Genomic DNA, 281599 nt, shown 5'->3' with positions numbered 1-281599 from the left:
GTGATGTGTGTGTGTGTGTGTGTGTGTGTATAGTGATGTGTGTGTGTGTGTGTGTGTGTGTGTGTGTGTGTATAGTGATGTGTGTGTGTGTGTGTGTGTGTGTGTGTGTGTGTGTGTGTAGTGATGTGTGTATGTGTATAGTGATGTGTGTGTGTGTGTATAGTGATGTGTGTGTGTGTATAGTGATGTGTGTGTGTGTGTGTGTGTGTGTGTATAGTGATGTGTGTGTGTGTGTGTGTGTGTGTGTATAGTGATGTGTGTGTATAGTGATGTGTGTGTATAATGATGTGTGTGTGTGTGTGTGTGTGCCCTTCACTCCGCCTCAGGCCAATGAGAGGTGTGCGGGGGCGAGCGGCCCAAGGGAGCAATCTCATTGGCCTGGCCCAAGGTCCAATGAGATTGCCGCTAGGGACACGGGGAGGGGCACAGGGAGACACATACAGACCCGGACACATAGGACACTTTCAGAAATATATAGTAGATACTGCCCTATATTATACATACTGCCCTATATTATACACACTGTCCTATGTTATACACTGCCCTATAAGCTCCTATATTATATATACTGCCCTATTTTATACACACTGCCCTATAAGCTCCTATATTATACACACTGCCCTATAAGCTCCTATATTATACACACTGCCCTATATTATACACACTGCCCTATATCATACACTGCCCTATAAGCTCCTATATTATACACACTGCCCTTTAAGCTCCTATATCATACACACTGCCCTATATTATACACATTGCCCTATAAGCTCCTATATTATACACATTGCCCTATAAGCCCATATATTATACATACTGTTCTGGCGGCTGCAGCACCACAAACACGCTCAGCTTCTTCACCCAGTCGCGCTGCAGGTCCCTCTGGGACTCCCTGAGGGGCGACTCCCCCTCCCACACCAGCAGGATCATGTGGCACTCAGGCTCCCAGAAGGGCTCCTCAAATTCCAAGATGATCTTGTTGTTGGTTCCGAAGCCCATGTTCTGAATGGCCCGAACCTTGTGGGGCGGGAGAGGGGGCTGGAGGAAACCCAGAGCACGTTCCTTTAGGAATCCTAGAACCAGGGGACAGGTCAGAGGTCAAGGCACAGATCACCCACACCCTCTCACACCTGCAACCTTCTCTGACCCCCGTCACCGGTCAGTGCCCCGGTCTCCCGCTTGTCCACCTAACGTGCTGCAGAGCTGGATCCCTCATTCAAATCAACGGAGCAAAAGTCTTCCCCAGCAACAGGAAGACAGACAAAGGGAATACTGACCAGGGATGCCGGCTATTAAATCCCAACTCAAATCCACTTTTATAGCAGCATGAAAAGGGCTGTCACAGATTTTTGGGGGGTGACCCCTTTAGAGACCTCACGTACCCTGTGTTTGGAATCACTGCCGTAGGCCTTGGATATAGTAGACCCGCGCTGTCACACGCAGTATGGACGCGGCCGTAACACTGAGGGCAGAGTATCACCCAGTGATTCTTTCAGCCCAATGTGTTAGGACCTGCATACTGGTCACGCCGTAACGTGGCTGCATACTGGTCACGCCGTAACGTGGCTGCATACTGGTCACGCCGTGACGTGGCTGCATACTGGTCACGCCGTGACGTGGCTGCATACTGGTCACGCCGTGACGTGGCTGCATACTGGTCACGCCGTAACGTGGCTGCATACTAGTCACGCCGTAACGTGGCTGCATACTGGTCACGCCGTGACGTGGCTGCATACTGGTCACGCCGTGACGTGGCTGCATACTGGTCACGCCGTGACGTGGCTGCATACTGGTCATGCCGTGACGTGGCTGCATACTGGTCACGCCGTGACGTGGCTGCATACTGGTCACGCCGTGACGTGGCTGCATACTGGTCACGCCGTGACGTGGCTGCATACTGGTCACGCCGTGACGTGGCTGCATACTGGTCACGCAGTGACGTGGCGAAGCCGGCCAATTCAGTTGAACAGCAATTCTACTTGTTACCAAGTAGAACAAAGATAAACCAGTCAAACAAAAATTAAATGAACCCAACAAGTGTGGAAGGGGTGTTTCAGCGGGCACCACGAGGCAGAAAAAACGTAGCAACTGCTGGACTGTGCTGTGAAGTGTCCTTTATTGAAGCATGGTTAAAAAGAGGGGGGAAAAAGGATGCCCCTGCACCTCTAACGCGTTTCACCCAAGCATGGGCTTTTTCAAAAATTAAATGAACCCAACAAGTGCACTGATGAAGTGCACTTAAAACAGAAGGGTTAAATCTGAAGAACCCTGATTGGTGGATACCGAGCAAAGCACCCCGCCTAACGCCCACTGGGAGGCAAACTCTGAAACCGTCCCAGTAGACTCGGCGTACGAGTACTCTGCCCGAATACGGGAGTGCACCAGCGCCCGGAACATGACCACGATGTTTGTCAGGACCCCCCCCTCCAAACGCTGCTTCCTGGTTTTACAAATGGCTACCTTAGCCAATGCCAGGAGCAGGTTGACCAGGAGATCCCTAGGCTTATTGTCCCGGGACACTGGGCACCCAAAAATAAAAAGATGAGGTGAGAAGTGCAACCAGAACAGCAGGAGTAAGCTCCTCAAGAAGGAAAAGAGGGGCTGCAGTCTGGCACAACTCGAATAAATGTGATATACGGACTCCCGCTCGCCACAAAAGGGACAGGTGGCGGGGGAGTCCGTAAAGTGTGCCAAATACTCTCCTGTGCTCAGTGCTCCGTGGAGGACCCTCCAACTCAAATCCCCGGCCGGACGGGGAACCAAAGATGAATAGAGTTCCATCCACCGGGGTCTCTCGTCCTCGTTCGCTGGGAATACCCGCCTCCAGATGGTGTCTGGGCGGGTGACAAGGGCGAGGTAATGCACTATATGGAGCACCAGAGAATACAGGACTTTTCTCGGCATGCCGCGGAAACATGCCGGGGACATTTCCCCCAACTTGCTGAGGTTGGGGGAGAGAAGAGCCCGAGGGGGTTGCCGTGACCTTGGTTCCACGCAAAGATCCGGAGAGACGAAATTGATAGGATGACAAGGCTCTCCGGTCTGCAATACCCCCTCAATGAAGGTGCGGGAGTCGGGGTGTATGGCATCTTTAATCTCCTGGATCAAACGACGAGGGACGCGGGCACTACGCAGATCCATACGGGGCGCGAGCACCTCTGCCCCTACCCAATCCCGCCGCTCATAGTCCAGGAGATCCCCGACTCTGGTCACCTGCGCCAGGATTAGCCGGCGGCAAATAGAGGGTGAATCCAACATCCGAGCCCCCACTGCTGGATTATACAGCAGGGGCTCGGCGAGGAAATCAACCCCCACCGCCTGTTCCTTCCTGGTCGCGGAGACCAGTTTCCAGGCCTTCAGTAAGTCCCGATAGTATGCCGGCAGCTCCGAGAGGTTTCTACCTAAACCCTCGGGCCTGATGAAAAAGAGTTGCCGGTCATACCTCATATTGCGCAGCTGGCGAAAGAAAAAGGTTGCCAGCTGGCACCACTGCGGAGACGGATCTGCGAATAGGTATCTCTGCAGGTATTGGAGGCGGAAAGTGTGTAACTGGGAGCGGACACACACCACTCCCTGTCCACCCTCCTCCAAAGGGAGACACGCAACTCCCACAGAGACCCAATGCTTCCCCATCCAGAGAACATCCATCAACTTCCTCTGGATCTTGTTGATAAATTCGGGGGTTGGACCCATGGCTATCAGCCGGTGCCAAAGCTGACTGGCCACTAGCTGATTAATCACCAGGGTTCTTCCCCTAAGGGAAAGCATTCTCGACAGATACACCCATGACCCCAGACGAGCAATGACCCGTTCTTCAAGATCACTGAAGTTTTCTGGGGCAGGGTCCTCCGCAGCAGACAGGTAGACTCCCAGATAGTTGAGAGTATCGCTCCCCCACGAGATATTACGAAAAGTGGGGGGCAAAGAGTCCACCTTTAAGGGACCCACCAAGATGCCGGAGCACTTGGACCAGTTGATCCGAGCAGAAGAGGCTGCGGTGTAGACCTCTTGACACTCCTGTGCCCGCTCTAGATCATCTAGGTCCTGGGCCACGAGGAGCACATCATCGGCATAAGCCGACAGGACTAGCCGCATGTCGGGCTCCCGCAGCACCAGCCCGGTAAGCCTCTTCCTCAGTAGGCAGAGGAAGGGCTCAATGGCCAGCGCGTACAGTTGCCCAGACAGGGGGCACCCTTGACGCACTCCCCGACCAAACACAAAAGGTGCCGTCATTGACCAGTTAATCTTCACCAGACACTCTGCAGAAGCGTACAGCATCTGGAGAAAGCTCACAAATTGTGGGCCGAAGCCAAACGCCCGCAGGGTCTGCATAAGGTAACGGTGATCCACTCTGTCAAACGCCTTCTCCTGATCTAGGGACAGGAAGGCGAGTGATAGACCAGTCCTCTGCGCGTAGTGCATCAGGTCCCGGACCAGAAAAATGTTGTCATGAATGCTCCGGCCCGGGACAGTATAGGACTGGTCGGGGTGAATCACCTCTGCCAGCACGGACTTGAGCCTCAGCGAAAGCGCTTTGGCTACGATCTTATAGTCCGTGCTGAGCAGTGAGACCGGTCGCCAATTAGAGATCTGACGGAGATCCCCCTTCTTCGGCAGCAAAGACAGTATTGCCCGCCGACACGAAAGTGGCATCTCACCGATCTCCAGGGCTTCGGCTAGGACCTCGGTGAAATCAGGTCCCAGCATCTCCCAGAAAAACCGGAAGAACTCCACAGTCAGCCCGTCCAGCCCCGGCGCTTTTCCGCGGGACATGAGACTGAGGGCTTCAGAGAGCTCGGCCAGAGTCAAAGGTAACTCAAGCCGCTCCCTTCCATCCTCACCGACCGTAGGAAGCCCCTCCCATAAGACCCTGCATTTATCTGGCTGGATGGACTCCGGAGAGAAAAGATCTACATAGAATCTCCGGGTTCTGTCCCGGATGCTCTCCGGGTCAGTCAGAGGGGTACCGTCCTCTGCCAACAGGCATGTGATATGTCTACGGTTTCCCCTCTTTTTCTCCAGCGTGTAGAAGAGGCGCGACCCGCGATCCATCTCTCGAAGGAAGTTGATGCGGGATCGCACATACGCCCCCCGAGCTCTCCGATCTTCCAAGTCCCGGAGAGCGCACTTCCTCTCCACGTACATACTCTGCAGGTATTGGTCTCCCGCCACAGACAGCCGCTTCTCGAGATCGAGCACCTCCTCCCTGAGGGCCTCGATCTCAGCATCGCGCCGCCCGCTGGCACCTCTGGTGTACTCCTGACATACGAGGCGCAGATGAACCTTGCCCACGTCCCACCACTGCTCTAACGTAGCAAAGTCTGACCTGCAACCTCTCCAGGCCATCCAAAAGTCTCGGACAGACGTCGCAAACCCCTTGTCCTCCAACAACGTATTGTTGAAATGCCAATAAGCGGCCGAAGGTGCTGCAGGTAGCAGCGTCACCGTCACGGACGCACAATTGTGGTCCGAAAACGGCGCCAGCCTAATGGCACTGGACTGGGCTCGCGACAGGCTGTGGCTGGAAATATACAGCCTGTCGATCCGGGACCAGGACATCCGTTCACCCCTAAACACCCTAACATGGGTGAACTCAGTGGATGCCTCAGGATGTTCTCGCCAGACGTCTACCAAGGAGTAGCGGGTGATGACCTCCCGCAAGGCCGACGCAGAACACGGGTGTGGCTCCTGACCATTCCGGTCCTTCCGAGCCTCGAGGGTACAGTTAAAATCACCCCCGAGCACCACGTATTCGTCCGCGTCGACTGTCTCCAGGTATTCAGACATTCTGACGAAGAACTGCCTTCTCAGGGGTCCGGTGGCAGGAGCATACACGTTCAGGAAATGAAACGTGTAGTCCTCGTGTCGGACCCTGATATGCAACAGGCGACCTGGAACAACAGCTTTGGCAAGCAGCAGCTCAGGTTGAAAAGACTCAGAGAACAGGGTCACCACCCCACTAGATGTTGAAGTGAGATGGCTGAAGAAGACACTGCCTCGCCACTCCAAATGCCAGCTGGCTTCAGCCTCTGGAGTGGTATGGGTTTCCTGCAGGAAACTTACAGAATACTTCCCCTTCTGCAAAAAGGAGAGTACCTTGAACCTGCGAAACCCATCCTTACAGCCGTTAACATTTAGCGTACCGATGCTTAACGCCATTGGTAATCAGGAGTTTTTTGGTTCCCCACAGGTGCTCAGGGTACTATACCCCGAGAAGCCTATACGTGGTCTCGCATTACTTTTTCAAACTTCAGGACACGAATATGGATAGCCCCAGAGATTTTGGCCTTGTGGTTGGCCCTGATGTAAGCTCCGAGAGAATGGAGAATGACCGAGGCATCTTTCCACTTCTCAAGGGCCAACTTCACCTTCAAGTTTTTATGCTTGTGGAGGGTATCCTCTAGGAAAGCATCTAGCTCCTGGGCAGGGATAACAGGGGTCAAAGAGTCCACCGACTCCACGGTGCCAGAAGACTCCTCACTGAGCCCCAACTCCCTAAGCTCCTCTTGACTGAAAGGCTCAAGAACCTCACCCTCCCCTGCGGGGGTCTCTCTCAGTCCTAGAGTGGGTTCCCCCTTCGGTGTTTCCACGAGGGGGTCCACTAAATCCTCCACTTCCAACCCCGGGGTAGGATGTTCAGGGGTATCTGGTGGCGGCATGGCAGAGGCAGCGGTTTCTGGAGTGACCTTTTGAACAAAAAAGGTACCCATTACCCTCCTGGTCTCCTCTATCGCCGTGTAAGTAAACGGAATGTTAGGGGCATCCGCCGCAATCACGGGAGGGCACTCTTCTGTAGGCACCCCAAGGAGAGAGTCTAGCCTGGCAGTCATCTTTGACAAATACCAAAACTCCCCACTAAGAGGGCTCACGTCAGATAGCCTCCAGTTGAAATCCGAAGTGCTCACTAAAGCATCCCTACCTACACCTGCCTCTCCCTCTCCATCCTCAACCATGGGGGTCAGCCCTAGCCCATCCCCTACTTCTGGTGACGCAAAACCTGACTCCGCCTCAGGTGCGACACTCGAAGGCGGTACAGCCGGAGGGGGATCTTGGCTGGCTCCAAAGATAGGTGCATTCGGCAAGGCAAATTCACCGAAGCACAATTCTCCTGGGGATGCTCTCCAACCGAGAGGGGCGTTGAGAGGCACCCCAACGTCTATATCTATGGGCAAGGCCTCATGCTGCTGAGCATTTTGGCCTTCCACCCCAGAGACGCCGGGTACCTTCAGTTGTATTCCCTCCAGAAATTCGAGGGGGGGGGGGGCTGTACGTGTGTAGGATCCGGTTTACACTGGCTAATCGTAACCAGTGGGCCGGACAGGACCACCTTTTGCGGAACTGATGTTACGTTCCGCTTCAGAGACTTCAGAGAGTAAACGTAATACGGTTCACCCTCCTCTGCCTCCTCAATCACCCTCTTATTCGTTTTAAAATTGCTCTTTCTGGGGATTGATTCCCCAGGAGAGAGTGCCGCTACCTCCATAACAGGAGCTTCCTCCTGCTCCCCCACACTCTGTACGGTGCTTAAATTGGGGGTAAGGTGTTCTTGGGGGGGGGACAGCGACAACAGAGGGTGACTGTTGTGGGGTGACTTTTCCTTTCTCCCTCTTTGTAGGGGGGAGAGGTTCAGATGTCACTGTTTGAGTTGAGGCAGTGACATCTTCTGTGATCCCAGGGGGGACCTGGGCCCTTGAGGTCTTTTCCTTCTCCCTCTGTTCTTTGGGGAGAGGTTCAGATGTCACTGTTTGAGATGGGCCAGTGACATCTTCTGTGGTCCCAGGGGGGGCCTGGGCCCTCAAGGGCTTTCCTTTCTCCCTCTTTCTTTGGGGGAGAGGTGCAGATGTCACCGCCCGAGATGGGGCAGCGACATCTGCTGTGGTCCCAGGGGGGGGCTGGGCCCCCAAGGGCTCCGCCGCGGTGGGCGCAGCGGCACAGGGTATTTCCCCCTGGGGGGAGACAGTGATAACAGAGGGTGGTCGCTCCAGGCCGACCCCCTCTCCTTCTCTCCGCTCTCCAGGGAGAGGTGCAGAAGTCACTGTTCTAGATGGGACAGCGACATCTCTTGTGGTCCCAGGAGGGACCTGGGCCCCTGAGGGCCCCGCTGTGGTGGGCACAGTGGTACGGGGTGTCTTGGCAGAGGGAGGGGTGGGTGTAGGAGTTGGGATAGGTCCTCTGTTCCCTTTGGGGCAACTCCTACGAGTGTGCCCCAGCTCCTTGCACAGATAACATCTAATTCCCTCCGTGCCATAGAACACTGTGTACATTATGCCCTCGTAGGGCACCCTAAAAGAACCCTCCACAGATTCTGTGCTCCCCGGCAGCAGCACTTGTACCTGCCGCCTAAATGAGAGCACGTGCCTCAGCGCTCTATCCCTGCAGCCCAGCGGAATTTTTGTTATGGGAGACTTAATGTCTCCCAGGACTTGCAGGTGCAGCCGCATGAGGCTATCTGGGATGAAGGGGGGCACATTGGAGAGAATAATTCTAGTGCCTAACCCCTCCATGGGTTCTACAGGGATGTAGGTTCCCCCTACACTGATGCCTTTCTGCACCAGGGTGTGCTTGGCAGCCAGCGTACGGAGGAAGAAAACGCCTCTCCCATACATCTTGCTGGCCGCCACCACAGCAGAGGGACCCACAACGTCTGCCACAGCCCTAACATAAATCTCCATGCTAAGGCCAGGTGACATTGGGCACCTCACCCCAAGCTTCCTGCTCAGACAGGGCGTGGCCCCAGCATTGTTATTACTGGGGTCAATGCCTGCAGCTGCCACCTGCGCCCAAATTGGAACTGGGACTGCAGGGGTTAAACTGACAACAGGAGCTGGGGGAGGTGTAGCCAGGGCACTGGAAGTACCAGGCCTAGGGCTGTGGTTATTGCTCCTAGGGGCCCCAGTTTTTGGAGTCCGATGTCCAGGTGTGGCCCCTGTTGCTGCACTAGTCCTATTCCCCCCAGGCATGATGAAATAAGCCTCTAAGTAAGGGGATGAAATAGTGCTTAGGGAGAGAGATGCAGAGAGGTAACTGTCTTTTTAAGAACCAATTAACTATCTCTCTGCACAGGGAGGGAAAAGAAAACAGCTTTTAAAACCTGCTGTAATCTTCTCTTTCTCCCCTTAATTATTTAACTCTCTCTCTCTTACAAGAAACCACACACAAAAAAGAAGGTTTTAAAGTAAGACACAGAGCTCTGAAATGCAAATGAAAAAGAAAGAAATCAGGCTTTAAATTAAAGTGAAAACTGGAAGTAAAAAACAACCAGAGGTGGGGGAGGGGAGAGGGGTTGAGACTGCAATTCCTGCCAGCCAAAGTGCAGCTTTGCTGGGTTGAAATACAGCAGCCTCTGGGTAAAACAAAAACGGTTTTTAACCCTGAAAAAAACACCCAAACCCTCTACAAAAACCACTGTATACTCACAGTATACTCCCCCACAGATCCACACCAAAGTATACCAAAAAAGAAAGAAGAAAAAAAGAAAGAATACAACCTGATTCTTCAGCAATTGCCTGGGAGCTCTGAGTGGAAAAGAAGCAGGCTCCAGCACAGCTACACACAGGAAAACAGGGACTATGCAGAACCCTTCCTTTTACCTCTGTGAGAGGGGAATAACCATAATGGGTCGTGTTCCTGCAGCAAGTGAAATGACCTCCCAGTTAAAAAGGTGAAGGAGTCCTTTAACAAAACATGGGATCCGTGGCTAACCCATATGGCACCCCCACGCCACTAAACCATATATGAAAAGCAAAAAAGAAAAACAGTTTAGAGGATCTAACGAAAATTGACTGAGGACACGGGAAGCAACGGGCATACCTCCCCCCCCCCCCCCAACCCTCCTCTCCCGTCCCCCACTCTTGCTCTCTGTTTCCACACTCACGCTCCCCACACAGCCCCTGGAGGGTCAGGGGAGCGATGAGCTTTCCTCTTTCTTTCTGGTTTCTTTAACCAATAAAAGGAGAAAATCTGTATTAGGCTGTATTAACGTTTATCACCTGTATAATGTGAAATATGTGAATTCCTAATAAAAAAAAATTTTGGAAAAAAAAAAAGGTGAAGGAGGAGTGAGCTCTGGGGGGAGGTGCCACAGCCTCCAATTGACTGGGAGGTCATTTCACTTGCTGCAGGAACAAGACCCGTAATGGTCCTTCCCCTCTTACAGAGGTAAAGGAAGGGTTCACAGTGTAGTGTAGGACCTGCATTATTTTGGTTATACCTTGACGTTGGTATGCAGGCTTATGACGCCTTTGGCCAAAGGGTTAACCAAATAACCAAGTATTTAGTATTATTATTATTATTGAAGTATTTTACTTTATACTTTTCATTATATGTTTTGTTAATCGGATGTAGCATTGGGCACCCCCTGTCTCTTGTTGTAAACCCTTTAGCTGCCTGCGGGTGCCACGGGCACCTCCGTTATCAGGGGCTGATCCTGTTACCTAATGGGACGGTGACAATGACATGATCTGCCACGAAGGTGCCCCCGTCCTCGCACTCCACCTGCACAGGGTGTGCGCGGGAGCCGCCGCCGCCGCCGCGGAAGGAGCCGTCCCAGTGCACGGTCTTCACCGCCTTGTTCAGTAGGACAGTGTCGCTGGGCAGGGAGGATTTAATGCGGGTAACCAGGCTTTCATATCCCCTGCAAGGACACGGACAAGGACACAGAGGCCATGAGGCAAACACACGCCAGGAGACTGCAATTACGCTGCTCCGTCAGTGTGCGCTGCTCCATCAGTGTGCGCTGCTCAGTCTGTGTGCGCTGCTCAGTCAGTGTGCGCTACTCCATCAGTGTGCGCTATTCAGTCAGTGTGCGCTGCTCAGTCAGTGTGCGCTGCTCAGTCAGTGTGCGCTGCTCAGTCAGTGTGCGCTGCTCCGTCAGTGTGCGCTGCTCCGTCAGTGTGCGCTGCTCCGTCAGTGTGCGCTGCTCCGTCAGTGTGCGCTGCTCCGTCAGTGTGCGCTGCTCCGTCAGTGTTCGCTGCTCCGTCAGTGTGCGCTGCTCCGTCAGTGTGCGCTGCTCCGTCAGTGTGCGCTGCTCAGTCAGTGTGCGCTACTCCGTCAGTGTGCACTATTCAGTCAGTGTGCGCTGCTCAGTCAGTGTGCGCTGCTCAGTCAGTGTGCGCTGCTCCGTCAGTGTGCGCTGCTCCGTCAGTGTGCGCTGCTCCGTCAGTGTGCGCTGCTCCGTCAGTGTGCGCTGCTCCGTCAGTGTGCGCTGCTCCGTCAGTGTGCGCTGCTCCGTCAGTGTGCGCTGCTCCGTCAGTGTGCGCTGCTCCGTCAGTGTGCGCTGCTCCGTCAGTGTGCGCTGCTCCGTCAGTGTGCGCTGCTCCGTCAGTGTGCGCTGCTCAGTCAGTGTGCGCTGCTCCGTCAGTGTGCGCTGCTCCGTCAGTGTGCGCTGCTCCGTCAGTGTGCGCTGCTCCGTCAGTGTGCGCTGCTCCGTCAGTGTGCGCTGCTCCGTCAGTGTGCGCTGCTCCGTCAGTGTGCGCTGCTCCGTCAGTGTGCGCTGCTCCGTCAGTGTGCGCTGCTCCGTCAGTGTGCGCTGCTCAGTCTGTGTGCGCTGCTCAGTCTGTGTGCGCTGCTCAGTCAGTGTGCGCTGCTCAGTCAGTGTGCGCTGCTCAGTCAGTGTGCGCTGCTCAGTCAGTGTGCGCTGCTCAGTCAGTGTGCGCTGCTCCGTCAGTGTGCGCTACTCAGTCAGTGTGCGCTGCTCAGTCAGTGTGCGCTGCTCAGTCTGTGTGCGCTGCTCAGTCTGTGTGCGCTACTCAGTGTGCGCTACTCAGTCAGTGTGCGCTACTCAGTCAGTGTGCGCTGCTCAGTCAGTGTGCGCTGCTCCGTCAGTGTGCGCTGCTCCGTCAGTGTGCGCTGCTCCGTCTGTGTGCGCTACTCCGTCAGTGTGCGCTACTCAGTCAGTGTGCGCTACTCAGTGTGCGCTACTCAGTGTGCGCTACTCAGTCAGTGTGCGCTACTCAGTCAGTGTGCGCTACTCAGTCAGTGTGCGCTACTCAGTCAGTGTGCTACTCAGTGTGCGCTACTCAGTCAGTGTGCGCTACTCAGTCAGTGTGCGCTGCTCAGTCAGTGTGCGCTGCTCAGTCAGTGTGCGCTGCTCAGTCAGTGTGCGCTGCTCCGTCAGTGTGCGCTGCTCCGTCAGTGTGCGCTGCTCCGTCAGTGTGCGCTACTCAGTCAGTGTGCGCTACTCAGTCAGTGTGCGCTACTCAGTCAGTGTGCGCTACTCAGTCAGTGTGCGCTACTCAGTCAGTGTGCGCTACTCAGTCAGTGTGCGCTGCTCAGTCAGTGTGCGCTACTCAGTCAGTGTGCGCTGCTCAGTCAGTGTGCGCTGCTCAGTCAGTGTGCGCTACTCAGTCAGTGTGCGCTACTCAGTCAGTGTGCGCTGCTCAGTCAGTGTGCGCTGCTCAGTCAGTGTGCGCTGCTCAGTCAGTGTGCGCTACTCAGTCAGTGTGCGCTACTCAGTCAGTGTGCGCTGCTCCGTCAGTGTGCGCTGCTCAGTCTGTGTGCGCTACTCAGTGTGCGCTACTCAGTCAGTGTGCGCTGCTCCGTCAGTGTGCGCTACTCAGTGTGCGCTACTCAGTGTGCGCTACTCAGTGTGCGCTACTCAGTGTGCGCTACTCAGTGTGCGCTACTCAGTGTGCGCTACTCAGTGTGCGCTACTCAGTGTGCGCTACTCAGTCAGTGTGCGCTACTCAGTCAGTGTGCGCTACTCAGTCAGTGTGCGCTACTCAGTCAGTGTGCGCTACTCAGTCAGTGTGCGCTACTCAGTCAGTGTGCGCTACTCAGTCAGTGTGCGCTACTCAGTCAGTGTGCGCTATTCAGTCAGTGTGCGCTACTCAGTGTGCGCTACTCAGTGTGCGCTACTCAGTCAGTGTGCGCTACTCAGTCAGTGTGCGCTACTCAGTCAGTGTGCGCTACTCAGTCAGTGTGCGCTACTCAGTCAGTGTGCGCTACTCAGCCAGTGTGCGCTACTCAGCCAGTGTGCGCTACTCAGTCAGTGTGCGCTATTCAGTCAGTGTGCGCTATTCAGTCAGTGTGCGCTATTCAGTCAGTGTGCGCTACTCAGTGTGCGGTACTCAGTGTGCGCTACTCAGTCAGTGTGCGCTACTCAGTCAGTGTGCGCTACTCAGTCAGTGTGCGCTACTCAGTCAGTGTGCGCTACTCAGTCAGTGTGCGCTGCTCAGTCAGTGTGCGCTACTCAGTCAGTGTGCGCTACTCAGTCAGTGTGCGCTGCTCAGTCAGTGTGCGCTGCTCAGTCAGTGTGCGCTGCTCAGTCAGTGTGCGCTACTCAGTCAGTGTGCGCTACTCAGTCAGTGTGCGCTACTCAGTCAGTGTGCGCTACTCAGTCAGTGTGCGCTACTCAGTCAGTGTGCGCTGCTCAGTCAGTGTGCGCTGCTCAGTCAGTGTGCGCTGCTCAATCAGTGTGCGCTGCTCAGTCAGTGTGCGCTGCTCCGTCAGTGTGCGCTACTCAGTGTGCGCTACTCAGTGTGCGCTACTCAGTGTGCGCTACTCAGTGTGCGCTACTCAGTGTGCGCTACTCAGTGTGCGCTACTCAGTGTGCGCTACTCAGTCAGTGTGCGCTACTCAGTCAGTGTGCGCTACTCAGTCAGTGTGCGCTACTCAGTCAGTGTGCGCTACTCAGTCAGTGTGCGCTACTCAGTCAGTGTGCGCTACTCAGTCAGTGTGCGCTACTCAGTCAGTGTGCGCTACTCAGTCAGTGTGCGCTACTCAGTCAGTGTGCGCTACTCAGTCAGTGTGCGCTATTCAGTCAGTGTGCGCTACTCAGTGTGCGCTACTCAGTGTGCGCTACTCAGTCAGTGTGCGCTACTCAGTCAGTGTGCGCTACTCAGTCAGTGTGCGCTACTCAGTCAGTGTGCGCTACTCAGTCAGTGTGCGCTACTCAGTCAGTGTGCGCTATTCAGTCAGTGTGCGCTACTCAGTGTGCGGTACTCAGTGTGCGGTACTCAGTCAGTGTGCGGTACTCAGTCAGTGTGCGCTACTCAGTCAGTGTGCGCTACTCAGTCAGTGTGCGCTACTCAGTCAGTGTGCGCTACTCAGTCAGTGTGCGCTACTCAGTCAGTGTGCGCTGCTCAGTCAGTGTGCGCTGCTCAGTCAGTGTGCGCTACTCAGTCAGTGTGCGCTACTCAGTCAGTGTGCGCTACTCAGTCAGTGTGCGCTACTCAGTCAGTGTGCGCTACTCAGTCAGTGTGCGCTATTCAGTCAGTGTGCGCTACTCAGTGTGCGCTACTCAGTGTGCGCTACTCAGTCAGTGTGCGCTACTCAGTCAGTGTGCGCTACTCAGTCAGTGTGCGCTACTCAGTCAGTGTGCGCTACTCAGTCAGTGTGCGCTATTCAGTCAGTGTGCGCTACTCAGTGTGCGCTACTCAGTGTGCGCTACTCAGTCAGTGTGCGCTACTCAGTCAGTGTGCGCTACTCAGCCAGTGTGCGCTACTCAGCCAGTGTGCGCTACTCAGTCAGTGTGCGCTATTCAGTCAGTGTGCGCTATTCAGTCAGTGTGCGCTATTCAGTCAGTGTGCGCTACTCAGTGTGCGGTACTCAGTGTGCGGTACTCAGTCAGTGTGCGCTACTCAGTCAGTGTGCGCTACTCAGTCAGTGTGCGCTACTCAGTCAGTGTGCGCTACTCAGTCAGTGTGCGCTGCTCAGTCAGTGTGCGCTACTCAGTCAGTGTGCGCTGCTCAGTCAGTGTGCGCTGCTCAGTCAGTGTGCGCTGCTCAGTCAGTGTGCGCTGCTCAGTCAGTGTGCGCTACTCAGTCAGTGTGCGCTACTCAGTCAGTGTGCGCTACTCAGTCAGTGTGCGCTACTCAGTCAGTGTGCGCTACTCAGTCAGTGTGCGCTGCTCAGTCAGTGTGCGCTGCTCAGTCAGTGTGCGCTGCTCAATCAGTGTGCGCTGCTCAGTCAGTGTGCGCTGCTCCGTCAGTGTGCGCTACTCAGTGTGCGCTACTCAGTGTGCGCTACTCAGTGTGCGCTACTCAGTGTGCGCTACTCAGTGTGCGCTACTCAGTGTGCGCTACTCAGTGTGCGCTACTCAGTGTGCGCTACTCAGTCAGTGTGCGCTACTCAGTCAGTGTGCGCTACTCAGTCAGTGTGCGCTACTCAGTCAGTGTGCGCTACTCAGTCAGTGTGCGCTACTCAGTCAGTGTGCGCTACTCAGTCAGTGTGCGCTACTCAGTCAGTGTGCGCTACTCAGTCAGTGTGCGCTACTCAGTCAGTGTGCGCTATTCAGTCAGTGTGCGCTACTCAGTGTGCGCTACTCAGTGTGCGCTACTCAGTCAGTGTGCGCTACTCAGTCAGTGTGCGCTACTCAGTCAGTGTGCGCTACTCAGTCAGTGTGCGCTACTCAGTCAGTGTGCGCTACTCAGTCAGTGTGCGCTATTCAGTCAGTGTGCGCTACTCAGTGTGCGGTACTCAGTGTGCGGTACTCAGTCAGTGTGCGGTACTCAGTCAGTGTGCGCTACTCAGTCAGTGTGCGCTACTCAGTCAGTGTGCGCTACTCAGTCAGTGTGCGCTACTCAGTCAGTGTGCGCTACTCAGTCAGTGTGCGCTGCTCAGTCAGTGTGCGCTGCTCAGTCAGTGTGCGCTGCTCAGTCAGTGTGCGCTGCTCAGTCAGTGTGCGCTGCTCCGTCAGTGTGCGCTACTCCGTCAGTGTGCGCTACTCCGTCAGTGTGCGCTACTCCGTCAGTGTGCGCTACTCCGTCAGTGTGCGCTACTCCGTCAGTGTGCGCTGCTCCGTCAGTGTGCGCTGCTCCGTCAGTGTGCGCTGCTCCGTCAGTGTGCGCTGCTCCGTCAGTGTGCGCTGCTCCGTCAGTGTGCGCAGCTCCGTCAGTGTGCGCTGCTCCGTCAGTGTGCGCAGCTCCGTCAGTGTGCGCTGCTCCGTCAGTGTGCGCAGCTCCGTCAGTGTGCGCTACTCCGTCAGTGTGCGCTACTCCGTCAGTGTGCGCTACTCCGTCAGTGTGCGCTACTCCGTCAGTGTGCGCTACTCCGTCAGTGTGCGCTACTCCGTCAGTGTGAGCAGCTCCGTCAGTGTGCGCTGCTCAGTCAGTGTGTGCAGCTCCGTCAGTGTGCGCTGCTCAGTCAGTGTGCGCTGCTCAGTCAGTGTGCGCTACTCAGTCAGTGTGCGCTGCTCAGTCAGTGTGCGCTGCTCAGTCAGTGTGCGCTGCTCAGTCAGTGTGCGCTACTCCGTCAGTGTGCGCTACTCCGTCAGTGTGCGCTACTCAGTCAGTGTGTGCAGCTCCGTCAGTGTGCGCTACTCAGTCAGTGTGCGCTGCTCAGTCAGTGTGCGCTGCTCAGTCAGTGTGCGCTACTCAGTCAGTGTGCGCTACTCAGTCAGTGTGCGCTACTCAGTCAGTGTGCGCTACTCAGTCAGTGTGCGCTATTCAGTCAGTGTGCGCTACTCAGTGTGCGCTACTCAGTGTGCGGTACTCAGTGTGCGGTACTCAGTGTGCGGTACTCAGTGTGCGGTACTCAGTGTGCGCTACTCAGTCAGTGTGCGCTGCTCAGTCAGTGTGCGCTGCTCAGTCAGTGTGCGCTGCTCAGTCAGTGTGCGCTGCTCAGTCAGTGTGCGCTGCTCAGTCAGTGTGCGCTGCTCAGTCAGTGTGCGCTGCTCAGTCAGTGTGCGCTACTCAGTCAGTGTGCGCTGCTCAGTCAGTGTGCGCTGCTCAGTCAGTGTGCGCTGCTCAGTCAGTGTGCGCTGCTCAGTCAGTGTGCGCTGCTCAGTCAGTGTGCGCTGCTCAGTCAGTGTGCGCTGCTCAGTCAGTGTGCGCTGCTCAGTCTGTGTGCGCTGCTCAGTCAGTGTGCGCTGCTCAGTCAGTGTGCGCTGCTCAGTCAGTGTGCGCTGCTCAGTCAGTGTGCGCTGCTCAGTCAGTGTGCGCTGCTCAGTCAGTGTGCGCTGCTCAGTCAGTGTGCGCTGCTCAGTCAGTGTGCGCTGCTCAGTCAGTGTGCGCTGCTCAGTCAGTGTGCGCTGCTCAGTCAGTGTGCGCTACTCCGTCAGTGTGCGCTGCTCCGTCAGTGTGCGCTGCTCCGTCAGTGTGCGCTGCTCCGTCAGTGTGCGCTACTCCGTCAGTGTGCGCTACTCCGTCAGTGTGCGCTGCTCAGTCAGTGTGCGCTGCTCAGTCAGTGTGCGCTGCTCAGTCAGTGTGCGCTGCTCAGTCAGTGTGCGCTACTCAGTCAGTGTGCGCTGCTCCGTCAGTGTGCGCTACTCAGTCAGTGTGCGCTGCTCAGTCAGTGTGCGCTGCTCAGTCTGTGTGCGCTACTCAGTGTGCGCTACTCAGTCAGTGTGCGCTGCTCAGTCAGTGTGCGCTGCTCCGTCAGTGTGCGCTGCTCCGTCAGTGTGCGCTGCTCCGTCTGTGTGCGCTACTCCGTCAGTGTGCGCTACTCAGTCAGTGTGCGCTACTCAGTGTGCGCTACTCAGTGTGCGCTACTCAGTCAGTGTGCGCTACTCAGTCAGTGTGCGCTACTCAGTCAGTGTGCGCTACTCAGTCAGTGTGCTACTCAGTGTGCGCTACTCAGTGTGCGCTACTCAGTCAGTGTGCGCTACTCAGTCAGTGTGCGCTACTCAGTCAGTGTGCGCTACTCAGTCAGTGTGCTACTCAGTGTGCGCTACTCAGTCAGTGTGCGCTACTCAGTCAGTGTGCGCTACTCAGTCAGTGTGCGCTACTCAGTCAGTGTGCGCTACTCAGTCAGTGTGCGCTACTCAGTCAGTGTGCGCTGCTCAGTCAGTGTGTGCAGCTCCGTCAGTGTGCGCTACTCAGTCAGTGTGCGCTACTCAGTCAGTGTGCGCTGCTCAGTCAGTGTGCGCTACTCAGTCAGTGTGCGCTACTCAGTCAGTGTGCGCTACTCAGTCAGTGTGCGCTACTCAGTCAGTGTGCGCTATTCAGTCAGTGTGCGCTACTCAGTGTGCGCTACTCAGTGTGCGCTACTCAGTGTGCACTACTCAGTGTGCGCTACTCAGTGTGCGGTACTCAGTGTGCGCTACTCAGTCAGTGTGCGCTACTCAGTCAGTGTGCGCTACTCAGTCAGTGTGCGCTACTCAGTCAGTGTGCGCTACTCAGTCAGTGTGCGCTACTCAGTCAGTGTGCGCTACTCAGTCAGTGTGCGCTGCTCAGTCAGTGTGCGCTACTCAGTCAGTGTGTGCAGCTCCGTCAGTGTGCGCTACTCAGTCAGTGTGCGCTACTCAGTCAGTGTGCGCTACTCAGTCAGTGTGCGCAGCTCCGTCAGTGTGCGCTGCTCCGTCAGTGTGCGCTACTCCGTCAGTGTGCGCTACTCCGTCAGTGTGCGCTACTCCGTCAGTGTGCGCTACTCCGTCAGTGTGCGCTACTCCGTCAGTGTGCGCTGCTCCGTCAGTGTGCGCTGCTCCGTCAGTGTGCGCTGCTCCGTCAGTGTGCGCTGCTCCGTCAGTGTGCGCAGCTCCGTCAGTGTGCGCTGCTCCGTCAGTGTGCGCAGCTCCGTCAGTGTGCGCTGCTCAGTCAGTGTGCGCTACTCCGTCAGTGTGCGCTACTCCGTCAGTGTGCGCTACTCCGTCAGTGTGCGCTACTCCGTCAGTGTGCGCTACTCCGTCAGTGTGCGCTACTCCGTCAGTGTGCGCTACTCCGTCAGTGTGCGCTACTCCGTCAGTGTGAGCAGCTCCGTCAGTGTGCGCTGCTCAGTCAGTGTGTGCAGCTCCGTCAGTGTGCGCTGCTCAGTCAGTGTGCGCTACTCAGTCAGTGTGTGCAGCTCCGTCAGTGTGCGCTACTCAGTCAGTGTGCGCTACTCAGTCAGTGTGCGCTGCTCAGTCAGTGTGCGCTACTCCGTCAGTGTGCGCTACTCCGTCAGTGTGCGCAGCTCCGTCAGTGTGCGCTGCTCAGTCAGTGTGCGCTACTCCGTCAGTGTGCGCTACTCCGTCAGTGTGCGCTACTCCGTCAGTGTGCGCTACTCCGTCAGTGTGCGCTACTCCGTCAGTGTGCGCTACTCCGTCAGTGTGCGCTACTCCGTCAGTGTGAGCAGCTCCGTCAGTGTGCGCTGCTCAGTCAGTGTGTGCAGCTCCGTCAGTGTGCGCTGCTCAGTCAGTGTGCGCTACTCAGTCAGTGTGTGCAGCTCCGTCAGTGTGCGCTACTCAGTCAGTGTGCGCTACTCAGTCAGTGTGCGCTGCTCAGTCAGTGTGCGCTACTCCGTCAGTGTGCGCTACTCCGTCAGTGTGCGCTACTCCGTCAGTGTGTGCAGCTCCGTCAGTGTGCGCTACTCAGTCAGTGTGCGCTACTCAGTCAGTGTGCTACTCAGTCAGTGTGCGCTACTCAGTCAGTGTGCGCTACTCAGTCAGTGTGCGCTACTCAGTCAGTGTGCGCTGCTCAGTCAGTGTGCGCTACTCAGTCAGTGTGCGCTGCTCAGTCAGTGTGCGCTGCTCAGTCAGTGTGCGCTGCTCAGTCAGTGTGCGCTACTCCGTCAGTGTGCGCTACTCCGTCAGTGTGCGCTACTCAGTCAGTGTGTGCAGCTCCGTCAGTGTGCGCTACTCAGTCAGTGTGCGCTACTCAGTCAGTGTGCGCTGCTCAGTCAGTGTGCGCTACTCAGTCAGTGTGCGCTACTCAGTCAGTGTGCGCTACTCAGTCAGTGTGCGCTACTCAGTCAGTGTGCGCTATTCAGTCAGTGTGCGCTACTCAGTGTGCGCTACTCAGTGTGCGCTACTCAGTGTGCGGTACTCAGTGTGCGGTACCCAGTGTGCGGTACTCAGTGTGCGCTACTCAGTCAGTGTGCGCTACTCAGTGTGCGGTACTCAGTGTGCGGTACTCAGTCAGTGTGCGGTACTCAGTCAGTGTGCGCTACTCAGTCAGTGTGCGCTACTCAGTCAGTGTGCGCTGCTCAGTCAGTGTGCGCTGCTCAGTCAGTGTGCGCTGCTCAGTCAGTGTGCGCTGCTCAGTCAGTGTGCGCTGCTCAGTCAGTGTGTGCAGCTCAGTCAGTGTGCGCTACTCAGTCAGTGTGCGCTACTCAGTCAGTGTGCGCTGCTCAGTCAGTGTGCGCTACTCAGTCAGTGTGCGCTACTCAGTCAGTGTGCGCTACTCAGTCAGTGTGCGCTACTCAGTCAGTGTGCGCTACTCAGTCAGTGTGCGCTATTCAGTCAGTGTGCGCTACTCAGTGTGCGCTACTCAGTGTGCGCTACTCAGTGTGCGCTACTCAGTGTGCGCTACTCAGTGTGCGCTACTCAGTCAGTGTGCGCTACTCAGTCAGTGTGCGCTACTCAGTCAGTGTGCGCTACTCAGTCAGTGTGCGCTACTCAGTCAGTGTGCGCTACTCAGTCAGTGTGCGCTACTCAGTCAGTGTGCGCTGCTCAGTCAGTGTGCGCTACTCAGTCAGTGTGCGCTACTCAGTCAGTGTGCGCTGCTCAGTCAGTGTGCGCTGCTCAGTCAGTGTGCGCTGCTCAGTCAGTGTGCGCTGCTCAGTCAGTGTGCGCTACTCCGTCAGTGTGCGCTACTCAGTCAGTGTGCGCTACTCCGTCAGTGTGCGCTACTCAGTCAGTGTGCGCTGCTCAGTCAGTGTGCGCTACTCAGTCAGTGTGCGCTACTCAGTCAGTGTGCGCTACTCAGTCAGTGTGCGCTACTCAGTCAGTGTGCGCTATTCAGTCAGTGTGCGCTACTCAGTGTGCGCTACTCAGTGTGCGCTACTCAGTGTGCGGTACTCAGTGTGCGGTACTCAGTGTGCGGTACTCAGTGTGCGCTACTCAGTCAGTGTGCGCTACTCAGTGTGCGGTACTCAGTGTGCGGTACTCAGTCAGTGTGCGGTACTCAGTCAGTGTGCGGTACTCAGTCAGTGTGCGCTACTCAGTCAGTGTGCGCTGCTCAGTCAGTGTGCGCTGCTCAGTCAGTGTGCGCTGCTCAGTCAGTGTGCGCTGCTCAGTCAGTGTGCGCTGCTCAGTCAGTGTGCGCTGCTCAGTCAGTGTGCGCTACTCAGTCAGTGTGCGCTGCTCAGTCAGTGTGCGCTGCTCAGTCAGTGTGCGCTGCTCAGTCAGTGTGCGCTGCTCAGTCAGTGTGCGCTGCTCAGTCAGTGTGCGCTGCTCCGTCAGTGTGCGCTGCTCCGTCAGTGTGCGCTACTCCGTCAGTGTGCGCTACTCCGTCAGTGTGCGCTACTCAGTCAGTGTGCGCAGCTCCGTCAGTGTGCGCTACTCCGTCAGTGTGCGCTACTCCGTCAGTGTGCGCTACTCCGTCAGTGTGCGCTACTCCGTCAGTGTGCGCTACTCCGTCAGTGTGCGCTACTCCGTCAGTGTGCGCTGCTCCGTCAGTGTGCGCTGCTCCGTCAGTGTGCGCTGCTCCGTCAGTGTGCGCTGCTCCGTCAGTGTGCGCTGCTCCGTCAGTGTGCGCTACTCAGTGTGCGCTACTCAGTGTGCGCTACTCAGTGTGCGCTACTCAGTGTGCGCTACTCAGTGTGCGCTACTCAGTGTGCGCTACTCAGTGTGCGCTACTCAGTGTGCGCTACTCAGTGTGCGCTACTCAGTCAGTGTGCGCTACTCAGTCAGTGTGCGCTACTCAGTCAGTGTGCGCTACTCAGTCAGTGTGCGCTACTCAGTCAGTGTGCGCTATTCAGTCAGTGTGCGCTATTCAGTCAGTGTGCGCTACTCAGTGTGCGCTACTCAGTGTGCGCTACTCAGTCAGTGTGCGCTACTCAGTCAGTGTGCGCTACTCAGTCAGTGTGCGCTACTCAGTCAGTGTGCGCTACTCAGTCAGTGTGCGCTACTCAGTCAGTGTGCGCTATTCAGTCAGTGTGCGCTATTCAGTCAGTGTGCGCTACTCAGTGTGCGGTACTCAGTGTGCGGTACTCAGTCAGTGTGCGCTACTCAGTCAGTGTGCGCTACTCAGTCAGTGTGCGCTACTCAGTCAGTGTGCGCTGCTCAGTCAGTGTGCGCTGCTCAGTCAGTGTGCGCTGCTCAGTCAGTGTGCGCTGCTCAGTCAGTGTGCGCTGCTCAGTCAGTGTGCGCTGCTCAGTCAGTGTGCGCTGCTCAGTCAGTGTGCGCTGCTCCGTCAGTGTGCGCTGCTCAGTCAGTGTGCGCTGCTCCGTCAGTGTGCGCTACTCCGTCAGTGTGCGCTACTCCGTCAGTGTGCGCTGCTCCGTCAGTGTGCGCTGCTCCGTCAGTGTGCGCTGCTCCGTCAGTGTGCGCTGCTCCGTCAGTGTGCGCTACTCCGTCAGTGTGCGCTCCTCCGTCAGTGTGCGCTGCTCCGTCAGTGTGCGCAGCTCCGTCAGTGTGCGCTGCTCCGTCAGTGTGCGCTGCTCAGTCAGTGTGCGCTGCTCAGTCAGTGTGCGCTGCTCAGTCAGTGTGCGCTGCTCAGTCAGTGTGCGCAGCTCCGTCAGTGTGCGCAGCTCCGTCAGTGTGCGCTGCTCCGTCAGTGTGCGCAGCTCCGTCAGTGTGCGCTGCTCCGTCAGTGTGCGCTGCTCCGTCAGTGTGCGCTACTCCGTCAGTGTGCGCTACTCCGTCAGTGTGCGCTACTCCGTCAGTGTGCGCTACTCCGTCAGTGTGCGCTACTCCGTCAGTGTGCGCTACTCCGTCAGTGTGCGCTACTCCGTCAGTGTGCGCTACTCCGTCAGTGTGTGCAGCTCCGTCAGTGTGCGCTGCTCAGTCAGTGTGTGCAGCTCCGTCAGTGTGCGCTGCTCAGTCAGTGTGCGCTACTCAGTCAGTGTGTGCAGCTCCGTCAGTGTGCGCTACTCAGTCAGTGTGCGCTACTCAGTCAGTGTGCGCTGCTCAGTCAGTGTGCGCTACTCCGTCAGTGTGCGCTACTCCGTCAGTGTGCGCTACTCAGTCAGTGTGTGCAGCTCCGTCAGTGTGCGCTACTCAGTCAGTGTGCGCTACTCAGTCAGTGTGCGCTGCTCAGTCAGTGTGCGCTACTCAGTCAGTGTGCGCTACTCAGTCAGTGTGCGCTACTCAGTCAGTGTGCGCTACTCAGTCAGTGTGCGCTACTCAGTCAGTGTGCGCTATTCAGTCAGTGTGCGCTACTCAGTGTGCGCTACTCAGTGTGCGCTACTCAGTGTGCGCTACTCAGTGTGCGGTACTCAGTCAGTGTGCGCTACTCAGTCAGTGTGCGCTACTCAGTCAGTGTGCGCTGCTCAGTCAGTGTGCGCTGCTCAGTCAGTGTGCGCTGCTCAGTCAGTGTGCGCTGCTCAGTCAGTGTGCGCTGCTCAGTCAGTGTGCGCTGCTCCGTCAGTGTGCGCTACTCCGTCAGTGTGCGCTACTCAGTCAGTGTGTGCAGCTCCGTCAGTGTGCGCTACTCAGTCAGTGTGCGCTACTCAGTCAGTGTGTGCTGCTCAGTCAGTGTGCGCTACTCAGTCAGTGTGCGCTACTCAGTCAGTGTGCGCTACTCAGTCAGTGTGCGCTACTCAGTCAGTGTGCGCTACTCAGTCAGTGTGCGCTACTCAGTCAGTGTGCGCTATTCAGTCAGTGTGCGCTACTCAGTGTGCGCTACTCAGTGTGCGCTACTCAGTGTGCGCTACTCAGTGTGCGGTACTCAGTGTGCGCTGCTCAGTCAGTGTGCGCTGCTCAGTCAGTGTGCGCTGCTCAGTCAGTGTGCGCTGCTCAGTCAGTGTGCGCTGCTCAGTCAGTGTGCGCTGCTCAGTCAGTGTGCGCTGCTCAGTCAGTGTGCGCTGCTCAGTCAGTGTGCGCTGCTCAGTCAGTGTGCGCTGCTCAGTCAGTGTGCGCTGCTCAGTCAGTGTGCGCTGCTCAGTCAGTGTGCGCTACTCAGTCAGTGTGCGCTACTCAGTCAGTGTGCGCTACTCAGTCAGTGTGCGCTACTCAGTCAGTGTGCGCTATTCAGTCAGTGTGCGCTACTCAGTGTGCGCTACTCAGTGTGCGCTACTCAGTGTGCGGTACTCAGTGTGCGCTACTCAGTCAGTGTGCGCTACTCAGTCAGTGTGCGCTGCTCAGTCAGTGTGCGCTGCTCAGTCAGTGTGCGCTGCTCAGTCAGTGTGCGCTGCTCAGTCAGTGTGCGCTGCTCAGTCAGTGTGCGCTGCTCAGTCAGTGTGCGCTACTCAGTCAGTGTGCGCTACTCAGTCAGTGTGCGCTACTCAGTCAGTGTGCGCTGCTCAGTCAGTGTGCGCTGCTCAGTCAGTGTGCGCTGCTCAGTCAGTGTGCGCTGCTCAGTCAGTGTGCGCTGCTCAGTCAGTGTGCGCTACTCCGTCAGTGTGCGCTACTCCGTCAGTGTGCGCTACTCAGTCAGTGTGTGCAGCTCCGTCAGTGTGCGCTACTCAGTCAGTGTGCGCTACTCAGTCAGTGTGTGCTGCTCAGTCAGTGTGCGCTACTCAGTCAGTGTGCGCTACTCAGTCAGTGTGCGCTACTCAGTCAGTGTGCGCTACTCAGTCAGTGTGCGCTATTCAGTCAGTGTGCGCTACTCAGTGTGCGCTACTCAGTGTGCGCTACTCAGTGTGCGCTACTCAGTGTGCGGTACTCAGTGTGCGCTACTCAGTCAGTGTGCGCTGCTCAGTCAGTGTGCGCTGCTCAGTCAGTGTGCGCTGCTCAGTCAGTGTGCGCTGCTCAGTCAGTGTGCGCTGCTCAGTCAGTGTGCGCTGCTCAGTCAGTGTGCGCTACTCAGTCAGTGTGCGCTACTCAGTCAGTGTGCGCTGCTCAGTCAGTGTGCGCTGCTCAGTCAGTGTGCGCTGCTCAGTCAGTGTGCGCTACTCAGTCAGTGTGCGCTACTCAGTCAGTGTGCGCTACTCAGTCAGTGTGCGCTACTCAGTCAGTGTGCGCTACTCAGTCAGTGTGCGCTACTCAGTCAGTGTGCGCTATTCAGTCAGTGTGCGCTACTCAGTGTGCGCTACTCAGTGTGCGCTACTCAGTGTGCGCTACTCAGTGTGCGGTACTCAGTGTGCGCTACTCAGTCAGTGTGCGCTGCTCAGTCAGTGTGCGCTGCTCAGTCAGTGTGCGCTGCTCAGTCAGTGTGCGCTGCTCAGTCAGTGTGCGCTGCTCAGTCAGTGTGCGCTGCTCAGTCAGTGTGCGCTGCTCAGTCAGTGTGCGCTACTCAGTCAGTGTGCGCTACTCAGTCAGTGTGCGCTGCTCAGTCAGTGTGCGCTGCTCAGTCAGTGTGCGCTGCTCAGTCAGTGTGCGCTGCTCAGTCAGTGTGCGCTGCTCAGTCAGTGTGCGCTGCTCAGTCAGTGTGCGCTGCTCAGTCAGTGTGCGCTGCTCCGTCAGTGTGCGCTGCTCCGTCAGTGTGCGCTGCTCCGTCAGTGTGCGCTGCTCCGTCAGTGTGCGCTGCTCAGTCAGTGTGCGCTGCTCCGTCAGTGTGCGCTGCTCCGTCAGTGTGCGCTGCTCCGTCAGTGTGCGCTACTCCGTCAGTGTGCGCTACTCCGTCAGTGTGCGCTACTCCGTCAGTGTGCGCTACTCCGTCAGTGTGCGCTACTCCGTCAGTGTGCGCTACTCCGTCAGTGTGCGCTACTCCGTCAGTGTGCGCTACTCCGTCAGTGTGCGCTACTCCGTCAGTGTGCGCTACTCCGTCAGTGTGCGCTACTCCGTCAGTGTGCGCTACTCCGTCAGTGTGTGCAGCTCCGTCAGTGTGCGCTACTCAGTCAGTGTGCGCAGCTCCGTCAGTGTGCGCTGCTCAGTCAGTGTGCGCTACTCCGTCAGTGTGCGCTGCTCAGTCAGTGTGTGCAGCTCCGTCAGTGTGCGCTACTCAGTCAGTGTGCGCTACTCCGTCAGTGTGCGCTACTCAGTCAGTGTGTGCAGCTCCGTCAGTGTGCGCTACTGCCGTTCAGGGCTGGCACCTTATTGCAACCCACATTATACTCTGCTATAAAGAAGGGGGTGCACAATTGCCCCAAGTCATGGTACAGGTATAGTACAGGCCCCCCCCCAAACAGGCGCCAGCTCACCCAGGGAAGGTGCAGTCCAGTCCTGGGAGCATTTTATATTCCCCAAAGGGGCAGAGAGCCACCCGGTCCATACTGTGCGTCCCGCTGACACAGCACTCCACACTGAGCAGCGCGCTCAGCACCGCCATCCTCAGCTCCGCACAGCCACTGTCCCACCCCGGAGCGCTGCGGGCGATCTCCTGGCGTAGGAACTCTCCGACGCTGGAGGCTGGGTCACACCCCTCGCGTGGGACCTCTCGGCTCCGCTCCAGCCACGAGGAGAACAGCTCCAAAACGCTGCCCACGAGCTCCGGGCTGGCCTGACTGCCAGAGCTGAGGTAGGTGACAGGAAAGAAGCTAGGATGACCCGCTACCTCCAACCGCTGGTTCTCCTCGTTCAGGGCATCCTGACCCAGCAGGCCGTGCTGGGAAGAGAGCTGGAAGACGGGGTTATCGGGACACGGCCCGTGGATCCACTGAGCGCCGATCTCAACCAACCCTCTCCCTGTGAGATAGAGACATACACATAACACGGGGCACTGCCAGCCTGCTGCCCGACGCCCCAGGCACAGGGGCGGTCTGAGGGGCCAGTGTCCCCTGGACAGGTCAGTTACAAGTTTGGAGCGGTACCAGAGAGGAGGAGAGGTGCCGGGTCGGTGTGACGCACACGGCAGATTCTGACCGTTCTGCGGCCCTGCAGGTCACACATCCGCTCCTCTCTACTGTGTCTGGGTAACTGCATCGGGATAATGTGATTTATCACAAATAAATCTCTCAGACCGGATCAAGGACATTCTCTTTATTTAATAAAAGTAACAATATACCCCACGTGGGAGGCATTCAGTTAAAGCGGCAGTCCCACTTGCGGTTTCCCCCTTTAATATGCGCATCATTACACTCCACACATTGATAAGTAATTAGCCGAGTTTCCGATCGATCCGTTCTCCTGTGATCGATCGGTGAAGATTCGGCTCGGGGGTTCTCTAAATGGCTGTCAGTGCAGCAGAAGAGGACCAAAGATCTGTGTGGAAGATCATGTGACCAATGTCATGATCGGGGTATGAGGGGTTAATGGGATCTGTGTATATGTGGATCTGCATCCCCCTGCTTCAGCAGAATTGCCGCAGGTCTGAGATGTATTTCCCCAGCAGTCTGTGTTATATTACTATGTGTGTATAAATCATGCCAGGAGGGTAAGGGTTAACCACATTGTGTATATGTGGATCTGCACCCCCCTGCTTCAGCAGAATTAATTGCTATGTTATGTATTAACATGGAGAGAGGGAGAAATGGTATTGTATTGTATCCCTGACAATGCATAAAGTGAAACAGTTATATAATTATATCGTTGTATATATATCGTAGTATATCGATATATCGTTATATCATTGTATACATGCTATAACGGTGATATTTGGACACAAGTTAAATCCCACCTATAGCAGGCGGCCCAGGGATTGTTAACCCCTTCTTACCAATAGAAAGTATGATTTCCCCATGTAATAGTTTATGCCATATTTTTATTCAGAAAGGCAGTGTGAGTTATATGAGTCCTCTGATGTGTTAATGAGGCCATATGCTGATCAAAGGAGGCTACTTGAAAGGCTTTGTTGTGGAGAAGTTCCTCAGAGGTGAGAAAAAAGCCTATACATCCGGGGAAGTGACTCGCATCATTGCCTATGCAGCCAGCTCTCACAGATGGATACTAACCATTGTGACCCGTCAAACATAACACCCTACATGAAAGACCCCTACCCAGTAAGCATTTTTGCTAGACAGGATGGCAACGAAGGCATCAGGTCATAGTTTTTTATAAATGGGCTGGCCAAGTAGCTACAGGGGAGGGTTGTATTACTGAGGGGCTGGGTAAACCCAGCTTCTCACGTTACCTGGCAACCTGTGATTGGGCCAAGATAATTGTTCACCAATAACTGAACTGCCATGTTAGGAATCGGGGGCCTGCATCTATATAGTTGCTTGCACCTCTTATTCCTGTGCTTGTCGTGACCTATAACAACTAAGGAGCTGCTATTCGGCTGAATATCTCCTTGTCCAACCCCAGTAAGTGTGAATATTTCTGTAATGTTATTTGCTTGATGTATTGTCTGTTCTGCTCATAGGAAATAAACTCATTCAGTTTACTATATCCTAGTCTTGTTCAATCTGGCCCGGTTATTAGATATATTGTCGGTTCTCTCGTGACAACCAGGCAGTCACTAAATACAATTGGTGCACTGCTAGAGAGAGGGTGGGGCTGAAAAAAGGGGTTGTGCCAGAGCCTGTTTCAGAAGAACGGCGTGTGACCTTTTAAATGGTTGCTATAGAAACAACAAATGCTTGTTACATTATAATACATTAAAAATGTCATTTAGAGTTGTTGTTTTTTGTTTCTTTTAAATGCTACAAATATGTTCTCATAATACAGAACTGATGTATTTAAAAAAAAAGAAACCCACACATGTAGGATATTGCTGGGTCTGCAGCTTTAACGGTGTTTTTAAATAAATGACATTTTAAAATATATAAAGCGCCCCTGCTTCTGCCTGTCACTTCCCATCAGTATGACATGTTTCCCCGACCGTTGTATCACGATAATAGAGAATGTCAATATCGACTTATCACTATTTTTATTATTGTGATATTACGATCCTATCAGTGTACTGCCAAACTGTAACGTGTGTGTATGATGCATGCATTGTGTGTGTGTGTTGCATGCATTGTGTGTGTGTATTGCATGTATATGTGTGATGCATGCATTGTGTGTGTGTGCGTGTATTGCATGTTGTGTGTGTGCATTGCATTGTATGTGTATGTGTGTTGCATGCATTGTATGTGTGTTGCATGCATTGTATGTTTGGTGCCGTATGATGTGTGTGCAGAGAACACATAGTGTATTTAAATGGTGTATGCATCTGGTATGTGTTTGTGCATGTAAAGTATGTGTAGCTAATGCGTGTACATGTGTATATTGTGTGTTTGTATGTGGTGTGTGCGAGTAGCCCGGTTCCTGGGCTAGTTGGATGGGCTTCTCCCAAGGATAATGTTTTCCAGCCCGCCCCTGCTCAGACCCCATTTGCTCCCCAGGTATTAGCCTCCAGCACCTCTGCTGGGGACCTGCACCATGGATCCACTACCCCCTCTAGTCCTCTAAATTGTGACCTGTTCCTCTAGCATTTTGCCAGGTTATTACCGTATCTCTGGCTCTGTGGTGTTGATCAGGGCTATTGATTATAGGTTAGTGTTATTGATCACTGCCAGGTTATTACCGTATCTCTGGCTCTGTGGTGTTGATCAGGGCTATTGATTATAGGTTAGTGTTATTGATCACTGCCAGGTTATTACCGTATCTCTGGCTCTGTGGTGTTGATCACTGATAAGATGGTTATTGATCAGGGCTATTGATAATAGGTTAGTGTTATTGATCACTACCAGGTTATTACCGTATCTGTCTCTGTGGTATTGATCACTGATAAGATGGTTATTGATCAGGGCTATTGATTATAGGTTAGTGTTATTGATCACTGCCAGGTTATTACAGTATCTGTCTCTGTGGTATTGATCACTGATAAGATGGTTATTGATCAGGGCTATTGATTATAGGTTAGTGTTATTGATTACTGCCAGGTTATTACCATATTTCTGGCTCCGGATCCGGCCCCCGGTTCTCCCGGTCGCCTCCAGGACCCTCAGGTTTCGGAACCCGTGTCTGTGCAACTTCTGGGCGGCACCGAGGCCGGAAATACCGGAGCCAACGATCAGCACAACCGGACCGCTGGGATCCATGGTCAGGAGTAAAGGGCAGGTCCGGGGTGAAGGAGCGGGGGAGGTCCGGGGGCGGTCCGGGGGGAGGTCCGGGGGGAGGCCGGGGTGAAGGAGCGGGGGAGGTCCGGGGGCGGGGAGGTCCGGGGGCGGTCCGGGGGGAGGTCCGGGGGCAGGCCGGGGGGCGGGAGAGAGAGGAGGCGGGAGAGGGCAGGCCGGGGGGCGGGGAGGTCCGGGGTGAAGGAGCGGGGGAGGTCCGGGGGCAGGCCGGGGGCAGGCCGGGGGGCGGGAGAGAGAGGAGACGGGAGAGGGCAGGCCGGGGGGCGGGGGAGTAATGGGGGAGGCAGGGCCCTGTGTTTGATGCCGGAGCTGAGGCGGGAGGATTTTCCCTGACACCCGCCGCACCCCATATCCTGACTACCCCAAACCCTGTCACCCCATATCCTGAGACTACCCCAAACCCTGTCACCCCATATCCTGAGACTACCCCAAACCCTGTCACCCCATATCCTGAGACTACCCCCAAACCCTGTCACCCCATATCCTGAGACTGCCCCAAACCCTGTCACCCAATATCCTGAGACTACCCCCAAACCCTGTCACCCAATATCCTGAGACTGCCCCAAACCCTGTCACCCCATATCCTGAGACTACCCCAAACCCTGTCACCCCATATCCTGAGACTACCCCATTTCCTGTCACCCCATATCCTGAGACTACCCCCAAACCCTGTCACCCCATATCCTGAGACTGCCCCAAACCCTGTCACCCAATATCCTGAGACTACCCCAAACCCTGTCACCCCATATCCTGAGACTGCCCCAAACCCTGTCACCCAATATCCTGAGACTACCCCAAACCCTATCACCCCATATCCTGAGACTACCCCAAACCCTGTCACCCCATATCCTGAGACTACCCCAAACCCTGTCACCCCATATCCTGAGACTACCCCAAACCCTGTCACCCCATATCCTGAGACTACCACAAACCCTGTCACCCCATATCCTGAGACTACCCCAAACCCTGTCACCCCATATCCTGAGACTACCCCAAACCCTGTCACCCCATATCCTGAGACTACCCCATTCCCTGTCACCCCATATCCTGAGACTACCCCAAACACTGTCACCCAATATCCTGAGACTACCCCAAACCCTGTCACCCCATATCCTGAAACTACCCCAAACCCTGTCACCCCATATCCTGAGACTACCCCATTCCCTGTAACCCCAAATCCTGAGACTACCACAAACCCTGTCACCCCATATCCTGAGACTACCCCAAACCCTGTCACCCCAAATCCTGAGTACCACAAACCCTGTCACCCCATATCCTGAGACTACCTCAAACCCTGTCACCCCATATCATGAGAATACCCCAAACACTGTCACCCCATATCCTGAGACTACCCCAAACCCTGTCACCCCATATCCTGAGACTACCCCAAACCCTGTCACCCCATATCCTGAGACTACCCCAAACCCCGTCACCCCATATCCTGAAACTACCCCATAACCTGAGACTACACCAAACACCGTCACCCCATATCCTGAAACTACCCCAGACCCTGTCACCCCATATCCTGAGACTACTGCAAACCCTGTCACCCCATTTCCTGAGACTACCCCAAACCCTGTCACCCCATATCCTGAGACTACCCTATTCCCTGTCTCCCCATATCCTGAGACTACCCCATTCCCTGTCACCCCATATCCTGAGACTACCCCAAACCCTGTCACCCCATATCCTGAGACTACCCCAAACCCCGTCACCCCATATCCTGAAACTACCCCATAACCTGAGACTACACCAAACACCGTCACCCCATATCCTGAAACTACCCCAGACCCTGTCACCCCATATCCTGAGACTACTGCAAACCCTGTCACCCCATTTCCTGAGACTACCCCAAACCCTGTCACCCCATATCCTGAGACTACCCTATTCCCTGTCTCCCCATATCCTGAGACTACCCCATTCCCTGTCACCTCATATCCTGAGACTACCCCAAACCCTGTCACCCCATATCCTGAGAATACCCCAAACACTGTCACCCCATATCCTGAGACTACCACAAAACACTATCACCCCATATCCTGAGACTACCCCAAACCCTGTCACCCCATATCCTGAGACTACCCTATTCTCTGTCACCCCATATCCTGAGACTACCCTATTCCCTGTCACCCCATATCCTGAGACTACCCCATTCCCTGTCACCTCATATCCTGAGACTACCCCAAACCCTGTCACCCCATATCCTGGGACTACCCAAAATCCTGAGACTACCCCAAACCCTGTCACCCCATATCCTGAGAATACCCCAAACACTGTCACCCCATATCCTGAGACTACCCCAAACACTGTCACCCCATATCCTGAGACTACCCCAAACACTGCACCCCATATCCTGAGACTACCCCAAACATTGTCACCCCATATCCTGAGACTACCCCAAACACTGTCACCCCATATCCTGAGACTACCCCAAACACTGCACCCCATATCCTGAGACTACCCCAAACATTGTCACCCCATATCCTGAGACTACCCCAAACACTGTCACCCTATGTCCTGAGACTACACCAAACCCTGTCACCCCATATCCTGAGACTACCCCAAACCCCGTCACCCCATATCCTGAGACTACCCCAAACCCTGTCACCCTATGTCCTGAGACTACTCCAAACCCCGTCACCCCATATCCTGAGACTACCCCCAAACCCTGTCACCCCATATCCTGAAACTACCCCAAACCTGGACACCCTCTCCCTAAAACCTGAATTTACCCCAAACCCTGTCACCGCAGATGAAGTGCAGTATACACAGTTTCTCCTCTTGTTGCTTTTGGACATTTCTTTTTTTTCTTTTAGCATTTACTCATTTTCAGAGATTTGTATTGTATTGTATGTCTTTATTTATATAGCGTCATTAATGTACATAGCGCGTCACAGCAGTAATACACGTGGTAATCATATAAATAACAAATAATATAAATAATAGATCATGGGAATAAGTGCTTCAGACATAAAAGTAACATTAAGGAAGGAGACCCTGCTCCGAAGAGCTTACAATCTAATTGGTAGGTAGGGAAAACGTACAGATACAGTGGGAGGGTGTTCAGGTAAGTGCATCTGCAGGGTGCCAAACTTTATGTATCATGTGTTCAGTATTATCCACAGTGCTATTCATATGCTTCTTTAAGCAGGTGTGTCTTAAAGGTGGATAGAGAGGGTGCTAGTCGGGTATTGCGGGGAAGGGCATACCAGAGGTGCGGGCAGTCAGTGAGAAAGGTTTAAGGTGGGAGAGGGCTTTAGATACAAAGGGGGTAGAGAGAAGACATCCTTGAGAAGAACGCAAGAGTCAGGATGGTGCATAGCGAGAAATTAGGGCTGAGATGTAAGGAGGGGCAGATGAGTGTAAAGCTTTAAAAGTAAGGAGGAGAATTGAGTGTTAAATGCGGGATTTGATCGGAAGCCATGAGAGGGATTTCAGGAGGGGAGATGCGGAGACAGATTTAGAAAAGAGTAGAGCGATATCTGGCAGCAGCGTTAAGGATAGATTGTAGGGGAGACAGGTGAGAGGCAGGAAGGCCGGACAGCAGGAGGTTACAGTAATCGAGACGGGAGAGAATGAGGGCCTGAGTCAGAGTTTTAGCAGTCGAGCAACAGAGGAAAGGGCGTATCTTTGTTATATTGCGGAGGAAAAAACGACTTGGTTTTAGAAACGTCTTGAATGTGAGAGGAGAAGGTGAGAGAGGAGTTGAGTGTGACCCCTAGGCAGCGTGCTTGGGCTACTGGGTGAATGATCATACTTCCAACACTAATGTGGAAGGAGGTAGTAGGGCCAGGTTTGGGAGGAAGTATGAGGAGCTGTGTTTTTGCCATGTTAAGTTTAAGGCGGTGGAGGGCCATCCAGGATGGTATCGCAGAGAGAGTCATTCAGAAACTTTGGTTTGTACAGCAGGTTTAAGGTCAGGGGTTGAAAAGTAAATTTGTGTCGTCAGCATAGAGGTGATATTTAAACCCAAGAGATGTTATTAGGTCACCTACAGAGAGTGTGTACAGAGAAAAGAGAAGAGGTCCCAAGACAGAGTCCTGGATGTAGAGGGAGAAATGGGATGGCCCAGTATTAAAGGGGTTGCACCCCATATGGCCATCCCCTGACCTCACCAGAGAGACAAGGGGTTAACTGGACTGCGGTCCAGGGATGTGGTTTGCACTTTGTTATACCTTGAAAATGTATGTTCCCCTGTTCCCATGTTTCCTTATAAGCATGTATTTTAATGTTTTAAAGTGCATTTCTGTATCTCCAATTCTGGAGGTCGCAGAGAGTTCATATTTGGCCAATATGTGGAGTCACTGTAGGCATTAAAAACTGGCAAAGGTCGACCCACTGAGCCCACCAGAATGGAACTTATTAATATGTGTAGATATTAAAGTGTATATGTTTTTTATTTTGGATCTGTTCTGAAAATGCAGACGCCATTTGCTAGGCTAATAAGTCATGAAGGGCAGACGGCTGAGTAGCATAAGCACGGTGATCAAAAAGTAACTGCCTTGATTGTTACCCAATGTCTAGGGATTAAGTATTAGTCAATCAACAAATTCTGCCAGTCTAATTGTTACCTGAGGGCATGGGTTAGTCTGTTAGTCTGTGTCTCCACATTAGAGAGTGGATACAGATAATTGTTCACCAATAGGCTGTGTTCAGTGTTAAGAATAGGGTTGCACAGGTATATAAACTGTGTCAACCCTACAGTTTTTAGTTGTGCTGGAGTTGTGCTTCTGATACCATCTTGAATGTCACTGGATTGCTGGAGTTGTGCTTCTGATTCCATCTTGAATGTCACTGGACTGCTGGAGAATTGCTAGTGGATACTTCTCCATCCCCCAACCCTAAGTAAGTGTTATCTTCTTGCCTGTTAATTGTACTATATTGCTGTGTTCACCTTATTTAAGGAATAAATTATATTTTATTATATCTAAGCCTCGTTCAGTTCAACCCAGATATTTGGTGTTCATTATATCTTGTCATAAGCTACCGTGACACTGGGGTACCCCCACAGAGAGGTCAATAGTAGAGGAGGAGGTGTTGGCAGAAGAGACACTGAAAGGACGATGGGAGAGGTAAGAGGAGATCCAGGATAGAGCTTTTATCCGAATGCCAAGAGTATGGAGAATGTGAAGGAGAAGAGGGTGGTCCACGGTGTCAAATGCTGCAGAGAGATCGAGTAATATGACTAGAGTGTAATGACCTCTGTCTTTGGCAACATGGAGGTCGTTAATTATTTTTGTGAGGGCTGTTTCAGTGGAGTGAGCAGTGCGGAAGCCAGATTGTAGAGGGTCTAGGAGAGAATATGTACAGAGAAAAGAGAGGAGGTCCTAGGACAGAGCCCTGGGGTACCCCCACAGAGAGATCGATAGAGGAGTAGGAGGTGTTAGCAAAAGAGACACAGAAAGTACGAAGGGAGAGGTAAGAGGAGATCAAGGATAGAGCTTTGTTACGAATACCAAGAGTATGGAGAATGTGAAGGAGAAGAGGGTGGTCCACAGTATCAAATGCTGCAGAGAAGTCAAGTAATATGCAGAGCAGAGTGTAGTGACCTTTGTCTTTGGCAGCATGGTGTCATTAGTTATTTTAGTGAGGGCTGATTCAGTTGAGTGAGCAGTGTGGAAGCCAGATTGTAGAGGGTCTAGGAGAGAATAGGTGTTGAGAAAATGGAGCAATCAAGAGAATACAAGACGTTCAAGGAGTTTGGAGGCAAAAGGCAGGATCGAGAAAGGTCGACAGTTAGAATGACAGGGTCAAGCTTGCTGTTTTTGAGTAATGGTATAACTTTTGCATGTTTGAAGGAGGATGGAAAGGTACCAGAGTAGAGGGAGGAGTTAAAAATGTGTGTGAGCGTAGGGATTATAGTAGGACCAAGAGGTTTTAGGATATGGGAGGGAATGGGGTCAAGAGGGTAAGTGGTAGAGGGAGAAGAGGAGATCAACAGTGACACATCCTCCTCTGTGACAGCGGATAAAGAGTCAAGGAAGGCAGGAGGAGAGTTAGGAAGCTGTGTGAGATGGGAGGAGGAAACAGAAGGGATGTTCTGACGTATCGATTCCACCTTTTCCTTAAAATAATCAGCAAAGTCCTGAGGTGAGATGGAGGAAGAAGAAGAGGCAGCCGAGGGTCGTCTGAGTAGGGAGTCAAAGACAGAAGTGTTGGCGTGGGTTAGACTTGTGCGTGTTTATTAATAAAGAAAAGAAAGTTTGTTTAGCTTGAGAGAGGGCAGAGTTGAAACAGGATAGCATAGCTTTGTAGTGAAGAATCTAGTATTGCTAGCTGATCTCATTGGGATTCTGTTAGTGTGATTGGGACACAGGGTATAGGGAAGTACCTTTGGTCTGTTGGACCGTTAGGAACGGGTCATTACCTGAAACGTAGCCCGGGGACGCTGGGGAAAATGGGGAACGATGGGAAAATCATGGGGGAGGCTGGGGAAAATGGGGAACGATGGGAAGATCATGGGGGATGCTGGGGAAATGGGGAACGATGGGAAGATCATGGGGGACGCTGGGGAAAATGGGGAACGATGGGAAGATCATGGGGGACGCTGGGGAAAATGGGGAATGATGGGAAGAGCATGGGGGACACTGGGGAAAATGGGGAATGCTGGGAAGATCATGGGGGATGCTTTGGAAAATAGGGAACAATGGGAAGATCATGGGGGACGCTGGGGAAAATGGGAAGATCGTGGGGGATGCTGGGAATGATGGGAAGATCATGGGGACGCTGGGGAAAATGGGGAACGATAGGAAGATCATGAGGAATGCTTTGGAAAATGAGGAACAATGAGAAGATCATGGGGGAAAATGGGGAATGATGGGAAGATCATGGGGGAAGCTGGGGAAAATGGGGAACGATGGGAAGATCATGGGGGATGCTCTGGAAAATGGGGAACGATGGGAAGATCATGGGGGATTCTCTGGAAAATGGGGAATGATGGGAAGATCATGGGGGACGCTGGGGAAAATGGGGAATGCTGGGAAGATCATGGGGGACGCTGGGGAAAATGGGGAATGCTGGGAAGATCATGGGGGATGCTTTGGAAAATAGGGAACAATGGGAAGATCATGGGGGACGCTGGGGAAAATGGGGAGCGATGGGAAGATCATGGGGGACGCTGGGGAAAATGGGGAACTATGGGAAGATCATGGGGAGCGATGGGAAGATCATGGGGGATGCTTTTGGAAAATGGAGAACGATGAGAAGATCATGGGGGAAAATGGGGAATGATGGGAAGATCATGGGGGACGCTGGGAAAAATGGGGAACGATGGGAAGATCATGGGGGATGCTGGGGAAAATGGGGAATGCTGGGAAGATCATAGGGGATGCTGGGGAAAATGGGGAACCGATGGGAAGATCATGGGGGAAAATGGGGAATGATGGGAAGATCATGGGGGACGCTGGGGAAAATGGGGAGCGATGGGAAGATCATGGGGACGCTGGGGAAAATGGGGAACTATGGGAAGATCATGGGGAGCGATGGGAAGATCATGGGGGATGCTTTTGGAAAATGGAGAACGATGAGAAGATCATGGGGGAAAATGGGGAATGATGGGAAGATCATGGGGGACGCTGGGAAAATGGGGAATGATGGGAAGATCATGGGGGACACTGGGGAAAATGGGGAGCGATGGGAAGATCATGGGGGATGCTGGGGAAAATGGGGAACCGATGGGAAGATCATGGGGACGCTGGGGAAAATGGGGAACAATGTGCCACTATTTTCCCTTTCTCCCTCCCCCTCGTGATGTTTCCTTGTATTTTCCCTTCCCGTGTTTTTCCTTTGCACCTTGAGAGTTTGGATCACTGTCAGAGTTATTTTGCTGCTCACGTGTATGACAGTGTCCCAGCATTATGTCCTTGTGCTTTCATGATGAAATAGAAATATTTAATCATATTCCCAGTTGTTGATATCTGTGTATGGTCAGTGAGGGCTGGGAAACCCCCCCCCCCTCCCCTTTTTACATTAAAGGTTTACGCTTCAGGCCCAAAAGCCTGACATGGGATTAATAAAACTAGATCTGGCGATTCCCCAGAACCGGCCCACTCTGAACCCGAAACCTTGAGGGCATGAGGGATTAAGGAGAATTTGGAGAAAAATGGGCACAAATGGTCATATTTAAGGTCTTTGCTGTGAGTTTAGTGCCGTGTATGTCAGCTTGTGATATGCGCAGTTACAGGACGCGCATTATATGAAACTGTGCGTTACAAAAAGTCATTTTTTTTTGTGCTTGGTTTTGCATCAAAAATATCTGTTGTGAAGTGCTGTAAACTTTTCTGACCCACAATTTGCGTCACGCGTAGGAATCTCTTACATGTCGTAACATAACACGGAGCAATGTGTCAAAACTCATTCTGGTCGCACGTCCTTAATGTTGATACATCGGCCGCTAAAGATTCGATCCTTTGAGAGGGCCTCATAAAAGTCCTGTATCCTTCCTCATCCCAAACTCCGGCACCCTAATGCTCCGACATTCTCCGTGTCTCTAGCGTGCGTCACGGATACATTGACTCATATGCCTTTTGATCATTAAATTAATTTTATTATACATAGTCCATGAAATAAAAATCAACATTGGTTACATTATATGAATAACTCCGTTCCGCAGCAGAGGTGCCGGGGACCCGCTGCCCGTCGGGCGGCCATGGCGCAGGAAGGGTTAAAAGCATTCATTGTTCAGATTTGCAGGAAAAGCTTATTTATCCGAATCCGCGAGGTCCAGCCTTTTCAGTTATTGGTCAGTGAGGTCCGGCCTTTTCAGTTATTGGTCAGTGAGGTCCGGCCTTTTCAGTTATTGGTCAGCGAGGTCCGTCCCTTACACGGTTATTGGTCAGCGAGGTCCGACCCTTTCACGGTTATTGGTCAGCGAGGTCCGGCCCTTAGTTATTGGTCAGCGAGGTCTGGCCATTACACGGTTATTGGTTAGTGAGGTCGGGCCCTTACACGGTTATTGGTCAGTGAGGTCCGGCCATTACACGGTTATTGGTCAGTGAGGTCCGGCCCTTACAGTTATTGGTCAGCGAGGTCCGGCCATTACACGGTTATTGGTCAGCGAGGTCTGACCCTTTCACGGTTATTGGTCAGCGAGGTCCAGCCATTACACAGTTATTGGTCAGCGAGGTCCGGCCATTACACGGTTATTGGTCAGCAAGGTCCGTCCCTTACAGTTATTGGTCAGTGAGATCTGGCCCTTACAGTTATTAGTCAGCAAGGTCCAGCCCTTACACAGTTATTGGTCAGCGAGGTCCGGCCATTACACGGTTATTGGTCAGCAAGGTCCGTCCCTTACAGTTATTGGTCAGTGAGGTCTGGCCCTTACACAGTTATTGGTCAGCGAGGTCTGGCCCTTACACGGATATTGGTCAGTGAGGTCCGGCCCTTTCACGGTTATTGGTCAGCGAGGTCCGACCCTTACAGTTATTGGTCAGCGAGGTCCGGCCCTTTCACAGTTATTGGCAGTGAGGTCTGACCCTTACACGGTTATTGGTCAGCGAGATCCGGCCCTTACACAGTTATTGGTCAGCGAGGTCCGGCCCTTACACGGTTATTGGTCAGCGAGGTCCGGCCCTTACACGGTTATTGGTCAGTGAGGTCTGGCCCTTACACAGTTATTGGTCAGTGAGGTCCGGCCCTTACACAGTTATTGGTCAGCGAGATCCGGCCCTTACACGGTTATTGGTCAGTGAGGTCTGGCCCTTACACGATTATTGGTCAGCGAGGTCCGGCCCTTACACGGTTATTGGTCAGCGAGGTCCGGCCCTTACACGGTTATTGGTCAGCGAGGTCCGGCCCTTACACAGTTATTGGTCAGCGAGATCCGGCCCTTACACGGTTATTGGTCAGTGAGGTCTGGCCCTTACACGGTTATTGGTCAGTGAGGTCCGGCCATTACACGGTTATTGGTCAGCGAGGTCTGGCCCTTACACAGTTATTGGTCAGCGAGATCCGGCCCTTACACGGTTATTGGTCAGCGAGGTCCGGCCCTTACACGGTTATTGGTCAGCGAGGTCTGGCCCTTACACGGTTATTGGTCAGCGAAGTCCGGCCATTACACGGTTATTGGTCAGCGAGGTCTGGTCCTTACAGTTATTGGTCAGTGAGGTCCGGCCCTTACACGGTTATTGGTCAGCGAGGTCTGGCCCTTACACGGTTATTGGTCAGCGAGGTCTGGCCCTTACAGTTATTGGTCAGTGAGGTCTGGCCCTTACACGGTTATTGGTCAGCGAGGTCTGGCCCTTACAGTTATTGGTCAGTGAGGTCTGGCCCTTACAGTTATTATTCAGTGAGGTCTGGCCCTTACAGTTATTGGTCAGTGAGGTTGCTCTTCCCTCTTTTTGCACAGCACTTGCGCTGGGGTCACTGGGGTCGGTGTCGGAGCAGGGTGTGTGCCCGGTACTCCGCGTGTTCTCAGTCTCCAGTTTCTGTACGGTTATTGGCAAGGCTCAACAAAGGCACTCGCCCACTGCCGCGTGCTTACCGGCGGCGGATGCAGCGGCGGCGTGCAGCGTCTCCCAGCATTCTTCTGCAAGTCCTGTGTCTCCCCCGCCAACTCCCATCAAAATGGCTGCGCGGTGTGAAATTACGCTGCGTTGCCATGATAACAGGACGCAACGCAGCGTTTCATTGCCATGGCAACTTGACGCCACGTGATGTCATGTAGCGTCCTGCTGTCATGGTAACGCAGTGTGACGGGAGTTGGAGGGGGAGACACAGGACTTGCAGAGGAATGCCGGAAGAACGCTGCACCACGCATCTGCATCTGCCGCCGGTAAGACTGGACAGCGGGAAGGGTGTGAGAGAGAGAGAGGGGGGGAGGGGGGGGGGGTTAGCATTTTATTTTCAGCCGGGCGACAATGTTTAGAATTTGTCGAGCCCTGGTTATTGGATCTGTTGAAGCTGCAGTTCAAGAAATATCCTACATGTGTGTTTTTTTTTTAATAAATCAGTTCTGTAATATGAGAAAACACTTGTAGCATTAAAAAAAATAAACAATTTTAAAGTATTCTAATGTGCCAAGCATTTTTGTTCCTATAGCAACCATTTACAAAGTCACACCCCCTTCCCCTTCTGAAACAGCATCACCTTTGAGCCCTGCCCTCTCTCTAGCAGTGAACCAATTGAATCTAGTGCCTGCCTGGTCACGTGATCTTCCTTGCAGAACTTTGGCTGTCAGTGCAGCAGAAGGGGACCCAGGATGCATTTAGTGACCCCCGAGCTGAATCTTCAGCGATCGATTACAGGAGAACGGATCGATCAGCAGTTAGCGAATCACGTGCCAGTGAGCAGATTGTATTGGTGCACATATTGTATGGGGGAAAAAAAAACCACAGCTTGTTCAAAGTGGGGTGAGAAGGGGGTCCTCTGCGAGAAGTCCAGCGTTCCCCGAGATAATAGGAGGAGATGGCGGATTTCCCACGTTACCTGGGAACACCAACAAGAGAGAAAAAAACAGTGTTCACATTTTCTTACAACTGAGCACTCAATTGTCCCTTAAAGAAACGGTCTCTTATCCAAGGAGGGGTAGGGGGGTATTTGGCTCATTACCCTCCTTTACCCTCTGTGGTGCTGGCTGCTCGATCAGACGTAACTCTCGTAATTTGTCAGTTCTTCCAATCGCTGCAGCATCACCGAGCGAAGGGCGTTGAACCTAAAGAGAGAACCGGCAGCAACTGAGCCCTCCAATCTGTAAGGTCCTTGGGACAGGATCTTACCCCATTATATTAGTGTGTGTTAATGTGGCTATATTTAAATAAGTCATATTATAACCTCATCCCGTATTATGGTGCTGAATAATAAGTTGGCACAATTCAGATTTTCTAAATATTATCACAAGAATGAATTGTAGAAAGACACAGCAATGATATTTGTGCAAGATATTTTAGGGTCAGTGCCCAGTAGGATTAACATGCTTAAATAGCAGTGACATGTTTAGAGGGTCACATTTGAGTCACTGGCATCTTTTTGTCAGACAAAATCTGACACCTACCAAGTAAACCCCCCTCTCAACCCCTCCCGATATTAATTAGCTCTCTGATAAGCTAGGGTAGGATCACTCTAATCAAACACTTCATTGACAAAAAAGGAGAAAAAAGGATTTTATTCTGTATACCGGCACCTAACTCTGAGGTAAGTATCTCCAGAAGCAGGGGATCCCCGGGGCTGAAATTAACGGGGTTCAGCTCTGGGGACCCCCAGCTTCAAGGCTATATACTGTGAAGATTGAGATAATGTGTGTGGCTATCATCACCTCCATTTTGGCCTAACCGTATGCTTGTATGTATGCCAATTTGTTTCATTCGTGAATGAACTGTGAATGTTTGATTCTGCAGAGTATTGCTTCTGGATCTAACCCACCCTTGTGTAATTCCTACGAGTCATGTAATAAATTGAAATAGCATTCGTAAGCGATTTCTCCTGCATTAGATATTCCTGCTGACCGTAGTGTAGCTGTTATCTGACAGCTACAGTACACATACAGGGCTGGACAGAGTAACTCTCATGTCACAAGGTTAAGAGGCCCACATTATGGTAAATTATCGATAAGAATATAGCGTATGCAGCATATTTACTGTATGTATCAACCAATATGTATTTTTGCATGTCATCATATTATTATTTATCTCTAAGCCAGCCCCCTTAAGGGGTGTATTACTCATTTTGAAATGTATAAAAATGTGATCCAAGCAATATGTTTTCAGAGGCCTGAGTTCCTTGTTGGAATTCTTTTCTCTCAATGGTGCCTTGGTACAGATAAACTCATGTTGTTACTTTTGAACCCTTGACTCATTGATCTTATTTCCACGCTTTGACAATACATAATGTGCGGCTTGGATTGCGCCTCTAATGATGGTTTGACATGTTCGTGCTGAACATGTATTTGTCACGTCAGCGAGAAACGTCAAACCGTACTTTGCACCCCGGTCCTGCCCCTCCTCCCGCGCGCCCGCCGCGTCACTTACTTATGCGTTAGTTTCGTGATCTCTCGCTCTTCTTCCTCCTTCAGTTTCTCGACAAAACTGTCCAGCACGGGCATCTCAAACTTAATGTACTGCGCCACCTAGGGAGGAAATTCCCCGTGTGTAAGAGTGTGCATATGTGTGTAAGAGTGTGCATATGTGCGCATGTGTGTAAGAGTGTGCATACGAGTGTAAGAGTGTGCATACGAGTGTAAGAGTGTGCATATGTGCGCATGTGTGTAAGAGTGCATACGTGTGTAAAAGTGTGCATATGTGCGCATGTGTGTGTAAGAGTGTGCATACGTGTGTAAGAGTGTACACACACACACACACACACACACACACACCCAGAATGGCAGCCCTCGCTCAAAATGGAGGGACCTGCGGGTTCAAGGTACAAAAAAAACTAGTATATACAGGTTTAACATTCCGAAATGAATACCCGCACAAGAAAGAAGATTATTATTGTTTCTATAAAGATATTTCTTTATTAATACATATATATCACACCCAGAGTCGGGTCTGGGTGTGATATATATGTATGTATTAATAAAGTAATATCTTGATTATTTTTTCTGTAATCTCCTTGTGCGGGTATTCATTTAAATTATTTTAATAATAAAGTATCCTTTCTTTTTACCGCTGCTGTTTTCAGCCATCCCACACCTTCAAAATGGAATAGTATGAATTCTGCAGATATCAGGTGATGAAACGGTGCGTTCCTGGGAGGTTAAAATGGCCGCTGCCATACACACCACAGATTGCCATGGTAACAATGGCAATAATAAACAAGCAAAAAAATTGAGATTTAGAAGAACAAAAATGTTACGTTAAAATTGGATCGGCACAACTCCCATCAAAATGGCTGCGCGGTGTGAAATTACGCTGCGTTGCCATGATAACAGGACGCAACGCAGCGTTTCATTGCCATGGCAACTTGACGCCACGTGATGTCATGTAGCGTCCTGCTGTCATGGTAACGCAGTGTGACGGGAGTTGGAGGGGGAGACACAGGACTTGCAGAGGAATGCCGGAAGAACGCTGCACCACGCATCTGCATCTGCCGCCGGTAAGACTGGACAGCGGGAAGGGTGTGAGAGAGAGAGAGGGGGGGAGGGGGGGGGTTAGCATTTTATTTTCAGCCGGGCGACAATGTTTAGAATTTGTCGAGCCCTGGTTATTGGATCTGTTGAAGCTGCAGTTCAAGAAATATCCTACATGTGTGTTTTTTTTTTAATAAATCAGTTCTGTAATATGAGAAAACACTTGTAGCATTAAAAAAAATAAACAATTTTAAAGTATTCTAATGTGCCAAGCATTTTTGTTCCTATAGCAACCATTTACAAAGTCACACCCCCTTCCCCTTCTGAAACAGCATCACCTTTGAGCCCTGCCCTCTCTCTAGCAGTGAACCAATTGAATCTAGTGCCTGCCTGGTCACGTGATCTTCCTTGCAGAACTTTGGCTGTCAGTGCAGCAGAAGGGGACCCAGGATGCATTTAGTGACCCCCGAGCTGAATCTTCAGCGATCGATTACAGGAGAACGGATCGATCAGCAGTTAGCGAATCACGTGCCAGTGAGCAGATTGTATTGGTGCACATATTGTATGGGGGAAAAAAAAACCACAGCTTGTTCAAAGTGGGGTGAGAAGGGGGTCCTCTGCGAGAAGTCCAGCGTTCCCCGAGATAATAGGAGGAGATGGCGGATTTCCCACGTTACCTGGGAACACCAACAAGAGAGAAAAAAACAGTGTTCACATTTTCTTACAACTGAGCACTCAATTGTCCCTTAAAGAAACGGTCTCTTATCCAAGGAGGGGTAGGGGGGTATTTGGCTCATTACCCTCCTTTACCCTCTGTGGTGCTGGCTGCTCGATCAGACGTAACTCTCGTAATTTGTCAGTTCTTCCAATCGCTGCAGCATCACCGAGCGAAGGGCGTTGAACCTAAAGAGAGAACCGGCAGCAACTGAGCCCTCCAATCTGTAAGGTCCTTGGGACAGGATCTTACCCCATTATATTAGTGTGTGTTAATGTGGCTATATTTAAATAAGTCATATTATAACCTCATCCCGTATTATGGTGCTGAATAATAAGTTGGCACAATTCAGATTTTCTAAATATTATCACAAGAATGAATTGTAGAAAGACACAGCAATGATATTTGTGCAAGATATTTTAGGGTCAGTGCCCAGTAGGATTAACATGCTTAAATAGCAGTGACATGTTTAGAGGGTCACATTTGAGTCACTGGCATCTTTTTGTCAGACAAAATCTGACACCTACCAAGTAAACCCCCCTCTCAACCCCTCCCGATATTAATTAGCTCTCTGATAAGCTAGGGTAGGATCACTCTAATCAAACACTTCATTGACAAAAAAGGAGAAAAAAGGATTTTATTCTGTATACCGGCACCTAACTCTGAGGTAAGTATCTCCAGAAGCAGGGGATCCCCGGGGCTGAAATTAACGGGGTTCAGCTCTGGGGACCCCCAGCTTCAAGGCTATATACTGTGAAGATTGAGATAATGTGTGTGGCTATCATCACCTCCATTTTGGCCTAACCGTATGCTTGTATGTATGCCAATTTGTTTCATTCGTGAATGAACTGTGAATGTTTGATTCTGCAGAGTATTGCTTCTGGATCTAACCCACCCTTGTGTAATTCCTACGAGTCATGTAATAAATTGAAATAGCATTCGTAAGCGATTTCTCCTGCATTAGATATTCCTGCTGACCGTAGTGTAGCTGTTATCTGACAGCTACAGTACACATACAGGGCTGGACAGAGTAACTCTCATGTCACAAGGTTAAGAGGCCCACATTATGGTAAATTATCGATAAGAATATAGCGTATGCAGCATATTTACTGTATGTATCAACCAATATGTATTTTTGCATGTCATCATATTATTATTTATCTCTAAGCCAGCCCCCTTAAGGGGTGTATTACTCATTTTGAAATGTATAAAAATGTGATCCAAGCAATATGTTTTCAGAGGCCTGAGTTCCTTGTTGGAATTCTTTTCTCTCAATGGTGCCTTGGTACAGATAAACTCATGTTGTTACTTTTGAACCCTTGACTCATTGATCTTATTTCCACGCTTTGACAATACATAATGTGCGGCTTGGATTGCGCCTCTAATGATGGTTTGACATGTTCGTGCTGAACATGTATTTGTCACGTCAGCGAGAAACGTCAAACCGTACTTTGCACCCCGGTCCTGCCCCTCCTCCCGCGCGCCCGCCGCGTCACTTACTTATGCGTTAGTTTCGTGATCTCTCGCTCTTCTTCCTCCTTCAGTTTCTCGACAAAACTGTCCAGCACGGGCATCTCAAACTTAATGTACTGCGCCACCTAGGGAGGAAATTCCCCGTGTGTAAGAGTGTGCATATGTGTGTAAGAGTGTGCATATGTGCGCATGTGTGTAAGAGTGTGCATACGAGTGTAAGAGTGTGCATACGAGTGTAAGAGTGTGCATATGTGCGCATGTGTGTAAGAGTGCATACGTGTGTAAAAGTGTGCATATGTGCGCATGTGTGTGTAAGAGTGTGCATACGTGTGTAAGAGTGTACACACACACACACACACACACACACACACCCAGAATGGCAGCCCTCGCTCAAAATGGAGGGACCTGCGGGTTCAAGGTACAAAAAAAACTAGTATATACAGGTTTAACATTCCGAAATGAATACCCGCACAAGAAAGAAGATTATTATTGTTTCTATAAAGATATTTCTTTATTAATACATATATATCACACCCAGAGTCGGGTCTGGGTGTGATATATATGTATGTATTAATAAAGTAATATCTTGATTATTTTTTCTGTAATCTCCTTGTGCGGGTATTCATTTAAATTATTTTAATAATAAAGTATCCTTTCTTTTTACCGCTGCTGTTTTCAGCCATCCCACACCTTCAAAATGGAATAGTATGAATTCTGCAGATATCAGGTGATGAAACGGTGCGTTCCTGGGAGGTTAAAATGGCCGCTGCCATACACACCACAGATTGCCATGGTAACAATGGCAATAATAAACAAGCAAAAAAATTGAGATTTAGAAGAACAAAAATGTTACGTTAAAATTGGATCGGCACAACATGAGGTATCAGGTTCTGTTATAGCTTCATTTGGGACGGGGATTCCTGCTTTAAATGTATGGATCGGTGTCTGCGCGTTACTGCAGGTAAGTGGCGCTGCTCCCTGTACTGCACCAATCCCTAATCTATTTCTGAGAGAGCGCGAGGCCCGCAGACAGGCGCTGCCCCTCCCCCCCCCCCTCTTACATGGTACGGGACCTCCTCTCCCAGGTCAGTCTCCATGAGGAAGATCTTGGCGATACTCTGGCAGGGCCCGTGCAGGATCCGGCAGATCAGCGGGAACTCCGCGTCTTTTAATTTGGCTCTTTCTGGAGAGAGAAGAGGGGGGGGGCAGAGATAAGAGGGGGGGGAGAGAGAGAAGAGGGGGGGGAGAGAGAGAAGAGGGGGGGAGAGAGAGAGAAGAGGGGGGGAGAGAGAGAAGAGGGGGAGAGAGAGAGAAGAGGGGGGAGAGAGAGAGAAGAGGGGGGGGAGAGAGAGAAGAGGGGGGGAGAGAGAGAAGAGGGGGGAGAGAGAGAAGAGGGGGGGAGAGAGAGAGAAGAGGGGAGGAGAGAGAGAAGAGGGGGGAGAGAGAGAGAGAAGAGGGGGGGAGAGAGAGAGAAGAGGGGGGAGAGAGAGAGAGAAGAGGGGGGGAGAGAGAGAGAAGAGGGGGGAGAGAGAGAGAAGAGGGGGGGGAGAGAGAGAAGATCATCGGGAACTGCTGTGTAGTTAAGAGAACCAATAGGGTACAGCAGAAATGCATTGTACCCCGGCAGAGAGTAAGTGCTACCCGGCCACATTCCCCATGATCTGTGAAACTGGAGAATTTTCTACCCGGCCACTTTCCCGGTATTCTTTACAAAAAAACTGAATACTGCGCTCAGTATTACTGCCTCTGCCGGGGAGCTACCTTATGCATCCACTACTGCTTTAGAAGAAAGCATGTAACCTGTATGTTACATTTACTTTTGAGATGTCTGAACTCCCCAATCACACCCCATATCTATTTCTCCCAGGGGTCCCCAATCACACCCCATATCTATTTCTCCCAGGAGGGCCCGATCACACCCCATATCTATTTCTCCCAGGAGGGCCCGATCACACCCCATATCTATTTCTCCCAGGGGTCCCCGATCACACCCCATATCTATTTCTCCCAGGGGTCCCCAATCACACCCCATATCTATTTCTCCCAGGGGTCCCCAATCACACCCCATATCTATTTCTCCCAGGGGTCCCCAATCACACCCCATATCTATTTCTCCCAGGGGTCCCCAATCACACCCCATATCTATTTCTCCCAGGGGTCCCCAGTCACACCCCATATCTATTTCTCCCAGGTGTCCCCAATCACACCCCATATCTATTTCTCCCAGGTGTCCCCAATCACACCCCATATCTATTTCTCCCAGGGGGCCCAAATCACACCCCATATCTATTTCTCCCAGGGGGCCCCAATCACACCCCATATCGATTTCTCCCAGGGGTCCCCGATCACACCCCATATCTATTTCTCCCAGGGGTCCCCAGTCACACCCCATATCTATTTCTCCCAGGGGTCCCCGATCACACCCCATATCTATTTCTCCCAGGGGGCTCCGATCACACCCCATATCTATTTCTCCCAGGGGTCCCCAGTCACACCCCATATCTATTTCTCCCAGGGGTCCCCAGTCACACCCCATATCTATTTCTCCCAGGGGTCCCCAGTCACACCCCATATCTATTTCTCCCAGGGGTCCCCAGTCACACCCCATATCTATTTCTCCCAGGGGTCCCAATCACACCCCATATCTATTTCTCCCAGGGGGTCCCAATCACACCCCATATCTATTTCTCCCAGGTGTCCCCAATCACACCCCATATCTATTTCTCCTAGGGGGCCCCAATCACACCCCATATCTATTTCTCCCAGGGGTCCCCAGTCACACCCCATATCTATTTCTCCCAGGTGTCCCCAGTCACACCCCATATCTATTTCTCCCAGGGGTCCCCAGTCACACCCCATATCTATTTCTCCCAGGGGTCCCCAGTCACACCCCATATCTATTTCTCCCAGGGGTCCCAATCACACCCCATATCTATTTCTCCCAGGGGTCCCCAGTCACACCCCATATCTATTTCTCCCAGGGGTCCCCAGTCACACCCCATATCTATTTCTCCCAGGGGTCCCCAGTCACACCCCATATCTATTTCTCCCAGGGGTCCCAATCACACCCCATATCTATTTCTCCCAGGGGGTCCCAATCACACCCCATATCTATTTCTCCCAGGTGTCCCCAATCACACCCCATATCTATTTCTCCTAGGGGGCCCCAATCACACCCCATATCTATTTCTCCCAGGGGTCCCCAGTCACACCCCATATCTATTTCTCCCAGGTGTCCCCAGTCACACCCCATATCTATTTCTCCCAGGGGTCCCCAGTCACACCCCATATCTATTTCTCCCAGGGCGTCCCCAGTCACACCCCATATCTATTTCTCCCAGGGGTCCCAATCACACCCCATATCTATTTCTCCCAGGGGTCCCCAATCACACCCCATATCTATTTCTCCCAGGGGTCCCCGATCACACCCCATATCTATTTCTCCAAGGGGGCTCCGATCACACCCCATATCTATTTCTCCCAGGGGTCCCCAGTCACACCCCATATCTATTTCTCCCAGGGGGTCCCCAATCACACCCCATATCTATTTCTCCCAGGGGTCCCCAATCCCACCCCATATCTATTTCTCCCAGGCGTTCCCAAACCTGGTCTGGTTTTGATGCCAACCATCTTTCATTTCAGCTTGTCTTCTTCTGACCAACTTGACCGTCTCATCTTGTGAACCCGTTATCCTATCACCTCTAGCAAACTCTCAGCCATCCCTTACCCCCTAACGCCCCATACCTGCTGACCAAACTTTCAGCCACCCCTTACCCCTCACTTACCCCATAACCAAACTTCCAGCAATCCCTTACCCCTCACTTACCCCATAACCAAACTTCCAGCCACCCCTTACCCCTCACTGACCCCATAACCAAACTTCCAGCCACCCCTTACCCCTCACTGACCCCATAACCAAACTTCCAGCCACCCCTTACCCCTCACTGACCCCATAACCAAACTTCCAGCCATCCCTTACCCCTCACTTACCCCCTAACACCCTATACCTGCTGACCAAACTCTCAGCCAGCCCTTACCCCCTAACGCCCCATACCTGCTGACCAAACTTCCAGCCATCCCTTACCCCTCCCTTACCCCATAACCAAACTTCCAGCCATCCCTTACCCCTCACTTACCCCCTAACGCCCTATACCAGCTGGCTGCAGCTCTCTGAAGCCCCAATCTTCCCGAGTGATAACTTACCTCCTGTCTCGTGAAGCAGGTAAAGGGCAAACTCGGAAGGGCTGTTCTCCACCTGGATTCAGAAAACAAATAAAACAAAGCCTGTTTGATGCTCAGTGCAAGCGAACGCTCGCCCAAAGGAAGCCACGGGTCTGCACTCAGTCCCAAAAAGCTTGGCTGCACAGGGCACGACCGTGCATTGGAGTTACCTAGACGGAGGACGGGTTGGAGGTGTAAGGCTGAGATTATAGTGGGAGTGTGCGAGCGCGCCTCTCGCCTGAGAGACGGGTGAACTCCGTGATTGGCGAAGCGTGGCGGACGCGTTACCAGGCTGGTTCGCTCTCATTGGCTGAACTGGTCACAGGCCGCGGCCGCCGCGCCAAAAGACAAAATAACTTGTGTTTTAAAAAACTGCCGTGTGGTCGCTCTGCATCGCTAGCGCGGTCACTCTGCATCGCTAGCGCGGTCACTCTGCATCGCTAGCGCGGTCACTCTGCATCGCTAGCGCGGTCGCTCTGCATCGCTAGCGCGGTCACTCTGTATCGCTAGCGCGGTCGCTCTGCATCGCTAGCGCGGTCTCTCTGCATCGCTAGCGCGGTCACTCTGCATCGCTAGCGCGGTCCCTCTGCATCGCTAGCGCGGTCCCTCTGCATCGCTAGCGCGGTCGCGCACACTATGGGTGGCCTCATCGGGAAGAAGTATGTTGTTCTCGCCGCCAGTACTATAATCTCAGCCTGAGAGCGCGGACATGTGATTAGCTGCCCGGCTCTGCAAACACTGCAGGAGGACAGCGAGGCCACAGGCTTGTAATGAATGGGATCCTGGTTGGGTGAGAGGCCACAGGCTTGTAATGAATGGGATCCTGGTTGGGTGAGAGGCCACAGGCTTGTAATGAATGGGATCCTGGTTGGGTGAGAGGCCACAGGCTTGTAATGAATGGGATCCTGGTTGGGTGAGAGGCCACAGGCTTGTAATGAATGGGATCCTGGTTGGGTGAGAGGCCACAGGCTTGTAATGAATGGGATCCTGGTTGGGTGAGAGGCCACAGGCTTGTAATGAATGGGATCCTGGTTGGGTGAGAGGCCACAGGCTTGCAATGAATGGGATCCTGATTGGGTGAGAGGCCACAGGCTTGCAATGAATGGGATCCTGGTTGGGTGAGAGGCCACAGACTTGTAATGAATGGGATCCTGGTTGGGTGAGAGGCCACAGGCTTGTAATGAATGGGATCCGGGTTGGCTGAGAGGCCACAGGCTTGTAAATGAATGGGATCCTGGTTGGGTGAGAGGCCACAGGCTTGTAATGAATGGGATCCTGGTTGGGTGAGAGGCCACAGGCTTGTAATGAATGGGATCCTGGTTGGGTGAGAGGCCACAGACGAGCTCACCCTGAATTTCCTTAGCAGCAGGCTCAGGACGTGTGACGTGTTCATGGTGCTGGCGACGCGGACATTAGTCACAGAACCATATGCTGGAGTGAAGACAGAGGTCTGAAAGGCAGGAGAAGCCGGTGCTAGAGTCTCAGAGGCATCTGGGAAATCTGTGCGACCCGCCCTTCCCTCATCCTTATAGAGAGGCATCCATACCTCTCACCCACTCCTAATACACAGGCATCAGAGAGACGTACCTCTCACCCCCTCCTAATACACAGGCATCAGGGACATGTACCTCCCAACCCCTCCTAATACACAGGCATCTGGGACATGTACCTCTCAACCCCTCCTAATACACAGGCATCAGGGACATGTACCTCTCACCCCCTCCTAATACACAGGCATCAGGACACATACCTCTCACCCCCTCCTAATACACAGACATCAGAGACACATACCTCTCACCCCCTCCTAATACACAGACATCATGGACACATATCTCTCACCCCCTCCTAATACACAGGCATCAGGGACACATACCTCTCACCCCCTCCTAATACACAGACATCAGAGACACATATCTCTCACCCCCCGCCTAATACACAGACATCATGGACACATATCTCTCACCCCCTACTAATACACAGACATCAGGGACACATATCTCTCACCCCCTCCTAATACACAGGCATCAGGGACACTTACCTCTCACCCCCTCCTAATACACAGGCATCAGGGACACATACCTCTCACCCCCTCCTAATACACAGACATCAGAGACACATATCTCTCACCCCCCGCCTAATACACAGACATCATGGACACATATCTCTCACCCCCTACTAATACACAGACATCAGGGACACATATCTCTCACCCCCTCCTAATACACAGGCATCAGGGACACTTACCTCTCACCCCCTCCTAATACACAGGCATCAGGGACACATACCTATTTTCCCTGGCCCGCGTGCTGCTTTGTACCTTGTGATTATAGAAGTGGCCGTTGATAGAGACCCGGTGACTCCTCAATCTCTGCATCTCTCCGGGGCTTCGATGCTTCGTCCGCATCTGGACAAAACTGGCATCGCTTCTGGTCCTCTTCAGCTGTGGGGTCTCCTCCTCGCAGGGGTCTGCTGGGGGGTCCGTGTAAGATAAGATAAAGGTATCAGCAGAGAGAACGCAAGCAATCCCTCACCTAACCCGAGGGTAGGATCTGCTGGCAGAGAGAGGGACAAGAAACTCAACTCAGGATCCCACAATACGCAGAGATACCCGGGGCGGTTACCCGGTGCTATACAGGAGCGCTTACACAGTATGGGAGGGACATATACATCCGCTATATACGTTCCCAGGGTGTACTGGGATACATTCCCAGGACGTCTGAGCATCTGGTGATTGTGGTAAATCAGCTTATTCCATAAGGGACCTAGGCAAACGGATCCAATAAGAGGGCCACAGGAGAGGTAGCGTGGCAGGGCGCCACATGCAGGGCGCCACGTGCAGGGCGTCTAATCTCACATTGTGGGCGCGTAATAAATACAATGCGTGGGATCTTTATATTGGGAGGTAAGGGGTCCCCACCTCACAGGCACCGTGTGTGGCACTTAGAACAAACAAAATCTCAAACATTCAGTAATCAAGCAAACAATCCAACCGCGGTGAGTTGCGCGGTGCGTTGCGCGGTGCGTTGCGCGGTGCGTTGCGCGGTGCGTTGCGCGGTGCGTTGCGCGGTGCGTTGCACGTAGGTGACTGCTGACTATCGTCACTGGGCTATGCTGAGCGGCTGAGTTCTCCCGTGCGGCTGTAACAGGGAAATGCACTGTGGGGGTTTAGTGAAAGTCACTAATATGCAGCCCCTCGATCAGGGCTGTCACCATGCGGCCCACGCCCGCTCAGCAGAGACGGACCCTGTCACGCAGACGCTGCGCTGGAACCCCGAGTGTGAGCAGGGGAGTCCGATGCGTTGTTGGGCTGGGCGCAGCACACTTACATGCGTTGTTGGGCTAGGCGCAGCGCACTTACATGCGTTGTTGGGCTGGGCGCAGCACACTTACATGCGTTGTTGGGCTGGGCGCAGCGCACTTACATGCGTTGTTGGGCTGGGCGCAGCACACTTACATGCGTTGTTGGGCTGGGCGCAGCACACTTACATGCGTTGTCGGGCTGGGCGCAGCGCACTTACATGCGTTGTTGGGCTGGGCGCAGCACACTTACATGCGTTGTTGGGCTGGGCGCAGAGCACTTACATGCGTTGTTGGGCTGGGCGCAGCACACTTACATGCGTTGTCGGGCTGGACGCAGCGCACTTACATGCGTTGTTGGGCTGGGAGCAGAGCACTTACATGCGTTGTTGGGCTGGGCGCAGCACACTTACATGCGTTGTTGGGCTGGGCGCAGCACACTTACATGCGTTGTCGGGCTGGGCGCAGCGCACTTACATGCGTTGTTGGGCTGGGCGCAGCACACTTACATGCGTTGTTGGGCTGGGCGCAGAGCACTTACATGCGTTGTTGGGCTGGGCGCAGCGCACTTACATGCGTTGTCGGGCTGGACGCAGCGCACTTACATGCGTTGTTGGGCTGGGCGCAGCACACTTACATGCGTTGTTGGGCTGGGCGCAGAGCACTTACATGCGTTGTTGGGCTGGGCGCAGCACACTTACATGCGTTGTCGGGCTGGACGCAGCGCACTTACATGCGTTGTTGGGCTGGGCGCAGCACACTTACATGCGTTGTTGGGCTGGGCGCAGAGCACTTACATGCGTTGTTGGGCTGGGCGCAGCGCACTTACATGCGTTGTCGGGCTGGACGCAGCGCACTTACATGCGTTGTTGGGCTGGGCGCAGCGCACTTACATGCGTTGTCGGGCTGGACGCAGCGCACTTACATGCGTTGTTGGGCTGGACGCAGCGCACTTACATGCGTTGTTGGGCTGGGCGCAACACACTTACATGCGTTGTCGGGCTGGACGCAGCGCACTTACATGCGTTGTTGGGCTGGGCGCAGCGCACTTACATGCGTTGTCGGGCTGGACGCAGCGCACTTACATGCGTTGTTGGGCTGGGTGCAGCGCACTTACATGCGTTGTTGGGCTGGGCGCAGCACACTTACATGCGTTGTTGGGCTGGGTGCGGAGCACTTACATGCGATGTTGGGATGGGCGCAGCGCACTTACATGCGTTGTTGGGCTGGGCGCAGAGCACTTACATGCGTTGTTGGGCTGGGCGCGGAGCACTTACATGCGATGTTGGGCTGGGCGCAGCGCACTTACATGCGTTGTTGGGCTGGGTGCAGCACTCTTACATGCGATGTTGGGATGGGCGCAGCGCACTTACATGCGTTGTTGGGCTGGGCGCAGCACACTTACATGCGATGTTGGGCTGGGCGCAGCACACTTACATGCGTTGTTGGGCTGGGCGCAGCACACTTACATGCGATGTTGGGATGGGCGCAGCACACTTACATGCGTTGTTGGGCTGGGTGCAGAGCACTTACATGCGTTGTTGGGCTGGGTGCAGCACACTTACATGCGTTGTTGGGCTGGGCGCAGAGCACTTACATGCGTTGTTGGGCTGGGCGCAGCACACTTACATGCGTTGTTGGGCTGGGCGCAGCGCACTTACATACGTTGTTGGGCTGGGTGCAGCACACTTACATGCGTTGTTGGGCTGGGTGCAGCACACTTACATGCGTTGTTGGGCTGGGTGCAGCACACTTACATGCGTTGTTGGGCTGGGCGCAGCGCACTTACATACGTTGTTGGGCTGGGCGCAGAGCACTTACATGCGTTGTTGGGCTGGGCGCAGCGCACTTACATGCGTTGTTGGGCTGGGCGCAGCGCACTTACATGCGATGTTGGGCTGGGCGCAGCGCACTTACATGCGTTGTTGGGCTGGGCGCAGCGCACTTACATGCGTTGTTGGGCTGGGCGCAGCACACTTACATGCGATGTTGGGCTGGGCGCAGCACACTTACATGCGTTGTTGGGCTGGGCGCAGCACACTTACATGCGTTGTTGGGATGGGCGCAGCGCACTTACATGCGTTGTTGGGATGGGCGCAGCGCACTTACATGCGTTGTTGGGCTGGGCGCAGCGCACTTACATGCGATGTTGGGATGGGCGCAGCACACTTACATGCGATGTTGGGCTGGGCGCAGCGCACTTACATGCGTTGTTGGGCTGGGCGCAGCACACTTACATGCGATGTTGGGATGGGCGCAGCACACTTACATGCGTTGTTGGGCTGGGCGCAGCACACTTACATGCGATGTTGGGATGGGCGCAGCGCACTTACATGCGTTGTTGGGATGGGCGCAGCACACTTACATGCGATGTTGGGCTGGGCGCAGCGCACTTACATGCGTTGTTGGGCTGGGCGCAGCGCACTTACATGCGTTGTTGGGCTGGGCGCAGTGCACTTACATGCGTTGTTGGGCTGGGCGCAGCGCACTTACATGCGTTGTTGGGCTGGGCGCAGTGCACTTACATGCGTTGTTGGGCTGGGCGCAGCGCACTTACATGCGTTGTTGGGCTGGGCGCAGCACACTTACATGCGATGTTGGGCTGGGCGCAGCACACTTACATGCGTTGTTGGGCTGGGCGCAGCACACTTACATGCGTTGTTGGGCTGGGCGCAGCGCACTTACATGCGTTGTTGGGCTGGGCGCAGCACACTTGCATGCGTTGTTGGGCTGGGCGCAGCGCACTTACATGCGATGTTGGGATGGGCGCAGCACACTTACATGCGATGTTGGGCTGGGCGCAGCGCACTTACATGCGATGTTGGGATGGGCGCAGCGCACTTACATGCGTTGTTGGGCTGGGCGCAGCACACTTACATGCGATGTTGGGATGGGCGCAGCACACTTACATGCGTTGTTGGGCTGGGCGCAGCGCACTTACATGCGTTGTTGGGCGCAGCACACTTACATGCGTTGTTGGGCGCAGCACACTTACATGCGTTGTTGGGCTGGGCGCAGCGCACTTACATGCGTTGTTGGGCTGGGCGCAGCACACTTACATGCGATGTTGGGCTGGGCGCAGCGCACTTACATGCGTTGTTGGGCTGGGCGCAGCACACTTACATGCGATGTTGGGCTGGGCGCAGCGCACTTACATGCGTTGTTGGGCTGGGCGCAGCGCACTTACATGCGATGTTGGGCTGGGCGCAGCGCACTTACATGCGTTGTTGGGCTGGGCGCAGCGCACTTACATGCGTTGTTGGGCTGGGCGCAGCACACTTACATGCGATGTTGGGCTGGGCGCAGCACACTTACATGCGTTGTTGGGCTGGGCGCAGCACACTTACATGCGTTGTTGGGATGGGCGCAGCGCACTTACATGCGTTGTTGGGATGGGCGCAGCGCACTTACATGCGTTGTTGGGCTGGGCGCAGCGCACTTACATGCGATGTTGGGATGGGCGCAGCACACTTGCATGCGTTGTTGGGATGGGCGCAGAACACTTGCATGCGTTGTTGGGCTGGGCGCAGCACACTTGCATGCGTTGTTGGGATGGGCGCAGAGCACTTACATGCGATGTTGGGATGGGCGCAGCACACTTACATGCGTTGTTGGGCTGGGCGCAGCGCACTTACATGCGTTGTTGGGCTGGGCGCAGCACACTTACATGCGTTGTTGGGCTGGGCGCAGCACACTTACATGCGTTGTTGGGCTGGGCGCAGCGCACTTACATGCGTTGTTGGGCTGGGCGCAGCACACTTGCATGCGTTGTTGGGCTGGGCGCAGCGCACTTACATGCGATGTTGGGATGGGCGCAGCACACTTACATGCGATGTTGGGCTGGGCGCAGCGCACTTACATGCGATGTTGGGATGGGCGCAGCGCACTTACATGCGTTGTTGGGCTGGGCGCAGCACACTTACATGCGATGTTGGGATGGGCGCAGCACACTTACATGCGTTGTTGGGCTGGGCGCAGCGCACTTACATGCGTTGTTGGGCGCAGCACACTTACATGCGTTGTTGGGCGCAGCACACTTACATGCGTTGTTGGGCTGGGCGCAGCGCACTTACATGCGTTGTTGGGCTGGGCGCAGCACACTTACATGCGATGTTGGGCTGGGCGCAGCGCACTTACATGCGTTGTTGGGCTGGGCGCAGCACACTTACATGCGATGTTGGGCTGGGCGCAGCGCACTTACATGCGTTGTTGGGCTGGGCGCAGCACACTTACATGCGTTGTTGGGCTGGGCGCAGCACACTTACATGCGTTGTTGGGCTGGGCGCAGCGCACTTACATGCGTTGTTGGGCTGGGCGCAGCGCACTTACATGCGTTGTTGGGCTGGGCGCAGCGCACTTACATGCGTTGTTGGGCTGGGCGCAGCGCACTTACATGCGTTGTTGGGCTGGACGCAGCGCACTTACATGCGTTGTTGGGCTGGACGCAGCGCACTTACATGCGTTGTTGGGCTGGGCGCAGCGCACTTACATGCGTTGTTGGGCTGGGCGCAGCGCACTTACATGCGTTGTTGGGCTGGGCGCAGCGCACTTACATGCGTTGTTGGGCTGGACGCAGCGCACTTACATGCGTTGTTGGGCTGGGCGCAGCGCACTTACATGCGTTGTTGGGCTGGGCGCAGCACACTTACATGCGTTGTTGGGCTGGACGCAGAGCACTTACATGCGTTGTTGGGCTGGGCGCAGCACACTTACATGCGATGTTGGGCTGGGCGCAGCGCACTTACATGCGTTGTTGGGCTGGGCGCAGCACACTTACATGCGTTGTTGGGCTGGACGCAGAGCACTTACATGCGTTGTTGGGCTGGGCGCAGCACACTTACATGCGTTGTTGGGCTGGGCGCAGCACACTTACATGCGTTGTTGGGCTGGGCGCAGCGCACTTACATGCGTTGTTGGGCTGGGCGCAGCGCACTTACATGCGTTGTTGGGCTGGGCGCAGCGCACTTACATGCGTTGTTGGGCTGGGCGCAGCGCACTTACATGCGTTGTTGGGCTGGACGCAGCGCACTTACATGCGTTGTTGGGCTGGACGCAGCGCACTTACATGCGTTGTTGGGCTGGGCGCAGCGCACTTACATGCGTTGTTGGGCTGGGCGCAGCGCACTTACATGCGTTGTTGGGCTGGGCGCAGCGCACTTACATGCGTTGTTGGGCTGGGCGCAGCGCACTTACATGCGTTGTTGGGCTGGACGCAGCGCACTTACATGCGTTGTTGGGCTGGGCGCAGCACACTTACATGCGTTGTTGGGCTGGACGCAGAGCACTTACATGCGTTGTTGGGCTGGACGCAGAGCACTTACATGCGTTGTTGGGCTGGGCGCAGCACACTTACATGCGTTGTTGGGCTGGGCGCAGCACACTTACATGCGATGTTGGGATGGGCGCAGCACACTTACATGCGTTGTTGGGCTGGACGCAGCACACTTACATGCGTTGTTGGGATGGGCGCAGCACACTTACATGCGTTGTTGGGCTGGACGCAGCGCACTTACATGCGTTGTTGGGCTGGGCGCAGCGCACTTACATGCGTTGTTGGGCTGGGCACAGCACACTTACATGCGTTGTTGGGCTGGGCGCAGCGCACTTACATGCGTTGTTGGGCTGGACGCAGCGCACTTACATGCGTTGTTGGGCTGGGCGCAGCGCACTTACATGCGTTGTTGGGCTTGGCGCAGCGCACTTACATGCGATGTTGGGATGGGCGCAGCACACTTACATGCGATGTTGGGCTGGGCACAGCACACTTACATGCGTTGTTGGGCTGGACGCAGCACACTTACATGCGTTGTTGGGCTGGACGCAGCGCACTTACATGCGTTGTTGGGCTGGGCGCAGCACACTTACATGCGTTGTTGGGCTGGGCGCAGCGCACTTACATGCGTTGTTGGGCAGGACGCAGCACACTTACATGCGATGTTGGGATGGGCGCAGCGCACTTACATGCGATGTTGGGATGGGCGCAGCGCACTTACATGCGTTGTTGGGCTGGGCGCAGCACACTTACATGCGATGTTGGGATGGGCGCAGCACACTTACATGCGTTGTTGGGCTGGGCGCAGCGCACTTACATGCGTTGTTGGGCTGGACGCAGCACACTTACATGCGTTGTCGGGCTGGACGCAGCGCACTTACATGCGATGTTGGGATGGGCGCAGCGCACTTACATGCGTTGTTGGGCTGGGCGCAGCACACTTACATGCGTTGTTGGGCTGGGCGCAGCGCACTTACATGCGTTGTTGGGCAGGACGCAGCGCACTTACATGCGTTGTTGGGCTGGACGCAGCACACTTACATGCGTTGTTGGGCTGGGAGCAGCGCACTTACATGCGTTGTTGGGCTGGACGCAGCGCACTTACATGCGTTGTTGGGCTGGACGCAGCACACTTACATGCGTTGTTGGGCTGGACGCAGCACACTTACATGCGTTGTTGGGCTGGACGCAGCGCACTTACATGCGTTGTTGGGCTGGACGCAGCACACTTACATGTGTTGTTGGGCTGGGCGCAGCACACTTACATGCGTTGTTGGGCTGGACGCAGCGCACTTACATGCGTTGTTGGGCTGGACGCAGCACACTTACATGCGTTGTTGGGCTGGGCGCAGCACACTTACATGCGTTGTTGGGCTGGACGCAGCGCACTTACATGCGTTGTTGGGCTGGACGCAGCGCACTTACATGCGTTGTTGGGCTGGAAGCAGCACACTTACATGCGTTGTTGGGCTGGACGCAGCACACTTACATGCGTTGTTGGGCTGGACGCAGCGCACTTACATGCGTTGTTGGGCTGGGCGCAGCGCACTTACATGCGTTGTTGGGCTGGACGCAGCGCACTTACATGCGTTGTTGGGCTGGGCGCAGCGCACTTACATGCGTTGTTGGGCTGGGCGCAGCGCACTTACATGCGTTGTTGGGCTGGGCGCAGCGCACTTACATGCGTTGTTGGGCTGGACGCAGCGCACTTACATGCGTTGTTGGGCTGGACGCAGCGCACTTACATGCGTTGTTGGGCTGGACGCAGAGCACTTACATGCGTTGCTGGGCGCAGCGCACTTACATGCGATGTTGGGCTGGGCGCAGCGCACTTACATGCGATGTTGGGCTGGGCGCAGCGCACTTACATGCGATGTTGGGCTGGGCGCAGAGCACTTACATGCGATGTTGGGCTGGGCGCAGCGCACTTACATGCGTTGTTGGGCTGGGCGCAGCGCACTTACATGCGTTGTTGGGCTGGACGCAGCACACTTACATGCGTTGTTGGGCTGGGTGCAGCACACTTACATGCGTTGTTGGGCTGGGCGCGGAGCACTTACATGCGTTGTTGGGCTGGACGCAGCGCACTTACATGCGTTGTTGGGCTGGACGCAGCGCACTTACATGCGTTGTTGGGCTGGGCGCAGAGCACTTACATGCGTTGTTGGGCTGGGCGCAGCGCACTTACATGCGTTGTTGGGCTGGGCGCAGCACACTTACATGCGTTGTTGGGCTGGACGCAGCGCACTTACATGCGTTGTTGGGCGCAGCACACTTACATGCGTTGTTGGGCGCAGCACACTTACATGCGTTGTTGGGCTGGGCGCAGCGCACTTACATGCGTTGTTGGGCTGGGCGCAGCACACTTACATGCGATGTTGGGCTGGGTGCAGCGCACTTACATGCGTTGTTGGGCTGGGCGCAGCACACTTACATGCGATGTTGGGCTGGGCGCAGCGCACTTACATGCGTTGTTGGGCTGGACGCAGCGCACTTACATGCGTTGTTGGGCTGGGCGCAGCGCACTTACATGCGTTGTTGGGCTGGGCGCAGCGCACTTACATGCGTTGTTGGGCTGGGCGCAGCGCACTTACATGCGTTGTTGGGCTGGGCGCAGCGCACTTACATGCGTTGTTGGGCTGGACGCAGCGCACTTACATGCGTTGTTGGGCTGGGCGCAGCGCACTTACATGCGTTGTTGGGCTGGGCGCAGCGCACTTACATGCGTTGTTGGGCTGGGCGCAGCGCACTTACATGCGTTGTTGGGCTGGACGCAGCGCACTTACATGCGTTGTTGGGCTGGGCGCAGCGCACTTACATGCGTTGTTGGGCTGGACGCAGCGCACTTACATGCGTTGTTGGGCTGGGCGCAGCACACTTACATGCGATGTTGGGCTGGGCGCAGCACACTTACATGCGTTGTTGGGCTGGACGCAGAGCACTTACATGCGTTGTTGGGCTGGGCGCAGCACACTTACATGCGTTGTTGGGCTGGACGCAGCGCACTTACATGCGTTGTTGGGCTGGGCGCAGCACACTTACATGCGATGTTGGGATGGGCGCAGCACACTTACATGCGTTGTTGGGCTGGACGCAGCACACTTACATGCGTTGTTGGGATGGGCGCAGCACACTTACATGCGTTGTTGGGCTGGACGCAGCGCACTTACATGCGTTGTTGGGCTGGGCGCAGCGCACTTACATGCGTTGTTGGGCTGGGCACAGCACACTTACATGCGTTGTTGGGCTGGGCGCAGCGCACTTACATGCGTTGTTGGGCTGGACGCAGCGCACTTACATGCATTGTTGGGCTGGGCGCAGCGCACTTACATGCGTTGTTGGGCTTGGCGCAGCGCACTTACATGCGTTGTCGGGCTGGACGCAGCGCACTTACATGCGTTGTTGGGCTGGGCGCAGCGCACTTACATGCGTTGTTGGGCTGGACGCAGCGCACTTACATGCGTTGTTGGGCTGGGTGCAGCGCACTTACATGCGTTGTCGGGCAGGACGCAGAGCACTTACATGCGTTGTTGGGCTGGGCGCAGCGCACTTACATGCGTTGTTGGGCTGGGTGCAGCGCACTTACATGCGTTGTTGGGCTGGGTGCAGCGCACTTACATGCGTTGTCGGGCAGGACGCAGAGCACTTACATGCGTTGTTGGGCTGGGCGCAGCACACTTACATGCGTTGTTGGGCTGGGCGCAGCACACTAACATGCGTTGTTGGGCTGGGTGCAGCGCACTTACATGCGTTGTCGGGCAGGACGCAGAGCACTTACATGCGTTGTTGGGCTGGGTGCAGCGCACTTACATGCGTTGTTGGGCTGGGTGCAGCGCACTTACATGCGTTGTTGGGCTGGGTGCAGCGCACTTACATGCGTTGTTGGGCAGGACGCAGAGCACTTACATGCGTTGTTGGGCTGGGCGCAGCACACTTACATGCGTTGTTGGGCTGGGCGCAGCACACTAACATGCGTTGTTGGGCTGGGCGCAGCGCACTTACATGCGATGTTGGGATGGGCGCAGCGCACTTACATGCGTTGTTGGGCTGGGCGCAGCGCACTTATATGCATTGTTGGGCTGGGCGCAGCACACTTACATGCGTTGTTGGGCTGGACGCAGAGCACTTACATGCGATGTTGGGCTGGGCGCAGCACACTTATATGCATTGTTGGGCTGGACGCAGAGCACTTACATGCGATGTTGGGATGGGCGCAGCACACTTACATGCATTGTTGGGCTGGACGCAGAGCACTTACATGCGATGTTGGGCTGGGCGCAGCGCACTTACATGCATTGTTGGGCTGGGCGCAGAGCACTTACATGCGTTGTTGGGCTGGGCGCAGAGCACTTACATGCGTTGTTGGGCTGGACGCAGCGCACTTACATGCGTTGCTGGGCGCAGCACACTTACATGCGTTGTTGGGCTGGGCGCAGAGCACTTACATGCGTTGTTGGGCTGGGTGCAGCACACTTACATGCATTGTTGGGCTGGACGCAGAGCACTTACATGCGATGTTGGGCTGGGCGCAGCACACTTACATGCGTTGTTGGGCTGGGCGCAGCGCACTTACATGCGATGTTGGGATGGGCGCAGCACACTTACATGCATTGTTGGGCTGGACGCAGAGCACTTACATGCGATGTTGGGCTGGGCGCAGCGCACTTACATGCGTTGTTGGGCTGGGCGCAGAGCACTTACATGCGTTGTTGGGCTGGGCGCAGAGCACTTACATGCGTTGTTGGGCTGGACGCAGCGCACTTACATGCGTTGCTGGGCGCAGCACACTTACATGCGTTGTTGGGCTGGGCGCAGAGCACTTACATGCGTTGTTGGGCTGGGTGCAGCACACTTACATGCATTGTTGGGCTGGACGCAGAGCACTTACATGCGATGTTGGGCTGGGCGCAGCACACTTACATGCGTTGTTGGGCTGGGCGCAGAGCACTTACATGCGTTGTTGGGCTGGGCGCAGAGCACTTACATGCGTTGTTGGGCTGGGCGCAGAGCACTTACATGCGTTGTTGGGCTGGGCGCAGAGCACTTACATGCGTTGTTGGGCTGGGCGCAGCACACTTACATGCGTTGTTGGGCTGGGCGCAGCGCACTTACATGCGTTGTTGGGCTGGGCGCAGCACACTTACATGCGATGTTGGGCTGGGTGCGGAGCACTTACATGCGTTGTTGGGATGGGCGCGGAGCACTTACATGCGATGTTGGGCTGGGCGCGGAGCACTTACATGCGTTGTTGGGCTGGGCGCGGAGCACTTACATGCGTTGTTGGGCTGGGCGCAGCGCACTTACATGCGTTGTTGGGCTAGGCGCAGCGCACTTACATGCGTTGTTGGGATGGGCGCAGCGCACTTACATGCGTTGTTGGGCTGGGTGCAGTGCACTTACATGCGTTGTTGGGCAGGACGCAGAGCACTTACATGCGTTGTTGGGCTGGGCGCAGCACACTTACATGCGTTGTTGGGCTGGGCGCAGCACACTTACATGCGTTGTTGGGCTGGGCGCAGCGCACTTACATGCGATGTTGGGATGGGCGCAGCGCACTTACATGCGTTGTTGGGCTGGGCGCAGAGCACTTACATGCGTTGTTGGGCTGGGCGCAGCGCACTTACATGCGTTGTTGGGCTGGGCGCAGAGCACTTACATGTGTTGTTGGGATGGGCGCAGCGCACTTACATGCGATGTTGGGCTGGGCGCAGCGCACTTACATGCGATGTTGGGATGGGCGCAGCGCACTTACATGCGTTGTTGGGATGGGCGCAGCGCACTTACATGCGTTGTTGGGCTGGGCGCAGAGCACTTACATGTGTTGTTGGGCTGGGCGCAGCGCACTTACATGCGTTGTTGGGATGGGCGCAGCGCACTTACATGCGTTGTTGGGATGGGCGCAGCGCACTTACATGCGATGTTGGGCTGGGCGCAGCGCACTTACATGCGTTGTTGGGATGGGCGCAGCGCACTTACATGCGTTGTTGGGATGGGCGCAGCGCACTTACATGCGATGTTGGGCTGGGCGCAGAGCACTTAAATGCGTTGTTGGGATGGGCGCAGCGCACTTACATGCGTTGTTGGGATGGGCGCAGCGCACTTACATGCGTTGTTGGGCTGGGCGCAGAGCACTTACATGTGTTGTTGGGCTGGGCGCAGAGCACTTACATGCGATGTTGGGCTGGGCGCAGAGCACTTACATGCGTTGTTGGGCTGGGTGCAGCGCACTTACATGCGTTGTTGGGCTGGGCGCAGCACACTTACATGCGTTGTTGGGCTGGGTGCAGCGCACTTACATGCGTTGTTGGGCTGGGTGCAGCGCACTTACATGCGTTGTTGGGCTGGGCGCGGAGCACTTACATGTGTTGTTGGGATGGGCGCAGCGCACTTACATGTGTTGTTGGGCTGGGCGCAGCACACTTACATGCGTTGTTGGGCTGGGTGCAGCGCACTTACATGCGTTGTTGGGCTGGGCGCAGCGCACTTACATGCGTTGTTGGGCTGGGTGCAGCGCACTTACATGCGATGTTGGGCTGGGCGCAGCGCACTTACATGTGTTGTTGGGCTGGGCGCAGCGCACTTACATGCGTTGTTGGGCTGGGCGCAGCGCACTTACATGCGTTGTTGGGCTGGGTGCAGCGCACTTACATGTGTTGTTGGGCTGGGCGCAGCGCACTTACATGCGTTGTTGGGCTGGGCGCAGCGCACTTACATGCGATGTTGGGATGGACGCAGCACACTTACATGCGTTGTTGGGATGGGCGCAGCACACTTACATGCGTTGTTGGGCTGGACGCAGCGCACTTACATGCGTTGTTGGGCTGGGCGCAGCGCACTTACATGCGTTGTTGGGCTGGGCACAGCACACTTACATGCGTTGTTGGGCTGGGCGCAGCGCACTTACATGCGTTGTTGGGCTGGACGCAGCGCACTTACATGCGTTGTTGGGCTGGGCGCAGCGCACTTACATGCGTTGTTGGGCTTGGCGCAGCGCACTTACATGCGTTGTCGGGCTGGACGCAGCGCACTTACATGCGTTGTTGGGCTGGGCGCAGCGCACTTACATGCGTTGTTGGGCTGGACGTAGCGCACTTACATGCGTTGTTGGGCTGGGTGCAGCGCACTTACATGCGTTGTCGGGCAGGACGCAGAGCACTTACATGCGTTGTTGGGCTGGGCGCAGCGCACTTACATGCGTTGTTGGGCTGGGTGCAGCGCACTTACATGCGTTGTTGGGCTGGGTGCAGCGCACTTACATGCGTTGTCGGGCAGGACGCAGCGCACTTACATGCGTTGTTGGGCTGGGTGCAGCGCACTTACATGCGTTGTTGGGCTGGGTGCAGCGCACTTACATGCGTTGTTGGGCAGGACGCAGAGCACTTACATGCGTTGTTGGGCTGGGCGCAGCACACTTACATGCGTTGTTGGGCTGGGCGCAGCACACTAACATGCGTTGTTGGGCTGGGCGCAGCGCACTTACATGCGATGTTGGGATGGGCGCAGCGCACTTACATGCGTTGTTGGGCTGGGCGCAGCGCACTTATATGCATTGTTGGGCTGGGCGCAGCACACTTACATGCGTTGTTGGGCTGGACGCAGAGCACTTACATGCGATGTTGGGCTGGGCGCAGCACACTTATATGCATTGTTGGGCTGGACGCAGAGCACTTACATGCGATGTTGGGATGGGCGCAGCACACTTACATGCATTGTTGGGCTGGACGCAGAGCACTTACATGCGATGTTGGGCTGGGCGCAGCGCACTTACATGCGTTGTTGGGCTGGGCGCAGAGCACTTACATGCGTTGTTGGGCTGGGCGCAGAGCACTTACATGCGTTGTTGGGCTGGACGCAGCGCACTTACATGCGTTGCTGGGCGCAGCACACTTACATGCGTTGTTGGGCTGGGCGCAGAGCACTTACATGCGTTGTTGGGCTGGGTGCAGCACACTTACATGCATTGTTGGGCTGGACGCAGAGCACTTACATGCGATGTTGGGCTGGGCGCAGCACACTTACATGCGTTGTTGGGCTGGGCGCAGCGCACTTACATGCGATGTTGGGATGGGCGCAGCACACTTACATGCATTGTTGGGCTGGACGCAGAGCACTTACATGCGATGTTGGGCTGGGCGCAGCGCACTTACATGCGTTGTTGGGCTGGGCGCAGAGCACTTACATGCGTTGTTGGGCTGGGCGCAGAGCACTTACATGCGTTGTTGGGCTGGACGCAGCGCACTTACATGCGTTGCTGGGCGCAGCACACTTACATGCGTTGTTGGGCTGGGCGCAGAGCACTTACATGCGTTGTTGGGCTGGGTGCAGCACACTTACATGCATTGTTGGGCTGGACGCAGAGCACTTACATGCGATGTTGGGCTGGGCGCAGCACACTTACATGCGTTGTTGGGCAGGACGCAGAGCACTTACATGCGTTGTTGGGCTGGGCGCAGCACACTTACATGCGTTGTTGGGCTGGGCGCAGCACACTTACATGCGTTGTTGGGCTGGGCGCAGCACACTTACATGCGATGTTGGGATGGGCGCAGCGCACTTACATGCGTTGTTGGGCTGGGCGCAGAGCACTTACATGCGTTGTTGGGCTGGGCGCAGCGCACTTACATGCGTTGTTGGGCTGGGCGCAGAGCACTTACATGTGTTGTTGGGATGGGCGCAGCGCACTTACATGCGATGTTGGGCTGGGCGCAGCGCACTTACATGCGATGTTGGGATGGGCGCAGCGCACTTACATGCGTTGTTGGGATGGGCGCAGCGCACTTACATGCGTTGTTGGGCTGGGCGCAGCGCACTTACATGCGTTGTTGGGATGGGCGCAGCGCACTTACATGCGTTGTTGGGATGGGCGCAGCGCACTTACATGCGATGTTGGGCTGGGCGCAGCGCACTTACATGCGTTGTTGGGATGGGCGCAGCGCACTTACATGCGTTGTTGGGATGGGCGCAGCGCACTTACATGCGATGTTGGGCTGGGCGCAGAGCACTTACATGCGTTGTTGGGATGGGCGCAGCGCACTTACATGCGTTGTTGGGATGGGCGCAGCGCACTTACATGCGTTGTTGGGCTGGGCGCAGAGCACTTACATGTGTTGTTGGGCTGGGCGCAGAGCACTTACATGCGTTGTTGGGATGGGCGCAGCGCACTTACATGCGTTGTTGGGATGGGCGCAGCGCACTTACATGCGATGTTGGGCTGGGCGCAGCGCACTTACATGTGTTGTTGGGCAGGACGCAGCACACTTACATGTGTTGTTGGGCTGGGTGCAGCGCACTTACATGCGTTGTTGGGCTGGGCGCAGAGCACTTACATGCGTTGTTGGGATGGGCGCAGCACACTTACATGCGTTGTTGGGATGGGCGCAGCACACTTACATGCGTTGTTGGGCTGGGTGCAGCGCACTTACATGCGTTGTTGGGCTGGGTGCAGCGCACTTACATGCGTTGTTGGGCTGGGCGCGGAGCACTTACATGTGTTGTTGGGATGGGCGCAGCGCACTTACATGTGTTGTTGGGCTGGGCGCAGCACACTTACATGCGTTGTTGGGCTGGGTGCAGCGCACTTACATGCGTTGTTGGGCTGGGCGCAGCACACTTACATGCGTTGTTGGGCTGGGTGCAGCGCACTTACATGCGATGTTGGGCTGGGCGCAGCGCACTTACATGTGTTGTTGGGCTGGGCGCAGCGCACTTACATGCGTTGTTGGGCTGGGCGCAGCGCACTTACATGCGTTGTTGGGCTGGGTGCAGCGCACTTACATGTGTTGTTGGGCTGGGCGCAGCGCACTTACATGCGTTGTTGGGCTGGGCGCAGCGCACTTACATGCGATGTTGGGATGGGCGCAGCGCACTTACATGCGTTGTTGGGCTGGGCGCAGCGCACTTACATGCGTTGTTGGGCTGGGCGCAGCACACTTACATGCGTTGTTGGGCTGGGCGCAGCGCACTTGCATGTGTTGTTGGGCTGGGCGCAGCACACTTACATGCGTTGTTGGGCTGGGCGCAGCACACTTACATGCGTTGTTGGGCTGGGCGCAGCGCACTTACATGCGTTGTTGGGTTGGACGCAGCGCACTTACATGCGTTGTTGGGATGGGCGCAGCACACTTACATGTGTTGTTGGGATGGGCGCAGCGCACTTACATGCGATGTTGGGATGGGCGCAGCGCACTTACATGTGTTGTTGGGCTGGGCGCAGAGCACTTACATGTGTTGTTGGGATGGGCGCAGCGCACTTACATGCGTTGTTGGGATGGGCGCAGCGCACTTACATGCGTTGCTGGGCGCAGCGCACTTACATGTGTTGTTGGGATGGGCGCAGCGCACTTACATGCGTTCTTGGGATGGGCGCAGCGCACTTACATGCGATGTTGGGCTGGGCGCAGCGCACTTACATGTGTTGTTGGGCAGGACGCAGCACACTTACATGTGTTGTTGGGATGGGCGCAGCGCACTTACATGCGATGTTGGGATGGGCGCAGCGCACTTACATGCGTTGTTGGGCAGGACGCAGCACACTTACATGTGTTGTTGGGATGGGCGCAGCGCACTTACATGCGTTGTTGGGATGGGCGCAGCGCACTTACATGCGATGTTGGGCTGGGCGCAGCGCACTTACATGTGTTGTTGGGCAGGACGCAGAGCACTTACATGTGTTGTTGGGATGGGCGCAGCGCACTTACATGTGTTGTTGGGATGGGCGCAGCGCACTTACATGCGATGTTGGGATGGGCGCAGCGCACTTACATGCGATGTTGGGCTGGGCGCAGCGCACTTACATGTGTTGTTGGGATGGGCGCAGAGCACTTACATGCGTTGTTGGGATGGGCGCAGCGCACTTACATGCGATGTTGGGCTGGGCGCAGCGCACTTACATGTGTTGTTGGGCAGGACGCAGAGCACTTGCATGCGTTGTTGGGATGGGCGCAGCACACTTACATGCGTTGTTGGGCTGGGTGCAGCGCACTTACATGCGTTGTTGGGATGGGCGCAGCGCACTTACATGCGTTGTTGGGATGGGCGCAGCGCACTTGCACGCGTTGTTGGGCGCAGCGCACTTACATGCGATGTTGGGCTGGGCGCAGCGCACTTACATGCGTTGTTGGGCTGGGCGCAGAGCACTTACATGTGTTGTTGGGATGGGCGCAGCACACTTACATGCGTTGTTGGGCTGGGTGCAGCGCACTTACATGCGTTGTTGGGATGGGCGCAGCGCACTTACATGCGATGTTGGGCTGGGCGCAGCGCACTTACATGTGTTGTTGGGCTGGGCGCAGCGCACTTACATGCGTTGTTGGGCTGGGCGCAGCGCACTTACATGCGTTGTTGGGCTGGGTGCAGCGCACTTACATGCGTTGTTGGGATGGGCGCAGCGCACTTACATGCGTTGTTGGGATGGGCGCAGCGCACTTACATGTGTTGTTGGGCTGGGCGCAGCGCACTTACATGCGTTGTTGGGCTGGGCGCAGCGCACTTACATACGTTGTTGGGCTGGGCGCAGAGCACTTACATGCGATGTTGGGATGGGCGCAGCGCACTTACATGCGTTGTTGGGATGGGCGCAGCGCACTTACATGCGTTGTTGGGCTGGGCGCAGCACACTTACATGCGTTGTTGGGATGGGTGCAGAGCACTTACATGCGATGTTGGGATGGGCGCAGCGCACTTACATGCGTTGTTGGGCTGGGCGCAGCGCACTTACATGCGTTGTTGGGCTGGGCGCAGCACACTTACATGCGTTGTTGGGCTGGGCGCAGCGCACTTGCATGTGTTGTTGGGCTGGGCGCAGCACACTTACATGCGTTGTTGGGCTGGGCGCAGCACACTTACATGCGTTGTTGGGCTGGGCGCAGCGCACTTACATGCGTTGTTGGGTTGGACGCAGCGCACTTACATGCGTTGTTGGGATGGGCGCAGCACACTTACATGTGTTGTTGGGATGGGCGCAGCGCACTTACATGCGATGTTGGGATGGGCGCAGCGCACTTACATGCGTTGTTGGGATGGGCGCAGAGCACTTACATGTGTTGTTGGGCTGGGCGCAGCATACTTACATGTGTTGTTGGGATGGGCGCAGCGCACTTACATGCGTTGCTGGGCGCAGCGCACTTACATGTGTTGTTGGGATGGGCGCAGCGCACTTACATGTGTTGTTGGGCTGGGCGCAGAGCACTTACATGTGTTGTTGGGCTGGGCGCAGCACACTTACATGTGTTGTTGGGATGGGCGCAGCGCACTTACATGCGTTGTTGGGCTGGGCGCAGAGCACTTACATGCGTTGTTGGGCTGGGCGCAGCACACTTACATGTGTTGTTGGGATGGGCGCAGCACACTTACATGCGATGTTGGGCTGGGCGCAGCACACTTACATGCGATGTTGGGATGGGCGCAGAGCACTTACATGTGTTGTTGGGATGGGCGCAGCGCACTTACATGTGTTGTTGGGCTGGGCGCAGCGCACTTACATGCGTTGTTGGGATGGGCGCAGCGCACTTACATGTGTTGTTGGGCTGGGCGCAGCGCACTTACATGCGATGTTGGGATGGGCGCAGCACACTTACATGCGATGTTGGGATGGGCGCAGAGCACTTAAATGCGTTGTTGGGATGGGCGCAGCGCACTTACATGCGTTGTTGGGATGGGCGCAGCGCACTTACATGCGTTGTTGGGATGGGCGCAGCGCACTTACATGTGTTGTTGGGCTGGGCGCAGCACACTTACATGTGTTGTTGGGATGGGCGCAGCGCACTTACATGCGTTGTTGGGCTGGGCGCAGCACACTTACATGTGTTGTTGGGATGGGCGCAGCACACTTACATGCGTTGTTGGGCTGGGCGCAGCACACTTACATGCGATGTTGGGCTGGGCGCAGCACACTTACATGCGATGTTGGGATGGGCGCAGAGCACTTACATGTGTTGTTGGGCTGGGCGCAGCGCACTTACATGTGTTGTTGGGATGGGCGCAGAGCACTTACATGCGTTGTTGGGCTGGGCGCAGCACACTTACATGTGTTGTTGGGCTGGGCGCAGAGCACTTACATGTGTTGTTGGGCTGGGCGCAGCACACTTACATGCGTTGTTGGGCTGGGCGCAGCGCACTTACATGCGTTGTTGGGATGGGCGCAGAGCACTTACATGCGTTGTTGGGCTGGGCGCAGCACACTTACATGTGTTGTTGGGATGGGCGCAGAGCACTTACATGTGTTGTTGGGATGGGCGCAGAGCACTTACATGTGTTGTTGGGCTGGGCGCAGCGCACTTACATGTGTTGTTGGGATGGGCGCAGCACACTTACATGTGTTGTTGGGATGGGCGCAGAGCACTTACATGTGTTGTTGGGCTGGGCGCAGAGCACTTACATGTGTTGTTGGGATGGGCGCAGCACACTTACATGCGTTGTTGGGCTGGGCGCAGCACACTTACATGTGTTGTTGGGATGGGCGCAGAGCACTTACATGTGTTGTTGGGATGGGCGCAGAGCACTTACATGCGTTGTTGGGCTGGGCGCAGAGCACTTACATGCGATGTTGGGATGGGCGCAGCGCACTTACATGTGTTGTTGGGCTGGGCGCAGCACACTTACATGTGTTGTTGGGCTGGGCGCAGCACACTTACATGTGTTGTTGGGCTGGGCGCAGCACACTTACATGTGTTGTTGGGCTGGGCGCAGCACACTTACATGCGTTGTTGGGATGGGCGCAGAGCACTTACATGCGTTGTTGGGCTGGGCGCAGCACACTTACATGTGTTGTTGGGATGGGCGCAGCACACTTACATGCGTTGTTGGGCTGGGCGCAGCGCACTTACATGTGTTGTTGGGATGGGCGCAGAGCACTTACATGTGTTGTTGGGATGGGCGCAGAGCACTTACATGTGTTGTTGGGATGGGCGCAGAGCACTTACATGCGATGTTGGGATGGGCGCAGCGCACTTACATGTGTTGTTGGGCTGGGCGCAGCGCACTTACATGTGTTGTTGGGATGGGCGCAGAGCACTTACATGTGTTGTTGGGCTGGGCGCAGCACACTTACATGTGTTGTTGGGATGGGCGCAGAGCACTTACATGTGTTGTTGGGCTGGGCGCAGCACACTTACATGTGTTGTTGGGCTGGGCGCAGCACACTTACATGTGTTGTTGGGATGGGCGCAGAGCACTTACATGTGTTGTTGGGCTGGGCGCAGCGCACTTACATGTGTTGTTGGGATGGGCGCAGAGCACTTACATGTGTTGTTGGGCTGGGCGCAGCGCACTTACATGTGTTGTTGGGCTGGGCGCAGAGCACTTACATGTGTTGTTGGGATGGGCGCAGAGCACTTACATGTGTTGTTGGGCTGGGCGCAGCACACTTACATGTGTTGTTGGGATGGGCGCAGAGCACTTACATGTGTTGTTGGGCTGGGCGCAGAGCACTTACATGTGTTGTTGGGATGGGCGCAGCACACTTACATGCGTTGTTGGGATGGGCGCAGCGCACTTACATGTGTTGTTGGGATGGGCGCAGAGCACTTACATGTGTTGTTGGGCTGGGCGCAGCACACTTACATGTGTTGTTGGGATGGGCGCAGAGCACTTACATGCGTTGTTGGGCTGGGCGCAGCGCACTTACATGTGTTGTTGGGATGGGCGCAGCACACTTACATGTGTTGTTGGGATGGGCGCAGAGCACTTACATGTGTTGTTGGGCTGGGCGCAGCACACTTACATGTGTTGTTGGGATGGGCGCAGAGCACTTACATGCGTTGTTGGGCTGGGCGCAGCGCACTTACATGTGTTGTTGGGATGGGCGCAGCACACTTACATGTGTTGTTGGGATGGGCGCAGAACACTTACATGTGTTGTTGGGATGGGCGCAGCACACTTACATGTGTTGTTGGGCTGGGCGCAGCGCACTTACATGTGTTGTTGGGATGGGCGCAGCACACTTACATGTGTTGTTGGGATGGGCGCAGAGCACTTACATGTGTTGTTGGGATGGGCGCAGAGCACTTACATGCGTTGTTGGGATGGGCGCAGCACACTTACATGTGTTGTTGGGATGGGCGCAGAGCACTTACATGTGTTGTTGGGCTGGGCGCAGCACACTTACATGCGTTGTTGGGATGGGCGCAGCACACTTACATGTGTTGTTGGGATGGGCGCAGAGCACTTACATGCGTTGTTGGGATGGGCGCAGCACACTTACATGTGTTGTTGGGATGGGCGCAGAGCACTTACATGCGTTGTTGGGCTGGGCGCAGCACACTTACATGCGTTGTTGGGATGGGCGCAGCGCACTTACATGCGTTGTTGGGCTGGGCGCAGCGCACTTACATGCGTTGTTGGGCTGGGCGCAGCGCACTTACATGTGTTGTTGGGATGGGCGCAGAGCACTTACATGTGTTGTTGGGATGGGCGCAGAGCACTTACATGTGTTGTTGGGCTGGGCGCAGCGCACTTACATGCGTTGTTGGGATGGGCGCAGCACACTTACATGCGTTGTTGGGCTGGGCGCAGCGCACTTACATGTGTTGTTGGGATGGGCGCAGAGCACTTACATGTGTTGTTGGGATGGGCGCAGCGCACTTACATGTGTTGTTGGGATGGGCGCAGAGCACTTACATGCGTTGTTGGGATGGACGCAGCGCACTTACATGTGTTGTTGGGCTGGGCGCAGAGCACTTACATGTGTTGTTGGGATGGGCGCAGAGCACTTACATGTGTTGTTGGGATGGACGCAGCACACTTACATGTGTTGTTGGGATGGGCGCAGAGCACTTACATGTGTTGTTGGGCTGGGCGCAGAGCACTTACATGTGTTGTTGGGATGGGCGCAGAGCACTTACATGTGTTGTTGGGCTGGGCGCAGAGCACTTACATGTGTTGTTGGGCTGGGCGCAGAGCACTTACATGTGTTGTTGGGCTGGGCACAGCGCACTTACATGCGATGTTGGGCTGGGCGCAGCACACTTACATGTGTTGTTGGGATGGGCGCAGCGCACTTACATGTGTTGTTGGGATGGGCGCAGCGCACTTACATGTGTTGTTGGGATGGGCGCAGCGCACTTACATGCGATGTTGGGCTGGGCGCAGCACACTTACATGCGTTGTTGGGCTGGGCGCAGAGCACTTACATGTGTTGTTGGGCTGGGCACAGAGCACTTACATGTGTTGTTGGGCTGGGCGCAGCACACTTACATGTGTTGTTGGGCTGGGCGCAGCACACTTACATGCGATGTTGGGATGGGCGCAGAGCACTTACATGTGTTGTTGGGATGGGCGCAGAGCACTTACATGTGTTGTTGGGCTGGGCGCAGCGCACTTACATGCGATGTTGGGATGGGCGCAGAGCACTTACATGCGTTGTTGGGCTGGGCGCAGCACACTTACATGTGTTGTTGGGATGGGCGCAGAGCACTTACATGCGTTGTTGGGATGGGCGCAGTGCACTTACATGTGTTGTTGGGATGGGCGCAGAGCACTTACATGTGTTGTTGGGCTGGGCGCAGCACACTTACATGCGTTGTTGGGATGGGCGCAGAGCACTTACATGCGTTGTTGGGCTGGGCGCAGCGCACTTACATGTGTTGTTGGGATGGGCGCAGAGCACTTACATGCGTTGTTGGGCTGGGCGCAGCACACTTACATGTGTTGTTGGGATGGGAGCAGAGCACTTACATGTGTTGTTGGGATGGGCGCAGAGCACTTACATGTGTTGTTGGGATGGGCGCAGAGCACTTACATGCGTTATTGGGCTGGGCGCAGAGCACTTACATGCGTTGTTGGGCTGGGCGCAGAGCACTTACATGTGTTGTTGGGCTGGGCGCAGCGCACTTACATGTGTTGTTGGGATGGGCGCAGAGCACTTACATGTGTTGTTGGGCTGGGCGCAGCACACTTACATGTGTTGTTGGGCTGGGCGCAGCGCACTTACATGTGTTGTTGGGATGGGCGCAGAGCACTTACATGCGTTGTTGGGCTGGGCGCAGCGCACTTACATGCGTTATTGGGCTGGGCGCAGAGCACTTACATGCGTTGTTGGGCTGGGCGCAGAGCACTTACATGTGTTGTTGGGCTGGGCGCAGCGCACTTACATGTGTTGTTGGGATGGGCGCAGAGCACTTACATGTGTTGTTGGGCTGGGCGCAGCACACTTACATGTGTTGTTGGGCTGGGCGCAGCGCACTTACATGTGTTGTTGGGATGGGCGCAGAGCACTTACATGCGTTGTTGGGCTGGGCGCAGCGCACTTACATGTGTTGTTGGGATGGGCGCAGAGCACTTACATGTGTTGTTGGGATGGGCGCAGCACACTTACATGCGTTGTTGGGCTGGGCGCAGCGCACTTACATGTGTTGTTGGGATGGGCGCAGCACACTTACATGTGTTGTTGGGATGGGCGCAGAGCACTTACATGTGTTGTTGGGCTGGGCGCAGCACACTTACATGCGTTGTTGGGCTGGGCGCAGAGCACTTACATGTGTTGTTGGGCTGGGCGCAGAGCACTTACATGTGTTGTTGGGATGGGCGCAGCACACTTACATGTGTTGTTGGGATGGGCGCAGAGCACTTACATGTGTTGTTGGGATGGGCGCAGCACACTTACATGCGTTGTTGGGCTGGGCGCAGAGCACTTACATGTGTTGTTGGGCTGGGCGCAGCACACTTACATGTGTTGTTGGGATGGGCGCAGAGCACTTACATGTGTTGTTGGGATGGGCGCAGAGCACTTACATGTGTTGTTGGGCTGGGCGCAGCGCACTTACATGTGTTGTTGGGATGGGCGCAGCACACTTACATGTGTTGTTGGGATGGGCGCAGAGCACTTACATGTGTTGTTGGGATGGGCGCAGCACACTTACATGTGTTGTTGGGATGGGCGCAGCACACTTACATGTGTTGTTGGGATGGGCGCAGAGCACTTACATGCGTTGTTGGGATGGGCGCAGCACACTTACATGTGTTGTTGGGATGGGCGCAGCACACTTACATGTGTTGTTGGGATGGGCGCAGAGCACTTACATGCGTTGTTGGGATGGGCGCAGAGCACTTACATGTGTTGTTGGGATGGGCGCAGAGCACTTACATGTGTTGTTGGGCTGGGCGCAGCGCACTTACATGTGTTGTTGGGATGGGCGCAGCACACTTACATGTGTTGTTGGGATGGGCGCAGAGCACTTACATGTGTTGTTGGGCTGGGCGCAGCACACTTACATGTGTTGTTGGGATGGGCGCAGAGCACTTACATGTGTTGTTGGGCTGGGCGCAGCGCACTTACATGTGTTGTTGGGATGGGCGCAGCACACTTACATGTGTTGTTGGGATGGGCGCAGAGCACTTACATGTGTTGTTGGGCTGGGCGCAGCGCACTTACATGCGTTGTTGGGATGGGCGCAGCACACTTACATGCGTTGTTGGGATGGGCGCAGCACACTTACATGCGATGTTGGGATGGGCGCAGAGCACTTACATGTGTTGTTGGGATGGGCGCAGCACACTTACATGCGTTGTTGGGCTGGGCGCAGCGCACTTACATGCGTTGTTGGGATGGGCGCAGAGCACTTACATGTGTTGTTGGGCTGGGCGCAGCGCACTTACATGCGTTGTTGGGCTGGGCGCAGCACACTTACATGTGTTGTTGGGATGGGCGCAGAGCACTTACATGCGTTGTTGGGATGGGCGCAGCACACTTACATGCGTTGTTGGGATGGGCGCAGCACACTTACATGCGATGTTGGGATGGGCGCAGAGCACTTACATGTGTTGTTGGGATGGGCGCAGCACACTTACATGCGATGTTGGGCTGGGCGCAGCGCACTTACATGTGTTGTTGGGATGGGCGCAGCGCACTTACATGCGTTGTTGGGCTGGGCGCAGCGCACTTACATGCGTTGTTGGGATGGGCGCAGCGCACTTACATGCGTTGTTGGGCTGGGCGCAGCGCACTTACATGTGTTGTTGGGATGGGCGCAGCACACTTACATGTGTTGTTGGGATGGGCGCAGCACACTTACATGCGTTGTTGGGATGGGCGCAGCGCACTTACATGCGTTGTTGGGCTGGGCGCAGCGCACTTACATGTGTTGTTGGGATGGGCGCAGCACACTTACATGTGTTGTTGGGATGGGCGCAGCACACTTACATGCGTTGTTGGGATGGGCGCAGCGCACTTACATGCGTTGTTGGGATGGGCGCAGCGCACTTACATGCGTTGTTGGGATGGGCGCAGCGCACTTACATGCGTTGTTGGGATGGGCGCAGAGCACTTACATGTGTTGTTGGGCTGGGCGCAGCACACTTACATGCGATGTTGGGATGGGCGCAGCGCACTTACATGCGTTGTTGGGATGGCCGCAGCGCACTTACATGCGTTGTTGGGATGGGCGCAGAGCACTTACATGTGTTGTTGGGCTGGGCGCAGCGCACTTACATGCGATGTTGGGATGGGCGCAGCGCACTTACATGCGTTGTTGGGCTGGGCGCAGCACACTTACATGCGTTGTTGGGATGGGCGCAGCGCACTTACATGCGTTGTTGGGATGGGCGCAGCGCACTTACATGCGTTGTTGGGATGGGCGCAGAGCACTTACATGCGTTGTTGGGCTGGGCGCAGCGCACTTACATGTGTTGTTGGGATGGGCGCAGCACACTTACATGCGTTGTTGGGCTGGGCGCAGAGCACTTACATGTGTTGTTGGGATGGGCGCAGCACACTTACATGCGTTGTTGGGCTGGGCGCAGAGCACTTACATGTGTTGTTGGGATGGGCGCAGCGCACTTACATGTGTTGTTGGGATGGGCGCAGCGCACTTACATGTGTTGTTGGGCTGGGCGCAGCACACTTACATGCGATGTTGGGCTGGGCGCAGCACACTTACATGCGATGTTGGGCTGGGCGCAGAGCACTTACATGTGTTGTTGGGATGGGCGCAGCGCACTTACATGTGTTGTTGGGCTGGGCGCAGCACACTTACATGCGATGTTGGGCTGGGCGCAGCACACTTACATGTGTTGTTGGGCTGGGCGCAGAGCACTTACATGTGTTGTTGGGCTGGGCGCAGAGCACTTACATGTGTTGTTGGGATGGGCGCAGCGCACTTACATGCGTTGTTGGGATGGGCGCAGAGCACTTACATGCGATGTTGGGCTGGGCGCAGCACACTTACATGCGTTGTTGGGCTGGGCGCAGCGCACTTACATGTGTTGTTGGGATGGGCGCAGCACACTTACATGCGTTGTTGGGATGGGCGCAGCACACTTACATGCGTTGTTGGGATGGGCGCAGCACACTTACATGCGTTGTTGGGATGGGCGCAGCGCACTTACATGCGTTGTTGGGCTGGGCGCAGCGCACTTACATGCGATGTTGGGATGGGCGCAGCGCACTTACATGCGTTGTTGGGCTGGGCGCAGCGCACTTACATGTGTTGTTGGGCTGGGCGCAGCACACTTACATGCGTTGTTGGGCTGGGCGCAGCACACTTACATGTGTTGTTGGGATGGGCGCAGCACACTTACATGCGTTGTTGGGATGGGCGCAGCGCACTTACATGCGTTGTTGGGATGGGCGCAGCGCACTTACATGCGATGTTGGGATGGGCGCAGCGCACTTACATGCGTTGTTGGGCTGGGCGCAGCGCACTTACATGTGTTGTTGGGCTGGGCGCAGCACACTTACATGCGTTGTTGGGCTGGGCGCAGCGCACTTACATGCGTTGTTGGGATGGGCGCAGCGCACTTACATGCGTTGTTGGGATGGGCGCAGCGCACTTACATGTGTTGTTGGGCTGGGCGCAGCACACTTACATGCGTTGTTGGGATGGGCGCAGCGCACTTACATGCGTTGTTGGGATGGGCGCAGCGCACTTACATGCGTTGTTGGGATGGGCGCAGCGCACTTACATGCGTTGTTGGGATGGGCGCAGCGCACTTACATGCGATGTTGGGATGGGCGCAGCGCACTTACATGCGTTGTTGGGATGGGCGCAGCGCACTTACATGCGTTGTTGGGATGGGCGCAGCGCACTTACATGCGTTGTTGGGATGGGCGCAGAGCACTTACATGTGTTGTTGGGCTGGGCGCAGCGCACTTACATGCGTTGTTGGGATGGGCGCAGCGCACTTACATGTGTTGTTGGGATGGGCGCAGCACACTTACATGTGTTGTTGGGATGGGCGCAGAGCACTTACATGTGTTGTTGGGCTGGGCGCAGCACACTTACATGTGTTGTTGGGCTGGGCGCAGCACACTTACATGTGTTGTTGGGATGGGCGCAGAGCACTTACATGTGTTGTTGGGCTGGGCGCAGAGCACTTACATGTGTTGTTGGGATGGGCGCAGCACACTTACATGCGTTGTTGGGATGGGCGCAGCGCACTTACATGCGTTGTTGGGATGGGCGCAGCGCACTTACATGTGTTGTTGGGCTGGGCGCAGCGCACTTACATGTGTTGTTGGGATGGGCGCAGCGCACTTACATGTGTTGTTGGGATGGGCGCAGCACACTTACATGCGTTGTTGGGCTGGGCGCAGAGCACTTACATGTGTTGTTGGGATGGGCGCAGCGCACTTACATGCGTTGTTGGGCTGGGCGCAGCGCACTTACATGTGTTGTTGGGATGGGCGCAGCGCACTTACATGTGTTGTTGGGATGGGCGCAGCACACTTACATGTGTTGTTGGGATGGGCGCAGCACACTTACATGTGTTGTTGGGATGGGCGCAGAGCACTTACATGTGTTGTTGGGCTGGGCGCAGCACACTTACATGTGTTGTTGGGATGGGCGCAGAGCACTTACATGCGTTGTTGGGATGGGCGCAGCACACTTACATGCGTTGTTGGGATGGGCGCAGCACACTTACATGCGATGTTGGGATGGGCGCAGAGCACTTACATGTGTTGTTGGGATGGGCGCAGCACACTTACATGCGTTGTTGGGATGGGCGCAGAGCACTTACATGTGTTGTTGGGCTGGGCGCAGCACACTTACATGTGTTGTTGGGATGGGCGCAGAGCACTTACATGCGTTGTTGGGATGGGCGCAGCACACTTACATGCGTTGTTGGGATGGGCGCAGCACACTTACATGCGATGTTGGGATGGGCGCAGAGCACTTACATGCGATGTTGGGCTGGGCGCAGCACACTTACATGTGTTGTTGGGCTGGGCGCAGAGCACTTACATGCGTTGTTGGGATGGGCGCAGAGCACTTACATGTGTTGTTGGGCTGGGCGCAGCACACTTACATGCGTTGTTGGGCTGGGCGCAGCGCACTTACATGTGTTGTTGGGATGGGCGCAGCACACTTACATGCGTTGTTGGGATGGGCGCAGCGCACTTACATGCGTTGTTGGGCTGGGCGCAGAGCACTTACATGCGTTGTTGGGATGGGCGCAGCGCACTTACATGCGATGTTGGGATGGGCGCAGCGCACTTACATGCGTTGTTGGGCTGGGCGCAGCGCACTTACATGCGTTGTTGGGCTGGGCGCAGCACACTTACATGCGTTGTTGGGCTGGGCGCAGCGCACTTACATGCGTTGTTGGGCTGGGCGCAGCACACTTACATGTGTTGTTGGGCTGGGCGCAGAGCACTTACATGCGTTGTTGGGATGGGCGCAGAGCACTTACATGTGTTGTTGGGCTGGGCGCAGCACACTTACATGCGTTGTTGGGCTGGGCGCAGCGCACTTACATGTGTTGTTGGGATGGGCGCAGCACACTTACATGCGTTGTTGGGATGGGCGCAGCACACTTACATGCGTTGTTGGGATGGGCGCAGCGCACTTACATGCGTTGTTGGGCTGGGCGCAGAGCACTTACATGCGTTGTTGGGATGGGCGCAGCGCACTTACATGCGATGTTGGGATGGGCGCAGCGCACTTACATGCGTTGTTGGGCTGGGCGCAGCGCACTTACATGCGTTGTTGGGCTGGGCGCAGCACACTTACATGCGTTGTTGGGCTGGGCGCAGCGCACTTACATGCGTTGTTGGGCTGGGCGCAGCGCACTTACATGCGTTGTTGGGCTGGGCGCAGCACACTTACATGCGTTGTTGGGCTGGGCGCAGCACACTTACATGTGTTGTTGGGATGGGCGCAGCACACTTACATGGGTTGTTGGGATGGGCGCAGCGCACTTACATGCGTTGTTGGGATGGGCGCAGCGCACTTACATGCGATGTTGGGATGGGCGCAGCGCACTTACATGCGATGTTGGGATGGGCGCAGCGCACTTACATGCGTTGTTGGGCTGGGCGCAGCACACTTACATGCGTTGTTGGGCTGGGCGCAGCGCACTTACATGCGTTGTTGGGATGGGCGCAGCACACTTACATGCGTTGTTGGGATGGGCGCAGCGCACTTACATGCGTTGTTGGGATGGGCGCAGCGCACTTACATGCGATGTTGGGATGGGCGCAGCGCACTTACATGCGTTGTTGGGCTGGGCGCAGCGCACTTACATGCGTTGTTGGGATGGGCGCAGCGCACTTACATGTGTTGTTGGGCTGGGCGCAGCACACTTACATGCGATGTTGGGCTGGGCGCAGCGCACTTACATGTGTTGTTGGGATGGGCGCAGCGCACTTACATGCGTTGTTGGGATGGGCGCAGCGCACTTACATGCGTTGTTGGGATGGGCGCAGAGCACTTACATGTGTTGTTGGGCTGGGCGCAGCGCACTTACATGTGTTGTTGGGATGGGCGCAGCGCACTTACATGCGTTGTTGGGATGGGCGCAGCGCACTTACATGTGTTGTTGGGATGGGCGCAGAGCACTTACATGTGTTGTTGGGATGGGCGCAGAGCACTTACATGTGTTGTTGGGCTGGGCGCAGCGCACTTACATGTGTTGTTGGGATGGGCGCAGAGCACTTACATGCGATGTTGGGCTGGGCGCAGCGCACTTACATGCGTTGTTGGGCTGGGCGCAGCACACTTACATGTGTTGTTGGGATGGGCGCAGAGCACTTACATGCGTTGTTGGGCTGGGCGCAGCACACTTACATGCGTTGTTGGGCTGGGCACAGCGCACTTACATGCGATGTTGGGCTGGGCGCAGAGCACTTACATGTGTTGTTGGGCTGGGCGCAGCACACTTACATGTGTTGTTGGGATGGGCGCAGAGCACTTACATGCGTTGTTGGGCTGGGCGCAGCACACTTACATGCGTTGTTGGGCTGGGCACAGCGCACTTACATGCGATGTTGGGCTGGGCGCAGAGCACTTACATGCGTTGTTGGGCTGGGCACAGCGCACTTACATGTGTTGTTGGGCTGGGCGCAGCACACTTACATGCGTTGTTGGGATGGGCGCAGAGCACTTACATGCGTTGTTGGGCTGGGCGCAGCGCACTTACATGTGTTGTTGGGATGGGCGCAGTGCACTTACATGCGTTGTTGGGATGGGCGCAGCGCACTTACATGTGTTGTTGGGATGGGCGCAGAGCACTTACATGCGTTGTTGGGATGGGCGCAGAGCACTTACATGTGTTGTTGGGATGGGCGCAGAGCACTTACATGTGTTGTTGGGCTGGGCGCAGCACACTTACATGTGTTGTTGGGCTGGGCGCAGAGCACTTACATGTGTTGTTGGGCTGGGCGCAGCACACTTACATGTGTTGTTGGGCTGGGCGCAGAGCACTTACATGCGTTGTTGGGCTGGGCGCAGCGCACTTACATGTGTTGTTGGGATGGGCGCAGCGCACTTACATGTGTTGTTGGGATGGGCGCAGCGCACTTACATGCGATGTTGGGCTGGGCGCAGCGCACTTACATGCGTTGTTGGGATGGGCGCAGAGCACTTACATGTGTTGTTGGGATGGGCGCAGAGCACTTACATGTGTTGTTGGGCTGGGCGCAGAGCACTTACATGTGTTGTTGGGCTGGGCGCAGCGCACTTACATGTGTTGTTGGGCTGGGCGCAGCGCACTTACATGTGTTGTTGGGCTGGGCGCAGCGCACTTACATGTGTTGTTGGGATGGGCGCAGCACACTTACATGTGTTGTTGGGCTGGGCGCAGCACACTTACATGTGTTGTTGGGATGGGCGCAGAGCACTTACATGTGTTGTTGGGCTGGGCGCAGCACACTTACATGTGTTGTTGGGCTGGGCGCAGAGCACTTACATGCGTTGTTGGGCTGGGCGCAGCACACTTACATGCGTTGTTGGGATGGGCGCAGAGCACTTACATGCGATGTTGGGATGGGCGCAGCGCACTTACATGTGTTGTTGGGCTGGGCGCAGCACACTTACATGTGTTGTTGGGATGGGCGCAGCGCACTTACATGCGTTGTTGGGCTGGGCGCAGCGCACTTACATGTGTTGTTGGGATGGGCGCAGCACACTTACATGTGTTGTTGGGATGGGCGCAGAGCACTTACATGCGTTGTTGGGATGGGCGCAGCGCACTTACATGCGTTGTTGGGATGGGCGCAGCGCACTTACATGCGTTGTTGGGATGGGCGCAGAGCACTTACATGTGTTGTTGGGATGGGCGCAGCGCACTTACATGCGTTGTTGGGATGGGCGCAGCGCACTTACATGCGTTGTTGGGATGGGCGCAGAGCACTTACATGTGTTGTTGGGATGGGCGCAGCACACTTACATGCGTTGTTGGGATGGGCGCAGCGCACTTACATGCGTTGTTGGGATGGGCGCAGCGCACTTACATGCGTTGTTGGGATGGGCGCAGCGCACTTACATGCGTTGTTGGGATGGGCGCAGAGCACTTACATGTGTTGTTGGGCTGGGCGCAGCACACTTACATGCGATGTTGGGATGGGCGCAGCGCACTTACATGCGTTGTTGGGATGGCCGCAGCGCACTTACATGCGTTGTTGGGATGGGCGCAGAGCACTTACATGTGTTGTTGGGCTGGGCGCAGCGCACTTACATGCGATGTTGGGATGGGCGCAGCGCACTTACATGCGTTGTTGGGCTGGGCGCAGCACACTTACATGCGTTGTTGGGATGGGCGCAGCGCACTTACATGCGTTGTTGGGATGGGCGCAGCGCACTTACATGCGTTGTTGGGATGGGCGCAGAGCACTTACATGTGTTGTTGGGCTGGGCGCAGCACACTTACATGCGATGTTGGGATGGGCGCAGCACACTTACATGTGTTGTTGGGCTGGGCGCAGCGCACTTACATGTGTTGTTGGGCTGGGCGCAGAGCACTTACATGCGTTGTTGGGCTGGGCGCAGAGCACTTACATGCGATGTTGGGATGGGCGCAGCGCACTTACATGTGTTGTTGGGATGGGCGCAGCGCACTTACATGTGTTGTTGGGCTGGGCGCAGCACACTTACATGCGATGTTGGGCTGGGCGCAGCACACTTACATGCGATGTTGGGCTGGGCACAGCACACTTACATGTGTTGTTGGGCTGGGCGCAGAGCACTTACATGCGTTGTTGGGATGGGCGCAGAGCACTTACATGTGTTGTTGGGCTGGGCGCAGCACACTTACATGCGTTGTTGGGCTGGGCGCAGTGCACTTACATGTGTTGTTGGGATGGGCGCAGCACACTTACATGCGTTGTTGGGATGGGCGCAGCACACTTACATGCGTTGTTGGGATGGGCGCAGCGCACTTACATGCGTTGTTGGGCTGGGCGCAGCGCACTTACATGCGATGTTGGGATGGGCGCAGCGCACTTACATGCGTTGTTGGGCTGGGCGCAGCGCACTTACATGCGTTGTTGGGCTGGGCGCAGCACACTTACATGCGTTGTTGGGCTGGGCGCAGCACACTTACATGTGTTGTTGGGATGGGCGCAGCACACTTACATGCGTTGTTGGGATGGGCGCAGCGCACTTACATGCGTTGTTGGGATGGGCGCAGCGCACTTACATGCGATGTTGGGATGGGCGCAGCGCACTTACATGCGTTGTTGGGCTGGGCGCAGCGCACTTACATGTGTTGTTGGGCTGGGCGCAGCACACTTACATGCGTTGTTGGGCTGGGCGCAGCGCACTTACATGCGTTGTTGGGATGGGCGCAGCACACTTACATGCGTTGTTGGGATGGGCGCAGCGCACTTACATGCGTTGTTGGGATGGGCGCAGCGCACTTACATGCGATGTTGGGATGGGCGCAGCGCACTTACATGCGTTGTTGGGCTGGGCGCAGCGCACTTACATGCGTTGTTGGGATGGGCGCAGCGCACTTACATGCGTTGTTGGGCTGGGCGCAGCGCACTTACATGCGTTGTTGGGCTGGGCGCAGCGCACTTACATGTGTTGTTGGGATGGGCGCAGCGCACTTACATGCGTTGTTGGGATGGGCGCAGAGCACTTACATGTGTTGTTGGGCTGGGCGCAGAGCACTTACATGCGTTGTTGGGCTGGGCGCAGCGCACTTACATGTGTTGTTGGGATGGGCGCAGCGCACTTACATGTGTTGTTGGGATGGGCGCAGAGCACTTACATGTGTTGTTGGGCTGGGCGCAGAGCACTTACATGCGTTGTTGGGCTGGGCGCAGCGCACTTACATGTGTTGTTGGGATGGGCGCAGCGCACTTACATGTGTTGTTGGGATGGGCGCAGAGCACTTACATGTGTTGTTGGGATGGGCGCAGAGCACTTACATGCGATGTTGGGCTGGGCGCAGAGCACTTACATGTGTTGTTGGGCTGGGCGCAGCACACTTACATGTGTTGTTGGGATGGGCGCAGAGCACTTACATGCGTTGTTGGGATGGGCGCAGCACACTTACATGCGTTGTTGGGATGGGCGCAGCACACTTACATGCGATGTTGGGATGGGCGCAGAGCACTTACATGTGTTGTTGGGATGGGCGCAGCACACTTACATGCGTTGTTGGGATGGGCGCAGAGCACTTACATGTGTTGTTGGGCTGGGCGCAGCACACTTACATGTGTTGTTGGGATGGGCGCAGAGCACTTACATGCGTTGTTGGGATGGGCGCAGCACACTTACATGCGTTGTTGGGATGGGCGCAGCACACTTACATGCGATGTTGGGATGGGCGCAGAGCACTTACATGCGATGTTGGGCTGGGCGCAGCACACTTACATGTGTTGTTGGGCTGGGCGCAGAGCACTTACATGCGTTGTTGGGATGGGCGCAGAGCACTTACATGTGTTGTTGGGCTGGGCGCAGCACACTTACATGCGTTGTTGGGCTGGGCGCAGCGCACTTACATGTGTTGTTGGGATGGGCGCAGCACACTTACATGCGTTGTTGGGATGGGCGCAGCGCACTTACATGCGTTGTTGGGCTGGGCGCAGAGCACTTACATGCGTTGTTGGGATGGGCGCAGCGCACTTACATGCGATGTTGGGATGGGCGCAGCGCACTTACATGCGTTGTTGGGCTGGGCGCAGCGCACTTACATGCGTTGTTGGGCTGGGCGCAGCACACTTACATGCGTTGTTGGGCTGGGCGCAGCGCACTTACATGCGTTGTTGGGCTGGGCGCAGCACACTTACATGTGTTGTTGGGCTGGGCGCAGAGCACTTACATGCGTTGTTGGGATGGGCGCAGAGCACTTACATGTGTTGTTGGGCTGGGCGCAGCACACTTACATGCGTTGTTGGGCTGGGCGCAGCGCACTTACATGTGTTGTTGGGATGGGCGCAGCACACTTACATGCGTTGTTGGGATGGGCGCAGCACACTTACATGCGTTGTTGGGATGGGCGCAGCGCACTTACATGCGTTGTTGGGCTGGGCGCAGAGCACTTACATGCGTTGTTGGGATGGGCGCAGCGCACTTACATGCGATGTTGGGATGGGCGCAGCGCACTTACATGCGTTGTTGGGCTGGGCGCAGCGCACTTACATGCGTTGTTGGGCTGGGCGCAGCACACTTACATGCGTTGTTGGGCTGGGCGCAGCGCACTTACATGCGTTGTTGGGCTGGGCGCAGCGCACTTACATGCGTTGTTGGGCTGGGCGCAGCACACTTACATGTGTTGTTGGGATGGGCGCAGCACACTTACATGGGTTGTTGGGATGGGCGCAGCGCACTTACATGCGTTGTTGGGATGGGCGCAGCGCACTTACATGCGATGTTGGGATGGGCGCAGAGCACTTACATGCGTTGTTGGGATGGGCGCAGCGCACTTACATGCGATGTTGGGATGGGCGCAGCGCACTTACATGCGTTGTTGGGCTGGGCGCAGCACACTTACATGCGTTGTTGGGCTGGGCGCAGCGCACTTACATGCGTTGTTGGGATGGGCGCAGCACACTTACATGCGTTGTTGGGATGGGCGCAGCGCACTTACATGCGTTGTTGGGATGGGCGCAGCGCACTTACATGCGATGTTGGGATGGGCGCAGCGCACTTACATGCGTTGTTGGGCTGGGCGCAGCGCACTTACATGCGTTGTTGGGATGGGCGCAGCGCACTTACATGTGTTGTTGGGCTGGGCGCAGCGCACTTACATGCGTTGTTGGGCTGGGCGCAGCGCACTTACATGTGTTGTTGGGATGGGCGCAGCGCACTTACATGCGTTGTTGGGCTGGGCGCAGCGCACTTACATGCATTGTTGGGCTGGGCGCAGCGCACTTACATGCGTTGTTGGGATGGGCGCAGCGCACTTACATGCGTTGTTGGGATGGGCGCAGCGCACTTACATGCGTTGTTGGGATGGGCGCAGCGCACTTACATGCGTTGTTGGGCTGGGCGCAGCGCACTTACATGTGTTGTTGGGATGGGCGCAGCGCACTTACATGCGTTGTTGGGCTGGGCGCAGCGCACTTACATGCATTGTTGGGCTGGGCGCAGCGCACTTACATGCGTTGTTGGGATGGGCGCAGCGCACTTACATGCGTTGTTGGGATGGGCGCAGCGCACTTACATGCGTTGCTGGGCGCAGCGCACTTACATGTGTTGTTGGGATGGGCGCAGCGCACTTACATGTGTTGTTGGGCTGGGCGCAGCGCACTTACATGTGTTGTTGGGATGGGCGCAGCGCACTTACATGCGTTGTTGGGATGGGCGCAGCGCACTTACATGCGATGTTGGGATGGGCGCAGAGCACTTACATGTGTTGTTGGGATGGGCGCAGAGCACTTACATGTGTTGTTGGGCTGGGCGCAGCGCACTTACATGTGTTGTTGGGATGGGCGCAGCGCACTTACATGCGTTGTTGGGATGGGCGCAGCGCACTTACATGCGATGTTGGGATGGGCGCAGAGCACTTACATGCGTTGTTGGGATGGGCGCAGCGCACTTACATGCGATGTTGGGATGGGCGCAGAGCACTTACATGTGTTGTTGGGATGGGCGCAGAGCACTTACATGTGTTGTTGGGCTGGGCGCAGCGCACTTACATGTGTTGTTGGGATGGGCGCAGCGCACTTACATGCGTTGTTGGGATGGGCGCAGCGCACTTACATGCGATGTTGGGATGGGCGCAGCGCACTTACATGCGATGTTGGGATGGGCGCAGCGCACTTACATGCGTTGTTGGGATGGGCGCAGCGCACTTACATGCGTTGTTGGGATGGGCGCAGCGCACTTACATGCGATGTTGGGCTGGGCGCAGCGCACTTACATGTGTTGTTGGGCTGGGCGCAGCACACTTACATGTGTTGTTGGGCTGGGCGCAGAGCACTTACATGCGTTGTTGGGCTGGGCGCAGCGCACTTACATGTGTTGTTGGGATGGGCGCAGCGCACTTACATGCGTTGTTGGGATGGGCGCAGCGCACTTACATGTGTTGTTGGGCTGGGCGCAGCGCACTTACATGCGATGTTGGGATGGGCGCAGAGCACTTACATGTGTTGTTGGGCTGGGCACAGCACACTTACATGCGTTGTTGGGATGGGCGCAGCGCACTTACATGTGTTGTTGGGATGGGCGCAGCGCACTTACATGCGATGTTGGGATGGGCGCAGAGCACTTACATGTGTTGTTGGGCTGGGCACAGCACACTTACATGCGTTGTTGGGATGGGCGCAGCGCACTTACATGTGTTGTTGGGATGGGCGCAGAGCACTTACATGTGTTGTTGGGATGGGCGCAGCACACTTACATGTGTTGTTGGGCTGGGCGCAGAGCACTTACATGCGTTGTTGGGCTGGGCGCAGCGCACTTACATGTGTTGTTGGGATGGGCGCAGCGCACTTACATGCGTTGTTGGGATGGGCGCAGCGCACTTACATGTGTTGTTGGGCTGGGCGCAGCGCACTTACATGCGTTGTTGGGCTGGGCGCAGCGCACTTACATGTGTTGTTGGGCTGGGCGCAGCGCACTTACATGTGTTGTTGGGATGGGCGCAGAGCACTTACATGTGTTGTTGGGCTGGGCGCAGCACACTTACATGCGTTGTTGGGCTGGGCGCAGCGCACTTACATGCGTTGTTGGGCTGGGCGCAGCGCACTTACATGTGTTGTTGGGATGGGCGCAGAGCACTTACATGTGTTGTTGGGCTGGGCGCAGCACACTTACATGCGTTGTTGGGCTGGGCGCAGCGCACTTACATGCGTTGTTGGGCTGGGCGCAGCGCACTTACATGTGTTGTTGGGATGGGCGCAGAGCACTTACATGCGTTGTTGGGATGGGCGCAGCACACTTACATGCGTTGTTGGGATGGGCGCAGCACACTTACATGCGATGTTGGGATGGGCGCAGAGCACTTACATGTGTTGTTGGGATGGGCGCAGCACACTTACATGCGTTGTTGGGATGGGCGCAGCACACTTACATGTGTTGTTGGGCTGGGCGCAGCACACTTACATGTGTTGTTGGGATGGGCGCAGAGCACTTACATGCGTTGTTGGGATGGGCGCAGCACACTTACATGCGTTGTTGGGATGGGCGCAGCACACTTACATGCGATGTTGGGATGGGCGCAGAGCACTTACATGCGTTGTTGGGATGGGCGCAGCACACTTACATGCGATGTTGGGCTGGGCGCAGCGCACTTACATGTGTTGTTGGGATGGGCGCAGCGCACTTACATGCGTTGTTGGGCTGGGCGCAGAGCACTTACATGCGTTGTTGGGCTGGGCGCAGAGCACTTACATGCGTTGTTGGGCTGGGCGCAGCGCACTTACATGTGTTGTTGGGATGGGCGCAGCGCACTTACATGTGTTGTTGGGATGGGCGCAGCGCACTTACATGCGTTGTTGGGATGGGCGCAGCGCACTTACATGCGTTGTTGGGATGGGCGCAGCGCACTTACATGCGTTGTTGGGATGGGCGCAGCGCACTTACATGTGTTGTTGGGCTGGGCGCAGAGCACTTACATGCGTTGTTGGGATGGGCGCAGAGCACTTACATGCGTTGTTGGGATGGGCGCAGCGCACTTGCACGCGTTGTTGGGCGCAGCGCACTTACATGCGATGTTGGGATGGGCGCAGCGCACTTACATGCGTTGTTGGGCTGGGCGCAGCACACTTACATGTGTTGTTGGGATGGGCGCAGCGCACTTACATGCGTTGTTGGGATGGGCGCAGAGCACTTACATGTGTTGTTGGGCTGGGCGCAGCACACTTACATGCGATGTTGGGCTGGGCACAGAGCACTTACATGCGTTGTTGGGCTGGGCGCAGCGCACTTACATGCGTTGTTGGGATGGGCGCAGCGCACTTACATGCGTTGTTGGGATGGGCGCAGCGCACTTACATGCGATGTTGGGATGGGCGCAGCGCACTTACATGCGTTGTTGGGCTGGGCGCAGCACACTTACATGTGTTGTTGGGATGGGCGCAGCGCACTTACATGCGTTGTTGGGATGGGCGCAGCGCACTTACATGCGTTGTTGGGATGGGCGCAGCACACTTACATGCGTTGTTGGGATGGGCGCAACACACTTACATGCGATGTTGGGATGGGCGCAGCGCACTTACATGTGTTGTTGGGCTGGGCGCAGCGCACTTACATGTGTTGTTGGGCTGGGCGCAGCACACTTACATGCGTTGTTGGGCTGGGCGCAGAGCACTTACATGCATTGTTGGGCTGGGCGCAGCACACTTACATGCGTTGTTGGGCTGGGCGCAGCACACTTACATGCGATGTTGGGATGGGCGCAGCGCACTTACATGCGATGTTGGGATGGGCGCAGCGCACTTACATGTGTTGTTGGGCTGGGCGCAGCGCACTTACATGCGTTGTTGGGCTGGGCGCAGCGCACTTACATGCGTTGTTGGGCTGGGCGCAGAGCACTTACATGCATTGTTGGGCTGGGCGCAGCACACTTACATGCGTTGTTGGGCTGGGCGCAGCACACTTACATGTGTTGTTGGGATGGGCGCAGCGCACTTACATGCGTTGTTGGGATGGGCGCAGCGCACTTACATGCGTTGTTGGGATGGGCGCAGAGCACTTACATGTGTTGTTGGGCTGGGCGCAGCACACTTACATGCGATGTTGGGATGGGCGCAGCGCACTTACATGCGTTGTTGGGATGGGCGCAGCGCACTTACATGCGTTGTTGGGATGGGCGCAGCGCACTTACATGCGATGTTGGGATGGGCGCAGCGCACTTACATGCGTTGTTGGGCTGGGCGCAGCACACTTACATGTGTTGTTGGGATGGGCGCAGCGCACTTACATGCGTTGTTGGGATGGGCGCAGCGCACTTACATGCGTTGTTGGGATGGGCGCAGCACACTTACATGCGTTGTTGGGATGGGCGCAACACACTTACATGCGATGTTGGGATGGGCGCAGCGCACTTACATGCGTTGTTGGGCTGGGCGCAGAGCACTTACATGTGTTGTTGGGATGGGCGCAGCGCACTTACATGTGTTGTTGGGCTGGGCGCAGCGCACTTACATGTGTTGTTGGGATGGGCGCAGCGCACTTACATGCGATGTTGGGCTGGGCGCAGCGCACTTACATGTGTTGTTGGGATGGGCGCAGCGCACTTACATGCATTGTTGGGCTGGGCGCAGCACACTTACATGCGTTGTTGGGCTGGGCGCAGCGCACTTACATGCGTTGTTGGGATGGGCGCAGCGCACTTACATGCGTTGTTGGGATGGGCGCAGCACACTTACATGCGTTGTTGGGATGGGCGCAACACACTTACATGCGATGTTGGGCTGGGCGCAGAGCACTTACATGTGTTGTTGGGCTGGGCGCAGCGCACTTACATGTGTTGTTGGGCTGGGCGCAGCACACTTACATGTGTTGTTGGGATGGGCGCAGAGCACTTACATGTGTTGTTGGGCTGGGCGCAGCGCACTTACATGTGTTGTTGGGCTGGGCGCAGCACACTTACATGCGTTGTTGGGCTGGGCGCAGAGCACTTACATGTGTTGTTGGGATGGGCGCAGCGCACTTACATGTGTTGTTGGGATGGGCGCAGCGCACTTACATGCGATGTTGGGCTGGGCGCAGCGCACTTACATGCGTTGTTGGGATGGGCGCAGCGCACTTACATGTGTTGTTGGGATGGGCGCAGCACACTTACATGCGATGTTGGGCTGGGCGCAGCACACTTACATGCGATGTTGGGCTGGGCGCAGCACACTTACATGTGTTGTTGGGCTGGGCGCAGAGCACTTACATGCGTTGTTGGGATGGGCGCAGAGCACTTACATGTGTTGTTGGGCTGGGCGCAGCGCACTTACATGCGTTGTTGGGATGGGCGCAGCGCACTTACATGCGTTGTTGGGATGGGCGCAGCGCACTTACATGCGTTGTTGGGATGGGCGCAGCACACTTACATGCGTTGTTGGGATGGGCGCAGCGCACTTACATGCGTTGTTGGGCTGGGCGCAGAGCACTTACATGCGTTGTTGGGGTGGGCGCAGCGCACTTACATGCGATGTTGGGATGGGCGCAGCGCACTTACATGCGTTGTTGGGCTGGGCGCAGCGCACTTACATGCGTTGTTGGGCTGGGCGCAGCACACTTACATGCGTTGTTGGGCTGGGCGCAGCGCACTTACATGCGTTGTTGGGCTGGGTGCAGCGCACTTACATGCGTTGTTGGGCTGGGCGCAGCACACTTACATGTGTTGTTGGGATGGGCGCAGCACACTTACATGCGTTGTTGGGATGGGCGCAGCGCACTTACATGCGTTGTTGGGATGGGCGCAGCGCACTTACATGTGTTGTTGGGCTGGGCGCAGCGCACTTACATGCGTTGTTGGGATGGGCGCAGAGCACTTACATGCGTTGTTGGGCTGGGCGCAGCGCACTTACATGTGTTGTTGGGCTGGGCGCAGAGCACTTACATGTGTTGTTGGGCTGGGCGCAGCGCACTTACATGCGTTGTTGGGCTGGGCGCAGCGCACTTACATGTGTTGTTGGGATGGGCGCAGCACACTTACATGTGTTGTTGGGCTGGGCGCAGCACACTTACATGCGTTGTTGGGCTGGGCGCAGCACACTTACATGCGTTGTTGGGATGGGCGCAGCACACTTACATGCGTTGTTGGGCTGGGCGCAGCGCACTTACATGTGTTGTTGGGCTGGGCGCAGCGCACTTACATGTGTTGTTGGGATGGGCGCAGCGCACTTACATGCGTTGTTGGGATGGGCGCAGCGCACTTACATGCGTTGTTGGGATGGGCGCAGCGCACTTACATGCGATGTTGGGATGGGCGCGGAGCACTTACATGCGTTGTTGGGATGGGCGCAGCGCACTTACATGCGTTGTTGGGCTGGGCGCAGCGCACTTACATGCGATGTTGGGATGGGCGCAGCACACTTACATGCGTTGTTGGGATGGGCGCAGCGCACTTACATGCGATGTTGGGATGGGCGCAGCGCACTTACATGTGTTGTTGGGCTGGGCGCAGCGCACTTACATGCGTTGTTGGGCTGGGCGCAGCGCACTTACATGTGTTGTTGGGATGGGCGCAGCGCACTTACATGCGTTGTTGGGATGGGCGCAGCACACTTACATGTGTTGTTGGGCTGGGCGCAGCGCACTTACATGTGTTGTTGGGATGGGCGCAGCGCACTTACATGCGTTGTTGGGATGGGCGCAGCGCACTTACATGCGTTGTTGGGATGGGCGCAGCGCACTTACATGCGAAGTTGGGATGGGCGCGGAGCACTTACATGCGTTGTTGGGATGGGCGCAGCGCACTTACATGCGTTGTTGGGCTGGGCGCAGCGCACTTACATGCGATGTTGGGATGGGCGCAGCACACTTACATGCGTTGTTGGGATGGGCGCAGCGCACTTACATGCGATGTTGGGATGGGCGCGGAGCACTTACATGCGTTGTTGGGATGGGCGCAGCGCACTTACATGCGTTGTTGGGCTGGGCGCAGCGCACTTACATGCGATGTTGGGATGGGCGCGGAGCACTTACATGCATTGTTGGGCTGGGCGCAGCGCACTTACATGCGTTGTTGGGCTGGGCGCAGAGCACTTACATGCGTTGTTGGGCTGGGCGCAGAGCACTTACATGCGTTGTTGGGATGGGCGCAGCGCACTTATATGCATTGTTGGGCTGGGCGCAGCGCACTTACATGCGTTGTTGGGCTGGGCGCAGAGCACTTACATGCGTTGTTGGGCTGGGCGCAGAGCACTTACATGCGTTGTTGGGCTGGGCGCAGAGCACTTACATGCGTTGTTGGGCTGGGCGCAGCGCACTTACATGCGTTGTTGGGCTGGGCGCAGAGCACTTACATGCGTTGTTGGGCTGGGCGCAGAGCACTTACATGCGTTGTTGGGCTGGGCGCAGAGCACTTACATGCGTTGTTGGGCTGGGCGCAGAGCACTTACATGCGTTGTTGGGCTGGGCGCAGCACACTTACATGCGTTGTTGGGCTGGGCGCAGCGCACTTACATGCGTTGTTGGGCTGGGCGCAACGCACTTACATGCGTTGTTGGGATGGGCGCGGAGCACTTACATGCGATGTTGGGATGGGCGCAGCGCACTTACATGCGTTGTTGGGCTGGGCGCAGCGCACTTACATGCGTTGTTGGGCTGGGCGCAGCACACTTACATGCGATGTTGGGCTGGGCGCAGCGCACTTACATGCGTTGTTGGGCTGGGCGAAGCACACTTACATGCGTTGTTGGGCTGGGCGCAGCGCACTTACATGCGATGTTGGGATGGGCGCAGCGCACTTACATGCGATGTTGGGCTGGGCGCAGAGCACTTACATGCGTTGTTGGGCTGGGCGCAGAGCACTTACATGCGTTGTTGGGCTGGGCGCAGAGCACTTACATGCGTTGTTGGGCTGGGCGCAGCACACTTACATGCGTTGTTGGGCTGGGCGCAGCGCACTTACATGCGTTGTTGGGCTGGGCGCAGCGCACTTACATGCGTTGTTGGGATGGGCGCGGAGCACTTACATGCGATGTTGGGATGGGCGCAGCGCACTTACATGCGTTGTTGGGCTGGGCGCAGCACACTTACATGCGATGTTGGGCTGGGCGCGGAGCACTTACATGCGTTGTTGGGATGGGCGCAGCGCACTTACATGCGTTGTTGGGCTGGGCGCGGAGCACTTACATGCGATGTTGGGATGGGCGCGGAGCACTTACATGCGTTGTTGGGCTGGGCGCGGAGCACTTACATGCGTTGTTGGGCTGGGCGCAGCGCACTTACATGCGTTGTTGGGCTGGGCGCAGCGCACTTACATGCGTTGTTGGGCTGGGCGCAGCGCACTTACATGCGTTGTTGGGATGGGCGCAGCACACTTACATGCGTTGTTGGGCAGGACGCAGAGCACTTACATGCGTTGTTGGGCTGGGCGCAGCACACTTACATGCGTTGTTGGGCTGGGCGCAGCACACTTACATGCGTTGTTGGGCTGGGCGCAGCGCACTAACATGCGATGTTGGGATGGGCGCAGCGCACTTACATGCGTTGTTGGGATGGGCGCAGCGCACTTACATGCGTTGTTGGGCTGGGCGCAGCGCACTTATATGCATTGTTGGGCTGGGCGCAGCACACTTACATGCGTTGTTGGGCTGGGCGCAGCACACTTACATGCATTGTTGGGCTGGACGCAGAGCACTTACATGCGATGTTGGGATGGGCGCGGAGCACTTACATGCGATGTTGGGATGGGCGCAGCGCACTTACATGCGTTGTTGGGCTGGGCGCAGCGCACTTACATGCGATGTTGGGCTGGGCGCGGAGCACTTACATGCGTTGTTGGGATGGGCGCAGCGCACTTACATGCGTTGTTGGGCTGGGCGCGGAGCACTTACATGCGATGTTGGGATGGGCGCGGAGCACTTACATGCGTTGTTGGGCTGGGCGCGGAGCACTTACATGCGTTGTTGGGCTGGGCGCAGCGCACTTACATGCGTTGTTGGGCTGGGCGCAGCGCACTTACATGCGTTGTTGGGCTGGGCGCAGCGCACTTACATGCGTTGTTGGGATGGGCGCAGCACACTTACATGCGTTGTTGGGCAGGACGCAGAGCACTTACATGCGTTGTTGGGCTGGGCGCAGCACACTTACATGCGTTGTTGGGCTGGGCGCAGCACACTTACATGCGTTGTTGGGCTGGGCGCAGCGCACTAACATGCGATGTTGGGATGGGCGCAGCGCACTTACATGCGTTGTTGGGATGGGCGCAGCGCACTTACATGCGTTGTTGGGCTGGGCGCAGCGCACTTATATGCATTGTTGGGCTGGGCGCAGCACACTTACATGCGTTGTTGGGCTGGGCGCAGCACACTTACATGCATTGTTGGGCTGGACGCAGAGCACTTACATGCGATGTTGGGCTGGGCGCAGCGCACTTACATGCATTGTTGGGCTGGACGCAGAGCACTTACATGCGTTGTTGGGCTGGGCGCAGAGCACTTACATGCGTTGTTGGGCTGGGCGCAGCACACTTACATGCGATGTTGGGCTGGGCGCAGCGCACTTACATGCGTTGTTGGGCTGGGCGCAGCACACTTACATGCGATGTTGGGCTGGGCGCGGAGCACTTACATGCGTTGTTGGGATGGGCGCAGCGCACTTACATGCGTTGTTGGGCTGGGCGCGGAGCACTTACATGCGATGTTGGGCTGGGCGCGGAGCACTTACATGCGATGTTGGGCTGGGCGCGGAGCACTTACATGCGATGTTGGGCTGGGCGCGGAGCACTTACATGCGTTGTTGGGATGGGCGCAGCGCATTTACATGCGTTGTTGGGCTGGGTGCAGCGCACTTACATGCGATGTTGGGCTGGGCGCGGAGCACTTACATGCGTTGTTGGGCTGGGCGCGGAGCACTTACATGCGATGTTGGGCTGGGCGCGGAGCACTTACATGCGTTGTTGGGCTGGGCGCGGAGCACTTACATGCGTTGTTGGGATGGGCGCAGCACACTTACATGCGTTGCTGGGCGCAGCACACTTACATGCGTTGTTGGGCTGGGCGCAGCGCACTTACATGCGTTGTTGGGCTGGGCGCGGAGCACTTACATGCGTTGTTGGGCTGGGCGCGGAGCACTTACATGCGTTGTTGGGCTGGGCGCAGCGCACTTACATGCGTTGTTGGGCTGGGCGCAGCGCACTTACATGCGTTGCTGGGCGCAGCGCACTTACATGTGATGTTGGGCTGGGCGCGGAGCACTTACATGCGTTGTTGGGCTGGGCGCGGAGCACTTACATGCGTTGTTGGGCTGGGCGCAGCGCACTTACATGTGTTGTTGGGCTGGGCGCGGAGCACTTACATGCGTTGTTGGGCTGGGCGCAGCACACTTACATGCGTTGTTGGGCTTGGCGCGGAGCACTTACATGCGTTGTTGGGCTGGGCGCAGCGCACTTACATGCGTTGCTGGGCGCAGCACACTTACATGCGTTGTTGGGCTGGGCGCAGCGCACTTACATGCGTTGCTGGGCGCAGCACACTTACATGCGTTGTTGGGCTGGGCGCAGCACACTTACATGCGTTGTTGGGCTGGGCGCAGCGCACTTACATGCGTTGCTGGGCGCAGCACACTTACATGCGTTGTTGGGCTGGGCGCAGCACACTTACATGCGTTGTTGGGCTGGGCGCAGCGCACTTACATGCGTTGTTGGGCTGGGCGCGGAGCACTTACATGCGTTGTTGGGCTGGGCGCAGCGCACTTACATGTGTTGCTGGGCGCAGCACACTTACATGCGTTGTTGGGCTGGGCGCAGCACACTTACATGCGTTGTTGGGCTGGGCGCGGAGCACTTACATGCGTTGTTGGGCTGGGCGCAGCACACTTACATGCGTTGTTGGGCTGGGCGCGGAGCACTTACATGCGTTGTTGGGCTGGGCGCGGAGCACTTACATGCGTTGTTGGGCTGGGCGCAGCACACTTACATGCGTTGTTGGGCTGGGCGCAGCACACTTACATGCGTTGTTGGGCTGGGCGCAGCGCACTTGCATGCGTTGTTGGGCTGGGTGCAGCGCACTTACATGCGTTGTTGGGCTGGGTGCAGAGCACTTACATGCGATGTTGGGCTGGGCGCAGCACACTTACATGCGTTGTTGGGCTGGGCACAGCGCACTTACATGCATTGTTGGGCTGGGCGCGGAGCACTTACATGCGTTGTTGGGCTGGGCGCGGAGCACTTACATGCGTTGTTGGGCTGGGCGCGGAGCACTTACATGCGTTGTTGGGCTGGGCGCGGAGCACTTACATGCGTTGTTGGGCTGGGCGCGGAGCACTTACATGCGTTGCTGGGCTGGGCGCGGAGCACTTACATGCGTTGTTGGGCTGGGCGCGGAGCACTTACATGCGTTGTTGGGCTGGGCGCAGCACACTTACATGCGTTGTTGGGCTGGGCGCGGAGCACTTACATGCGTTGTTGGGCTGGGCGCGGAGCACTTACATGCGTTGTTGGGCTGGGCGCGGAGCACTTACATGCGTTGTTGGGCTGGGCGCAGCACACTTACATGCGTTGTTGGGCTGGGCGCAGAGCAGTTACATGCGTTGTTGGGCTGGGCGCAGAGCACTTACATGCGATGTTGGGCTGGGCGCAGCGCACTTACATGCGTTGTTGGGCTGGGTGCAGAGCAGTTACATGCGATGTTGGGCTGGGCGCAGAGCACTTACATGCGATGTTGGGCTGGGCGCAGCGCACTTACATGCGTTGTTGGGCTGGGCGCAGAGCAGTTACATGCGATGTTGGGCTGGGCGCAGCGCACTTACATGCGATGTTGGGCTGGGCGCGGAGCACTTACATGCGTTGTTGGGCTGGGCGCAGCGCACTTACATGCGTTGTTGGGCTGGGCGCGGAGCACTTACATGCGATGTTGGGCTGGGCGCAGCGCACTTACATGCGATGTTGGGCTGGGCGCAGCGCACTTACATGCGATGTTGGGCTGGGCGCAGCGCACTTACATGCGTTGTTGGGCTGGGCGCAGCGCACTTACATGCGATGTTGGGCTGGGCGCAGAGCACTTACATGCGTTGTTGGGCTGGGCGCGGAGCACTTACATGCGATGTTGGGCTGGGCGCAGCGCACTTACATGCGATGTTGGGCTGGGCGCAGCGCACTTACATGCGTTGTTGGGCTGGGCGCGGAGCACTTACATGCGATGTTGGGCTGGGCGCAGCGCACTTACATGCGATGTTGGGCTGGGCGCAGCGCACTTACATGTGTTGTTGGGCTGGGCGCAGAGCAGTTACATGCGTTGTTGGGCTGGGCGCGGAGCACTTACATGCGTTGTTGGGCTGGGCGCAGCGCACTTACATGCGTTGTTGGGCTGGGCGCAGCACACTTACATGCGTTGTTGGGCTGGGCGCAGCGCACTTACATGCGTTGTTGGGCTGGGCGCAGCACACTTACATGCGTTGTTGGGCTGGGCGCAGCACACTTACATGCGTTGTTGGGATGGGCGCGGAGCACTTACATGCGATGTTGGGCTGGGCGCAGCGCACTTACATGCGTTGTTGGGCTGGGCGCAGCGCACTTACATGCGTTGTTGGGCTGGACGCAGCACACTTACATGCGTTGTTGGGCTGGGCGCGGAGCACTTACATGCGTTTTTGGGCTGGGCGCGGAGCACTTACATGCGTTGTTGGGCTGGGCGCGGAGCACTTACATGCGTTGTTGGGCTGGGCGCAGCGCACTTACATGCGTTGTTGGGCTGGGCGCAGCACACTTACATGCGTTGTTGGGCTGGGCGCAGAGCAGTTACATGCGTTGTTGGGCTGGGCGCAGAGCAGTTACATGCGTTGTTGGGCTGGACGCAGAGCACTTACATGCGATGTTGGGATGGGCGCAGCGCACTTACATGCGATGTTGGGATGGGCGCAGAGCACTTACATGCGTTGTTGGGCTGGGCGCAGCGCACTTACATGCGTTGTTGGGCTGGGCGCAGAGCAGTTACATGCGTTGTTGGGCTGGGCGCAGCGCACTTACATGCGTTGTTGGGCTGGGCGCAGAGCAGTTACATGCGTTGTTGGGCTGGACGCAGAGCACTTACATGCGATGTTGGGATGGGCGCAGCGCACTTACATGCGTTGTTGGGCTGGACGCAGCACACTTACATGCATTGTCGGGGTGGACGCAGCGCACTTACATGCGATGTTGGGCTGGACGCAGCGCACTTACATGCGATGTTGGGCTGGACGCAGCGCACTTACATGCGATGTTGGGCTGGACGCAGCACACTTACATGCGATGTTGGGCTGGGCGCAGCACACTTACATGTGATGTTGGGATGGGCGCAGAGCACTTACATGCGATGTTGGGATGGGCGCAGCACACTTACATGCGATGTTGGGATGGGCGCAGCACACTTACATGCGATGTTGGGCTGGACGCAGCACACTTACATGCGTTGTTGGGCTGGGCGCAGCACACTTACATGCGTTGTTGGGCTGGGCGCAGCACACTTTCATGCATTGTCGGGCTGGACGCAGCGCACTTACATGCGATGTTGGGATGGGCGCAGCGCACTTACATGCGATATTGGGCTGGGCGCAGCACACTTACATGCGTTGTTGGGCTGGGCGCAGAGCACTTACATGCGATGTTGGGCTGGGCACAGCACACTTACATGCGTTGTTGGGCTGGGCGCAGCGCACTTACATGCGTTGTTGGGCTGGGCACAGCGCACTTACATGCGTTGTTGGGCTGGGCGCAGCGCACTTACATGCGTTGTTGGGCTGGGTGCAGAGCACTTACATGCGTTGTTGGGCTGGGCGCAGAGCAGTTACATGCGTTGTTGGGCTGGGCACAGCACACTTACATGCGTTGTTGGGCTGGGCGCAGAGCACTTACATGCGTTGTTGGGCTGGGCACAGCACACTTACATGCGTTGTTGGGCTGGGCGCAGCGCACTTACATGCGTTGTTGGGCTGGGCGCAGCGCACTTACATGCGTTGTTGGGCTGGGCGCAGCGCACTTACATGCGTTGTTGGGCTGGGTGCAGAGCACTTACATGCGTTGTTGGGCTGGGCGCAGAGCAGTTACATGCGTTGTTGGGCTGGGCACAGCACACTTACATGCGTTGTTGGGCTGGGTGCAGCGCACTTACATGCATTGTTGGGCTGGGCGCAGCGCACTTACATGCGTTGTTGGGCTGGGCGCAGAGCAGTTACATGCGTTGTTGGGCTGGGCGCAGAGCAGTTACATGCGTTGTTGGGCTAGGCGCAGCGCACTTACATGCGTTGCTGGGCGCAGCACACTTACATGCGTTGTTGGGCTGGGCGCAGCGTGCAAAGTTAGCGGAGTTATTGTTGAGCTCCTCCTCATTATTTCTCTGCTCTGCAGGTGACTTGGGACTGAAAGAAAAAGAAAGCATTAAAAAGGTGCAATCCCTGGCAGCTGAACTAAAACACTGTGCAAATAATGTACACATTAAATTATCTTCCTACAACGAATGTAACCATGCTAACAGCAAAGATGTGTCTGCTTTTGTTTGTTGAGGCTTCTGAATGGGGAGGTGTTTGTTCTCTGTACCTATCCCATCCTACCCTTACCCTTAGAGAGGGCAAGAGGGGAGGGTTTGCTTTGCAAACTCTTGCTGATCAGTGACATCACACACAGTGACATCACACACAGTGACATCACACACTTGTCAATCAAGTCACACCGCTCACCATATTTACAAACCAACGTAAGAAAGTGATTTGATTTCGCCTCTAGGTGCCGTATTTTGCACACGTCGGTGCATCAGTGCACTAAGCAGGGACCCTCCTTTACAAAGCATTCTTTATTAGGCCGGGAGATGCTCAGAGGACATTAATAATATTGATGGTTTCGTTAATAAGACCCCCATGTGTTTGCCCTGCACAACACAAGGCAATGTCTTATAACAACGCAGCAGGGGATATGGCAGCGCTGTATAACACAAGGTATTACTGTATATAAACAGCCGGATGTACACTGTCACACGCGGCTGTGAGGATGATGGATGTCACGGACACCAGGCGTCCAGCTCTGAGTCCCTGATCACGCAGCCGGCGTGCGCTTGCAACGCTGTTATTTACATACTGCACGTGAGCAGCAGGTGTCACCTCTGTCTGTTACACACACAGGTGCTGCAGGAGCCTGACCTGCGCCCTGGCACAGGTAATAGCAGCGCTTCCGTGCCGGGTGGAGGCGTGTGTGCTTACCTCGTGTTCTCACTGGTTGGTAATTAGAGCGCTGGTTACACCAATTTCTCCATGGTGGGCGGCTTCAAAGACATAACATGTGGACAAAGCATGCTTGTAGCGTGTAAGGATTGTAGGTAGGGTTGCCAGGTGTCCGGTATTGAACTGGACTGTCCAGTATTTGGACACTCTGTCCAGTAAAAAATGAGAAGTGCTGTAATACTGGACATGTATGTGTCCGGTGTTTTCCTCCCTGGACATAGTGACCTGACGCACCTTTCACCACTGAGTCCAGTATTTTGGGAGAAGCCGGCTGGCACCCCTAATTGTAGGGAGTCTGTGTGTGTCAAGATCGGCACACCTCTGAGCACGTGACATGTGTACGTGACAAGGGTTAATACACACAGCTATCTTCAACTGAGCCACTGTTTGAGCCACCTGTGCTGAAACAGGGACATCCTAAAAAAAATCCTGACCTGTTGGTGGCCCTTTCAGGACTGGAGTTGGCCAGTCCTGATCCAGAGCACTTTGACATTCTCTTGAAGTTACGTTACCATGTTCTTGTGGCTTATTGGCACATATGTGTGTGAAACTTCACCGTAAACATGTTTTTGTGTTGGCAACACGCCCCCATACCTCCTGTGTCAGCGGCCGTGCGAGCCCTCCCCTTTCATAACTGTATTTCTCTCTCCCCTCTCTCACTCTTCCCCCTCCTCTACTGTCCCCACTCCCTCAATCCCCCTCCTTACACTCATTTCCCCCTACTCCCCTGGCCACACACATGTCCCCCAATACCCATACAACCCCTCACCCCCTTGCAATACAAAACACTAGCCCCCCAAATACAGACAGCATTACACCCCTTTCCCCCCCCAATACAATTACCACCGCCGGATTTAAAAAAGATTTCCCATCAGGCCCGATAGGCCTGCGAGTGCGGCAAAAGTATATAGGGGAGGCCAGGGTCTAATGGAAAATCCGCCACTAACCATCGCACACCCAAAAACAATTATCCCCGCCCCCCCCCCCCCCCCACAATACAATGACCACTTACCTCTGATTGCTGTCGCCAGACCCCGGCTCTCCTGCCGGAAGCTGCCGCCTCTTCCCATGCTGGACCTGTCTCTCCTGCCGGAAGCTGGGTCTGATTTCTGGGTGCACCCAGCTAGCGACGCGCACCGGCAGGAGAGAAAGGCCCGGCGTGGGGAGAGGCAGAAGATGCGGAGAGCCGGGAGCTGGAGCCCGGCAGTGGCCAGGCCCCCCACAGCCTCTGGGCCTGGGATTCTTGTCCCGGCTCTCCCCCTCTGTCAACGGCCCTGGATTCTAAGCTTGGGATACTTGTCCTGGCTCTCGTGCGCGGCGTGCTCACGTGACGACATGCATCGCTCCCCAGTTGCGCGTCAACTTTCTCTTATCTCGTGTCTCCTGCGGCCTCCCCACCTCACTACCAGGTTCCCCTTCTTGCGAGTGGGAGTGCAAGCGTTACACCCCTTATGTCGGCAGACCTGGCCTGTGGACCCGGGACACGTCCTGGATCTCCCCCTCTGTCGGCAGCCCTGGTCTCTGGGCCCGGGACACATCTTGGATCTCCCCCTCTGTCGGCGTCCCTAGCCTCTGGGCCCGGGACAGTTGGCCTGGCTCTCCCCCTCTGTTGGCAGCCCGGCCTCTGGGCCCAGGACACGTCCTGGCTCTCCCCCTCTGTTGGCGGCCCAGGTCTCTGGGCCCAGGACACGTCCTGGCTCTCCCCCTCTGTTGGCGGCCCAGGTCTCTGGGCCCGGGACAGTTGGCCTGGCTCTCCCCCTCTGTCGGCGGCCCGGAACACGTCTTGGGTATCCCCCTATGTCGGCGGCCCGGAACACGTCTTGGCTATCCCCCTATGTCGGCAGCCCGGCCTCTGCGCACGTCCTGTCTCTCCCCCTCTGTTGGCGGCCCAGGTCTCTGGGCCCGGGACAGTTGGCCTGTCTCTCCCCCTCTGTTGGCAGCCCTGAATAATGTGACTCTGATAACCTTTGTGAGGTAGAGGATACACAGACACTTCTGATGAAGTTCTGTATACTGGATTTGTAGCAAAGCTACCCAGGAAAAAGGCTTTATCGTTCCAGTGTGCTTGTTCTAACACCAGGAACTGACTGCGCTTCATAAACACAGCACGGGGCGCACACATCTCTCACAGTTTGTGTCTGTGGGATACGTTGTTTCTCTCCTTAAACAGCATGTTCTCCGATTACAAACCTGGTGTCTGAGTTTGTTTCTTTAATAATGTCACCTGCTGTTATATTGCCTGAGAGGCCCCGGGCGAGCCATGTGTGGCTTTATGTGGGGTAGCCAGGCTCTTCAATAAAAGGTCAAGCCCGGGTTTGGTTACCCCTGATCTGTGTATAAGGGTCCAAGAGAGTTAGCTCTTGGGCCCAGTAACATTGGGTATTGTATGTATTTAAAGTATTGTTTGTGTTTTCCCCTTTCCGGGCAGCAATCACACGGGGATTTCTGGTGCCGCAGTTTTAAGGGGGATTTTGCGGGGAAAGTGGTGTCAGAATGTGCGTGTCAGGTCAGGGACCAGAGTTACCGGTTCCCTGATAAATATATCCGACAATCATGCCTGATTTTCGGATACATGTATACATATTCCCCCGGCAATATCTTCCCTTAAAAACGTAACCGCGACTCACCACTAGGGTACCCTGCTTCAGCATAGCTCAGAAAGGTGAATGAGGCACAGGGATGAACAGGTATCCCTGTAGCTGAGGGAATTCCTGGGTTAAGTGGGGTACCCCAGTTAGTGCCAAGGTATCCCAGAGCCTGTATTGGGTTTGTGGGTGCCCCAACCGAATATGAGTTACCTCAAAGTATATTCTGTAATAAAGTGTACTTTATATCGTGTTTTGCGGTTACTATAAGGCTCTATGCAGCCAGCCTGGGCATATGTTCAAGGTGCCAGCTAGTCTGCATAGAATCCATAGATGAAGCAGGAGACGGGATGTTGAGAGGTGCCGGGGTGCTAAGTGGATGGGTCAGGGCGGACTACTGGATCTGGAGAACAGAGACCCCCTGTAACGTACGTGCTTGCCACGAACTGGTACCGGACCGCGGGGCCGATGTATAAACACCGACCTTAAGCCACGGAGTCAGGTCCGGAGTGCGGATTCCATAATCAGACATAGTCAGGTCAGGATTGGAGAAAGTAGGGTTAACGTTATCCAGGCAGGGGTCCAGGCAGGCGGCACAGGAGCGGTGGTCGAGGAAACAAGCCGAGGTCATCAACAGGAAATCTTGGGCGAAGGTACTTCAGCACAGGAGGCTAGAACCTTGAGAGAAGCCACTGCAGCGGAGATGCTTCAGCGAAGGTGCTGCAGTGCGTTAGGAAAAGGCCAGGAGTACACTCCACTTGGAGGAAGCAGGAACCAGAGGTGCAGACACGCCACAGGAAACGCTGGGGGAACCAGCGTAGCCGCTACGCGCGGAAAAGGCAAAGTCTGCCAGGAACAAGGAAAGCAGCGTCGGGGCTGCTATGCAAGAAGGCCTTGGGATGCCAGGGACTGGAAGCAGGATACAAGGCACCAGGAGCCCAGCAGGCCAAACACGGAGTCTGTGACAAGCACAGTTACTTGGATTGTAAAGTCTATGTCCAGCAACTTCCTGAGAGCGGGGCAGGCACTAAATAGCACAGGAGGCCAATCAGGCCAGAGCTGCACAGGAAGCAGCAGGAGGCAGGTGATTGCAGAAGCAGGGAATAGTTTGTCTGGAACCTGCAAAGCTCCGGATGGAAGGGCTCCAGCCAAACCCAGGAGCGGATTCCTGACATTACCCCCTTTGGGGGGGACCTTCTGGTCTGCTGGACGCAGTGGCGCCTGCCCAGCGGGAGGCAATGGGCTGACTAAGGAAAAGATGGCGATCGTAGGTGCTTTTCCTATTGGCCAGAACATATGTCCCGCCCATGGGGAGTCCCCCTATGTCGGCAGCCCGGCCTCTGGGCCCTGGACATGTCCTGTCTCTCCCCCTCTGTGGGATACGTTGTTTCTCTCGTTAAACAGCATGTTCTCCGATTACAAACCTGGTGTTTGAGTTTGTTTCTTTAATAATGTCACCTGCTGTTATATTGCCCGAGAGGCCCCGGGGGAACCGGGCGGCTAATCCCGGGCTTACTTAGCAGCATTAACTCCGCGTTTCCAGAACCGGGAGACGAGTTGCTGGGCTGGAGTTAGAAGTACCATGTGTGGCTGAAATAACATCCGCAAATTGAAGGAATTATTTACCCTCCTATCAAATTCCGGGTGATTTTTTCATTTAAAGGGGGTGTTTTAACTCATGTAGTGCTATAGCCCAGCGGTGCGTAACTCCAGTCCGCAAGCCTCCCCAACAGGTCAGGTTTACAGGATATCCCTGCTCCAGCACAGGTGGCTCAATCAGAGGATCCCTCTTCGACTGAGCCTCTGATTGAGCCACCTGTGCTGAAGCTGGAATAACCTGAAAACCGGACCTGTTCGGGGGGCTTGAGGACTGGGGTTGAGCATCCCTGCTATAAATGATATCCTGAAATGCGTTGCAGATCCTTCACACTTAAGGGGTTAATTAACCCCTGCTGCATCCATTTCCACACATTTAGCCACACGAAAGACGATGACACTATTGTCCCCAAAGCAATAAGGCACTCAGTAGTTAAAAATCATGCATCGTGCAAGAGTAGACTTGTGGTTAAGGCACCTTTTTGAAGTGGGAGACCACAGTCAGGATGATGAGAAAGTAACCGTCTCCCTGTGCCCCTCAGATACCACCCCTTCCCCCCACACACCTTCTCGGGTGCCCTGCTGCTCTCACCTGTCTGTGCCTGGCGGGCGCTTCTTCCAGGTCTCAGGGGGGGAGACGTGTGTCCGCTCGTTGTCATCGTGCATCTGAAGTCTAATGGGACGCCGCAGACCCCAGGATATGCTCAGAAGCCCCTCCACCACCAGCTCTCCCCCCTCCTGAGAGAAGAGAACCACATGCGGTAAAAGGGGAGACAGACAGCACGCAATCACAAGAAAGGGGCCCCCTGCTCCCGCCATTAATATTCCCAAACACCGAGCAATTACCCAGCTCCTGCATGCAACCTCTCCCCTTAACGCCCCCCTCCCCCCAAATACAGGGGGAGCCCAGATCATGTTATGATCAATATGTTGCACAGTATGGCTGCCGCGGTCAGACTCGCGCAACACACAATAGGAAGCTGCACCATCATCGGCAGATGGCAATAGTAATCCTGCGGCCAACTGGGCAAAAATGCTAAATATTTCCGGTGCCGAGGTGCTACCCCAACGGATAACTTCTTAGTGACCCCCCTCTGTTCAGGTAAATCTTACAGAATAAAATATTGTTGGGCTAGCTGCTTTATTTGCCATTTATTTGGGGTTGCTGTCCTGGGAGTTGAGCTCACACCCGGAGAGAAAAAGCCACCCAGCAAGGGCAGGACAGAGAACGGTGGCAATCACGGGCGCAGGAGACCAGGGCAGAGACACACAGTGCAGGTCTCCTCTGGGACAGAGATACACAGTGCAGGTCTCCTCTGGGACAGAGATACACAGTGCAGGTCTCCTCTGGGACAGAGATACACAGTGCAGGTCTCCTCTGGGACAGAGATACACAGTGCAGGTCTCCTCTGGGACAGAGATACACAGTGCAGGTCTCCTCTGGGACAGAGATACACAGGGCAGGTCTCCTCTGGGACAGAGATACACAGGGCAGGTCTCCTCTGGTACAGAGATACACAGTGCAGGTCTCCTCTGGGACAGAGATACACAGTGCAGGTCTCCTCTAATACAGAGATACACAGTGCAGGTCTCCTCTGGGACAGAGATACACAGGGCAGGTCTCCTCTGGGACAGAGGTACACAGTGCAGGTCTCCTCTGGGACAGAGATACACAGTGCAGGTCTCCTTTGGGACAGAGACACACAGTGCAGGTCTCCTCTGGGACAGAGATACACAGGGCAGGTCTCCTCTGGGACAGAGACACACAGTGCAGGTCTCCTCTGGGACAGAGATACACAGGGCAGGTCTCCTCTGGGACAGAGGTACACAGTGCAGGTCTCCTCTGGGACAGAGAAACACAGTGCAGGTCTCCTCTGGGACAGAGATACACAGTGCAGGTCTCCTCTAATACAGAGATACACAGTGCAGGTCTCCTCTGGGACAGAGATACACAGCGCAGGTCTCCTCTGGGACAGAGATACACAGTGCAGGTCTCCTCTGGGACAGAGATACACAGCGCAGGTCTCCTCTAATACAGAGATACAGAGTGCAGGTCTCCTCTGGGACAGAGATACACAGTGCAGGTCTCCTCTGGGACAGAGATACACAGTGCAGGTCTCCTCTAGGACAGAGATATACAGTGCAGGTCTCCTCTGGCACAGAGATACGCAGTGCAGGTCTCCTCTGGGACAGAGATACAAAGTGCAGGTCTCCTCTGGGACAGAGATACAAAGTGCAGGTCTCCTCTGGGACAGAGATACGCAGTGCAGGTCTCCTCTGGGACAGAGATACACAGTGCAGGTCTCCTCTGGGACAGAGATACACAGTGCAGGTCTCCTCTGGGACAGAGATACACAGCGCAGGTCTCCTCTAATACAGAGATACAGAGTGCAGGTCTCCTCTGGGACAGAGATACACAGTGCAGGTCTCCTCTGGGACAGAGATACACAGTGCAGGTCTCCTCTAGGACAGAGATATACAGTGCAGGTCTCCTCTGGCACAGAGATACAAAGTGCAGGTCTCCTCTGGGACAGAGATACAAAGTGCAGGTCTCCTCTGGGACAGAGATACGCAGTGCAGGTCTCCTCTGGGACAGAGATACGCAGTGCAGGTCTCCTCTGGGACAGAGATACACAGTGCAGGTCTCCTCTGGGACAGAGATACACAGTGCAGGTCTCCTCTGGGACAGAGATACACAGTGCAGGTTGTCAAGAGAGAGGGGATTTGGCCCGGGATTAAAGGGGTTACACCCCATTGGGCCACCCTCTTCTCTCACCTGGGAAGCAAGGGGTTAACAGGACTGGGGTCCAGTAATGTGTTTTTGCCTTACTTCAGCCATCCAACTGTTTATTCCCCTGTATAAATGTATTGTTTCTGGGCCAGTGTCTGCACCACACACACACTGGGGCTTAAGGGGTTAATGAGCTGCAGTTTAGGAAAATACATTAGGATGCGTGGTGTCTTTTCAGAAATATCTGGGCTTCAAAAGGCTTGATTGAAGTTGGGTGTGAAAAGTACATAGGGGGTTTGGTCTATGTTAACACATCTGGCTGGTAGACAGCTAGGACCCAGGCTGGGGCATTGGGTGTGAAATATAGCACCGGTGACAAATGTTCACTACACAGGAGTCCCTGCTTCAAAGGATTTCTTGATGGGGGCCAGGGGTGTGGTTACCCAAGGAGATATCAGAATGAGTGACCTTATTAAATATAAGAATATTATGAGATGTCCTCGGCTGAACATGCTAAGAGTTACATATGTGTAACCGGGGGACCGAGCCGCAAATAATGATTACAGACACATGATGTTTAGCCGGAACTAAGAGCCAGATATTAATATCTCTCTTAATTTTAGTACTACACGGTAATATTTAGTCTTATTGGGAGCGTCATGCGTGTCGGAATGTATTAATATGTTTCGCGTGCCAGCAAGTACTACTGAACTGAAGTTATGAAGTTATTTAGATAGGAAAAGCAGTTTTTAAACGTCCTCAAACGTACACAGCGCAGGTCTCTGGGACAGAGGTACACAGGGCAGGTCTCCTCTAATACAGAGATACACAGTGCAGGTCTCCTCTGGGACAGAGATACACAGTGCAGGTCTCCTCTGGGACAGAGATACACAGTGCAGGTCTCCTCTGGGACAGAGATACACAGTGCAGGTCTCCTCTGGGACAGAGATACACAGTGCAGGTCTCCTCTAGAACAGAGATACAAACTGCAGGTCTCCTGTAGAACAGAGATAAAGTGCAGGTCTTTGGGACGTTCCCAGGTCCGGAACCGACCTGAACGTTTATCCATAAATTGTAATTTATTTGGCATAAATTCGCATACACACAGTGAAACTGGCAAAAGGTGACACGGTGTGCTCATTTGCATGTAATTTCCCAGAATCCCTTGCTGCAGTGGGAGCACTGTATGCTGGGGATAATGGTTGAAAGGCAGGACTAAGACATGTGAATGTTCTCACAAGTGATAGGTTTTTTGTTGCCTTTTTCACCCACCATAACTTAAACTGTGTCTGTCTCTCTCCTTTATTATATATTTCTATTACAATACAATCTGTTTATTCTCCAGAGTGCTGGGGACATGACCTATGTTGCCTTATAGATTTGGGAGGGTTAAGGGTCCCTCCCATTGCTCCCATGCACCGGTCATTATATAACTCTATATTTTACTTAGTAGTGCTGCCTGTAACACCGTGCTTTTTTTTATGTAATAAGTTACGGTGGGTCGCACGTCTCTGCCAGGTCTGCAGCCCTGCCCTTCCCCATTATCTCTTAGCATACAATGCCTCCACTGCAGCCAGGGATTCTGGGTAGTTACATACCTTTTGCTTTTTACTCATTGTAACGCGGACCCCTATAAGCGTACGCGTGCCGCATTACACAGCTTCAGCACAGACTGGGTTACAGAAGTGCAGAGCCAGTAACTCTAACCCATGATGGATGAAAAGTGACAACATCCCTGGACCATAGTGTACAGCATGTGTAACAGAGAGGCTGCTTGTTGTGTTGTTTGGATGCCTACACACGTGTGCCTAATGAGGCTACCATGAAGTCTGTACATCCAATACTGTCAGGTTTCCCGCACACTCCACATGTTAAGCTGCGAAGATCGCTCTGCGAAGGGTGGAGGGCTAGTCCTCATCCTGCACTGTGCTCATAACGAACCCCGACCCCACGGTTCCAAACAGCACTGGGGTTCAGGGGTCACAGAGATAAGGAACGTGATAACCCTCACACGTCTGATCCGCCACTTTGAGGGAAGTCTGGCTCTACGTCTAGAACAATCACACCCATCCCGGCATCACAGGGTGACGGAAAGATGGGAGCGGGAGGTTATCGATGCCTGGTGGGACCTGGTGACATCTCGGCTCTTACAATGCTCTCACCACAACTTTCTTTTTGCAATGAATGTGCTCGATTGTTTCATTGTCTTAGACTTGGGCACTTCCCAACACCCTATGAATGCTGAGGCGGTCACGTACACACTGAGAAGACTGCCTGGGGCTTTATATATGCACGTGTGTCAGTGACTCAGGAAAGGCTCCGACCCTAGTAACCAACTCTCGTCATTCATAAGGACCATTGTGCATTGCTAAAGCATTTATAGTTTGTGATATCATTCCATAATAGCACAAATGGGATTCTTTGCCTGGACCCCCACAATGCCCCCCCCCCTGCATTGAGTAGATTGGTGGAATAAGCAGGACAATAATTTGGAAGCTGTGTTGCTTTTATTTAACCCTTTTCATGCCATGGGACAGGAGTGGGCAACTCTAGTCCTCAAGAGGAGGATTTTGTACACAACAGCTCGGACCATGCAAGTGGGTGAGATTGGACAGGGGGCGCAGATCAATATTGTGACGTGTTCCGTGGAGTTTATGGAAAGCATGAATCAATAAATCAATCATTTCAGAAATGGAGCATCCTGGGGAAAAAACAATCCAATAACAAACACCGACCCATACTGCAGATACTGCTTCTGTATCTCAGAAATCCCTTATAACCCAGCGAGCGGCTCCGCTCCAGCGTTATTATTACTATGTGGGCCTCCCTTCCGTTACTATGGTTACCGGCGGACCCGCCATGTAGGCCTCTATTTATAGCACGCTATGCCAGCATGGTATCCCAGGAGGCATTGCGCGCCTCGGACATGCATTGAAGCCCGGTTACCCTGGGTGGCGTTCTGCTATACACAGAAATATACACATGGCGGTTATGTGCTGCCGGGGCCGGGGCCGGGGCCGGGGCCGGGGCCGGGGCCGGGGCCGGGGCCGGTGCCCGTGCCCGTGCCCATACAGTCTCGCAGCATTCAGCGGGAGTTACATATCCTCCGCCCCAGATCAGCAGAGGCAGGGCGCGGCCTGAGTAGGAGTGGGGACAGGCCGAGTAGGAGTGGGGACAGCCCGAGTAGGAGTGTGGACAGCCGGAGTAGGAGTGGGGACAGGCTGAGTAGGAGTGGGGACAGGCTGAGTAGGAGTGGGGACAGGCTGAGTAGGAGTGGGGACAGGCTGAGGAGGAGTGGGGACAGGCTGAGGAGGAGTGGTGACAGCCTGAGTAGGAGTGAGGACGGCCTGAGTAGTAGTGGGGACGGCCTGGGTACAGGCTGAGTAGGAGTGGGGACAGGCTGAGTAGGAGTGGGGACGGCCTGAGTGGGGACGGCCTGAGTAGGAGTGGGGACGGCCTGAGTAGGAGAGGGGACAGGCTGAGTAGGAGTGGGGACAGGCTGAGTAGGAGTGGGGACAGGCTGAGTAGGAGTGGTGACAGCCTGGGTAGGAGTGGGGACAGGCTGAGTAGGAGTGGGGACAGCTTGACTAGGAGTGGGGACAGCTGGCCGCGGTGTGATGAGGTGTCTGGGACACGTGTCCTCGCGCACATGGACACCCCGCTGTTAGGAACGCACGGACTCCGGCCGGAAAAGCCAATCTTATCCCCAGCCAGTGGGATGCTGGGAACGCTCCCCCCCCCCCCCCTGTCACCTCCCTCACATCCCCCCCCACTCCCCCTGTCACCTTCCTCACATCCCTCCCCCCCTCTCACGTTCACAGCTGCTGCTATATTGGGAAACACAGCTCCGTGTGGCTGCCGGCGGCTATAAAAGGGACCGCACAAAGCAGCTCAACAGAAGCATCCTGAGAGCGGCTGGCACAGCACCTTATATATACTCCCCATAGCACCTTATATATACTCCCTATAGAGAGCTGGCACAGCACCTTATATATATACTCCCCATAGAGAGCTGGCACAGCACCTTATATATACTCCCCATAGAGAGCTGGCACAGCACCTTATATATACTCCCTATAGAGAGCTGGCATAGCACCTTATATATACTCCCTATAGAGAGCTGGCACAGCACCTTATATATACTCCCTATAGAGAGCTGGCACAGCACCTTATATATACTCCCTATAGAGAGCTGGCACAGCACCTTAATATATACTCCCCATAGAGAGCTGACACAGCACCTTATATATACTCCCCATAGAGAGCTGGCACAGCACCTTATATACTCCCCATAGAGGTTTTGGTGAGGTACATTGGGGGTACATTACTCCCCATAGAGAGCTGGACACCGCAGCTAAGGCTCCTGTACACCTCGCCTCTCTCAGCACGGCACAAGGTAAGGCTTCTCCCTTTCGTGTATCAGGCGCACACCTTTGTGTATTCCTGTGACCTATATTTTAAATGCTTTGATACGTTTTATTGGATTGACCTGAGGTCTCTTTTTATTATTATTATTACCGTTGCATGCGAGCCTCCTATTAAAAGGGCTCCCAAGTGAATGCTGACATTTGTAACGAGAGACGGGAAAAATGAGGCCAGTTTTTCTGTATTGGAAAAAGGTTTGGGAAAGGGAATAGGAGCTCCCTCGCCTCCCAAATCAGTTTCATCAAACAGGACTCCAGTAGCCGTGCCATGTGGCAAACACAGAGCTGTGTGGGGCCGTAGCCATCCGCTTGGTATTTGGTGTATGGCAGGCACCACTGGAGGGGTGTTATATCTGTAGCATACAGGGGCTAAGGGAAGGACCCCTCCTGATCTGTGAAACAAATACTCAAAGGGAGGCACATGGCTACTTGTTTATTGTTTGGCACGGTGACTAGTTATCTTCATGTGAAATGCTCAAATTTCAGGCCCACTAACGAGTCTCTCTCCTTCTCCCCAGCAATGAGATCCCAGCAACTGATTGCAGCAGCTCACCTGCCCCCCATCAGTGAGGATGTAGAGGCAAAGTCACTGTGTGAGGGACCTGGCACCGACGTGGGGGCTTCTAATGGCCTGGAGGAGTATGTGAGGTCCATCCGCATGCTGGCCCAGCCTAGCTCACTGACAACGGACCTCATGCAGCAAGTGCAGGCCAGGAACCAGCGCCGGACTCGTCTCAGACTCAGATCGGTGCTGAGGGGCTGTGAGGGCAGAGTGCTGGCCCCAGCACAGGATGCTCCCTGCCACACCCTCACGGCCCTGACGGGTAGCGCTGACCCACTGGCCTGGCTATACAGACAGAGTGGGAAGGAGAACCAAGACGGTCAGGAGACATCTACAGCTTGTGGCCTCCCTGTGCCCCAGACTTTGCATCCTGCTAATCTCCAGATCCTACGCAGCACAGCAGAGACATGCAAGAGGCCGTCCGGCCACAGAGACCCGAGCAGTGAGTTACAGAGGCAGCAAGAAAGGAGGAGCAGGACTCAGCGCCTGCTGCAGCGGAGAGGCCGCACCGCTACCTACAGTAACTGCGAAGTGATAAGCAGGTTTCACCAGCCGCAGCTCCCTGTCATTCATGAGTTATGATCTAGACTGGAACCCCCCCCCCCCCCCCCCAGGACATTTTCATTATTGACCCTGATATTTTCTCCACCTTGGAGAGCGCCACATGGGCCCTGCGTGTGTGTACTTTGCAGGCCTGGAACTAATAAATAGGCTTTTTATACATGAGCAGTGGAGCGGTGTTCCTGTGTTGTTGTTGCTTGATGAATACACAGCAGGTTAGTGGCTCCACATTGCACAGCTTCATTGCAGAGCATTGCATCGGTGGAGGTGGGAGTGCACTGTGGCCACATATCCTCAGTGACCCGACCAGTTCTGCAGCTGTATCGTCCATAGAAGCAGTTATTAACCCAATGCATTGCAGGCCCCTCTGGCGGTGAAAGGGTTAATTATAAGGGGCCATTTACAGTAGTTCACCTGCCCATATGTACCATAGTCCGGTGGTTCTCAAACTCCGCTGGCCACACCAGATGTCAAACTCCGCTAGCCACACCAGATGTCAAACTCCGCTGGCCACACCAGATGTCATGCTTTTGTACACAGGTGAATGCACCTCGCTTGAATATGAATATTATTAGGATAATAGTCCGGTTTAGGCCCCAAACGTGTGTGTGTGTGTGTGTGTGTGTGTTAATCCAAAAAGAATTTCTGTATTAGGCATGTAGTACAAAAAAAGCCTCACAAACCGATGTTTCGGTCCTGGAACGGGACCTTTCTCAAGGGGGTTCCGGGTCCGAAACATCGTTTTTTTAGGCTTTTTTTGTACTCCATGCCTAATACAGAACTTTTTGGGGGGATTACTGGATCTGAGTGCTGTCTTTCCTTACCGGACGCAAGAATGGAAGAGGTGGGGAGAAGATAGGGATGGCACTCTCGCTTCAGCTTAGTAAACGTAAGTATATTAATAACAAAGGTGCGAAAGGGGGAGATAGGGTACGTATGGAGATTTGGGGAAAGGAACACCCTTTTGAAAGCACTCGTATATAGTGATATGATAAATTTAAAATCATTTTAAAATCAGCAAGAATGGTAATCTTGTTTGCATTATTTGTTTGGGTTTAGCACCTGCATTATATGTGACTATTTTGAGTGCCGGCTATGCACTTTCTTTATATTGTACTAGCTGGTATACCCGGCGTTGCCCGGGCGTGGAAGGGCAGGGGCATGGAGTGGAAGGGCGGGGGGAGGGGCGTGGAAGGGCGGGAGGGCAGGGGGGCAAAGGGGCAGGGAGGGGCGGGGGGCAAAGGGGCAGGGAGGCAATGGGGCAGGGGGGGCAAAGGGCGGGGGGGGCAAAGGGCGGGTCGGGGGCAAAGGGCAGAGAGGGGCGTGGGCAAAGGGCAGGGAGGGGGAAAAGGCGGGGGGGGGGCTAAGGACAGGGAGGGGCAAGAGGGGGCAGGGAGGGAGGGGGGCAAGAGGGCAGGGAGGGCAGGGTGGAAAAGGGCAGGGGGAGGGAGGGCAGGGGAGGAAGGGCAGGGGGCAAAGGGCAGGGGAGGGAGGGCAGGGGGGGCAAAGGGCAGGGGGGCAAAGGGCAGGGGGAGGGAGGGCAGGGGGGCAAAGGGCAGGTGGAGGGGGGGCAAAGGGCAGGGGGAGGGAGGGCAGGGGGGCAAAGGGCAGGGGGAGCAAAGGGCAGGGAGGGGCGGAGGGGCTAAGGACAGGGAGGGGCAAGAGGGCAGGGGGGCAAAGGGCAGGGGGAGGGAGGGTAGGGGTCAAAGGGCAGGGGGAGGGAGGGTAGGGGTCAAAGGGCAGGGGGAGGGAGGGCAGGGGGCAAAGGGCATTGGGAGGGCAGGGGGCAAAGGGCATTGGGAGGGAGGGCAGGGGGAAGGAGGGCAGGGGGGGCAAAGGGGAAGGAGGGCAGGGGGGGCAAAGGGGAAGGGGGGCAAAGGGCAGGGGGAGGGAGGGCAGGGGAGCAGGGGGGGGCAAAGGGCAGGGGGAGTCAGGGACGCGTTAAATAAGCCATTCCCCTGCGTGTACTCACCTTGCACACGGCCGCGCTCCTCTTCCCCCGGATACCGGCCGCCCTGCTCCGGCTCCTCCGCGGAGAGGCTGAGACGCTCCGGTGAGGAGGTGCTGGGCCTTTTGCGGGGAGAGGCGGAGACAGCCGGAGGAGCGGTGGAGACAGCCGGAGGAGAGGCGGGGTGAGGGGAGGGGGGTGAGGGAGAGCGCCGGGTGAGGGGAGAGCCGCGTGCTCTGTGTGTGTGGGGGGGGGAGGGGGTGAGGGAGAGCGCCGGGTGAGGGAGAGCGCCGGGTGAGGGGAGAGCCGCGTGCTCTGTGTGTGTGTGTGGGGGGGGGGGGAGGGGAGGGTGAGGGAGAGCGCCGGGTGAGGGGAGAGGAAAGGGGGGAGGAAAAAGCACGGGAAAGGAGGAGGTGAATGTGATGGGGGGGGGGGGGAAGAGGAGAGAGAGGTGTGTGTGTGTGTGTGTTGGCCCGTCACTGCGCCTCAGGCCAATGAGAGGTGCGGGGGCGGGCGGCCCAAGGGACCAATGAGATTTCCCCTAGGGACACAGGCCATGCAGACAAACATACAGTGCTTTCACAAATATATAGTAGATGTAGATGTAGCCAGGTCCCCCTCTGTGTGTCGGCACCCCCCCCCCCCTCCCGGTACTCACCTCCGCGGCGGTTGGGTAAGGGCGGCCGGTCGCGGGTGAGGTGCGGGCGCGTGTCTTGGGAATGCCGGGCGGTAGAGGAGCGGCGAGCGCGTCGCCAGGGGAGCCCCCATCTTAGATTGTGCGCGTGCATGCGCAGTGTAATGGAGCGACAGGAGGCACTGAGGCAGGTCGCGCATGCGCAGTTAGAAATCCGCGAGGCACTAGCCAACCAGGGAAGGCTCTTGGAAGGGACTACAAGTCTCAGGAGCGCCCCACATGACGCCAGGGACCAATAGGGTGTGAGGATCCTCCTTGGCAGAGAATAGGAAGCTGTCAAAGAGCCCACGCTAGATCAGTCGGTGCCAGGAGAGACTAGAGGAAGGAGGTGAGGGTGCAGGGGTCAGTGACCCACTGCATTAGGCCAGCAGCCCCCTAGGCCCTCCACAATCTCCTAAAATATGAGCCCCCCTAAGGGAACTCACAATGCAGCACAAGAGAAGCGGACAGCGCACTAAGATACAGTGCACGGGATTGTACTGAAAATGTCCCATGACAGGACTACACATTGCAAAACTACATATCAATATTACAATAATAAAACTTACAACAGGTTTAAAAATGGGTGCGAGTGGTGACCGGGAGATCTGGAAATGCAACCGGAGAAGATGTAGCCGGTCCGGACCCGTAGTCAGGGCCGCCGACAGGGAGGGGCAGCCGGGACTCCTGCCCTGGGCCCGGCCTCCCTGCAACTCTCTCTTTGTGTGCAGGCAAGACGGGCCCTCCCCTTTCCTGGCTGCCGCCCCCCTCCCTTCCCTCCTGCAGGACTGAAGGGCCCTCCCCTTAGCACCGCCTATCTGTCCCACCCTTAGGCTGCGGCCATAATGCGCGCAACCGCACACGCTACAGCGCGTTCGGCACGAACAAAAACATTATATCAAGCAGTCTGGCCATACTGCGCGCGTGGAAGCGAATGTGCTGCAGGATGTGGAGCAGACAAATCCATTAGATTTTTCGTGCGACGGCCGCGTCACGTGACAAGTTTGAACCAATGAGGGCAACCCTAGTTTGTTCAGCCTGGTGACGTCACAGCCACGCCTCTCCACGCGCCCGGCAATGGAGGACACAATGCTCAGGCGACAGGTGCGCACGCACTATGTCCGAAGCCTTAGGCCGCGCTTATAGCAACGGCGACGTGACCGATAACGTCACCCGTCGCCACTGGCGAAAGTTATAATTCAGTTTTAAGCGACGTCGCTGGCAACAAGGCCAGTGACGTCACGAAGGGGGCGGGCAGCTCTCTCTGATTGGTTTAGAGACATGTGGCGACTGTCTCAAACATCTAATTTACCCGGCTTCGAAATTTTTGGTCGCTCAGTCGCCATCGCACTTACTATAAGTGCTTGCAACGGAGTCAATGTATTTGTTTTGGAGTGACGTCGCCGTTGCCAGGCACTATAAGTGCAGCCTTAGGCTCCGCGGGCCTGCAGGGCTCTCCTGTGCACTGGCCATGCGGCTTCAACAGGCACATCCAAGGGCCCCAGGTAAGCCTACATGGCCCGGGCCCCCTAAGGCTAAGGGCTGGGACCCGCTGCGCCCGTTGGCGCGGGCGGCGGCGTGAGCTCAACTTACCATTCCGGTTTGAACTCACGATCGGGTCCCAGTCCCTCCTCACTTGTAACTTGCGACATACTGTGACGCGGCAGCCAGCAGGAGACACGAGAGAATGGTGTTCTCTTGCGGCAACGCGTCACATGGTACGCGAAGGGGCCAATCATAGACTGGCTCCCTTCAACGAATGGCAAGTGCTGTGAGCCCTGCTTTGTTTTGGTCCCCGCCCCCCCTCCGTCATGGCCGCGCCCCCTCACGTCATGGCCGCGCCCCCCCCGACCCGTTTGGCCACGCCCCACCCACTCCGAGAAAAGTATCCTATAGACCGCAGATCGCGGTACAGCGAGTTGCACGCGCCGCCGGCAAGCAAGCCAGCCGTGCGGACGCGTGCAACGGGACCTTAGCCTTAGGCCCCAGTGCCTCTGCTGCACGCACGCCCGCGAGGCTGGCGGAGCGTGCAGCCGATTCCCCGGTCTGCAGTGAGCTGCAGGAAGAGAGACCGGGGGGGGGGGCGTGGTGGGGGAGTGACGGGGTGCGGCCATGACGTCACCCGGCAGGTTTGCCCTCATTGGCTGAACCGCCTGGGGGCGTGGCCTAGCGCTCCGTCGCGAGTCCTGCTCTCAATTCTATTGAGAGCAGGAGAAACTCTCGCCACAGCGCTGCGGCCCCCCCTCGCAGCGGGCCCGGCGCCATTGAGGGGAGGGCTCTCGTCCCTGCAGCGTCCGCTGCAGCGTCCGCCACAGCGGGCGCTGCAGTAGCATGCGGGGACTCAGCCTTATACCACCCTCCCAGGCCCCTTACCCCCCCAAAGTGTGTGTGTGTAGGGGGGCTTATATTGTGCGTGCAGGTAGCGGGGCTTTTATTGTGTGCGGTTGTGTAGGGGGGCTTATAGTGTGTGTGTGTATGTGTGTATATATATATATATATATATATATATATATATATGTTATGGTGGGTAAAAAAAGTGACAAAAACCCTCCACAGTAAAGCATATAGCAAATGTAAATATTACTGTATACTCATTTGCATGTATTAGACAGGTCTGCAACCCTGTCTTTCACCATTATAGCCCAACACACAGCACTTCCACTGCAGCAAGGGATTCTGGGAAATGACATGCCACCTTTTGTCTCAAGCTCACATTACATGAGCAACCCTTAAGCCAATGCAGCTGCTCAGTGCGGAGTATCCGGCATCACGACCATCCAAAGACTCTCTTCTGTGATACAACACAGGTAACCCCTCCTTACCCGGCTCATGCTTGACCAGGTGAGCATCAGCGTCCGCGCGGCTCAGCGCTGCTCCACGTTCTATGGACGCAGCCTTACAGTGACATCTCCCAGAGGGCGGGGGCACACCTGTTACATATATACTCCCTTTCAGTGGGCCTACCACTAAAGGGGCACATACCCGACATATTGAAAATAATAAAGGGAACTCCATACATTTACATTACTTACACAATGAACATTTAACATGGTGAGACTCCCCACCTTCTTCCCTGTTGGTATGTGGGATCCTCCTGAGGTCTACGGCCTTAGGCCCCCACCCCCCAATATTTATAGGCCATGGTGACATCCCTTGTCACCATAGTTACATGAGAGGTGTACTGGACCCTCTAACCTATGCCCACTCGGGAGGACAGAGTGGGTTCCCTCTGGAATGTGGACGGAGTCAAACTGACAGTTGCACGAACTGCAACATTTACTTAAAGGTTATTGCTTAGTGCAATAACAACCAAAATTATCCTCTTATAGATGTAACTGTGTTTCCCCAGCCAATGGGCGTTTCCTCTGTTACCAGGTGTGTGGTGTGTGCTACCTGTTGGTTTACAAGAGGCTGAGGTGTCTGCTGATGTTTGTGGGGACTGCAGAACAGGCTACTGGGGTACATACCCGACATTTACTCCATGGTAGTCGGCGCCTCCATCTGCTGTACGCTCCAGATGTATGAAGGTATTCTTCCACAGTAGAACAGACTCTCTTCCCCCCGGAAATATTACACACCAGGCAGGAGGTATATATAACAGGAACTGGATTATTCTTTCTCTGCTCAGCACAGTCTCTAGGCAATTCTGCCCAATGCAGTCACAGGTCTGGTCTCTCAAACTTCAGATGGTTCCTGGACCTGCACTACTACCCCTGATGAAGTGGCATAAGGATTTTTATACTGTACCTCACCGTTCTAACATACACTGGCAACATTGTCCTGTAACAGCGCCAACATCCTGGGATCATCTAGTCCCCGTAGACATTCAGCTGAGGACTTGCTTACCCTTGTGTGTAAGGCTATCACAGGTATACCTGTCACCCAGGTGCGCCAGCACCACGCGTTTTGCTATTTAACAGACACCCCTGACACTTTGTATCACAGAAGAGACTCTTTGGAGGGTCGTGACGCCGGATACTCCGCACTGAGCAGCTGTCCATTGGTGGCCCCTGGAGCTGACGGCGGACAGGCTGTGTGCTATCGTTTCATGCGCTTTGTAATATATCTGTTGTACGTGCAATACTACCCTTTTATACTGCCGATACATGTCATACAATGACTACACTAGGAGTGGGTGTGCGATCTCTTGCCTTCTTTTCTATAGATTTGTGTTGTGGAGACTACGTTTTTGAGACACGACACACCAGAAGTGGACTCTTATATATACACGCACTTATATATCGGCACGTTAAATGAGATTTTTTGTTTGCATTTCGGTGTGACTGGTCACTAGCACGTCTGTTCCCTCGCTGTGATCACTCACGATGAGCACAGCTGACATGGCCCTGTTTGAGAGATAATTCCCCCTTTATCCAGTTTCTCAGGCACTGCTGCGCCAGCCTTTATTCTAAAGCTTCTCGCAGCCGTTGTCGTTGCATCTCCTGTATTCCACGCGCTATAAATCGTGTTCGTGCCGCATGCGCGCCGCCCGGCACTCACGGTCGATCTGTTTAATTATAATGGTTTCGGATTTTTGGGGGGCAGAACTGCACCCGATAGAAACCCGAGTCAATTGCTATACGGTTGGGAAAACATAGCTCTCCATGACCCGGTATTCAGAGCGGTACGCCGGGCGAGGTTTTCGACTACAGGCTGGCGCCTCAGGAAAAGATATTTAGATTTTGTCGCAGTCACACCTAGATGAACGGCACATATTATTCTGATATAACCGGCTCCTGCAGCACTGATAAGATAACAAGCCTGGGATCCGCACTCCCGTCAGGTCTGGACACGTTGGTATCTCACCTGGTGAGGCCGCAGCTGGAAGCTCGTTCCCTCGTGATAAAAGTTGTAGGTTTTTAGGAGGGACAGCAGTTCAGACCTGGCAGGGAAAACAGAAGGGCACACACGGTGACTTTAACCGGTTTGCTGCTGGGGATCTTGGGGCTCGTAATGTGCGACATGTAGCGCTGGCAGCCAAGGGGTTAAAACGAATGCATCGGTGTTACACATTGTAACGCTGGGGGTCACGCAGGGGTCAGCACGTGAATGCATCGGTGTTACACATTATAACGCTGGGGTTCACAAAGGGGTCAAAACGAATGCATCGGTGTTACACAGTGTAACCCTGGGGGTCACGCAAGGGTCAGCACGTGAATGCATCGGTGTTACACAGTGTAACCCTGGGGGTCACGCAGGGGTCAGCACGTGAATGCATCTGTGTTACACATTATAACGCTGGGGGTCACACGGGGTCACGCAGGGGTCAAAACGAATGCATCGGTGTTACACATTATAACGCTGGGGGTCACACGCGGGTCTCGCAGGGGTCACACGCGGGTCTCGCAGGGGTCACACGCGGGTCTCGCAGGGGTCACACGCGGGTCACGCAAGGGTCAGCCCGTGCATACATCGGTGTTACACAGTGTAACGCTGCTTTCCAACCTGCCTCTGTATTCAGCACCTTACCCCAACTTGCACAAATACACGGGGGTCACTCGGGGGGTCGCTCTCCTACCAAATCTGGACCACACAGACCGATGGAGAGGCTCCGCTGACCTGTGACCCAGCAAAGTGCTTCCTAGGAACCAGAATCCATCTGCGGACCCCTGATTTGGAATCTGATTTATTAACACATTGGCTGCCAGAGGGGCCCAGGAAGGCTTTGCACCCCCCCAGAGGGGCCCAGGAAGGCTTTGCACCCCCCCAGAGGGGCCCAGGAAGGCTTTGCACCCCCCCAGAGGGGCCCAGGAAGGCTGTGCACCCCCGCCCCCTTATGAGCTATTTTAAAGTGATGCCCTATAAAGCAGATTAAAAACATCAATCATTTCTTTTCCTAGTGTTTTTCTGTTAAACATTTATTTTAATTTGTATTTAAAAAGACCCAAACCTGCACATGGCAACTCCTGCTTTTTATCCCCCCTCTCTCTGCAGCACAGAGCTGTTTTCCATGTCCTCAAAGGGTCTGATCATAAAAACAAATCATATCCTAATATTTGCAGATACGGCCCTTTGCGATGGACTGGAACGTTACTAAGGGCTGCCGGCCCGGCCGCCATATTCATTCAGGTTTTGGGCTCATTTCTTTAGGAAAAAACTGGTGGTGAAAACAGTCATCGTACTGTTCAGCAGGGGGCCCAACTCCCATCCTGCAGCCCCCCGAACAGGTCAGGTTTTCAGGATATCCCAGCTTCAGCACAGGTGACTCAATCGGAAACTCAGTCAAAGATTGAGCCACCTGTGCTCAAGCAGGAACTGACTGATCCACCTGTGCTCAAGCAGGAACTGACTGATCCACCTGTGCTCAAGCAGGAACTGACTGATCCACCTGTGCTGGAGCAGGGATATCCTGAAAACCTGACCTGGGGGGGGGGGGAGGGGGGAGTGATGTGCGCCGCTGCTGTACAGTATTGTGAAGAAACCGTTAAAAAATAAACACGCACTTTAAGCGCGCTGACGCCTGCTCTCACGTAGGAGACACGTTCCGCCTGTCCTGAACCCCGCAATGGCAGGTGGGGGAAGGTGAATGTAGCAATGTCACGCTTAGTAATCACTGACAGCTCGGAGACGATGGATAGAGCGATGTCACGCGTAGTAATCACGGACAGCTCGGAGACGATGGATAGAGCGATGTCACGCGTAGTAATCACTGACAGCTCGGAGACGATGGATAGAGCGATGTCACGCGTAGTAGTGTGTTAGTGCTTTAATGGTGCACAAACCCCCCACTGCTTATTCAGTTATTATTATTATTATTATTATTATTAAAAACCTACAATGTCTGTTTTATATAAAAAAGAAAGAATAATACTAAACAGGGGTGTGCCCTTTTTCTGTACCTAGTGGGGTGTGACCTCTCTGGTACAGGAAGGGTTAATGCAGCTGTACGCTGGTCCTCGCGACGCTGAGGACTAGTCGCAGTAGGACTGTCCTGTCCATACCTCGGTATGCACTTGGTGCTGCTGATCCTCACGTGTGGATTACACGCGCATGCGTCCTCCTCCTCCATCCTCGCCGCTTACAGTCCTCCTGCAGGGGACACGAAGAGCACTTTACTCCGGAGGCTTCGGCGCGGCAGAGACCGGTCGCGCACGTTACTCCCGCAAATCACATTCAAATGACTCTCCCGGCTAACCCTGGTTTCTAACCGTGGCTCTTGTGCCAAAGCCTTCCCTGGTACTCATTAAATGCAATGACTTTCCTAATAGAGATGGGACAGGAAAGAGACATTCAGACCTAGCAGCAAACCGGTTACCCAAAGCATGGGTGCCCAGCGCCGGTCCTCAAGATGCCACCAACAGGTCAGGTTTTCAGGATATCCCTGCTTCAGCGCAGGTAGCGCAATCAGTGGCTCAGTCATTGACTGTGCTGAAGCAGGGATATCCTGAAAACCTGAGCTGTTGGGGGGCGGGGGTGTTGAGGACCGGAGTTGAGCACCACTGACCTCAAGCCTTTACGTGCCCGCTCTGCCTTATACAAGTCCAGTTACCCAGCCCACCCCCCACCTCCCTTCCCCCCACCCCTCACCTCCCTTCCCCCCACCCCTTACATTGGACACTGACTCCAAGGACATGTTTGCACGGCCAACGTTATCTCGATATTTTTATCATTAGTATTAGATTAAGTATAATCATTGTTGTCACCGTTAGGCGTCACACAGTTCTGTTTTGTCACATGTTCACTTCCAACCAGGGTGGCTGGATTCACTGATTGGCTGCCACCTAAAGAGCACTATAATATTTTATTTAAGTGTTAGTACTCATTGAAGTCACTCACATATCCTGAATAGCGCAACACCATTTTCTGTTAGTTTTAAGCATTAATCGAATACTACAGAACTGATTTATTTAAACAAAACGCACGTAGGGTATTGGATGTTTTGCTACTCATGCAGATTGGCTGACAAAACCTCGTTTCAGCATAAACAATCATATGATTACCAACATGTAGGGTTTTCTGTTACATGTGTCACCTGGCCCAATATTAAGAGCAGTCTCAGCTGAGGTGGTTTGGTTTTATATGGAAGGGAGGCTTGAAAACCTGAATTTTAACTGGTAGCATTTGGCTCTAAATCCCACGTGCCATGATTCTGTCCCGCAGTACCCCTCTCCACCCTGTAGGGGCAAACAGAGGAGTTAGGCTGCGCTTAAAGTGTCGGCGATGCGACGTCGCAGAAAAACAAATGTATTGTCGCCGTCGCGTGCGCTTATAGTAAGCGCGACGCGACGGAGCGACGTGGCGGTGCGATTTTTCTGAAGCCGGTCAAATTTGATTTTTCAGAGGCTTTCTCCGCATGGGACAACCTCTGAACCAATCAATGGCCTGGTCGCTCGCGACGTCGCCAGAAAGCGAATTACAACTTTCGCTAGTGGCGACGGCAACGGGTGACGTCATCCATCGCGTCGCCAGTGCGCGCACTATAAGCGCGGCTGAATGCTATCCTAGGTTGGTTATAAAACCCCATCCATTATGCTTACAGGTCAGGGGTCATTTTATTCTTTTTCCCCTAGCGTTGCGGCTTTCCCTGTTCCTCTTCATTCTGGCTCCTACTGTAGTGCTACTGAAATTCAGGTACATTCTTGTTTTTTTGTTTTGTGTTCCCCTTTGCACTATTCTGTCCCGTTTTATTATCTTTGCCCCTTGCTATTTATTGCTGTTGCATTTAGCACTGCAGTTCCTTGCAGCTTATCTTGCTTGTCCTGTCCCTTAGCAATATTGTCTCATGTTTATTTATTATCTCCTGGCAGGGGGATAACTCCTCCCCATTGTGGGACACCCTGCTTTAGGACAGGGGCAGCAGCAGCAGCTGCCGAGTAAGCTCTGCCGGTAGCAGAGATCTAACTATTACAGAACATAGATTGGGTCAGAGAAGGAAAGTAAATCGTGTGTCGCGCTAACACGTTTCTGTCTGCGCAGTGGAACAATCTAGCGAAACGCACACTCCTTCGTGCACTGGGCCCCCAAGCGGGCTCAGAACGCACTGTGACAAGGCGCACCACAAGGGTAAGAGCGGAATGCGCTGGGCAGATTGGGTACCAGCCACAGGTAAAGCCCTAGTTGACTAAGAGTAACAACGCAAAAATCCAAACAGGGTATGAGGCCCTGATAGGACAAGAACCCCACAACTGCACTCTATGAGGACAAATACTTGGTGGAACTGAAAAAATGTCCCAGGCTGGTAGCCTACAGGGAGTGTAGGGTATTATCAAGGTGTATTAAAACCGGGTGGTAGTGACACAGAATAGAGGATAATGGTTCCTCCACAGCTCACCGTGGAACATCTCATGTATAGGAGAATATATGTCAAAACATCTTTAGAGTATCAACCATCAGGTATCCACAGAAAAAAACTAAGATTAGCAGTTTAAAGCTCCTAATAGTGAGCTGTATAGATGCTAGTTGCCTAAATTGTACTGACAGAGTATCAAGTATGGTCCCTGCAGGTAAATGGGGATACTGACACAATGTAACACCTTGGGTGTGTAATATTATATCCCCAGCTTGCTCAATGCACATGAACTTGCACCATCCACAAAGTGATGCAATATGTATCGATGGGTGGAGTGTATAGTAACACTAGTATGAGGCAGGGGAGGTAGCGCTATCAGCGTATACACACAAGTACCTGCAAACACCCGTCCCCTGAATAAAGTTATAGCCCATCAAAAGTCGCAGACATTGCCTTTAACCATGCATATTACTCCACATGTCAGGTAAATAACTCAGGGCGAAAGGGAAGGTAAGTAAAAGCCGGCATTCAGTACTACCAGTATCACCGAGTTGGTGTCAGTTTCCACGGTACACTGGAGCTCCTAGCATCGCTGGTCGCCGCCACCGACGTCAAAGAAATGGCGTCATCTAAAACCGGTGGGCCGTTCCGCGTAGAAAGCTTCGCTTCGTCAGGGCAGGACCACTCCTTCTACCCTATGCACCATGAGATTCTTATGTTAACAACAATAATAGCTTGGAGAGCGATAAGCATTTTGTGTGTTTTTTGACTAAGAGGAAGCCTGACGTAATCAGGATCCACCTGGGAGGGAACGATGTGGGTGCCAGTGCTCTAGGTACCTGCTAAACTGGGTTTACCTTGAAGAGGTTGCCAGGCTTGAATCATGTTCTCATCAGAAGACGCAATCAAAAGACTCATTTGTTACACAGACTTAGGTTCTGAATGTTAAACTGTCACTGGTATATTTTAGACTAATTGAAAGCCATCCGTAGGCTCATCCTCCCCCCCCCCCCCCCCCCCCCAAAGGGAAAATGGTAACACACAGAGGGTAAGGACAGGAAATTGGCACAGAAGGGACAGGGGGGGGGCACCTCAAATAAAGGCGGTCTCTGATCATTTTATCAATAACGTCAGGTAATAAACAATCAGTGCGCAGGGTCACAGCTTGGGTTGGGTGTTTGTCGCCAGTAAGTGACCTTAATGGATCCTCCAGGTGGTTGAACTGTCAGACCAGCCAGCTAACGGGTGCCGGGGAAATGCTAAGAAGGCGCCAATGTATGCGGTTGCGCCTGTGGTTAAGTCCCCAGAATAGATTGGGCAGACCAGAGGCCGATTCATGCGGCCGGGCTGGACCCCCTACCCAAGTCTTATGAAAGCTGGGCGCCAACTGATGCGGTTAAGCCCAGGCTACCAAAAGGGAGGTCCAGGGAGGTCAGAGAGCGCAAAGTCATGTGAATAAAAAAACATGTACAAATGGTGCAATATGTCCTCAGTCTTCTGTCTTCAGTAAATGTTCAGTACCCCGATCCAATTTATACTCACAGATTTCTCTGTGTTATGGTGTCTGTAAAGGTTTCTTTATCTTTCAGTCTTTATGGGGTTGTATCACCTGTGGAACCGCTTATAGTAAAAAGGTCCTCACCACATACACCGGGCTGAAAGAAGGGGAACAAACAAAGGGCAAAATTGCAAAACACTTATTATATCTGCATGAAAGGGTAACATCACACCACATCTCCCTGCTCGGTGCTCACGGTAACACTGTGACGTGTGCGTCTTTCGGCTCCCGCACTTCCGGGTACGATCCCCGGATGTAGATCTGAAGTGACCAGATGACGTCACAGTGTACCGTGAGCATCGAGCAGGGAGACCACTGTGCAACCTCCACGGTGGATGTTTGATCATGATTTGATCTATCTGCGCATATTATTCAGAAACCATGTGAGTGTAGACACGGTAAGAATGTAAGACGCAGAACAGAGGGAAACGCCCTGTTCAGCCCCCGGGGCAGTGGAGATATTAGAGGGGAAATAGTTTAGAAATAAAGTGCTTAAGGAACTTGCCACGAATAGCACAACAGTGAGGACATGACAGAGCAGAGGTGGAACTAGGTATCTTCTGCGTTCCCCTTATTTATAGAACCAAGGCCCCAGGTTGATGAGCGGTAGGGGGGAGCGGAGGGGGCCAGACGAGACCCCCCCCCCCTCACTGGAGAGTAAGGTTGTGGGATATGGCTGCAATGGAGAAACTAACCTATGCATATAAAAATAAATATTGGAAATGTGTTAATTTCTGGGAACCTTGGATGCAAGGCATGGACATGAATGGGGCGTTGGCTCGGATGGTACAGGGGTTTTCTCTTCCTCCAATCAGCTAACTGTTCTTAATTGTTTTTCATTTGTTCACAGTTGTTTTATCCTGTTGGCTACATATTCTGTGGCTCCACTCTGGGCATTTGCATATTGTGCTCGGTAATGCGATCATGAGACACTGCATGTTGCACAATACCTCAGGACATACGGTAAATAATAGAAGAGGAAGCATGACTCACGGATACAATCATTTCATTAGTATATCCGATACATTCTTTATGGAACACAGGGGGTATGCAGGTGTAGTAATATGGGGACTGATTGTGACAGTAGGGGGGTAACCTGGCTCACAAATAAAGGTTAAGCCCAGTTTTGGTTATCCCTTGCGACGGTGAAGAGGTACCCGGGCCATAAATAAAGGTATTATGCCCGGTTGGGTGCCCCTGAGCTATATTGGGGAATTGGGAGTGTCAGCTCTTCAACCCAATTGTGGTATATAACTGCATGTATAATAAAGATGTATGTGGTTTTACTGTTCCAGGAGTGCCAACCAGTGGGGATGCGCCAGGCGTGAGAGTCAGGGGTGATTTTACGGGAAAATGTTGTCAGGGTGTGTTTGGGTAGAAGGGGGCCAGGGTTGCGGGTTACCCGAAACATGCACTCAGGAATCCCCCCAGATTCCTGAGGACATGAGGAACACAGGCCACCAGATATAATCCTCCCTATAATGCAGTTTGCAGCTCACCGCCAAATCCCCCTGCTTCAGCACAAACCAGGGCAGTAAGACCGGGCAGGGGACTGGGTTACAGTACAGATCCCGGAATATTCCCAAATCCAAGAACCCAGTGAGGGGTTCTGTACCTTACTCACCAGATATAAGGTGGAGAGAGCGGTAGGGGTTAAATTAAAATGCAGAGGGTCAGCTCTGCAGCCCAATGCTGGCTGCAAGCCTGTAAATGTGTTAGAATTATCTGTGTGTCTCCCACCAGGGATAAGGTGGTGAGGATCATATCATGTTTTAAATGTATGGGTTATTGCAGCAATGTTTTTCTGAATAAGGGGAAAGAAAATGGTTTTTAACAATCCCCAAGGGTTATATTTTTATTACATTAAGGAAGTCATTTAGTATGGATAAAAATCCATTTGCATAGGGAGCTACTCCGCCTCTCAGCTTCAAAGGACCAGCTTCAAAGGCCAGGAGATGAGGGTGTTAAGCATTGGGGTAGCCAGGATATGGACGTGTTAAACCTTTTGTTAGCAAAAAGAGATGAAGGAAGAGAATCTCAATAAGCATCCTGGAAAATGGTAGACTTTCAGGCGCTGAGCTGGCAGGGGGGCTAGCATGACAAATGGGGAAAGATGGCATTTATCACACATGTTCAGTTGCTATACTGAAGCTCTCTGCCAGGTTCTGTAGAGCTTGGCAGAACTCTGCTATAGGTGGGATGATTGGTTCCCACGCAAAAGATTGGCTGCACATGATACAGATAGGCTTTTGGTGTTTTTAAAAAGTCTGATGTAGCCAGTCAGGTGTTAGTTCCATCATGTAACAAGATTCACCTAAGATTCATCTGAGCTACAGCGTGCGGTGCAAAGGTCATAACATCGTAACTAAGGATTGCACCCTGCTTCAAAAGTTTATTAGAACTAAGGATTTGAGAATGAATCCTGCAAGGACAGAATGAAAATATTCCTTTCGGCGAAGATACCGGGGTTGTGAGCGGCGCCCCTAGCCAAGGACTATTACACGGCTCTTTTTGCGCATCAACCCCACGTGTAGGAATTTATGCCTAGAGACTCGATTTCTGTGGATTTCGTCCCGTGGACATTTTATTTCGTTTTAACCCATCCCAGTAAGTGTTTATTCATGTTATTTTGTAAATCAAGCTGTGTATACTGCGTGCCTTCACGTGTGCATGTATACTGCGGGCCTTCACGTGTGCATGTATACTGCGTGCCTTCACGTGTGCATGTATACTGCGTGCCTTTATGTGTGTATGTATACTGCGTGCCTTCACGTGTGCATGTATACTGCGTGCCTTCACGTGTGCATGTATAGTGCGGGCCTTCACGTGTGCATGTATACTGCGTGCCTTCACGTGTGCATGTATACTGTGTGCCTTCACGTGTGCATGTATACTGCGTGCCTTCACGTGTGCATGTATACTGCGGGCCTTCACTTGTGCATGTACAGTGTGTCCCTTATGATTTGACGGGAATTGCTTTTATCGTTGTTCCTTTCTCTGTATTAAAACTAATAAAAAGAAACAACAATAAAGATAAGTGACATGAGATTATACACGCGGGTATCCTGCAGGACACGCGCTAACATATTTGCATTTTTTTAACAGCTTCAACTACTTGTGCAGGGTAGAGTTACTTTTTTTTGTTGTAAATTCTTTAATAAAGCATTTCAGTTATTTATTTTTGTACAAAAAATGACACATCCATAAACCAAGACAAGCAGAAGAGTTCCTTATAATAGGGGTTCCCGATTCCAGTCCTCAAGGGCCACCAACAGGTCGGGTTTTTGGGATATCCCCGCTTCAGCACAGGTGGCTCAGTCTTTGACTGCACGACCTGTGCTGAAGCTGGGATATCCCAAAAACCCGACCTGTTGGTGGCCCTTGAGGACTGTAGTTGAGTGTCCCTACTTAGGAGACTAAATACAATCTGTCGAATCCATCGGACTCCTGACCTAACCTATATTTCTGACCATACACTTTTATATTTGGAAAAGGATAATCGTACTGAAAAATAAAACAATATTAAGCACATCGATGGTTGATATCCAACCACTGAATGCCCATTTCATTACTGAGCGATAGAGATGGAGTATATGGTCTCTTTGTTTTAGGATTGGTAGGTAATCAAATCTCCCCGTCTGCATCATCTGGGCCTGGTCTGGGGACGAAGCAGTAGTCGCTCTCTATGACCACTGTCCACGCGTATGTGTATGTGCATCATCCTCTGTCCGGAGGGTAGGACCCCCAGTCGGTCTCCACCACCTACCCTCTTCGCTTTTTTGCTGTGAACCCCCTGGCTGATCACGTCCCTCCAAGCATCATTCACCAGTTCTACGTATCCCAGGTGCTTTTATATTCACCCATTGTGCCCGCCCGCAGGTGAGTTAGCTTCAGGGCGCCCACCCCTCAACGCTACGGGTAGCTGCTTTATTCCAAGAGAGGAGTAACCCCTCAAGCCGCATTCAACAAGTGCAGAATCAGGGGTTTCCTACGTTTGTACTTCAGCATAATATCCCTTTTCAGAAGTATTACTCAAGGATCTTCTGAGACTTTAAACCCCCGTAATCTCCTTTATCTTCTTGTACTGCTCTCCAGAAATGCTTCATGTTTGGGCAGTCCCACCATATATGAAGTATTCTGGAGGCCAGGGTCATGTGTAGGATGATTAGCCCAGATAGGTTCAACTCGACCCTCTTTCCAAAGCACAACAAGTTCTGTATCTTTTCTTTACTTTATTGGGGGAAAGCAGCATAAAAGACAGGCACTTGTGAAGAGATGTTGGTGTTTAGATAATGTCTCTCTGTGGGTGCTTTGTAGTTAAGGACAGGTGAAAAGGGTAATCCTGCCACTAGAGCAGTTACAGCAGGTACTCGCTCAGCCAGTGGTGAAGGTGGAAAAGGAAGTCCCAATGTATTCTGGGTAGCAAGATAGCCTGGGGACAGACCATCTGTGGGCAGAGCAGAGGGGGAGAAGGCAGACTAGCTCATTTGAGAGAAAGGCTGGGACTGCTATAGCAACTCACTGAAATGTCTAAGGGAGCCACAACATGTAGCAATAATGTTGCATTTTCTCACACAGCAAGCTGCTGGGACAGGGGAAAATGACAGGCAACTGAACAAGGGAGAAATGAATCCCATAAACTAAAGGAGAGACAGAGGAATATGGAATCTAGTTCCAGGACACTCCCCATCTGGTATCTGGAGATACCACTATATTCTAGGTATATGTGGAACATATGTGCAATATAACATAACATAACGATGCAAAGTTCATGTCCACATAACGATGGGATACCGGCCGGTACCACCAGCTTGAAGTCCTTTGCCATCTCGGTAAGGTAGGTGAATGCACAGCTCTAGGTTAGCTTGATGCACCACAATGTCTCAGAGTCCACAGAACTGGTAGTCAGTTCTTCCTTGTTATAGTCCGATTTAGGCATTAGGAGGATAGTCTCTGTGATAGGTAAATCTGCCATCTTTTGGTCTTGGCTTTTGCCTCGCAGCATTCGGCACCTAACACATTTGAGGAGATTACTGGCCACGCACCTTTTCATGCCAACGACCCAAATGCCCGCCACCCTAATAGCGCCTTCGGTGAAGTGTCGTCCCTGATGCATTCGTGGTAGTAGCGCACCAACAAAGTAGAGATGTGATGCCGGCCAGGGATGATAAGAGGATTGCATTCCTCCCTGCTCAGTTGGGACTTGTTGAGGCGGCCTCCTACTCTCATGAGGCCGTCATCGTCGATGAAGGGATTCAACTTCCAAAGTGGGCTGTTTTTGGAAACACTCTTCCCTCCACGAATGCAATTGATCTCTTCCGCATACGTTTCTCTCTGAACATGACGGAGAACAGTTTCCTTAGCCCTCGCGATTTCCTCCACGGTGCGCAACTCTTGCAGATGTGCCAGCCGTGGCATCTGGTAGTTTTACCATCTGGTGTCTGACGGAAGGAGAAGGCTATATGCCTGAGATGGGCTACTGCACGCAAAAGGGCTGTCCACCGTGAGAAGCGATGGAATCGATGTGATCCGAATGCGTTTCTGTGCAATACATTGGTGAGTAACACGGATACTTGTGGGGGCCTTATCTCCATATCCTTCTCGGGATCCACGAGTTCAAAGTCGCCAACTGGGGTTGGTGGCATTTCCGCGGGCTGCTCAAGAAACGTTGGTCCTGTGAGCCATGACGTGTTCTGCAGTTGTGATGCGGGTACTGATCTGGTGGCGTGATCTGCAGGATTTTGATCTGTGGGCACGTGGTGCCATTGTTCTGGTTGGGTTGACTTCCTGATTCTTTCTACACGGTTGGCCACGTATATGTAGAATCTCCTTTTCTTGTTGTATATGTAGCCCAGTACCATCTTGCTATCTGTGTAGAATCTGACGGCATCTGGTTTGCTGTCCATCTCGATCTCGATGAGCTCCGCCAGTTCTACCGCTAACACTGCACCACATAGCTCGAGTCTGGGTATAGTATGGTCGGGTTGTGGCGCCAGCTTAGCCTTGCCAAGGATGGACCTGATGTGGTAACTTCCACCCACGTCTGTCGTTTTTAGGTAGGCCACCGCTGCTACAGCCTTTGTGGAGGCATCTGAGAATACGCAAAGCTCTTTGCTGTGTGCGGCGGTGAGAGATGTAGGTGAGTAGGTGTCATATTCTCTAGCCTGCTGTACCCATGCTTGGCCACCGGGACTGCTGCCACTCTCAATGTCTTGTTCTAGCCTGCAGTACCTATACTTGTCCACCGGGATTGCTGCTGCTAAACTAAGGAACATTCCAGACTCTGATACCTGACACCTCTGCACCTGTGCTCCCTCTCAGCCTGCCTATATAAACCTCCCTTTCCTGTTCCTACCTTGCCTCTGTTTCAAGTCAGACTCCTATGCACATGCCTCTGATCCTGATCTGTTCCTGTACTTGTATTTGAGTCTGTTCGCAGTAAAGGCCCTTGCTGGTAATCTGGCTTGTCCCTGTTTGTTCCCGTTCTCAGTCCCTGCTCCCAGACCTGTCCCTGCTCGCCTGTCCTGTTCAAGTCTCCTCGTTGCCGACCTCTGCTTGTTACCTGACTTCGCTACCTGCCGCCTGCCTCGGACCCCTGCTTGTTACCTGACTTCGCTACCTGCCGCCTGCCTCGGACCCCTGCTTGTTACCTGACTTCGCTATCTGCCGCCTGCCTCGGACCCCTGCTTGTGACCCCTGCTACGCTCCTGCTTTTCCGGCCACCGAGATCCTCCCCCGCCACAGGAGTCTCCCGTGACAGAAAACAAAGGCCACTTCTGGACCTCGCTGGAACAGATTCTTCTTCTGCCTGCACCCTTTCCTGCCTGCTGCAGCAGACCACATCCGCATGGTTGAAGATAAGTACTTTCGTTTCTTTTTTGGAAATCCCAGTTGGGATCTTGAAGGTTTTTTTTTGTTGCTGCTAAGTGTTCTGCAAGAATTTTTGCGTTCATAAAAAAAACAAAAAAAAAAACATTTTTGCTGAGACTAGAACTGTTGCTGCAGTGCACCTTTCTTTGAGTTTTTTTTTCTTTTGTGCAGTGCCTGGGTTAACCCTTGCAGTACCTGTTGCCACCTTTTAACACTCTGACTTTTCATTCCCTGGACAAGGCTTGTCTCTGCATCCCTGGTTGGACCACTGCTGTTCACAGGGTTCCCATTTCAAAAGACAAGAGTGCTTCCATTATTTTGTTACTGCATGCTGTGATTTTTCCTGCAATCTGTTGTTCATTCTTATGCTTCTGCTTTAAAGACACATTTCCTCTTTACTGGTTTCTTGGGAAGTGTGGTTTCCCCATGTCTGAAATTATGGCTCCCACTCAAAAAACAGTCTTGAGCAGTAAATGTGAACACAGTACCACTGATTCTTCAGAACTTCTCAAAGCAAGGAAGAAGAAGAAAAAGAAGGGAGGTATTACTGTGGAAGTTGAAATTAAGGATGAACCTTTAACCCCAGAGTCTGCATTTGATGAAAGAGATATGCTGCAGCTTAAGGCAACTCACAGACTTATCCCAAGAATAGTGGAAGAAAAGAACGATGTATTTAATCCACGAAAAGATGCCCTAACTCAGACACTTCAATCTGCACGAAAAGAGATTGATTGTCTTCATGGACGTTTAGATAAAGCGCAAGAAGCCAAGGCTGCACTACAGAGCTGTCTATCCTCAGCAATTGCTAAGTGTGTTCTCCAGGAAAAAGAAAAGCACCAGTTGGAGAGTGACCTGGATGTCATGTCAGGTGAGCTGGAGAGGGCATATGCTGATGCTGCTGAGGATCAGCGCCTCGCTTCTAAAAGTAACGAATTCCTGTAAATCTCTATGAAGGAAATTGACAGGCTTAATACAGAGCTTAAAGTCTCCCAGGAGGAGATTTGCTACTTCAAAAAAGAGATGGAAGTCGTTAGGGAGGAGAGATGCTACTTGAAAACAGAGATACGTTCTATGAGAGACGCCTCCGAGGAGTTAAATAGTAGGTTTGAAACTATAAACCAAATGAGTAAGAATATCTCTGTCCAAGCCAGTGAAGGAGATAAAAGACTCCATGAATCAGAAGAGGAGAAGAGACAATTGATTGAAGAAAAGTCAAGGATGCAATTGGCACTGGAAAAAGCAGAGGGTGACTGGGAAAAAGAAAAATATCAGTTGGAGAATGACAGGGTGATCTTGTCAAGTAAGGTGGAGAAGGCCTACGCGGATTCTGCCCAGTACCAGACTTTCATGGCTCAAGTTGACATAGCACTGGAAGCATCTCAGAAAGAAGTTCACAGGCTTACTACAGAGCTGAAAGCCTCTAAGGAGAAGAGTTGCCACTTCAATACAGAACTATGTTCATTGAGAGAAATCTTCGAAGAGTTAAATATCAGTTTTGAAACTGTAACCCAAGAGTGCAAGAATCTCTATGTCCAAGTCAGTGAAGGAGATAAGAGTCCCTGCTCCCAGACCCGTCCCTGCTCGCCTGTCCTGTTCCAGTCTCCTCGTTGCCGACCTCTGCTTGTTACCTGACTTTGCTACCTGCCTCCTGCCTCGGACCCCTGCTTGTTACCTGACTTCGCTACCTGCAGCCTGCCTCGGACCCCTGCTTGTTACCTGACTTCGCTACCTGCCGCCTGCCTCGGACCTCTGCTTGTTACCTGACTTTGCTACCTGCCGCCTGCCTCGGACCCCTGCTTGTTACCTGACTTCGCTATCTGCCGCCTGCCTCTGATCTCTGCTTGTGACCCCTACTACGCTCCTGCTGTTCCGGCCACCGAGATCCTACCCGCCACAGGAGTCTCCCGTGACAGTAGGGGCGTGGGATCTGAAGTTGCTCGAGGGCCTTCAAGGAGTACTTCCACGTCTCCCACTCTTTATGTTTTTCTGGGGGTAGTGGGGTGTCCCATTCCTGCTTTTCGAAGGACATTTCTCTGAGAAGAGACTTCCCTTGTATAGTGACAGGAGCCACGAATCCTAGCGGATCGTAAAGACTGTTAACGGTGGACAGGACTCCGCGACGTGTGAAGGGCTTTTCTTCGATGGCTACCTGGAACGTAAAGGTATCTGTTTTAAGATTCCAGCTTATCCCCAGGCTCCGCTGTATGGGAGGCGTGTCGGTCCCCAGATCCAAATTCTTGAGATCATTTGCTTGATCATCTGCGTGGAACGCCTTCGTCACTGTGGCACTATTGGAAGCTATTTTGTGCAATCTTAGGTTGGCATTTGCTAACATCTTTTGCGTCCTTTTGAGTAGATCTATGGCTTCTTCTTCGGTGGGAACTGATTTTAATCCGTCGTCCACATAGAAGTCTCTTTCGACGAAGTTCCTGGCGTCTTTCCCGAACTCTGCTTCTCCGTCTTGGGCCGTTCTTCTGAGGCCGTAGGCAGCCACCGCAGGTGATGGGCTGTTCCCGAAGACATGTACTTTCATGCGGTACTCTGTGATTTAGTTTTCTATGTCGTCATCTTGGTACCACAGGAATCTTAGGTAGTTACGGTTGTCTTCTCGCACAAGGAAGCAGTGGAACATCTGTTGAATGTCTGCTGTTATGGCGATTGGCTCCTTGCGGAAGCGGATCAACACTCCCAGAAGACTGTTTGTCAGGTCCGGCCCGGTGAGGAGAACATCGTTTAGGGAGACTCCCTGATGCTGAGCACTGGAGTCGAATACCATTCGAATTTGGCCAGGTTTCTGGGGGTGGTAGACGCCAAACGACGGGAGGTACCAGCATTCTTCGCCTTTTCTCAGTGGGGGCGCCGACTCTGCATGGCCACTGTGGAAGATTTTCTGCATGAAGGCCACAAAGTGTCCCTTGGTCTCCGGTTTCCTTTGTAGGTTACGGCGAAGCGAAGCGAGCCTAGACATGGCGTGGTCTCTGTTTTTTGGGAGGCGTCTTCTTGGTGAGCGGAATGGTAGTGGGGCCGCCCAACTGCCTAATTCGTCTTTGAAGAGCTCCTTATCCATTAACCTCAAGAATTCTTTATCTTCCATTGATGGCGCCTGTTTGTCGTCGTCCTTTGTTGTCTGGAACACTGTACTCCCTAGGTCATTGGGGTATTTTTCTGTCACAAGCGCGTCTCCATAGTTCTTTTTGGTCTCGAGCTTCTCGTGGACTTGGAAGTGGTTCGGACAGGGTTTGAAGTGGGATGTACGACCGTTCTCCAACAAGTTTGTTCGTAGGGCGTCTACGTTGTCGGGTCCTCGTATCCTGTCTATGCATACTTCTCCCACTACCACCCATCCTAGATCGAGCCTTTGAGCGCTTGGGCCGTTGTGGTCCCCGTTTCGCTGTTTGTGGATCTTGTGCGCTCTCATGATGTCCCTGCCAAGTAGCAGCATGATCTGGGTGCCTTCGTCTAGTGGTGGGATACGATCGGCAATAGCTTTTAGATGGGGATGGTGTCGCGGCACGTCTGGTGTGGGGATCTCACTCCTATCTTCTACCATGTGATTGCACTCGATGAGTGTGGGAAGGGGCATGTTCACTTTGCCGTCTATTGAGCATATGGTGTAGCAATTCACTCTTCTCCCTGTGGTCTCCATTCACCCTGCGCACGTTCTGAGAGTGCAAGGAGAAGCACTGTCTTGTATGTTAAACATGTCGAAGAATTCTGACCTGACCAGCGATCGGTTGCTCTGGTCGTCGATGATTGCATACATCCTTCTAGCTCTTTGGGGTTGTCCCTCTGGGTGCACTGCTACCAGACATATTTTAGAGCAAGATCTACCGTCGCTTCCTTCTCCACATACCTCTGTGCATTTGGACGCTACCGACGTCGTGGGGGGTGTATCTCCCACTTTTTCCTCCCCGCCCTGCTTTGTCGAAGGGTTAGGAACTTTGCTGGATTTGTGCTTCATAGCTTCCGGGTGTAAAGCGGCTATGTGCCTGTCACTATCGCACTCTGTGCATTTCATAGCTTCTTTGTAGTCCTTGAATAAATGAGTTGTGGAAGCACAACATTTGAAACAAGCTCCCCATTCCCTGAGTAAGTTCTTTCGCTCCTCTATGGGTTTCATTCTTAATCTGATACACTTGTTAAGCGGATGCGGCCTTTTGTGTATAGGGCATTCTTTGTTAAGGTCCCTTGGTTTCTTGTCCCTGTCGGCCGCCTGGCCGGGACTCGCGTGGGTCGTAGGGGGCATGTCCGTCCTGTGGACCGAGATGGGTGTTCTGGTGTACTTGTATCTCGCTGCTGACCTCTCGTTCCTTGGGTGGCTGGCACTGGATGTGGTCTGAGCCCCTAAGATGAAGCTGGGGTCGTTCCTCGTCCTTGCTGCTTCGCGAATGAAGCTCAAGAAAACTGAGAATGGGGGGTAGGCGACTTGCTTCTCCCTTTTGTATTTGGAGCTTTGTAAAATCCACCTTTCTTGGAGGTTGTAGGGTAGCTTCTCCAAGATGGGTCTCACTCCACGAGCTGAGTCTAGGACGTTGAAACCTGTTAAGGAATGGTCTTTCCTTGCAAACTCCAGCTCTTGCAGCAGGTCCCCAAGATCTCGTAACTTCGAGTAGTCTTTAGTTGTGATCTTGGGGAAACTGTCGACTCTTTTGAAGAGCGAATCCTGGACTGCTTCGGGGCTACCGTAGGACTCTTCTAGCCTTTCCCACACTAGGTCAAGACCTACTTGGGGTTGGTTTGCGTTTGCCGCTCCAAGTCTCTTTGCGTGCTCCCTGTATTCGTTCCCCAGGAACTTGAACAGCATGTTGAGCTCTTCCCTTGTTGAGAATTCCAAGCTGTTGATTGCGTCCTTGAACGTGAACTTCCACGTCCGGTAGTTCTCAGGGCGGTTGTCGAAGCTGATGTGTCCTGTTTGCACCAGGTTGCGCCGGATCATATACTTGGCTATGTCTGTCAGGCCTGAGGCATCGGCGTGTTGGTCGCGTTCTGAGGTAGTTGCTGGGAGGGTCCGTGTGGTCGCCTCTTCCTTTGCGTGGACGCGTGGTGGCTGCTGGTCGGTGTGAGGGGCTGTGTTCTCCCGTGTGGGTGTACCTGGATTGCGAGCCTGTTGTGGTGCATCCGTGTGCGCGCTGGCGTGTGGATCACTGTTGCGGCTGTGGCTATCCCAGGCAGCATGTCCCACTGAAGGAACAGCGTCTCCTCCTCGTGGAGCTAGCAAGTATTCGGTGTCTGTGGAGTCACTCGCTCCGTGTTGAGATGGCGCGCTGGTGTTTACACTGAAGAGGCTCCTTACTTAGTCTTCAGTGCGTTGGATTGGATCCTCTGAGGCTATCCGTCTGTACAGTAGCTCCCCGCCGTCCTGTCTCGCAGCTGCTTCTAAGACTTCGGCTTGGGCTATGGCGGCAGCTGCGTCCTCCTCTTTGCTTAGAGCTTCTAGATCCGCGTCCAATTTGGCCTTTCTACGTGCAGCGGCGGCATTGGCAGCGGCGGCGGCGTTGGCAGCGATGGCGTTAGCAGCGACGGCGTTGGCAGCGACGGCGTTCTGCTCCTCTTCTTCTATGCGCGCTCTTTCTGCCCTTACGGCTGCCTCTCTCCGACTATATTCGGCCCTGGCACGTGCGGCCTCTGCGGCGGCTCGCGCCTTGGTAGCGTTTGTGCTTGCGCTGGATGCGTTAGATTGCGCTGATCTTGCTGACCTTGATGAGTGTCTGTGCTTGAGCGCTGCGATGCGTTCTCCAGGAGGAGCTCTTTTCTATCACTTTGGGCGTCTGCGATGGCGGTCTGCACGATGCCATCGAGCTCCAGGTCAATCGCCTTTTGCAGGTCGCGTTCCCGCGTGCTGTCTTCTGTGTTAGTTCTTGTCAGATAGGTGAAATATGCCTGTGACAGCGTTACGTAACGTCTATGGCATAACTTAATCTGAGTAATAGCTTGTTTGATCTGGGTTTCTTGATCGCTAGCACTTGCGACATTACTTATTTCACGATCAGTGTCCTCCCAGGCCTTCTCTAATTTTTCGCGGTGTGCGTCAATGTCAGCCTCATATTTTTCACGGCCCTTTTGTGTCAGTGTGACTGTCCGTTTGGGCCTTGCGTCTGCCTGCGCCTGTTGCAGTTGCGCGGCGGTCTCTGTGTCTGAGTGGTCATTCTCCTTCGTGATATCTGGTGAGGCTCTGAGTTCTGCCATGCTGTAGGTGTGTGTAGGCCTTTAGCCAGTGCGTGTGGCGTGCGGTCTTTTACCTGTGTCAGCGATGGGCGACTGTCTCAGATGAAGCCGAGCGGTGTCCTGCAGCGTTCAGCGTAGGGGTAGCTGTACTCACAGGTGTCCGGTGGCTCTGCCGGTGTCCTGGCGGGTGTCCGGTGGCGTGGCCCTTGGTGGCGCTCGCCGTGGGGACGTGCGCAGGGTAAGGTGAGATGGTAATCCCTCACTATGGAGCTGTGCAGAGGGTGGACTCAAAAAGACAGAGAAGACAATCAAGGCTCTGTGTGTTATGGACTTTCTGTCTGCAAAGCTGCGTGTGCAGTGTAAGCTGCTTGCTGCTTTTCAGTCTGCAGAGACTGCTCTGTGTTATCATAAAGTCTAGAGTAGCAGCTCTTGTAAGTGTCTGTAAGGCACACGGTATCCTTTTAACTATTCTGGAGGCTAGGGTCATGTGTAGGATGATTAGCCCAGATAGTTTCAAATCGGCCCTCTTTCCAAAGCACAACAAGTTCTGTATCTTTTCTTTACTTTATTTGGGGAAAGCAGCATAAAAGACAGGCACTTGTGAAGAGATGTTGGTGTTTAGATAATGTCTCTCTGTGGGTGCTTTGTAGTTAAGGACAGGTGAAAAGGGTAATCCTGCCACTAGAGCAGGTACTCACTGAGCCAGTGGTGAAGGTGGAAAAGGAAGTCCCAATGTATGCTGGGTAGCAAGATAGCCTGGGGACAGACCATCTGTGGGCAGAGCAGAGGGGGAGAAGGCAGACTAGCTCATTTGAGAGAAAGGCTGGGGCTGCTATAGCAACTCACTGAAATGTCTCAGGGAGCCACAACATGTAGCAATAATGTTGCATTTTCTCACACAGCAAGCTGCTGGGACAGGGGAAAATGACAGGCAACTGAACAAGGGAGAAATGAATCCCATAAACTAAAGGAGAGACAGAGGAATATGGAATCTAGTTCCAGGACATGAAGCAATGTGCCCTTTCCCCACATCCTCTCCGCCACCTCTCTGATGCACCAGGGAACACTACTACCAATCTGTCTTTGGGGTAATACCACCTATATGAAACATTCTACAGGCATACCCCTGTTTAAGGACACTCACTTTAAGTACACTCGCGAGTAAGTACAGGCATACCCCGGTTTAAGGACATTCACTTTACACTCGCGAGCAAGGACATATTTTCAATAGCACCATACCCCTGTGTCCGTATGCTCGCCTCGCGAGTACGGACACTTATTCTGTCCTACATACTGCCGTAGTAGTGATGCGCTGATTACCCTCACCCAATAGGCAAATGGCAGCTCGGGCATGCGCCAGTCAGCACGTCCTGAACAGCAATACCGGCTCCCTACCTGTACCGAAGCATCGATAAGTGGAAAAAAGGTAGTGCTTCACTTTAAGTACATTTTCGCTTTACATACATGCTCTGGACCCATTGCGTACGTTAATGCGGGGTATGCCTGTATATGGGTTCTACAGTTCTAACTGATATTGAGGCGGTTCTTGTTATGTCCCATATCCTGTTCTCCCACGCCTTCCCATCACTTTGCTTCTCATTCTGACCGCCCTCCCCTAGCAACCTATAAATTACTGCTAGTTTGTATCCAGTGGCCCCTCGGCACCTGTAGATTAACTCCCACCATGTATGTGGTCTTGGTATCAATGTCCTGTTATGTATCTGGATATAGTTACATATTTGCCTGTATTGCCAGGTTTCTCTGTTGTGCCACGCAAACCTTTCCTCAAAGTGCCCATATGGTAATAGTTTATCTACAAAGAGGAGGTCACCAAGTTGGGTGATCTTTGTCTCGGTCCAGCTTCCAAATGCCCGAAGGGTAATAGCTGGGGGGAAACCCTGGGTTGTCACAGATGAGTGTTAATGGGGAGGGATGTCTGGTGAGACCAAGTGGAACCCTGACCTTCTCCCACACCTGATTGAAACGGACTATCACAGGGTAGGGCAGAGATTGGAGGAACTAGTCACGTATCCTCCCTGCACCATGGGGTGGGATCACTAAATCACAGAGGGAGATATATGCAGATTCAGTTACACATGTAGTGTTCGGCTGCAGCGGAGCAGGACGCCAGACAGCGTGGAGTTCCTCCGGACGGAGACTCCCCTACGTGTACCGGCCTACAGGACCGACATCATCCAGGACGCTAAGGAGTGAGGGGATTTATGTTGGAGGCCCCACTGCGTGGGACCTGAAGCAACATTGCTTCTCAAGTATTTCCTGGTCGGGCGTTGACCATGAAGGTACCAACCATGAACCGACACTTAACGGGGTAAGCAACCTCATATTTGGGTGTGGCATTGTTTTGTGGACACCGGGTGTTTAAGTGCCCAGGGCACCCTCAGTACTTTGGGGGAACCACACAGGGGTTTGGGGTATTGTACAACTGTATTGTACTATTGCCAATGTATATTTGAGTGTGGTGTATGCTCTATGTCATTATAGTAAAGCCCAGTTATAATTATAGTGTGGTATTGTTATTACCGAGAGTATAGAGTCCTCTGAGGAATCATACCGCCAACGCTGGGATCCCTCATAGGTGGAGGCGCTGCACCCAAGGCTCCCAAAAGTGGAGGCTTAGCCCTCCTGTGAGCAGACAGGTACAGCAGCACGCGTAATTGCCGCGTAGTTCCCTTAGGCATAGGGAAAGGGGGCTACAACTGTAGCAAATGGCACAAGGCAGGGATGTCCTTGGTCCCCCGTGTTTTTTATGTGTTCCTTTTTATGCCTTAATTCCTTAGAGATATTTTCTGTATTTACTTTTTGTATTTACTTTTTTCCATAGAATAATAAAAAAAATGACTTGCTTTTCCCTCCTATATTAAATGCTTTTTGTAAATCAGGTAAAATCATTTCAAAGGAAGATTTAAAGCAAACATTCTGCAGTGTTGAATGATTTTTAGGACCATGAAAGAGCAAATAACATAATTCACAAAATATATGTTCCCTAATAAATCACGGCATGTCAGTTTTACTTTCATTTGCCGTGTATGCAATGATTGCACAATAACATGCACGCCTCAGTCCTACCTTCTGTGCGAGTTCAGGAAGTGGGCTGTGTAATATATCTGGGAAACTTTGCTTTTTTGTATTGCACTTCGTCCTGCAGACACTGACGGTTGGATATGGCTCCCGTCTCTCAGGTGGCATTGTGCTCGGTGCTGTGCACATTGTTTGCTGTGAACCTAACAGGTAAGGCTTCTCTGGGATTATTTCAGATGATGGCTTGCTGACAGGACTAACAGGGAAAGAGACAGCCAAACCCCGCAGCGCTCACACCTGTCAGTCCTAATTCGTGCCTCGGTTCTCTCCTTGTTGCAGTAAATAATAATACCACTTATGGTGCATTTGCATGTCTGACAGGACTACAGCCTATCGCGTACGCTATAATAGGGAAAGACTGGGATGCAGATCTGTCTGAGACATGCAAATTCACCACCAGGAATATTTTATTTGCTGTACTCTAACCAGAAATATTTTGCTTTTTTAATGCAACCGACGGCACGTAGCATAGAAAAAGCAGTAAGCAGAATAACGTGTAAGAATAAAATAAAGGTTTATGGTTCCCGTGTCAGTATCATGCTTGTATGTTTTTTTAGACACAGACACGCAGTTGAAAGAAAAACTTCCTTCTCTCCCAGAACTGCAGACAGAAGCCCTGCATATTCCCACCAGATGCCAGTGCATACGTCACTCCAAATTCATCCACCCCAAGCACATCCGAAACTTCACTGTGACAGACCCTGCGGCGCACTGCAAAAGCGCAGAAGTTATGTGAGTTGTGAGATTTTTGTCTACTGCAGGACTTTAGTTACCATTAAATATTTACCCTGGGGCAATTCAATCAATCCTGTTAAAACGCTAGAGAGGAAAAAAACAGGAAAAATATACAAGAAATATATCGAACATTCCCCCCTCCCCCATATACCGTCTCCTGCAGTGAAACTAATCATTTATTATCATACAGCCCTACATGTAGGATGATAGATTGGGTATCCGACCCTGCCCCAAGGAATTTACTAACCAATTACTGTATTTAGCAGTTTTTTAAAAGCTTGTCACGATGACACCAACTTTTATCAACACATTTATATTTCTGGGTACTTGATTGAACAGAACAAGTTGCAAAATAAATTGTGATTTATTTCCTTAATAGACAAACACACGACATCTGCAGAATACATGCGCCGAGGCCACCGGTCAGCCCTTTTGACCGGTCTTATGAACTGTGGGTCACTTGGCTATTCGTGGGTTTTTTTGTTCCCACGAGGGGATTGGATCCACATGTTAAAGATAGCTTTGGCCAGTCTATAACTGTGGCTCCCCAATTATTCCCAGTGTGACTCCTGAATTTTAATCCATGATGTAAAGATGCAAGACTTTGTTCCAGCCCAGCAGCAACCAGTCCAGGAGTGAAGGGGTTAATAACAACATAACCACAGGACTTTTAAAACCAAGGCTGCATTTCTTGCGCTTGCAAGCAGAGGACAATTTCTTTTGTTTCAAAGGACAATTTATTTCATCCCCTGATTCCCGTAAGTGTTGTTTTCAAGTGTATTCTGCAAATGTCGTGTGTTTGTCTATTAAGGAAATAAATCACAATTTATTTTGCAACTTGTTCTTTTCAATCAAGTACCCAGAAATATAAATGTGTTGATAAAAGTTGGTGTCATCGTGACAAGCTTTTAAAAAACTGGTGGCAGCGGTGGGTTGTGTGCTAGGGGGTAATGTGACCTGCTGCGGTCACCCACAGCGACGGTGGTTTTAGAGTGTTTTCTCTATCTATAACACAGAAGCCCAGAGAACCTTCTGGCAACGCTTCTCTGTATTGCATAAAATAACCAATTTTCACCCATATGGGTTCAGTATGTCCTAGATCAGGGGTGCGCAAAGTAGGGGGTGCGAGATTTTATGGGGGGACGCGGCGGTTAAATGCTCTTCCCCAAGGCATTTAAATTAGGTGCGAGGCCTCTGTTAATCTCTTACCTGGTCTCAGCTACCTCTTTGGCGCATCGCCATCACAACGTGGCGTCGCAAAGCTCAGAGCCAGTAAGGGAAGAGGGGGGACGAGAAGAGGGGAGAGCGATGGGAAGGGAAGGGGGGGCGAGAAGGGGGGAGAGCTGACAGGGGGGGCGCAAACAGAAAAGTTTGCGCACCCCTGTCCTAGAGTTACCGCAATATACCGATACGATAGTAATATTGCGATAAGAATTAACGATAAGCCAATGCGGACGTGTTTGTTACCGTGACATTGCGGTCAGTCCGCTGTGGGGGTCCTGGGTATTTTAGGGACCGCAAATAACATGGGGTACAAGATGCCCAGCTACCGATGTAAGTGGGGTACAGTGCCCCTCCTTCCCCAGAGTATCAGGGTGTCCAGGGGGGTACCCCCTTCTTAGCGCCTTTCCCGAAATACCGTCACAATGACTATTTTTTAACATTATAAAGCAGTTTGCGAAAGAACTGCGACAGTTAATGTAATTTTTCCTGGAACTGATATCTATGGCAATAAATATTTTTAGGATAAAGAACCCTGAGAGGTGGGAAAGCGGGTAACATATCAAATACTTGTTGGTCCAAGTAAAGGTATCGGACCCCCCCCCCCCTCCCTCCTGTGTTACTACCTGATTAAAACAAGATTTAACATTTTTTATCATTTTATTAGAATGGTTAAGAAGTTTTGTTAAAGGGTCTCATTAATAATGGGCATTTTAAAGTAGGGATTCCGGTTTTAGGTGTTTCCTTTTTTTTTTGGTGTAAAATCTGTTTTTTCCCTCATTTAATAAAGAAAACAAGAACGGTGTTTATCAGTGTAAAGGAGGGAAAAAAACAGACATCTGAATAAAGAAAGAAATTTAAAAAACTTGCGTTCGTTTCCTTGTGTTGCATTTGAGTCCTGCCTGTGGCTGCTACAAGAGGGGGTGCTTCATTTGGGGGTTTTATCTGTTTTAAGTGAAAAAAATGATTATGGTTTAAAGCAGCAAATGAAAACCCCGCGTGTGCGCACTTTCCCACATCTCAGGCAGGTTTGCTTCCTCTGCAGCCAGGGATTCTGGGAAATGACATGCAAATGAGCACACTGCCAGTGTAACAGCCTCACACTGAGACCCAAAAGGTTGAAAAAGCTGTATGTGAGCAGGTTACTGGCTCTGCACTTCTTTAACCCCGCCTTTGCTGAAAAGCTGTGTAATCCGGCAGGCATACACTTATAGGGATTCAAATGGATAAGAAGCCAAATTGGGGGAGTCTTTGATATAAATATTTATTGTCCAGGCATTTGACTTTTGTTTCGTTTGCAGACTAGAGGTGCAACAGGGGAGCAGAATTGGGGAAATGTGCCTAGATCCAACAAAGAAGCAAGGGAAGAGTTTGATCCGCTGCTGGAAAAAGTGAGTGTCGCCCGACTCAGGGCCGCGGTGGGATCATGTGACTGCGTTAACCCTTTGGGCGCGCTGGGCCGTAGCAGCTACGTCCAAGAATCCTGCTCGTTTTGCTCGGGCGTCGGACGTGGACAAAAGGGGGGGTGACTCCTGTTTCGTCATCAGTGACGGAAGCGATCGTACGTGATCAGAGGGGCCATGCCACTCTGCCCTCCCTGGCACTCACAGGGTTAAAAACCGAATCACCAGAACCTTTTTCACTGACCTATTCTCGTTACTTTCCCATTTAGAAAATACAAATGTTATATTACTCTTCATACTTAACACCGCCCCCTCATATTTGTTACAGGGTTCCCCCTGCGCCAAACACCCCTATTTTCAGCTTTGGTGACACCCCGTTGAAGTTATCAGGTTTAAATCGCCCCCAGGGGAAACAAAATGGCTGCCAAATCTCAGACCAATAGGAAGCTGCAACATCATCGGCTGTGGCTTCCTATTGGTTGGCCATTTAAATCTCCTTTAAAAACCAGGAAGTAATTAATACCTGTAACATCCACCGGGCAGTCCGGGCGCTGAAGATAGGGCGGTTCTGGAGGACCCAGTGGTTCCAGCCCTGTACAAAAACTAAACTAAGATGGGGTGAGTTAGGGTGGATTACTCTTCGGCCGATATATAGGTGCCTAATAGCACAGAACAGCACAGTGCCACGTTCTTACCACACGTGGCTGTAATCCCTTAGCAAAAGTAGTAAGCGTTATTTATTCCGTGGCCTTTCTTGCAATGCTTTTTGGCCTACATTCATCTCATTTATCACCCTCTCTATCCACCTTTTAGACCCACCTTAAAACACACTTGCTTAACGAAGCGTACAGTATGAGTAGCTCCGTGGCTGATACTATACACCTCATACATAAAGCGTGGCCCCCTGCTGACGCACTTACCAGAACGCCCTCCTACTGTCTCTGTATGTTCTCACTACTTACCAATTAGATCAAGGGTGCGCAAACTGGGGGGTGCGGCGGTTACCGAGGCCCCACGCTCTTCCCCACGGCATTTAAATTGAATGCCGGGGGAGGCATGAGGCCTCTGTAACTCCCTTACCTGCTCTCTGCCGGGTCTTCGGGTACGCGTCGCCATGGCAACGCGGCATAAAATTCTGCCGCGGGGTCACATGACCCGTGACGTCATTTGACGCCGAGTCCTTGGCGAGGGGGCGCGAACGCTGCGGCTGCCGGAGAGGGGGGCGCAGCTCAAGAAGTTTGTGCTCCCTTGAATTAGATTGTAAGCTCTTCGGAGCAGGGACTCCTCTTCCTAATTGTTACTTTTATGTCTGACGCGCTTCTCCCCTTTACGTGTTATTTGTGTTATTTGTTATTTATATGATTACCACGTGTATTACTGCTGTGACGCGCTAAGTGCATTAATGGCGCTATATAAATAAAGACATACATTTTGATTATTGCAAACCCAGTAAACCTCTCTATCCGAAACCAGCGAGAGGGGCAGGGGAAGCTTCTCCAAGGGCACATTTGGTAATCGATAACATTTTATTCTGCCAGAGCCAATCATTTTATTTTGCATATATTTTACTTAATAATTCAAAAAGGCTATGACATGCTTTACTATCATTTGTGTATTTATATCTGTGCGCGGGTTTGCAGAGTTATGGGTTCATTAAGTCACATGGGGTTCCACCGAACCACCATACATTCTGACACAGGTATAACAAAGGTTAAAACCCCTACAATATACTGTATGTGGATAGCTCCAGGCCCACTATATGCAGGGCGAACATACTGTGTACGTGTTATTGTCTGTTTCATCATGGAAGATATTTAGTAGTATCCCAAATAAGGGACAACAGTCTAACGCAAAAGAAAAACAAAGGGGTTATTCAACATTTTCCGGTGGTCCTCAAAGTCCCCGTTGACTTGAATGATGGTTTCAGCCGATTGCATTATACTGAATTACTCCCACGTACGCTGACATGTGTCAAACTGCTTCTGTTAGCAGCGGATTAAGGGCTGATAACTAAGTGCAGACATAAATCTGCAGAAATGCCGATCAGTTTGGGTTATAAAGCAGGTTCTAGTAAAGTCGTTTTTAAAGGTGAAATTGTTGCCCCCCTATCGTAAACAATGTGACTAATCTCACCGGCTTCCTTAAACCACTTACACTTCAAAGCAAACATTTGACTTTTTTTTTTTTTAATTTCTCAGGAAATTCAGTTTAATGTTTCCTTAATCTGTAAACCGCACGGTTCTTATCAAAGAGCCAATAAAGATAAGGGGAGGTAAACCAAAACCAAAAATACAAAGTCTACTCCAGATCAGTAAATAATGAATCGTGTATGAATGGAACAAGCAAAGAGAGGGAGTAGTAGACTTTATGTTTTTTAATTGTTTTTACTGTTTCTCCATTATTTCGATCTTTGGTTTCACAATAAATATTATAATTAGTATTTTTCCATACCTATCTTGAGTGCCCCTTTTTTAGAGTTTCTACAGGTGCAGTTTTTTTGGATTCTGTATTTTTCTTTTTATCTTGGGTGCACAGCCTATTATATTTGTTTTTAGGCTTGTTAGGTTTTTTTTTTTTATTAGTTTTTATGGTAGTAGAGGGAGGCACAGTCATATCTAATTAGTGATATCAGATGGACGGAAGCAGCCAGAGGAAAGCAAGTCTTGTCATGTTTACACACTAACTTAAAAAGGATAAAAATAAATACTTAGGTGTGTCAAATTCTGTAAAAAAAAAAAGAAAAAGTTAACTCAATCCCCCCCTATATGTTACGAATTAAACAGTTGCCATTTGCACACTTTGGTTTTACGAGAGTCTGATCCTGGATGACAGACCCACAAACCTTAGCTTGGGGTTTCTCCGGATCAGAAGGCTCTGCAAGGCTTCAGATTACAGGAGGTCCTCAGGATTAGACGTGAGGTTATTAGCAGACTAGGGTGGACAATGCTTGTGATGGTACGGGCAGCCTGGCATGCATATTAAAGCATGCGGTGGTCACACCTATTCTCAAAAACCAAACGTAGACCCCAAGTGCCTTACTAATTACCTCTCTGTATCCCTCCTGCCGCTTGCCTCCTAATTGCTAGAACGTCTCGTGTTCTCCCGTATGATCAATTGTTTTAAATTCCTTCTCCCTCCTGGACCGTTTACAATATGCCTTTTGTACAGCTCACTCACCAGAGGTTGCACTCACTAAATTAGCCAATGATCTACATGAAGCTAAATCACAAGGTCACTTTCCCTACTAATCCTGCTCGATCTCTCCACTGCCTTTGATTTTGTTGATCACTCTCTTCTCCGTCATATTCTAAACTCTCTTGGTATCCGCAACAAAGCGCTATCCTGGTTCTCATCACACCTCAACCCCCCACCTCTCCCACCCCACCTCACCTTCTCTCCTCCCCTTACCTGTGGGACTCCCACACACACAGTATACACCCAGCACCTTCTCCCCCCCCCTTACCTGTGGGACTCCCTCACACTCAGTATACACCCAGCACCTTCTCTCCCCCCCTTACCTGTGGGACTCCCTCACACTCAGCATACACCCAGCACCTTCTCTCCTCCCCTTACCTGTGGGACACACTCACACTCAGTATACACCCAGCACCTTCTCTCCTCCCCTTACCTGTGGGACTCCCTCACACTCGGCATACAACCAGCGCCTTCTCTCCTCCCCTTACCTGTTGGACTCCCTCACACTCAGTATACACCCAGCATCTTCTCTCCTCCCCTTACCTGTGGGACTCCCTCACACGCAGCATACACCCAGCACCTTCTCTCCCCCCCTTACCTGTGGGACTCCCTCACACTCAGTATACACCCAGCACCTTCTCTCCTCCCCTTACCTGTGGGACTTCCTCACACTCAGTATACACCCAGCACCTTCTCTCCTCCCCTTACCTGTGGGATTCCCTCAGACTCAGCATACACCCAGCACCTTCTTTCCTCCCCTTACCTGTGGGACTCCCTCACACTCAGTATACCCCCAGCACCTTCTTTCCTCCCCTTACCTGTGGGACTCCCTCACACTCAGCATACACCCAGCACCTTCTCTCCTCCCCTTACCTGTGGGACTCCCTCACACTCAGTATACACCCAGCACCATCTCTCCCCCCTTACCTGTGGGACTCCCTCACACTCAGCATACACCCAGCACCTTCTCTCCCCCCTTACCCGTGGGACTCCCTCACACTCAGCATACACCCAGCACCTTCTCTCCCCCCTTACCTGTGGGACTCCCTCACACTCCGTATACACCCAGCACCTTCTCTCCTCCCCTTACCTGTGGGATTCCCTCACACTCAGCATACACCCAGCATCTTCTCTCCTCCTCTTACCTGTGGGACTCCCTCACACTCAGTATACACCCAGCACCTTCTCTCCTCCCCTTACCTGTGGGACTCCCTCACACTCAGCATACACCCAGCATCTTCTCTCCTCCCCTTACCTGTGGGACTCCCTCACACACAGCATACACCCAGCACCTTCTCTCCCCCCCTTACCTGTGGGACTCCCTCACACTCAGCATACACCCAGCACCTTCTCTCCCCCCCTTACCTGTGGGACTCCCTCACACTCAGCATACACCCAGCACCTTCTCTCCTCCCCTTACCTGTGGGACACACTCACACTCAGTATACACCCAGCATCTTCTCTCCACCTTTAAGTCAAACCTTAAAACTCACCTCTTAAATAAAGCGTTTCAATAGCTCAGACTCATGGCCACTGACCCACACCCACAGTCGCTCCTACCAACCATCGTGGCCAAGAACTGCCATCTACCGCACCTATTCCCTCACCTGCTGTCTCCCGTTGAGAAAGTGGTGCACCACGTACCCAGTATAACAGCCACCGGTGTTCAGCAGTCCTATATTCAAACATAAACCACGACAATCCAGTAAACAGAAGCCGTGGCACTCTCGTGGTCTGGAAAAAGAATTTGAATGTAATTGTGCGGAGATGGAGGTTTCGGTCGGCTTGCGAACCTTTAGCAAGATGACCGAACCGTCGATCTCCGCACAATGATTGGTAATATCAAACAATGTAGAAATAATAACAAATATTCAAGTCCGGGAGCATTTGGGAAACGGTGAGCATAACATGGTCTCATTTGAAATAAATGATCAAAAACCACATTACTTGGGTTCAGGGCCGCCGACAGGGGGGGACAGAAGGGACAAGTGTCCCGGGCCCGGTGATGGCAGGGGGCCTGCAGATTGTGGGGGGCCCCGCGGCCAGCGCTGCAAAGTGGCCCCGACCTCTGGCCAGGCCCGGCTGTCGGTCGCGGCCGGGCCCCTGCTTTCCATCACATGCAGGCCTCTTCCTGACTATGTGTCCCACGCCGAGCTTCCAACCACTGGCCGGCGCAATGGCCCCTCTGACGTCACCGCACCGGAAGTAAGTTGGGCCCCAGCTTCCGGTACGTGCTGACTTTGGAAGTTCGGCGTGGGACACAGAGTGAGGAAGGGGCCGGCAGCCACCGGGCTCGGACTGACCATCCCCACGGGAAGTCTACATTTTTATATATGTATTGGGGGTGGGGGGTCTTTTTATATGTATTGGGGAGGAGTGGGGGTCTTTTTATATGTATTGGGGAGGAGTGGGGGTCTTTTTATATGTATTGGGGGGGTGTGGGGGGAGGGGTTTGGTATGTATTTTGTGGTGGGGGATTGAGTCAGAGTGGGGTAATTGAGGGAAGGTTGGGGCGAGTGAGAGGAGAGAGGGGGTGAGGGAGGAAAAGAGGGAGTAAGAGTGAGACGCAGGGGAGAGAAATACATGCGAGGCGGGAGGGTGGTGGAGAGAAGGACATGGGAAGAGGGAGGGAAATAGAGGAGGCTCGTGAGGTGTGAAATGATGGGATGGGGGGGAGCTCGCAATACCACCGTGGGGGGTACCTGGACAAAACTCTTGTCCTGGGCCCCGCAAAATCTGGCAGCGGCCCGGCTTGCTTTCAACAAAGACCTTAAACTTTAAACAGGCAGATTAGAATAAACTGAGGTCTAATCTAGTAGTAATACAATGGGATGATGCTTTTGCAGGAAACATGTAGAAGATAAATGGTCAGTCTTTAAAACATTGTTAGAAAAGCACACTTATCAGTGTATACCCTTGGGTAATAAGTATAAAAGAAACAAGTCTAAACCAATGTGGCTAAATAAACAGGTAGGGGAGGAAATGGACAAGAGGAAGAAGGCGTTTAGATTCTTTAAGTCAGAAGGGACGGAGACATCGTATCAGAATTATAAGGAATGTAACAAATTGCAAAAGGGCAATCAAATTAGCAAAAATGGATAATGAAAAAAGGATTGCAATAGAAAGTAAGGACAAGCCTAAAAAGTTCTTTAAAGCAGCCGTCCAAGCTGCCTTTATTTTTTTAATTATTATTTTTTCCCTTTTAATATTTGTATCAATTTGCAAAAAGTAATTAGCTAAGTTGACAATCGATCTGTTCTCCTGTGATCAATCAGCGAAGATTTGGCTCGGGGGTTCACTAAATGTCTGTCAGTGCAGCAGAAGAGGACCAAAGATGCAAAATTATGCAGGGGAAGATCATGTGACCAGGTAGTCACTAGATACAATTGGTGCACTGCTAGAGAGAGGGCAGGGCTCAAAAAGGGGTGTGCCAGAGCCAGTTTCAGAAGAGGAATGGGATGTGACTTTGTAAATAGTTGCTATAGAAACAAATAATGTTTGATATATTAAAATACATAAAAAATGTAATTCAGAGTTGTTTTAAAAAAAAATGCTACAAGTGTTCTCATAGTGCAGAACTGATTTATTAAAAATCCACATGTAGGATACTGCTGGGTCTGCAACTTTAAATACCTTACTGTAATAACAAAAAAATTAGAAAAGAAAATATAGGACCCTTTCAGTGTGAGATGGGCAGGCAAATTATTGGAGATAAGGAAAAGGCAGAGGTATTAAACAAATGATTTACCTCTGTGTTTACCGGGGAAGAATCATATTAATGAACAATTGGTTAACCGAGGAAGAAGTTCATAAGCCTCTTGATAAAATGTAAGTAAATCACACTGACATAAAGGCGTGACAAATCAGCGTGTAGAGCTAACGGCGCGATCGGTATCTCTGGTCACTGCTGCTCGATGCTGTCCCTCAAGATTCGCGCTCCATGATCCAGTGTCTCCCCGTCTTGTGACGCTTCCGGTCTTCCGGTTTCGTAACTTCCGGTAATTGGAACGCAAGTATGCTGGGCACTGTACATCGGCAAGACGAGCAGACAATGGCAGCAATTGCGACTCAACGCGTTTCGTACGGCTTCGGCGTAGTCAGGAGTCATTAGATGACATCCTGTGCCAGTATCGAGCAGCAGTGACCAGAGATACTGATCGCGCCGTTAGCTCTACACGCTGATTTGTCACGCCTTTATGTGAGTGTGATTACAATCATTCATGTTATAAATTGATGAATATACAGATATACAGATCGCACTACGGTAAGCTCCATCTTTTCCTCCTGAGACCTCCATGACACTGGTGACCGCCTGAACGGATCACCGTCACGGGATCTGCTCCTACCCGTACTTACGCACCAAACAGAGTTTTGGAATTGCATTATTTCATATCATGTAACGTGAGTGCCCCACACAGTCACCCACACACTCAGTCAACTCAGTCACCCACCTAGCTGTCAAGGGGGGGGGGGGAAGCCTAACCCTGTCGTACGCCCCCCCCCAAATTACATCCCGGGCAACGCCGGGTCTCTCAGCTAGTGCTTTATATTTGGTGACATCTGTGCCCTTAATTCTGCACGTGCCTGACCTGTACAGACAGCCGTACAAGAAATAATCTCAATATTTCACACCTTTACATACGTGCACCCCAAAACTGGAACAACCTACCAGAGACTCTCATATCCACCACCAGCTTAAGTTCTTTCAAATCTAAGGCTGTCTCACACTTTAACCTGGTCTGTAACTGTTTCATACGCTCAGAATATATATTTTCTTTAACTGTGCACGCAATGTCTTGTATATAATGTATACCTTGTTCATTTATGTAACTGTACTTGTAACCATGTATTATTTGTCTTAGCTCTGTGCCCAGGACATACTTGAAAACGAGAGGTAACTCTCAATGTATTACTTCCTGGTAAAATATTTTATAAATAAATAAATAAATAAATACTAAACCAGGAACTTCTTTCTTCCAGACATAGTGAGAATATGAAGAGGAAGCAGCGCTGCATGAAAGGGAAAAGACGCAAGAATTCAAAAGGACGGAAAAAAGGGACAAATACCAAAATGCCGAACAGCTTCTGAGTGTCCATCGGAAAACCAAATGGTACAGAAATATACTGAGAAAAAATAGCCGAAGGTTGGGAAACCCATGTACACGCACAGATAATATGCACCCCATATACACGCATGGTAATATGTACCCCATGTACACGCACAGATAATATGCACCCCATGTACACGCAGAGATAATATGCACCCGCACAGATAATATGCACCCCATATACTGCTGCGGCCAAGTTTATTCGAGCATTTGCCCGTTCTTGGCCGCAGCAGTAGCCTGGCGCGCGCCCGAGGGTGACGGGCACGCGCCGAAGCAGCGGAAGAGCGCCCTCCGATCGGGGCGCTCTCCCTACCGCTGCCGGGTCCGCCGGGTCCCCCGGAACCCCTTGCCGCCGTCCCGCGATCGCGGGACACCAGGGCTCCCTCGGGTAGCCCTGGACGCGCGTGCAGGGGGCGCAGGCTCCCGAAGACGCGTGACCGCGCGTCGCACGCCGAGGGGCGGCCACTAGCAAGCCGGGAAATCTCCCGGCTTGCGGTACCGGCCACACTTTAATAAAGTGTGTCGGTAGTGTACACGCATGGTAATATGTACCCCATGTACATGCACAGTGATATGTACCCCATGTACACGCAGAGATAATATGCACCCAATGTACACGCACAGATAATATGCACCCCATATACACGCATGGTAATATGTACCCCATGTACATGCACAGTGATATGTACCCCATGTACACGCAGAGATAATATGCACCCGCACAGATAATATGCACCCCATATACACGCATGGTAATATGTACCCCATGTACATGCACAGTGATATGTACCCCATGTACACGCAGAGATAATATGCACCCGCACAGATAATATACACCCCTATACACGCATGGTAATATGTACCCCATGTACATGCACAGTGATATGCACCCCATATACACGCATGGTAATATGTACCCCAAGTACATGCACAGTGATATGCACCCCATATACACGCATGTTAATATGTACCCCATGTACATGCACAGATAATATGCACCCCATATACACGCATGGTAATATGTACCCCATGTACATGCACAGTGATATGCACCCCATGTACACGCAGAGATAATATGCACCCACACAGATAATATGCACCCCATATACACACATGGTAATATGTACCCCATGTACATGGACAGTGATATGCACCCCATATACACGCATGGTAATATGTACCCAATGTACATACACAGTGATATGCACCCCATATACACGCACAGATAATATGCACCCAATGTACATGCACAGATAATATGCACCCCATATACACGCATGGTAATATGTACCCCATGTACACGCACAGATAATATGCACCCCATATACACGCATGGTAATATGTACCCCATGTACATGCACAGTGATATGCAACCCATGTACACGCACAGATAATATGCACCCGCACAGATATTATGCACCCCATGTACACGCATGGTAATATGTACCCCATGTACACAGATAGATAATATGCACCCACAGATATGCACCCCATGTACACGCACAGGTAATATGCATCCCATGTATACACACAGATAATATGCACCCCATGTACACGCATGGTAATATGTACCCCATGTACACGCACAGATGATATGCACCCCATGTACACGCATGATAATATGTACCCCTATGTACACGCACAGATGATATGCACCCCATGTACACGCATGGTAATATGTACACCATGTACACGCACAGATAATATGTATCATATGTACATGTACAGATAATATGCCCCTCATGTACACGCACAGATGATATGCACCCCATGTACACGCATGGTAATATGTACACCATGTACACGCACAGATAATATGCCCCTCATGTACACGCAAAGATAATATGCCCCTCATGTACACGCACAGATAATATGCACCCCATGTCCATGCACAGATAATATGACCCCATGTCCATGCACAGATAATATGCACCCCATGTACACGTACAGATAATATGCACCCCATGTACACGCACAGATATGACCCCATGTACACACATATAATATGCACCCCATGTACACGCACAGATAATATGCACCCCATGTACACGCACAGATAATATGCACCCCATGTACATGCACAGATATGACCCCATGTACACGCACAGATATAACCCCATGTACACGCACAGATAATAGGCACCCCATGTACACGCACAGATATGCACACGCACAGATATGACCCCATTTACACGCACAGATAATATGCACCCCATGTACACGCACAGATATGACCCCATGCACACGCACAGATAATATGCACCCCATGTACACGCACAGATATGACCCCATGCACACGCACAGATAATATGCACCCCATGTACACGCACAGATATGACCCCATGCACACGCACAGGTAATATGCACCCCATGTGCACGCACAGATATGACCCCATGTACATGCACAGATAATATGCACCCCATGTACACGCACAGATATGACCCCATGTACACGCACAGATAATATTCACCCCATGCACACGCACAGATAATATGCACCCCATGTACACGCACAGATATGACCCCATGTACATGCACAGATAATATGCACCCCATGTACACGCACAGATATGACCCCATGTACACGCACAGATAATATGCACCCCATGTACACGCACAGATAATATGCCCCCTACGTACATGCACAGATAATATGCACCCCATGTACACGCACAGATAATATGCCCCCCACGTACACGCACAGATAATATGCCTGTAGCTATAATGAATATATCAGTGTTACCTCTTTTATAGAAGTTCCCAACCTCAATTATATGACGACATCCAAATCTTACCTTAACATACAGGTGACGTCCTCCTGGGGGGTACCGCGGCTTTCTATGTGACCTGCGCTAAATGACATGTTACACGTTCTGTTTTACTTTGTATACAAATCCAGTTTTTTTTAATTTTCTATTTTTATTGTGAAGTATAAAAGTGTGTTTTTGTGTCAGGGCTTCTGCATTCTGCCTCGGCCTATGAATTTGTGTCACATAACCGGATTGGGAATCACTGCTGTCCCTGTACCCCAGGGGTTCCCCATACCCCAGGAGTTCCCCGCTCCAGTCCTCAAGAACCATCAACAGGTCAGGTTTTCAAAATGTGCCTCCTTCAGCGCAGGTGGATGAATCGGTCCCTGCTTCAGCACAGGTAGCTCAATCAGTGGCACAGTTTTCACTGAGCCACCTGTGCTGAAGCAGGGATATCCTTAAAACCTGACCTCTTATGCGTTCTCCTTGGGAGGGGGTAACTATCCCCAACCTTGAGTCACAGTTCCAGGTCCTATAGCATCCCCAAGTCACCACAGGGACATCAAAAGCCGACCCGCTTACAATGCGCTTGACCACAGCCTATATCACTACATTTGAAGACTGTGGGGTTATACCACAGCTACTGTCCAAGGTGCCCCCCCTCTCCCTTCCCTCCCTCCCCACCTCCTTCCCTCCCTCCCCACCTCCTTCCCTCCCCCCCCCTTTTTTTTTCTTCTCCCATTTCGTTTTGTTTTGTGGGTGTATAGGATCAATGATATATCTTGAATTATCAACGACATCCAAAAACTTGTTCAGTTAATCTATTAGACTATGGTACGCCGTCCGGTCCAGTAGGGCTCGAAAAACCGGGCGGACGCATCCAATATATGTTATAAGTTTATATTTCATGTAGCCATACCACAACTTATATGTCTTGTTCTGTTGTATATTACATCTGTAAAACTCAATAAAAATTTAAGTTATAAAAAAAAAAAGCCAGACCTGTTGGGGGGTCCTGTTGGACTGGAGTTGGGGACCCTTGCTGTAGGGGATGATGTCTGGCTGAAATAACCCTGTATATAGCACTATCCTTTCACCTGCAAAATCAATGTATGATACCGGTTCAGTCTATGCGAATGTATGCAGATCTCAGCTGGGCTGTCCTTGTGGAATATTATTAATATACTATGTCTGTATTGGAATATTATTAATATACTATGTCTGTATTGGAATATTATTAATATGTTATGTCTGTATTGGAATATTATTAATATACTATGTCTGTATTGGAATATTATTAATATACTATGTCTGTATTGGAATATTATTAATATGTTATGTCCTTGTGGAATATTATTAATATATTATGTCTGTATTGGAATATTATTAATATACTATGTCTGTATTGGAATATTATTAATATACTATGTCTGTATTGGAATATTATTAATATACTATGTCTGTATTGGAATATTATTAATATGTTATGTCCTTGTGGAATATTATTAATATGTTATGTCCTTATTGGAATATTATTAATATATTATGTCTCTATTGGAATATTATAATATATTATGTCTGTATTGGAATATTATAATATATTATGTCTGTATTGGAATATTATAATATATTATGTCTGTATTAGAATATTATAATATATTATGTTATGTCCTTGTGGAATATTATAGAGATTTTCTTCACTGTGAAATGCAGGAAACTAGTTGTTCCTAGGTTATCTGGGGGGGGGGGGGGAGGCGGGGGTCACTAAATACTATAACCTCTATTCAATACAGTAAGTGGGGTAACAGTTAGGAATCATTTTTCATTCTCACCTAGATTTCTTCGGCTAGTTCTGGAGACATCTTCAAAATAAAACAGAATAGAGGTGTCCGAAGAAAAAACGACTGGAATTAAGCTGAAGCTTCCTAAACACATACCCGCAAAGACTAAAGGATGTGAACATGTGGGCACTGCAAGCACTTCCATCTCATCTAGGGAAATGCCAACAGGAACAAAGGGAAACGGCATTTAAACGGTTCCAGAATCAGGAAGAAAGTGATCGAATAGTTCTGCACAGAAAGGGCAGTGGATACATGGAGCCGTCTCCCAGCACAGTTGGTAGAGAAGGACTACAGTAAAATAAGGTGAAAATGCTTACACATAATGCTGGGATAAACGGGAAAAAGTCAAGTACGATGTCCAGGGGTAGGCAACTTCAGTCCTGAAGGGCCACCAACAGGTCAGGATTTCCGGATATCCCTGCTCAGCACAATTAGCTCAATCAGTCTCTGCTTCAGCACATTTGGCCCAATTAGTCCCTGCGTCAGCACAGGTGGCTCAGTCTCTGCTTCAGCACAAGTAGCTGAGATTGAGCCACCTATGCTGAAGCAGAAATCTCCTGAAAACCCGGCCTGTTGGTGGCCCTTGAGGCCTGGAGTTGGCCACTCCTGATGGAGACTGTTACAGTTACGAGGAGAGAAGGGCAGGCTGGGAGGGCCGGGAGATCCTGAGCCGCTGTCAGCTTCTCTATTTCCATGTTCACTGACCCACCGCCTCACACCCTAGCAGGACCCCCACTCACAGACAGCACTCACAACCCACGCGCCACCCGCCGCCTCACACCCTAGCAGGACCCCCACTCACAGACAGCACTCACAACCCACGCGCCACCCGCCGCCTCACACCCTAGCAGGACCCCCACTCACAGACAGCACTCACAACCCACGCGCCACCCGCCGCCTCACACCCTAGCAGGACCCCCACTCACAGACAGCACTCACAACCCACGCGCCACCTGCCGCCTCACACCCTAGCAGGACCCCCACTCACAGACAGCACTCACAACCCACGCGCCACCTGCCGCCTCACACCCTAGCAGGACCCCCACTCGCAGACAGCACTCACAACCCACGCGCCACCCGCCGCCTCACACCCTAGCAGGACCCCCACTCACAGACAGCACTCACAACCCACGCGCCACCTGCCGCCTCACACCCTAGCAGGACACATGCCTCACATTTTTACATCTGTTATGTCACCAAAATATACATTGTACTGTGGTGTGGTTACAATAAACCATTTTTAAACAACATCGTATTACATTTTATTCCGTCTTTCTTTTCAACATTATTATCCAACCTTTACAACAAATAGTCACCTATTGTTCCACCATTTATAAATAATACTACCTATTACGCATTTACATCCCGGCCAATGCCGGGTCTCTCAGCTAGTTCCTTATAAATAAAGAAAGCCCCAGTTCAGTTCTCAGAGCAATGATTAATTTATTGCAGTGGCCCAGGGTGCTGGGTGCTGTGCTGGGGCTGTTCAGGGTGCTGAGGCTGTGCTGGGTATTAGGTCTGTGCTGGGTGCTGTGCTGGGTGCTGTGCTGGGTCTGTGTTAGGTGTTGTGCTGGGTACTTGGGGCTATGCTGGGTGCTGAGTCTGTACTGTGTGCTGTGCTGGGTGCTGAGTCTGTACTGGGTGCTGTGTTGGGCCTGTGCTTGGGGCTGTGCTGGTTGCTGGGTGCTGTGCTGGGTGCTGTGCTGGGTACTGGGTCTGTGCTGGGTACTATGCTGGGTGCTGAGTCTGTACTGGGTGCTTTGCTGGGTGCTGTGCTGGGCGCTGTGCTGAGTGCTATGCTGGGTGCTGGGTGCTATGCTGGGTGCTGTGCTGGGTGCTATGCTGGGTGCTGTGCTGGGTGCTATGCTGGGTGCTGGGTGCTGGGTGCTATGCTGGGTGCTGTGCTGGGCCTGTGCTGGGTGCTGTGCTGGGTGCGATGCTGGGTGCTGGGTGCTATGCTGGGTGCTGTGCTGGGTGCTATGCTGGGTGCTGTGCTGGGCCTGTGCTGAGTGCTTTGCTGGGTGCTGTGCTGGGTGCTGGGTGCTGTGCGGGGTGCTATGCTGGGTGCTGGGTGCTTTGCTGGGCCTGTGCTGGGTGCTATGCTGGGTGCTGTGCTGGGTGCTATGCTGGGTGCTGTGCTGGGTGCTGTGCTGGGTGCTGTGCTGGGTGCTATGCTGGGTGCTGTGCTGGGTACTATGCTTGGTGCTGGGCCTGTGCTGGGTGCTATGCTGGGTGCTGTGCTGGGTGCTATGCTGGGTGCTGTGCTGGGCCTGTGCTGGGTGCTATGCTGGGTGCTGGGTGCTGTGCTGGGTGCTATGCTGGGTGCTGGGTGCTGTGCTGAGTGCTATGCTGGGTGCTATGCTGGGTGCTGGGTGCTGTGCTGGGCCTGTGCTGGCTGCTATGCTGGGTGCTGTGCTGAGTGCTATGCTGGGTGCTGGGTGCTGTGCTGGGTGCTATGCTGGATGCTGGGTGCTGTGCTGAGTGCTATGCTGGGTGCTATGCTAGGTGCTGTGCTGGGTGCTATGCTGGGTGCTGGGTGCTGTGCTGGGCCTGTGCTGGGTGCTATGCTGGGCCTATGCTGGGTGCTGGGTGCTATGCTGGGCGCTGTGCTGGGTACTATGCTGGGTGCTGTGCTGGGCCTGTGCTGGGTGCTAATATGGGTTCTATCCTGGGTGCTGGGTGCTGTGCTGGGTGCTATGCTGGGTGCTGGGTGCTGTGCTGGGTGCTATGCTGGGTGCTATGCTGGGTGCTGGGTGCTGTGCTGGGTGCTATGCTGGGTGCTGTGCTGGGTGCTATGCTGGGTGCTGGGGGCTATGCTGGGTGCTGTGCTGGGCCTGTGCTGGGTGCTGTGCTGGGTGCTGGGTGCTGTGCTGGGCCTGTGCTGGGTACTATGCTGGGTGCTGGGTGCTATGCTGGGTGCTATGCTGGGTGCTGTGCTGGGCCTGTGCTTGGTGTTGTGCTGGGTGCTTGGTGCTGTTCTGGATGCTATGCTGGGTGCTATGCTGGGTGCTTGGTGCTGTTCTGGATGCTGTGCTGGGTGCTGTGCTGGGTGCTGTGCTGGGTGCTCTGCTGGGCCTGTGTTAGGTGTTGCGCTGGGTACTTGGTGTTGTGCTGGGTGCTGGGTGCTGGCTGGGTACTGGGTCTGTGCTGGGTGCTGTGCTGGGTGCTGGCTGGGCCTGTGTTAGGTGTTGCGCTGGGTACTGGGCTGTGTGGAGTAATGGGGCTGTGTTGGGTACAGTACTTGGTGTTGGGTGCTGTGCTGGGGCTGTGTAGGGGGGCTGTGCTGGGTGCTAGGGCTGTGCTGGGTGCTAGGGCTGTGCTGGGTGCTAGGGCTGTGCTGGGTGCTAGGGCTGTGCTGGGTGCTAGGGCTGTGTTGGGTGCTAGGGCTGTGCTGGGTGCTAGGGCTGTGCTGGGTGCTAGGGCTGTGCTGGGTATTGGGGCTGTGCTGGGTGCTAGGGCTGTGCTGGGTGCTAGGGCTGTGCTGGGTGCTAGGGCTGTGCTGGGTGCTAGGGCTGTGCTGGGTGCTGGGTGCTATGCTGGGTGCTGTGCTGGGTGCTATGCTGGGTGCTGTGCTGGGTGCTATGCTGGGTGCTGGGGGCTATGCTGGGTGCTGGGGGCTATGCTGGGTGCTGTGCTGGGCCTGTGCTGGGTGCTGTGCTGGGTGCTGTGCTGGGTGCTGGGTGCTGTGCTGGGTGCTGGGTGCTGTGCTGGGCCTGTGCTGGGTACTATGCTGGGTGCTGGGTGCTTTGCTGGGTGCTGTGCTGGGTGCTGTGCTGGGTGCTATGCTGGGTGCTGTGCTGGGCCTGTGCTTGGTGTTGTGCTGGGTGCTATGCTGGGTGCTTGGTGCTGTTCTGGATGCTATGCTGGGTGCTATGCTGGGTGCTTGGTGCTGTTCTGGATGCTGTGCTGGGTGCTGTGCTGGGTGCTGTGCTGGGTGCTCTGCTGGGCCTGTGTTAGGTGTTGCGCTGGGTACTTGGTGTTGTGCTGGGTGCTGGCTGGGTACTGGGTCTGTGCTGGGTGCTGTGCTGGGTGCTGGCTGGGCCTGTGTTAGGTGTTGCGCTGGGTACTGGGCTGTGTGGAGTAATGGGGCTGTGTTGGGTACAGTACTTGGTGTTAGGTGCTGTGCTGGGGCTGTGTAGGGGGCTGTGCTGGGTGCTAGGGCTGTGCTGGGTGCTAGGGCTGTGCTGGGTGCTAGGGCTGTGCTGGGTGCTAGGGCTGTGTTGGGTGCTAGGGCTGTGCTGGGTGCTAGGGCTGTGCTGGGTGCTAGGGCTGTGCTGGGTATTGGGGCTGTGCTGGGTGCTAGGGCTGTGCTGGGTGCTAGGGCTGTGCTGGGTGCTAGGGCTGTGCTGGGTGCTAGGGCTGTGCTGGGTGCTTTGGCTGTGCTGGGTGCTAGGGCTGTGCTGGGTGCTAGGGCTGTGCTGGGTGCTAGGGCTGTGCTGGGTGCTAGGGCTGTGCTGGGTGCTAGGGCTGTGCTGGGTGCTAGGGCTGTGCTGGGTGCTAGGGCTGTGCTGGGTGCTGGGGCTGTGCTGGGTGCTGGGGCTGTGCTGGGTGCTAGGGCTGTGCTGGGTGCTAGGGCTGTGCTGGGTGCTTTGGCTGTGCTGGGTTCTAGGGCTGTGCTGGGTGCTTTGGCTGTGCTGGGTGCTTTGGCTGTGCTGGGTGCTAGGGCTGTGTTGGGTGCTAGGGCTGTGCTGGGTGCTAGGGCTGTGCTGGGTATTGGGGCTGTGCTGGGTGCTAGGGCTGTGTTGGGTGCTAGGGCTGTGCTGGGTGCTAGGGCTGTGCTGGGTGCTAGGGCTGTGCTGGGTGCTAGGGCTGTGCTGGGTGCTAGGTCTGTGCTGGGTGCTAGGGCTGTGCTGGGTGCTGGGGCTGTGCTGGGTGCTAGGGCTGTGCTGGGTGCTAGGGCTGTGCTGGGTGCTAGGGCTGTGCTGGGTGCTAGGGCTGTGCTGGGTGCTAGGGCTGTGCTGGGTATTGGGGCTGTGCTGGGTTCTAGGGCTGTGCTGGGTGCTAGGGCTGCGCTGGGTTCTAGGGCTGTGCTGGGTGCTAGAGCTGTGCTGGGTTCTAGGGCTGTGCTGGGTGCTAGGGCTGTGCTGGGTGCTTTGGCTGTGCTGGGTTCTAGGGCTGTGCTGGGTGCTAGGGCTGTGCTGGGTGCTAGGGCTGTGCTGGGTGCTGTACTTGTGTTGGGTGCTGTTCTGTGTGGTGGGTGCTGTGCTAGGAGTACTACTGAGTGCTGTGCTGGGCTATGCTGGGTGCTGTGCCAGGGGTAGTGGTGGGCACTGTACTGGGTGCTGTGCTAGGAATAGTGCTGGGTATTGGGTGCTGTGCTATGAGTAGTACTGAATGCTGTGCTGGGGCTATGCTGGGTGCTGGGTGCTGTGCTAGGAGTAGTGCTGGGTATTGGGTGCTATGCTGGCTGCTGTGCTTGGTACTGTGCTGGGTGCTGGGCCTATGCTGGGTGCTGGGGCTGTGCTGGGTGCTGGGGCTGTGCTGGGTGCTTTGTGCTGTGCTGTGCTGTGCTAGGCCTGCGTTGGGTGTTGTGCTGAGTACTGGGGCTGTGCTGGGTGCTGTGCTAGGAATAGTGCTGGGTGTTGGGTGCTGTGCTATGAGTAGTACTGAATGCTGTGCTGGGGCTATGCTGGGTGCTGGGTGCTGTGCTAGGAGTAGTGCTGGGTATTGGGTGCTGTGATGGCTGCTGTGCTTGGTACTGTGCTGGGTGCTGGGCCTATGCTGGGTGCTGGGGCTGTGCTGGATGCTTTGTGCTGTGCTGGGCCTGCGTTGGGTGTTGTGCTGAGTACTGGGGCTGTTCTGGGTGCTGGATGCTGGGGATGTGCTGGGTGCTGGGACTGTGCTTTGTGCTGTTCTGGGTGCTGGATGCTGGGGATGTGCTGGGTGCTGGGACTGTGCTTTGTGTTGTGCTTGGTGCTTGGTGCTGTTCTGGGTGCTGGATGCTGGGGATGTGCTGGGTGCTGGGACTGTGCTTTGTGCTGTGCTTGGTGCTTGGTGCTGTTCTGGGTGCTGGATGCTGGGGATGTGCTGGGTGCTGGGACTGTGCTTTGTGCTGTGCTTGGTGCTTGGTGCTGTTCTGGGTGCTGGATGCTGGGGATGTGCTGGGTGCTGGGACTGTGCTTTGTGCTGTGCTTGGTGCTTGGTGCTGTTCTGGGTACTGGATGCTGGGGATGTGCTGGGTGCTGGGACTGTGCTTTGTGTTGTGCTTGGTGCTTGGTGCTGTTCTGGGTGCTGGATGCTGGGGATGTGCTGGGTGCTGGGACTGTGCTTTGTGCTGTGCTTGGTGCTTGGTGCTGTTCTGGGTGCTGGATGCTGGGGATGTGCTGGGTGCTGGGACTGTGCTTTGTGCTGTGCTTGGTGCTTGGTGCTGTTCTGGGTGCTGGATGCTGGGGATGTGCTGTGCGCTGTGCTGGGTGCTGGGGCTATGCTAGGAGTAGAACTGAGTGTTGAGCTAGGAGTAGTAATGGGGCTATGCTGGGTGCTGTGCTAAGAGTAGTGGTGGGCACTGTGCTGGGTGCTGGGGCTATGCTGGGTGCTGTACTAGGAGTAGTACTGAGGGCTGTGCTGCGTTCAGTGTCTTGGGCTGTGCTGGGTGCTGTGCTAGGAGTAGTACTGAGTGCTGTGCTGGGTGCTGTGCTTGTTTCTTTATAAATCTGGTGCTGTTCTGCCCTCATGTTGCCGCCGGACACTTTGATACATAACCGCAGAGGTGACGGTCAGGTGGCTGCGACCTTCCTGTGTCCTTGCGCATGGGATCCCTGACGCAGGGAGCAGGAAACGGGCTCTTCCTTCCTCTCCCAGAAGAGGCAGCATGTGCTGGAACACACGTGTGCAGTGACAGCAGCTCGGCCGGCCGGCTAACCCTTCCGGTATACATGGAGTAACTCCCGTCCTCGAGGGTCGCAAACAGGCCTGGTTTTCAGGATATCCCTACTTCAGCACAGCTTGCTCAATTAGTGGCTCAGTGTGACTCAGCCACTAATTGAGCCAGCTGTGCTGAAGTAGGGATATCCTGAAACCCTGGCCTGTTTGCGGCCCTCGAGGACTGGAGTTGTGCAGGCCTGGCTCAGTAGAACGTGCCTTGTGTAACCTTTCTGTTACAGGATGTCCCTAGAGACCGGCCACATGTGGAGGACGGGGACACCTGGCTGAATCTGCACAGTGCAGTGCGTCTCCGTCACCAGGACTCTTATTACCGGAACATTCTGTCTGAGAACTGGCTGGAACAGAACAATGCCGCTGTGCCTTTATCTGGAGGGATAAGCGCATCCCTGACACCTCCAGATAAAAGCGTGAGTAATTGGTGCTATTTTTGGCCATATCAGTCATAGAGTGAAACCAGGTAAAGGAGCAGCCCATGGCAGTGCCAGCCTGGCACCCATCAGAGGCACAATATCTCCCTGCCAAGCTACATGGCTTCACACAGGCAGCAGCCTCACAGGGTCCTGACCAACCCCCCTTCCTGAATTAGGATGCAGCAATCCCCCCAAAACTAAAACGCAGCAATCCCCCCCCCCCCAAACTAAAATGCAGCAATCCCCCCCCCAACTAAAATGCAGCAATCCCCCCAAACTAAAATGCAGCAATCCCCCCAAACTAAAATGCAGCAATCCCCCCTCCCCCCCCCAAACTAAAATGCAGGCATAACATTCATGTTTCATTTTTCTCATAAACGTTTGTTTTTGCAAAGTTTTTTAGCTGGCATCAGCGGCTCCCATGGCAACGCAGCAACACGTGTGAAATCTGATTTATTTTAAAAAAAATAACAAAATATATAGACATTCTGTAGTATTAGATAATAGTGACAGTTTTTTATTTATTTTATTCAACTCTTAATGACATTTGTATTGAGTTTTAAAGCATCCCGTGATTCCTACAGCAGCTTTATCCCACCTCCCCAGCAGTGCAAGATCTTTGCAACACTTTCCTGTTTGTGATAATTTGTTGCCAATGTTCCCAGGCGTTTGAGCTGAGAACTGGAACAATAAATAATGTTACCTTAGTAATATCAGGATACATTGTAGCTGCTGAGTTACACTGACTGAAGCAGCCATTATGTTAGGCACACACTCCGGACTGTTACACATTTATAACAGGAGCACCAAACGATTGCCAGTTTATGTAAGACTATAGAATTGCCGGGCGCTTTACATATACAAATAATAAAATAAAATAAAAGGGGAAGTAGTAATATTGCTGCTTTATTGTGTGGGACACAGCGGCCATTTTAATCTTCCTGAGAGGGAAACGCAACTATAGAATTTTAAAAAGGTGGCACCAGGCACGGCTGAATACCCCCGCATGTGTTTGTTACGGCTAAAGATGTGGTTCTACCTACAAAAAACGCGTTATATCATAGGTAGGAACCGGGGGTCATCGGTGCTGATCCGCATTCATCTCAGTTCTGGGGACCCTCTGCTTCCCGAGATACTTCCCTCCCAATGTGCCCCTGTTACCAGCCCCTGCTGGGGAAAGAAAATGGAGTTTTAAATCACCCACAGCACGCGGGCCAATAGGAAGCCGCAATGTCACCCGTGGCAGCTCCCTATTGGCTGCCTGCCGCAGGTGATTCAGGAACTGCTGGCAGCGCCTACAGAGGTACCTCAGGGGGTCCGCAGAGCTGAAAGGAACGTGGCTCAGCTCCGGAGACCCCCTGCTTTCCACCTGCTGCACGCCAACGAAAAGAAGGGGCGTTCCCCCGGGCATGCAGCGCTCGGTAGAGGGGTGACTGCTCTGAATGAGGGGCGATGGCAGTCATATTGCTATCGAAGAAGTATTGTTCTGAATCTTCAAACTGTATATAGCTGCCATTATGTAACGCAGACCTCAGGCTGAGAGAGAAGTGACGCAGCACCCATATCTCTCCCCCAGCACTCATATCTCTCCCCCAGCACCCATATCTCTCCCCCAGCACCCATATCTCTCCCCCAGCACTCATATCTCTCCCCCAGCACCCATATCTCTCCCCCAGCACCCATATCTCTCCCCCAGCACCCATATCTCTCCCCCAGCACCCATATCTCTCCCCCAGTACCCATATCTCTCCCCCAGCACCCATATCTCTCCCCCAGCACTCATATCTCTCCCCCAGCACCCATACCTCTCCCCCAGCACCCATATCTCTCCCCCAGCACCCATATCTCTCCCCCCGCACCCATATCTCTCCCCCAACATCCATATCTCTCCCCCAGCACCCATATCTCTCCCCCAGCACCCATATCTCTCCCCCAGCACCCATATCTCTCCCCCCGCACCCATATCTCTCCCCCAGCACCCATATCTCTCCCCCAGCACTCATATCTCTCCCCCAGCACCCATATCTCTCCCCCAGCACTCATATCTCTCCCCCAGCACCCATATCTCTCCCCCAGCACTCATATCTCTCCCCCAGCACCCATATCTCTCCCCCAGCACTCATATCTCTCCCCCAGCACCCATATCTCTCCCCCAGCACCCATATCTCTCCCCCCGCACCCATATCTCTCCCCCAACATCCACATCTCTCCCCCAGCACCCACATCTCTCCCCCAGCACCCATATCTCTCCCCCCGCACCCATATCTCTCCCCCAACATCCATATCTCTCCCCCAGAACCCACATCTCTCCCCCAGCACCCATATCTCTCCCCCAGCACCCATATCTCTCCCCCAGCACCCATATCTCTCCCCCAGCACCCATATCTCTCCCCCAGCATCCACATCTCTCCCCCAGCACCCATATCTCTCCCCCAGCACCCATATCTCTCCCCCAGCACCCATATCTCTCCCCCAGCACCCATATCTCTCCCCCAGCACCCATATCTCTCCCCCAGCACCCATATCTCTCCCCCAGCACCCATATCTCTCCCCCAGCACCCATATCTCTCCCCCAGCACCCATATCTCTCCCCCAGCACCCATATCTCTCCCCCAGCACCCATATCTCTCCCCCCAACACCCATATCTCTCCCCCCAACATCCACATCTCTCCCCCGACACCCACATCTCTCCCCCAGCACCCATATCTCTCCCCCCAACATCCACATCTCTCTCCCCAACATCCACATCTCTCCCCCAGAGATGGACGGAGTAATAATGATACACATCTCTCCCCCAGAGATGGACGGAGTAATAATGAGACACATCTCTCCCCCAGAGATGGACGGAGTAATAATGATACACATCTCTCCCCCAGAGATGGACGGAGTAATAATGATACACATCTCTCCCCCAGAGATGGACGGAGTAATAATGATACACATCTCTCCCCCAGAGATGGACGGAGTAATAATGAGACACATCTCTCCCCCAGAGATGGACGGAGTAATAATGATACACATCTCTCCCCCAGATATGGATGGAGTAATAATGATACACATCTCTCCCCCAGAGATGGACAGAGTAATAATGATACACGTCTCTAACAGAGATGGACGGAGTAATAATGAACCACACCTCTCCCCCAGAGATGGACGGAGTAATAATGATACACATCTCTCCCCCAGAGATGGACGGAGTAATAATGATACACATCTCTCCCCCAGAGATGGACGGAGTAATAATGATACACATCTCTCCCCCAGAGATGGACGGAGTAATAATGATACACATCTCTCCCCCAGACATGGACGGAGTAATAATGATACACATCTCTCCCCCAGAGATGGACGGAGTAATAATGATACACATCTCTCCTCCAGAGATGGACGGAGTAATAATGATACACATCTCTCCCCCAGACATGGACGGAGTAATAATGATACACATCTCTCCCCCAGACATGGACGGAGTAATAATGAGACACATCTCTCCCCCAGACATGGACGGAGTAATAATGATACACATCTCTCCCCCAGACATGGACGGAGTAATAATGATACATATCTCTCCCCCAGACATGGACGGAGTAATAATGAGACACATCTCCCCCCCAGAGATGGACGGAGTAATAATGATACACATCTCTCCCCCAGAGATGGACGGAGTAATAATGATACACATCTCTCCCCCAGACATGGACGGAGTAATAATGATACACATCTCTCCCCCAGAGATGGACGGAGTAATAATGATACACATCTCTCCCCCAGAGATGGACGGAGTAATAATGATACACATCTCTCCCCCAGACATGGACGGAGTAATAATGATACACATCTCTCCCCCAGACATGGACGAGTAATAATGATACTCATATCTCCCCCAGAGATGGACGGAGTAATAATGATACACATTTCTCTCCCAGAGATGGACGAGTAATAATGATACACACCTCTCCCCCAGAGATGGACGGAGTAATAATGATACACATCTCTCCCCCAGAGATGGACGGAGTAATAATGATACACATCTCTCCCCCAGAGATGGACGGAGTAATAATGATACACATCTCTCCCCCAGAGATGGACGGAGTAATAATGAGACACATCTCTCCCCCAGAGATGGACGAGTAATAATGATACACACCTCTCCCCCAGAGATGGACGGAGTAATAATGAAACATCTCTTCCCCAGATATGGACGGAGTAATAATGATACTCATCTCTCCCCCAGAGATGGACGGAGTAATAATGATACACATCTCTCCCCCAGACATGGACGGAGTAATAATGATACACATCTCTCCCCCAGACATGGACGGAGTAATAATGATACACATTTCTCCCCCAGAGATGGACGGAGTAATAATGATACACATCTCTCCCCCAGATATGGACGGAGTAATAATGATACACATCTCTTCCCCAGAGATGGACGAGTAATAATGATACACATCTGTCCCCCAGACATGGACGGAGTAATAATGATACACATTTCTCCCCCAGAGATGGACGGAGTAATAATGATACACATCTCTCCCCCAGATATGGACGGAGTAATAATGAGACATCTCTCCCCCAGAGATGGACGGAGTAATAATGATACACACCTCTCCCCCAGAGATGGACGAGTAATAATGATACACACCTCTCCCCCAGAGATGGACGGAGTAATAATGAGACACATCTCTCCTCCAGACATGGACGAGTAATAATGATACTCATCTCTCCCCCAGAGATGGATGGAGTAATAATGATACTCATCTCTCCCCCAGAGATGGACGGAGTAATAATGAGACACGTCTCTCCCCCAGAGATGGACGGAGTAATAATGATACACACCTCTCCCCCAGAGATGGACGGAGTAATAATGAGACACGTCTCTCCCCCAGAGATGGACGGAGTAATAATGATACACACCTCTCCCCCAGAGATGGACGGAGTAATAATGAGACACATCTCTCCCCCAGAGATGGACGGAGTAATAATGAGACACATCTCTCCTCCAGAGATGGACGGAGTAATAATGATACACATCTCTCCCCCAGAGATGGACGGAGTAATAATGAGACATTACTTCTGCTTCCTACAAACATTCTGCACCTTGTATCTTCCCTGTGTGTCTAAGCTGGTGTAACCCCGTCACTGCCAGTGAGGCCGGCACCCAATGGGTAGTACAGGGGTGAACAACTCCAGTCCTCAAAGGCCACCAACAGGTCAGGTTTTCAGGATATCCCTGCTTCAGCACAGGTAGCTCAATTAGTGGCTCAGTCAAAGTCTTTGACTGAGCCACTGATTGAGCCCCCTGTGCTGAAGCACAGCCTGGTTGAGCCACCTGTGCTGAAGCAGAAACTGAAGCAGGGATATCCTGAAAACCTGACCCGTTGGTGGCCCTTGAGAACTGAAGTTGAAGCAAACTGTTAGGATAAGCTATTTACACACTTCACATGGGTAAAATAAGGACCCCCCTCAGGCGCCCGACCCAGCTCTGTACTGCAGTCAGCATTGTGTGCCATGTCCTTAATACATCCCTGTAGCAGTGCCACGAGAGCCTCTATGGCAGAGCACAGATTAGTGGCAGTGCCACGAGAGCCTCTATGACAGAGCACAGATTAGTGGCAGTGCTACGAGAGCCTCTATGGCAGAGCACAGATTAGTGGCAGTGCCACGAGAGCCTCTATGGCAGCACAGATTAGTGGCAGTGCCACGAGAGCCTCTATGGCAGCACAGATTAGTGGCAGTGCCACGAGAGCCTCTATGGCAGAGCACAGATTAGTGGCAGTGCCATGAGAGCCTCTATGGCAGAGCACAGATTAGTGGCAGTGACACGAGAGCCTCTATGGCAGCACAGATTAGTGGCAGTGCCACGAGAGCCTCTATGGCAGAGCACAGATTAGTGGCAGTGCCATGAGAGCCTCTATGGCAGAGCACAGATTAGTGGCAGTGCCACGAGAGCCTCTATGGCAGAGCACAGATTAGTGGCAGTGCCACGAGAGCCTCTATGGCAGAGCACAGATTAGTGGCAGTGCCACGAGAGCCTCTATGGCAGAGCACAGATTAGTGGCAGTGACACGAGAGCCTCTATGGCAGAGCACAGATTAGTGGCAGTGCCACGAGAGCCTCTATGGCAGAGCACAGATTAGTGGCAGTGACACGAGAGCCTCTATTGCAGAGCACAGATTAGTGGCAGTGCCACGAGAGCCTCTATGGCAGAGCAGATATTAGTGGCAGTGCCACGAGAGACACTATGGCAGAGCACAGATTAGTGGCAGTGCCACGAGAGCCTCTATGGCAGAGCAGAGATTAGTGGCAGTGCCACGAGAGCCTCTATGGCAGAGAAGAAATTAGTGGCAGTGCCACGAGAGCCTCTATGGCAGAGCAGAGATTAGTGGCAGTGCCACGAGAGCCTCTATGGCAGAGAAGAAATTAGTGGCAGTGCCACAAAGTGGCAAAAAATGCATTTGCTTCAGTAGAAAAATGAAATCGCTTTACAGTTACGATGCACCGATTTACTTCCGGTGTCAAATAGATACTTTCTTCTTTCTTCGTGTCCAGACAATCCTAACCGTACCGGGTAAATATTGCTCTCACCGCGTCGGCGTATGACGGCGGCATAATAAGTTTACACAAAAACAACAAAAGGGAAAAAGTCTGGATGAATAATCCCCCTGTGTAAGCGCCGGCCGCGGACTGTCTTATCAGGGGGGGACCGGTAAAGATGGTAAAAACCTTTCATACTATCTGCTTACCATCAGACTTTAACAGTTTAAAACAAATATTTAAACACACTTATTTAAAGTATTGAACATTCCACTGCCATTATTTCATAATACCAAAGAGAAATACCGCTATATATATATATATATATTATATATATATATAGTCTGATTGCGGTGTCGCCTACTCATTTTTGATTATTAAAGCTCAGCTAACACGGTACCGATACCTCTACCCACAGAACGGTATATAGTCTATTCAATTTTGATATATATTTATATATATATGTAGAGGAATCTGTCCCATGTTAGCTGAGCTTAATAATCAAAAATAAATAGATGATACCGTTCTGTGGCTAACGAAATGCTTTTATTTGTGCGAGCTTTCGAGATACACGGATCTCTTCTTCCGGCGATGTTACAATGAATAAAGCAAGAAAGGGTTTATCTTAAAAACATACTGGAATGTATCTGTGACTGAAGCCTATCCCTATCCCCTGTGTAGTATGCGATGTATGACTTGTGTTTATATATATATATATCGTATATATAAATATAAATGAGAGGGCAGAGAAGGACAACGAACGGTTTACTAGAAAAGAAAGACAAAGTGATGTTGTTATGTTATAATAACCATGTTATTGTTGGTATTTCTCAGCATGTATGTTATCCCAGCACAGGGAACACGGGGTGTATGTTATCCCAGCAGAGGGAACACGGGGTGTATGTTATCCCAGCACAGGGAACACGGGGTGCATGTTATCACAGCACAGGGAACAAGGGGTGCATGTTATCACAGCACAGAGAACACGGGGTGCATGTTATCACAGCACAGAGAACACGGGGTGCATGTTATCCCAGCACAGGGAACACGGGGTGTATGTTATCCCAGCAGAGGGAACACGGGGTGTATGTTATCCCAGCACAGGGAACACGGGGTGCATGTTATCACAGCACAGGGAACAAGGGGTGCATGTTATCACAGCACAGAGAACACGGGGTGTATGTTATCCCAGCACAGGGAACACGGGGTGCATGTTATCACAGCACAGGGAACACGGGGTGTATGTTATCCCAGCACAGGGAACACAGGGTGCATGTTATCACAGCACAGGGAACACGGGGTGCATGTTATCACAGCACAGAGAACACGGGGTGCATGTTATCACAGCGCAGGGAACACGGGGTGTATGTTATCACAGCACAGGGAACACGGGGTGCATGTTATCACAGCACAGGGAACACGGGGTGCATGTTATCCCAGCACAGGGAACACGGGGTGTATGTTATCCCAGCACAGGGAACACGGGGTGCATGTTATCACAGCACAGGGAACACGGGGTGCATGTTATCACAGCACAGGGAACACGGGGTGTATGTTATCCCAGCACAGGGAACACGGGGTGCATGTTATCCCAGCACAGGGAACACGGGGTGCATGTTATCACAGCACAGGGAACACGGGGTGCATGTTATCCCAGCACAGGGAACACGTGGTGCATGTTATCCCAGCACAGGGAACACGGGGTGTATGTTATCACAGCGCAGGGAACACGGGGTGCATGTTATCACAGCACGGGGAACACTTGGTGCATGTTATCACAGCACGGGGAACACGGGGTGCATGTTATCACAGCACGGGGAACACGGGGTGCATGTTATCCCAGCACAGGGAACACGGGGTGCATGTTATCACAGCACGGGGAACACGGGGTGCATGTTATCACAGCACAGGGAACACGGGGTGTATGTTATCACAGCACAGGGAACACGGGGTGTATGTTATCACAGCACAGCGAACACGGGGTGCATGTTATCACAGCACAGGGAACACGGGGTGTATGTTATCACAGCGCAGGGAACACGGGGTGCATGTTATCACAGCACAGAGAACACGGGGTGCATGTTATCACAGCACGGGGAACACGGGGTGCATGTTATCACAGCACGGGGAACACGGGGTGCATGTTATCACAGCACGGGGAACACGGGGTGCATGTTATCACAGCACGGGGAACACGGGGTGTATGTTATCACAGCACAGGGAACACGGGGTGCATGTTATCACAGCGCAGGGAACACGGGGTGTATGTTATCACAGCACAGGGAACACGGGGTGTATGTTATCACAGCGCAGGGAACACGGGGTGCATGTTATCACAGCACAGAGAACACGGGGTGCATGTTATCACAGCACGGGGAACACGGGGTGCATGTTATCACAGCACGGGGAACACGGGGTGCATGTTATCACAGCACGGGGAACACGGGGTGTATGTTATCACAGCGCGGGGAACACGGGGTGTATGTTATCACAGCACAGGGAACACGGGGTGTATGTTATCCCAGCACAGGGAACACGGGGTGCATGTTATCACAGCGCAGGGAACACGGGGTGCATGTTATCACAGCGCAGGGAACACGGGGTGTATGTTATCACAGCACAGGGAACACGGGGTGTATGTTATCACAGCGCAGGGAACACGGGGTGCATGTTATCACAGCACAGAGAACACGGGGTGCATGTTATCACAGCACGGGGAACACGGGGTGCATGTTATCACAGCACGGGGAACACGGGGTGCATGTTATCACAGCACGGGGAACACGGGGTGCATGTTATCACAGCACGGGGAACACGGGGTGTATGTTATCACAGCGCAGGGAACACGGGGTGCATGTTATCACAGCACAGGGAACACGGGGTGCATGTTATCACAGCACAGAGAACACGGGGTGCATGTTATCACAGCACAGGGAACACGGGGTGCATGTTATCACAGCACGGGGAACACGGGGTGTATGTTATCACAGCGCAGGGAACACGGGGTGTATGTTATCACAGCACAGGGAACACGGGGTGTATGTTATCACAGCGCAGGGAACACGGGGTGCATGTTATCACAGCACAGGGAACACGGGGTGTATGTTATCACAGCACAGGGAACACGGGGTGCATGTTATCACAGCACAGAGAACACGGGGTGCATGTTATCACAGCACGGGGAACACGGGGTGTATGTTATCACAGCACAGGGAACACGGGGTGCATGTTATCACAGCACGGGGAACACGGGGTGCATGTTATCACAGCACAGGGAACACGGGGTGCATGTTATCACAGCACGGGGAACACGGGGTGTATGTTATCACAGCACAGGGAACACGGGGTGTATGTTATCACAGCGCAGGGAACACGGGGTGCATGTTATCACAGCACGGGGAACACGGGGTGCATGTTATCACAGCACAGAGAACACGGGGTGCATGTTATCACAGCACGGGGAACACGGGGTGCATGTTATCACAGCACAGAGAACACGGGGTGCATGTTATCACAGCACGGGGAACACGGGGTGTATGTTATCACAGCACGGGGAACACGGGGTGCATGTTATCACAGCACGGGGAACACGGGGTGCATGTTATCACAGCACGGGGAACACGGGGTGCATGTTATCACAGCACGGGGAACACGGGGTGCATGTTATCACAGCACGGGGAACACGGGGTGCATGTTATCACAGCACGGGGAACACGGGGTGTATGTTATCACAGCACAGGGAACACGGGGTGCATGTTATCACAGCGCAGGGAACACGGGGTGCATGTTATCACAGCGCAGGGAACACGGGTGCATGTTATCACAGCGCAGGGAACACGGGGTGCATGTTATCACAGCGCAGGGAACACGGGGTGTATGTTATCACAGCACAGGGAACACGGGGTGCCGGGAATATACAGGAACCTGCACTCACCGAACGCACGCGCTGGAAGCTGCTGCTCCTGTACAGTCGGTGTGCTGCTCCTGTACAGTCGGTGTGCTGCTCCTGTACAGTCAGGGTGCTGCTCCTGTACAGTCGGTGTGCTGCTCCTGTACAGTCGGTGTGCTGCTCCTGTACAGTCGGTGTGCTGCTCCTGTACAGTCGGTGTGCTGCTCCTGTACAGTCGGTGTGCTGCTCCTGTACAGTCGGGGTGCTGCTCCTGTACAGTCGGTGTGCTGCTCCTGTACAGTCGGTGTGCTGCTCCTGTACAGTCGGTGTGCTGCTCCTGTACAGTCGGTGTGCTGCTCCTGTACAGTCGGTGTGCTGCTCCTGTACAGTCGGTGTGCTGCTCCTGTACAGTCGGTGTGCTGCTCCTGTACAGTCTGTGTGCTGCTCCTGTACAGTCTGTGTGCTGCTCCTGTACAGTCGGTGTGCTGCTCCTGTACAGTCGGTGTGCTGCTCCTGTACAGTCAGGGTGCTGCTCCTGTACAGTCGGTGTGCTGCTCCTGTACAGTCGGTGTGCTGCTCCTGTACAGTCGGTGTGCTGCTCCTGTACAGTCGGTGTGCTGCTCCTGTACAGTCAGGGTGCTGCTCCTGTACAGTCGGTGTGCTGCTCCTGTACAGTCGGTGTGCTGCTCCTGTACAGTCGGTGTGCTGCTCCTGTACAGTCGGTGTGCTGCTCCTGTACAGTCGGTGTGCTGCTCCTGTACAGTCGGTGTGCTGCTCCTGTACAGTCGGTGTGCTGCTCCTGTACAGTCGGTGTGCTGCTCCTGTACAGTCGGTGTGCTGCTCCTGTACAGTCGGTGTGCTGCTCCTGTACAGTCGGTGTGCTGCTCCTGTACAGTCGGTGTGCTGCTCCTGTACAGTCGGTGTGCTGCTCCGGTACAGTCGGTGTGCTGCTCCTGTACAGTCGGTGTGCTGCTCCTGTACAGTCGGTGTGCTGCTCCTGTACAGTCGGTGTGCTGCTCCTGTACAGTCGGTGTGCTGCGCAGCCAGAACCTCTGCATACTGTCAGCAACTGCGCGGTGATCTGAGCAGCTCGCGCTGTGAGGGAGGAAGTGCTGAGACCGGCATCGCTCACAGATTAACCTCTTAGGTGGCAGAAAGGCATGAGATAAATGTATGTGTGTGTGTGTGTGTGTGTGTGTGTGTGTATATAAATAATACAGCCCCCCCGGGTGTATGAATACCACTCTCACTAACCACGAGCCCCCCCCCACCTACTGGAACATGTTGACTGGGTTCTTATAATAATGATCCTATTACAGAGGGGCGGTGCGCTGTAGTGACAGGGTGTATGTGTGCGTGGAAGGGGTCCCCCCTGTAACGCAGAGAGAGGTGGGGTCCCCCCTGTAACGCAGAGAGAGGTGGGGGCCCTCCTGTAACGCAGAGAGAGGTGGGGTCCCCCCTGTAACGCAGAGAGAGGTGGGGTCCCCCCTGTAATGCAGAGAGAGGTGGGGTCCCCCCTGTAACGCAGAGAGAGGTGGGGTCCCCCCTGTAACGCAGAGAGAGGTGGGTCCCCCCTGTAACGCAGAGAGAGGTGGGGTCCCCCCTGTAACGCAGAGAGAGCTGGGGTCCCTCCTGTAACGCAGAGAGAGGTGGGGTCCCTTCTGTAACGCAGAGAGAGCTGGGGTCCCCCCTGTAACGCAGAAAGAGCTGGGGTCCCCCCTGTAATGCAGAGAGAGCTGGGGTCCCCCCTGTAACGCAGAGAGAGCTGGGGTCCCCCCTGTAACGCAGAGAGAGGTGGGGTCCCCCCTGTAACGCAGAGAGATCTGGGGTCCCCCCTGTAACGCAGAGAGAGCTGGGGTCCCCCCTGTAACGCAGAGAGAGGTGGGGTGCCTCCTGTAACGCAGAGAGAGGTGGGGTCCCTCCTGTAACGCAGAGAGAGGTGGGGTCCCCCCTGTAACGCAGAGAGAGGCGGGGTCCCCCCTGTAACGCAGAGAGAGGCGGGGTCCCTCCTGTAACGCAGAGAGAGGTGGGGTCCCCCCTGTAACGCAGAGAGAGGCGGGGTCCCCCCTGTAACGCAGAGAGAGGCGGGGTCCCCCCTGTAACGCAGAGAGAGGCGGGGTCCCTCCTGTAACGCAGAGAGAGGCGGGGTCCCCCCTGTAACACAGAGAGAGGCGGGGTCCCCCTGTAACACAGAGAGAGGTGGGGTCCCTCCTGTAATGCAGAGAGAGGCGGGGTCCCCCCTGTAACGCAGAGAGAGGCGGGGTCCCCCCTGTAACGCAGAGAGAGGCGGGGTCCCTCCTATAACGCAGAGAGAGGCGGGGTCCCCCCTGTAACGCAGAGAGAGGCGGGGTCCCCCCTGTAACGCAGAGAGAGGCGGGGTCCCTCCTGTAACACAGAGAGAGGTGGGGTCCCTCCTGTAACGCAGAGAGAGGTGGGCTCCCCCCTGTAACGCAGAGAGAGGCGGGGTCCCCCCTGTAACGCAGAGAGAGGCGGGGTCCCTCCTGTAACGCAGAGAGAGGCGGGGTCCCCCCTGTAACGTAGAGAGAGGCGGGGTCCCTCCTGTAACGCAGAGAGAGGTGGGGTCCCCCCTGTAACGCAGAGAGAGGTGGGGTCCCCCCTGTAACGCAGAGAGAGGTGGGGTCCCCCCTGTAACGCAGAGAGAGGTGGGGGCCCTCCTGTAACGCAGAGAGAGGTGGGGTCCCCCCTGTAATGCAGAGAGAGGTGGGGGCCCTCCTGTAACGCAGAGAGAGGTGGGGTCCCCCCTGTAATGCAGAGAGAGGTGGGGTCCCCCCTGTAACACAGAGAGAGGTGGGGTCCCTCCTGTAACGCAGAGAGAGGTGGGGTCCCCCCTGTAACGCAGAGAGAGGTGGGGGCTGCACACACACAACGCCGGGGCGATCTCACTGAAATCTAAACAGGGTGCCTATTCTCCCGGCCCAGCTGCACCGATTCATATGATGCACAATAGGGAGGGAAGGGGGGGCGCCCGCTGCTGAACGACCTCATAAGATGAGCAGGGTAGCAGCCCCCCTCCCCCTCCAGCTGCCGAGCCCCCCTAAGTAATAAACGCTGCACTTGTGTACATGTGTGGCAATAATCTGCCTCCCGCGGTCACACTGCGGACGCCTAAAGGGGAAACCTCATACATACACCATCATTAAAGGGGGTGTAATGGCTGCGGGGGGGGGGGCAGGAAGCACCGTCTAACACTACTCAACTGATTTATTTAAATCATTGAGAACGAGGGGATTATTTTGAGTGAGGGGAATATTTTATTATGTATTAATAAGGAAAAGACAATACTTGTGCACAAGAACACTACAGATCTCCTTTCCGGGGAAGCCGTGTGTGGGGGGTGGGGGGCGGGGGGGGGGGGGGGGTTCTTTGCAGCTGGAAAACTTTACATAATTCCAAAGTGACTTGAATAGTGATGTGGAAGCCTAACCCTGTAACCTATACTTAACCCTAACCCTAACCCTGTAACCTATACCTAACCCTAACCCTAACCCTGTAACCTATACCTAATCCTAACCCTGTAACCTATACCTAACCCTAACCCTGTAACCTATACTTAACCCTAACCCTAACCCTGTAACCTATACCTAACCCTAACCCTAACCCTGTAACCTATACCTAATCCTAACCCTGTAACCTATACCTAAAACTAACCCTAACCCTGTAACCTATACTTAACCCTAACCCTGTAACCTATACCTAACCCTAACCCTGTAACCTATACCTAACCCTGTAACCTATACCTAACCCTAACCCTGTAACCTATACCTAACCCTAACCCTAACCCTGTAACCTATACCTAACCCTAACCCTGTAACCTATACCTAACCCTAACCCTGTAACCTATACCTAACCCTAACCCTGTAACCTATACCTAACCCTAACCCTGTAACCTATACTTAACCCTAACCCTAACCCTGTAACCTATACCTAACCCTAACCCTGTAACCTATACCTAATCCTAACCCTGTAACCTATACCTAACCCTAACCCTAACCCTGTAACCTATACCTAATCCTAACCCTGTAACCTATACCTAACCCTAACCCTGTAACCTATACCTAACCCTAACCCTGTAACCTATACCTAACCCTGTAACCTATACCTAACCCTAACCCTGTAACCTATACCTAACCCTAACCCTGTAACCTATACCTAACCCTAACCCTGTAACCTATACCTAACCCTAACCCTGTAACCTATACCTAACCCTGTAACCTATACCTAACCCTAACCCTGTAACCTATACCTAACCCTAACCCTGTAACCGATACCTAACCCTAACCCTGTAACCTATACCTAACCCTAACCCTGTAACCCATACCTAACCCTAACCCTGTAACCTATACCTAACCCTAACCCTGTAACCCATACCTAACCCTAACTCTGTAACCTATACCTAACCCTAACCCTTTAACCTATACCTAACCCTGTAACCTATACCTAACCCTAACCCTGTAATTTATACCTAATCCTAACCCTGTAACCTATACCTAACCCTAACCCTGTAACCTATACCTAACCCTAACCCTGTAACCTATACCTAACCCTGTAACCTATACCTAACCCTAACCCTGTAACCTATACCTAACCCTAACCCTAACCCTGTAACCTATACCTAACCCTAACCCTGTAACCTATACCTAACCCTAACCCTGTAACCTATACCTAACCCTAGCCCTGTAACCTATACCTAACCCTGTAACCTATACCTAACCCTAACCCTGTAACCTATACCTAACCCTAAACCTGTAACCTATACCTAACCCTAACCCTGTAACCGATACCTAACCCTAACCCTGTAACCTATACCTAACCCTAACCCTGTAACCCATACCTAACCCTAACCCTGTAACCTATACCTAACCCTAACCCTGTAGCCTATACCTAACCCTAACCCTGTAACCTATACCTAACCCTAACCCTGTAACCTATACCTAACCCTAACCCTGTAACCTATACCTAACCCTAACCCTGTAACCTATACCTAACCCTAACCTTGTAACCTATACCTAACCCTGTAACCTATACCTAACCCTAACCCTGTAACCTATACCTAACCCTGTAACCTATACCTAACCCTAACCCTGTAACCTATACCTAACCCTGTAACCTATACCTAACCTTGTAACCTATACCTAACCCTAACCCTAACCCTGTAACCTATACCTAATCCTAACCCTGTAACCTATACCTAACCCTAACCCTGTAACCTATACCTAACCCTAACCCTAACCCTGTAACCTATACCTAACCCTGTAACCTATACCTAACCCTAACCCTGTAGCCTATACCTAACCCTGTAACCTATACCTAACCTTAACCCTGTAACCTATACCTAACCCTGTAACCTATACCTAACCTTGTAACCTATACCTAACCCTGTAACCTATACCTAACCCTGTAACCTATACCTAACCCTGTAACCTATACCTAACCCTGTAACCTATACCTAACCCTAACCCTGTAACCTATACCTAACCCTGTAACCTATACCTAACCCTGTAACCTATACCTAACCCTAACCCTGTAACCTATACCTAACCCTGTAACCTATACCTAACCCTATAACCTATACCTAACCCTAACCCTGTAACCTATACCTAACCCTAACCCTGTAACCTATACCTAACCCTAACCCTGTAACCGATACCTAACCCTAACCCTGTAACCCATACCTAACCCTAACCCTGTAACCTATACCTAACCCTAACCCTGTAACCTATACCTAACCCTGTAACCTATATCTAACCCTGTAACCTATACCTAACCCTGTAACCTATACCTAACCCTAACCCTGTAACCTATACCTAACCCTAACCCTGTAACCCTTACTGGGGGGTCACTAAGGCAGGGTGGCAACCTGCAGTCCTCAATGCCACCAACAGGTTGGGTATTAGGGATAGTCTTCGATTGAGCCACCTGTGCTGAATCGGGGATATCCTGAAAACCTGACCTGTTGGTGGCCCTTGAGTACTGGAGTTGGACCTGCACAATGAGTATATTTGTATCAGACGGAGGGGTGAGCTCCTCAGGTGCCTGCAAAGGACCGTGAGGGTCTGGTATTAGGGTCCTCCCCTGGCAGTGCAATTTATAACTAACAAGGGCAAGTCCCCCCCCCCCAAACTAAAATAAAGTAACATGGCCTGATCATTCATACTGTGATGCTTTATTCCTACGTGTTAGTCTTTTCCACCTTTGCTTTGGCCACCTCTGCTTTCCTAATGAGCGGGAATGACAGCGGCCATTTTAACCTCCCATAGAGGCAAATTTTCAGCAACTAATATTTTTAAGAACTCATCTACAGAACGGGAAGGTGCGGGGGCGAGATAAACACCGCCGAACAGGGTCAAAAGAAAGGAGACATTTATATCTCATGGTGAGTGGAGTGGGTCGCTGTGTAAATACCACAGCTTGGACTTATGTTACTTACATACTACTGAGTAAGGGCTGGTATTAATACTGGTGCAGACTTGTCACGCTGCTTTCATACTACGAGTAAGGGCTGGTATTAATACAGGTGCAGACTTGTCACGCTGCTTTCATACTACTGAGTAAGGGCTGGTATTAATACAGGTGCAGACTTGTCACGCTGCTTTCATACTACTGAGTAAGAGCTGGTATTAATACAGGTGCAGACTTCTCACGCTGCTTTCATACTTCTGAGTAGGAGCTGGTATTAATACTGGTGCAGACTTGTAACGCTGCTTTCATACTTCTGAGTAGGAGCTGGTATTAATACCAACACAGACTTGTCACGCTGCTTTCATACTACTAAGGGCTGGTATTAATACAGGTGCAGACTTGTCACGCTGCTTTCATACTACGAGTAAGGGCTGGTATTAATACAGGTGCAGACTTGTCACGCTGCTTTCATACTACTGAGTAGGAGCTGGTATTAATACTGGTGCAGACTTGTCACGCTGCTTTCATACTACTGAGTAGGAGCTGGTATTAATACTGGTGCAGACTTGTCACGCTGCTTTCATACTACGAGTAAGGGCTGGTATTAATACTGGTGCAGACTTGTCACGCTGCTTTCATTCTACTGAGTAAGGGCTGGTATTAATACTGGTGCAGACTTGTCATGCTGCTTTCATACTACTGAGTAGGAGCTGGTATTAATACTGGTGCAGACTTGTCACTCTGCTTTCATACTACCGAGTAGGAGCTGGTATTAATACTGGTGCAGACTTGTCACTCTGCTTTCATACTACCGAGTAGGAGCTGGTATTTATACTGGTTCAGACTTGTCACGCTGCTTTCATACTTCTGAGTAAGGGCTGGTATTAATACTGGTGCAGACTTGTCACGATGCTTTCATACTACTGAGTAAGGGCTGGTATTAATACTGGTGCAGACTTGTCACGCTGCTTTCATACTACGAGTAAGGGCTGGTATTAATACTGGTGCAGACTTGTCACGATGCTTTCATACTACTGAGTAAGAGCTGGTATTAATACTGGTGCAGACTTGTCACACTGCTTTCATACTACTGAGTAAGGGCTGGTATTAATACTGGTGCAGACTTGTCACGATGCTTTCATACTACTGAGTAAGAGCTGGTATTAATACTGGTGCAGACTTGTCACGCTGCTTTCATACTACCGAGTAAGAGCTGGTATTAATACTGGTGCAGACTTGTCACGCTGCTTTCATACTACTGAGTAGGAGCTGGTATTAATACTGGTGCAGACTTGTCACTCTGCTTTCATACTACCGAGTAGGAGCTGGTATTAATACTGGTGCAGACTTGTCACTCTGCTTTCATACTACCGAGTAGGAGCTGGTATTAATACTGGTGCAGACTTGTCACTCTGCTTTCATTCTACCGAGTAGGAGCTGGTATTAATACAGGTGCAGACTTGTCACGCTGCTTTCATACTACTGAGTAAGGGCTGGTATTAATACTGGTGCAGACTTGTCACACTGCTTTCATACTACTGAGTAAGGGCTGGTATTAATACTGGTGCAGACTTGTCACGCTGCTTTCATACTACGAGTAAGAGCTGCTATTAATACTGGTGCAGACTTGTCACGCTGCTTTCATACTACGAGTAAGAGCTGGTATTAATACAGGTGCAGACTTGTCACGCTGCTTTCATACTACTGAGTAAGGGCTGGTATTAATACTGGTGCAGACTTGTCACGCTGCTTTCATACTACTGAGTAAGGGCTGGTATTAATACTGGTGCAGACTTGTCACGCTGCTTTCATACTACGAGTAAGGGCTGGTATTAATACTGGTGCAGACTTGTCACGCTGCTTTCATACTACGAGTAAGAGCTGGTATTAATACTGGTGCAGACTTGTCACGCTGCTTTCATACTACGAGTAAGGGCTGGTATTAATACTGGTGCAGACTTGTCACGCTGCTTTCAATATCAACAGTTTGACAAATATAAATACTTAGGGCCTCATGCAGAGAGCAGCGCTAACAGGGAAAGCGGCATGTTTTGGCGAATTCTGCCTTGAGAAAGGCAGATAATGGCGAGTTTTAAAAAAAGCGCCAATTTTTTTTTTTTTCTTGAAACTCGCCGCGCGGCTGGAGAGATCCTAATCTCTCCAGTGTTTAAGACGGCCGTATGCAGAGAGCCGCGAACGCCATCTAGTGGCTGTTCGCGCCAAAAAAAATGGCGCGATTTTCAACATTTTTCCTCTCCACCAAGCAGCTGGCGCTCCGCGGCCGGGGGAGGAGAAAAAAAAAAAAAAACGATTTCTTTCCCACTAGTTTCAACAGCGCTCATAGCGCTCACAGCGCTGGTTGAAACTCTCCATATGCAGAAAGGATTGTAAATGCAGTTTTATGCCCTTTCTGCATATGGAGAAAAAAACTCTCCAATAAAGGTAAATTTTATTCCCCTCTCCAATTCTAAATAGCGCTGCTCTCTGCATGAGGCCCTTAGTATAAAATGACTGTATTAGTAAATGACCCTCCACAAGTTTGAAGGGTCACACAGTAATCTCCATGCTCTGTTCTTCTTTGGGATTACTTTAACCCCTTCTGTGCCAAGGGGCCCTGCAATACAAAAAAAGCTGTGTGTGCTGTGCACGCGCATAGTAAGTGAAACTTCTTTGACTTTTGTCACAGAAATTGTATTTGTGTTTGTGATCTTTTAATTAAAAATCAAAATACAATTTAATTGACAAAACGCAAATAAATTTGGACTTAGAAAGTGCATGCTCGGCACACATCCCCTGTATTTGCAATACGCGTGAATTCCTCGTGTGTGTGTGTGTGTGCGTGTGACTGCGTGTGCGTGTGACTGTGTTTGTGTCAGTCAGTGTGTGTGTGTATTTGTGTGTGTCAGTGCGTGCGTGTGTCAGTCAGTGTGCATGCGTGTGTGTCAGTCAGTGTGCGTGTGTGTCAGTCAATGTGCGTGCGTGTGTCAGTCAGTGTTCGTGCGTATGTCAGTCAGTGTTCGTGTGTATGTGTGTCAGTGTGCGTGCGTATGTGTGTGTCAGTCAGTGTGCGTGTGTATGCGTGTCAGTCAGTGCGCGTGCGTGTGTCAGTCAGTGTGTGTGTGTGTCAGACAGTGTGTGTGCGTGTGTGTCAGTCAATGTGCATGCGTGTGTGTCAGTCAGTGTCTGTGCGTATATGTGTCAGTGTGCGTGTATGTGTGTGTCAGTCAGTGTTTGTGTGTGTGTGTGTGTGTGTATGTGTGTCAGTCAGTGTGTGTGTGTGTATGTGTGTCAGTCAGTGTGTGTGTATGTGTGTGTGTATGTGTGTCAGTCAGTGTGTGTGTGTGTGTCAGTCAGTGTGTATGTGTGTCAGTCAGTGTGTGTATGTGTGTCAGTCAGTGTGTATGTGTGTCAGTCAGTGTGTGTGTGTGTGTGTGTGTGTGTGTGTATGTCAGTCAGTCAGTCAGTGTGTGTCAGTCAGTGTGTGTATGTCAGTCAGTGTGTGTGTGTGTGTGTGTGTGTGTGTGTGTATGTCAGTCAGTCAGTGTGTGTATTTCAGTCAGTGTGTGTATGTCAGTCAGTGTGTGTGTGTATGTGTATGTGGTCAGTCAGTGTGTGTGTGTATGTGTGTCAGCCAGTGTGTGTGTATGTATGTGTGTCAGTCAGTGTGTGTGTGTCTATGTGTGTCAGTCAGTGTGTGTGTGTATGTGTATCAGTCAGTGTGTGTGTGTGTGTGTGTGTGTGTGTGTGTGTATGTCAGTCAGTCAGTGTGTGTATTTCAGTCAGTGTGTGTATGTCAGACAGTATGTGTGTGTATGTGTATGTGGTCAGTCAGTGTGTGTGTGTATGTGTGTCAGTCAGTGTGTGTGTGTGTATGTGTGTCAGTCAGTGTGTGTGTGTGTGTGTATGTGTGTCAGTCAGTGTGTGTGTGTATGTGTGTCAGTCAGTGTGTGTGTGTGAATGTGTGTCAGTCAGTGTGTGTGTGTGTATGTGTGTCAGTCAGTGTGTGTGTGTATGTGTGTCAGTCAGTGTGTGTGTGTGTGTATGTGTGCCAGTCAGTGTGTGTATGTCTATGTCTGTCAGTGTATGTGTGTCTCTCTTTCTGTGTCCTGCCCCCTCTCTCCTGACTCCCCTCTCCCCCCAAGACCCCCCCCTGGAGCTGCGGACCCGCAGGGGCTCTGTCTGAGTCTCCTGACTCTCTCCCCCCCCCCTGTGCTTAAGAGGCCCCCCCCTCCGGCAGTGCTGCGTGGGAAGCGGCACGCTCAAGCCCCCCGCTTCCTGCGTTACTGGAGCAGGAGCCGTGAGAGGCGACAGGGCACGTCGCTGGCATATGCTGACAGCGCAGCCGTGACGTCACTTCCGTTTCACATTTCATCCCCCCGTCTCTCCCGTTTTACCGCATCAGAATAGGTGCCACTAAAGAACTTTCACTTCAACAGTGCTGAGTTGCATCGTGGAAAGGAATGTGTTATGAGATTAGATTGTAAGCTCTTCGGGGCAGGGACTCCTTTCCCTAATGTTACTTTTATATCTGAAGCGCGTATTCCCACTGGGTGTGATATTATTGTGTCCCGTGTGTTATTACCGCTGTGACGAGATATGTACACGGATGGCGCTATACAAATAAGGATACATACACGAGGAGAGATCTGGGTTCCTATAGCGCTATAGGGGTTAATTGGGAGATTGCCACGCTCTAATTAGTGCGGCTGCTTTTATCTTCCAGTCAGAAAGACACCCGCTGGGTTTATGTTTCAGCCTGTCCATGTTTAAGTTCCCGTGGGACGCAGGTAGCGTTATCTAAGAGGACGCGGCTGCAGGGGCGGCACAGAGACGGATAAACAGCGCTCCGATGGGTATCGCCCGACATAAAACGGGGTTAGGTAGCAGCAGTGTATCAGTTACTTCCCTTATCAGGGAACGGGGAGGGGATTGTAAATCGCTTTTGTGTCAGGTACGACCTTGGTGAGCGGCCGCTAAACCTACAGTCAGAGAAACCCACTTCCTGCACGTACAGTATAAATATGGGAACATGGGTCTGGGATTAGAGGTGCGGGGGTCTGGCAGCCCCCCCTGTGTTTATACATTGGTACATTATGGGGGTGTCTGCATGCTGCGGACTTCCTATGCACAGCACCCCACTAATACACTAGTTCCCGCACTCCTTAATGGGACGTATATTTTCCCACCTATTTGCATTATTTTGTTCCACCTTTGCCAACATCATTTAAAGCCGCGCGCGGTGAGTGAGGAGTATCTGCAATCGTATCTTCCTAAGAAAATGGTGTAAAATATAAGTATGCAAACTGTATATATAAACAAGCAAAACGTTTAGTAAATAATGCAACGCTCTGCTGCAAACTGTATATATCTATATTTATCTATATTCATATACGTTTTAAGTTATGGTGGGTGAAAAAGGCAACAAGAAACCTCCACCGTATTGCATATAGCAAATAAAAAGATCACTTGTGAGCACATTCACATGTCTTAGGCAGGTCTGCACCCCCGACTTTCACCATTATCCCCAGCATACAGTGCTTCCACTGCAGCAAGGGATTCTGGGAAATGACATGCAAATGAGCACACAGTGCCACCTTTTGTCGGAAAAAACATTGTTACATGGAGCCCATATAAGCTAACGCTCGCTGTTAACACAGCAGTACAACCAACCTCACACTGATGATACCCATTAAGGTTGAAACATGTCTGTGAATGGTTTCTCTTGCTTTGCATCTGATTCCCATGCTGTGCTTTAAAGCTCCTACCCGGTCCCTTTCCCCCCGCTCCCCTCCACCACGCTGCCCAGTCCCTTTCCCCCCGCTCCCCTCCCCCCACGTTGCCCAGTCCCTTTCCCCCCGCTCCCCTCCCCCCATGCTCCCCAGTCCCTTTCCCCCCGCTCCCCTCCCCCCACGCTGCCCAGTCCATTTCCCCCCGGGTCCCTTCCCCCCACTCCCCTCCCCCCATGCTGCCCGGTCACTTTCCCCCCGGTTCCTTCCCCCCGTTCCCCTCCCCCATGCTGCCCGGTCCCTCCTGCTCCCCTTCCCCCGCGCTGGCCTCCCCTCGGGTTCCATGGAAACGGGATGAGGGTTTCGGCAGGCTGCTGAGTCAACCTCAATGCATAGGATCAGGTCTCGGGGTATATACCCCCTATCCCAATATATTACATAGGACCAGGTCCCAGGGATATACTCCCTATCCCAATATATTACATAGGACCGAGTCCCAGGGATATACTCCCTATTCCAATATATTGCATAGGACCCGGTCCCAGGGGATATACCCCCTATCCCAATATATTGTGTAGCCCTGCTTCCTATCGAACACAGGCTGCTACTCGGTGCTGTTTCACCTGTAGGCTCGCATGGGCCGAAGTCTCTGCCACGGAGAGCCTGGGGCACTCGCGCAATACTTATAATGGGTGCAGCGCCTCCACCTGCGACAGCTCCCGCCAGAGGGGGAGTGGATCTTCGCAGGATGTATACATGATAAATACCACCACACAGCAGGATACCTTAACCAAACGACTTTACTTTCATGCAATACCTTACACATATATGATATCAGGGCACTCCCTAGAGGAGACTGTGACGATGGGGAGGATTTGGCCCGGGATTAAAGGGGTTACATCCCAATTGGCCACCCTCTAACCCCACCAGGGAGACAAGAGGTTAACTGGGCTGAGGCCCAGAAATGTGATTTAACCCTTGTCATAACCTGAAAATGTATATTCCACTGTTCCCCTGTTTTATTGTTATATCAGCGTCTGCATCACACACACACTAGGATCCATCCGGGAGCACAAGGGTTAATAGTTGTTTAGTGATTATAGCTCTTTGTGTAATTTTCCCGCCTTTTCAGGCACCATTTTGCAGGCTCCCATAGGCCGCCATTGAGCTCCATGTGTTACAATGGTGAATCTTGCTGTTTGGGTCCTGTTTCCTGAGAAGACCAGCAGATGGCGTCCGAGAGGAGGAGCGGCGGTTTCCCATTGTAAGTCAATGGGCTCATTGACTTCAATGGAAATCCTCGAAAGAGCTTTCCAGGAACGAGTTGGCTGCTGTCCAAACCGCTTAACCGCAAAGCGGATAAATTTTCAATAGGAGAGCTTTGATCACTGATTAGCCAAGTTCAACGACAAGTGGCGTGGGAATAAACAGTTCTAGAGCACCTAGAAATAAAATTCTTTCTGCCCCTAGTTCCTAGACCTCCCCCCACTCGACCACAACTGGGCCCCCGTATCCTGGACCCCCGATAAGGGTCGAACCGAGAAGAGCGGGTCGCGCCATAGGTTCCAATGGCGGCGGCAGAAACGGCTCAGGAAAACGGCTAAGTGTCAAAAGCTGAAATTTAGTAATCCATAGCACCGGTTCCGAAGGGCCCAGAGGAACGGGGTTTGGGGTATCTGTAGCCACTGCTCCGGCATCGCTGCAGAACCATCCTTGACCCTCTTGGACCAACCCGACGGAGTATGAACCCACTTGAAAGTTCGGGACTTTTCCCATAGACTCCAATGGCGGCCAAACCCCATTGACCGGCTATGGCGGAAAACCCCCATTGACTTCAACGGCGGCATCGCCCCGTTGAAAGTCTATGGCGGCGGATTCCCATAGCCGCCAACGGCGGCGGTTTGTCATTGAAAGTCTATGGCGGCGGAGCTCAATGTACTCAATGTTAAGGATAGGGCACAAAAGGTTTATAAACTGTTGTCCACCCTTCATCCTTTGTCTGTTCTATACCATCTTGATTGCTGAGAGAAACGCTATGCAATGTCTTCATGCCAGAGGTCATTCATGCCTTTGGTGTCTTGATGACTATGAAGAGTGCTGTATGAACTGCCAGTCCAGATATGACTGCTTCATCATTTCCATTTTAAGTAAGTGTCTATATTTTGCCTGTTATTTGTATATCTGATGTGTTCACCTTTATCAAGGAATAAATTATATTTTATCATATCTAAGTCTCGTCCCAGTTCAGACCCAGTTATAAATATATATTATCTTTTTATATATATATTTGTGTGTAAATTACAGCCTGTCAGAAAGTCACCGTGACAGAGACACTCTACTTAGCGTCACGGCGGACGCCTACTCTCCTGGGTCCCTCCACCGGGTGATCCCACCCCGTGTCCAATCCCCTTTGGATAAGTCCCCTCACCCTCAAGTGAGTCAGATAGATATGTATATGTGAGTGTGACTGCGCAGCCACTGTGTCCCGAATGAAATGATGGTACCGTTGGTGCACTTGTAGAAATACCTGCCGGGTACTCCGCTACCCGGTACTGCTACAATCTTCACAAAGGCTCCGCTGGATTTAGAAGTCGTTCTTCCACCCACGTGGCTGTCCGGGGCGATCCCACCTGGACACGCGGCGGCTGTTAGCGGGGTCTGAGCCCAGACCTCCCACCAAGTAAGACAGTCCTGCTTTCGCTCTTTGGCACTAACGGGAATCAGGAACCTCACTATGGCAATCCCTAGCTCCGCTTGTCTCTACTGGGACTCAGGGCCTGACTGGGCCTGGGGCAGGCGGCCTACGCAGGGGCGGTTGGCCTCCCCTACTCCGAAGCTCTGTCTCCTCTCCAGCCAGATCTGAGCCAACGTGCGCGCAACCCCCTCCTCCTCCTCCCAACTCTCAGCCCATTGGCTCAACTCTATCACGGGGTCTCCGCGGGGCTGCTGGGACCCATGTCTCGCTACTTCCCTCCAATTAGCACTCTCCTCCTTTGCGGGCTTTGGACAAACACTCTGCGCAGGCGCAACCTCTGTCTAGGTTAGGTCCACAGGTGCCAATCAGAACATGGCATCTTGCATGACGCGGAGCCTCCGTATCGGAGTATTCTCTCTATGCAGCGCACCCTCCCCCAACATCTAGAGTGAGAAAGGGGATCCCGGCTACAATTGCATAGGATCAGGTCCCAGGGGATATACCCCCTATCCCAATATATTGCAAAGGACCAGGTCCCAGGGTATATAGCCCCTATCCCAATATAATGCATAGGACCAGGTCCCTGGGATATACCCCCTATCCCAATATATTGCAAAGGACCAGGTCCCAGGGGATATACCCCCTATCCCAATATATTGCAAAGGACCAGGTCCCAGGGGATATACCCCCTATCCCAATATATTGCATAGGACCAGGTCCCAGGGGATATACCCCCTATCCCAATATAATGCATAGGACCAGGTCCCAGGGGATATACCCCCTATCCCAATATAATGCATAGGACCAGGTCCCAGGGGATATACCCCCTATTCCAATATAATGCATAGGACCAGGTCCCAGGGGATATACCCCCTATCCCAATATATTGCATAGGATCAAGTCCCAGGGGATATACCCCCTATCCCAATATAATGCATAGGACCAGGTCTCAGGGTATATACCCCCTATCCCAATATATTGCATAGAACCAGGTCCCAGGGGAAATATACTCCCTATCCCAATATATTGCCCTATCCCAATATAAACGGGGGACCTCTGACTGCAGCACAGACATGGGTTTAATGTTACACTCATTTATATATCAGACTCACACTGTTTCCAGCACAATATCTGCTACACGTAGACTGTATTGTATTACTATTACTGGCCAGTCTTCATGCAAGTCAGTAAAAAGGAACAGATATGTCACCGTTTCTCCCAAATCTCCCTGATAACATAATTCAGCGTTCCCCTCAGAGTCAGACTGGAAGGCCCTAGAAAGAAAAATAATGATATTTTAGTGTAATAATTCAGATTGATGAATTTTGACCAACGTTTTGGGAAAAATTAAAAAGTGCCAGCAGCATATGCAAAAAGAATGTGTTTTAATCCCAAACTCCTGCAAATAATTCCTCTTTAAATAAAGAAGTGTGTGAGGGAAAGCAGCTATGCGCAGTTTCATGCTGATCCCCAAAGAGTAGCAGTTATAATAGAGCCCCCCGATCCCCCTGTTGGCTGACATTTGCTTGTCTTTGCATTGGGACAGTGGCGGAAGAGCAGGGATTCTGGGTAACGACATGCAAATGAGCACAAAGTGTCACATTTTCTTATCTAAATGACAGAACATTGTTACCAACGTTACATAATAACACGCGGCTGGATGGACATGTATCTATTCCCCGTCTGTGTCTCTCCCCGGGCCCCACCATTTCTTAATAACGGAGTTCCTTATTGATCTCTAAGTTAAAGATGGTGTTACCGTTATCTCCCACACTATGGGCCTCATGCAGTAAGCCCCGATACAAAATTTTCGGCACGAATTGCGAAAATGTATTTTTTGGGCGATTTGCCCTCGCAGTATTCAGTAAGGGCCGAATCCTTCCGATCCCTGCTGAAGCACTGCGAAAGCAAAGCTGCCGATGAGCTGTGGCGATACAGCCTGGCTCCCGATAAGCCTTTGGTGCCGATAGATGTTTGCAGCTGAGAGAGACAAGCCGCTCTCTCAGCGCAAACTTCGGCACCAAAAAAAGTATTTAAAAACAACTTTTATTTATACTCTACATGTGCAGGGGGTCTTCGGAGCTGAACCGCGTTGGTTTGAGGTCCGGGGACCCCCTGCCCCCCGAGATACAGGCCCCTTTATGAGGTGCCGGTATCCCTCGGCGTTTAAAGGTCCCGATCACGTGACCGCGGCCTGTAAACAAACCAGAGGGATACCGGCACCCCATAAAGGGGCCTGTATCTCGGGGGGCAGGGGGTCCCCGGACCTCAAACCAACGCTGTTCTGCTCCGGAGACCCTCTGCACATGTATAGTATAAATAAAACACACACACATCAATAAAGACTCGTTCCTTACCTTGGCGGCTATGTGCAACGGTAATGAAGCAGCATGAATGTCTTTTTAATTATACTGTACAGTGAGCAGGGGATCCCCTGAGCTGAACCGCATTGCTTTGTGGACCAGGGACCCCCTGCTTCCCGAGTTACAGGCCCCGGTATGTGTCATCGGGTGGCAGTGTCGCCGCCATGTTTATAGCGTCCCCGCAATAAACATGGCGTCCACACTGTAACCGATGGCCCAAACCGGGGCCTGTAACTCGGGAGGCAGGGGGTCTCTGAGCCACAAATAAATGCGCTTCAGCTCAGGGGGCCTCCTGCTTCCGCACAATATTATTAAAATACATTAATGCTGCTTCATTACCAAAGCGGATAGCCGCTAAGGCAATGAAGGGGTTAACGCATAGTAGCATGTTTATTGGGGACAAATGCCCCCAATAAACATAGCAGCAATACCCAACATACAGTATAGTAATGGGCAGAATGACTATTATCCACAAATGGATAATAGTGCAGTTGTCCATTTACAATACATACACAACAATAAAGACTTTAAATACATATAGCACTCACCCATGTCCCACTGCCACGATGAAGGCCATCCTCATCTTCATCCTGCCCATGCCCCATCCGCTTCTGCAAAACAAACACAAGAATTACAACATCCAAATTAATGTCCCCTAACCCCTTAATCACCATAGCGGTTATTAACCGCTACAGTTATTAAGGGGTTAAGCCACCATCACCCACATACCCTCCCCCACAAAGCCCCCCAACCACCCTCACCCAATACCCACAGGGGAGTCCTACCAAATACCCTTGGGCCTAATACCCCCTCCCCCAGCACATACAGTACAATAATGTGCCAAATAACTATTATCCACATAGGGATAATACATTATTTGGCCATTATTAAACACATTCAATAACGTTAAAATGTAAATAAAATTGTACTAACCTCATCAATAAGAAGTCTCCGTCGCCAGCATCATCCTTGGGGTCCGTTGCCAACATTAGAAATAGCCACAACATTTCAATATCATTAACATAACACTGAACCCCTTAATCACCTTATCGGGTACTAACCTGAAAGGTAATTAAGGGGTGAAGCCATCCTGCAATGCCTACAACAGTTATGCATAACATCTTCAGTGAAATAAAAACCAATTGCCTAACCAAATTCCATTTAATCATTCAATCTGTAGGCTCACATGCCTCATAAAACATTGCATTTACAGTGTATACATGTAGCATAACATGTAAACTGCATGTACACGCTGCAAATCAATGTTAACAATACAATAATGCCACTCAAATCGCCATACATCACAAGAAGTATATTATTTAATACAATAAACTCACCATCAATGAATTACCACACATCAATTACATCCCTAAACAATTAAAATACCATCCATACCAATTACACAATGAACTAAAGCTATCCTAACAGAGAACCACTTCAAAACATAGAAAAAAGTACACCAACAAATACAATATACTAAAGCAAGGCTTTCCATATCCTATTGTACGGCCTGGAAGCCCAAAACTTACATCTGTCTAAAAATAAAATACATTTAGCACACATCAATGCATAGCCACAATGATTAACAATACAGAATTAGAAGCTTTAACAACACTATCATTTCTTACCCTGTATATATATCTGTACACATACATACAGACATACATACAGTGGGAAGAAATGATATGCATTATAAAAAATTAAAACATGAAAAAGCAACACAAAAAACAGTTACATTAAGTACATTTCTTTATTTAACTTACCATTACTTGCCCCCACCGACTCCCGTTGATCAGCTTACTCACGAACCAATCCACGACACCATCCACGACACCATCCAGGAACAAATCCACGACACAATCCAGGAACAAATCCACGAACCAAACCAGGAACCAATCCAAGAACAAGTGCAGGAACCAATCCAGGAAGCAAGCCACGAAGAAATCCAAGAAACAATCCACGACACGATCCAGGAACAGGAACCCATAAAAGAAAAGAAAAAAACAAATTAAACATTAAAATAATAAAACATGACAATCAAGGGTTGTACTAGTTTTATTCTTAGTGAATCTGTATTACAATACCTTGTTCCGGGGTCTTCTTGACATCCGGTGCCACGCCCTGGTCTTCAATCTTCAGGAGGAGGTCCGTCCTCCTCGGCATCTGCCTTCAAAATGAGACGACATAGGCTTTTATAGGCCTATGACGTCACATTTGTCGTCATATGGTTCCCACGGCCCTGATTGGGCCGTGAAAACCATGTGTTTTGGCCGATGTAAAAAAATTGATGACGTCACTTAAAGGCAATGCCAGCACAGCCAATCAGAATGGCTTTGCTGCTATTGCCTTTAAGAAAACGTCATGAAATGACACATGGCCGGACTCACATGGTAAGCCAGCCAATCAGAGCGTGGGAACTCCATCCCTACTCTGATTGGTTCAAGTACCATGTGAGTCCGGCCATGTGTCATTTCATGACGTTTTCTTAAAGGCAATAGCAGCAAAGCCATTCTGATTGGCTGTGCTGGCATTGCCTTTAAGTGACGTCATCAATTTTTTTACATCGGCCAAAACACATGGTTTTCACGGCCCAATCAGGGCCGTGGGAACCATATGACGACAAATGTGACGTCATAGGCCTATAAAAGCCTATGTCGTCTCATTTTGAAGGCAGATGCCGAGGAGGACGGACCTCCTCCTGAAGATTGAAGACCAGGGCGTGGCACCGGATGTCAAGAAGACCCCGGAACAAGGTATTGTAATACAGATTCACTAAGAATAAAACTAGTACAACCCTTGATTGTCATGTTTTATTATTTTAATGTTTAATTTGTTTTTTTCTTTTCTTTTATGGGTTCCTGTTCCTGGATCGTGTCGTGGATTGTTTCTTGGATTTCTTTGTGGCTTGCTTCCTGGATTGGTTCCTGCACTTGTTCTTGGATTGGTTCCTGGTTTGGTTCGTGGATTTGTTCCTGGATGGTGTCGTGGATGGTGTCGTGGATTGGTTCGTGAGTAAGCTGATCAACGGGAGTCGGTGGGGGCAAGTAATGGTAAGTTAAATAAAGAAATGTACTTAATGTAACTGTTTTTTGTGTTGCTTTTTCATGTTTTCATTTTTTATAATGCATATCATTTCTTCCCACTGTATGTATGTCTGTATGTATGTGTACAGATATATATACAGGGTAAGAAATGATAGTGTTGTTAAAGCTTCTAATTCTGTATTGTTAATCATTGTGGCTATGCATTGATGTGTGCTAAATGTATTTTATTTTTAGACAGATGTAAGTTTTGGGCTTCCAGGCCGTACAATAGGATATGGAAAGCCTTGCTTTAGTATATTGTATTTGTTGGTGTACTTTTTTCTATGTTTTGAAGTGGTTCTCTGTTAGGATAGCTTTAGTTCATTGTGTAATTGGTATGGATGGTATTTTAATTGTTTAGGGATGTAATTGATGTGTGGTAATTCATTGATGGTGAGTTTATTGTATTAAATAATATACTTCTTGTGATGTATGGCGATTTGAGTGGCATTATTGTATTGTTAACATTGATTTGCAGCGTGTACATGCAGTTTACATGTTATGCTACATGTATACACTGTAAATGCAATGTTTTATGAGGCATGTGAGCCTACAGATTGAATGATTAAATGGAATTTGGTTAGGCAATTGGTTTTTATTTCACTGAAGATGTTATGCATAACTGTTGTAGGCATTGCAGGATGGCTTCACCCCTTAATTACCTTTCAGGTTAGTACCCGATAAGGTGATTAAGGGGTTCAGTGTTATGTTAATGATATTGAAATGTTGTGGCTATTTCTAATGTTGGCAACGGACCCCAAGGATGATGCTGGCGACGGAGACTTCTTATTGATGAGGTTAGTACAATTTTATTTACATTTTAACGTTATTGAATGTGTTTAATAATGGCCAAATAATGTATTATCCCTATGTGGATAATAGTTATTTGGCACATTATTGTACTGTATGTGCTGGGGGAGGGGGTATTAGGCCCAAGGGTATTTGGTAGGACTCCCCTGTGGTTATTGGGTGAGGGTGGTTGGGGGGCTTTGTGGGGGAGGGTATGTGGGTGATGGTGGCTTAACCCCTTAATAACTGTAGCGGTTAATAACCGCTATGGTGATTAAGGGGTTAGGGGACATTAATTTGGATGTTGTAATTCTTGTGTTTGTTTTGCAGAAGCGGATGGGGCATGGGCAGGATGAAGATGAGGATGGCCTTCATCGTGGCAGTGGGACATGGGTGAGTGCTATATGTATTTAAAGTCTTTATTGTTGTGTATGTATTGTAAATGGACAACTGCACTATTATCCATTTGTGGATAATAGTCATTCTGCCCATTACTATACTGTATGTTAGGGGGGTATAGGTGTTGTTGGGTATATATATATATATATATATATATATATATATATATATATAATTATTTAATTATTTATTTAATTCGTTATTGTGGTGCTGGGGTGTTTTTTTTTTATTATTGTGGGTAGTGGGGGTGTGTGAAGGGGGCATTAGCCCCAACGGTGGTTGTTTAGGGCTTGCGGGTGGGTAGCGGGAGGCCTTAACCCCTTCAGGACCGTAGCGGTATTAACCGCTACGGTCGTGAAGGGGTTAAGTGCCCCCGCATCCCCCCCGCAAGTCCTAAACTCACACCCAGGGCCAAATACCCCCCTCACCCATCCCCGCTACCCACAATAACGCTGGCACGGTGGGTTAACCCCTTCATTGCCTTAGCGGTTAGCCGCTAAGGTAATGAAGTGGCTTTTAAATGCCTTTTTCCTGCCTCGGATGCATGCCGGGGGGCTCCGGTGCGGGTATCAGCTCCGGAGACCCCCGGCATCAATCACAGGCAGGAAAAAGGGCTGATTTTTCCTAAGTGTCGCCCTTGCCGATGCTTCTCCTTCAGCAAGTTGCCAACTTTAGTTGGCGGGCTGGATTGGCCATAAAATCTCCAATCTGGCCTGCCGATCAGCACCAAAAAGCTGATCGGGGCTTACTGAATTCAGGCGGGAAAAAAAAGTCCCGATAAGTGGCTTATCGGCAGCCGGGTGGCGAAAAAATTTTTTTCGCAAGAAAAGTTGCCGATAATTCCCACTTATCGGGGCTTACTGAATCAGGAGGGCAAAAAACGGCTATAAAATGCCGAAAAAGCCTTATCGGGGCTTACTGCATGAGGCCCTAAATCTCACAGGGAAATGACCACTGCACGTACTCTCATTTATTTACCTTCTATTGTAATGTTGTAATGCGCTGCGTACATTGTTGCCGCTATATATATATATATATATATATATATATATATAAGCTGATGCATACAAGCAGCCCTGGTTCAATGAGTGTGCATCCTCCTGGGGAACGCACAATACAGGAGAGAAATACATGAATAGTTCCTAACACTGTAACAAAACATGAAAGAAATTGTGTTACCGATAGTGTAAAAAACTTCCGGCAAATAAGTGTATTTTGCACAAGGCAGATTGTGCGGAACATTCTCAACTCCAGCCCTCAAGAACCCCCCAACAGGTCAGTTTCAGCACAGGTGGCTCAGTCAAAGACCGAGCCACTGATTGAACCACCTGTGCTGAAGCAGGGACTGATTGAGTCACCTGAGCTGGAGCAGGGACTGACTGGGCCACCTGTGCTGAAGCAGGGACTGATTGAGTCACCTGTGCTGAAGCAGGGACTGATTGAGTCACCTGTGCTGAAGCAGGGACTGACTGGGCCATCTGTGCTGAAGCAGGGACTGATTGGTCCACCTGTGCAGATGCAGGGACTGATTGAGCCACCTGTGCTGAAGCTGGGATATCCTGAAAACCTGATCTGTTGCGGGCTCTTGAGGACTGGAGTTGAGAACCCTGTATAAGTAATCAGTCCTGGTTCTGTCACCAAGATAGAAACCTGCACAGATAACAAAATAAAGCAAATTAAAGTCAGCCACTAGCAGGTGAATGAAGAATCATACACAGACATTACATCCCTTCATTGGCAGGCGGCCAGTCGCACGTGGCTACTAACGGCTGGCACCGAAGAGGTTAAATCCGTGTGCGTTTGTAAAATGTGGTAAGCGTGTTTTTTTGCAAAACACAAACACTTTGCATTGGAGCCGTGTTACTTTCACAAGGGAACGTGGCCACGAGACGTGGCCTGACCACAATCTGCGAGCCATTCCCCTCGCTAACGTTTGTCAGATGTGACTGAATCTGGACAGGTTCTCGTGTTAATAAAATCCAGCCGGGCCCGGCGGTGTGAACCAGCGACAAGCTTCCAGATCCCGCGACAAACAGCCATTTCCTGCGCAGACTAAATATAGAGAGCGCCGGCGTTACAGCGCGAGCTTCGTACTGACCATCTCTTCGGACATTCGCTGAGCAGGCGCTGGCTGGAAGCTCGGAGCAGCGTGCGGCTTATTCTGCCGCTTCTGCTTTTCATTCAACAAGTTCCTCCATATGCGACATTCTTCCTGAGCATGTGCGGTAACGATCTGCGCTGCAGCGAGAGCAGACATCTGTACGTTAGTGTTTCCAGGCCGGGGCTACAGCCATACAATCATTATTCAAGCACCGATAACGTATGTACTATTTACTACAAAGTATATATATATCTACAGCATACCATTTTTCTTTGGTGCCAAAAGTAGGCAGATAATATATTGGGATAGGGGGTATATACCCTGGGACCTAGTCCTATGTAATATATTGGGATAGGGAGTATATCCCTGGGTCCTGGTCCTATGTAATATATTGGGATAGGGGGTATATCCCTGGGTCCTGGTCCTATGTAATATATTGGGTTAGGGGGTATATCCCTGGGTCCTGGTCCTATGTAATATATTGGGATAGGGAGTATATCTCTGGGACCTGGTCCTATGCAATATATTGGGATAGGGGGTATATCCCAGGGACCTGGTCCTATGCAATATATTGGGATAGGGGGTATATCCCAGGGACCTGGTCCTATGCAATATATTGGGATAGGGGGTATATCCCTGGGACCTGGTCCTATGTAATATATTGGGATAGGGGGTATATCCCTGGGACCAGGTCCTATGTAATATATTGGGATAGGGGGTATATACCCTGTGACCTGGTCCTATGCAATATATTGGAATAGGGAGTATATCCCTGGGACCTGGTCCTATGTAATATATTGGAATAGGGGGTATATACCCTGAGACCTGGTCCTATGTAATATATTGGAATAGGGGGTATATACCCTGGGACCTGGTCCTATGTAATATATTGGAATAGGGGGTATATACCCTGAGACCTGGTCCTATGCAATATATTGGGATAGGGAGTATATACCGGGTCGGTGTATTACAGAAGCAGCACTAGATGTATCATTAATATATACACCAAGTAAAGGGATATACTCCTTTCCTTTTTCATCATATTGTATATTTTTCTCGCTCAATCCACATGAGAATTTGCACACTTGTGGGCCTGTTCTGTAGATTAACACTGTGTAAGAAGCACAATGCAGATAAACAACTGATGTCAACTACATTTATATCACGGTATTATGTAAACAACAAGTCCCAGATGCGCTGCGGGAGGTGCGTGTTCATTCCTGCGCAGCGTGTAAACGCGTTAAACTGCTGTAATCTGATCGGAAACACTAAGATTACTATAAAGTCTGAGCTCAACGTGTGTGTTCAAAATCCCCTCCTCCTGCTGAAACGCGCGTCCGGAGACGAGAACGCCGCGGTCTGATCGCGTCATCGATAACGCGCTGATCCAGCTGCTCCCCTCCTGAACCATACGAATGAGTTTTTCCGTTCTCCTAGCGACCGTCCTTCATCAGGAGTCATTTAATATAAACGTTTTGGGCCAGAATTCTTGATCGGTCTCCAGCGCTTTATAACGCGCTTATCTTCCTCGCTAAACACCATGCTGTAACTATGCGCGTGATGAGGTCATCACGCCGTCACCAATTCCAAAGGATATTTATTAGAGTATCAAATAATTCTTACGTGTAACCATCTCCCGCGACAGACCTAGAATACTCACATTTGCATGAAAATGGGGTGATTTTTCTGCCAGGTATTTTGCCCCAGAATGGCCCCACTTCTGACTTGATATACCAACCCCCTTACGTAGTTTCACAGCCTCCAGTTGTGACAAAAAGCGGTACAAAAAACAGCACCAGATTTATCACAGAAAAGAGGTTTCCTTGCCATGTCGCCCTGGCGTTGGCGCTGTTTGTCACGCCTCATTCCTGTAGTGTGGTGGTTGATACATGATCCTGCAGCGTTTTTCCCAGAGTTACAAGCAAAAGCGTCCAGTTGTCAAATCAATCCTTCCCGTACTCTGTTACCATCACGGCTAATCCCCTCCCAGTCCTAACGTCCTCGGGACGCTTCCAGAAAATCAATTTTTTGGCATCAACAACATTTAATGCGATTTCCTTATTTCTGAGGCTTGTTTTTGTTGGCTTCCACATATATCGGGTTCTTTCAAGTTAAATTCACTCCTACAAGTAGATTTTAACAATGATTATTAATGACGACTTCAATGTCGTTTCTAAGCAGTTTAACACTTACAGTAGTATATTTGTAACAGTTATTTAAAACACATTTGTCCAAAGCATTTATAGCTGAATTTTCCTGGCTCGGGGACAATTTCTCTCCAATGTTTGGTGAGCAGTGGCTGAAATGTATAGGTCCCAGAGCAGGGCCACCAACAGGTCAGGTTTTCAGGATATCCCTGATTCAGCACAGGAGGCTCAATTAGTCTCTGCTTTAGCACAGGTGGCTCAATCAGTCTCTGCTTCAGCACAGTTTGATTGAGCCACCTGTGGTCTTCGACTGAGCCACTGACTGAGCCACCTGTGCTGAAGCACGGCAATCCAGAAAACCTGACCCGTTGGTGGCCCTTGAGGATTGGAGTTGACCGCCCCTATCCTAAAGGGTAAAAAAGACCAGTACTTTTGTATTTACAAACCCAGAGTACTCCCGCTCTATACTCCCGCTTTATACTCCCGCTCTATACTCCCGCTTTAATTATACAAGGGATTTTGTCAGACTCCTTTTATTTCTGTGCGTAGCATAATTATTGCAGAAACCTTTCTATATTATTGTTGTGGATCAGGAACAGCAGCGGCCGCTCATCGTTAGGCCACCTCCAGCACTGCCGGTGCGCACACCTTTCCCAGGATACACCGCAGCCCCCCACATAGCATTATCTGCATCGGTGAGAAGCAGCCCATGCATCCATCCATCCTACACCTGACCCGCAGGCATCCCCTTCTGCCCGCGCTTTCCTCCGGGCACCGGGCAACTTCACATCCTTCCTCCTATTACCTTAGCCTGTCCTAACACAGGCCTGCACAACTCCAGTCCTCGATGGCTGCAAACAGGCCAGGCTTTCAAGATATCCCTAATTCAGCACAGCTGACTCAATTAGTGGCTCAGTATGACTGAGCCACTAATTGAGTCAGCTGTGCTGAAGTAGGGATAGCCTAAAAACCTGGCCTGTTTGCGGCCCGAGAGGACTGGAGTTGTGCAGGCCTGTCCTAACATATATACGTACTGTTTTGTCCTATGATGTTATCTCCCTCCCACATTGTACTGCGCTACAGTACATGTTTGTGCCATGCAAATACAAGAGAATAGTAATAATAATAAAATGAGCTGCTGTCGTGGTGGTTGGCGGAGTCGCTGATTTCTGTGTGTTTGGGGCGCACAGATGAGTAATTGCGTCACTCAGTGCCTCTCCGGTGTCTGGGCACGTGGGAGCGTGCCGTATAATCAGAGATGACGGTGGCAGTGCGCGAGTGACGCATCATTTATCTTGGGGTTCAAATAAATCAGCTGATGAGTGAAGCCATCATAAACATCTCCCTTCCGCCCCAGGGGGGGACCCCGCTTCAAACGCGACCTGCTGATTACAGTGTGCCTCTGCTGCTCACTTTGATTGATTAACCCAAGTGATCGCTTTCTTGCTAATACTGATTAATTACTTTCTGTGGTCCTCTGGTGTTTGTCAGCCCGGCCTCCCAAATTCCCGTGGCCTTTCTGTTTGCGTTGTAGTGAAACGCGATATTCACGGGTTGGGACTAACCATGTGCAAAAACAATCTTTGGAAATGGGATCAAAAGGGGAATTCGCCAGAAATCATTTTTTCCCCCCAAAATAAACATCGTCACCGAATCTCCTATATCCGTGGCACAGAATTTGGTGGGAAAGGGCAGCAGGAATCAGTTGTATGTAAGTAAATGATAACAGCGAAAGAAATGCCGTCAATATTTCGTGTCGCAGCTCGTCGCATTAACCCCGTATTTACTTACTAAACCCCAGTGTTGTTTTTGGAAGACGCAATAGATTTTGGTTTAGAATTCCGGTTTAGGTAATAAAAGAAACTTTGGAACGCGTCCTAATTATAATGAGCGAGAGCCGGCGCAAGACGCTCTGTAATCAGAGAGTAATGCAGACAGAATGGACACACCCTGGATCCTACGTATATCTCCTTATATCACTCTTCTAACTCTATGGCTCGTTAGTGTGTCAAATTAGCTCTGAATTCTTCAGGGTCCGTCAAGTTTAAAGAGCCAGTCTGCACGATACTCTAAAAAAAATATTTCTTTTGTTTTAATATACGCTGCCTTTGATTACCTGACTTAATTACCTAAAGCTGCTGTTCGATTCGCTCTACCGTGATCGATCGGCAAAGATCCCGCTTCCCAGGGTTCACTAAATGGCTGCCTTTCAGTTTCAATCCATCCTTCAGTCAGTGTAACTCAGCAGCTACAATGTATCCTTATATTACGAAGGTAACATTATCTATTGTTACAGCTTGCCAAACTGCTGGGAATATTGGCAACAAAGTATCACAAACAGGAAAGCGTTACAAATATCTTGCACTGCGGGGGAGGTGGGCTAAAGCCTGCTATAGCAAACAAAGGATGCTCATTATATTACAACTCAAAAAATAGCATGCAGTATTATTTAATACTATACGGCAGAACAGATTTATATTAAAGACCCACACATAGGATATTGCATGGATTACTCCTTTAAGCTACTTTGCGAAAAATGCAACAATATAGAACCCCAACAGCTGCAAGGGATGTATGGGCTGAAATGTTGTTATAGGGGGTGAACTATAAGGAGACTTTAGATTATCGTTAGGCAGATCCCAGCTGCAGGAATTGTCTGACAGTGTGCTTGTGCTTTGTAAGCGCAGTGCATTTTCTGCAGTAACTTTCACTCACTTATTCATACAGCGATCTCAGCCGTACTTATTAACCACACCGACCATGGGTCGCTCTGTGCTGAAGCCCCACTGATTACACCCCAGTACTGGCTGCTCAGTACGGTTGGAAATATGCTGCGACCATGGGAGACCAGGGCACATTTTCAGCCCTATTTTGCAGCAGGTAGCTGCCGAACTCTTTGCTGCAGCTTTCAGATGCATCCCCAAACTTCTTCCCCATGTTTGCACATCCACAGGTTTGCTTTGCAGTAACATTTATTAGAAACCTTGGAACCTATTTCTGGATTCCTTAAATCTGAAATGAATAATACAAACCTGCATATCCTCTGATATTAATATATATCTATTTGTATTATATTTTCTGTGTAAAAAAAAACTTTTTGCCTATTATAGTTGAGATTCTTGGGGTGTTTCTGTGTTATTCAGGTAAGATGTGAGGTTTGTTTTTGAGGCCACCTCTTTTATATTTTGTCAACGTTATTAAAATGATCAGAATTGCAAAATACAAAATGATCAGGAATTCTCCCCAAACATCCTGCCCGACCCCCTGAATTTCTCAGTGGTTTATAGAAGCGGGCACTTCGGCTGAAGCCAGCAGGGCTTGTGTCTGGTCCTCCGCCCCTGTCCCCAGGGTGATCAACCCATTCCACAGATAACCCTACTGCTCTTTATCGATCCATCATCGGCAAGGACGTGCTGGTCATTAATGACCATATTCCAGTGGCACAATATACCCGGATGGGATCCTGACAGGTCTCTGCATCCCATCCCCCCCGGCTGCCTTATCAATAGCTCGTTTTCTGTTTATTTTTACGTGGCTATCTAAAGGATCTGGGCCGAGGGAAGCGAGAGTCAAAAGCAAGCGCAGAAGCGAAAATACAAACATTTTATTCAGTGTCAGAAATTCTGCACAAGACAGAACTTTCTAATTATCACCAGCCAATGCATTCACCCAACTGCTGCCACAGGGGCAGCTAACGCGCTGCCGAGCAAAAATATGTATTATAGTGCGATATTATATGAGTATAAATCATTGGCCACAGCTATGGCCTGTCCCTAGCGCTCAGTTGTATGGCGATTGCGGACTTCCAGTTGACCGTCCGAAGAACCAGACAGCCCATGTAATAAGATAATTAGCCGTATTTGAGATAATTGCTCTTGCTGTGTCTGTCTTCTTTCATCCCCTTCCTTCTCCAAACACATCATTTTCTGCATCCTGTTTCCACTGATAGTGTGTTTGGGGAAGCATGTCCCTCCCACTGGGGTGGCCAGCTATCTTTGGGGGTACACTCCAAGCCCTAACGCGCTTCTCAGCTGCACAATTTCGCCCCAAGATTTATTCTACAGACAAAAGATTTGAATTGTTAAAATCCCTTTGGTTTCAAAGAGCCCCCATCTCCAATCTCAACATATTGCTGCCTTGTTTCCACCCTCATCATCATTTCTTCATCGCGCCCCTCCCCACACACACGTCTTCGCAGGGGTCCGTTGCATGGTGGGTGTGCGTCCCCGCCATGAGAAAGTGTTGCTTTTTCTCAGTACTTACTCCCACGAGAAGGAACAATACAGAACCGCCATTGCTGGCAATTCAACGTGTTTACAAAGGAATAAGAAAGAACCAGCCGTGACCGGCGGTTACTGTCCAAGTTCCGAAACTCCGTCCTCTCCCTGGAATTTGTCTGCTCCCCCACTGCCGTACCCCACACACGTCCTGTTCCATCCCAAGGTCATTACATGGAGAATATTCCCAATCTATTTCATATCCTTCTGTCAGGTCCCTGCTCAGACACAACCACAGTACCATACGTTATATAAGTGCAGTCATGAGCTTTATAGTGAGATGTTATGTGTTGTTACAAGACACACACACACACACACACACACCTTTTCTTCTTCTAAGTCAAAACCCGGTTATAACACACTTCGACTGTGAGATCTGTATGTCCGGGAATCCTTTCTTCCTATATTGACTTGGGAGCTCTCTCATGGAATGATTCCTCTGCATGTTAAATGATACGGAGGCGTGTAATCTGAAGATGTGGGTACATGGTTAACGATGTAAGATATACACAGGGTCTAATAGTAATTATAATACAAAACAGGGCCGCAAACAGAATCGCAAAGTCTTACAAGCTGCAGCAATACGTATTAGTGCGTATAAATGTTACAGTGTTACTGACGGGGCACGGAGACACCCAACAACGAGGGAAGTCATATCTGAGTGACATTTAAAGATGTCTTCTCACCCCTTCAGTATCTTTCTCCGTTGGAAATCGGGGATTACATGGATGGTTGGTAGGTTTTGCCACCATTTGTCAAGCAATAGAGTTTAAGATATCTGATATAGAGGGCAGTCCTCTCACCTCGGCAGGTAGAGGGCAGTCCTCTCACCTCGGCAGGTAGAGGGCAGTCCTCTCACCTCGGCAGGTAGAGGGCTGTCCTCTCACCTCGGCAGGCAGAGGGCAGTCCTCTCACCTCGGCAGGTAGAGGGCAGTCCTCTCACCTCGGCAGGTAGAGGGCAGTCCTCTCACCTCGGCAGGCAGAGGGCAGTCCTCTCACCTCGGCAGGTAGAGGGCAGTCCTCTCACCTCGGCAGTTAGAGGGCTGTCCTCTCACCTCGGCAGGTAGAGGGCAGTCCTCTCACCTCGGCAGGTAGAGGGCAGTCCTCTCACCTCGGCAGGTAGAGGGCAGTCCTCTCACCTCGGCAGGTAGAGGGCAGTCCTCTCACCTCGGCAGGTAGAGGGCAGTCCTCTCACCTCGGCAGGTAGAGGGCAGTCCTCTCACCTCGGCAGTTAGAGGGCTGTCCTCTCACCTCGGCAGGTAGAGGGCAGTCCTCTCACCTCGGCTGTCCTCTCACCTCGGCAGGTAGAGGGCAGTCCTCTCACCTCGGCAGGTAGAGGGCAGTCCTCTCACCTCGGCAGGTAGAGGGCAGTCCTCTCACCTCGGCAGGTAGAGGGCTGTCCTCTCACCTCGGCAGGTAGAGGGCTGTCCTCTCACCTCGGCAGGTAGAGGGCAGTCCTCTCACCTCGGCAGGTAGAGGGCAGTCCTCTCACCTCGGCAGGTAGAGGGCAGTCCTCTCACCTCGGCAGGTAGAGGGCTGTCCTCTCACCTCGGCAGGTAGAGGGCTGTCCTCTCACCTCGGCTGGTAGAGGGCAGTCCTCTCACCTCGGCAGGTAGAGGGCAGTCCTCTCACCTCGGCAGGTAGAGGGCAGTCTTCTCACCTGCTCTACATTTCCCAAAATTGTAAGTGATCACTTAAACAGGAGTCATGCCAAAATTGTCCCACAAGCAGAGGAAGACTCTCTCAGTGTCTTACATTACCAGCAAAGTCATAAGTCCGGGACATGTACATCCCCCTCGGCCTAGGGACTTCGTGGGGGCCGATTGGTTACTCCCATTGTGTCATGATCCAGTCTGAAAATAGAACCAAGAGTCTTGACTGTTTAGGTCCAACACATTAACCACCAAACCATGTCTTCAGAAGAGGCCAGGGGTCATGGGTAAGGTGCCGAGGACTGGTCTGCCCTCTGTGGCTATGATGGGGGCTGTGTCTAAGGTGGTCTCCTCCAATTCGCTGTCCTGATCTTCCAGGATCCCCTCTGTTGGGATAATCTTAATGACCTTCTCTTCGAAGTGGACATGCTTTTTTTGGCCGGTCACATCCGTTGAGTTGTCCATGGGGTCTTTTTCCGAGCCTGTGGTCCTGGGCGGCTGACGGTCCCTTTTCACTTTGAGGACGCTCCTCATCTGGGTAAGGAGGGACTCTCTCTTCTCTCTCAGGGAGCTGTTGAACGTGTAGGTCTGTTCCGTGTCCCCAGCTCCGGTCATGGCAATGGCAGTGGCGGATGGATCTGTGTAGTACTCGGCCTGAGCGATGCACTCCTTGCCCAGCTTGGTCTTCTTCCGCTTGCTCAGCAGAAGGTAGGCCACACCAGTGACAATAAGCATGGAGCCTGGGAGACAGGGAGGTGTAAGTGAATGAGGGAAATAAAGCATGATGCCAGTAAGGAGAAAGTCTTGTGGTTAAGCCTCTGGAATGGAAAATAGGAGATATATATATCCTACCTAGAACACCTGTGTTGAATACTTCAGCCACAACCAAAGAGACAAACAATACACAAGGGGCACATGTACAGGGCGGCGTGAAATGTTCAATGGTGCTAGTGGCTCCACCAAATGAATACAAGGAAATAGGGACATCACTAAGAGACACACGGTCTGGAGGTTCCTTCACACGGGTAAATGAAGAGTAAATTCTTCATTCAAATCCCCATTTTTACTTCCCAGGAACATGCCAAAAGATACCAGCTTTCAGGCGCACCGCCTCTCCTCGGGTAGGTGAAGGAACCGGCGGAGCGCGCGTCCCGGTGAGGAACGCGCCGTGTTTCTCTCCACCTGTTGGTTGTCCCCATTTCCTGATATCTCCGTCGCGGCCTTAACATGTGTGAAGCAGTTTAAGGACGTGAGGAACATTGTTACACGTCACCGTTCCCAGCGGTGGGATTCTCCGCGTGGACACAGCTAAAGATGCATCAATTCACATTCATTTCAACAGAAGCCAGCGAAGGACGATAATACGGCAGACATATTACAGTGTACGCTGCGCTCACGTCCCTGCCAAATTCCCTAAGTATACAGAAATTAGGAATAATAATTGCATAGTGGTCATGTATGTTAATTAATATAATGGACAAAGCTGATATCAAGCGAGAAACGTTTCAAGCGTTCCCACCCCTGATCTCATTACTGAGGGAGCAAAGTGTAACTTGTATCCACAAGAGAACACCCGATGTCTGAGTGTATACTCACTGTACATGGCAGCGTCTCACGTCCCACACAGGACCTTCCATCAGGTGGGGAAGAAAGCGCTTATTTTTGCATATATATGTGCCTGTAACATTCCTGCGTGCTGCGTACGCTATACTGTAACCGGCACGCGCATTGTGTCCCATTGGGAGGAAAGCGCTATACTGTATGTAATAAAGTATTATTAAAGTTATTATATATTGTGCTGGCTACACATTCACTTCCCCCCTCATACTTCTCCGTGTGGATATACACTGACACGCACACTTACCTGGGATAGTGACGTGCCAGACCAGGACAGGGTGCAAGAAGCAAGCCACGGAGAGTAGCCCGTACCCCAGGAACCTCTGCAATCCGCCTATCCGCGCCGTCTTCCCTAAGCACACGTACAGCGGAGGCTCGGCCGGGCACCTGGGGGGGGGGAGTCAAGGCTAGGGCATTACTTTCATACAGTAAGTTACCCCCATCCCGTCCCTGCTATGCTCAGTGCGCGCACACACACACACACACAGTATGCTACATCCCGTCCCTGCTATGCTCAGTGCATACACACACAGTATGCTTCATCCCGTCCCTGCTATGCTCAGTGCATACACACACAGTATGCTTCATCCCGTCCCTGCTATGCTCAGTGCATACACACACAGTATGCTTCATCCCGTCCCTGCTATGCTCAGTGCACACACACCGTATGCTACATCCCGTCCCTGCTATGCTCAGTGCACACACACAGTACGCTACATCCCGTCCCTGCTATGCTCAGTGCGCACACACACACACCGTATGCTACATCCCGTCCCTGCTATGCTCAGTGCACACACACAGTATGCTACATCCCGTCCCTGCTATGCTCAGTGCGCACACACACACAGTATGCTACATCCCCGTCCCTGCTATGCTCAGTGCGCACACACACACAGTATGCTACATCCCGTCCCTGCTATGCTCAGTGCGCACACACACACAGTATGCTACATCCCGTCCCTGCTATGCTCAGTGCGCACACACACACACAGTATGCTTCATCCCGTCCCTGCTATGCTCAGTGCGCACACACACAGAATGCTACATCCCGTCCCTGCTATGCTCAGTGCACACACACAGTATGCTACATCCTGTCCCTACTATGCTCAGTGCGCACACACACACACAGTATGCTTCATCCCGTCCCTGCTATGCTCAGTGCGCACACACACAGAATGCTACATCCCGTCCCTGCTATGCTCAGTGCACACACACACACACAGTATGCTACATCCCGTACCTAATATGCTCAGTGCGCACACACACACACCGTATGCTACATCACGTCCCTGCTATGCTCAGTGCGCACACACACACACCGTATGCTACATCCCGTCCCTGCTATGCTCAGTGCACACACACACACACCGTATGCTACATCCCGTCCCTGCTATGCTCAGTGCGCACACACACCGTATGCTACATCCCGTCCCTGCTATGCTCAGTGCACACACACACACAGTATGCTACATCCCGTCCCTGCTATGCTCAGTGCGCACACACACACAGTATGCTACATCCCGTCCCTGCTATGCTCAGTGCGCACACACAGTATGCTACATCCCGTCCCTGCTATGCTCAGTGCACACACACACAGTATGCTACATCCCGTCCCTGCTATGCTCAGTGCACACACACACAGTATGCTACATCCCGTCCCTAATATGCTCAGTGCACACACACACAGTATGCTACATCCCCGTCCCTGCTATGCTCAGTGCGTACACACACAGAATGCTACATCCCGTCCCTGCTATGCTCAGTGCGCACACACACACACAGTATACTACATCCCGTCCCTGCTAAGCTCAGTGCGCACACACACAGTATGCTACATCCCGTCCCTGCTATGCTCAGTGCGCACACACACAGTATGCTACATCCCGTCCCTACTATGCTCAGTGCGCACACACACACAGTATGCTACATCCCGTCCCTGCTATGCTCAGTGCACACACACACAGTATGCTACATCCCGTCCCTAATATGCTCAGTGCACACACACACAGTATGCTACATCCCCGTCCCTGCTATGCTCAGTGCGCACACACACACACACACACAGTATGCTACATCCCGTCCCTGCTATGCTCAGTGCGCACACACACACAGTATGCTACATCCCCGTCCCTGCTATGCTCAGTGCGCACACACACACACACACACAGTATGCTACATCCCCGTCCCTACTATGCTCAGTGCGCACACACACACACACACACAGAATGCTACATCCCATCCCTGCTATGCTCTGTGCGCACACACACATAGTATGCTACATCCCCGTCCCTGCTATGCTCAGTGCGCACACACACACACACACACAGTATGCTACATCCCCGTCCCTACTATGCTCAGTGCACACACACACACACACACAGTATGCTACATCCCGTCCCTGCTATGCTCAGTGCGCACACACACACACACAGCATGCTACATTCCGTCCCTGCTATGCTCAATGCGCACACACACACAGTATGCTACATCCCGTCCCTGCTATGCTCAGTGCACACACACAGTATGCTACATCCCGTCCCTGCTATGCTCAGTGCACACAAACACAGAATGCTACATCCCGTCCCTGCTATGCTCAGTGCACACACACACAGTATGCTACATCCCGTCCCTGCTATGCTCAGTGCACACACACACAGTATGCTACATCCCGTCCCTGCTATGCTCAGTGCGCACACACACACACACAGTATGCTACATCCCGTCCCTGCTATGCTCAGTGCGCACACACACACACAGAATGCTACATCCTGTCCCTACTATGCTCAGTGCGCACACACACACAGTATGCTACATCCCGTCCCTTCTATGCTCAGTGCGCACACACAGTATGCTACATCCCGTCCCTTCTATGCTCAGTGCACACACACACAGTATGCTACATCCCGTCCTTGCTATGCTCCGTGCGCACACACACACAGCATGCTACATCCCCGTCCCTGCTATGCTCAGTGCGCACACACACACACAGTATGCTACATCCCGTCCCCGCTATGCTCAGTGCGCACACACACAGTATGCTACATCCCGTCCCTGCTATGCTCAGTGCGCACACACACAGTATGCTACATCCCGTCCCTGCTATGCTCAGTGCGCACACACACACAGTATGCTACATCCCGTCCCTGCTATGCTCAGTGCGCACACACACACAGTATGCTACATCCCGTCCCTACTATGCTCAGTGCGCACACACAGTATGCTACATCCCGTCCCTGCTATGCTCAGTGCACACACACAGTATGCTACATCCCGTCCCCGCTATGCTCAGTGCGCACACACACAGTATGCTACATCCCGTCCCTGCTATGCTCAGTGCGCACACACACACAATGCTACATCCCGTCCCTGCTATGCTCAGTGCGCACACACACACACAGTATGCTACATCCCGTCCCCGCTATGCTCAGTGCGCACACACACACAATGCTACATCCCGTCCCTGCTATGCTCACCCCACATTAATGGGGTATTTTCAGTGACAGTGTCCAGTCACACCGAGCATTAGTTAGCCAAGGAACCGGAGCACTACTGTACTATTGAAAACAGGTTCTCCAGATTGGGAGGGACCTTAGTTCTGCCATGTGATTGTTGTATTCAATTATTAGCTGTATAACGATATTCAGTGAAATGTGTTATCATGCATATATGTGACTGTGACCCACCATTGTGTGTGAAATGTTCTTGTTATGTTCAGGTTACATTCGAAGATGGTACCCGAAAATGTAGGACTCAAGCGGGGTCATTGTGATTCCACCAGAGGGAGAGTGTAGCCAGGTCACATGAGGGCTACTATTCTGCCCTTGGGCTGGCAGTAAACCCTGGTACAATCAGGTTGCCAGTAGTTGGTATGGGGGTTTTCCCCTTTCCTTTTGGTACGGCACTTGAGTGACAGCAGGGGGTGGTACATCCTGTTGTAGCTGGGACAACGGGGTGCCCGTCTCCTGGCTGTACTAAAGGGCAGGACCGCCCTAAAGTTAGTTGGTCCTTCCCCCTCTGAGGAAGGCAGGTCACACACTGGGAGCCTGAGATTGGGGCCTTCCCATGTGCTCTTCCCTCCGGGGGAGAGTGAGTGTGGACCATACCTCTGCCTCTGCTAGGGAGGTGGGGAACAGCTAGGACGGCTGCGGGTGCCCTTGGCCTGTAGTGACGGTCCAGGGACCATCATTCAGTGAGAGCTGAGAGTACTGCATCGGGCAGCAGCCTGCCGTGTAACTGTGCTGTACAGAGTGAATAACCCGTTCCTGTAATATACCTCCAGCCTGCTGCGTGACCTTACTGGGGGGAGAGGTAATAGTTCTACCGTGGGAGATCACCTTCAGTTCCTGGAGCCTACGGCAGATGGAGGCGCTGCACTGCTAAGGAGATATGTGGGGTATGAACCCCAGAAGCCTGTTCCTGTGTCCCCACTACCATCCGCGGACGACTCAGCCCTCCTGTTACCAGCAGATACATGCACCATACACCCAGTAATAGCCAAATCTCCTACCGGGAGGGGGAATCACCGTTACAGACAGATGGAGCCCTGTTATAGTACCGGCCTTACTTATCTGGTGTATTTAGGAACACTGTACAGTATGTATCTCGGGATTCACCCATATCAGCCATGTATATTTTATATGGCGTTATAATGACTTTGCAAACAGAGCGTTGATAGCAATTTTTTAAAAAAAACCTGTGAGCAAAGAAAGTTTAAAAAAGTCCTAATCATTTGTTTACCACAAAATATGTAAAAGAACAAAAAACAGCAAAAAAAAGTATCTGATTTTTTAAAAAATATTAATCTGCTAGATTGAAGCTAATCCCTGGCCCGTCCCAGACAGGGAGACCTCCTAACGAATCCGCAGCGGCACACACACTACAATGCAGCCCCACTGATATGAACCCTCTAAGCTCGTGCCACGGTTATAAAAGGATTGGATGGAATCTAATGATGACATGGAGTTGGGGTGAAAATACTCGCCCCACGTGGGAACAGTGAAGGGAAAGCTTCCACGAAGAGCTGGGTGTCTGGCAGAGACGTGATACGGTGCAGCACTGTGCACACTGCCAGCTCTGTGTAGGAATACAAGAATAGGGAAGAGATACATCTCGGGGGTTACCTGAAGCAGGACGTGAGCAGCAGGTGCAGGAAGAAGGAGCTCTCACAGACAGACACTGCTCCGGCAGAGAATCTGGGCAGGGGAACACAGAGAGAACAGTGTGAGACACACTCACAGAGGGGCCGGGGAACACACTCACAGAGGGGCCGGGGAACACACACTCACAGAGGGGCCGGGGAACACACTCACAGAGAGGCCGAGACACACACTCACAGAGGGGCCGGGGAACACACACTCACAGAGGGGCCGAGGAACACACACTCACAGAGAGGCCGAGGAACACACACTCACAGAGAGGCCGAGGAACACACACTCACAGAGAGGCCGAGGAATACACACTCACAGAGAGGAGCTGGGGAACACACACTCACAGAGAGGCCGGGGAACACACACTCACAGAGAGGCCCGGGGAACACACTCACAGAGAGGCCGGGGAACACACTCACAGAGAGGCCGGGGAACACACTCACAGAGAGGCCGGGGAACACACACTCACAGAGAGGCCGGGGAACACACACTCACAGAGAGGCCGGGGAACTCACTCACAGAGAGGCCGAGACACACACTCACAGAGAGGCCGAGACACACACTCACAGAGAGGCCGGGGAACACACACTCACAGAGAGGCCGAGACACACACTCACAGAGAGGCCGAGACACACACTCACAGAGAGGCCGGGGAACACACACTCACAGAGGGGCCGGGGAACACACTCACAGAGGGGCCGAGACACACACTCACAGAGAGGCCGGGGAACACACACTCACAGAGGGGCCGGGGAACACACTCACAGAGAGGCCGAGACACACACTCACAGAGAGGCCGGGGAACACACACTCACAGAGGGGTCGGGGAACACACTCACAGAGAGGCCGGGGAACACACACTCACAGAGAGGCCGAGGAACACACACTCACAGAGGGGCCGGGGAACACACTCACAGAGAGGCCGAGACACACACTCACAGAGAGGCCGGGGAACACACACTCACAGAGAGGCCGAGGAACACATACTCACAGAGAGGCCGAGGAACACACACTCACAGAGAGGCCGAGGAACACACTCACAGAGAGGCCGAGATACACACTCACAGAGAGGCTGGGGAACACACACTCACAGAGATGCCGAGGAACACACACTCACAGAGAGGCCGAGGAATACACTCACAGAGAGGCCGGGGAACACACTCACAGAGAGGCCGGGGAACACACACTCACAGAGAGGCCAGGGAACACACTCACAGAGAGGCCGGGGAACACACTCACAGAGAGGCTGGGGAACACAAACTCACAGAGGGGCCGGGGAACACACACTCACAGAGAGGCCGAGACACAAACTCACAGAGAGGCCGAGGAGCACACACTCACAGAGGGGCCAGGGAACACACACTCACAGAGAGGCCGAGGAACACACACTCACAGAGAGGCCGAGGAACAAACACTCACAGAGAGGCAGAGGAATACACTCACAGAGAGGCCGAGGAACACACTCACAGAGAGGCCGGGGAACACACTCACAGAGAGGCCGGGGAACACACTCACAGAGAGGCCGGGGAACACACTCACAGAGAGGCCGGGGAACACACTCACAGAGAGGACGGGGAACACACTCACAGAGAGGCCGAGATACACACTCACAGAGAGACTGGGGAACACACTCACAGAGGGGCCGGGGAACACACACTCACAGAGAGGCCGAGGAATACACTCACAGAGAGGCCGGGGAACACACTCACAGAGAGGCCGAGACACACACTCACAGAGGGGCAGAGGAACACACTCACAGAGAGGCCGGGGAACACACACACTCACAGAGAGGCCGGGGAACACACTCACAGAGAGGCCGAGGAACACACTCACAGAGAGGCCGAGGAACACACACTCACAGAGAGGCCGGGGAACACACTCACAGAGAGGCCGAGGAACACACACTCACAGAGAGGCCGGGGAACACACTCACAGAGAGGCCGGGGAACACACTCACAGAGAGGCCGGGGAACACACACTCACAGAGAGGCCGGGGAACACACTCACAGAGAGGCTGGGGAACACACTCACAGAGAGGCCGGGGAACACACTCACAGAGAAGCCGAGGAACACACACTCACAGAGAGGCCGGGGAACACACTCACAGAGAGGCCGAGGAACACACACTCACAGAGGGGCTGGGGAACACACTCACAGAGAGGCCGGGGAATACACTCACAGAGAAGCCGAGGAACACACACTCACAGAGAGGCCGAGGAACACACACTCACAGAGAGGCCGAGGAATGCACTCACAGAGAGGCCGGGGAACACACTCACAGAGAGGCCGAGGAACACACACTCACAGAGAGGCCGGGGAACACACTCACAGAGAGGCCGGGGAACACACTCACAGAGGGGCTGGGGAACACACTCACAGAGAGGCCGGGGAATACACTCACAGAGAGGCAGAGGAACACACTCACAGAGAGGCCGGGGAACACACTCACAGAGAGGCCGGGGAATACACTCACAGAGAGGCAGAGGAACACACTCACAGAGAGGCCGGGGAACACACTCACAGAGGGGCTGGGGAACACACTCACAGAGAGGCCGGGGAACACACTCACAGAGAGACCGGGGAACACACACTCACAGAGAGGCCAGGGAACACACTCACAGAGAGGCCGGGGAACACACTCACAGAGAGGCTGGGGAACACAAACTCACAGAGGGGCCGGGGAACACACACTCACAGAGAGGCCGAGACACAAACTCACAGAGAGGCCGAGGAGCACACACTCACAGAGGGGCCAGGGAACACACACTCACAGAGAGGCCGAGGAACACACACTCACAGAGAGGCCGAGGAACACACACTCACAGAGAGGCAGAGGAATACACTCACAGAGAGGCCGAGGAACACACTCACAGAGAGGCCGGGGAACACACTCACAGAGAGGCCGGGGAACACACTCACAGAGAGGCCGGGGAACACACTCACAGAGAGGCCGGGGAACACACTCACAGAGAGGACGGGGAACACACTCACAGAGAGGCCGAGATACACACTCACAGAGAGGCTGGGGAACACACTCACAGAGGGGCCGGGGAACACACACTCACAGAGAGGCCGAGGAATACACTCACAGAGAGGCCGGGGAACACACTCACAGAGAGGCCGAGACACACACTCACAGAGGGGCAGAGGAACACACTCACAGAGAGGCCGGGGAACACACACACTCACAGAGAGGCCGGGGAACACACTCACAGAGAGGCCGAGGAACACACTCACAGAGAGGCCGAGGAACACACACTCACAGAGAGGCCGGGGAACACACTCACAGAGAGGCCGAGGAACACACACTCACAGAGAGGCCGGGGAACACACTCACAGAGAGGCCGGGGAACACACTCACAGAGAGGCCGGGGAACACACACTCACAGAGAGGCCGGGGAACACACTCACAGAGAGGCTGGGGAACACACTCACAGAGAGGCCGGGGAACACACTCACAGAGAGGCCGAGGAACACACACTCACAGAGAGGCCGGGGAACACACTCACAGAGAGGCCGAGGAACACACACTCACAGAGGGGCTGGGGAACACACTCACAGAGAGGCCGGGGAATACACTCACAGAGAAGCCGAGGAACACACACTCACAGAGAGGCCGAGGAACACACACTCACAGAGAGGCCGAGGAATGCACTCACAGAGAGGCCGGGGAACACACTCACAGAGAGGCCGAGGAACACACACTCACAGAGAGGCCGGGGAACACACTCACAGAGAGGCCGGGGAACACACTCACAGAGGGGCTGGGGAACACACTCACAGAGAGGCCGGGGAATACACTCACAGAGAGGCAGAGGAACACACTCACAGAGAGGCCGGGGAACACACTCACAGAGAGGCCGGGGAATACACTCACAGAGAGGCAGAGGAACACACTCACAGAGAGGCCGGGGAACACACTCACAGAGGGGCTGGGGAACACACTCACAGAGAGGCCGGGGAATACACTCACAGAGAAGCCAAGGAACACACACTCACAGAGAGGCCGAGGAACACACACTCACAGAGAGGCCGAGGAACACACTCACAGAGGGGCCGGGGAACACACTCACAGAGAGGCCGGGGAACACACTCACAGAGGGGCCGGGGAACACACTCACAGAGGGGCCGGGGAACACACTCACAGAGGGGCCAGGGAACACACTCACAGAGAGGCAGAGGAACACACTCACAGAGAGGCCGAGGAACACACACTCACAGAGGGGCCTGGGAACACACTCACAGAGAGGCCGAGGAACACACTCACAGAGGGGCTGGGGAACACACTCACGGACAGAGGCAGAGGAACACACACTCACAGGGAGGCTGGGGAATACACACTCACAGGGAGGCCGGGGAACACACACTCACAGGGAGGCAGAGGAACACACTCACAGAGGGGCCGGGGAACACCCGCTCACAGAGGTGCCGGGGAACACACTCACAGAGAGGCCGAGGAACACACACTCACAGAGAGGCCGAGGAACACACTCACAGAGAGGCCGAGGAACACACACTCACAGAGGGGCCTGGGAACACACTCACAGAGAGGCCGAGGAACACACTCACAGAGGGGCTGGGGAACACACTCACGGACAGAGGCAGAGGAACACACACTCACAGGGAGGCTGGGGAATACACACTCACAGGGAGGCCGGGGAACACACACTCACAGGGAGGCCGAGGAACACCCGCTCACAGAGGTGCCGGGGAACACACTCACAGAGAGGCCGAGGAACACACTCACAGAGAGGCCGAGGAACACACTCACAGACAGGCTGGGGAACACACTCACAGAGAGGCCGAGGAACACACTCACAGAGAGGCTGGGGAACACACTCACAGAGAGGCCGAGGAACACACTCACAGAGAGGCCGGGGAACACACACTCACAGAGGGGCCGGGGAACACACTCACAGAGGGGCCGGGGAACACACTCACAGAGGGGCCGGGGAACACACTCACAGAGGGGCCGTGGAACACACTCACAGAGGGGCCGGGGAACACACTCACAGAGGGGCCAGGGAACACACTCACAGAGAGGCAGAGGAACACACTCACAGAGAGGCCGAGGAACACACACTCACAGAGGGGCCTGGGAACACACTCACAGAGAGGCCGAGGAACACACTCACAGAGGGGCTGGGGAACACACTCACGGACAGAGGCAGAGGAACACACACTCACAGGGAGGCTGGGGAATACACACTCACAGGGAGGCCGGGGAACACACACTCACAGGGAGGCCGAGGAACACACTCACAGAGGGGCCGGGGAACACCCGCTCACAGAGGTGCCGGGGAACACACTCACAGAGAGGCCGAGGAACACACACTCACAGAGAGGCCGAGGAACACACTCACAGAGAGGCTGGGGAACACACTCACAGAGAGGCCGAGGAACACACTCACAGAGAGGCCGGGGAACACACACTCACAGAGGGGCCGGGGAACACACTCACAGAGGGGCCGGGGAACACACTCACAGAGGGGCCGGGGAACACACTCACAGAGGGGCCGGGGAACACACTCACAGAGGGGCCGGGGAACACACTCACAGAGGGGCCGGGGAACACACTCACAGAGGGGCCGGGGAACACACTCACAGAGGGGCCGGGGAACACACTCACAGAGGGGCCGGGGAACACACTCACAGAGGGGCCGGGGAACACACTCACAGAGGGGCCGGGGAACACACTCACAGAGGGGCCGGGGAACACACTCACAGAGAGGCCGGGGAACACACTCACAGAGGGGCCGGGGAACACACTCACAGAGGCGCCGGGGAACACACTCACAGAGGGGCCAGGGAACACACTCACAGAGAGGCAGAGGAACACACTCACAGAGAGGCCGAGGAACACACACTCACAGAGGGGCCTGGGAACACACTCACAGAGAGGCCGAGGAACACACTCACAGAGGGGCTGGGGAACACACTCACGGACAGAGGCAGAGGAACACACACTCACAGGGAGGCTGGGGAATACACACTCACAGGGAGGCCGGGGAACACACACTCACAGGGAGGCCGAGGAACACCCGCTCACAGAGGTGCCGGGGAACACACTCACAGAGAGGCCGAGGAACACACTCACAGAGAGGCCGGGGAACACACACTCACAGAGGGGCCGGGGAACACACTCACAGAGGGGCCGGGGAACACACTCACAGAGGGGCCGGGGAACACACTCACAGAGGGGCCGGGGAACACACTCACAGAGGGGCCGGGGAACACACTCACAGAGGGGCCGGGGAACACACTCACAGAGGGGCCGGGGAACACACTCACAGAGGGGCCGGGGAACACACTCACAGAGGGGCCGGGGAACACACTCACAGAGAGGCCGAGGAACACACTCACAGAGGGGCCGGGGAACACACTCACAGAGAGGCCGGGGAACACACTCACAGAGGGGCCGGGGAACACACTCACAGAGGGGCCGGGGAACACACTCACAGAGGGGCCAGGGAACACACTCACAGAGAGGCAGAGGAACACACTCACAGAGAGGCCGAGGAACACACACTCACAGAGGGGCCTGGGAACACACTCACAGAGAGGCCGAGGAACACACTCACAGAGGGGCTGGGGAACACACTCACGGACAGAGGCAGAGGAACACACACTCACAGGGAGGCTGGGGAATACACACTCACAGGGAGGCCGGGGAACACACACTCACAGGGAGGCCGAGGAACACCCGCTCACAGAGGTGCCGGGGAACACACTCACAGAGAGGACGAGGAACACACTCACAGAGAGGCCGAGGAACACACTCACAGAGAGGCTGGGGAACACACTCACAGAGAGGCCGAGGAACACACTCACAGAGAGGCTGGGGAACACACTCACAGAGAGGCCGAGGAACACACTCACAGAGAGGCCGGGGAACACACACTCACAGAGGGGCCGGGGAACACACTCACAGAGGGGCCGGGGAACACACTCACAGAGGGGCCGGGGAACACACTCACAGAGGGGCCGTGGAACACACTCACAGAGAGGCCGAGGAACACACACTCACAGAGGGGCCTGGGAACACACTCACAGAGAGGCCGAGGAACACACTCACAGAGAGGCCGAGGAACACACACTCACAGAGGGGCCTGGGAACACACTCACAGAGAGGCCGAGGAACACACACAGAGGGGCTGGGGAACACACTCACGGACAGAGGCAGAGGAACACACACTCACAGGGAGGCTGGGGAATACACACTCACAGGGAGGCCGGGGAACACACACTCACAGGGAGGCCGAGGAACACACTCACAGAGGGGCCGGGGAACACCCGCTCACAGAGGTGCCGGGGAACACACTCACAGAGAGGCCGAGGAACACACACTCACAGAGAGGCCGAGGAACACACTCACAGAGAGGCTGGGGAACACACTCACAGAGAGGCCGAGGAACACACTCACAGAGAGGCCGGGGAACACACTCACAGAGGGGCCGGGGAACACACTCACAGAGGGGCCGGGGAACACACTCACAGAGGGGCCGGGGAACACACTCACAGAGGGGCCGGGGAACACACTCACAGAGGGGCCGGGGAACACACTCACAGAGGGGCCGGGGAACACACTCACAGAGAGGCCGAGGAACACACTCAGAGAGGCCGAGGAACACACACTCACAGAGAGGCCGGGGAACACACACTCACAGAGAGGCCGGGGAACACACTCAGAGAGGAGCTGGGGAACACACTCACAGAGAGGCCGAGGAACACACACTCACAGAGAGGCAGAGGAACACACACTCACAGAGAGGCCGAGGAACACACACTCACAGAGAGGCAGAGGAACACACACTCACAGGGAGGCCTAGGAACACACACTCACAGAGAGGCCAAGGAACACACATTCACAGGGAGGCAGAGGAACACACACTCACAGAGAGGCCGGGGAACACACACTCACAGAGAGTCTGGGGAACACACTCACAGAGAGGCCGAGGAATACACTCATAGAGAGGCTGGGGAACACACTCACAGAGAGGCAGAGGAACACACACTCACACAGAGGCCGGGGAACACACACTCACAGAGAGGCCGGGGAACACACACTCACAGAGAGGCCGGGGAACACACACTCACAGAGAGGCCGGGGAACACACACACTCACAGAGAGTCTGGGGAACACACTCACAGAGAGGCCGAGGAATACACTCATAGAGAGGCTGGGGAACACACTCACAGAGAGGCAGAGGAACACACACTCACACAGAGGCCGGGGAACACACACTCACAGAGGCCGGGGAACACACACTCACAGAGGCCGGGGAACACACACTCACAGAGAGGCCGGGGAACACACTCACAGAGAGGCCGGGGAACACACTCACAGAGAGGCCGGGGAACACACTCACAGAGGGGCCGGGGAACACACTCACAGAGAGGCTGGGGAACACACACTCACAGAGAGGCCGGGGAACACACACTCACAGATGGGCTGGGGAACACACCCACAGAGGGTCTGGGGAACACACTCACTGAGAGGCCGAGGAGCACACACTCACTGAGAGGCCAGGGAACACACACTCACAGAGAGGCCGGGGAACACACTCACAGAGAGGCCGGGGAACACACACTCACAGAGAGGCCGGGGAACACACTCACAGAGAGGCCGAGGAACACACACTCACAGAGAGGCCGGGGAACACACACTCACAGAGAGGCCGGGGAACACACACTCACAGAGAGGCCGGGGAACACACACTCACAGAGAGGCCGAGGAACACCGTTATTAGTGGTCATAGTGCTATTAAAAAGTAGCGGTACTTTTCTTGAAGGGAAGCTCACAGTATTAGCCACGTTGCTTTTCAGTTATTTATATGAATATGCGCAAATGCAAAAATATTATTGTGCAAAAGCTGGATTTATAAAGATCCGCGTTAATGCTTACGGTATCTCTGGTTACCGCTGTGCTGCATCGTGGGACGTGCTGGAGTTATACGAAGCGTTTATCACTACACTGGCAGACTGTAAGCTCTTGGGGACAGTGTTTCTGTCTCTCACTGCTGATATATCTACATGAGCTACCTTTGTATTAATCTGTACCACTGTTCATGCAATGCTATATCATGTTTTATATGCACGTGTCTATATACATATATATACCACACTTATTAAGGTTATGGTGGGTAAAAAAAAGTGACAAAAACCCTCCACAGCAAAGCATATAGCAAATGTAAAAATTACCGTATACTCATTTGCATGTCTTAGACAGGTCTGCAATCCCGCCTTTCACCATTATCACCCAGCACACAGCACTTCCACTGCAGCAAGGGATTCTGGGAAATGACATGCAAATGAGCACACATTAAGGGTTGCTCGTGTAATATCAGCTTGAGACAAAAGGTGGCACTGTGTGCTCATTTGCATGTCATTTCCCAGAATCCCTTGCTGCAGTGGAAGTGCTGTGTGCTGGGCGATAATGGTGAAAGACAGGGCTGCAGACCTATCTAAGACATGCAAATGAATATACAGTAATATTTACAGTTGCTATACATACACACATATATATATATATATATATATATATATATATATATATATATCATTTTTACAAATATTTTTTTGTTTTGTTATATATACCATGTACTGTATGCGTATATTTTATTATCTTTTATTGGGATGGCACTCACATATTGCGTTGCGCAGTACAAATGTGGGCAGACAATTACATTGTATGACAAAAAGAGGACATACAGGGGAAGACAATCTGAGGCACTACGAAAGGGGTTACACAAAAAGCGGGGAGTAGAGACACAAGAATAGTCTGTGTGTCGCTTTATATAGGGGTGTAGATTTATATAGAGGTGTAGATTTATATAGGGGTGTAGATTTATATAGGGCTGCATATACTCACAGTAAATAGTAAGCCAGGCTGGGGAACTGCCCCTGCTGCAGTGTCTCAATCCCGACCCCTATCAGCACTGCAGAATGGGAGAAAGACACGGTTCCACGTGTTAATGCCACTTCATTTATCAGTGATCCATATGTAATGCGGCAGGGATGCGCTTATAGGAGTGCAGGTCATTATGGATCATTTGCATGTCATAACCCAGAGTCCCCAGTTGCAGTGGAGGCATTGTATGCTAAGAGATAACGGGGGAAGGCAGGCTGCAGACCTGCGAAAGAACAACGCCTCTCCTACTGCTTCCAGCTGCGAGTGACCCCCCCCCCCCCCCCCCCCGGGCTGCCCGTATACTCCGGCTGCTTCTATAAGTCTCCCAATACTGTATACTACTTCTTATACCGTGAGCTCTTTGGGGCCGAGCCGCAATTTAATTATCTTGTCAGTTACTTGCTGCTCTTATCCCCACTTTGTACTCTACTTGTCCTCTATTGCACAGCACTGGGAACACTGTTGGTGCTATGTAAATAAATATATACTGTACATACAGCATGATCAATGCAGTGTTATGTACGCCTGCAGTACTTCGCAGTGAACACCAGGTGGCAGAGTAGGACCACATAATGTTGCAGAGTGGCTGCTGCAGTGGTTAAGGTCTGCGCTGGGAGCAGGATTCATCACCTCTGACCCCAGAGAACACCCTTCTGCGCTTACAATCCACATGTGAGTCACACGTGCACACAGTGGTATTTAGGGAGGTGAGCAGGGTTACAGGGGGGGGGGGGGGCAGGTGAGTGCTGAGATGCTGTGGGGACCAGTGAAGAGATGGTGATATAGAGATTGATGTGCAAGGAAGCCCGGTTTTGAAGCCATGAGCTGCTGCTGAATAAAAAGCCCCTTCCCTTTCAGAGCAGAATGATCCAGCAACACTTCACTCTGTACCCACATTCCTAATTACAGCCACGGCCGCCGCTCATCTCCAAGGGGGGTGCAATGTGATTTAGGAGCAAACCCCACGAGGTTAATGCAGGGGGTCTCAACCTCTGTCCTCAAGACCCCCCAACAGGTCAGGCTTTCAGGATATCTCTGCTTCAGCACAGGTGGCTTAATTTCTTAGGCCTGGGACATAGTGCCCAAAACATTGCGGAGGCGCGCGGAGGCTCAGGGAAAGCGGTGCTTTCCCTGGCCTTACACAGCGCGCCGTCCGTGGGCGTGTCGGGGGCGGCTCTGGGGGCGGGCCAGTGACGTCACGGAGCTGGTTCGCCCTCATTGGGCGATCCGCTCACGTGACCGGCCCTGCGCTCCAGCGAGCGCCAAATTTCAAAACGCCGTCAGACACACGCTTCCCCAAGCGTGCGGACGCGTGTGCGAGCCCCTGCTAAAGCCGCTCTCATTGCGCCTGCAGGGGCTCAGTGCTGAGCAGCAGCGCGGGTCAGCACGGGTCAGCGCATAAGCGCCGACCATGCCCGAGGCCTTAGTCTTCGTCTTAGCCACTGATTGAGCCACCTGTGCTGAACCAGGGATATCCTGAAAACCTGTCCTGTTGGTGGCCCTGGCGGACTGGAGTTGGCTGCCCCTGAGCTAATGGGTTAAACCCCGGTGACTGCCGCCTCTTTGAAATACACGACATGTTACTATACACAGGTTCTATACACAGGTTCTATACACAGGTTCTGACAGTTTTCTGTAAATTGAGACGTGGGACTGGCTTCTGTTCCAAAAATGATTTTAAAATATGTATATTTTCCCAAACCCCCCTCATCAAACAGTGAGACGGGACATAGTTACCCTCTCTCGGGGCAATGGGGGAGAGATCGGCATTATCCGGGATACAGTTACCCTCTCTCGGGGCAATGGGGGAGAGATCGGCATTATCCGGGATACAGTTACCCTCTCTCGGGGCAATGGGGGAGGGATCGGCATTATCCGGGACACAGTTACCCTCTCTCGGGGCAATGGGGGAGAGATCGGCATTATCCGGGATACAGTTACAGCGTTTTCTGAGGGGACCAAAAAGGGCGAAGGTCGCGCGGAACATGTCTCGCTGTGAGCGCTGCGCGACACGTCTCTCATCGCCGGCTGATTACCAGAACGCCGTTCAAGGCCCAAACCCCAAAGGGTTACATTCTCTGGCCCAAAACTAACCACGGAAAAGTCTCTGTGAGCAGCTCAAGCGGAGCCGAGAACCGCAGCGTGAGCGAGGGGAGATAGCGCTGGTATATAGCGTTCTAGTGACACGTTACACGCGTGGCACGGGGGAACATGGAGCGAGGCATCGGGGGTGTCCTTTCTTGGCCACAGAGCTTAGTATTCAACATATGCTGAGGCGCGGTACAGAGTGATATAATGACACCCCCTGCGGGGGGAGGGGAGATTACGGTGTACGTGGGGTTCGGGAATAACGCTGTGCGATAATATAGTTGCACTGGGTATAATATTTGTGCATTCAGAGGGAAGAAAGGAGCACTTATTTCTGCCCAATCACAGCACAGCAGCATAATGTTATCTTTACACCCCAATTAGATAAGTGAAACGCGCAGGCATCGCTGGACTGAAACCCAGCGGGTGAGTGCAGGGAGTCGTATGTTATCAGAATGAAAAGGTTTATAGCAATTTGGAAGTATATATATATATATATATATATACAGGTGAAACATGTCTGTGAATGGTTTCTCTGGCTTTGCATCTGAGTCCCATACTGTGCTTAAAAGCTGTGTTAACAGCAAGTATTAGCTTATAAGGGTTCCATGTAAAAATGGATTTCATGCAAAAGGTGACACGGTGTGCTCATTTGCATGTAATTTCCCAGAATATACAGAACCCCTATAAACTCATATTGAACCCCCAAAATAGCCACAACATATATATATGCGTATAGGTGTCAAAGAGGAGTGCTACTGAGCATGGCAATATATATTTAAAAACAGAGACAAAACATGAAACACAGACAGAGCCCAGTGCTACAGCCATTGACACAAATACACGGTACAGTGCCTATATATCTAGATATCTTTTGAATAAAATGGTCTTTTAGTTTAACTCTTTGGCCAAAGTGTCGTAAGCCCTTGAGCCCCTCCAAGGCAGACCACATATCAAGGGTCCTAACACTAATATAGATTCTTATTGACCTGTACATTACCAGGAAGAATGATTTATAATAAATCTGTCACAATTAGTTGCATAGTTCTAAGTCTGCGATCTAAGTCTAAGACGCGATCTAAGATTTCCCAGAATCCCTTGCTGCAGTGGGAGCACTGTATGCTGGGGATAATGGGCTGCAGACCTGTCTAAGACATGTGAATGTGCTCACAAGTGATCTTTTTATTTGCTACATGCAAGGTGGAGGTATCTTGTCGCCTTTTTCACTCACCATAACTTGAAGTGTATAGTATATATACTTCCCCTTTCAGTATCTCTCTGCAGTTTAAAGCTCTCGCGTCACATGGGAAAATAGGACGCTGCACCGGATGATGTCACGGCGTCCTATTGCCACGCTGGGTTGCCACCACTCCGGGTTTCGGCCACGTATCTCCGGGGTTAGCTGAAAAAATCTCCGGGCGGCGACATAACTCCCGGCAAAACCCATCAACATGGCAGTGCGACGTCAAACGGCTCTGCGTTGCCATGACAACGGGGCGCGACGTGGCGTCACGCGGCATCACGTTGCTGTGACGCCTCGGCGCCATGAGGCATTCCGTTGTCATGGGAAGTTGATGCTGCGTGATGCCATGTTGTCATGGCAACACGCGCCATCTGACATTGCGGAGCCGCGCTGACTGGGACTTGCAGGGGGAGATAGCGCCGCCGCAGGAAAGATAAATACATGTGAAAAAGTCTCCGGGTTATCCGTCTACAGGCGGCGGCGGCAACCCCGAGGGCGCGGGACGTTCCAAAATCCGCCATAATGTGAACCCTGGGACAGCTCCCGGCACCCACTTCAGAGGTGAGTCTCCCCGGAAGCAGGGGGTCCCCGGAGCTGAAATTAACGTGGTTCAGGTCGAGACCCCCTGCTTCAATCCCATATTAAATAAATAAAGAGAAAAAAATGTCACTGATTGCCTCTTTAAGGGGTTTAAGGGGTTAAATCCCTTTCTTGGGGTAGTTGCTAGGGGAATATGTGTAAGAACTAACAGTTTTGTAACAATGTAACAAGCATGTTATCTTGGGGACTCTGGGGACCCTCGGAAAGGGGTTTCTGGCATGTTCTGGAACCTTCCTTCCAGCGAGGGGTTATAAATAAGGGAGCTGAGCCTGGCCAAGTCCGGTCAGAGGTTTAATTTCTTAGTTATTCCCCTTTATTACACGGCCACTTACTCGTTACCCATGTAGGTTACAGCAGCTGAGGGGCGCAGTTGCCGGGACTTACCAGCAGGAGGCGACGGCAAGTTAGAGAAGGTTCTCCAGATTCCTCGGAGGTGGGGAGGGTGAGGTTCTGGGTCCAGCGGTTCTGGGTCCAGCGGTTCTGGGTACTAACTTCTAACCTGGGACCTTCCAGGAACCCGTCACCGGAACTATAACAAGCCCCCCCCGTGTTGTGCCCTCTAAGGACGCGATTATTGTTGCGGCGCACGCGTGACATCATGCGCGCCAAACATGCACTAGGCGATGGGGAGGCGCGGCTGTCGCGCGGCATTACCAGGGGGTGCTCGACTCCAGTCCTCCAGCCTCAACAGGTCAGGTTTTCAGGATATCCCAGCTGGAACTGATTGAGCCACCTGTGCTGAAGCAGGGACTGATTGAGCCACCTGTGCTGAAGCAGGGACTGATTGAGCCACCTGTGCTGAAGCAGGGATATCCTGAAACCCTGACCTGTTGGGGGGGGTGGGGGGTGGCTGGACTGCAGTTGAGCGCCCCTGTTCTAAGGGATGTGCCCCCGGGGCAGGGCGATACCGGCAGCTCAGTCCGGCTGAATTGTCACTGTCATTCATTTCTAAACACCGTGTCCCTGTGGTACAAGGAATGTGTCGGTGTCCCTGACGGCAGCAGCGGAGAGGGTGTATGTATACAGCGCCACGAATATACGCAGCGCTTTGCAAAGGACACAACACAATGCAGGGAATGATAACACAGTAAGTGCATCCAATGTAAGGTCAGCCAGCAGGAAAGGAAACCCTGCCCCGCAGAGCTTACAATCTAAGAGGTGTGCTAGGAGAGTTTATGAAGGAGTATGTGGGGTAGATGGCAGAGTTTGGCCACGATGGTTGGTAGGAGCGACAGTGGGGACCCCCTGCTTGCCGAGATACTTAACCTCCGTAGGGGGCGCGGGGAGAGGGGGGGGGGGGGCTGGTATCTCCGCCCAGTTTAAATGTCCCAAGTCATGCTCGCCAACAGCAAGCCACAAGGGATGATGTCACAGCTTCCTATTGGCCTGCAGGACATTTCAAGCCGCCATTTCTATAGCCCCATCTGGGCTGCTACCGGCACCGCCTTCCGATGTAAGTATGTTGGAGGGAGTGGGTGGGTTTTGTGAGTGTTGAGTGAGAAGTTGGAGGGAGTGGGTGAGTTTTGTGAGTGTTGAGTTGAGTGAGAAGTTGGAGGGAGTGGGTTTGTTTTGTGAGTGTTGAGTGAGAAGTTGGAGGGAGTGGGTGGGTTTTGTGAGTGTTGAGTGAGAAGTTGGAGGGAGTGGGTTGGTTTTGTGAGTGTTGAGTGAGAAGTTGGAGGGAGTTGGTTGGTTTTGTGAGTGTTGAGTGAGAAGTTGGAGGGTGTGGGTGGGTTTTGTGAGTGTTGAGTTGAGTGAGAAGTTGGAGGGAGTTGGTCGGTTTTGTGAGTGTTGAGTGAGAAGTTGGAGGGAGTGGGTTGGTTTTGTGAGTGTTGAGTGAGAAGTTGGAGGGAGTGGGTTGGTTTTGTGAGTGTTGAGTGAGAAGTTGGAGGGAGTGGGTTGGTTTTGTGAGTGTTGAGTGAAAAGTTGGAGGGAGTGGGTTGGTTTTGTGAGTGTTGAGTGAGAAGTTGGAGGGAGTGGGTTGGTTTTGTGAGTGTTGAGTGAGAAGTTGGAGGGAGTGGGTTAGTTTTGTGAGTGTTGAGTGAGAAGTTGGAGGGAGTGGGTTGGTTTTGTGAGTGTTGAGTTGAGTGAGAAGTTGGAGGGAGTGGGTGGGTTTTGTGAGTGTTGAGTGAGAAGTTGGAGGGAGTGGGTGGGTTTTGTGAGTGTTGCGTTGATGAGAAGTTGGAGGGAGTGGGTGGGTTTTGTGAGTGTTGAGTGAGAAGTTGGAGGGAGAGGGTTGGTTTTGTGATTGTTGAGTGAGAAGTTGGAGGGAGTGGGTGGGTTTTGTGAGTGTTGAGTTGAGTGAGAAGTTGGAGGGAGTGGGTGGGTTTTGTGAGTGTTGAGTTGAGTGAGAAGTTGGAGGGAGTGGGTTGGTTTTGTGAGTGTTGAGTGAGAAGTTGGAGGGAGAGAGTTGGTTTTGTGAGTGTTGAGTGAGAAGTTGGAGGGAGTGGGTTGGTTTTGTGAGTGTTGAGTGAGAGGTTGGAGGGAGAGGGTTGGTTTTGTGAGTGTTGAGTGAGAAGTTGGAGGGAGAGGGTTGGTTTTGTGAGTGTTGAGTGAGAAGTTGGAGGGAGTGGGTGGGTTTTGTGAGTGTTGAGTTGAGTGAGAAGTTGGAGGGAGTGGGTTGGTTTTGTGAGTGTTGAGTGAGAAGTTGGAGGGAGAGGGTGGGTTTTGTGAGTGTTGAGTTGAGTGAGAAGTTGGAGGGAGTGGGTTGGTTTTGTGAGTGTTGAGTGAGAAGTTGGAGGGAGAGGGTTGGTTTTGTGAGTGTTGAGTGAGAAGTTGGAGGGAGTGGGTTGGTTTTGTGAGTGTTGAGTGAGAGGTTGGAGGGAGAGGGTTGGTTTTGTGAGTGTTGAGTGAAAAGTTGGAGGGAGAGGGTTGGTTTTGTGAGTGTTGAGTGAGAAGTTGGAGGGAGTGGGTGGGTTTTGTGAGTGTTTAGTTGAGTGAGAAGTTGGAGGGATTGGGTTGGTTTTGTGAGTGTTAAGTGAGAAGTTGGAGGGAGTGGGTGGGTTTTGTGAGTGTTGAGTGAGAAGTTGGAGGGAGTGGGTGGGTTTTGTGAGTGTTGAGTGAGAAGTTGGAGGGAGTGGGTGGGTTTTGTGAGTGTTGAGTGAGAAGTTGGAGGGAGTGGGTAGGTTTTGTGAGTGTTGAGTGAGAAGTTGGAGGGAGTGGGTGGGTTTTGTGAGTGTTGAGTGAGAAGTTGGAGGGAGTGGGTGGGTTTTGTGAGTGTTGAGTGAGAAGTTGGAGGGAGAGGGTGAGTTTTGTCAGTGTTGAGTTGAGTGAGGATGAGTTTGGCATTATAGAGAGCAGAGTTATAACAGGAGAGGAGACATTTATAGGTTGTAAAATCAGCATGTGTGAGATTTCCTCCAGAGACGTTCAAAGGAGTGAGTGCAAGTGAGAGGAAGTGAGTGTATGAATGTAGCCATGGCTGCCGCCGGTTAAAGGGTGTGCCGGAGCAGAGAGGGGGCATATAGATCTAGGGAGGAGGAGAGGAGGGCTCAGAGAGAGAAGAGAGCAGAGAAAGCAGAGAGGCAATGAAGTATGAATGCTGCAGTAATGGCAAAATGAGATTGTAAGCTCTTGAGACACTCGTCGTTGCTCTGCTTTGCGCAGTGCTGCACACACTAACCCCGTACCAAACAAAGCAAAGGCGCAGCTCACGTGATTAGATTCCCCTGGGTTCTGCAGCCTAAGGATTAAAATTCCCTGCTGCATTTATCACCATCATAAACTTGTAACTCATTTACCTCCCCAGCCCTTCGGTGGCGCTGCGCCCTCCTGCTTAACCTGTTCAGTGCCAGAGCTCGGCAATAGCCTTTCAGGTAACCCCCTCACTGCCAGAGTTTGCGGCAACATGTTGCAAAGCATCAGTTGTGCCCCAAAGAAACAGATTCACTTACACTTTATCCCCCCTCTGGCTGAGATGAACAACTCCGGTTCTCAAGGGCCACCAACAGGTCAGGTTTTAAGGATATCCCTGCTTCAGGTCAGGTGGCTCAATGAGGGACTGATAGAGCCACCTGAAGCAGGGATATTCTGAAAACCTGACCTGTTGGGGACCCTTGAGGACTGGAGTTGCCCACCCCTGGGTTAAACTCCACTACTACCTCTGATTGTCAGCTTCAGCGCAGCCTGCCAGCTCGGAGCCACACGTTCATGCAGCAATGGCGGTTCCCACATGCTTTGCATCACTGATATCTTACTACATTTCAACGGCTTTGAGATACTTCAAGGATCTCTGTAAGGTGACGGGGGGAAGATGGATTATCCTTATTAAAATAAGAACCGGCCAGGAATCGGGTTTTATATTGATACTGTTAAACTGTCACTTAGTTCAAAAATAGTCTTTCGTTCTCACAAACTTCATAGGCACATTTTGGGAGGGGGGGGGGCGGTTAAATTCTTTCTTCGTAAAATCTTTCAGAGGTAAGACAAGCAGAAGAAAATATCGGGTCTCGTGTCACATGTATCAGCGCGTGTATATCAACGAGTATATAGATCAGCGCGTGTATATCAGCGCGTGTATATCAGCGCGTATATAGATCAGCGCGTATATAGATCAGCGCGAATATAGATCAGCGCGTATATAGATCAGCGCGTATATAGATCAGCGCGTGTATATCAGCGTGTATATAGATCAGCGCATATATAGATCAGCGCGTATATAGATCAGCGCGTATATAGATCAGCGTGTATATATCAGCGCGTATATAGATCAGCGCGTATATAGATCAGCGCGTATATAGATCAGCGCGTATATAGATCAGCGCGTATATAGATCAGCGCGTATATAGATCAGCGCGTGTATATCAGCGCGTATATAGATCAGCGCGTATATATATCAGCGCGTATATAGATCAGCGCGTATATAGATCAGCGCATATATATCAGCGCGTATATAGATCAGTGCGTATATAGATCAGCGCGTATATAGATCAGCGCGTATATAGATCAGCGCGTGTATATCAGCGCGTATATAGATCAGCGCGTGTATATCAGCGCGTATATATCAGCGCGTATATAGATCAGCGCGTGTATAGATCAGCGTGTGTATATCAGCGCGTGTATATCAGCGCGTATATAGATCAGCGCATATATAGATCAGCGCGTATATATATCAGCGCGTATATATCAGCGCGTATATATCAGCGCGTATATATCAGCGCGTATATATCAGCGCGTATATATCAGCGCGTATATAGATCAGCGCGTGTATATCAGCGCGTGTATAGATCAGCGCGTATATAGATCAGCGCGTATATAGATCAGCGCGTGTATATCAGCGCGTATATAGATCAGCGTGTATATATATCAGCGCGTGTATATCAGCGCGTGTATATCAGCGCGTATATAGATCAGCGCGTGTATAGATCAGCGCGTATATAGATCAGCGCGTATATAGATCAGCGCGTGTATATCAGCGCGTGTATATCAGCGCGTATATATCAGCGCGTATATAGATCAGCGCGTATATAGATCAGCGCGTGTATATCAGCGCGTATATAGATCAGCGCGTATATAGATCAGCGTGTATATAGATCAGCGCGTGTATATCAGCGCGTGTATATCAGCGCGTGTATATCAGCGCGTGTATATCAGCGCGTATATATCAGCGCGTATATATCAGCGCGTATATATATCAGCGCGTATATATCAGCGCGTATATATCAGCGCGTATATAGATCAGCGCGTATATATATCAGCGCGTATATATCAGCGCGTATATATCAGCGCGTATATATATCAGCGCGTATATATCAGCGCGTATATATCAGCGCGTATATATATCAGCGCGTATATATCAGCGCGTGTATAGATCAGCGCGTATATATCAGCGCGTATATATCAGCGCGTATATAGATCAGCGCGTATATATCAGCACGTATATAGATCAGCGCGTATATATCAGCGCGTATATAGATCAGCGCGTATATATCAGCGCGTATATAGATCAGCGCGTATATATCAGCGCGTATATATCAGCGCGTATATATCAGCGCGTATATAGATCAGCGCGTATATAGATCAGCGCGTATATATCAGCGCGTGTATATCAGCGTGTATATAGATCAGCGCGTATATAGATCAGCGCGTATATATCAGCGCGTGTATATAGATCAGCGCGTATATATATCAGCGCGTATATAGATCAGCGCGTATATAGATCAGCGCGTATATAGATCAGCGCGTATATATCAGCGCGTATATAGATCAGCGCGTGTATATCAGCGCGTGTATATCAGCGCGTATATAGATCAGCGCGTATATAGATCAGCGCGTATATATATCAGCGCGTATATATCAGCGCGTATATATCAGCGCGTATATAGATCAGCGCGTGTAAAGGTAAACATGAGAATGAGATATGGGTTAAAATAACAGCAGAAAAAATCCATAACTTAGAACAAAAAAGGGACTTAACTCTACGCAAAACTATTCCTGGGAGGCAAGAAAAAGCCGGGTGGGATACCCCCGGGGGCTCAACTCCGGTCCTAACGGGCCACCAACAGGTCGGGTTTTCAGGATGTCCCTGCTTCAGCACAGGTGGCTCAATCAGTCCCTGCATCAGCACAGGTGACTGAGCCACCTGTGCTGAAGCTGGGATATCCTGAAAACCTGACCTGTTAGGGGGGGGGGGGGGTGCGAGGACTGGAGTTGAACACCCCTGTGATACACCATACAGGCTCACATCGTGTACATGCCCAATTCTGGGTCGCTCCTGGCCCTGTGGTTACACCCCAGGGACTTAGGTACTAAATAGCGCAACCATATCCCGCCTGGGGTTAGCGTTGGCTGCCACGTGATCTCACGTTTCTTTAGGGAATCATACTGTATATAGTGTGCGGCAGCCTCTCTCCGTATTGTAAGTGTCCCATACTCTGGTTGTAAAGGCCTCCAAACGGGGTGTATTAGTCTGCGCCCAGAATTAGGGCGATAGACCCTCTTGCTGCGTTACGTAGATATAATATCAAGGACGTAAGCTTATAGTTAGGAATATTATCCCTAATAAGTAGGCCAGGCCAAGGGTCCGGGTGACGTTTACAGCTGCCATTGTTTGTATGGCATCTAAACCTCAACTCTAAAAGTGTTTTATTTTGGGACTGTCCCATCAGATATAGTTACATAGTTACATAGTTACATAGTTACATAGTTACATAGTAGATGAGGTTGAAAAAAGACGTACGTCCATCAAGTTCAACGTATGCTAAATTTAGACAACAGATACTTTATCCTATATCTATACTTAGTTATTGGTCCAGAGGAAGGCAAACAAAACCCCAGTGACATATCATCCAATGATATCTCATAAGGGGAAAATAAATTCCTTCCTCACTCCAATAATTGGCAATCAGATTCATCCCTGGGTCAGCACCCTTCCCATGTTTAGTTATCTGGTATATCCCTGTATACCTTTCCTTTCTAAAAAAAAAAAATCCATCCTTTTTTTTTGAAGATATTTATCACAGTCTCCATGGGTTATGAATCCCACATTTTAACTGCCCTTACTGTAAAGAACCCTTTCCTTTGTTGCTGGTGAAATCTCCTTTCCTCCAACCTTAAGGGATGACCCTGTGTCCTTTGTACTGCCCGTGGGATGAATAGTTCTTTTGAAAGCTCCTTGTATTGTCCCCGAATATATTTGTATAGTTATCATATCCCCTCTTAGACGCCTCTTTTCTAATGTAAATAAATCTAATTTAGCTAGCCTCTCCTCATAAGTTAGAATGTCCATCCCCTTTATTAATTTGGTGGCTCTTCTCTGCACTCTCTCTAGTTCCATAATGTCTTTTCTTAGGATTGGTGCCCAAAATTGTACTCCATATTCAAGGTGTGGTCTTACTAATGCTTTGTAAAGGGGCATAATTATGTTTACTTCCCTTCCATCCATTGCCCGTTTCATGCAAGATAAGATCTTGTTTGCCTTTGCAGCTACTGCATGACATTGGGCCCTATTGCTAAGCCTGCTGTCTACAAGCACTCCTAAATCCTTCTCCATCAAGGATTCCCCAATTTATCCCCATTTACTGTAATGTGTAAGCCCCCTTTTTATTCTTGCATCCCAAATGCATAACCTTACATTTATCTGTATTAAACCTCACCTGCCATTTACCTGCCCACGTTTCCAGTCTCTTCGAGTCCTTCTGAAGAGAAATTACATCCTGCTCTATTACCTTACACAATTTAGTATCATCAGCAAAGATGGAGATTTTACTCTCGATCCCAACCTCAAGGTCATTAATAAACAAGTTAAAAGCAGGGGTCCCAGTACCGATCCCGGAGGTACTCCACTCACCACCTTAGCCCAACCTGAAAAAGTCCAATTTCCTTTATATTGTACACTAACCTCTTGTGTGGAACCGTATCAAAAGCCTTTGCAAAATCTAAGTGAACCACATCAACTGCATTACCCTGGTCTAAATTCCTACTTACCTCCTCAAAGAAACAAATAAGGTTAGTTTGGCATGATCTATCCTTCATAAATCCATGCTGACTATTACTAATAATTTTGTTTTCCATTAGGTATTCCTGAATATTATCCCATATTAAACCTCCAAGTAGTTTCCCTACTATTGAAGTCAGGCTTACAGGTCTGTAATTTCCCGGTTGTGATCTAGCTCCCTTTTTACATATAGACACCACATCTGCTTTACGCCAATCTTGTGGTACTGAGCCTGTGGAAATGGAGTAATTGAATATTAAATGTAATATGAACATATGTAGCCGGGTGCCCAGATATGTAGCAGGGTGCCCAGATATGTAGCAGGGTGCTCAGATATGTAGCCGAGTGCCCAGATATGTAGCCGGGTGCCCAGATATGTAGCCGGGTGCCCAGACATGTAGCCGGGTGCCCAGATATGTAGCAGGGTGCCCAGACATGTAGCCGGGTGCCCAGATATGTAGCAGGGTGCCCAGATATGTAGCAGGGTGCCCAGATATGTAGCAGGGTGCCCAGATATGTAGCCGGGTGCCCAGATATGTAGCAGGGTGCCCAGATATGTAGCAGGGTGCCCAGATATGTAGCAGGGTGCCCACATATGTAGCTGGGTGCCCAGATATATAGCTGGGTGCCCAGATATGTAGCCGGGTGCCCAGATATGTAGCAGGGTGCCCACATATGTAGTTGGGTGCCCAGATATATAGCTGGGTGCCCAGATATGTAGTAGGGTGCCCACATATGTAGTTGGGTGCCCAGATATATAGCTGGGTGCCCAGATATGTAGCAGGGTGCCCACATATGTAGTTGGGTGCCCAGATATATAGCTGGGTGCCCAGATATGTAGCAGGGTGCCCACATATGTAGTTGGGTGCCCAGATATATAGCTGGGTGCCCAGATATGTAGCAGGGTGCCCACATATGTAGTTGGGTGCCCAGATATATAGCTGGGTGCCCAGATATGTAGCAGGGTGCCCACATATGTAGTAGGGTGCCCAGATATGTAGCAGGGTGCACAGATATGTAGCCGGGTGCCCAGATATGTAGCCGGGTGCCCAGATATGTAGCCAGGTGCCCAGATATGTAGCAGGGCACCCAGATATGTAGCAGGGTATCCAGATATGTAGCTGGGTGCCCACATATGTAGTTGGGTGCTCAGATATATAGCTGGGTGCCCAGATATGTAGCAGGGTGCCCAGATATGTAGTAGGGTGCCTAGATATGTAGCAGGGTGCCCACATATGTAGTAGGGTGCCCACATATGTAGCAGGGCGCCCAGATATGTAGCAGGGTGCCCACATATGTAGTAGGGTGCCCAGATATGTAGCAGGGTGCCCACATATGTAGTAGGGTGCCCACATATGTAGCCGGGCGCCCAGATATGTAGCAGGGCGCCCACATATGTAGCAGGGTGCCTAGATATGTAGTAGGGTGCCCAGATATGTAGCCGGGCGCCCAGATATGTAGCAGGGCACCCACATATGTAGTAAGGTGCCCAGATATGTAGTAGGGTGCACAGATATGTAGTAGGGTGCCCAGATATGTAGTAGGGCGCCCAGATATGTAGCAGGGTGCCCACATATGTAGCAGGGTGCCCACATATGTAGTAGGGTGCCCACATATGTAGTAGGGTGCCCAGATATGTAGCAGGGTGCCCACATATGTAGCAGGGCACCCATATATGTAGCAGGGTGCCCACATATGTAGTAGGGCACCCAGATATGTAGTAGGGTGCCCAGATATGTAGTAGGGCGCCCAGATATGTAGCAGGGTGCCCACATATGTAGCAGGGTGCCCACATATGTAGTAGGGTGCCCACATATGTAGTAGGGTGCCCAGATATGTAGCAGGGTGCCCACATATGTAGCAGGGTGCCCACATATGTAGTAGGGTGCCCACATATGTAGTAGGGTGCCCAGATATGTAGCAGGGTGCCCACATATGTAGCAGGGCACCCAGATATGTAGCAGGGTGCCCACATATGTAGTAGGGTGCCCAGATATGTAGCCGGGTGCCCAGATATGTAGTAGGGTGCCCACATATGTAGTAGGGTGCCCAGATATGTAGCTGGGCGCCCAGATATGTAGCAGGGTGCCCACATATGTAGTAGGGTGCCCAGATATGTAGCCGGGTGCCCAGATATGTAGTAGGGTGCCTTTGCCACCACATTAATCTGTCAGAGTGTTTGGAAAGATCCCTTTAGCCTTGCTGGGGTATCCTAACATCTAAAGTGCCCCTTGTATACACTCTCCAAGGATCTTATCGCGACCCAGGAAGACCGCGTCCCTCCCACATCTTGTCACGTTCCTCTGCAACAATTCCGGAGTTTAATTCTTTCTCCCATGCCCACATATAAGTGGCAGCTACAGTACCTATATAAATATCTATACTGTGTCCTAACCCAAACCCTGGGACCTGGACACAGACTCACGCTGGGCAGGTTCTCTCACAAGGAGTGACTTCTGCTTATGTTTGTGAATAATAATAATAATATAATAATAATATAATAATAATATAATAATAATAATAATATAATAATAATATAATAATAATATAATAATAATAATATAATAATATAATAATAATAATAATAATAATTATTATAATAATAATATAATAATAATAATATAATAATAATAATGGCGATGAGTTGCTTACACAGCCCCCGTTCTCCTCTACCCTTTCCTGCCCAGCGACTAAAGCGCTATATCTCATATCCACAAACATTAACTCTGCAAAGCGAATCATATTAGCTCAGGTCCACTTTCCAAACGCCCAGCACCGCCGCAGGGAGGGACTCCGGGCCCCCGCATCAAGTACAGGGGGAAACTGCTGGAAAATATGTGGTGTGGGGCTTTTTAAATATGGCCACCACTGACTTTCTCTCACAGCCCAAATCATTGTTCTTTGGGGCAACAGAGCTTTAAATCTTTCAGTGCTCTGCATGGTGTGACCGTCCCATCCAGCAACTAAGGGGTTACTTGTATTAATCTGAATCCCCGTTACAAATATGACTGCCCCCCCCCTGCGCTGAGCCTTCAGTTATGCCGAGTATGTGCATGTCTGACCGTAGCCAGGACACTAATACCCCCTGCTCACCGACACCCCGCAGCCAGGACACTAATACCCCCTGCTCACCGACACCCCGCAGCCAGGACACTAATACCCCCTGCTCACCGACACCCCGCAGGGTGAGTCCGCCGCTCTGCTGTTGCTCTGGCTGACAAAGAGTTAATGGTGGAATACTCTGCTGCTCTGTAGCACGGTGTGATGCTCTGCTGCTCTCTGGCTGATAAACAGTTAATGGTGGAATGCTCTGCTGCTCTGTAGCACGGTGTGATGCTCTGCTGCTCTCTGGCTGATAAAGAGTTAATGGTGGAATGCTCTGCTGCTCTGTAGCACGGTGTGATGCTCTGCTGCTCTCTGGCTGATAAAGAGTTAATGGTGGAATGCTCTGCTGCTCTGTAGCACGGTGTGAGGCTCTGCTGCTCTCTGGCTGATAAAGAGTTAATGGTGGAATGCTCTGCTGCTCTGTAGCACGGTGTGATGCTCTGCTGCTCTCTGGCTGATAAAGTTAATGGCGGAATGCTCTGCTGCTCTGTAGCACGGTGTGATGCTCTGCTGCTCTCTGGCTGATAAAGAGTTAATGGTGGAATGCTCTGCTGCTCTGTAGCACGGTGTGATGCTCTGCTGCTCTCTGGCTGATAAAGTTAATGGCGGAATGCTCTGCTGCTCTCTGGTCAGATCAGGCTGATACCCATGCCATCTTTAGAGTGGTAAATAGTTGGTGCAATGCTCTGCTAGTCGAACTGGCTGCTTAAAATGTAGAAACAGAATGTGATGGTAGATAAGTCCCCAGTTGCCCCCCCCCAGTTGCCCCTCCCCCTGTGGCTGCCCCCCCGTGGCTGCCCCCCCCGTGGCTGCCCCCCCAGTGACTGCCCCCCCCTGGCTGCCCATTCTCCTTTCTGATCTTTGGCTCTTTCATGTGAAGGTATTTCACCTCAGGTTTGCCCCGAGCGTGTGTGATTTCCCCGACTGTATCAGCCCCTACCACCTCCGCTGGGATACCGTGCCCCAAATCCACCACCCCTTCTGTGGCGAAAGTACTTCCTCGCGCGTCTCCTTAAAGAGATCAGTTCTGAAATGTTCAGTCAGTATAGGGTTAATGGTGTGATGATCTGCGAGTCCCTGATGTTAGGAGAGACTTAGTGGGGCGATGCTCTGCTCATCCCTCTCCAGCTCCTCTTTAAATGGTAACGAGCACTTCTGGCTGCTGCAGCGACGGCCGGAGTCTGCTGTCCCTGAGATGAATAATTCAGCCCTGGCCAGGGCTGCCTCTCCGGGGCTTTGTACACGAGTAGCAAACTCCAGTCCTCAAGACCCCCCAACAGGTCAGGTTTTCAGGATATCCCTGCTTCAGCACAGGTGGCTCAATCAGTGGCTCAGTCGCAGACTGAGCCACTGATAGAGCCACCTGTGCTGAAGCAGAGCCTGATTGAGCCACCTGTGCTGAAGCAGGGATATCCTGAAAACCTGACCTGTTGGTGGCCCTTGAGGACTGGAGTTGAGCCTCCCCTGACACACACAGTCAGGGTTAATGTTCGTACCCCTCACACCCCGTTCACGCCCCGTTGGGTTACCTGAAGCTGGCACCCGAGAGAAACATGCAACGCACGGCAAAGCAATCTCGGCCGGCATATAAAGGGTTAAGCGCGGGGCGTTCGCACGACATGGCGGTGCCGGCGACAGAAACCGGCTGTGTGACCCTGAGAGTGATTCCGGCGCCAGCGCTGCATTGTAAACGGACTCGCTTCACACGCAGCTTCATCATAACAGGGTGTCAGCGCCTGCAGGGGCGGGCTGAAGCAGGGGACAGTCGCAAGATAGCTGTGTGCAATACTCAGGGACATCCCTCAATATTAAAAACAATGTATCACGAGCCGTCGCTAAAAGCCGTATAATAAATCCAAGCAGCCCATGTTTACTAAGCCCTGCTATTCCAGGGACCCGGCACCCAGGGGACGTCTGTCCCCGTGAGGACACCTGTCTGTCCCCTCTGTCCCAGTCCTTCGTCTTCCTGTCTCGGTTCCCTGTGCTGTCTCTTATCTCCGGTGTCGCTGTCACACTCCCTGCACGCCGTGTCTCGCTGGGACTGCCCCGCTGTCTAACGCTACCTTCCGGGGAGAGCCGGGAGGTTCTGGAAGCCCGGAGCTCGCACGCTGTTCTGGGCTGGGGGTTCTGAATCAGTGGGATTTCACCCGTTGTGAGCCAACTCAAAAGCTGTTACAATCCCTTTTAAGGCCACCAGAGAGGAATGGGTTAAACTGAGCTGGCTAGGGCTAGGCTGGCAGCGGAGTGACACTTACCTGCAGCTGTTGAGACCCCCAGGAACCTACAGATGCCCTCGAGCACCGCCCAGCCAGCCTGGCACTGCATGGCAATCATTGGGTCCTGGGAAAAGCCATGAACCTTAGTGCCCCACGCACTGCAGACCTGGACTCAGGAGGGCGGCGTGCCTCGGGGTGCTTACAAAACAGGATCCACAGAGGGGATAGGACTTGAGCAGCAGGTTCTGCCCGCACACACGCAGGTTCTGTCCGCACACACACACAGGTTCTGTCCACACACACACAGGTTCTGTCTGCACACGCAGGTTCTGTCCGCACACACAGGTTCTGTCCGCACACACACACAGGTTCTGTCCGCACACGCAGGTTCTGTCCGCAGACACACAGGTTCTGTCCGCACACGCAGGTTCTGTCCGCACACACAGGTTCTGTCCGCACACACACACAGGTTCTGTCCGCACACGCAGGTTCTGTCCGCAGACACACAGGTTCTGTCCGCACACACACAGGTTCTGTCCGCACACACACAGGTTCTGTCCGCACACACACACAGGTTCTGTCCGCACACACACACAGGTTCTGTCCGCACACACACACAGGTTCTGACCACACACACAGGTTCTGTCCGCACACACACACAGGTTCTGTCCGCACACACACACAGGTTCTGTCCGCACACACAGGTTCTGTCCGCACACACACACAGGTTCTTCCCGCACACACAGGTTCTGTCCGCACACACACACAGGTTCTGCCCACACACACAGGTTCTGTCCGCACACACACAGGTTCTGTCCGCACACACAGGTTCTGTCCGCACACACACACAGGTTCTGTCCGCACACACACAGGCTCTGTCCGCACACACACAGGTTCTGTCCGCACACACAGGTTCTGTACGCACACACACACAGGTTCTGTCCGCACACACACACAGGTTCTGTCCGCACACACACACAGGTTCTGTCCGCACACACACACAGGTTCTGTCCGCACACACACACACAGGTTCTGTCCGCACACACACACAGGTTCTGTCCGCACACACACAGGTTCTGTCCGCACACACACACACACAGGTTCTGTCCGCACACACACACAGGTTCTGTCCGCACACACCCAGCTCCTGCTGCTCCTCTCACCTCCCGGACTCCAGCCCCTGTCTGCACTGGGGACATTGTTCTGTTTAATTATTACCTGTGCGGAGCGGCAGGGAGGGGCACCGTGTGACTGGGAACCTGATTAAGGCACATAAACCCCTTACTGCCGCGAGGCTTAAATCCCTCTCCGCCGGACCGATTCATTATTCCTGGTATTTGTATTTGTGCCGGGGGATTTGTCTTTTATTTAACCCCTTTCGCTGCAAAACACAGCGCGGTGTCCCCTGGGCAGTGAGAGGGTAACACGTCTGTGTGTGCCCTTTATTTCTGTGTCCCCTGGGGAGTGACAGGGCAACACGGATGTGTGTGCCCTTTATTTCTGTGTCCCCTGGGCAGTGAGAGGGCAACACGACTGTGTGTGCCCTTTATTTCTGTGCCCCCTGGGCAGTGAGAGGGCAACACGTCTGTGTGTGCCCTTTATTTCTGTGCCCCCATGGGCAGTGAGAGGGCAACACGTCTGTGTGTGCCCTTTATTTCTGTGCCCCCTGGGGAGTGACAGGGCAACACGGATGTGTGTGCCCTTTATTTCTGTGCCCCCTGGGCAGTGAGAGGGCAACACGACTGTGTGTGCCCTTTATTTCTGTGCCCCCTGGGCAGTGAGAGGGCAACACGTCTGTGTGTGCCCTTTATTTCTGTGCCCCCATGGGCAGTGAGAGGGCAACACGTCTGTGTGTGCCCTTTATTTCTGTGCCCCCTGGGCAGTGAGAGGGCAACACGTCTGTGTGTGCCCTTTATTTCTGTGCCCCCTGGGCAGTGAGAGGGCAACACGTCTGTGTGTGCCCTTTATTTCTGTGCCCCCTGGGCAGTGAGAGGGCAACACGTCTGTGTGTGCCCTTTATTTCTGTGCCCCCTGGGCAGTGAGAGGGCAACACGTCTGTGTGTGCCCTTTATTTCTGTGTGCCTTGTGTAAGGAAAATGAGATTGTAAGGTCACCATATAATGCCACCCTACCCTACCTGAACCCCCTACTGTCCCTGAACCCCCTGCTGTCCCTGAACCCCCTCCCTGATCCCTCATACCCTCCCTGAACCCCCTACCCTACCTGAACCCCCTACTGTCCCTGAACCCCTACTGTCCCTGAACCCCTACTGTCCCTGAACCCCCTGCTGTCCCTGAACACCCTACCCTACCTGAACCCCCTGCTGTCCCTGAACACCCTACCATACCTGAACCCCCTGCTGTCCCTGAACACCCTACCCTACCGTATCCCTCATACCCTCCCTGAACTGCCCCCCTTCCTGAACCCCCGATAACATCTCACATATCCTGTGCCCCCGAGGTGGCATAGTGTTATTGGAGTGTGTGAGCACGGTCCTTCAGACCTCGAGCAACTCACTTATCTTCTTGCACTTTGGGCACTATATATATATATGTGTAGCCCCCTTTCCCTATGCCTGAGGGACCTACGCGTGCTGCTGTACCTGTCTGCCCACAGGAGGCCTGATCCTCCGCCGCTGGGAGCCTGGGGGAGCTGTTTCTCCTTGCGCGCAGCGCCTCCGCCTCTGAGGGATCCCAGCGTTGGTGGGATAACCGCTCACAGGAACCGATATACAGTAATAAATAATACACCCCACAATGTATATACCTAAGCTTTACTGTATACACTACTAACACATACACACATACAATAACTGCAATAAGTGTACCCACAGTGTTCACCCAGTGACACAACATGTGGTGGTTCCCCCAAAGTACTGAGGGTACGTGGCACCAATACCCCTGTGTCCTGTCCCAGCAATTCACACCCAAGTGTGAGGTGGCGCTACCCCCTGTGGGTGTAGGTGCATGGTGGGCACCTGCCTGGGTTCTCCAGTACCAGGTGCTGCTTGGCGTAGTGAGTTGGAGCGGGTCCCATGCAGTGAGGTCTCCAACACAAATCCCCTCTCTCCTAAGTGTCCTGATCCGCCCCGTGGGGTGAGGTCTCCCCTGAATGTTCTGGAGTACTGCGGCCTGATTCCCGATTACCCCTGTGTGCGTGTTCCCATGTGTGTGTGTGTGTGTGTTCCCATGTGTGTGTTCCTGTGTGTGTTCCTGTGTGTGTGTGTGTGTTCCCATGTGTGTGTGTGTGTTCCCATGTGTGTGTTCCCATGTGTGTGTGTGTGTGTGTGTTCCTGTGTGTGTGTTCCCATGTGTCTGTGTGTGTGTTCCTGTGTGTGTGTTCCCATGTGTCTGTGTGTGTGTTCCTGTGTGTGTGTTCCCGTGTGTGCGTTCCCATGTGTGTGTTCCCATGTATGTGTGTGTGTGTTCCTGTGTGTGTGTTCCCATGTGTCTGTGTTCCCATGTGTGTGTGTTCCTGTGTGTGTGTTCCTGTGTGTGTGTTCCCATGTGTCTGTGTGTGTGTTCCCATGTGTGTGTTCCCATGTGTGTGTGTGTGTGTGTTCCCATGTGTGTGTGTGTGTGTGTTCCCATGTGTGTGTTCCCATGTGTGTGTGTTCCCATGTGTGTGTGTGTGTTCCCATGTGTCTGTGTGTGTGTTCCTGTGTGTGTGTTCCCATGTGTGTGTGTTCCTGTGTGTGTGTTCCTGTGTGTGTGTTCCCATGTGTCTGTGTGTGTTCCCATGTGTGTGTTCCCATGTGTGTGTGTGTGTTCCCATGTGTGTGTGTGTGTGTTCCCATGCGTGTGTTCCCATGTGTGTGTGTTCCTGTGTGTGTTCCCATGTGTCTGTGTGTGTGTTCCTGTGTGTGTGTTCCCATGTGTGTGTGTTCCTGTGTGTGTGTTCCTGTGTGTGTGTTACCATGTGTCTGTGTGTGTGTTCCCATGTGTGTGTTCCCATGTGTGTGTGTGTGTTCCCATGTGTGTTCCCATGTGTGTGTGTTCCCATGTGTGTGTGTTCCTGTGTGTGTTCCCATGTGTCTGTGTGTGTTCCTGTGTGTGTGTTCCCGTGTGTGTGTGTGCGTTCCTGTGTGTGTTCCTGTGTGTGTGTGCATTCCTGTGTGTGTGTTCCCGTGTGTGTGTTCCCGTGTGTGTGTTCCTGTGTGTGTGTGCATTCCTGTGTGTGTGTTCCTGTGTGTGTGTGCGTTCCTGTGTGTGTGTTCCTGTGTGTGTGTTCCCGTGTGTGTGTTCCTGTGTGTGTGCGTTCCTGTGTGTGTGTTCCTGTGTGTGCGTTCCTGTGTGTGCGTTCCCGTGTGTGCGTTCCCGTGTGTGTGTTCCCGTGTGTGTGTTCCTGTGTGTGTGTTCCCATGTGTCTGTGTGTGTTCCCATGTGTGTGTTCCCATGTGTGTGTGTGTGTTCCCATGTGTGTGTGTGTGTGTGTGTTCCCATGCGTGTGTTCCCATGTGTGTGTGTTCCTGTGTGTGTGTTCCCATGTGTCTGTGTGTGTGTTCCTGTGTGTGTGTTCCCATGTGTGTGTGTTCCTGTGTGTGTGTTCCTGTGTGTGTGTTACCATGTGTCTGTGTGTGTGTTCCCATGTGTGTGTTCCCATGTGTGTGTGTGTGTGTGTTCCCATGTGTGTTCCCATGTGTGTGTTCCCATGTGTGTGTGTTCCCATGTGTGTGTGTGTTCCCATGTGTCTGTGTGTGTGTTCCTGTGTGTGTGTTCCTGTGTGTGTGTGTGTGTTCCTGTGTGTGTGTGCGTTCCTGTGTGTGTGTTCCTGTGTGTGTGTTCCCGTGTGTGTGTTCCTGTGTGTGTGCATTCCTGTGTGTGTGTTCCTGTGTGTGTGTGCGTTCCTGTGTGTGTGTTCCTGTGTGTGTGTTCCTGTGTGTGTGTGCGTTCCTGTGTGTGCGTTCCTGTGTGTGCGTTCCCGTGTGTGCGTTCCCGTGTGTGTGTTCCCGTGTGTGCGTTCCCGTGTGTGTGTTCCCGTGTGTGTGTTCCCGTGTGTGTGTTCCCATGTGTGTGCGTTGCTGTGTGTGTGTTCCTGTGTGTGTTCCCGTGTGTGTGTTCCTGTGTGTGTGTGCGTTCCCGTGTGTGTGTTCCCATGTGTGTGTGTGTGTGTTCCCATGTGTGTGTTCCCATGTGTGTGTGTGTGTTCCCATGTGTGTGTGTGTGTTCCTGTGTGTGTGTGTGCGTTCCTGTGTGTGTGTTCCTGTGTGTGTGTGCGTTCCTGTGTGTGTGTTCCCGTGTGTGTGTTCCTGTGTGTGTGTTCCTGTGTGTGTGTGCGTTCCTGTGTGTGTTCCCGTGTGTGTGTTCCTGTGTGTGTGTGCGCGTTCCCGTGTGTGCGTTCCCGTGTGTGCGTTCCCGTGTGTGCGTTCCCGTGTGTGCGTTCCTGTGTGTGTGTGTTCCTGTGTGTGTTCCCGTGTATGTGTTCCCGTGTGTGTGTGCGTTCCGTGTGTGCGTTCCCATGTGTGCGTTCCTGTGTGTGTGTTCCCGTGTGTGTGCGTTTCCGTGTGTGCGTTCCCGTGTGTGTGGTCGTTCCCGTTTGTGTGTTCCCGTGTGTGTGTGCGTTCCCGTGTGTGTGTTCCCGTGTGTGTTCCTGTGTGTGTGTTCCCGTGTGTGTGCTCCTGTGTGTGTGTGCGTTCCCGTGTGTGTGTGCGTTCCCGTGTGTGCGTTCCCGTGTGTGCGTTCTCGTGTGTGCGTTCCCGTGTGTGTGTTCCCGTGTGTGTGTGCGTTCCTGTGTGTGTGTTCCCGTGTGTGTGTTCCTGTGTGTGTGTGTGCGTTCCTGTGTGTGTTCCCGTGTGTGTGTGTGTGTTCCTGTGTGTGTGTGTTCCCGTGTGTGTGTGCGTTCCTGTGTGTGCGTTTCTGTGTGTGTGTTCCTGTGTGTGTGTGTGCGTTCCCGTGTGTGTTCCCGTGTGTGTGTGTGTTCCTGTGTGTGTGTTCCTCTTTGTGCTCCCCTGGTAAGTATAAGTTGTAATGAGGACTCCAAACCAGTCCCTCACCCAGGGCCAAATATAACCGTAGCCTGATTCTGTACATCTAAGCCTGAGACCCACCAGTACAGAACCACCTGCGTCTTCCTTTTGGACTCATCACTTTGAGCTTGGTCCGGCTGGTGATTCTGTACTGTACATTGTGACTGTGAAACCCACAATCCCAGCCAGGCTCCTGCGCTTATACAATGGCCTATCCTCCTCTGTATGTCACGACAGCGAGCCGTGATGGAGAAAAGAGACCGCTGTGCTGGGAACGTCTCCTGGGGGACGCGCTGCGTCTGCGCCGGCAGATAAGAGACGTGGGATGTTTCACACGCCCGGTATCATAACGAGGAGCCGGTTATTGGTGCGGTAAAGAGCCCGTCCGCGCGCCACTTTAACAATAAATCTTTTTGGGGTTTTAATACATGTCGCATTTGATTATCTTTATTTAAAGCTCATTTTCCACGCTGCTGATCGATTTATTCTCCTGCTTCCCAGGGTTCACTAAATGGCCGCCTTTTAGTTTCAATCAATCCTTCAGTCAGTGTAGCTCAGCAGCTACAATGTATTCTTACGTTAGTAACATTGGCAACAAGTTATCCCAAACAGGAAAGTGTTGCAAAGCTCTTGCACTGCTGGGGAGATGGGCTAACCCTGCTATAGAAATCAATGGATGCTCCGTATATGAAAACTCATTAAAATGGCATTAAGAGTTGAATAATATATTTTTAAATGCAGTATTATCTAGTATTAGCACTGGATACACAGAGGATATTGCTTGAATTGCCACTTTAAATGCAATGTATGTGATATCTAGTAATATATACATGTATATCTAATTATTTGTATTATTATTATTATTATTATTATAATTTAGCAGCAGGCGGGAGCAGCTCCCCCCCCCCCCCCACGCCCAGCGTATCCTATAAATCGTGCTTCAGCGCAGGAATGCAGGCCGCGGTCAGGACTCTGCTTTGTGTTTCTCTTCTCCCCTTTGTTCCATCTCAATGTAAATACACGGACAGTACAAGACATCTCTTATTTGGGGGGGGGGGTAGGGGGTCACCCTCGTGTAGAAACAGCTCGCCCGTATTTCACACACCCAGGGGCCCCGTCACAGGGGTGCAGGAGCTCTCCCAGCAGGTATGGGGGTTTATCACTTTAACTTGATTCTAGGGGTTTCTTTTAACCTTTGCACTGCTGGAGAGGCAGGCTCGAAGTTATTCTCTCGGCGCCCGCAGCGCCGGGCGTGCGATACCGGTTTCAGAACTGATCTGGGTCCTTATCTCGTTTCCTTATCAGCAGAAAACAGGCCGGCAATGTCACACGTGCAACAACGAAGAAATGGGACTTTCTATATCAGGGCAACTCCAGTCCTCAAGGGCCACCAACAGGGCAGGATTTCAGGATATCCCTGCTTCAGCACAGGTGGCTCAATCTTCGACTACTCCACCTGTGCTGAAGCAGGGGTATCCTGAAAACCTGACCTGTTGGTGGCCCTTGAGGACTGGAGTTTGCTGCCCCCGATCTACATTTTTACACTATTGAGAGTGTTTACTAAAGGATAAAACAGGCGCGGCTAAACCTCACAATATCATTATTAGAATATAAAGCAAGTTAAACTGCCATCTCTCAGGTCCCAGGGAGGTCTCCCACTTCACAGACCAGTATTTAGCCACAAGGCGATGGCTGGGTGCCTTATTGCATTAGTGGGATTTGCAAGCGAAATGCTGATGGTTCCTGTGCTGGGACTGATTGAGCCACCTGTGTTGAAGCAGGGACTGATTGAGCCACCTGTGCTGAAGCAGGGATTGATTGAGCCAACTGTGCTGAAGCAGGGATATTCTGAAAACCTGACCTGTTGTTTTTTTTCCGAGAAGTGGAGTTGAGCCCCCCTGCTGTAGTGTGCACTTGGGATATACACTATGCACTGACGGGGTTACGTCCCATCACGTGGTTGCACACCTGAACCCTCGCAGTTACACACTCCCATATCGGCAGGCCGGGGAAAGACAATACTCCGTGTTACTATGTTACCCGAGGCAGCGCAGGGTCCCCCAGTATTTACACAACACGCACACGCGTGCCCGCGCCGGGCTGGGAGGCGCTCATCTCACTGCCCCGTTATCAGGCGCTGACACTTTCTATTTTGTGTCAACACGAGTGTTTCTGCCCCGGCCCAGAATGGGCCCAGCGTGTTCCGGGACCGCCCCACCACATGGGCTCTCAGAACCGGCCGGATCTGCATTCCGTGGGGCGGTCCGTTCAGCGGCACCATCAGCTTCACCCCAAATGTGTCTGTTCCTGGCCAGCACCCTACCCCAGGGCACCCTACCCCAGGGCACCCTACCCCAGGGCACCCTACCCCAGGGCACCCTACCCCAGGGCACCCTACCCCAGGGCACCCTACCCCAGGGCACCCTGAATCTGCAGGGACATTAACGCTTCACTCGGACTCAGGCGCAATACACAGGGCGGCAGGCGCAATACACAGGGCGGCAGGCGCAATACACAGGGTGGCTGGCGCAATACAGAGAGGGGGGATGAAAACACCGGGAAGGGAATCCACGGCAGAAAAGCTTACAATCTAATTACGTACAGCTGAGGATTTCCCGACAAAGCATGTGACCAGCGTTAACCCGTTCACTGCCAGACGTGTTAGCAACACATAGCTGCGCATTGCAGGGCGTAATCACAAATAGTATTGTATGCCTTTATTTATATAGCGCCATTAATGTACACAGCGCTTCACAGTAATAATACACGTGGTAATCATATAAATAACAGATCATGGGAATAAGGGCTTCAGACATAAAAGTAACATTAAGGAAGAGGAGTCCCTGCCCCGAGGAGCTTACAGTCTAAATAGTGCAAATAACGACTTGTACATTGCACGGGCTGATTACACGGCTCTGCGATGTGTCCCTGAAGGCTCCGGCAGTGACGGGGTTAAACCCTTTCCCGGCCCCTTTCCCCCCGCCCGCCGCACTGCGCCCCCGTGCCCTCTCCCCGCTGTACTTTTCCCAAATGTGGCAGCAGGTCCCAGTATTTGCACGGACACGGCTGTGCAGTTAATGGGCTCCTCGGGCTGGAACGCATTAAGCTGAACACGAGCTGCACTTGTATGCCCCCCTGGGGGGACGCGGAATACATTAGCGGGGCGTTCGCATGGCATTAACCGGCTATGGGGCTGCCCCCAGCTTCCCAACCAATCAACCTGTCACCAAGCAGCGGCTACCACAGGGGGGAGCAGTGTATTCCGGAGGCGCCTCGGGGCACGCAGGGGAAGCTGAGGGGCAACAAAAACTACTTTGAAGTGGATGAAGCTAGTTCACAACCCAGCCAGCTCGCCCTGTGGGGTCACTGTATCTTCCTGTGAGTCCTGCAACACAATTAGATTGTAAGCTCTACAGGGGAGGGGCTTATTGTGCCTTCAAATTCTGTGTAAAGTGCTGTGTACACCGTCTGCACTACATTAGGAGCATTGATATTGGCGCCAATCCTCTATATCAGTGGTAGCCAACTCCTGTCCTCAATGGCAACCAACAGGTCAGGTTTTCAGGATATCCCTGCTTCAGCACAGGTGGGTCAATCAGTGGCTTAGTCGAAGACTAAGCCACTGATTGACCCACCTGTGCTGAAGCAGGGATATCTTGAAAACCTGGCCTGTTGGTGGCCCGTGAGCACTGGATTTGGCCGCCCCTCCCCTACGTCCTACTTTAGAATAATATTATTCTAGCGTCCCATAAAGCCGCGTTATAACCAAACGCGGGTCTGCGCGTTCCCACTTTCACTATTTCTGTGAAGATAAAGGAGTCTGCTTATCCGAGGCTGCCCGTGCAGGCCAGAAAACGGCACCAGATTCAATTACAGAGGAAGATGTTTCGCAACGAAAGCAATCAAGGGGTTTCTCCCCAATTCAGATATCCGCTGCAATTATTCTGTGCCGGGTTTGGCACTGGTTCTGGGAAACGCTGATACGTCGGCCCCAGGTCTCACTCCGGATCAAGCGTCAACAGCTGCAGCGTCACAAAGACGTTCTAGAGTGATCCGGTGCTGGTGAGGAGCAGAGGGACAGTCAAGCAAAGACGTTCTAGAGTGATCCGGTGCTGGTGAGGAGCAGAGGGACAGTCAAGCAAAGACGTTCTAGAGTGATCCGGTGCTGGTGAGGAGCAGAGGGACAGTCAAGCAAAGACGTCCTAGAGCAGGGGTGGCCAACTCCAGTCCACTAACAGGTCAGGTTTTTTAGAATTCCTGCTTCCTTCTGACCTTGGGTCACTTTCTCTCCCTGTGCCTCAGGCACCAAAAGATTGTAAGCTCTGCGGGGCAGGGACATTGTACCTGCAAAATTCTATGAACGTGGCTGCGTATACTGTCAGCGCTATATATGAAAAACAATGGTACGGGCGTTTCCTACGGGTGATGCAACGTCTTAGCCAGAAAGACGTTCGCCGCTGCACGGGCGGAGGGGTGTTCGCCGCGCGGACGCTGAACATGATCTCATTATAATGCGTGTTCTGTAACTCCTCCCAGTAACACGCCCCAAGTCTCAGACGCGCACACTGCGCAAGACACAGCAAAGACCTTGGATACATTGACGCAAAGAGACGCAAGATAAATATGACGCGACTTACGCACATTTCCCTCCATTTTGCTCTCTGGTAGATCTCCCCCGAAGTTTCTTGTGGGTAAAAGCGATGCCTCAGTTACCCGTTTCTGCTGAGGAGGCAGATGGAGTGTCAGCTCTTGGTACAAACACTGGTGCAGCCTCCTGTGCCTCGTGCACTTGTGCAGCAGGAAGCAGACGTTCAGGGGTACCCCCCCCCTCTCTTTCCTTGCACTGATTTCTCTCCCTGTTGGAAAGCCCCCCGGGGCAATTAGCACGGGGCACCCATTGTGTGGGCTCCTCCTGCTTGCCCCCAGGAGAGGGTCCTACCCCGGCTCAGGGCTTCGGGGGGCTATTACAGTAAGTGCTCTGCTGGCACAGATTCTGAGAGGCGCAGCACATGCCAGCAAAGGGTCATTCAGTGCAGGTCATACACCTTATTCTGCACATAGATTGCAAGCTCTTGGGGGCAGGGATTTCAGGACATGCTTTGGAAACAAGATCTGCACTTCAGTTCATTTCCTTTTGAAGCTGCAAAACATTGCGTCGAATGAAAAAGGGCCCTCTTTACTAAGTCATGCTACAATGAGACACCTTCCATGGCGGAAGACAAGTGATCGGGGGAGGGGCCCCACCATAAACACCTCCCAGCACTGCTTAGTAAACATGGCACTATGTGAGCTACCCAGGTGACTGAGCAGTGAGGGGCCTTCCGTCATTGGGAGGTGTACATGCAGTAACAGCGCTTAGTAGATGGGGCCCTTTCAGTTGTCTTCCATGGGAGGTGGCTTAACCCTTCGGGTGCCGGAGCAAATGGAGACCCTGGGACCTCTCCTCGGTCACTGCGCCCTGATACGGAGGAGGGGCCCGTCCCTGCTATATTTCCCATTGTGTCTGCAAGACGGGCACAGAAAGGGCGTCACGCAGCCGCGCAGCCACGCAGCCGCGCAGCCGCGCAGCCGTGCAGCCGCGCAGCCACGCAGCCACGCGGCCACGCGGCCACCCTGAAGAGCCAAACCCAGAGTCAAAATAAACCAGAAACTCTTTCTGTCCTCACACTTCCGCCTCTTGCCATTCTGTGCGGAAGCTGGGGCGTCCTGAATACCGGGGGGGGGGGGGGGGGGGGCTGCTCGAGGACTGGCGTTGAGCCCCCTGGGTTAGATAACTCTTTCATAGGTTGGAAGTTAAAATTGTATTAAAGCTGCCGACCCCCAATATCCTGCATGTGTGTGTTTAAAAAAAAAACAAATCAGCTCTGCACTGTGAGAAAACACGTGTAGAATTTTTTTAAAACAACTCTGAATGACGTGTTTAATGTATTATAATGTAACAAGCATATTTTCTTTCTATAGCAACCATTTACAAAGTCACATCCCCTTCCTCTTCTGAAACGGGCTCTGGCACACCCCTTTTTGAACCCTGCCCTCTCTCTAGCAGTGCACCAATTGTATCTAGTGACTGCCTGGTCACATGATCTTCCCCACAGAACTTTGCATCTTTGGTCCTCTTCTTCTGCACTGACAGCCATTTAGTGAACCCCCGAGCCGAATCTTCACCGATTGATCACAGAAGAACGGATTGATTGGCAACTTAGCGAATTACTTATCATTGTGGGGATTGTATTGATGCGCATATTAAAGGGAGAAAGAAAACCCGTCAGCTTGTGGACTGCTGCTTTAAGAACATGTCAAACTTTAAAAGAGCAGAGCGAGCTAGAAAGTGAAATATTTACAATAAATGAGATGGAAATGACACAATATACGAGAATGTGTTGCTGAATACTTTGGTCCTTTTTTCTGTAAATGTCAGGAAAAAAAACCCTGAGTGCTCAAAGTGCAAAAAATGTCACACACCCCCTCTCTGCAAAGTCTCTGCCCCCCCCCTCTCTGCAAAGTCTACTCCTCTGCTCCCCTGTCTCACAACCGACCCCCTCCCACAAACAGAGGGGGGACTGGGTTATATCTGAAAATCTGGGGGAGTTGCCGCCCCTGGAAGGGGAAGCTGTGATGGATTATAGGAGCAGGGGAACCAGACAGCCCCTGGTTTCCAGTCCCTTTCCCCCCTCAGCAGAGTGTAATTTATAGGACTGGCCAGACTCGGACTTGCACTCAGGAAACATGCCTTATACATGTCAGGGATGTAGAAATGCAGAGGAAGTGAGGCCTTCTTTATTCGGCGTTGGTACTGCGCGTGGAAGCAGGCGCAGTAGCAGCTGTAAAAATGAAGATTTAGGTCTTTGTAATGAGGACGGCTGCTACCTTTAGTCACTTGTACCTGTTTCCCCCGCACCAGCCTTTCTATTTCAGTTTGGGAGATATGTACAAGAGGCAGCTGGGTGTCAAAGGAAGGAAATTCTGCTGCTGCTGCAAAGAGACAGGATAAAACTGAACAGCAACCCTGGGAAGACAGCTAGAAGATTTAGAAAGCTCTGTACACTCTCATCTCCTCTGTACAGAGCTGTGATGTTGGGCCACTGAAAGGTTTCACAACCTACAAATTTACCAAGGAAACAAGATCCCATTCTCACTGGGGTTTTATTCTCTGACACATTGCGTGCGGTTTTCCCGCTCCTGTTTTGCTTCAGTGCTGCAGCCGGGACATTCAGGATATTCTAACATCGTATTGCAAAGCTTTACGAGGCGTGAATGTAGCGAACGGGGCGAGGATTTAGTGCAGGGCTCTGAAATGTTTCTTTTATGTTATAACGCGTTATATCGCAGTCAGAAGAGGCGGCGTTCCCGCGCCTGAGACGGCAAAACCGGCACATTTTAACAATTTGATCACAACCTCTGTGGCGCTGGGACAGGGAAAGCCAAGCCTGGTCCTGTCCCAGCCAATGTGGGTCGTGCGTCGGACTCGGCACAAACCCTGTAAATATGCAAAGGATTGCAGTCTGGAATACGCCAAAACAAAACCGTGACCCGGTCACTGTTTGGAGTGAGTCCTTGAGCTGTCCTTGCCAGAGGGAGCACAGACTTCGCAGTACGGTTAGAAGTAAAGCCAGCCACCCTCTCCAGCTTCTCTAAATCATGTCACATTGGGCCTTAGAACGTATAGAACGTATAGAACGTATAGAACGTATAGAACGTATAGAACGTATAGAACTCCGGCACTCAGACAGATAAGCGGTTCATGCGGGACGCACTATATTATTAAGTCTGCATTCTGCTATTTTCAGCGTAGTGCAGATAAATATCACCCTGCGTATTACAGACACAAACAACTCTTTATATCGTATGGATACACAGTAGCCTGATTCATGCATTGTAATTTCATTTTAAGGGGCTTGTGCATGACTCAGTCCAGCAAAACAGCACCTGATTCCGAAAATACAAAATACCTTTGTTTTCCTTTATGAACGAAGTAGAAAAAGCCGTGGGTGCAGAGTCAATGATTACTTCAGGATTAGGGGATACCTATTCTATTTGGACTAACAATTGATATTATAAGACAAGCGATGCTGACCTGAGAAAGAGAGAGAACTCTCAAACGGGTCTTATAATATCTATTGTTGGTACAAATTAAATAGTATCACCTAATACTGAAAGCAGCAATACTACTTTCCAACTGTTTGTCTTACTTGTATATGTGAAGCGTGTGGCAATGTATTATTGTATATTCTTACCTAAACTGGCAATCGTTTGGGGCTTCTGTTATAAATCGGTAATAATCCAGATTGTGTGCCTAACATAAAGGCTGCTGCAGTCAGTGTAACTCAGCAGCTACAATGTATCCTTATATTACTACGGTAACATTATTTAATGTTACAGTTTGCAGCTCAAACTCCTGGGAACATTGGCAACAAATTGTCACAAACAGGAGAGTGTTGCAAAGATCTTGCACTGCTGGGGAGGTGGGTTAAACCTGCAATATCAATTAAACGATGCTATAAAAATAATTAAAATGGCATTAAGAAAAGTTGAATAAAAACAAACAAAAAAAAAACAGTCACTATTAACAAATACTACAGAACTGATTTATTTATTCATTTATATTTATATAAAAGATTTCACGTTTGCTGCTTAAATAGCTTGTTTTCTCTCAGAAATCTTGTGCTGTCGTTTGGAACGTCACAATATGTAATAATAGTATTAATAGTAATATTAGTATTAATAGTAATATTAGTGCAATGCCGTGAATGGTACCGGTTCCCATTGCTTGCGTATAGTAACACAGGAATGCTCCTCCTGTATACAACACGGCAACAAAAGGTTGTCTTTTTCTAATGTGATGAAACGTTCCTAAATACTCAGCCCCGCACAGGACTGGCCCTGCAGGCTCGCACTCGTCAGCTTTTATAACACCAGTTAGCCAGTAAATGTTTCCTTCCTGCCGTCTTTTTATCCTTTTGTTTATGTCCATTGTACGGCTAACACAGTAACATCCTCCGTTTCAGTATCAATAAATGATTATGCAATACAACCATCAATACCGAATGTCAGGGTATTAGGGTATTAGGGTATTGTGACCCCTTTGGGTATCAGGGTATTAGGGTATTAGAGTATTGTGACCCCTTTGGGTATCAGGGTATTAGGGTATTAGAGTATTGTGACCCCTTTGGGTATCAGGGTATTAGGGTATTGTGAGTCCCTTTGTTCGGACTGTTTAGCACTTGCTTAGTTAGCTCATGTCTGGGTCCGCAGCAGGTAACCCCCCTACTCTATACCCCCCTACTCTACACCCCCCTACTGTATACCGTACTGTGGGGTGTGAGGTGCTGAGTGAGCAGGTTTCTCTTGGGGGGGCACACGCTGCCCCTCTCTCTCTGGCTCTCTGCATCTCATCTCTCACAGGCCCCCCTGCAGGCCTGCCTCCACTGACCCTAATTACCCCTCTCACCCACATGCAGGGAGGACCTGTGACCCAGAGCTGCTAGCAGCCAGTATGACCTCTAATCGGCAGCGGTCAGTGCTTGAATGCACAAATGCATGTTTAGGTTTTCGCCCCGATGCTGATGGCCTCCCAGCCTCCCAGCACCACAATCTCCCATATATATAGCAAGATAATAGAGTTGCCAGGTGTCCGGGATTGAACTGGACTGTCCAGTATTTGGACACTCTGTCCAGTAAAAAATGACAGGTGCTGTAATACTGGACATGTATGTGTCCGGTGTTTTCCTCCCTGGACATAGTGACCTGACAACCCTACAAGATAATGATATAGAAAAGGAACTGTCTCAGTAACATAATGGGGACGGAACAGAAGGACCGGGCCAGTCATGGGACAGAGAGGAGAACAATGTGACCATGTGTAACACTAAGAACCCTTCAGCGCAGAGAGCAGCGAGGCTGAGAGTGCGGCCTAACAGGAGAAGAGAGCAGCCAGGCTGAGAGTGCGGCCTAACGGGAAGAGAGCAGCCAGGCTGAGAGTGCGGCCTAACGGGAAGAGAGCAGCCAGGCTGAGAGTGCGGCCTAACGGGAAGAGAGCAGCCAGGCTGAGAGTGCGGCCTAACAGGGGAAGAGAGCAGCCAGGCTGAGAGTGCGGCCTAACGGGAAGAGAGCAGCCAGGCTGAGAGTGCGGCCTAACAGGGGAAGAGAGCAGCCAGGCTGAGGGTGCGGCCTAACGGGAAGAGAGCAGCCAGGCTGCGAGTGCGGCCTAACAGGGGAAGAGAGCAGCCAGGCTGAGGGTACGGCCTAACGGGAAGAGAGCAGCCAGGCTGAGAGTGCGGCCTAACGGGAAGAGAGCAGACAGGCTGAGAGTGCGGCCTAACAGGGGAAGAGAGCAGCCAGGCTGAGGGTGCGGCCTAACGGGAAGAGAGCAGCCAGGCTGAGAGTGTGGCCTAACAGGGGAAGAAAGCAGCCAGGATGAGGGTGTGGCCTAACGGGAAGAGAGCAGCCAGGCTGCGAGTGCGGCCTAACAGGGGAAGAGAGCAGCCAGGCTGAGAGTGCGGCCTAACAGGGGAAGAGAGCAGCCAGGCTGAGGGTGCGGCCTAACGGGAAGAGAGCAGACAGGCTGAGAGTGCGGCCTAACAGGGGAAGAGAGCAGCCAGGCTGAGGGTGTGGCCTAACGGGAAGAGAGCAGCCAGGCTGCGAGTGCGGCCTAACAGGGGAAGAGAGCAGCCAGGCTGAGAGTGCGGCCTAACAGGGGAAGAGAGCAGCCAGGCTGAGAGTGTGGCCTAACAGGGGAAGAGAGCAGCCAGGCTGAGAGTGCGGCCTAACGGGAAGAGAGCAGCCAGGCTGAGAGAGCGGCCTAACAGGGGAAGAGAGCAGCCAGGCTGAGAGTGCAGCCTAACAGGGGAAGAGAGCAGCCAGGCTGAGAGTGCGGCCTAACAGGGGAAGAGAGCAGCCAGGCTGAGGGTGTGGCCTAACGGGAAGAGAGCAGACAGGCTGAGAGTGCGTCCTAACAGGGGAAGAGAGCAGCCAGGCTGAGAGTGCGGCCTAACGGGAAGAGAGCAGCCAGGCTGCGAGTGCGGCCTAACAGGGGAAGAGAGCAGCCAGGCTGAGAGTGCGGCCTAACAGGGGAAGAGAGCAGCCAGGCTGAGAGTGCGGCCTAACGGGACGAGAGCAGCCAGGCTGAGAGTGTGGCCTAACGGGAAGAGAGCAGCCAGGCTGAGGGTGTGGCCTAACGGGAAGAGAGCAGCCAGGCTGAGAGTGGGCCTAACAGGGGAAGAGAGCAGCCAGGCTGAGGGTGCGGCCTAACGGGAAGAGAGCAGCCAGGCTGCGAGTGCGGCCTAACAGGGGAAGAGAGCAGCCAGGCTGAGAGTGCGGCCTAACAGGGGAAGAGAGCAGTCAGGCTGAGAGAGCGGCCTAACAGGGGAAGAGAGCAGCCAGGCTGAGAGTGCGGCCTAACAGGGGAAGAGAGCAGCCAGGCTGAGAGTGCGGTCTAACGGGAAGAGAGCAGCCAGGCTGAGAGTGCGGCCTAACAGGGGAAGAGAGCAGCCAGGCTGAGAGTGTGGCCTAACAGGGGAAGAGTGCAGCCAGGCTGAGAGTGCGGCCTAACGGGGGAAGAGAGCAGCCAGGCTGAGAGTGCGGCCTAACAGGGGAAGAGAGCAGCCAGGCTGAGAGTGCGGCCTAACAGGGGAAGAGAGCAGCCAGGCTGAGAGCGCGGCCTAACAGGGGAAGAGAGCAGCCAGGCTGCGAGTACGGCCTAACAGGGGAAGAGAGCAGCCAGGCTGAGGGTGCGGCCTAACGGGAAGAGAGCAGCCAGGCTGCGAGTGCGGCCTAACAGGGGAAGAGAGCAGCCAGCCTGCGAGTGCGGCCTAACAGGGGAAGAGAGCAGCCAGGCTGAGAGTGCGGCCTAATAGGGGAAAAGAGCAGCCAGGCTGAGAGTGTGGCCTAACAGGGGAAGAGAGCAGCCAGGCTGAGAGAGCGGCCTAACAGGGGAAGAGAGCAGCCAGGCTGAGAGTGCGGCCTAACAGGGGAAGAGAGCAGCCAGGCTGAGAGTGCGGCCTAACAGGGGAAGAGAGCAGCCAGGCTGAGAGTGCGGTCTAACGGGAAGAGAGCAGCCAGGCTGAGAGTGCGGCCTAACAGGGGAAGAGAGCAGCCAGGCTGAGAGTGTGGCCTAACAGGGGAAGAGAGCAGCCAGGCTGAGAGTGCGGCCTAACGGGGGACAGGAGAATTGTGTTGGGTGAGAAGGAGAAACATTACACATTTGTTTTCCTTTCTCACTTTGTACTTTTGAAATTGGACTCGATGTTATGCTGACAAACAGATAGGGTGCTGTGATAGTTCAGGGTTGCTGTGATAGTTCAGGGCTGCTGTGATAGTTCAGGGTTGCTGTGATAGTTCAGGGTTGCTGTGATAGTTCAGGGGTGCTGTGATAGTTCAGGGTTGCTGTGATAGTTCAGGGTTGCTGTGATAGTTCAGGGGTGCTGTGATAGTTCAGGGGTGCTGTGATAGTTCAGGGGTGCTGTGATAGTTCTGGGGTGCTGTGATAGTTCAGGGGTGCTGTGATAGTTCAGGGGTGCTGTGATAGTTCAGGGTTGCTGTGATAGTTCAGGGGTGCTGTGATAGTTCAGGGGTGCTGTGATAGTTCAGGGGTGCTGTGATAGTTCAGGGGTGCTGTGATAGTTCAGGGGTGCTGTGATAGTTCAGGGGTGCTGTGATAGTTCAGGGTTGCTGTGATAGTTCAGGGGTGCTGTGATAGTTCAGGGGTGCTGTGATAGTTCAGGGGTGCTGTGATAGTTCAGGGGTGCTGTGATAGTTCAGGGGTGCTGTGATAGTTCAGGGGTGCTGTGATAGTTCAGGGGTGCTGTGATAGTTCAGGGGTGCTGTGATAGTTCAGGGGTGCTGTGATAGTTCAGGGGTTCTTGTGTTAATACACAGACAGAAACTTTGGAATTTCCTACAGACACACACAGCCCTCTGGTGGTGGAAAGAAGAACTGCACCATTTAGTGGTTTCTTAGTTTTGTGCAAAGCTGCCAGTTCTAGGTATGGTCCCTCGGTGAGCAACGTGCTGCAGGTTCTAGGTCTGCAGGGCGTGAGAAAGGTGCCTCTCAGTGAGCAATGTGCTGCAGGTTCCAGGTCTGCAGGGCGTGAGAATGGTGTCTCTCGGTGAGCAATGTGCTGCAGGTTCCAGGTCTGCAGGGTGTGAGAAAGGTGCCTCTCGGTGAGCAACGTGCTGCAGGTTCTAGGTCCGCAGGGTGTGAGAAAGGTGCCTCTCAGTGAGCAATGTGCTGCAGGTTCCATGTCCGCAGGGTGTGAGAAAGGTGTCTCTCGGTGATCAATGTGCTGCAGGTTCTAGGTCTGCAGGGTGTGAGAAAGGTGTCTCTCTGTGAGCAATGTGCTGCAGGTTCTAGGTCTGCAGGGCGTGAGAAAGGTGTCTCTCAGTGAGCAATGTGCTGCAGGTTCCAGGTCTGCAGGGTGTGAGAAAGGTGCCTCTCAGTGAGCAATGTGCTGCAGGTTCCAGGTCTGCAGGGTGTGAGAAAGGTGTCTCTCAGTGAGCAATGTGCTGCAGGTTCTAGGTCTGCAGGGTGTGAGAAAGGTGTCTCTCGGTGAGCAATGTGCTGCAGGTTCCAGGTCTGCAGGGCGTGAGAAAGGTGTCTCTCGGTGATCAATGTGCTGCAGGTTCCAGGTCCGCAGGGTGTGAGAAAGGTGCCTCTCAGTGAGCAATGTGCTGCAGGTTCCAGGTCTGCAGGGTGTGAGAAAGGTGTCTCTCAGTGAGCAATGTGCTGCAGGTTCCAGGTCCGCAGGGTGTGAGAAAGGTGCCTCTCAGTGAGCAATGTGCTGCAGGTTCTAGGTCTGCAGGGTGTGAGAAAGGTGCCTCTCAGTGAGCAATGTGCTGCAGGTTCCAGGTCTGCAGGGTGTGAGAAAGGTGCCTTTCAGTGAGCAATGTGCTGCAGGTTCTAGGTCTGCAGGGCGTGAGAAAGGTGTCTCTCGGTGATCAATGTGCTGCAGTTTCCAGGTCTGCAGGGTGTGAGAAAGGTGCCTCTCAGTGAGCAATGTGCTGCAGGTTCCAGGTCTGCAGGGTGTGAGAAAGGTGCCTCTCAGTGAGCAATGTGCTGCAGGTTCTAGGTCTGCAGGGCGTGAGAAAGGTGTCTCTCGGTGATCAATGTGCTGCAGTTTCCAGGTCTGCAGGGTGTGAGAAAGGTGCCTCTCAGTGAGCAATGTGCTGCAGGTTCTAGGTCTGCAGGGTGTGAGAAAGGTGTCTCTCAGTGAGCAATGTGCTGCAGGTTCTAGGTCTGCAGGGTGTGAGAAAGGTGCCTCTCAGTGAGCAATGTGCTGCAGGTTCTAGGTCTGCAGGGTGTGAGAAAGGTGTCTCTCAGTGAGCAGTGTGCTGCAGGTTCTAGGTCTGCAGGGTGTGAGAAAGGTGCCTCTCAGTGAGCAATGTGTTGCAGGTTCCAGGTCCGCAGGGTGTGAGAAAGGTGTCTCTCTGTGAGCAATGTGCTGCAGGTTCCAGGTCCGCAGGGTGTGAGAAAGGTGTCTCTCTGTGAGCAATGTGCTGCAGGTTCCAGGTCCGCAGGGTGTGAGAAAGGTGTCTCTCAGTGAGCAATGTGCTGCAGGTTCCAGGTCCGCAGGGTGTGAGAAAGGTGTCTCTCAGTGAGCAATGTGCTGCAGGTTCTAGGTCTGCAGGGCGTGAGAAAGGTGCCTTTCAGTGAGCAATGTGCTGCAGGTTCCAGGTCTGCAGGGCGTGAGAAAGGTGTCTCTCGGTGATCAATGTGCTGCAGGTTCCAGGTCTGCAGGGTGTGAGAAAGGTGCCTCTCAGTGAGCAGTGTGCTGCAGTTCTAGGTCTGCAGGGCGTGAGAAAGGTGCCTTTCAGTGAGCAATGTGCTGCAGGTTCCAGGTCTGCAGGGCGTGAGAAAGGTGCCTCTCAGTGAGCAATGTGCTGCAGGTTCTAGGTCTGCAGGGTGTGAGAAAGGTGTCTCTCTGTGAGCAATGTGCTGCAGGTTCTAGGTCTGCAGGGTGTGAGAAAGTTGTCTCTCTGTGAGCAATGTGCTGCAGGTTCCAGGTCCGCAGGGTGTGAGAAAGGTGTCTCTCAGTGAGCAATGTGCTGCAGGTTCCAGGTCCGCAGGGTGTGAGAAAGGTGTCTCTCAGTGAGCAATGTGCTGCAGGTTCCAGGTCCGCAGGGTGTGAGAAAGGTGCCTCTCAGTGAGCAATGTGCTGCAGGTTCTAGGTCTGCAGGGCGTGAGAAAGGTGCCTTTCAGTGAGCAATGTGCTGCAGGTTCCAGGTCTGCAGGGCGTGAGAAAGGTGTCTCTCGGTGATCAATGTGCTGCAGGTTCCAGGTCTGCAGGGTGTGAGAAAGGTGCCTCTCAGTGAGCAGTGTGCTGCAGTTCTAGGTCTGCAGGGCGTGAGAAAGGTGCCTTTCAGTGAGCAATGTGCTGCAGGTTCCAGGTCTGCAGGGCGTGAGAAAGGTGCCTCTCAGTGAGCAATGTGCTGCAGGTTCTAGGTCTGCAGGGCGTGAGAAAGGTGTCTCTCTGTGATCAATGTGCTGCAGGTTCCAGGTCTGCAGGGCGTGAGAAAGGTGCCTCTCAGTGAGCAATGTGCTGCAGGTTCTAGGTCTGCAGGGCGTGAGAAAGGTGTCTCTCGGTGATCAATGTGCTGCAGGTTCCAGGTCTGCAGGGTGTGAGAAAGGTGCCTCTCTGTGAGCAATGTGCTGCAGGTTCTAGGTCTGCAGGGTGTGAGAAAGGTGTCTCTCTGTGAGCAGTGTGCTGCAGGTTCCAGGTCCGCAGGGCGTGAGAAAGGTGTCTCTCTGTGAGCAATGTGCTGCAGGTTCTAGGTCTGCAGGGTGTGAGAAAGGTGTCTCTCTGTGAGCAATGTGCTGCAGGTTCCAGGTCCGCAGGGTGTGAGAAAGGTGTCTCTCTGTGAGCAATGTGCTGCAGGTTCTAGGTCTGCAGGGTGTGAGAAAGGTGCCTCTCGGTGATCAATGTGCTGCAGGTTCCAGGTCTGCAGGGTGTGAGAAAGGTGTCTCTCTGTGAGCAATGTGCTGCAGGTTCCAGGTCCGCAGGGTGTGAGAAAGGTGCCTCTCAGTGAGCAATGTGCTGCAGGTTCTAGGTCTGCAGGGCGTGAGAAAGGTGCCTTTCAGTGAGCAATGTGCTGCAGGTTCCAGGTCTGCAGGGTGTGAGAAAGGTGTCTCTCGGTGAGTATTGTGCTGCAGTTTCCAGGTCTGCACAGCATGAGAAAGGTGTCTCTCAGTGAGCAATGTGCTGCAGGTTCTAGGTCTGCAGGGCGTGAGAAAGGTGTCTCTCGGTGATCAATGTGCTGCAGGTTCCAGGTCTGCAGGGGCGTGAGAAAGGTGCCTCTCAGTGAGCAATGTGCTGCAGGTTCTAGGTCTGCAGGGTGTGAGAAAGGTGTCTCTCAGTGAGCAATGTGCTGCAGGTTCTAGGTCTGCAGGGCGTGAGAAAGGTGTCTCTCGGTGATCAATGTGCTGCAGGTTCCAGGTCTGCAGGGCGTGAGAAAGGTGCCTCTCAGTGAGCAATGTGCTGCAGGTTCTAGGTCTGCAGGGTGTGAGAAAGGTGTCTCTCTGTGAGCAATGTGCTGCAGGTTCCAGGTCTGCAGGGTGTGAGAAAGGTGTCTCTCTGTGAGCAATGTGCTGCAGGTTCTAGGTCTGCAGGGCGTGAGAAAGGTGCCTCTCGGTGAGTATTGTGCTGCAGTTTCCAGGTCTGCACAGCATGAGAAAGGTATCTCTCAGTGAGCAGTGTGCTGCAGGTTCCAGGTCTGCAGGGCGTGAGAAAGGTGTCTCTCGGTGATCAATGTGCTGCAGGTTCCAGGTCTGCAGGGCGTGAGAAAGGTGTCTCTTGGTGAGCAATGTGCTGCAGGTTCTAGGTCTGTAGGGCGTGAGAAAGGTGTCTCTCGGTGAGCAATGTGCTGCAGGTTCTAGGTCTGCATGGCGTGAGAATGTCTCTCGGCGAGCAGTGTGTTGCAGGTTCTAGATCTGCAGGTTCTATATCTGCAGGTTCTAGGTCTGCAGGGCGTGAGAATGTCTCTCGGCGAGCAGTGTGTTGCAGGTTCCAGGTCTGCAGGGCGTGAGAATGTCTCTCGGCGAGCAGTGTGTTGCAGGTTCTAGATCTGCAGGTTCTAGGTCTGCAGGGCGTGAGAATGTCTCTCGGTGAGCAGTGTGTTGCAGGTTCTAGATCTGCAGGTTCTAGGTCTGCAGGATGTGCTGTTTTCTTTCTTCTTTGCTCTGGTTTTTGTCCCAGTTTTGCAACTCTATGTTTTCCGAATTATCAACCAAATCTATGCAGCTCAAGGGCCACCAACAGGCCAGGTTTTAAGGATATTCCTGCTTCCGCACAGGTGGCTCTGTCATTATAATGGGACGACCTATGCTGAAGCAGGGATATTCTGCAAACCTGACCTGTTGGTGGCCCTTGAGGACTGGAGTTCCCCCCTCCCCCCCCCCGTTTTTCCCTGATTAAATATATGTTTCGGAGCGTTTCGATGTTGCGCCCGCCCCCGGCGCCCCGAACGCACGCGGCGCATCGCCCGCAATGCGGATTCATACCGCTTGCGTGTAAATGACATGAGAATATCGCGCCGACTCCACATCCAAGGCTGACGTCGTTTCTTCGCCTGTAAGAGGCTCCAGCAATTTGTTTCCGTGTTTCCCCGGACGGGAAGGGCCGCCGGGCGCTTAGCGTGAGATCGGGATTAAGATGCCAAAGGGAAAGTGAAGGACATTTCTGTACAAGAAAAATATGGTGCGAGCTGTCTGCGGCCGCGGTTATAAAGGGATTTGTAGCATATGTTTCCTGAGTCAACGCAAACCTGAAGCCGCGGCTCAGTGGGAGACAGCGCACGCCGTCCCTTTAACCCCTTGGGTGCTGGAGGGACCTGCATGGCATTGCTCTGCGGAGAGGGGGTTAATGCCTGCAGGCAGCTGATTCAGTGCAGATGTGGGTGTGAAACCCTTTAATGTCTCAGGACCGATGTGCGCCCCTCACTCAGGCATCCCAAGGTTATCGGGATCTCTCAGCATCTTTCAGCAGCTCCCGGACAGATGGGCTGTGGGGGGGCGCAGAGGTGCTGCTGATTCATACAGACATGGATTGTGTCTGACAGGGGTGTCCCAGCCCTGCGAGGGATGAAGTATCCCGGCTCCCATGCAGTGCCATCCTCACCCACAGCCTGGCACACATGGGGGGTATTAACCCCCCCTCCCCCCAAATAAATCAGCACCAGATTTGTTAAAGACTGCACCTCCTTATACAAGGAAAGTTATCTGTTGTCTTTGTACATTTCTGGGGCTGATTCCTGCCACCCGGACACTCTGGGTGTCACTTGTCCACGTCTCCCTGTCCCTTCTGCAAATTTGGGGCAAGACAGGTGAAAAACAGCAGATTTATTAGAGAACAAAATCCCTTTAATAGGAATGTTTGTTCTCAGTAATTGTGGTTACACCCGTTGTGCGGCTGTGAGACTTTGCTATACCCCTTTGGTTTGAGCACAGCAGGGTGAGTGCTTCATACAAAGCAGGGTGTGTGTGGGTGTGTGGGGTGAGCACAGCAGGGTGAGTGCTTCATGCTGAGCAGGGTGTGTGGGTGTGTGGGGTGAGAACAGCAGGATGAGTGCTTCATACAGAGCAGGGTGTGTGTGGGTGTGTGGGGTGAGAACAGCAGGATGAGTGCTTCATGCAGAGCAGGGTGTGTGTGGGTGTGTGGGGTGAGGACAGTAGGGTGAGTGCTTCATGCAGAGCAGGGTATATGTGGGTGTGTGGGGTGAGGGCAGCATGGTGAGTGCTTCATGCAGAGCAGGGTGTGTGTGGGTGTGTGGGGTTAGGGCAGCAGGGTGAGTGCGTCATGCAGAGCAGGGTGTGTGTGGGTGTGTGGGGTGAGGACAGTAGGGTGAGTGCTTCATGCAGAGCAGGTTGTATGTGGGTGTGTGGGGTGAGCACATCAGGGTGAGTGCTTCATGCAGAGCAGGGTGTATGTGGGTGTGTGGGGTGAGGGCAGCAGGGTGAGTGCTTCATGCAGAGCAGGGTGTATGTGGGTGTGTGGGGTGAGGACAGCAGGGTGAGTGCTTCATGCAGAGCAGGGTGTATGTGGGTGTGTGGGGTGAGGACAGCAGGGTGAGTGCTTCATGCAGAGCAGGGTGTGTGTGGGTGTGTGGGTTGAGGACAGTAGGGTGAGTGCTTCATGCAGAGCAGGGTGTGTGTGAGTATGTGGGGTGAGGACAGTAGGGTGAGTGCTTCATGCAGAGCAGGTTGTATGTGGGTGTGTGGGGTGAGCACATCAGGGTGAGTGCTTCATGCAGAGCAGGGTGTATGTGGGTGTGTGGGGTGAGGGCAGCAGGGTGAGTGCTTCATGCAGAGCAGGGTGTATGTGGGTGTGTGGGGTGAGGACAGCAGGGTGAGTGCTTCATGCAGAGCAGGGTGTATGTGGGTGTGTGGGGTGAGGACAGCAGGGTGAGTGCTTCATGCAGAGCAGGGTGTATGTGGGTGTGTGGGTTGAGGACAATAGGGTGAGTGCTTCATGCAGAGCAGGGTGTGTGTGGGTATGTGGGGTGAGGACAGTAGGGTGAGTGCTTCATGCAGAGCAGGTTGTATGTGGGGTGAGCGCAGCAGGGTGAGTGCTTCATGCAGAGCAGGGTGTATGTGGGTGTGTGGGGTGAGGACAGTAAGATGAGTGCTTCATGCAGAGCAGGGTGTATGTGGGTGTGTGGGGTGAGGGCAGCAGGGTGAGTGCTTCATGCTGAGCAGGGTGTATGTGGGTGTGTGGGGTGAGGACAGCAGGATGAGTGCTTCATGCAGAGCAGGGTGTATGTGGGTGTGTGGGGCGAGAACAGCAGGATGAGTGCTTCATACAGAGCAGGGTGTATGTGGGTGTGTGGGGTGAGGGCAGCAGGGTGAGTGCTTCATGCAGAGCAGGGTGTATGTGGATGTGTGGGGTAAGGACAGCTGGGTGAGTGCTTCATGCGGAGCAGGGTCTGTGTGGGTGTGTGGGGTGAGGATAGTAGGTTGAGTGCTTCATACAGAGCAGGGTGTATGTGGGTGTGTGGGGTGAGGGCAGCAGGGTGAGTGCTTCATGCAGAGCAGGGTGTATGTGGGTGTGTGGGGTGAGGACAGCAGGGTGAGTGCTTCATGCAGAGCAGGGTGTATGTGGGTGTGTGGGGTGAGGGAAGCAGGGTGTATCTGTGGGGTGGGGGCATCCGGGTGTATGTGGGTGTGTGGGGTGAGGGCAGCAGAGTGTATGTGTGGGGTGAGGGCAGCAGGGTGTATGTGGGTGTGTTGGGTGAGGGCAGCAGGGTGTATGTGGGTGTGTGGGGTGAGGGCAGCAGGGTGTATGTGGGTGTGTGGGGTGAGGGCAGCAGGGTGTATGTGGGTGTGTGGGGTGAGGGCAGCAGGGTGTATGTGGGTGTGTGGGGTGAGGACAGCAGGGTGTGTGGGGTGAGGGCAGCAGGGTGTATGTGTGGGGTGAGGGCAGCAGGGTGTATGTGGGTGTGTTGGGTAAGGGCAGCAGGGTTTATGTGGGTGTGTGGGGTGAGGGCAGCAGGGTGTATGTGTGGGGTGATGGCAGCAGGGTGTATGTGGGTGTGTTTGGTAAGGGCAGCAGGGTGTATGTGGGTGTGTGGGGTAAGGGCAGCAGGGTGTATGTGGGGTGAGGGAAGCAGGGTGTATGTGGGTATGTGGGGTGAGGGAAGCAGGGTGTATGTGGGTGTGTGGGGTAAGGGCAGAAGGGTGTATGTGGGTGTGTTGGGTAAGGGCAGAAGGGTGTATGTGGGTGTGTTGGGTAAGGGCAGAAGGGTGTATGTGGGTGTGTGGGGTGATGGCAGCAGGGTGTATGTGTGGGGTGAGGGCAGTAGGGTATATGTGGGTGTGTTGGGTAAGGGCAGCAGGGTGTATGTGTGGGGTGAGGGCAGCAGGGTGTATGTGGGTATGTGGGGTGAGGGAAGCAGGGTGTATGTGTGGGGTGAGGGCAGCAGGGTGTATGTGTGGGGTAAGGGCAGCAGGGTGTATGTGGGTATGTGGGGTGAGCGAAGCAGGGTGTATGTGTGGGGTGAGGGCAGCAGGGTGTATGTGTGGGGTGAAGGCAGCAGGGTGTATGTGGGTATGTGGGGTGAGGGAAGCAGGGTGTATGTGTGGGGTGAGGGCAGCAGGGTGTATGTGTGGGGTGAGGGCAGCAGGGTGTATGTGGGTATGTGGGGTAAGGGCAGCAGGGTGTATGTGGGGTGAGGGAAGCAGGGTGTATGTGGCTATGTGGGGTGAGGGAAGCAGGGTGTATGTGGGTGTGTGGGGTAAGGGCAGAAGGGTGTATGTGGGTGTGTTGGGTAAGGGCAGAAGGGTGTATGTGGGTGTGTTGGGTAAGGGCAGAAGGGTATATGTGGGTGTGTTGGGTAAGGGCAGAAGGGTGTATGTGGGTGTGTGGGGTGATGGCAGCAGGGTGTATGTGTGGGGTGAGGGCAGTAGGGTATATGTGGGTGTGTTGGGTAAGGGCAGCAGGGTGTATGTGTGGGGTGAGGGCAGCAGGGTGTATGTGGGTATGTGGGGTGAGGGAAGCAGGGTGTATGTGTGGGGTGAGGGCAGCAGGGTGTATGTGTGGGGTAAGGGCAGCAGGGTGTATGTGGGTATGTGGGGTGAGCGAAGCAGGGTGTATGTGTGGGGTGAGGGCAGCAGGGTGTATGTGTGGGGTGAGGACAGCAGGGTGTATGTGGGTATGTGGGGTGAGGGAAGCAGGGTGTATGTGTGGGGTGAGGGCAGCAGGGTGTATGTGTGGGGTGAGGGCAGCAGGGTGTATGTGGGTATGTGGGGTGAGGGAAGCAGGGTGTATGTGGGTCACGGTGTGTGGGGCGAGGGTTTAAGGGCAGGGCAGTGACAGGCCATATTACAACCTCCGAATGCCCCTGCAGACGGGCATGTTTTGAACGCACACTTGTTTGTGTTGGTCTCGCCCTGTGAGGCTCAGCGGGTCACCGGGTGTCTCCTTAGCATGTTTACCATGGCTGGGAATTGCTGGGGGTTTGGCCCGTGTCCCGGGGCTGTTTCTCCTGGACAGAGATGAGTCCGGGCGGGATTGCAGCAGAGCGTGTTTTACAAGAAGCAGGGATTGTGCAGCCAACTCCATGCCGCGACTTAACCCTTCAGTGTACCAACCTTCTGACACTCTACAGAGATACCCAATACCACCATATAGTACCGCGCGGGTATTATTCATTGATGGATTAAACATTTGTGCTGGTTTAGCCTTCTAGCTCTCGTCGTGTCCGCCGTTGTCTCTTTTATTTACTTAGGTTCATTTCCCCCTGAAAATATCACGGTGTAAATGTGACGCTTCTCACAATCCTCATTAGGATTCCAAGCTTTCTATGGCTGCGATAAACCAATATACAGCTCTCCCCCTGCTCCCAATAACCTGTATATATTATCCTCCCCCTGCTCCCAATAACCTGTATATATTATCCTCCCCCTGCTCCCAATAACCTGTATATATTATCCTCCCCCTGCTCCCAATAACCTGTATATATTATCCTCCCGCTGCACTCATCAGCCAGTGACCCGCACACTGCACACATCTCCCAGTGACCCGCACACATCTCCCAGTGACCCGCACACTGCACACATCTCCCAGTGACCCGCACACTGCACACATCTCCCAGTGACCCGCACACTGCACACATCTCCCAGTGACCCGCACACATCTCCCAGTGACCCGCACACTGCACACATCTCCCAGTGACCCGCACACATCTCCCAGTGACCCGCACACTGCACACATCTCCCAGTGACCCGCACACATCTCCCAGTGACCCGCACACTGCACACATCTCCCAGTGACCCGCACACATCTCCCAGTGACCCGCACACTGCACACATCTCCCAGTGACCTGCACACATCTCCCAGTGACCCGCACACTGCACACATCTCCCAGTGACCCGCACACATCTCCCAGTGACCCGCACACTGCGTACATCTCCCAGTGACCCGCACACTGCACTCATCAGCCAGTGACCCGCACACTGCACACGTCTCCCAGTGACCCGCACACTTCTCCCAGTGACCCGCACACATCTCCCAGTGACCCGCACACTGCACACATCTCCCAGTGACCCGCACACATCTCCCAGTGACCCGCACACATCTCCCAGTGACCCGCACACTGCGTACATCTCCCAGTGACCCGCACACTGCACTCATCAGCCAGTGACCCGCACACTGCACACGTCTCCCAGTGACCCGCACACTGCGTACATCTCCCAGTGACCCGCACACTGCGTACATCTCCCAGTGACCCGCACACTGCACACATCTCCCAGTGACCCGCACACTGCACACATCTCCCAGTGACCCGCACACTGCGTACATCTCCCAGTGACCCGCACACTGCGTACATCTCCCAGTGACCCGCACACTGCGTACATCTCCCAGTGACCCGCACACTGCACACATCTCCCAGTGACCCGCACACTGCACACATCTCCCAGTGACCCGCACACAGCTCCCAGTGACTCGCACACATCTCCCAGTGACCCGCACACTGCACACATCTCCAAGTGACCCGCACACTGCACTCATCTCCCACTGACCCGCACACATCTCCCAGTGACCCGCAAACATCTCCCAGTGACCCGCACACTGCACTCATCTCCCAGTGACCCGCACACATCTCCCAGTGACCCGCACACTGCACACATCTCCCAGTGACCCGCACACATCTCCCAGTGACCCGCACACTGCACACATCTCCCAGTGACCCGCACACTGCGTACATCTCCCAGTGACCCGCACACTGCACTCATCAGCCAGTGACCCGCACACTGCACACGTCTCCCAGTGACCCGCACACTTCTCCCAGTGACCCGCACACATCTCCCAGTGACCCGCACACTGCACACATCTCCCAGTGACCCGCACACATCTCCCAGTGACCCGCACACATCTCCCAGTGACCCGCACACTGCGTACATCTCCCAGTGACCCGCACACTGCACTCATCAGCCAGTGACCCGCACACTGCACACGTCTCCCAGTGACCCGCACACTGCGTACATCTCCCAGTGACCCGCACACTGCACACATCTCCCAGTGACCCGCACACTGCACACATCTCCCAGTGACCCGCACACTGCGTACATCTCCCAGTGACCCGCACACTGCGTACATCTCCCAGTGACCCGCACACTGCGTACATCTCCCAGTGACCCGCACACTGCACACATCTCCCAGTGACCCGCACACTGCGTACATCTGCCAGTGACCCGCACACTGCACACATCTGCCAGTGACCCGCACACTGCACACATCTCCCAGTGACCCGCACACAGCTCCCAGTGACTCGCACACATCTCCCAGTGACCCGCACACTGCACACATCTCCAAGTGACCCGCACACTGCACTCATCTCCCACTGACCCGCACACATCTCCCAGTGACCCGCACACATCTCCCAGTGACCCGCACACATCTCCCAGTGACCCGCACACTGCACCCATCTCCCAGTGACCCGCACACTGCACACATCTCCCAGTGACCCGCACACTGCACACATCTCCCAGTGACCCGCACACTGCACACATCTCCCAGTGACCCGCACACTGCACACATCTCCCAGTGACCCGCACACATCTCCCAGTGACCCGCACACTGCGTACATCTCCCAGTGACCCGCACACTGCACACATCTCCCAGTGACCCGCACACTGCACACATCTCCCAGTGACCCGCACACTGCACTCATCTCCCAGTGACCCGCACACTGCGCACATCTCCCAGTGACCCGCACACTGCACACATCTCCCAGTGACCCGCACACTGCACACATCTCCCAGTGACCCGCACACTGCGCACATCTCCCAGTGACCCGCACACTGCACACATCTCCCTGTGACCCGCACACCGCACACATCTCCCAGTGACCCGCACACTGCACACATCTCCCAGTGATCCGCACACTGCACACATCTCCCAGTGACCCGCACACATCTCCCAGTGACCCGCACACATCTCCCAGTGACCCGCACACATCTCCCAGTGACCCGCACACATCTCCCAGTGACCCGCACACATCTCCCAGTGACCCGCACACTGCACACATCTCCCAGTGACCCGCACACATCTCCCAGTGACCCGCACACATCTCCCAGTGACCCGCACACTGCACACATCTCCCAGTGACCCGCACACATCTCCCAGTGACCCGCACACTGCACACATCTCCTAGTGACCCGCACACTGCACACATCTCCCAGTGACCCGCACACATCTCCCTGTGACCCGCACACATCTCCCAGTGACCCGCACACTGCACACATCTCCCAGTGACCCGCACACATCTCCCAGTGACCCGCACACTGCGTACATCTCCCAGTGACCCGCACACATCTCCCAGTGACCCGCACACTGCACACATCTCCCAGTGACCCGCACACATCTCCCAGTGACCCGCACACTGCGTACATCTCCCAGTGACCCGCACACTGCACACATCTCCCAGTGACCCGCACACTGCACTCATCTCCCAGTGACCCGCACACTGCACACATCTCCCAGTGACCCGCACACATCTCCCAGTGACCCGCACACTGCACACATCTCCCAGTGACCCGCACACTGCGCACATCTCCCAGTAACCCGCACACATCTCCCTGTGACCCGCACACTGCACACATCTCCCAGTGACCCGCACACATCTCCCAGTGACCCGCACACTGCACACATCTCCCAGTGACCCGCACACCGCACACATCTCCCAGTGACCCGCACACTGCACACATCTCCCAGTGACCCGCACACATCTCCCAGTGACCCGCACACATCTCCCAGTGACCCGCACACATCTCCCAGTGACCCGCACACTGCACACATCTCCCAGTGACCCGCACACATCTCCCAGTGACCCGCACACTGCACACATCTCCCAGTGACCCGCACACATCTCCCAGTGACCCGCACACTGCGTACATCTCCCAGTGACCCGCACACTGCACTCATCTCCCTGTGACCCGCACACTGCACACATCTCCCAGTGACCCGCACACATCTCCCAGTGACCCGCACACTGCGCACATCTCCCACTGACCCGCACACATCTCCCTGTGACCCGCACACATCTCCCAGTGACCCGCACACTGCACACATCTCCCAGTGACCCGCACACTGCACACATCTCCCAGTGACCCGCACACTGCACTCATCTCCCACTGACCCGCACACATCTCCCAGTGACCCGCACACATCTCCCAGTGACCCGCACACATCTCCCAGTGACCCGCACACTGCACACGTCTCCCAGTGACCCGCACACTGCACACATCTCCCAGTGACCCGCACACATCTCCCAGTGACCCGCACACTGCACACATCTCCCAGTGACCCGCACACATCTCCCAGTGACCCGCACACATCTCCCAGTGACCCGCACACATCTCCCAGTGACCCGCACACATCTCCCAGTGACCCGCACACTGCACTCATCTCCCAGTGACCCGCACACATCTCCCAGTGACCCGCACACTGCACACATCTCCCAGTGACCCGCACACATCTCTCAGTGACCCGCACACATCTCTCAGTGACCCGCACACATCTCCCAGTGACCCGCACACATCTCCCAGTGACCCGCACACTGCACCCATCTCCCAGTGACCCGCACACTGCGTACATCTCCCAGTGACCCGCACACATCTCCCAGTGACCCGCACACTGCACACATCTCCCAGTGACCCGCACACTGCACACATCTCCCAGTGACCCGCACACTGCACACATCTCCCAGTGACCCGCACACTGCACACATCTCCCAGTGACCCGCACACTGCACACATCTCCCAGTGACCCGCACACTGCACTCATCTCCCAGTGACCCGCACACTGCGTACATCTCCCAGTGACCCGCACACTGCGCACATCTCCCAGTGACCCGCACACATCTCCCAGTGACCCGCACACTGCACACATCTCCCAGTGACCCGCACACTGCACACATCTCCCAGTGACCCGCACACATCTCCCAGTGACCCGCACACTGCGTACATCTCCCAGTGACCCGCACACTGCACACATCTCCCAGTGACCCGCACACATCTCCCAGTGACCCGCACACTGCGTACATCTCCCAGTGACCCGCACACATCTCCCAGTGACCCGCACACTGCACACATCTCCCAGTGACCCGCACACTGCACACATCTCCCAGTGACCCGCACACTGCACACATCTCCCAGTGACCCGCACACATCTCCCAGTGACCCGCACACATCTCCCAGTGACCCGCGGAGGCTCACGCAGCAGCCTTACTCGTGTGCCTTTAAGCAACCAGGCTGAGAGGTTCCCGGCTCTGTGTCCGTGAGGCAGACTTGGGAAGAGGGAGCTGTGTGGGAGGCAAATCATTTCTCAGTACTATATAAAGTGAAATAGCTTTCATTTTGTCTGAAAATATGAATATATTCTGTCAACTGGGAGATGTACGCAGTGTGCGGGTCACTGGGAGATGTGTGCAGTGTGCGGGTCACTGGGAGATGTGTGCAGTGTGCGGGTCACTGGGAGGTGTGTGCGGGTCACTGGGAGATGTGTGCGGGTCACTGGGAGATGTGTGCAGTGCGCGGGTCACTGGGAGATGTGTGCAGTGTGCGGGTCACTGGGAGATGTGTGCGGGTCACTGGGAGATGTACGCAGTGTGCGGGTCACTGGGAGATGTGTGCAGTGTGCGGGTCACTGGGAGATGTACGCAGTGTGCGGGTCACTGGGAGATGTGTGCGGGTCACTGGGAGATGTGTGCGGGTCACTGGGAGATGTGTGCAGTGCGCGGGTCACTGGGAGATGTGTGCAGTGTGCGGGTCACTGGGAGATGTGTGCGGGTCACTGGGAGATGTACGCAGTGTGCGGGTCACTGGGAGATGTGTGCAGTGTGCGGGTCACTGGGAGATGTACGCAGTGTGCGGGTCACTGGGAGATGTGTGCAGTGTGCGGGTCACTGGGAGATGTACGCAGTGTGCGGGTCACTGGGAGATGTACGCAGTGTGCGGGTCACTGGGAGATGTGTGCAGTGTGCGGGTCACTGGGAGATGTGTGCAGTGTGCGGGTCACTGGGAGGTGTGTGCGGGTCACTGGGAGATGTGTGCGGGTCACTGGGAGATGTGTGCAGTGCGCGGGTCACTGGGAGATGTGTGCAGTGTGCGGGTCACTGGGAGATGTGTGCGGGTCACTGGGAGATGTACGCAGTGTGCGGGTCACTGGGAGATGTGTGCAGTGTGCGGGTCACTGGGAGATGTACGCAGTGTGCGGGTCACTGGGAGATGTGTGCGGGTCACTGGGAGATGTGTGCGGGTCACTGGGAGATGTGTGCAGTGCGCGGGTCACTGGGAGATGTGTGCAGTGTGCGGGTCACTGGGAGATGTGTGCGGGTCACTGGGAGATGTACGCAGTGTGCGGGTCACTGGGAGATGTGTGCAGTGTGCGGGTCACTGGGAGATGTACGCAGTGTGCGGGTCACTGGGAGATGTGTGCAGTGTGCGGGTCACTGGGAGATGTACGCAGTGTGCGGGTCACTGGGAGATGTACGCAGTGTGCGGGTCACTGGGAGATGTGTGCAGTGTGCGGGTCACTGGGAGATGTGTGCGGGTCACTGGGAGATGTGTGCGGGGCACTGGGAGATGTGTGCGGGTCACTGGGAGATGTACGCAGTGTGCGGGTCACTGGGAGATGTGTGCGGGTCACTGGGAGATGTGTGCGGGTCACTGGGAGATGTGTGCAGTGTGCGGGTCACTGGGAGCTGTGTGCAGTGTGCGGGTCACTGGGAGATGTACGCAGTGTGCGGGTCACTGGGAGATGTGTGCAGTGTGCGGGTCACTGGGAGATGTACGCAGTGTGCGGGTCACTGGGAGATGTGTGCAGTGTGCGGGTCACTGGGAGATGTGTGCAGTGTGCGGGTCACTGGGAGATGTGTGCAGTGTGCGGGTCACTGGGAGATGTGTGCAGTGTGCGGGTCACTGGGAGATGTACGCAGTGTGCGGGTCACTGGGAGATGTACGCAGTGTGCGGGTCACTGGGAGATGTGTGCGGGTCACTGGGAGATGTGTGCGGGTCACTGGGAGATGAGTGCAGTGCGCGGGTCACTGGGAGATGTGTGCGGGTCACTGGGAGATGTGTGCAGTGTGCGGGTCACTGGGAGATGTGTGCAGTGTGCGGGGCACTGGGAGATGTGTGCAGTGTGTGGGTCACTGGGAGATGTACGCAGTGTGCGGGTCACTGGGAGATGTACGCAGTGTGCGGGTCACTGGGAGATGTACGCAGTGTACGGGTCACTGGGAGATGTACGCAGTGTGCGGGCCACTGGGAGATGTGTGCGGGTCACTGGGAGATGTGTGCAGTGTGCGGGTCACTGGGAGATGTACGCAGTGTGCGGGTCACTGGGAGATGTACGCAGTGTACGGGTCACTGGGAGATGTACGCAGTGTGCGGGCCACTGGGAGATGTGTGCGGGTCACTGGGAGATGTGTGCAGTGTGCGGGTCACTGGGAGATGTACACAGTGTGCGGGTCACTGGGAGATGTACGCAGTGTGCGGGTCACTGGGAGATGTGTGCGGGTCACTGGGAGATGTGTGCAGTGTGCGGGTCACTGGGAGATGTGTGCGGGTCACTGGGAGATGTACGCAGTGTGCGGGTCACTGGGAGATGTGTGCGGGTCACTGGGAGATGTGTGCGGGTCACTGGGAGATGTACGCAGTGTGCGGGTCACTGGGAGATGTGTGCGGGTCACTGGGAGCTGTGTGCAGTGTGCGGGTCACTGGGAGATGTACGCAGTGTGCGGGTCACTGGGAGATGTACGCAGTGTGCGGGTCACTGGGAGATGTACGCAGTGTGCGGGTCACTGGGAGATGTGTGCGGGGCACTGGGAGATGTGTGCAGCGTGCGGGTCACTGGGAGATGTACGCAGTGTGCGGGTCACTGGAAGATGTGTGCAGTGTGCGGGTCACTGGGAGATGTGTGCAGTGTGCGGGTCACTGGGAGATGTGTGCAGTGTGCGGGTCACTGGGAGATGTACGCAGTGTGCGGGTCACTGGGAGATGTACGCAGTGTGCGGGTCACTGGGAGATGTGTGCAGTGTGCGGGTCACTGGCTGATGAGTGCAGTGTGCGGGTCACTGGGAGATGTGTGCGGGTCACTGGGAGATGTGTGCAGTGTGCGGGTCACTGGGAGATGTGTGCGGGTCACTGGGAGATGTGTGCAGTGTGCGGGTCACTGGGAGCTGTGTGCAGTGTGCGGGTCACTGGGAGATGTACGCAGTGTGCGGGTCACTGGGAGATGTGTGCAGTGTGCGGGTCACTGGGAGATGTACGCAGTGTGCGGGTCACTGGGAGATGTACGCAGTGTGCGGGTCACTGGGAGATGTGTGCGGGTCACTGGGAGATGTGTGCGGGTCACTGGGAGATGAGTGCAGTGCGCGGGTCACTGGGAGATGTGTGCGGGTCACTGGGAGATGTGTGCAGTGTGCGGGTCACTGGGAGATGTGTGCAGTGTGCGGGGCACTGGGAGATGTGTGCAGTGTGTGGGTCACTGGGAGATGTACGCAGTGTGCGGGTCACTGGGAGATGTACGCAGTGTGCGGGTCACTGGGAGATGTACGCAGTGTACGGGTCACTGGGAGATGTACGCAGTGTGCGGGCCACTGGGAGATGT

At 52.9% G+C, this 281599-nt stretch overlaps 4 protein-coding genes and 1 long non-coding RNA gene across 9 annotated transcripts in view; 1 reads left to right on the top strand and 4 right to left on the bottom strand.

Annotated features, from left to right (window-relative positions):
- PAOX (polyamine oxidase) overlaps positions 1–29614 on the bottom strand; it is a 40978-nt gene extending 11364 nt beyond the window's left edge. Inside the window, exons 1-4 of the mRNA XM_075610280.1 lie at positions 29430–29614; positions 25819–26302; positions 10434–10633; positions 818–1073 (exon numbers count right to left, since the gene is read on the bottom strand). Of these exons, the coding sequence (XP_075466395.1) occupies positions 818–1073; positions 10434–10633; positions 25819–26302; positions 29430–29580 (1091 nt within the window). The 5' untranslated portion in view covers positions 29581–29614. The remainder of the gene's footprint in view (positions 1–817; positions 1074–10433; positions 10634–25818; positions 26303–29429) is intronic.
- An 8531-nt stretch (positions 29615–38145) lies between these two features.
- LOC142501031 (uncharacterized) lies at positions 38146–43032 on the bottom strand. The gene is made up of 3 exons (XR_012803402.1): positions 42579–43032; positions 41174–41266; positions 38146–41040 (listed from the first exon to the last, which is right to left on the bottom strand). It is a non-coding gene; the product is annotated as an uncharacterized LOC142501031 (long non-coding RNA).
- Positions 43033–43444: 412 nt separating this feature from the next.
- RASSF4 (Ras association domain family member 4) lies at positions 43445–145446 on the bottom strand. Of its 2 annotated transcripts, XM_075610274.1 has the most exons (13): positions 145039–145446; positions 128901–129013; positions 125071–125158; positions 122936–123011; positions 107823–107968; positions 102103–102194; positions 52345–52493; positions 51376–51477; positions 50010–50061; positions 46868–46989; positions 45834–45931; positions 44429–44521; positions 43445–44295 (listed from the first exon to the last, which is right to left on the bottom strand). In XM_075610274.1, exons 3-12 carry the CDS (start codon positions 125136–125138, stop codon positions 44452–44454), a joined length of 975 nt encoding a protein of 324 aa, XP_075466389.1. In that variant the 5' UTR covers positions 125139–125158; positions 128901–129013; positions 145039–145446; the 3' UTR covers positions 43445–44295; positions 44429–44451. The 2 variants fall into 2 exon arrangements, with proteins under 2 accessions (XP_075466389.1, XP_075466388.1); XM_075610273.1 differs by lacking the exons at positions 128901–129013; positions 145039–145446 and having other exon boundaries at positions 52345–52496; positions 125071–125371.
- Positions 145039–162157, top strand: LOC142501030 (interleukin-8-like). 4 transcript variants are annotated; one of them, XM_075610277.1, is made up of 5 exons: positions 145039–145200; positions 145608–145782; positions 148308–148397; positions 156585–156715; positions 161299–162157. In XM_075610277.1, exons 1-4 carry the CDS (start codon positions 145134–145136, stop codon positions 156691–156693), a joined length of 441 nt encoding a protein of 146 aa, XP_075466392.1. In that variant the 5' UTR covers positions 145039–145133; the 3' UTR covers positions 156694–156715; positions 161299–162157. The 4 variants fall into 4 exon arrangements, with proteins under 4 accessions (XP_075466392.1, XP_075466391.1, XP_075466393.1 ...); XM_075610276.1 differs by lacking the exon at positions 161299–162157 and adding an exon at positions 159520–160457; XM_075610278.1 differs by lacking the exon at positions 161299–162157 and having other exon boundaries at positions 145042–145200; positions 145650–145782; positions 156585–160457.
- A 48028-nt stretch (positions 162158–210185) lies between these two features.
- Positions 210186–245421, bottom strand: TMEM72 (transmembrane protein 72). The gene is made up of 5 exons (XM_075610272.1): positions 245077–245421; positions 227316–227382; positions 217418–217489; positions 212545–212684; positions 210186–211420 (listed from the first exon to the last, which is right to left on the bottom strand). Exons 1-5 carry the CDS (start codon positions 245153–245155, stop codon positions 210945–210947), a joined length of 834 nt encoding a protein of 277 aa, XP_075466387.1. The 5' UTR covers positions 245156–245421; the 3' UTR covers positions 210186–210944.
- Positions 245422–281599: the final 36178 nt, after the last annotated feature.

This window comes from Ascaphus truei, chromosome 8 (assembly GCF_040206685.1).
Source record: "Ascaphus truei isolate aAscTru1 chromosome 8, aAscTru1.hap1, whole genome shotgun sequence".
Lineage (NCBI taxonomy): Eukaryota > Metazoa > Chordata > Amphibia > Anura > Ascaphidae > Ascaphus > Ascaphus truei.
This window is presented reverse-complemented; position numbering and strand designations above follow the sequence as displayed.

Coding starts and splice junctions, on each gene's coding strand:
- RASSF4 (XM_075610273.1), bottom strand. CDS start 125,138: ATGGAGGAGGAGGACGCATGCGCGTGTAATCCACACGTGAGGATCAGC. Junction 123,012..125,070: donor AGCACCAAGTGCATACCGAG/GTATGGACAGGA, acceptor TTTCCCTGCCAG/GTCTGAACTGCTGTCCCTCC. Junction 45,932..46,867: donor GAGAGGAGGTCCCGTACCAT/GTAAGAGGGGGG, acceptor TTTCCTCCCTAG/GTGGCGCAGTACATTAAGTT.
- LOC142501030 (XM_075610277.1), top strand. CDS start 145,134: ATGGCTCCCGTCTCTCAGGTGGCATTGTGCTCGGTGCTGTGCACATTG. Junction 145,783..148,307: donor TGCAAAAGCGCAGAAGTTAT/GTGAGTTGTGAG, acceptor TTTCGTTTGCAG/ACTAGAGGTGCAACAGGGGA. Junction 148,398..156,584: donor TTGATCCGCTGCTGGAAAAA/GTGAGTGTCGCC, acceptor TCTTTCTTCCAG/ACATAGTGAGAATATGAAGA.
- TMEM72 (XM_075610272.1), bottom strand. CDS start 245,155: ATGATTGCCATGCAGTGCCAGGCTGGCTGGGCGGTGCTCGAGGGCATC. Junction 227,383..245,076: donor GGGGGTCTCAACAGCTGCAG/GTAAGTGTCACT, acceptor CCCATTCTGCAG/TGCTGATAGGGGTCGGGATT. Junction 217,490..227,315: donor AGCCTGGCTTACTATTTACT/GTGAGTATATGC, acceptor TCCCCTGCCCAG/ATTCTCTGCCGGAGCAGTGT.